The 223,520-nt window shown below is 32.3% G+C and overlaps 17 protein-coding genes, 2 long non-coding RNA genes and 1 pseudogene across 42 annotated transcripts; 11 read left to right on the top strand and 9 right to left on the bottom strand.

Annotated features, from left to right (window-relative positions):
• Positions 1-1,521: 1,521 nt before the first annotated feature.
• LOC140665430 (uncharacterized) lies at positions 1,522-8,675 on the bottom strand. Of its 4 annotated transcripts, none has more exons than XR_012046608.1 (4): positions 8,056-8,675; positions 7,728-7,903; positions 2,773-3,009; positions 1,522-1,920 (listed from the first exon to the last, which is right to left on the bottom strand). It is a non-coding gene; the product is annotated as an uncharacterized lncRNA (long non-coding RNA). The 4 variants fall into 4 exon arrangements; XR_012046610.1 differs by having other exon boundaries at positions 1,522-1,915; XR_012046607.1 differs by lacking the exons at positions 1,522-1,920; positions 2,773-3,009 and adding an exon at positions 5,530-7,299.
• A 966-nt stretch (positions 8,676-9,641) lies between these two features.
• Mettl2 (methyltransferase-like protein) lies at positions 9,642-12,220 on the top strand. Its single transcript, XM_072891553.1, has 6 exons — positions 9,642-9,781; positions 10,361-10,513; positions 10,658-10,972; positions 11,082-11,195; positions 11,489-11,661; positions 11,972-12,220. Exons 1-6 carry the CDS (start codon positions 9,675-9,677, stop codon positions 12,112-12,114), a joined length of 1,005 nt encoding a protein of 334 aa, XP_072747654.1. The 5' UTR covers positions 9,642-9,674; the 3' UTR covers positions 12,115-12,220.
• A 591-nt stretch (positions 12,221-12,811) lies between these two features.
• Tpst (tyrosylprotein sulfotransferase) lies at positions 12,812-94,174 on the bottom strand. Of its 2 annotated transcripts, XM_072891550.1 has the most exons (9): positions 93,370-94,174; positions 35,919-36,018; positions 21,082-21,292; positions 18,093-18,226; positions 17,894-18,002; positions 17,028-17,222; positions 16,454-16,707; positions 15,928-16,125; positions 12,812-15,249 (listed from the first exon to the last, which is right to left on the bottom strand). In XM_072891550.1, exons 3-9 carry the CDS (start codon positions 21,223-21,225, stop codon positions 15,135-15,137), a joined length of 1,149 nt encoding a protein of 382 aa, XP_072747651.1. In that variant the 5' UTR covers positions 21,226-21,292; positions 35,919-36,018; positions 93,370-94,174; the 3' UTR covers positions 12,812-15,134. The 2 variants fall into 2 exon arrangements, with proteins under 2 accessions (XP_072747651.1, XP_072747652.1); XM_072891551.1 differs by lacking the exon at positions 35,919-36,018.
• On the top strand, positions 78,212-98,262 carry LOC140664497 (gephyrin-like; annotated as a pseudogene).
• A 1,336-nt stretch (positions 98,263-99,598) lies between these two features.
• Positions 99,599-106,029, top strand: LOC140664950 (protein MTO1 homolog, mitochondrial). 2 transcript variants are annotated; one of them, XM_072890594.1, is made up of 10 exons: positions 99,599-99,801; positions 101,588-101,839; positions 102,250-102,549; positions 102,910-103,086; positions 103,279-103,686; positions 103,962-104,134; positions 104,412-104,867; positions 105,035-105,138; positions 105,239-105,299; positions 105,512-106,029. In XM_072890594.1, exons 2-10 carry the CDS (start codon positions 101,629-101,631, stop codon positions 105,611-105,613), a joined length of 1,992 nt encoding a protein of 663 aa, XP_072746695.1. In that variant the 5' UTR covers positions 99,599-99,801; positions 101,588-101,628; the 3' UTR covers positions 105,614-106,029. The 2 variants fall into 2 exon arrangements, with proteins under 2 accessions (XP_072746695.1, XP_072746696.1); XM_072890595.1 differs by lacking the exon at positions 99,599-99,801 and adding an exon at positions 100,682-100,810.
• LOC140664496 (MKRN2 opposite strand protein-like) lies at positions 100,198-100,809 on the top strand. Its single transcript, XM_072889638.1, has one exon. The coding sequence runs from the start codon at positions 100,198-100,200 to the stop codon at positions 100,807-100,809; it is 612 nt and encodes a 203-aa protein (XP_072745739.1).
• A 1,481-nt stretch (positions 106,030-107,510) lies between the features above and the next one.
• LOC140664940 (uncharacterized) lies at positions 107,511-110,337 on the top strand. Its single transcript, XR_012046520.1, has 5 exons — positions 107,511-107,626; positions 108,321-108,523; positions 108,921-109,142; positions 109,537-109,749; positions 110,116-110,337. It is a non-coding gene; the product is annotated as an uncharacterized lncRNA (long non-coding RNA).
• Positions 110,338-110,879: 542 nt separating this feature from the next.
• Wds (WD repeat-containing protein wds) lies at positions 110,880-115,200 on the top strand. The gene is made up of 8 exons (XM_072891294.1): positions 110,880-111,139; positions 112,090-112,186; positions 112,256-112,419; positions 112,687-112,776; positions 113,139-113,278; positions 113,418-113,649; positions 113,717-113,804; positions 113,930-115,200. Exons 1-8 carry the CDS (start codon positions 111,047-111,049, stop codon positions 114,028-114,030), a joined length of 1,005 nt encoding a protein of 334 aa, XP_072747395.1. The 5' UTR covers positions 110,880-111,046; the 3' UTR covers positions 114,031-115,200.
• Positions 114,822-181,399, bottom strand: LOC140665318 (DNA-dependent protein kinase catalytic subunit). 3 transcript variants are annotated; one of them, XM_072891280.1, is made up of 16 exons: positions 181,390-181,399; positions 131,202-131,331; positions 130,270-130,460; positions 128,946-129,108; positions 128,747-128,862; positions 128,238-128,618; positions 127,902-128,080; positions 127,537-127,790; positions 125,452-126,946; positions 124,495-125,326; positions 120,019-124,202; positions 119,357-119,888; positions 116,799-119,156; positions 115,925-116,633; positions 115,385-115,590; positions 114,822-115,198 (listed from the first exon to the last, which is right to left on the bottom strand). In XM_072891280.1, exons 2-16 carry the CDS (start codon positions 131,326-131,328, stop codon positions 115,121-115,123), a joined length of 11,805 nt encoding a protein of 3,934 aa, XP_072747381.1. In that variant the 5' UTR covers positions 131,329-131,331; positions 181,390-181,399; the 3' UTR covers positions 114,822-115,120. The 3 variants fall into 3 exon arrangements, with proteins under 3 accessions (XP_072747381.1, XP_072747380.1, XP_072747382.1); XM_072891279.1 differs by lacking the exon at positions 181,390-181,399 and having other exon boundaries at positions 131,202-131,456; XM_072891281.1 differs by lacking the exon at positions 181,390-181,399 and having other exon boundaries at positions 128,247-128,618; positions 131,202-131,456.
• Positions 132,396-141,833, bottom strand: LOC140664650 (uncharacterized). 8 transcript variants are annotated; one of them, XM_072889957.1, is made up of 6 exons: positions 141,441-141,833; positions 141,305-141,370; positions 135,362-135,515; positions 134,717-135,077; positions 132,670-132,844; positions 132,396-132,491 (listed from the first exon to the last, which is right to left on the bottom strand). In XM_072889957.1, the coding sequence occupies exons 3-6, from the start codon at positions 135,414-135,416 to the stop codon at positions 132,420-132,422; spliced, it is 663 nt and encodes a 220-aa protein (XP_072746058.1). In that variant the 5' UTR covers positions 135,417-135,515; positions 141,305-141,370; positions 141,441-141,833; the 3' UTR covers positions 132,396-132,419. The 8 variants fall into 8 exon arrangements, 5 of the variants coding, with proteins under 5 accessions (XP_072746058.1, XP_072746060.1, XP_072746061.1 ...); XM_072889959.1 differs by having other exon boundaries at positions 141,305-141,367; XM_072889960.1 differs by having other exon boundaries at positions 141,631-141,702.
• On the top strand, positions 137,588-140,581 carry LOC140665082 (juvenile hormone epoxide hydrolase 2-like). Its single transcript, XM_072890799.1, has 6 exons — positions 137,588-137,842; positions 137,952-138,144; positions 138,999-139,347; positions 139,473-139,666; positions 139,829-140,069; positions 140,182-140,581. The coding sequence occupies exons 1-6, from the start codon at positions 137,657-137,659 to the stop codon at positions 140,405-140,407; spliced, it is 1,389 nt and encodes a 462-aa protein (XP_072746900.1). The 5' UTR covers positions 137,588-137,656; the 3' UTR covers positions 140,408-140,581.
• LOC140664647 (protein HID1) lies at positions 141,850-149,327 on the top strand. Its single transcript, XM_072889952.1, has 12 exons — positions 141,850-142,102; positions 142,700-143,059; positions 143,246-143,299; positions 143,376-143,599; positions 143,776-144,017; positions 144,383-144,613; positions 144,971-145,096; positions 145,341-145,597; positions 145,989-146,232; positions 146,351-146,499; positions 146,614-146,783; positions 147,219-149,327. The coding sequence occupies exons 1-12, from the start codon at positions 142,037-142,039 to the stop codon at positions 147,439-147,441; spliced, it is 2,346 nt and encodes a 781-aa protein (XP_072746053.1). The 5' UTR covers positions 141,850-142,036; the 3' UTR covers positions 147,442-149,327.
• LOC140664649 (uncharacterized) lies at positions 147,463-153,849 on the bottom strand. 2 transcript variants are annotated; one of them, XM_072889954.1, is made up of 6 exons: positions 153,457-153,849; positions 152,531-152,762; positions 151,928-152,056; positions 151,362-151,611; positions 150,942-151,140; positions 147,463-150,614 (listed from the first exon to the last, which is right to left on the bottom strand). In XM_072889954.1, the coding sequence occupies exons 3-6, from the start codon at positions 152,013-152,015 to the stop codon at positions 150,252-150,254; spliced, it is 900 nt and encodes a 299-aa protein (XP_072746055.1). In that variant the 5' UTR covers positions 152,016-152,056; positions 152,531-152,762; positions 153,457-153,849; the 3' UTR covers positions 147,463-150,251. The 2 variants fall into 2 exon arrangements, with proteins under 2 accessions (XP_072746055.1, XP_072746056.1); XM_072889955.1 differs by having other exon boundaries at positions 153,461-153,849.
• LOC140664648 (GTPase Era, mitochondrial) lies at positions 153,962-155,744 on the top strand. Its single transcript, XM_072889953.1, has 3 exons — positions 153,962-154,492; positions 154,724-155,167; positions 155,318-155,744. Exons 1-3 carry the CDS (start codon positions 154,211-154,213, stop codon positions 155,684-155,686), a joined length of 1,095 nt encoding a protein of 364 aa, XP_072746054.1. The 5' UTR covers positions 153,962-154,210; the 3' UTR covers positions 155,687-155,744.
• Positions 156,179-161,819, top strand: Dnalig1 (DNA ligase 1). The gene is made up of 16 exons (XM_072891286.1): positions 156,179-156,307; positions 156,505-156,564; positions 156,745-156,828; positions 156,964-157,058; positions 157,166-157,458; positions 157,571-157,778; positions 157,935-158,058; positions 158,121-158,293; positions 158,423-158,646; positions 159,043-159,171; positions 159,250-159,389; positions 159,708-159,909; positions 160,062-160,268; positions 160,348-160,800; positions 161,049-161,246; positions 161,499-161,819. The coding sequence occupies exons 1-16, from the start codon at positions 156,210-156,212 to the stop codon at positions 161,670-161,672; spliced, it is 2,862 nt and encodes a 953-aa protein (XP_072747387.1). The 5' UTR covers positions 156,179-156,209; the 3' UTR covers positions 161,673-161,819.
• Positions 162,173-164,703, top strand: Tsp2a (tetraspanin 2A). Its single transcript, XM_072891295.1, has 5 exons — positions 162,173-162,410; positions 163,241-163,438; positions 163,877-164,053; positions 164,172-164,357; positions 164,505-164,703. Exons 1-5 carry the CDS (start codon positions 162,324-162,326, stop codon positions 164,580-164,582), a joined length of 726 nt encoding a protein of 241 aa, XP_072747396.1. The 5' UTR covers positions 162,173-162,323; the 3' UTR covers positions 164,583-164,703.
• Positions 166,156-186,203, bottom strand: LOC140665319 (uncharacterized). 4 transcript variants are annotated; one of them, XM_072891282.1, is made up of 10 exons: positions 186,070-186,203; positions 173,854-173,934; positions 173,212-173,403; positions 171,858-172,093; positions 171,296-171,454; positions 169,155-169,536; positions 168,574-168,733; positions 167,785-168,382; positions 166,759-167,558; positions 166,156-166,664 (listed from the first exon to the last, which is right to left on the bottom strand). In XM_072891282.1, exons 1-10 carry the CDS (start codon positions 186,101-186,103, stop codon positions 166,328-166,330), a joined length of 2,979 nt encoding a protein of 992 aa, XP_072747383.1. In that variant the 5' UTR covers positions 186,104-186,203; the 3' UTR covers positions 166,156-166,327. The 4 variants fall into 4 exon arrangements, with proteins under 4 accessions (XP_072747383.1, XP_072747384.1, XP_072747386.1 ...); XM_072891283.1 differs by having other exon boundaries at positions 173,212-173,397; XM_072891285.1 differs by lacking the exon at positions 186,070-186,203 and adding an exon at positions 185,023-185,868 and having other exon boundaries at positions 173,212-173,397.
• Positions 186,072-189,428, bottom strand: Tsen2 (tRNA splicing endonuclease subunit 2). Of its 3 annotated transcripts, XM_072891293.1 has the most exons (7): positions 188,568-188,629; positions 188,415-188,458; positions 187,860-188,034; positions 187,627-187,783; positions 186,781-187,455; positions 186,324-186,481; positions 186,072-186,239 (listed from the first exon to the last, which is right to left on the bottom strand). In XM_072891293.1, exons 3-7 carry the CDS (start codon positions 188,025-188,027, stop codon positions 186,072-186,074), a joined length of 1,326 nt encoding a protein of 441 aa, XP_072747394.1. In that variant the 5' UTR covers positions 188,028-188,034; positions 188,415-188,458; positions 188,568-188,629. The 3 variants fall into 3 exon arrangements, with proteins under 3 accessions (XP_072747394.1, XP_072747392.1, XP_072747393.1); XM_072891291.1 differs by lacking the exons at positions 188,415-188,458; positions 188,568-188,629 and adding an exon at positions 189,289-189,428; XM_072891292.1 differs by lacking the exon at positions 188,415-188,458 and having other exon boundaries at positions 188,568-188,752.
• On the bottom strand, positions 189,330-195,609 carry Dare (NADPH:adrenodoxin oxidoreductase, mitochondrial). 3 transcript variants are annotated; one of them, XM_072891289.1, is made up of 5 exons: positions 195,450-195,609; positions 190,983-191,124; positions 190,660-190,878; positions 190,354-190,569; positions 189,330-190,157 (listed from the first exon to the last, which is right to left on the bottom strand). In XM_072891289.1, exons 1-5 carry the CDS (start codon positions 195,473-195,475, stop codon positions 189,330-189,332), a joined length of 1,431 nt encoding a protein of 476 aa, XP_072747390.1. In that variant the 5' UTR covers positions 195,476-195,609. The 3 variants fall into 3 exon arrangements, with proteins under 3 accessions (XP_072747390.1, XP_072747391.1, XP_072747388.1); XM_072891290.1 differs by lacking the exon at positions 195,450-195,609 and adding an exon at positions 191,714-191,964 and having other exon boundaries at positions 190,983-191,331; XM_072891287.1 differs by lacking the exons at positions 189,330-190,157; positions 190,354-190,569; positions 190,660-190,878; positions 190,983-191,124 and adding exons at positions 191,854-192,066; positions 192,495-193,035; positions 193,407-195,032.
• A 1,712-nt stretch (positions 195,610-197,321) lies between these two features.
• Positions 197,322-207,724, bottom strand: Gasp (Chitin binding Peritrophin-A domain-containing protein Gasp). 2 transcript variants are annotated; one of them, XM_072890795.1, is made up of 4 exons: positions 207,562-207,724; positions 203,966-204,367; positions 202,783-202,996; positions 197,322-197,623 (listed from the first exon to the last, which is right to left on the bottom strand). In XM_072890795.1, the coding sequence occupies exons 1-4, from the start codon at positions 207,599-207,601 to the stop codon at positions 197,563-197,565; spliced, it is 717 nt and encodes a 238-aa protein (XP_072746896.1). In that variant the 5' UTR covers positions 207,602-207,724; the 3' UTR covers positions 197,322-197,562. The 2 variants fall into 2 exon arrangements, with proteins under 2 accessions (XP_072746896.1, XP_072746895.1); XM_072890794.1 differs by lacking the exon at positions 197,322-197,623 and adding an exon at positions 200,967-201,181.
• Positions 207,725-223,520: the final 15,796 nt, after the last annotated feature.

Raw genomic sequence — 223,520 nt, 5'->3', positions numbered from 1 at the left:
TATTTATCGTAGTTTCATTTCTTTTAAGAAAACTCAATTGAGCGGAAAAAAGGATAGAAAAGATGAAGGATATGCTATCACACGTTCCAATTTAGAGGATAGGAATTTACACGAAAAGAAACAAAAATCGAATGAGAGAGATGATTTGTATACACATATGCAATGTAGATCATTTGAATTAATTCACCAAAAATTGATTATCAAATTAATAATATCTCGTTTATGAGAAGAGAACATATCAAATGATAAGGGCGGTTTCTTTTTCAATTTTTCCTCTCATGCGCTCCCCCTCTCTCACTTTCTCCTTTCTGTTTACCGTTTCCTTTTCTCTCTCTCTCTCTCCCTCTCTCTCTCTCTCTCTCTCTTAGTACGCCAAGTTCCTTCACACCTTAGTCGCAAGAGGCAAAAGCGCATTTATCGATCGATCACGGAACGACCTCGCTCACGTCTCCTACTCTTGGAGGTCAGGAGTCGGCGGGCTGGATTTTCTCTCCTCCTCTCGCAACGAGAGTCGCGATTTTCTCTCTTTTTCTCTAGCGACGCGGTGCGACGCGACGCAACTCGGTGCGGACAGCATCCCTCGTCGCGACGTCCCGCTCCGCTCCGCTCTCGCTCTCGCGGTCGTCGACTCGCACGCGCGTCTCATTGACGACCTCTCTGCTTTTGCACCTCGTAGCATCGCGTGGAACGTCGTCAGGGTCGACATCGTTATTTCTCCCGCGATGTATCGACTCTGATTAATAAAATTTCTTTAAGTACGAATGAGAATAAAATATATATTTTTAAATTTTATTTATTATTTAGTTTTATAGAAGAGAGAAAGAGAGATAGAATAATTATTTTCAGATTTTTTCTATTCAAACGAGAGGTGAAACTGCGACTTTTGGAATGTGATATTTTATATAGAATGACGCAATATATTATATAAATACGAACATGAAATCGATATAAATGATGTCCATATAAATGCAAACTGAAATTTCTCGTTACTTATTACTCTTTCAGGTTCATTATGTTTAGACGGTTGCGATCAAGCTTATCACATCACGAAAGCATCAATATTGACATTACAGTTGCACGAACGCGTGTTTACCTCGCTTTGAAGAACGGGAAACATAAAATATCGCAAAAAAACAGCGGGATATATTTGAGGAATTTGTTCCTCGTAGATTGCAACGAAATTAAATTTTCCGACTGAGAAAACTTGGAGAAAGAATGATGGAGCAATAAAGCCAAGTTCTTGAGAAATGTATATAAGAAAGAACGGTGAAATTTCTTTTCCAATTCCTCCAATTTTTACTCGCACAAATTTATAAATATATGATAAAATTCTTACATCATTATATCAATTATGTCAATTAAATATAAAACTTTAATGCAGAGAATAATATATTGCAATTACTGGAAAAGTTTTGTATCGACTATACACTCGTGAAACACCTTGTATATGACACACAGTCCTTTCCCCTTCCCCTTCCCCCTCTCTCTCTTTCTCTTTTCTAGAATCCTGTTAAGCGATGCACCGTGCGTCTTGATATGTCGCAACGCAGTCGTTTGCCATTCGCGGGGACCCCATCACTGTCGAGGACGCCCGACGTCGCCGCCGTCTCATTGTTAGTCATCGGGGCCCCGTCCGTCTCGTCGCTTACCTGGATTCATTCGTTCTCATCGTGTCGAGACGCGCAAGAAAGCAGGCCAGTCGGTTTTGACCGATGTCTTTTCTCTTGTGTCTCTACTTTCGTATTCTCTCTCTCCTCTCTCTATCTCTCTCTCATGATCACAACTCTCTCTCTCTCGTATACAGTCCCACACGCCACAGACAAGGTCAAGGTCGTTAGCCTTCATTCCTCGGCATCCTCCTCCGCGAACCTCCTAATGTAGCTTCTCTCTCTTTCTCCTTCTCTTGTTTTTTAACCTATTCTAATTAATATTAGTGAGAAAATCAAATATATTTTTGAAATACTTAATCATAAAATTGAAAACCGCTTTACGTGACTCCGGAGGTAAAAAATCAGTTACTATATACTAATCAATCCTAAAAAGATTTTTATCAAATTCGAACAAGGGTATTAATATATTTTTCAGCTTGTATGGATATATAATCAACGTCTTACTGCATTAAAATTGTAATACTATCATTATAAAAAATTGTTAATAATATTACAAGTTTTTATATCGTTTATATTGTTCTATTATTATACTAATTGCTTTTATTTAATAATCATTTTTAAAGGAAAAAGAACTAAAAGTGCTCACATTTGTGAGGAACAGTGAATAAACGTGTGAAATTCTAAGCGAAATCGTCGCATAGAACGAACGATCTCACCGTTCAATCGGCCCGAGATGAGAGCGAGCAGCACTCGGACATTCCGTTGCTGCTACTCGTGCGAACAGGTTTCCGAGCGATTGCAAAAAAAAAAAAAAAAAAAAAAAGAAAAAGAAAAGGAGGTGGAAAGAGACGAGGCGAGGAAAAAGGAGGTAGCATGTGCGAGGCAGCGGAAAGCCGAGCTAAACAGAGTCGTATTAGCGGCGGATCGTTTGATGTAAATAACCAAATCGCGAAAGTTAGATTGGGTCATCGTCCTTCCGATTATTCATTAACTGCAGATCATTTCGACGAGTTTCTTTAAATATGGAAAAAAAATGTAAATCTTTACGGTCGCGAATAAACGCAGAGATTAATATTTTCACGTGTCTGTAGAGCATCGAATTTATGAGATTATTTATTGTTACTGCGTAATCTAATGATTAGAAAATTAGTAATTAATTTACCTTGAAGTTTAATGGCTTTAACGTGTCGAGAATTCCTCTTATTGTTAGCGTTAGATGCGTTTCCCTAATTTGTTTAAATTTTTTTTATTCATCCTTTTGTGTTCCATCCATCAAGTATATACGTAGAATTATTTGTCTTACAGCTTCTCTTTGCACTTTCTTTCAATTTTTGCTCTTCTCTTCTTTTCCTTGCAATGATATACTTATTTGATTAGAAGTGCCTAAAGTAAGTTGCAGCTGAAAAAAAAAAAAAATAAACCTTAAATCAAAGCTGTGTTCAACAGAAATTATTCGATATCGTTCGCGATAATTCATTACTCTACAATTGCCGATTCTTCTATTATTCCTTTCTTTCTAATCGAAGGATGAAATTAGTAGGTGCTCAAATGCCTTCGGGAAATCTCGCGAGTCATACTGAAATTCCCAGAAGGAAGTAGGGGAGAGAGGGAGGACAGTCGGATCAACCGGAAGTCAAGGTCACGCGGTCAATCGCCCCGCGATTCATCGCCGTTATAAATAGATGCGGGCGTCCCAGTATGTGTATCTATACGTATCTATACGTATTTGTACGTCACGTGCCGCGAATAATAGGCAAAATAGACGTTTCCAAGATGCATCAATCTTTGTTGGAGAAATTTGTATAAAACGCGTCTCTTCTCTACACCTTTCACAGTTATATATATACTCTTTAATAAATTAATTATCACGAAAATATAATCCATTCCTGGTGAATACAACATAATAATCTTGTATTTTGGTATATGCATTACATTTACATCGTCTCCTCTCGAATGTTGCGAGAATGTTTCCATTAGTGTAATTAATCGAGGAACCGCGTGGTTTCGTGTTTGTTTTACAAGAATCACTTCGGGCCAACCCTTTCAATTTTGTACATTCCCTTCTCTTCTATTCCGCTTCCCCCCTCCCCTCTTTTTACTCCGACAAAGCTCGCGCGCACAATTTACCTGGTAATTTGCATACCATTAAAGCGACCGCATCAACCCGCGCCACATGATGGTGGTGTTCGGTTTGACGTTATATCGGTTGCTGTAAAGGGTACCCTAACAATTCAATCATCTTGATTATCCACATTATTTTCCGTCCTATTTACGCCATTTATCCGGAATGTAGCGTAAATAATCGCGACGAGGGAAAAGTGAGATGTGCTATGATTATATATAGGACGTTCAGATTTAACGACTTTTTTCATCAATTTAGAAATAATCAAATATCAAGTTTACATTATTATCTATTTTTGACATATATACCTCTTTATATCCCTAATTTATATATATATATATATATATATATATATATATATATATATTACATATTATTTTTTTAACGCTTTTACTTTACAGCTATATATAGAGTAACTTTAAATAAATATTTTAATTTTCTAGAAATATTGTCAAAATTCATAAACATTTCGTAAATAAAAATAAAAATTTACTTTAATAAAAGAACCGTGATATATTAATGTGAATATCACAGAACGTATAAAAGTGAAATTTTCAACATGTATAGATACTTTCTCGTACGCAACGAGCCGATATATACAGTCGATTCGTTATTATTATCATTTTCGCTCTTGTTTTGATATTTATTGATGTTACTATCGTAGAACAGAGATACAGAATACACGCGCTCTATTTCGGATCCGTTTTTGTCTTTTGGGGAAAGTGGTGGTCGATATCTGCGTCCGGTATTTCGAGGCGTCTCTCACCCTCGTTGCAGACACCACGGTGGAACCCCCAAAGATCGTTCGGGCAATGACCCCGAGATTATATATTCCGCCGGTGTGCCGGGTGGTGCTGCAGAAAGGGCTTATGCCCTCCGAATTCGCTCAGCTCCGACATAACGTTGCGCGAGAAATTTTCTTCTTTTCCTCTCGCGTATATTCGATTTATTACGACGAATTATGATAATTATTTGGAAAATAAAAAATTTTTAGCACCTATGTATAAGAATAGACGATTTGATTTCTGTTTTTTAAAAATATTTTAATGCTACTCTTAATTTTAGAAACTATTTACAAACTTGATATATTTTTTCAATCTTGTAAGATTTGTTTAATAAAAGTATTTATAGATTGAGGATATAAAAAGCAAATATCTTATCTAGAGATATTTTAGGACACACTGTTTATTCTAAACTCATGTCATGTTGCGAATTTATCTCAATAAAAATTTATCCTAAAATATTTAGTTATCTTGCAATTGTATTATATATGATTTTTCAGAATATATATTGAGAAAATTATCTTTGTATTATTGTTTACTGTTTAATTAAATTATCTTTATCACTATCATTCATAGCCATATCTACTCTATGTTCTTTTTCTATCTGGAAAACAATGTTTTCTATAGGTGGTAATTTAAGAATAGTTTTAAAGATAAGACGTGCGCAGATTAGGACAAAGATAAAGGTAAAGATAAGATAAATTTGAAATCTTTCTCAATCTTTGTTACCTACATTGCTTATGTGCCATATTTTTAAAACAGAACTCAAGAAATCCCCTATTTTCAAAGATGCGTCAATGCAGATGGTGCATTATCCGTGTCTCGGAAAGGTTCTCTCGTCTGTAGTAGACCGAAGGGAGCGACGCGCAAAGGGACGAAAGGACGAGGGCGGAGGGTAGAGAGGTCGGGATGAAAAGAGGGCGGAGGGGCAAAGAGAGAGAGAGAGAGAGGGAGAGAGAGAGAGGGAGAGAGAGATAGAGAGAGAGAGAGAGAGAAGAGAGGACTCCGCGCGCTTCGTCGGGGTGGTTGCCCTCGTCTGCGCTTTGTGGGAAATGGCCGCTCAATAACGCGTAGGTCCTCCTCGTCCGCCCTGCTCACCCTCCTTCGGCGAGGCAAGGGCCGATGCCCCAAAAGACAGCCGTCGAACTACCCTTGTCCTACCCATCCCGTTATCCCCTCGAAAAGGTCAAACCTTGCCCTTCCTCCTCTCATCCCTCTTCTCTGATGGACGAAAACGTACGAGTTGCAGAAACGAAAGAGGATGCAAGATGACGATTGGTCGAGGTTGGCAATAAAAGACTTTGTGGTCTGTCTTGAGGATTTGAGAAGGAATGTCGGAATCGGACAATTGATTCTAAAAAATCTAGAAAACATGTTTAGATTTCATGAATAGATTTTACAAGACCTGCAAGTGTTTCTCCAATGGTTGAATTCACGCTGAAAACTTGCCATATGAAATATTATTAACGTATATATTTGTTTCTAATATTAAATCTTTTTACAAGTTCAACTACATAATAAGTGGACGTTTATTCATCCCTTTTTAATTGTACAGTAAAAACTATGATTTTTTGGCATTATGTATGTGAAAAAAGAAATAAAATATAAAAAGTATACAAGTATACAAATTTTGCAAAGCGAAAGATAGATCTGTTAAAATCGTACATTCTTAATGGCTTTCAATAGTACAAGAGTTTGCTAGTTTTACGAGATACAGCTGGCTGCAAACTTTCGAAAATTCTCGACGCAATCGGATATTCAATTAAAATATGATTTTGGAAAACAATAATTCAATGAAACTCTATGTCTTGTAAAATTAGACAAGAAATATGAGTCAACATATTAATCGAATTAATAAAAGAAGTTTTAGATCTCTGACTGTAGCTTATCGCTAATGTATCTCGACACATACAAAGGTGTATACTTGGACAGGGCCGGTTCTAACGTGCGTGCAATGCGTGCCCGCACATAGGCACAAAATTTTAAGATTATAAAAATATTACATAAAAATACAAAAATGAAAATTTGATATATACATCATAACTGGAGAATTGCACATTAAAAATTACATTTTTTGTGCTCTCGTTTTTTTTTTACATATTCACACAGGAGCATAAAAATTTTTCTCACGTGGCCTAGTGGGGGGAGCTGGAGAATCGGCCCTGTACTTTGATTAAAATATTTCCTGGATCCGATAGCGCACACATGTTGCAATTTTTCACGAGCTGCAGGACGAGACATTATCGCCCGCCAATTTTCAGGGGAGGACGGGTTCTCCCATGTTTTTTCCCCTTTTTTTTTTGTCTCCGACAAGTTCGCCGACTCGAGATCGATGAGTGCCTAACCCATCGCGCGAAAACACAGGGGAAGGGAAGAGGAACAGACAGAGAGAGAGAGAGAGAGAGAGAGAGAGAGAGAGAGAGAGAGAGAGAGAGAGAGAGACAGAGAAAGAGAGAGGAAGGGAAAGGGAAACGGATCACGGTGTGTATCGATCTCGCCCCTAGGGACTCGCGGCAGGATTAGGACGTCACGGTAGCCACCCACGACGAGGCGGCGAGTGCAGGAGCGGCGCGAGGACCTCGCATGGCCCTTGGCAACCGGTTGCCAGGAATCGCGCGAGCATCTCTCCTCCTCGCCACCTCCGCGTCTCGTTACTCGCCGCTCGTCTCTCGCTTCGCGTCGCTTCGTCTCGCTCACCGCCAAAGAGCCGCATCGCGTCGATAAAGCGTCCTCGCGAACGAATAGGCGAACCTCGCGCGAAAAGAGCGAACGGATCGAGGAAAACCTACGGAAAGACATACATTATTAACACGCGTATTATTGAACGCATGCGATTGAATAACGAGTGAACTTGTATCTGTATATGTTGCAATTTGTAAGAACGTATAGAGTATATTATTATAGATATAATCTCACATGTATGAACGAAGAATACCACAGGGAATAGTTGAACATTATTTTTAATTAAAGAATTGCAAGGAAAAAAAAAAATGAAATTAAAAACATAAGTTGGATTGAAGGAAATTAAAAAGATCAAAAATTTTATCTTTTCAGTATGATAAAAGCAAAAAGTGACTATAATAAAATGCTTGCTTTTATTATTAATTTCTACATCTATTTGTTAATTGGTTTAATTATATAAAAAAGCAATTAAAAATATATATAAAATTAAAGCAATAAATTTAAGAAATACCTGATATTTTCTATTCATACCATTCTAAATTATGGGTTTAAAGATCCTTTAATTCACCTATATTTTATAAGCCGACTTCTCCGTTTTTAATTAATTCATCTTGAAATTGATTTTTCCGAGAATAGTCGCCTGAAGTGACAGATTGTATTTAGAAATGAGGACTAGATGATGTGTATCGGATTATCCATCCACGTTTCTGGAAAGAAATATAATAATATTAGCTACACACATGAAGGATTCGTCATTTTAATATAAAATCTTTGTTGTTCCTAATTGAAATACACATGTTAAAAAACAAAAGTATCAAAGTATACATTCTCGAGAAGAAAACGTTGCAAGATATCGTACTCTCGGGCCTGCTATTCCCTTATTTAGACAAAAGGGGTTGCGTTTTCAGCATCCGAAAATCCCTGGCGTACATCTCTCGATATCGAAAACAAATAATCGGCCGCAAAAATCGGATCCAAAGTGCATGGGTCGCGAGATTCGCCCCTGCGACATCAAGCATCCAATGACGCAACTCGCGCCACCCCCGCGACCTGCACCCCTCGCCGCGTCACACCCATCCCGCGCTTCCGCATACCACGCGATTCGCGCATACCCTCAACCTAACCTATATCACTTTCTTAGGTCGTTGATCCTGCGGGTCCGCGCGCGCGACGCGCGATCGAACGTGCGTATTTTCGCGGCGCGCGCGTTATATATATTATTCTCGTTGAAAAAATAAATACCACTCAATCTCACCGCAGGGTGGATACGGTGTGGTTGGGATGGGGGGAGGGAGAGGGTCGCGCGTAATCTCTCTCGTTCGAAGCACTTTACGATGTCAAGTGCGCCTCTTTATTCTCGCTTATCGTATATAGAAAAATATTTAGAGAAAACGAGATACTACTTTTGTACTACTTTCACGTTCAAGTAAATATAATCTCTCATCTATTATTTGAGATCCGATCTAGCATTGTATTATATTATCTCAAGATGAAAAAGAAACTATAAAGATGGCTTATAATTAAATATCTTTTTCGTTTACCTGTACATTTTTTCATCTACCTTAAATTTTGTCTACCTTAAAAATCTACTTTAACTTTACACAACTAGTCGATCTTAATACAGAGGTTTTTTTTTTTTTTTTTTTTTTTTTTTTTTTACAGGCTTTTATTTTGTTTGACTACTTTGGTATAGTGTTTCACATCAAATTGATCGTTTGTATAAAAATAATACGTAACGCTGCGTATAATATGTTATCAACGTATATTTCAAGCGATTTTGCGTTATATTTTTATATTTCAAGTAATTATTACTAAACTTTTCCATTTATATGTCGTTAGAATTGTTTATTCAAAATATGAAATATAACTGGAAAAACATAATTAATAATTAATATAATTAGTAAAGACTTCTCTCTCAGAGTCTCCGAATTAGTAACTTACCTATTTAAAATTAAGAATTAAACGTAAAATTACGTGAAAATGTAACCGGAATGAGTCTATGCGCTTTACAAAATGGCCGGAAAACTCGTAGCTCGTAGGTCATTGTCGGTAAGCTCGGGTCTATAATAAATGTAGTAAGCTTTAAGCCGTAAGAAATTAACCAATTACATTGACTTTAGAGAAGAATAATGAATATGATTGGTTCATTTCTTACGACTTAAGGCTTACTACAGCTATTGTAGACCCGGCCTAAACCTGCGAGAATAAAGCAATTGATACAAGTCGATATATCGATATATAAGTCTAGTATAATCGATATATACATCGATATAAATCTAGGAACTTTATTATGACTCTAAAATAAACACAATTATTTTATTCATTATCTTACCTTAGAATTATTTCATATTTATCTTTTCTTTTATTATTCTATTATACCTATATATAATATAGTAACTTGGCTGAATTAAATAGTATCACATGTCACATGTCACATGTCACATGTGGCCGTGTCATTTCGCGAGCGCGATTTGAAACATGGCCGAAGGGATGCTGTCAAACAGCGACAATTGTGAAACAGAGAGACCGCGATTTGGAACGCGAAATTTACCCCTCGACGGGGATGTTTTCCAGCACAATGCATGGTACGTTGCAGTGTATAAGCGATGGCACGTGACGTTCGATCTGACGTTTGATCAAGCACATGTATCCGGCCTAACCTGCAAAATTATAAAATAATAATCGAACATTGTTACACATATATTATATATTATTTATATACACAGATTTTTGTTTCTTTCATTATATACGAATATTTTTTTCTTGTTCAACATTCTTTTTAAATTCAAGAATTCATCTTTAAGATTTTTAGATTTCAAATATATACCTACACAATGAATATGGCTTAATCGAAAGATTAAAATTATTTAAAATTTAACATTTTAGTATTAATACACAGCATTATATTTTATACATAATAAACTATTCCAAATAAAAATATAAAACAATTTTATTGTGAAAGACTATAGTTAAAATAAACAGTTCTAATGCATAGTAATTGATATATTTTGTTTACGTTTTTAAAATTTTGATTATTCTACTTATCTTATTATTTCTTTCTTATTTATTATTAAACAAGAACAAAGCATAAAAACCCTTAAATCATATTCATTCAATATTACTAAATATTTGGGTTAATTATTAAGTATTTGTTATTCTAAAAGGGATAATGTTACATGGGATGAGGAACAGGAGAAATTGGCGCAACAGAAAGTGGATGAGAATTCCATTGTTACAATATCACATGAAGAATTTCTGAAATATGAAACTGAAGCGGACAAATATTGGGATAAGTTTTATGGAATACATAACAATAGGTATGTTTTTATCTTTAGATTGAGTCTAGGAAAAAATTTCTATTTCTTTTATTAGATTAATCAGATTATTAGATAATATAATCATTGAATTATTATATATGTTATGTTAGAAATAAATTTTTAATTAATACATATTTATTTTAGATTTTTTAAAGACAGACATTGGTTACTAATTGAATTTCCTGAATTAGCACCCAACACTGTAAAACAAAACACAGAAAGGCCTATGAGGGCTGTTCTTACTGATGAAGATAAAAATCATGGAGATAAGCATATCAAAATCCTCAATTTGCCATGTAAAGATAGTTGTAAAATATTCGAAATAGGCTGTGGTGTAGGAAACACTGTATTTCCCATACTCATGTACAATACAGATCCAAAACTATTTGTGTATTGCTGTGATTTTTCCACAAAAGCAATTGATATACTCCAACAAGATCCTGCTTATGACGTAAATAGGTAAAGTATCCTCAAAATGTGTAAATTTTTTCCATTTATCCAATATATTACATCAATATACATAATTGTATACATTTTTTCCACAATTTACATTTGTTTGTGCTTTTAGGTGTAAAGCATTCGTCCTGGATGTAACTCAAGAAACGTGGGCAACTCCTTTTGAGCCTGAAAGTCTAGACATTATAATCCTTATATTTGTATTATCTGCCATTCATCCTGATAAGTATGTTGTTTTGTAATGTATTACTAATTCATTTCCTTTATTACATCTTATTTGTTACATTTTTTTATATGTTGTTTACTTTATACATGTATATCTATATTACATTTTATTATATCTTTTTTTATTATACTTTTTCTTACATAAATTTTATTTTTTAAATGTTTTTTGTTATATTTTATCATACAAGTATCTCTATATTTTTCAAAATCTAATCTTTATACAGTTGTATCTTGTATACTTTATATTTTTATTTAAAAAAGGCATAAATGTTAATATATTTCTTTGTTTTACAGAATGCAACATGTAGTGCAGCAAATGCATAGGTACTTAAAGCCAGGTGGAATAGTTTTGTTTCGCGATTACGGCAGATACGACTTGGCACAATTGAGATTTAAAAAGGGTACTTGTCTCGGTAAAAATTTCTATGTGCGTGGAGATGGCACTAAAGTGTATTTTTTCCTACATGGTAATATTTCTTAAAAATTTTTATACATCTTAATGTTGTAGAATTAATATCATAATTTAATTATTACTCTTGTATGTTGAAACTTTTTTATATATTACTATTTTCAAACTAGAATGTGTCTCACCTATTTAACTGTTAGTATTTAAATTATTAGTATATATATATATATATATATATATATATATATATATATATATATGTATACTAATAATATAAATATATAATATATATAAAATTTAATGTGTGTTTATATTTTTCCTGTAAATTGTGCATTAAAATATTCACTCTATAAAAATATTGATTATTCTAGAGGAAATTAGAAAGTTATTTACCAGTAATGGCTTCATGGAAGAACAAAACTTTGTGGATAGAAGACTGCAAGTTAATAGAGGTAAACAATTGAGAATGTACAGAGTGTGGGTGCAAGCGAAATATCGAAAGGCACCATCGTAGATGTGTAATGCAATTTATCGTGATTTCCACGAACCACGAAGATTTACGATAGAGATCTGGAAATACTATGGAATGTAATTGGATAAAAATATACTTTTATATTGTTCTCGCGCGTTTTCTTTGCTCTATGTATATCATATTAAAAATTGACTTATTTGTTAAAACACAATTCTTGAAATCTAAATGTATATATGTGTATATATATATATATATATTTTAAGACATTTAAAATTGCTATAGATAGTGAAAACATGCATTAATATGTACAATTTTGTACATACATTCACGCGCACACACACACACATACACACACACACACATACATACATAAATTCATGTGTATCAATAATATAACAATAATTGCAAGTGATTTCAAAAAATTTTGTACACATCATTAATTCGCAAATATAAACAAATACTTATTTCAGAATTACTGACCGGGTATTAATTAAAATATTCTAAGATTTCCACTTTTCAAATACACAAAAATGAATAAAAGTAATATTTTTAAAATTAAATTGAATTAAAATCTTATATAATATATAATTAATTAGAATAAGGAAACTAAAATGTTTTACCAGTTAACGACTCGCGCAAATTATACAAATAATATGGGCGATATCGATAATACAACTGCAGTCTGTTTTTATCTGTCGATTGGAAGTGACATAAGGAATGTGGACTGGATGTAACAAAGTTGTATAATATTAAAATAATTTAATTGCATAATTCGACAAATAGTCAAGATTTTGACATGCCTTTGCTAATCTGTCACAGATTCCATTCTAACAGTGCATTGTTCTTTCCCTAAGATTATAACTGTCATAAAAATTCATAAACAATGAAAATGTGTCGCAGTCAAAATCATGGTCGGAGAAAAACTTCACAAGTATTATTTACATTTATATAAATATCAGGTTGGTTCATAAAAACTGCATCACATCTTTTTTTCAGCAAGTTTTAATTTTAAGTAAAAGTTAAAGGAAATTAATTTTAACTTAAAGGAAATAGTTTAAGGGAGAAATACTTTTAATTAAAATTCTTTTCAATTAATAAAAATTATTTTAAAACTAATGAAATTTCGACTTTTTATATGTCAAATGTGATGGAGTTTTGTATCACCGACCAGAGAGATATTAACTTTTCTGATAATATATATATATATATATATATATATATATATATAATTTTTTTTTATATATATTCGTCATATTTTAATAGATTGGCTGAGAAAAAGAAACTATACTACTTAAAAAGTATGGCGAACATGAAAATTTGATTCAAATTGATTACAACAAAGTAGTATTAAAATGAAATATTAAAGATGTGGAGAATAAAAACCCTAGTGTGTAAATTTCTCGACTTCTTTGTACGTGATTACAATATATAATTAATATATATATATAATTGAATGTTACACAAAATTTATAGTTTATCCGAAAGATTAAGAAAGAAGAAAATAAACAAGCTGTACATACACATTGCTGAGTTTGCGAAACACCGCGCATTGTACAAACCTTAAAACTATCATTTGTGATAGATGAGTTAATTCATTTTTGCGTAATTTTATTCCATGCATCGGACGATCGCGTTTAACGTTGAATAGAAAACTTTACGCTGGGTTATTATCCTCCTAAACTAATCAACCAACGACAAGACTTTGTTCGCAAAGGACAAAAGAGAAGAAGTTTCTACCTTTGATCTCCTTACATATTTAAAATTGATTTATCGTAAATATTTTATATCAACGCTTCTATTTAAAATCACTGGCCGTTATTGGTCGATGCCATTTAATAAGAACAGATCGTTTACGCGGTGTTCGGTTTTCCATACGCGTTTTTTTATATGCAGAAATGATTGCTACAATATTCATCTCTAACGCAATGATTGACATAAAATCATTTTTTTGTATTTTTTATAGCATCGAAACTTCAACTTGCTGAAATAATAACGAATTCTTAATAATACATAATCAAAGTTTAATCGCTAAGCACGACAAATATTAAGCTTGTTATTCTCGTAGATCGTAGATAATACTCAATGACTATGATTGACAGATCAAAGCAATAGTATTCCGTCAATTAGAGATTTATCTCATAACACACTACAATACTTGTAATGCTAGACGATGTCTAGTGACGAAAAAAATTTGTCATTCAATTTGATCAAAGAAAAATTTTATATCAGATCTCTTTTACTCCTCAATTATAATTTGTTACTAATAAATTTACTTATAATTATATATAATATACATTATTAAGTAAATAAAAAAGTTAGTTTAGTATAAAAATGCAGTAAGGTAATAATTTGCGAGGTCCAGTCTAGATATTTAAATATAATATATTAACATAAACCATATCTAAAATGAACCTTACAAATTATGCTTCATTCTTGCACCGACTGTTTTAAATTGATATAATAATAGTTCTATTATTCGACATATATTATTATATGTCACGTTAAAGATTATATTGGCATTAGTTATATGCATGTTTCAGGAAATAAACTGTGCGAATTGTTATACCCATCTCAAGATGAAAGAAAGTTATATCTGATCTCGAAACATTAAGATTTAAAAGAATTATTAATAAAAATTATTAAAAATCTTTTTATGCAGCGATATATCATGTTATATATTAACACTTAATAAATTGTTGAAACATTTTCTTCAGTATTTCGAGTATTCATTTCTAAAAAGACACTTTGTGTTTTCTAGTCACAATCTAGTATTACAAATCTCTTGATTTCACGAAACACGCGAGCCTGATGCGAATAAATAAACATCTCAATGAATGCTGATGAATTCGTTGTCCATGCATATCATCGATGTGACAACGAAGAAGATTAAGAAAACACGACGATTAATCCTCAACGGGACGACAAGACGCGTCGTACGCGACTATAGAGTTTACTTTGAAAATAGAAGGAGAGAAGTCCGCACGTGCGGAAATCCTAAGTCGGATTAGACTTAGGATAGTAGTTGGTTACGTGTTGTGCGTATCTAAAAGTATCACGCGGGGTCACGCGACTGGAGCAGTGCTGGAAGCAGCTTCTTCATTGCTCGTCTCAGTCGGTCTGTGGGATAGATGGTATGCTCGCGCTTTCTCCTCCCAGAGTTTTTCGCCAGCCAACACCCTAAAAGAGAAGGAATTAAATTAATCAATCAAATATTAAATAATTAAATAATTCTTATATAAAAGTATATATATATATATATTATAATAATAGAATATATACAGTTTAAAACATTGCATTTATAATTGTATATTTAGGTTTTGTTGCTTTCTCTAATGCAGTCTTTTTGTCAGAAATCACATATATATATGTATATTCATTTTATAATATATCATAAGAAATTCCTGTATTTATATATATATTTATACTTCATTGTTATAATCACTTTTGTTTAGATTTACTTAATGTTTATATATTTATATTGTCTTCATAAAAAGTATCTTATTGTTAGTACTTGAATAATCTTTTTAAGATCACTTAATATTTATAATTTATATGAATAATAATCGACAAAAACTATTTCGAGGTGAACCATATGAATCTTACAATGTAGGATTTTCTTAAATTATTTTTTAAATAATTACAATTCTTTGTTTAAAATTCAAATTAATTTAGAACTATAACTGTACAATAATATATATTAATGTACAATTGATATTAGTATGATAAATTAAATGTGTCCTATTTTGGTTCACTGCACATGCTTTGAATACTGTTTGCGATAGCAATTCTGTATACGATAACTGTAACAATATAGTATAGCATAACAGTATAGTATAATAGCAAATGGGCACGTACCGTCTGGTGTTGTCGCTAACTAAACTATCCGGCGCGCCGTAGACGGGTGGATTCGCATAAGGATCGTAGCCGAGCACGGAGAGCATCGGCGCGATGTCTGCCATCTCTCTCACTACATCCTCGGGAATGTTACCGACCCATTTGGTCAGCGCTGCCAGATTCACAGGCTTTATAATTTGATCCGACGATCTCTCGACCCTGTTGAACGTGATGTTAATATTATCTACGTGAAACGCTCATTTTGTCGCTTTTATTAAATTTGTTATATTATTTTAATATTAATGACGCATCGTTTATTAAATTACTTCGACATTAATAATATGAGCGATTAAATTCATTCTAATTCTGGCGTTAATAATGCGAAGCACATTATACCATTATATATTTTAACATTAATTAATATGTAATTCTATCATTATATGACATTATTTTAACATGCATATATGTATTTATCCATTAATACGAAAATGCCGTATAAATATCATTAATAAATTTATATCTCTTTTTTTTCCTCTATTTTTCTTACTTGCTCAGAGGCACTCCGCCGGGTTTGTTGATAAATTCCTCGTGATGCATGACGGATTCGTTCCACGGTACGTCCAAATAATTTAATATCTTCTTCATCCATTGACGTGGGTGCAGCACCAGCTGTTCGTAAGGGACCATCAAGCATCTTTCCGGCCCTAGCTCCTTGCACTGGCCATACATTACGGAAATTGCGTGATTCCATCTGATGAGAGACTGCCGGTAGGACGATAAATCGAACCCCGTTATGGTGACCTGCGAAAGGAGAGAAGATGCTACTTGTGGAATCGTATTGAATTGCATCGCTCTATATATACATCACCGATCACGCGTCTATTACTGTATCTAAAAATGTGTTTTAAAAAAACGTTAAAAGCTGTTAAAAATTTAATGTTAAAAATTGGAAAAAAAATCGAATTTAATAGAAAATAGTTCCTATAGGTATTCCTTGAAGAAAAAGAAAAAAAAAGTTTGAAACAGAATTCGAAATAAAGAAATGACAAAACTTTCGCGGTAGCTTAATATATATCTTGAAACATGTAACATATAAAACATATAATACAGGATTTTCTCACCTTCCTGGATATGATGGAATGTACCGTGGCGCGTCCGTCGCGTACCATGAATATAAATTTGGCGTTTGGGAAGAGTTCGAGAATATATGAGCCCATCTTTAGGGTGAGTGGGTCCTTGTTGCACAACCTCGGCGCCGGTTCCGCGTGTCGCGCTATTATCTCCAAGCAGAATGCCGCTATCGCGCTGTCTATCACCTGTAGAAAAGCAACAATCTTGACATTAATACTAGGAGAAGATTTAATGCATCTAACACCTTTCTTCTCTATTTTATGTATATATAAAATATATTTTAAATATATAATAAATTGCTTTTTTTATTTTTATTTATCTTATAAATTATATATATTATATATATATATTATAATTTAATTTTACTTATTTCAGAGGGACAAATTTCGAGACGTTATCGTTAGTCCCATGTTAGCTTTTAAACTAATATGTCCAGCTTAAGATTCTGTAGAGAGCAAAGTTTACAATTTTGCGCAATAGTAAAATACATTTATTTAAACTATGTACATAAATCTTACACTTTTACTTAGTTTTGGCGGATAGAAGGGAAAAGAGAAAGAACGTTTAAATATCAGGGCAAATTTAAATAAAACGTAAGTATCTCGCACTACTTACAGTGAAAAGTTTCCAGTTTCCCATTCCACGTTTTTCAAGAGTACTAGAGAAGTAGTATCGTGCTCTCGATAAATACAAGGAACGTTGGAAACTTTTTTCCAGGTGAGTTTTTTTTTCGTCAAACGATACATTATTCAAATCTGTCCCAGTATTAAAATAACTCTTTCTATCTTTCTCCTTTTTTTTTTTTTTTGCTTATAACTTGCCGTCATTATTTCTCGTATTTTCAGAAGACACTTACTTCTTTCGAGATTCCCGCCTCGGTAAGCCGTACATTTTCCTTCTCGGATTTGGACCAATGCATCTTCATCTGGAGAATCCGCGGTATGACTCTAGTCTCTTGTCCACACCTTGAATAATATTCGTAAAATTTTTTTATAAATGGCCTATTTTTTTCAACATTGCTCTAAAACACTATCCAAATATTAATTGCAACTCACCTCACGTCAGGGTGTGCGTCCAACATGGCACGCATCAAGGTCGTACCCGATCGTGGTACCCCGCCGATGAAAATGAGCGGCATGTAACGATCATACGTATACGTTTTGCGATCAAATGGCCCGATCACGTATTTCTGTTGGATTAAAATATAATAAAATATAATAAAATATGTATAAAAATTAGTAAAGTAGTATGTAAAAATTTATGACACATCCTATTATTTGTTTGATAAAAACTTATTAAGTTTGAAAAATACTTTATCGAAAATTCGATGTTGTATTAAAAGTTATATTGTATTATTGTTAATTTACAACAACATTAAACACTTTTGCAATTATATAAATACCATTAAAATTCGGTTTAAACGAATTCTGCTTAAAAAATTGCACAAAATATTACAAGTAGATTTTGATGTCATTCACTTAATTATGTATGTGCATTATGGAAAATTTTCTATTTTCAATTATTTTTAATTAAAAACAAAAATGAAAATACCTCTATCCAAAAATTTTATGTCTATTCACTTTGGCTTCTTATTTTACTATTCTGTTCAAGTAAATAAATAAATAAATATATATATATATATATATATATACATATACAGGGTGAGGCAATAACTATTACCATCTGCGAATCTGTAAGGTCTATAGAAAAATTTGTACAATCAAAATCGCACAGTACAAAGGCTATTAGGTTTATAGTGATAATAATTTTTGTCCAGATGGAAGCACTTCGGAGATATCAAGATCGTCTACATTTTTTTAAATGGATTCAATATGTTTTTTTTTCATAATATATGATAGAGGAACTCAAAACAATTTCAGAACTCATATCACAATATTATTTGACAAAATTAGAAGCAAGAGAAAAAACGATAAAAGATACGTTTTTCATATTAAATAATTCACAATAATTAAATAAATAAAAACTTATAATTTAATTCACCAGAAGATGTTTGATTGAAGATGAATGATCGACTAGAACATGATTCCATTAAAGATATCATCTCAAAAAAATAAGGACTCACGTGAAATTACTCAATGAAAAAAAACATTCTTTGGAGGACATTTGTACAATAAATTCACAGAACAAATGTAAACATAAAAAGCTTAGTATCGATAAATCAGTCAATCATACAAAATGTATTTTATTTGAAAACCAAGTTGACATGATTTTCATTTATGGGAAATGTCAAAAGAATTCAGTTCATTGCAGCCTGTGCATCAATAACTCCCAACGTTGTCAGAGACGCAAACCAATCAGTGATCAAAAGAATCCAGTGTTGCATTGATAGTGATCGTCATCACTTCGAGCATCTTCTAGTTTAAAATGTAAGTTTTTATTTATTTAATTATTGTGAATTATTTATTATGAAAAACATATCTTTTATCGTTTTTTCTCTTGCTTCAAATTTTCTTGTAGACCTTACAGATTCGAAGATATTTCAGGTGGTAATAGTTTTTGTCTGCATATATTTACCAATTTATATTTACTTATTTATATTATTATAATATTATACGTTTATATATTTCTTTATTTATTGATTTAGTTAACAAAAGAAAAAGAGGAATATATATAAAAATAAATAGACATGAAATGTTTGTATAAAATTGTATAGAAATAAAGGTACAATATTTTTTGTTTTATTTTTTACCGAGTTACGTCCATAAGAAAGTGGGATATAAACTCTTACTCGTCGTTCGTTCCGGTATTTTACCGTAACTACCTTAACGCAATTAAAGTAAGTCTACAAGAAAATTAATAAAAGCATCTCTCTTTCCAAGTCGATGGCGGAAGTAGATTGAGAAGACGCGGAGTAGTTAGCTTGAAAGTTAGACTCAGTGTATCGACTTTGTCGGTGCGGTAACTTGGTCGAACTATTCTTCAAGAACGCCGGATATCCCTTCGTCTATGTCTGCCAGATTGGCGTTGATTAAAGCCAAGATAAAAATCCGTTTGTTAATACGTCGTTCGATAGTTAAATTCCCGTAGTCATATTTTTTCTTTTACACATCGTAAAAGCAGCAAGATACGCGAATATTTCATCTCTGTGCTACGTATGTTTCTATATATGTTTCATTTTATATATATATATATATATATATAATGTAATCCGTATATTTTTATTTATATTTAATAATAATCTGTAATAATTCTATGTCAAAGCACCATGTCGAAAATTTTATATCATTAAAAAAATATAGAGAGACTCACTATTACGTTTCTTGTTAAAAAAATTCTTGGAAAACGTATGAAAAAGTTTAATAATTGATGATGAAAATGTTTAATAATTGAAAAAACCGTTTTAATTGGTGTCTTCTTGCAATTAATATTTTTCAAACGTCACAATGAATGTACAGACCTAAAGAAGGGATGCTTTTAAAGAAAATAATGTTTATTCTCATAAGCGTATTCGCAAATTTAAATAAATTTTATCTATAGTAAACTTCATTATCGAACCATGCATCGTTCATAATCAATAAATTCACTCGACGGATTAAAATTCGATATTTGAGCGAAACAGAGCTCTTAACAAGCTCGACGCAATTAATACTTTGACAGCCATTAATTGCCGATTAATAATGTATAAGCTCCACCATGAGACTCGTGCTGTGATAATATATCGTGCTCATATTATATTATCGTTACTATTATTCCGATTAATTATTATTATTATTATCGCGTTGAGAGAAAGCGAGAATAGAATTCTCTCTCTTTTGTAAAATAAATAATTAAAATATCTCATTTTAACAGAGAGAGAAATAGATTCCGACAAAAGTATGTAGCATATTTTTAATTAAATATTAAATAATTATATTTAATTATATATTTAACATTTCTTTGTAAATTACCTACATATAGGTATTTAATAAAATTATTAATCTTATTTAATAAAAAAATTATCTTTTTTATTTCATGGAGTTATCAAGAAAAAGATTTGCGATTTCTATGTCGTATCATAGATTATAGTTTGACTGAAACACTCACCTCCTTACCAACCATCACAGCCGCGGGCATGTACCTGGTGGAGCCGCAAATAATGCCCAGCTGATAGAGGGCGAAAACGAGGAGAAGGCCCACCAGGCAAGCGATGGGCCCTTTCCGGCCGCTGCGGCTCGACAGGAACAACATGTCGCCCGCCGTCTTAAAAATCGCCTCTCATCAGATGCTCCGTGAATAATTTACTACCTCATTGTATCTGTAAAATAAAAATCAAATCCTTTCTAATCCCTTTTCTGAGATATATATATATATATATATATATATATATATATATAAAATTTCTACAAAATTTAAATTTATTTAAATATAAAATTTATTCTTGAAAGTCTTCTGATGACCTCAAAAAGATCTTCAGAAAATTACGAATCTAATCCATACACAGATTGTAGTGAATTAATCTTTGATCTTTTTCATAGTATTTTTTTTTTTTCATATCTTTATCGCGATACAAAGTTAAAAATTTCATTTTTGCATTATTAATCTCAAGATATTCTGGTATGATATTTAATTAGGATTGGAATTAAAATAACTTTTCGGAAAATTCGTCCATCGCGCATCATCGACAATCCTTATTGATCCAGTTTGTGGATAGATGGTAAAAGAGTTGGGTTCTGATTCTTTTTTTTTTGTTTTTTTTGTTTTTTTTTTGGAATCGAAGATTTCAAGGATCCGAATCGAAAGGCAATGAAACGAGGAGATTCAGCAGTCAGTCTTCGAAATTTGCTGCTCGCGTCAGAGGATCGCATCTTCGGGAAGATGTCTCTATCTAGACGTAAAATACACGCGCATTTTACCGCGGTCTTTTCTCTCCGTCTTTCTTTTCCCCGATCGCTTTTCCGGTTCCCATGAATCTTGTCCGGTATTTTCCGGATGTGTGCTGTCGATATTGTTTTCACGCACGGTACCTTAAGCCCGGTATTTGTCTAACATGTCGAATTGTCGTCGTAAAATTGATATCCGTGCAGCGCAGAGAGAAAGAGAGATAAATAAAAATAGAAAGAAGGAGAAAGAGATCTTCAACAGGATCGATGTTTACGACGCGTCTAGCACTCGAAAAATATTGTCGCTCTTCGGTATTTGAATGACATATTCCGAAAAATGCGTATCTCACCGTTCAATCATATGCTAATGTATCTATGAATACAAGCAGCCTATATACATCGAGAATAACTCTGCACTCATCTGGTTAATGCGAAATAAATTTTTTGAAAAAAAGGCAACTCTGAAACTTGTCAAATATTGAAATGGAACTTTATATACAAATTGACAGTTCGGTTAGACACTCATTGAAGATACGTAATAGTTTCATTTTAATAATTTTTTCATAAATTATCCAGAGAAAATATTAACAGATTAAGTATTAGAATGTTAAGCATAAATTTATATTTGTTTAAACAACGTTTTTCAAAAGCTAAAAATATCACGACTTTCTTTAATATCCATGGGGAAAAGAAATGACCGGTTATATTTCCTATAAATCATTCCCTGTATTATTTGAATTATTAGTTGAATAAAAATAAATCTAAATTGAAGTTAAAATGATAGCATGTATTATGGATGATAGAGCGACTTGTAATCTACTGGCTTCATAGGATTATTGGAAGTCGAGGGAGAAAGATTGAGAAAGAGAGAGCGCGCGAAAGAGAGAGAGAGAGAGAGAGAGAATACCGGATTACACATTTTCTTTTTTCAAGCGACACAGCTTTACGTAATTGTACGCCGGATTTCCTCGTCGACGTGTAAGTTTAATGAAAGTTCGACGTGTCTTAGTGACATCCGGTATTTTTAAACCGATACCCCATTATAATCGATGTCGTTGCTTGACTGGTGCGCTAACAAGGACGAATCGATCCCCCCCTCCCCCCGGGGGGGGGAGGAGTAGAGGGTGCTTTTCAGTTAAGTTTCTGGGAAAGCTATCGAATTATCCTTTTCCAGGTATTGTGCAACGCGCGCCGTTGTTCAATGGAAATCGAAATTGCGGAAGAAGATATTGAATCCTGGAATGTATCGATTCACATATTGCGAGATTAAAAAAAAAAAAAAAAAAAAAAAAAAAGAAGTTGACTTGTAAGAATATAATATTATTTTTTTAATAAAAGAAATTTAAGAGAAGGGTTTTATAAAATCAAGTAATATCGAACATAAAAATAGGCCAAACGTTTTCACGGTCAAGGTACTCAATTACTTCTTTAATACAATAATATAATGTAATTTTATTTTATATTAAACTTTTATCGTGTTATATTTGACATTAAACTTTTGTTCGAAATTACAAATAAAACTGGATTCTCCATCTTTCCCGAAATATCGAGTAGAGTTATTATTCCAACTCTGTGATATATTTCCATGATGGAGTTCCGATTTTGTTGTACAGTAATTTGCAATAAGCAACAACGAAGGGAGGGGAGGGAGACATGACAATCTTCGTTTTGCAACCGCGCAGCGAGTTTAGCCAAAAGTTACGATGCCCATCAAATATTTGACTTCAACCTTTCGCATGTATAATCACAAACGGTCCATTTCCATCAAGCTCATCCATTGCACGGCGCCGCTTCGCTCACGAGCAATTTAAACTTTAATCGCGAAAACTGCGGAACAATAGCGGACGCCGCTGTATGAAACAGACGCGGACAAAAGATATTCATTATATATAGACTTGATTTAGAGAAAAAGTACAAAAATGCATAGCATCTCTTTCATCCGTAACTACGCAATCAACGATAACGATAACAACGATAGCACGAAATCACAACACCCTAGGGGAGCAGAAAAGAAAATAGGGAGAAAAAGAAGTGGAAGAAGTAGGATCGAAATTTCTGAAAATACCAGTTTTCGCGATAATATTTCCTGCAAGATTCTATATTAGGATTTATGATTTATCATCCGAGGACGCAATTAATATTCATCGCCCTACGATGTAAAATTGTATGGAATATAATAATAATACACATACTAATTGTAATTGTAATTGTAATAATAACAATAATAATAATAATGGTACTGTCCAGCCTGTGAATTGGAAAACCTCCCAATCAACCCGACGGCAAACTGGAAAACAATTATTGTTGTTATGATAGTAATAACGAAATATAACAAGAGAATTTGTAGTTCCCATGCTTCTGCACCGTCATTGTGTTATTTACAATGTTTATCTCAAATTCCATCGAAAATTTTTATCTCGCATCACCGAATATCCTATTTTACATTTTTGACGTGCCCCTTTCAATATTTTACGCGTCGAGTATTCGATTTTCGTTGGGGGAAAAAAAAAAAAAAAAGAAAGAAAATTTATATTGTACGATACAAAATGTTAACGGCTGAGTTCCTTGCTGCTACTTCCCAATTAAATATGGATTCGTTTACGTTTTATTTCTAACGTTCATTATCACATAGATGAGATCCTAGTTAAGTGAACCCGATCACCGTAGTTTATTGAGATTTCGCTTTGTTCTCCCACTGCTGCTAACGAAAATCGATCGAGATGGCTGGAATTCAGCTGGTGAAAACTTTAAAACCACACGTCGGGAGCTGAGTGGTCAAGCTTACTTAGCGCGACGTTATTTTCTGCTTTTTACCTTTGCAACAAAATTCCTTTATAGCGTCGCTTTTGAAAAGCGGCAACCAGATGAGAAGCGGTATTACGTTAATGATACGTCGACAGAAAAAGTGAAAATTGACAGCTTTTTGCAGCGAGCAACACTAGCCTCTTTCCAACGGCATTTCATATACGGCAAATGTTAATGATGATATTTAGCACTAATTGCAAGAAAATTATAAGGAAGCGCGAAAGAGAAGGTTCTCGATTGAATTTTTGATAACGAAAGATTAAGATCTAACAAGTTTATCAAAGAGCACGTGCCTACGAAATTATGTAGCCTAATTTGACGCTGTGTATGAATTGTGTTTATATATACTGCGATTATATATTATTATATCATATTATACATATATACACTTATATAAATATATTTATTTAGATAAAATTTATATTTATGATAAAAATAAATTTTATTGATTAATTTTTGTATTTTATTAGAGAAGGAGAGTACAAAGATTATAGATTTGCAAGCTCGCCGAATACAATAACTCGCTGGCGGCATTTGGATTACGCATTGAAATTGTATTCTCTGGTTCAACAATCTTTTAATGGCGGCAACTGTGTGTTGGCAAACGAACAAGCATACCTCCCGGAAACCAGGAAACGCAAATGCAACATCGGTGCGTACATCGCGTCGCACGTGAGCTTCCTGCTAATTGAGAGTCGTCCAAGCTCGCGACCTAAACCGCATCGAATCGAAAGTTAAACAAATGTCGAATCTAATTTCGTCACGCGTCAAAGCGCAGATTTCGAGTATTTGTTGTATATACCGGGTGTCCAAAAATTTTGACGGAACGTGTTGTTTGTCTGCGAGCCGCCAAGTTTTCAGTCAGCGAAAAATAGTAATCCGAGAGTATATTTCTCCAAAGCTTTGTAAAATTATCTTTCACTTTTCCCAATAAGACATTTCTATAGAATTATTTTTATAATTTTTCAAATACTTTCCGGCATTTTTGAAACTTATAATATATCGTGTAGAAAAAAAAAAAAAAAAACAGAAGAGACGGAGATATCTATTTTCCCCGACTAGAGATCTCGATTTCCGCGGTTTTCCAAACTCGCAGCGATTCCGGTTGTCTCCTCCGAAAATAGATTCCTCGCAGTTCCTCCACACTTTTACGGAAGCGCAACCGCAAGTTTTCTTCTTCGGGCGATTCGGTTACGATGCTCTGGATGTTATCGATCGTGGCAAAATAATGTCCTTTCGGGCGATTCTTCGGTTCCTACGAGGAGGAAAGAGGTTGCCTTTCGGCGACGATGGCCGGTAGTCTGTAAAGTACAGCAAAGTTGCGGAAGCACTGAAGTGTTTTTGGAAGGGGAAAGGTCGAAAACTGTCGCGCAGGATGCATTGTCCTAATGCAAAATGTCGTAGGACTTTACTGTATTCTTTGCGAGCAATTTCTCCTTCCAGCAAAGATCAATCGGTCGAGAGAACATTTGGGCGCCATCGAAAATAGAGCCACGACAATAGACTGCGATTGGCGTCTCGAAAAATATCTCCCGGAAGAAATATTCTTTCTAAAAGTTCTAACAATAACGTGACACTAATAATATCATGTTTTACGTATCGAATAAGAATTTCCGATATATATATTGTACATTCCGTCTTTTTACGAGCTGAAAATATATGGGTGTACTGTATGATTTTATTATTTCCTTTTGTTACCAATTTTCCGCAGCAGCTCTCGTACGAGCCGACAAACAAGTTTTAATTACAGCGTCTACGTGGAGGCAATCGTGAAATTTCGCAATTCAACCCGACTCGCGTTCGTAAAGCATTTTATAAAACCCCCTTCAATTTCCGCTCCGGCGCGTTACACGTTTTTGGCCGGGATAGGTCAGCCTTCGAGCGTGAGATTTAATCGTTCGATTTATCGTCTCGCAGCGAGAAATAATTCGGATTTGTCGGCCCATCGAGAGGGACCATCGATGATTCGCTGTGCGAATCTAACTGGACAAATATCGTGAAAATCAAATTCCGGTTTTCGCTTTTATTGCTCCATGTCATTTTAATTGCGCTGATTTCACTTGAGAGCGGTCAGTTTATTATCGGTGGAACAAATTTTCACGAAAGTAAACCATTCGTCCCACGCTCGACATTGTCGATGTCCCTGCGCGAGCATCATGACAGACGAAAGGGGTAGAGAGAGGGGGTGGAGGGTAAAACTGGATTAGGTGGGTCAAACCGTACCGCCCACTTAATAGCCACTTAATTGCGCGCAAAGTATTAACAGTGCACTACTAACCTTTAACCTTTTAGCCGCGTGCAAGAGAGAGCTCCTTTGTGATTTTATCGGAAAAAAAATATCAAAAAAAAAAAAAAAAAAAAAAAAAAAAAAAAGAGAGAGAGAGAAACATGCTTCAAATAATCGGATCGATTAGATTATTGATTACGCTAAAGCCTTCGTTTTATTACACGATCTATAATTCGTGACAGAATTTAGGACAAAATTTCATTTATGATTTTACATGTGCCAGGCATATTCTGATTTATTATGATATACGCATTCTACATATATATATATATACGTGTTGATATGCATTCTGATTTTGTAAATGTTTTTCTATTATACGTGGCCCATAAATTTATAAATAAAATTCGCTCTGTCATGAATTATATAGCCGGTCTAAATGGATTTAATAATTTTTAGGTTGAGAGATGTAAACACGAAAATAATTTGGAATAATATTTTTCGCGTGTACGCGAAAGTTCATCCGGAACGCTCCAATAACGTAATATGATGATGTATTTTGTGGATTGTTTTTACACTGTCGTAATGGATTAATCATACCGATTCGATAAAGTCGAAGATAATCGTGCTCGTAATCGTTAATCCATGGACGTTTTGCTCGACTCGCGTGTACGATTCGACAATTTTTCTCCCGTACATCATAATTTAAGGTGACTCTCTCTCTTTACTGAAGAATTATTATCCGTTGAAATATCTTGTATCGAGAAGCGTCCTAATGAAGTTTACCCACGCGATTCCACCACAAACGTAACAAACGATCGATTTTCCTTGCATTTACGGAAGGATCGCGTCTCGTAGAATTTCATCTCAGTCTAGAACTATTTCAGACAATCCATTATCTCTGACAGAATTCGCGATGGATTTCTACCAACAAGGTGTCTGAAAACAACTAGAATTTATCGCGTTAACAATATTGTACGATATGAATATTAAATAAATAAATAAATAAATATTTAGTACTATCTTGAATTAAAGAAAAAAGTTAATCTTAAATACAATATGGAAATGATAGAAAGAAATTTATTAGAAAAATCGATATGCTTTCGAAGAAAAAATAACCTCCGCATAAAAATCTTTCTCAATTTCTCATCAGTCGAACAAACTAAACACGTTATATGTAGAGAGAGATATGACCATCGCTTCATATAAAAAACTGTCCAATTCAGCCAATTTGTCAGTCACGTACTAAAAATAAATTTTTTTTATAACCGATCCGTTGTTTGCATGACGATCGTTCTGAATTTATATTGAATGGCCGCGAGCAATGGTTCATAACGAATTTTTAAAGGGCTTTTTAAATAAATCGTATGTATGTATATTGCATTTCTCATCGCTCGTCCTATTCGAACTGAGCATAATTTCTCAATAGATATTAAAATGTCACGACGAGGATGTTCTTAAATTTAATTTAATCTAATTTAATTAATGTTAATTTCATTAATTGATAGCTCGTGTTTCTTGAATCGTCAATAATTTGCGGTATAAAATATAATTTAAAACAATATATAAACTTGTGTGCGTCATGTGTACACAGAAAAAAGGAATATTCTTATATTTTAACAATGTCTTTAGTTTCAAAATGTAAATCTTGAAATGAGATTATATTGCGTTAAACAAAGAAATATTGCTTGAATAAAGACATTTTATATAGGTCAAACGAGAAAAATATATTCCTGTTATTTAAGAATAATTTTCTTGAATGGAGAGGAAAAAATGTTGGATAGAAAATAACACATGTTCAAATGGAAGATTGTAATTTTCTTAGAGTTAAAATAATTGTTTTCTTCTAGAAATAACAATCGGATATTATTGAAATAAAATTATAATATTGTTAAAATTTAAGATTTTTAAATTCTTCCAAGAAGATTATAAATTGTTGCGTATATATGAAACAATAAATGCGTTCATATGAGTATATGAGTTTTGATTTGACATTTACTTTTTTTTTCTGTGTATAAAAGATTGTACGTGTGTTTGTTAAGATAGGAAGAGATGAAATTAATTATTCCCATAAAGTTTCGATGAAAGTCTACAAACTGAACACAAATTATGTTCCGTTAATTATTTTTGGCTGCCAGACTCAATTCACGATAATTTGCTTTCATTTTCAACGCTTTATAATTCGAAAGCTATCGATGTCTCGTTATTCTTTCACCGATAAAAACCGATATTTCGCGAAAAATAACATTGCGTGTTCATTTACAGCTGATTCTACAACACACTGTATTCAGGCTTTGTGTTTAAAAAGTGCTCTTTGCAATAGGATTAAGAGCGAACGTTAAATAACAAGAGTACGAAACGAAGGTGACAAGAAAATTCTTCAATTTCAAGTCAATTACGGGACTTTTTTTCTTTACTCCTGCTAAAGGTCACGTTAAGAGGAACAAAAAGCATCTAATACAATTCTCTCTTCAGAACGTAATATAGAGAGAAAATCGATAATTTGAAAAAATATTTACGGAAAAATAATCTCTTATCGCTTTTCAACGCTTCAGGATATTAGAAACGTGCGTGGGTTTCGACGACCGACGAGAGACGGAAATGGCCAACGGGCTCTCGATACTTGGATCGAGAATGCTTCGAAGCCAAAACAGCCGAGAAAGGGTTTAGATTTAATCCCCTTGTATCGACCTGGAGGCTTTCGCACACAAACTATAACTCTGAAACTACAATAACTTTTCCGTGCCTGGGAGATGTGCAGTTTAGTGAATAAATATTTATAGAACATAAGACATATATTATCATATTTCGAATCATGCCAATGTGTTCGACAATACTTATTATTATCATTATCAATAATTTTTATTTCACATTTTTATCCGATTATAATTTTTTGTTTTAACAATTACTAGAAATAATAAAAGAAATGAAAGAATAATGTAAAAGTAAAATTAAATAATATGGTATTATTTAAATAGTGTGATGAAATAATATTTTCTCATACAACATTTTTCCTCCATTGCCCTAAATCTTTGAAGATTTTCTTTCGCACAAATTCAATGTTCGAGTTGTTTTCTCTAGTAGATATATCAAAATAACTTTGCGAAGATGTGCTTGTTTTCGACGAGTTGATTTGTATTTCGTCTAGAGTACCCGTGGGAAGCGATGATTTTGCATTTTACGATCGTAAATTCCTCTTATCGTTGCGCATCACATACAGAAATACGGTATTCTTTCGAACTTTCTTGGTCTTTTTGCTCTCGCTTTTGTTTGGTATCACGATGTAACCTACATTCGGCGAGAAGCGAGCGATAAAACACGTAACCGTAGTACGTACGCATGTATCTTACATCTCCATGCGTCGAGATGAAGAAATGCGAAAGAGAAATAGAGAGACGTAGCATAAAGCGTTGCGCATAAAGCGATATATTATACGGTAATATTTGCCTTTGCATTTTGTATTTAATATATTCGGCTCGAGCCAAACGAGTACTTTGTCGCCGCAACATCAGTTTCCATTTTTACTAGTTTCCCGATCGAAAAGAGGAAATTGAATTTAAATTGCGTCATCAAAAGAGAGACGGGCGGAACAAGAGCTTGGTACAAAAAATGCAAATAGTATGAAAACTATTTTATATTTTTTTTTAATTTTTCTCTCTAAATTAGCGTAAATTCTCTCCAAACTTTTCAAGATGACGTTCGAAAAATATACTAATATTTTACCATTTTATTCCCCACGATTCACTATCGCATATTTTATGCGCGATTGTATTTCCGCGCGAGCACGGTCAATATTTTCCACGTGACTTTTCGAACCGGCAGAACAGAACTATCAAAAATATGTAGAAAATATATAGAGCCGAAATTCTCGTCGGAAAGGGAGGGGAACAAAAGAATGACCCACGTTTCCCAAGTTTTGCGCCGGAGCACTCAATTTTTCAATACCGCGAGCGAGAAATATCCGTTCTTCCCATTCGCGTATTTGTATATTTGCATTCCTTTTTGTTGTCGTTCGCGGATGGTTTTATGCGTTAGACAGACCTTCTATCCTCTGGAATAAACAGAATATCGTCGGAAAGAGAGCGAAGTAATTAGAGACGATAGTTCGCGTCCGAAGCCAGCTGTGTTCGAAACGAGAGCACCTTTGTAAAATCGGCTTAAAAAAAAAAAAACGCAAAAAAGTCGATAAAAGTGAAAAATATGTGCGTAATATACTTCGCGTTTTTCTTCTCAAATGTACTTTTCCATACATTTGCTTTTCTTTTGGAACGAAATATTGAAACCGTGGTTGATAAATATCCTGATAATGAAACATCTCGTCAATCATAGCGATATTTATCAGTTTTGTAATATTCGTATAATTATTTCATTTTAATAACATTTCAATCCGAGCGTAATAGCTGCGTAAGAATATTATTAATTTAATTATTAACATTATTATTGCAACTCGTTATAAAATAGTATTGATTCAATTATTAAAATATATTAATTAAATAAATTTATTTAAACGTTAAAAAAATATTTATTAGAAAAATATTTTGGAAAAATGTCTAAACAAATCTTTGTTACGAGGGAGAAAATCCACCGATGTAAAGAATTCGAACGGATAAAAATGTGCAAAAATTTCTAAAACACCCGATGTACATGTTGCTACGATAAATATTGATCACATTTATATTGATGCAAACGATATTATAATGATTATGTAATAACGACGTGATTCCTTTTCTGGAAGCGAAGCGAAAGAAATGGAAAATCGATGCTATCACGAAATAGCCAGGAATCTGTGGCTGTTCGAGGGCGGGAAAGGAGGATGAGAGGAAATCGGCTGCATATAGCTGATAATATTCAGATACTTCGTGTCGCGCGTTACTTCTTGTCGACTCGCAATAAAAATATATTGGTCTGCTAAAATCTCCCGCAAAGTCTTTTTTAACTTTTAAAATACTCTCTGCAAGAAACATGTTAAAAGATATTTTACTGTAAATATAGATTAGAATGCTATTTTTGAAATTTTTGAAATTTTTGTGTGTTTAATTTTTTTTAATTTAAAATTTTTAACAAATTTATTAAATAATTGGCACATTATATAAAGACAAACATATATTTATTGCATAATCCACGAATTGCTAAGCTATTGTTAAATTTTAGAGAAGACTACTGTCTCGTGGATTTGCAGGATTAACATCCTGAGATATTCGTGCGAGTTACAATACCCACATAACACACAATAGCCGGGGGCTTGATCTTTGTAATTCCAATTTATAGACCATCCAGAGGATATTGCGCAGGTAACATCCTCGACCTTTTCGCTAAGAAATGAATTACTCCAAAGAATCTGCTTGTCGGCAGGATCCGATTATTTATGATATCAATTTGTACCAATCAACATTATAATTTTTGTTTCAGAATTAACTGAAAACTAGATCGGTTTTATATCTCGTTGCATCCAATTAGACTTTCGCCGAGGAAGAATTTATTTTACTTTAAATTTATTTTTAAAAAATTTATCTGCAATCATTGAGCGATTAATGCGACAATGTTATTTAGAATCACTGAAACATACTCGATATTTTTTCTCGTTTAATGAAGAGAAAGGGAGAGGGATTAAGGATCGAGAAGATATGAAAATGCATTGCAAAATCTCTTAATCGCCCTATCTTTCATGCGCATTTGCACTTAATCGAGCGTGAATTAAACGCAATGGCTGTCACGTTACATTTGCTTGTCTTTAGCGAGAATCGCTTTCGACTCAGTCAATTTTCTTTTTAAACAAAGTAGTAGAAAGAGAGAACCGATAAAAAAGTATATATTGGATGCTGCAACGGAAATCGGCTTAAGCTGCATTTTAATTATGTTGAGCTATCGAGCGTGTCCTAATTTAGCATTGCTTTTATGTCGCGAAAGAACATGGAAGAGGACAGCAAGCAAGCAAGCAAGCAAGAGAAAATGTATTAAAAAAAGCATGATACTCGATCACTTAATTTATCAATTATCTTTCCATTGTTAGCATCTAACTATATATCTACGTAATTATGTATAATTGTCTTTTTATCGGAATAAAATAAAAATATGCTTTTTATTCTCTTGAACGGAATAAAAACAATTAGAGAAAAGAGAGAGAGAGAGAAAGAGAGAAAGAGAGAAAGAGAAGAGAGAGAGAGAGAGAGAGAGAGAGAGAGAGAGAGAGAGAAAGAGAGAGAGAGAGTAAATTTAAAATATTATTAATTTCAAACTTTTTAGTTTTTAAATTTATCAGTCAAGTTTTGGTTTTTTAATTTATTAATTTTGATTTTTTTCTGAATTTTTCTCCCTTTTAATATACTACAAAATAATTCGTCTCCTGTGTTATTTCCTATTGGAAGACGTCCTTGAACTAGCGTAACGCGAAAAAAATAAGATTCGTTGATCCCGTGAAGGAGAGCGTGAAGGAGCCGTCTGTTTTTTTATCATACAATGCAACAGGATAGACAAATATCGATTTTGTATCCATTGCCGAGATCAACTGCGTGTTTTATGACACGTCACGGGACTCGTGCGAGGGATATCCGGCGCACGTGTGTCAGAATAGTCGCTATAAATAGAGATTTCCGTCGTTGCTCAATCTCTAACGTTACCACTTTGTTTTCTTCCGTGATTTCTCTAGTGTACGATGTGTTGAGTTGTTTATTGATCCTCTCTCGTAAATGACCTTTTGCGAATTTATTATCTAGTTCCAGCAAGAGAGGGCTCGTAAATACGATGTTTAATAATTCACTCGATAGTCGCGTATAAATTGCATGTGTTCTAACGTTCTTTTTTTTCGAATTAATGTCGTTTCATTTTGTTCGGTTATTCCACGAGACCGTGCAATTTTGCAAATACTCATTAATTTCGATTAAAGCTATAAAATTAATGTAGGTATATCAAAGATATCAAATTTTTTGCACGTGTCTCATGAATTCTGTATACGTGAATGTATTAAGCGACACGTCACAGCGATGCATCATATTTCATACATCATAAACCAATCGGGTGGGCAGGTTTATCGGCTTATCGATCTGCAATGTGATCAAACGAAAGGTAAAACAAGACTACGAATGACGTTTTAAGGAGGGCAACGGCATCGTCGTCGATGAATAATTCAGTCGTTGATTTGCACGAGTCAGTGGAAACGTCGGACTCGATTTCGACATCGGTTCTTACACTCCACTCAGGTCACATCGATCGCGCCCTTAAAATGAGCTTCCATCCCGCGCTCATAATTTGACCCGTTCCCGACGCTATGAATAAATGACGTGGAGCGTCGCGGGATCACCGAGGCAATATTTTAATCATATATAATGGCGTCAATTTTTTGGAACCGATTTTTCCTCGGCAATTTTCTTCTTAATATCACGTGCAAGATGCCAATAATATTTTACTATAACGTTAGAGAGTTAATAAAATAGAATTACGCGAAGGTTGTATATTTTGCATTAAAAAAAGTTTATTATTTAATATAAGTATATAGCTTCCTCTCTCGCGCACTACATATGTATACTGATATACATATCTGTATGTACAGTTCCCTCTCTCTTTCGAGAAATTCATAGTTTAAGAGAAGCACTGCGTGATCGATCTGTGTGTATATCGGCGACGTGCGTCACGGAAATTAAAATTCTAATTTCCGGTTGATCAAAACGCGCATACTCGTCTCATGTCGATGCGTCGATGCGTGTTGCATATTTCAACGCGGATTCACGCGGTTTCGCATGGTATAACGTGATATTTTATCCGCGCCCTCGAAACGAGCGCTCTCATATGGAGTTTTAACGCGTCACCACTTAATTAGATCCTGAAAACGCGACACCATCAGGTCTATAACGAGCTATTTTTCCGCTTCTTCACTGAATTGTACTCACATTGTTATTTGTCTGTCTATTCTTTCTCGCATACGTACACATATTATTTTTCAATTTCTCACACCACGTAATCCCGAATCAATCTTTCCCTCGTTTCGAATATATCGAGAAAAAATCGTTGTCATTTTGAAAAGAGTAATTTCCGTTTCTTGCAATATGGTACTCCATTTGGCGAAGATTTACAGTGGAAAAATATAGTTGACGACTAGATGTAAATTCCCTTTGTTAATGAGCTCAACAGGTGCATGGAGAATATTGGAGATTGAAGCTTTTACTTTATGACCGCTTGACACGTGTGTACGAATCGTCACAGACTCGCGAAATTCACATCTTTGCACACGTCCTTATATATTCCAATCGTGAAATCGAATCGATTTATATCGTGACGATAAAGGAAGCAAAAGAGGGACAAGAGAGGCCGGAAGGTGGAGTCGGGGACTGAAGCTCGGGCAACGACAAAAGGAGGAATCCGATGGAATAGAGGACGAGAAAGTACACGGAGATAAGAGAAGAAGATGCTTTTGTATGCCGGATGAAACTCGGCTACATTCTGAAGCGAGGTGAAGAAAACGCGGGGATTTTATCGGAAACGAGCGCTTTGATGAAAATACGTTCGGTGCGGCGAGGATTTTCTTCCGTGACAGTTTCAAAAGACTCGTTGGTAACTGGACGCGATTAGCGTGAGTAGAATCCAGTGTATATTCGACTCGACAACAAAGAAAATGTACACTTTTAGAATGTCTTGGTGCAAAATAGGTGTATAATTTTTCAAATCGCAACTTTATTCCACGTGTCAAATATTTTTTCATCGCACTTTTCATAGCTTTCTAAGAAAAGCAAATATAAATGTTAACTTTTCATAACGTAATATGATTTTATCGTTTCGTAATATTTTAGTTGAATCATAAAGTTATTTTTTTTTTCTAATTATTGATTAGTGATCAAGAGCTCTTATTTTAATGTCAAGTTCTCTGAAAAAAATCATCGATAAAAAAACAGCTAAAGAATAAAAAAAAAAAAGAGAAAAATATTTTTTTTTCAAGAAAAGATTAAAGATTACTAAGATAAAAGAAAATAAAGAATATATTGTTATATAATAATCTCACACATACGACTAGTTTAACTTGATAACTTTTTAGTCACACTCACCCGACTTCGCCCAATTTGACCGCTTGATTCTGGATAGGGTTGTGGAATAAGTTGGTAATCGCGAGACAACGGCAAACAACAGCGATCTCGTTGGCAGAACCTGGTGAGAAATTTAATTGGCCGTTAAACGATCGTTCGTTCAGACTCGATAACTGGAATGACCTCTCATTCCACTCTCCCTCTTCGTTCAATTAACGCTAATTACTCTTAACTGTATAATCAATATATACTGAAAGGGATGCGCGTGGAATTGTCCTCGCGATAAATCGATAAACTAACGTAAGACGATACAAATGTATCCTCCTGTATATCCAGAAAACATTGAATACGAATAGTTTAATGTTATTTTATATTTATTGCTTAATGCATAATGCGTTCTTGATGGCACAAGAAATATCAAATTACATTATTTTATTTTATGAATAAAACTTACAATTTCTTTTTATTTTACTCGGTATTCATTCTTCGTTCAACATTATATTTAGAATGAATCGGGTCGCTATAAACTAAATGTCACGTAGAATCCGTAAAATTCTAGGATTAATAAAATATTAAGACAACTGTTTCCAACATTGTTTTTAGATATCTGTCTTGAAACATTTTATATGACGTCAGCAAAATATCATACAATTTCGAGGTCTCTCTCTCAATATGATAAATAATTTTATTTACGCCAACAATCGTAAATGATATCGGATATCGGATCTTATACAGAAAGAGTATCGCGTTTTGAAACACGGTTTCGTGGGTGCGTTATTGCGTTTCGATCGCAAACAACCGGGTCTGTTTGGGCAAACCCGATCAAACCCTGCTACGACTAATTAACACACATTGCACAGTGAGGTATTCTCCGATTGCACACAATGCTGAAATAATTAGTATAGCGAATAACGCGCTATGTCGAAGAATAAATGTGTTTGTTATAGAAATAAGAGAAAATGAAAGAAAATTTAGAGAAGCAGAGAAGAAGGAGAAAAGAATGCTTTGTGAATCGATATATTCATACACTGATATATACCGATTTATGTAACATAAAATAAAACAATTAAGTTTATCTTCCTACGTAATGTGCATAATTACGTTTGTCGTATTATTTTCGCGTTTACACGAAATCTTTTTTAAATCTTTTATTACTTTATATTTTTTTACTGCTGGGAATTCAATTACATAAAGTATCGTGATAAATTATAAAATTTCGCAGACGCAGCTTCGAAGAGTGGAGAACACAACCAGATACACATTAAAGGAACATTTCCCTTACACAGTGGTCATTTTTAACAGGTAATTAATATACGGAAAGCGCCATGTATTTCAGAGGATAAACGCGTTTGCTAGAAACGAGACCCTTTCAACCCTTTGAAATGGGACCATTAGGATTTAATGAATATGAATGCAAACATAAATTTTATGAAAGCTATATAAAAGGACATGTAAAATAGATAGAATTTATTATAGGTCAAAAACAAAGTATTATTTTTTTAACTATTAATTTTTTTAACAATCTGTTGGAATGTACTTGTATACACAAATCGATCTCTTTTTAATACAAATTAATCAACATAAAAATTCTCATTAAAAACGAGCATATATATATATATATATATTCTACTTCAAACTAATAATGTAAAGAATAATTAATAATAAAATAATTATATTTTATTATACACATAATATTTATTATGCTCGTGAAATATCAGTCTTGTCGCTGTTTTATAATATCTCTCCTTTATAAACGTGGATAATATTGCAGTAGATATCGTTTATGCGCCACAGCTTCTAACTTACCAGAAAGTGCTGTTTCGAGGATCGAATGCATTCCGTCGCGATGGATGCAATGGAAGCAGGAAGCAGGCGGCTTATTAAATTCTCTACGGTAGCGAAATGCGTACAGCAAAGCGAATATAGCCACTCTCCCTCCCCCTCTCTCTTTCTCTTTCTCTCTCTCTCTCTCTCTCTCTCTGTCTCTCTCCCTTTCTCTTCACTCTTCTCTTTCTGAGAGAGTTAATAACTCTCCTTTATATACGGTATCCCGGATCGTAGCGAACTACTTTTCATCTCACGGATTCTTTGACCAATTTGAGGTCATTTCTTTCCTTAGCGAAAATGTCGAGATACATTTATCCTTCGTCGCGAGTTCTTCATTTTCTTCACACACTAATAACTCTTTCTTAATAATCAGAATTTTTTAATTAATTATAATCAAACAATGTTTTATTAATCATCTTTGGCTGAGAAAAAAATGTGCTTTTCTTAATTATCAATATCAAATATTATAATATTATATCAAATATTAATAATAATATTCATTTCAATTTTTTTCAATTAGAAGAAAACCAAGATATTTTTAATATATATGTATCATCTTTAATTAAAAATACTTTTATTAAGGTTGATGAATTTTGTTATGAAATATATTAAAATATAAAATACATTCAACACACGCTTTACAGATATATATATATATCATCAATTTAAAAAAAAAATTAATGTTTTCTTAACTTAAAAATTTCCTAACAAAAAATTTAATATATTCGATAGGAAAAATTCCCGTAAAAATATTAAGAGCGTAATTGAAAGAAAATGTGTTATATGTATAATCCGCTCGCGTTGTTGTCATTTCATTCGTTTTTGCATGTTATGTATGCCGCGTAGAGCGCGAGATTTACACCCCATTTAAAAAAGCTTCGCTGCGAGAGCGTGGAATATCGCGCCGATAAGAGCTGTGCGCGACGCGCTACTTTCCTAAAAGCTGTTTGCATGTCGCGGATATATGCGCAAAGGGCTAAAAGTATCCGTATAAAACGGATGAAGCTGAAAAGTGCTATAAAAAAAATGTATACAGGGTGTCGCGGAACCACTAGACAATCCCTTAAACGTACCGTATTTGGCCAGAGACGACACTTTCGAGTTGGCGAAGAGTCAATTTTTTAAATCGTATATACTTTTCTGACATTCTTTTACACATTTTTTAAATTTACAAAAAAAAACTAATTTAAAAAAAAAACTTGTATTTTGTCATTTGTTTCTTTTTTTTATAATACATTATAAGTAATATAGTTATGTCAGTTTTATTTTATTACCATCTTGTCTTATTTCAAGAAGCTGGATACGATAGAAACAATGGATATCCCGGAGCAACAATCTGTCACGGAACCGAGGGTCCCATGTGGACTTTCCAAACATTCGAACATTTCAATTCCGTCTATCCGTATGTAACGAAGTGATTGAGATCATTGGCGATGCCGCACGTTTTCGAAGCCCACAGCTTCGACACTAAGCATCTGGGAAAACGTAACGGTCCATTGGACATCGAGCTGCTGTTCATCGATGATGCGTTTCAGGGAAATCTTATTAAACCATTGCCGATGAATCTGAATACTCGAGTTCCATCAGAGGAAATACGTCGGCAGCCATAACTGTATCATAATCCCAGCAACGTTGTTGAAACTGGAGAACCGCGATCGCATAATATTACTGACTAGTGATATTAATGTTAAGCCTAAGATCGTGCCGACGATCCGCAGGACGTCGAAATGATAATCGGCATTAGGAGAACGATAAGCTCCGGTTCGACAAGGCGATATAGACAGTCAGTTCGCGATTGTTGAACAATACTTGTCCCAGATACGAAAATAATGATTAAAAAAAAAACTGAGAAAGAATTCGACTTGCTAATTTTAAATTGAAAATTTGCCAAAAGATCCACTAGATTAGAGTATTTACGAGAGATATACAAGCTTACGGCGTACGTGTGTAACGTTTACATAACATTTCACAAATGATTTTTTGGCGTATAAAGATTAAAAAATAATAAATAAATAGAAATAAAAAATAAATCTTACAAGATATCTAAAATTTTAAAGGCCTGTTGCATAAAAATCAAATATTATAAAAATAAAATTATTATTTTACAAATATAAAATAAACAGCCCTAATTGTATATAAACATATATATGTAAACAATAAAAGCTTTTATATGTGAAAGCTTTTATATTGTTTTTATGAAATAATGGAAAAAAAATAAATCGGATAATTTTTTTAATTCCTATCAACGCCTATATATTTTATTACATTCAGAGAGTTATTAATTTGTATACAGTGAGTCACAAAAATATCATCTCTTCGATTGTTAACTTTAAATAATATGATACTTTTTATGAGAAGTAATATATAGTATATTTAATTAAACATTTCCGATAATTCTAGAATTTTTTTTTAAAAAGAATCAGATTTTATTAATTATCGAAATTCTGTGAAAATGTGTATGAAATTTATTAATTTTACAAAAGATAATTAAGTCCGATAATTATTCCAAAAAAATTATATATATCGATATTACATATCGTCAAAATTAAGATCACATGAAACACTCTGTATATACGCACGTCGCGCGATGGAAGTTTTTGCAAATTTTAGCAACAACTACCCACTCGTTCGCGTCATTGCCGATGAAATAAAAACACCGGAAAAGCAAAGATGAAACGTCAATGGTCAATGGTGAACAGTGATTTTTAAAATTTTGATCGTCTCTCAGATCGTTACGCTCGGAAAATCGGGAAAAGTGAAAATATTTTTCTATAATCAGAAAAATTTTTAAAAATCAAATAATTTTTAATATCATATTTTACGATTAATTCTTAATACATGATATAATTTTTTAGTCTTGTTTCTATAATAATACTAAAATATTAATAATAAAAATCACTAGATATTTTTTATATTTCTATATTTAATTTTAATTTTATTCTCTATCTTCTTTATCTTTTCACTTGTGTTGTAATAAGAGAAATAAAAGTGTCGTAAAATACGTGCATATATTACTCGTTGACAACAATTTTGTCAATACGACCGCGCAATTTTCCAATGCCAAGCAAATCGCAGTTTCATATAAACCTAATTTTCGTCTATTCCCTCGTTGCAATATAAAATAAAGTGTACGTCATGTGCGATTAATATGTCAAAAGTATATATAAAATATAAAGTATTGAACAATTATAATAATTAGTTGATTAATTTGTGCGCGTATAATCGAATTAACTATAGTATATACTTACGTATTTTCGCGAGTTAGTCTCCTGAGCATTACAGAGAAGTAGCAAAGAACAAAAGAAAAGAGAAGGGAGTCCAACGGAGGTATCAAACAACGACAAAATAATCATAGGGGTAAGCAAAATCATCAGATCCTTTTAATAGTTAACTCTTTGAGCAATTTAGAGATAATTTTTCCTAATGAAAATACCGAGGCATCAATAATTTCTAAGTTAACAAGCAGTTAAAAAGAAGCTTTTAAAGCAAACTAAACTTCAAAATTAGAAGATTAACAAAACTATGCTTGTTTAATTTCAAGTAAAACTTTACTTTAATAGAATTTTAATTTAAAGCTTAGTTACTCTTGAAGTTCTTTCAAGATATATGCATAATGCAAAAAAATTAATAACCCCTTGGCATTTTTGTTTAAAAAAAGCATTTTCAAATGGACCAGGAAATTTGCAATTAAAAGATAAATTAAATTTATAATTAAATAGGTTACTGAAAATACGAGAAATTGATTAAATGTATTATATATTTATAATTAATAATATTTAAAATTGTCTAGAGTGTTATTAAATCAATTTCAAACATGACTGTCTAGAACGCTGATAAAACAATTATTATTGATTGTAAGATAAAACAGATGAAAATAATTCTAAATTCAACGAACGTGAGATTCGGCTTTGGATTCGGTTGGAAGATATTTCACGTGTTTGGGTGTATTCGCGTGTAACCAAATTTACAACGCGGCTGTTTGCATCCTCGGGGGAAATTACCCTCGCGGCGGTGCGATAAACTTCGTGCCAGACGCTAATTATTATCCGGAAAAGCAATCTATCTGCTCGTGTAAAAGTCGTATCGATTGCTGTACTAGATAGGCTTCATATCTCGCATATACGAAACAAAAACGTCCATCCAACTTGAGCAAAAAATACGATCCATTAGAGAGACGTGCGATCGATCCATTTCACTATAAAAATAGCAAAAATAGCAAGTTTATTCGATTTCGTTCATATTTAATCGCATTAGAGAGACGTGTGATCGATCCATTTTACTGTAGAAATATATATAAAAAAAAAAAAAGTAGCAAGTTTATTCGGTTTTGTTCATATTTAATCGCATTATCAATAAAATATTATTTGCAAAACAAAAGTGTGTTTATATATAGAAATAATTCTTATATTTAATAAATTCTCAATTATATTCGCCGCTATGCTCGCGAGGTGGTCCTGCGAATGAAAAATAGCGGGAAATCTAATGCATACGTGACATCGCTTCGTCGACAAGTTTTCCACTTGTGCGTCTAGAGTTCTTATAAAGTTTTATGAATGATAAAGTCCAAAATTCTTCGAAAATCGGAAGTTTCGAAACTTTCGATAGTTGTAACATCGTATAATGAAACTTTTTGAGTCTACGCGCAAGCAAGGACGAACGATAATATTATATATGCCGAGGGTATCACGTAGGAAAGGATCGCAGGACTTACGCGAGGTGATAACGAAAATGATTTATTCAAAATAGCCGATGCTGTATCTCACGCGATGGTCGCTGGATATACATGTGCAGCGTTAGATTACAGCAACGTATTTCCCAAAAGACACACGGGTATGCACGAATGGTCAGCCCCCATTCCTCGAGAGAGATGCCGATTGAATTGTTGATGTTGAGTAATACCCAACGACGTGCCGTTATCGGAAAGCGATAACAACGATGCGCAATATAGCGGTTAATCTTATAGACCTCAGATGTGGCCCGCGATGCGCAAAAGCCATAGTTTTTCCTCTTTTATTCTGTCAATTAATTTAGTCGTTCTCTTTTGTGTGCGCGTCGTTCGCGTTTTCGAATCTCTGCCGTTTATCTCTCTAAAATATAATTCCATTTTGATCCTTTATGTAGAGCAACGATCAAATCAAATGGCAAAAATAGAATCGAAAAAATCTCGTTTCAAAATCTCAATTCAGAATATAGGGTAAACTCGGGTAAGATGGCCATAGTTTTTTAAAATAACAAAAAACATACTTTTATTTTTGTTATTTTTTTAATAGTGTTTGACATATTATCTTCACTGAAGCTTAAATTACGTAATATTATCGAAATTAAAAAAAGGAAAATATTTAATAGAAATTTTATATTATCAAAATAGTACAACATAGGCATTGGCCATCTTACCCAACTTTTAAGGAAAAGATGGCCATAATATTTATAAAAAAATAGTAAAAACGAAAATAAAAATTATAGGTCATATAACAATTTACATATCTTTATAATATGTCTAACGTCGATTTCGATAGTTTAACTGTAATTTATTCAACGTTATAACAGTTTTTAATGAACATGTGAAAAACTTTGCAGGTAGTCAAAAGTAAAAATATGATACAAGATTCACAATATCGTTATTACGAATAATGTATGCACATAAACTACTGTAAATATCAATTATCTTTGATAATGATTAAAAAAAGGCACTATTGCGATTATTGAAAAAATTACAGCCTATGGCCATCATACACTAGTTTACCCTATGTACACACACACATATATATATATATATATATATATATATAAAATAAAAATTATAATTTCGGAAAAAACTGATTTGTGAGAAGACTCTCTGTAAGCTTATATAGTAATACGTAAATATATATAACGATATAAAAGAGGAAAAACGTGAAACGTACGAGAACGTCACGTCTCAAGTAAGCGCACACGGATCACATACTAATATCTCCTGCTTCTACTAGAATGCAACTTCGTTAGATCGATCGGTTGGAAGAGAGAAATGGAATCGCACAAATTATTTCCCCGGCCACGTACCGTCGGGATTGGATGCTAATGTATTTGGGGTTCTTATTAGGAGCTTCGCGATTCAATTAACGTGAGTTTGCCGTCGTATCCGTTCGCGCGATACTATTAAAAAGGAGGAGAAAGACAGAAAAAACGATACTACATATTTATCCGCATGTATAAACAGTTTCGCACACCATTTACATTCTCATTGAGTCATAAATCTATCCGTAGACTCTTTTTACCAACCGGGAATATATATTTTCATCATGTTTTTAATTTCGACCCGAAAAGTCGAAAAACCGGACGTTGTTTTGCGTGAAAGAGTTTTGCATTTAACAATCGTCGCGTCGCGATGAGATGATGTCTGATAAATGCAGTTTTTAACGCTCTTATCGCGGAGCCGCGCGCCATTTGTCGATTATTAATTCCGAGCCGCCAGCAGCGATGTCGTAACTAAATTAATTACGCGAGTGCTTGTTTCGTGCGATTACAATGTTCCGCGTGTGCGCGCGCGCGCCCGCACGCGTCGTTAAAACACGCTCCGAAATGAGAAACGAGAACCGACACGGCGCAAAGTTACGCGGGACTTACTGCTTCCCGGTCGCGTTTGCATTATAATGGAGGTAAATATGCATCTGCAAACCGGGAATTGAAACTGTTATAATATCTCCGTAAATTGGTGAGTATGTTTTTTCCCGAAAATGGAAACGCGCGATGATATCTCGCGGGTTGTATACATTTATCTCTGTGTCGATAATTAAATTGATCGCAATAACACACAGGTTTCGATCTCTACTGCAAATATCATGTTATTGCACACATATGATATATAGTCTAAAAATATCACTTTTAGAACCTTCATATGAGTAAACATTCTTTCAATAATCAAGCATTACATATTACATTATACATTTTTACAGTAATGTAATTTTTTTACGAAAACATTTATAATTACAGTTTTTTTGCGAAATTTTTGTAATTATACCGCGGGGGAAAAAAATTATGAGAAGTTAGAACAAAAAATATGTTTCAACTAAATAACATTATAATTTTAAAGTCAAATATGGGAACACCATAAAAAAAAAAAAAAAAAAATTTCCACATTTATGTAAGAAAAATAAATATCGTTTTAATATAAAATTAAAAATATTAAAAATGTAATAAATTTTTTAATCTTTTAAATTTTCTACATTTTATTCAAATAAGATTACTTCTTTTCTTGTTGGTTTTTTATTCCAAAAAATACACATAGAAAATATTATTGAATCTTTCTCAGATCTACATATATATTTTTTTGTGTTGAAAATTACTTACGTGAATCTCGTTGTTGGTATAAAAAAAAATATATATATATATATATATGATATTTTTATATTCACTGTAACCACATTCCAAACGCCACGCTATTTCGGAAACAAATCAATGAAACAAACAAAAATAAATAGAATATATAAATAGAATAGAATCTAATATATCTGACAAAATCGTGGACATGTAGAAATTCTTCTCACGCTGTATGTGTGTTTCACTGTAAGTTTCGCAACTCTAGTCTTTTCAACTCGAATTGGTGCGACCCGTTACGTCTCGCGTCGCGAATTTTTCAACGAGTTCATCCAGTAATTTCGTTACTACGTATAGTTCGTCTAACGAAAAAGTTACTCTCTTAAAGTTACGACTTTACAGCGTGAAATTGCGGCGTCGCTGTTGTTTCCGCCACGACGAAAGGGGAAGGGGAGAGAGACAAAAAATAAACTCGCGCCTTGTTGCCCTTTTACTTCTTTTGCCGCACACGTGTCAACGACCGGGCGGTTGTCGATAATCCTCCTCTAGGCCCTTCGAGACACGATTCCGGCGGTGGCGGCGGACCGTTTTTATCAGGGCACGTCGCACGAAAGTCCGATAATCCAATTTGCGGCCGCCGCGATTTCCGTCTCCGCGAACCTACGTATCTATCGTCGGGTCGTCGGGTTATGTACGAGGACGCGTGCGTTAATAATGCTTCCGCTTTGGGTTTTATATCGTACATGTTAATGAACGATCTCGTTACGAATTCAGTTCCTCGGCAGTCCCATCCCTTCCTCCCCCTCTCCTCCTCCTCCACCCCCGCATACAACAGACACAGTCGATAATAATCCGACGTGAGATTCCTAAAGATCTGCAGGCCATACATTTTAATGCAATTAGTGTACGTACAATCAAAATCTGTCTAATGGAATTAAAATTTATACAATTTATTTTACAGTCGTGTATATAGAGGGACAAAGAGAGAAACGAGAGATGGATAAAATGTACGTGCATTTCCGAGAAATTCGCATGAGGCAGATACGGTTGACAAAGGCTGGATTAAAGCAAGAAACGAGCGCTCGCGGCACATCGCGATTCGAGACGTCGAGACAATGCCAGAAACATAAGACCGGGAAGAAGGAGTCAGGTGAGAAAGAGAGAAGGACCTCTCTCGTCCTCTCTCGTCCTCTCTCGATGTCTCTAAATAGCCTCCTTCCGTGTTAGCTTCGCGCGCGAATATAACTTTCCGCTCTCGCTAGTAACGGGAGAGGAATACTCGCTTCTGACGCTTCTGACGCTTCGAAGGAGCGGCGATATAAAGGACACGAATATTCCCGGATCTCCCGCAATTTTCCAGAAGAATGCCCCATCTCTTCCCCGCCCCTTCGCCCCTTCGCCCCTTCGCTCGCTCGCCGATGCGAATCGGATTTCGCGCGCCGTATCGGGATTCCCCTTCGGAAACTTATTCGCGCGCGTATTACAGGGAACAGATTGATAACGCGCGGCTTTTGCCGCATTTCTCGAATATCGCGCGATAATTTATACAAGAACACGGATATACAATTCTTTCCTTCATTTCCGCAGCGGAAATTCCTTCATCCCATTTTCTTCTTCCTTTTCTCCTTCGATCCTTCATTACTTCATAATTGAGATGATTAACATTTAAAAATCTGCTTTGAAAGAAGCATATATATATGCTTCTTTCAAAACAAAAATAAAAGTATGTTTTTTGCACTTTAAAAACTATGGCCATCTTACCCGAGTGTACCCTATATATATATATATATATATAGGGTATATAATAACAAAAATAAAAGTATGTTTTTTGCACTTTAAAAACTATGGCCATCTTACCCGAGTATAAATATATATATATATATAGGGTATACTCGGGTAAGATGGCCATAGTTTTTAAAGTGCAAAAAACATACTTTTATTTTTGTTATTTTTTTAATAGTGTTTGACATCTTCACTAAAGCTTAAATTACGTAATGTTATCGAAATTAAAAGGAAAATATTTAATAGCAATTTTATATTATCAAAATAGTACAACATAAGCATTGGTCATTTTATCAAACTTTTAAGGAAAAGATGACCATAGTGACGGAAAGATGGCCATAATATTTATAAAAAAATAGTGAAAACGAAAATAAAAATTATAAGTCATATAATAATTTACATATCTTTATAATATGTCTAACGTCGATTACGATAGCTCGACTGTAATTTATTCGACGTTATAACAGTTTTTAGTGGACAAATGAAAAATTTTGTAGGTAGTCAAAAGTAAAAATATGATATAAGATTCACAAAATCGTTATTTCGAATAATGTATGCCCATAAACTACTGTAAATATTGATTATCTTTGATAATGACTAAAAAAGGGCACTATATAGCGATTATTGAAAAAATTACAGCCTATGGCCAGCATACCCTAGTTTACCCTATATATATATATATATATATACTTCTTTCAAAGCAGTTCTTTACACCTTAATCATTTCAATATATATATATAGACTGATTGTACATGATTAGTTTCATAAATAACGTAAAAAGAACATTGTAAAAAAAGTTTCTATGGGATGTGCCACTATGCTGACAAATTATCAAATGAGTGGATAAAACATTGACGTTACTTTAATGTCCACTAGATTATATAGAATATTTTATAGTGAGCATTACGTAAAATTATTGTTAAATAAAAAACATAACAGCAGAGCTTTCCTGTGCATTTTTTTACGTAAAATTTAATAATAAAGATTATTTTTAATCTTTTATAATGATTTGACAGCCAATGCTTTGTTTTTTAAATAAAACCATATAATTTCTTTTTGTTCTACATAAATCGATTTCTCTCGTCAATAAACGTATTTTTGAACCTTTTGTTTTACTTAACTGACAATGAAACTCGCAAACAAAAAATTTTTAATTTAAAATGTTTTATATCATATATATATATGTTGGAATGTAACTCGGTGATAAATTATACACACAAAGACACGACCTAATTTCTCCTTTATTAAGTAATTAAGCTAAACGTTTTCTTTTTAAACGTAATGTCAAGAGAAAATTAATGCTGAAAAGTAAGTGGGTATTTCTTTAATAAAGTAGATAATAGACTGATAGTAAATATTGACCAAGATCGTTCTTAATGAGGAGCAAAATTAATATTGTTTCAAGTACGTAGGAGAATCAGAATTACAGAGAAATAAAGTTAGTGAAATGTAATCAATGAGTATTGAATATTATTACCAAGTAATCAAATTAACAATCAATGATGATTATTAATCATTATAAGCAGTCGACAGTTTTTTAAGTTTTTTTTAAACAAATTAAAATAAAGTAAAATCTAAAGTAATAAACAAACAAGTACGTTTGAAATAGTCATATATAGTGACGTCCCGTAGAAAATTGAGTTCGCGTCTACCATTATCCCTTAGAATTTAATAAATACATAATATATAATACATAAGTTGATCTCCTTTGGAGTGTATAAAAAATAGAATACATATAACAAATATAAATAGTATAAATAAAAAAATAATATAAATTACGTGTACAAAGTGTACACGAAAAGTGTATGGCGCGATCGCTGGAAACAACTATTTACAATAGCGGTTATCTGAGCGAATTTTTGCGCATACATATTTCTCTGTTATCACAAAAACGCTGGTCGACGGGATAAAATATCGAAGTACAGAGCGTTATCTTTCGCGCCACCGTTAATGTACCGGCGCGGTCTCGTAAATATTCTGACGAAACTTTGCGCTCCCACGCGTAAAATGGGAAATTATTATACGCATATAGAAAATGTTCTTAAGGTATCGGGAGCTTTTTGTTCAAGAAAAGGAAGGTATCGGTACTTGACGCTGCTTCGAGCGACGCTTTATAAACTTTATCCCCAAACTCTATATATCACGTTTATAATCCTTATCAAATTTTAAAGTCTTGTCTTTGCAACGTTTTAGTGGTGGAAATATTTCGCATTTGTATATTTAAATCATGTTTTATCTAAAGTACATAAGTACGTGATTACGGAAAGATAACGATAAAATTTTGCGATTTCGTGTCTTTAGAGAGAAAGCGTTCTCAACATTTCGCAGCAAAAAAATTTCCCATCTCTCAGGAGGAATTTTAAGAGCTAGATTAGCCAACATTTCAAGGACTGGATGCTTAAAAATGAAAATAGATGAGCACAAACTAAAATTTCGAAAGAATTCGTGTATGTTGAGAGGGAAGTTAACCCTCCTTGCAACCCTGTATCGAGGGTGCACTCGACACAGTGATTTACGGGAAGCCTCCGCGTATTTTTCCCAACGTTCGAAACGGTGAATGATTACACCCGGCAAACTACATTGCTCGAATGCTTACAGAGTACTCCAAATGGCAGAGATCGATCATTGTGTCAGACTGTTGTTGTAACACTGATAACTTTAAAACAAAATATATATATGTATTTTATATCCGTCCACATTGATTGAAATTTTAGGATAGCGTATGAGAGAAATTCCAGAGATTCCGAAAGAATTTTACCAAATAATCTTATAAAGCCAAAGCCCTCTGACAAACGAGAATATTATATCATCACGACATAATCTTTTTAAAAAAATATGTTCCAATTTCTGCGGAATGCTTGCAACTTTTCAAATATTTGAAAACGTAGGAAAAAAAAAATTGGGAAAATTTTTATAATTTGTTACTCAACAGTTTTAAAGTTGAACACAATGATTATGAATATAAAGTTAAATAGGAAAAAAACTTTGAATATTAGTAAAATGTTAAAAAAAAAGTTATTAAAAGAACGTGATAAAAAAATAGGTACGAGTAAGGATAGAAAATTTCATATCCCAGATATAAAAAGTTAAAAACATATTCTTTATTTTTAGCCTTTTCCGTTTTTTTATATGATCGAAATAAAATAGTTTTTATTCTAAAAAAAAAAAAAAAAAAAAAAAAAACAATAAGAGAGATTAGATGCTTTAATTACTGAAATTTTATTTCTCGTTAAAGCCACTTAAAAATTGTATTGAAACAAAACCGACATTTCATACACAATGATCAGATAATTCGGATCAATTTGGGGGTTGCAGTCCGACAAAAACGGCCACCAGCGCTGTTTCCATTACAATGATCATAACGATAATAGACAGTGGAATTTGGCAGTTACGAGGCGCGAAGTACGTTGATCATACTCGCCGATGGCAAACTTTCTAATTGAGCACGCCGCTCGTTAAACTTACTCGCATCTGCTGCGCGGTGCATCCGCTAATTAACGATAACCTGATATTTTTTCGAGTTTCGACCCAACTCTCTCCGGTCTCTCAAATTGGCTTCTCTCCTTGCGAGAAACTAACTAAAGTATATTCGATCAAATTTCGCAATTGATGAGAGAGGTCTCCTACACCCCGGTCTAAAGTAGTAAATGTTCCGGGAACAGAACTGGAATCTCGTCGCATTTTGCAATGCAAATCACTAAGGGACGAAAGATCTCGCTTTCCTAGAGATAACAAGTCCGGATCGAATGCTAAAATAATTCTACACCGGGGATATCGTTACACCAACATTTTCCCTTCTGCAATTCCTAAAATTGCAATATTAAAAAGATATTTTAATCAACGCAATTGAACATGAAATAACAGTTACATCGTATTAAATTCGTACTAAGCACATTTAACACCGCAGCGCGCGAAAACTCGACAGTTAGAATGGTGCTCGAAAGTCGAAATACAAACGGAACCTATCTCGGTGCTCGCCGCGAACCGCGAGCCGCGAGTCACTCGGGAGAAAATGCGGTCGCGCGTTTCGCGCAATCTCACCGCTCGCGTTTGCGCCAGCAATGTAATTAAAATGTCAACGAGCCACGGCAGGAGAGTCAGCGCGCCGTTAATGTATACGTTACATATATACAAGTGTCCCATGCCGTGTACGGGCTTTTACAGTTTGTTTCCTTAAGTCGACGTAGCGAAAAGCTCGACGACGACGACGCCGGGCGCCAACGAGCGTCGTGGTCCGTGCCAGAAAGCGTCGAAAAGAAAATAGACTACACGGAATTCTCCAACAGCATTACTTACTTGAGCATGTCGTCTCAATGCATCACGAGTTGCGACTGATACGCGCGCGGATGTCTCGACACCCGCAGGAGAAACCGCACGGAATCGCCCGATATTCCAGGCATGATTTTCGACGGATCGTGGGAAGAATCGCGGCACCTATTTCCACCATTTTAACGATATTCACGTCGAAAACCTCCACGTGAAGAAGATAAGTTACGGTTCTCGAAAATAATGTTTTCCCAACCGAGAGATATACGGAGAAGCACTTTTCGGAAAAGAAAAAAAAAAAAGATATAACTTATAAAAAAAAAAAAGAATTATAGAATTACTGCAGTTTCAATTTCCCTCCATCGTGGAGGGAAATAATAATAAGAAATTTTACTTAATTCAAGAAAACTATTTACCTATTTGATGGGTCCTAATGACGTATTTACTTATACTCAAGACGTCTATTTGGTTGAGTAAATATATTTACTTATTATAAAATATACATCATTTTTATATTTTAATTTTATAAAATATTTAAAATGCATTTTTTAGTTAGAAAAAACTTTAAGTTTTTAATTTAAAAAAACAATATACCTTAATTAATAAATAATATTATATATTTTATAAAAGTGGCATTTATAAACGTAGAAAATATATAGATAGAAAATAATATGCAAATTTACTTAAAATTATATACTTTTAATTTTAAATTATATACTTTATTTAAATGAAATAAATAATTCCTTTCATCAAAAGCAAAGAAAATACATTTACTTGATTTAAAAGAGTTTTCCCTCAGTGTATAGAGACAAAACTTGTTATCGCACAATGCGTATATAGTTTTCAAACATTTTGTCCTTTTAAAATTAATACGATATATATTTATTTTTGCGTTTTATAAACACATAAATCGCAAAAATAAAAAGCTTGGATATGAAGTACGATTGTTTGAAGATCGTAGAATAATCGTTGAAAGCCAGGAAAAATAAAAGTCAAAAACGCACACATGGTTTGAGAAAGTTTAGAAGAATGAAAAAGATGGAAGAGAGAGAATGTCTTTTTAAACGTGAGGTGGAGTTTTATACAGCGTTCTTATCTCTGGTCCTCTAGTGCTGTCCGAAGGAACAATTTTCTAAAAAGAATCTTGGTAGAATTCACAAAGATAGTGTCTACTGATTTCCCAGGGGGAGTAATTCTTTTCTCTCGCCTTTTCCTTTCTTCGAGAAGTCATTACTGTACATTCTCATGGATCTCTCGAAATTGAAAGGTGACTAGAATTATAATAGTCATTAAGATCGAGATTTCTCAAACGACAGTAGAGAAATGATCGGACTTGGAAATTCGTTAAAAAAAGAAAAGAAAAAAAAAGATTTAACACATTCAACCTCTCAAAACCAGCTCTAGTAAAATTCGTCCTCGAAGATTGACGATTTCAAAAATTTTATAATTCTTACAGAAAATTATATGAGATTCATGTTGTGTAGAAAGCAAATTCTCCGAATAAAAATATGAACGAAATATTAGTAAATTGTTCAACATTTATATTACTTTTTCAAGTATTTTATATTATCTCTTCTTTAGGATATTGTTGAAAATTGATAAAATTGTTAGAACCACCAAAATGATAATTTCCAATCTAAATCCTGTCTCCCCTATGGAATCAACCAAATCGTTATATTGCCAATTTTCTGCGTCAAACGCTATCACTGTGGCTGAAAGGACTCGAATGAACGATTCGTTAAATCGAAATTGAAGAATTCGGTAACGCGTACGCTTCAGCGGTCCTCGAGAGCAATCTATAGCGACAGCTGCGGTTATTTGTATGCAAAATACCCGTCGTTGGCACAGCCAGCCGCTCCTCGTCCTCGGGGATTGTCATCGTCGGTCTGAAGCTTGTCTCGGACAAGCGAAGCGAGCAACGTGTCCCCACGAGTTCTTCTTCCCGTACGAAGCCTCTGGGATAACTTCCGGACGACGTGCGCCATTGTTTCGCGCCGGAGAACTTGGCCGAGTCGAGTGTTGGACTATATATAGAGAGCCTTGTTGGGAGATGAGAGTCAGAGAGCAACACAGCGGTTATGATTAAGAGCGAACAAAGGTGCGGCGCCAAATGGCTATCTCTCCCTGGCTTTTAATAAATCTGAACCACCCGGAGTCACCACTAAAGGGGCATTTCGCTTCCTCCTTTTATATGCAGGTCATTATACCCTTTCGTATACACATTTCTACGCGAATTTTTTAAGCAACTGCACATGTGTGCGAATGAAGATTTACAGTATAAATATCTTTTGCACGTACGTTATGTTTTTCTGTACAATGTAATATTTTTATATCGTTGTGTATATATATATATATATTAAAATAACAAAAAAATTTACGACGTGGTACGCAATATTTTATACAATATTGAAAATAATTGATAAAACTTTGTTTTAACGACAGCCGTTATTTTTGATAATATTTTGCAATTTAAAATGTAACTTTAATTGATAAACTTGACAAAGAATAAACACCAAAAGAATCAAATGGGAGAAAACAATTTCATGTCCCCAATACAAATGTTAATTTAAAATCAAGGAAAAAAAATTATGTAATTTCAGTGAGTTATTAAAATTTCTTGATTTCCTGCGATTGTTCGAGAGAAAAATAATTAATTTAATTTTTCTTCATTTTCTAGGAGAATAATGAGATCAGCGGAAAAATGTTCCGGATGTTTTGCCTCGGTGTTCTCTTCCGAGAGAGAGAGAGAGAGAGAGAGAGAAAGAGAGAGAGAGCAAAACGATATCGTTTCAAAGCATGGCAGAACTAAGTCAAGGGAGCAATCCGAGGAGCAACAGTAAAAATACTGTTTCGAAAAGCAGGAAGTGAGGAAAGAACTTTTCGCGTTTACCGATATAGCAAATGCATCGAGCCGAGAGGGGTTTATCGCCCGTGGGAAATTCACAGACCGGTCTACCGAAAAAATACCTACGGTAAAATCGTAACCGGAAGGCAAAAGGAGCAAGACTCGTCTCCGAGTGGAGAGTGAGGTAAAAAGCCCGGTGCAGTTGCGAAAGACAATTACGACCGGACCGCGGGAAAGAGGAGGAGAGCCGGGATATTTCGCCTGCTTTCCATGGCGCGCGTAGGTACAAGAGACGATTGAATATTTCAGCGAGGCCATTAAGAGTCGACACGGGCACGGTTCAACGAAGCTCTGGAATAAAGGGATCGCCGAATTAACAGGCGACGCGGATCTCTCTTTCCCTCTCTGTCCGGTAAAATCTCTGTCTCGCGGGACGAGAGAGGAAAAACTGGGCAAAGTCGAGCGCATCGAAGAAAGCGGTTAATTCAATTCGTTGAGACAATGACAACTTAACGGGTAACGTGGGATCGCTTTCTCTCAAGGACATAATAGTGAATTTCACTGAGAGAGAAAGAGAGCGTCGACTTGATTCTATGTCAGCTTGTAAAATGCGGGAAATATGGAAAACGTAGCGGAAAATAGAAGAAAGAACACCACACACACACACACATAAAAAAATGCAGAAAGGAATATTAAATCGTTGCATATGAAATGTCAGTTTATATCAATGATTTTCAAATAATTTTCGAGAAAACAAAATAATCGAACAAATTCAGCATGTTTTTTTCCGTAATATTTCTCTGAATGAGAAATTATATACTCTCTAATTTCCAAACAAAAATGCAGACTATATTGATAAAAGTGAAAAGTATTTAAAAATTAAAAATATGTTCTGAGCTTCGAATTTTAAACAGATTTTATGTATATTCATATACATTTTTTTCCATATTAATATGACTTTGCATCTTCTTATAAGAGAAAGTACGAAATTTGTATTACAAATTATTTTTATATCATATCCCTGGTTGTGAGTTTAAAATCACAAAGTAATATAATATAAATTGTGTCGCGTTATATTCTATGTAATTTAATTTATTGTTTTATATTCATATATTTAGTCAATACACAATTACATAATAATTATGTCATTTTAACGAGATAAACAATATTTTATTATATAAATTATATTTTATTATATATTTTAGAAACTATTTACAAAAGCGTTCTATAAAATTGAAATTTCCAACAAACATTTTATATGAATATCGATTCAATAAGATAAATATACAAAACATGAAAAAAATTGAAAGAAATGTATATGCTTTTTAGGCGCGTGTCACGTTATTATTTTTTAACACGTTACATTTTAATAATTGATTCGTTCTCATAAACGACAGAAATATATAAAGTGAAAAAAATGAAAGACACGAAAAGTCACTTGAATAAAAACAATAGTTTTTGCTATCGAGGATATACTCTTTCAAGTATATAATTGATTCCAACTGAGGTAATTGATTAGAATTAATTGGATAGATGTCAGAGATCTTCATCATACTGAGTTAGATACTCGAGTCAAGTATTCTGGGTTGTTACTGAATTAAGAGGATTCGAATTAATACGACACGCGCGAGGGAAACGCAGAAAAATAGCGGAAAAATTCTCGTCGTGGAGCGAGCATTTATCGATTAACGATGTGCTTATTATACTACGGTATTTACATCGTCGACGAACGTTTTTCACAGAGTAGTTTAATATTCGACTCTCTCGCGAAAGCTTCTCGCGAAAATGTGAATATCTAAATGCGGTGCTGATGACAAATGGGACAGATTAAAGCGCTGACAGATATAGCGATTTGAAATTAAAAATCCTCCTGCTTCTAGTTAACGTGTTGGCGCGTTTTTTTTTTTTTTTTTTTTTAACAGGGAAGAGAAAAAGCGGGAAAGACCGTCAAGAAGAATGGACAATGCGACACGTTTTTTTTTTTTTTTTTTTTTTAGCGCGTCACGTGAATTAATAATCGAACACTTTCCCGACAAAAAATTAACTGCAAATGTTAAAACGCATAGAGTGTAGGCCCGTGTTATTAATTTTTCCCAAATTGGCTCTATTTTTTCCAAAAAATGCATGTTTCATGAAACAAAATGTTAACAAATATATAATTTTAAAATTAAAATTTCTTTGGCTTTTCACTTTGTCTCCTTTCTATTCAACGTATATAGAGCTTTTTTCCATGGAAAAATAAAAGAAAGAGAAAAATGAAAGATTCTTTTGTCTGACGAGAGAAATAAAAAATGCGATGTAAGCAGCTCTAGCATATCGTGCGTGCATTAATAATCAAATGTCCCCAGCAGGGAATTAATCCAGAAAGCATACCGAATATACATATATACCTGTATTCGGTCGGTAATCCATATATATACCTGCTTCAAATATAATATTTCATACAGAACACTTATACATATTAAACTATATATATATATATATATATATATATATATATATACATCTGTCAACTTTCGAAATAAATTTCGATTTATAGATGAAAAAGATCAATTTGATTCAAACAATCAAAAAGAATGGAGTTCAATGAACATCAGAAATTGAACAGTCATATTTCTCTGGATAAAAATAATTATTTCAATACATTCTAACTTCCTCGACGCTTTATGTCGTGTTAGAGTTCAACACGCAATTACAGAATTAAAATTCAAAACAGAAAGCAGTCGAGGAAGCTGTCAAAAGCTACATTTTTCTCGTGAACTCGTTGCCTCATTCAGATCTAGACGCCTAAAGACATCCATTATCCAATTTAAAAATTAGCATCAGGAAAGAGTCGACCTCTTCTATTTGTCGTATCTCAATGTGCCGTATATCCTTTCGTCGTACTTTCGTGAATGCTGAATGCGCCTCTCTCTCGTCGAGTAAAGGGTCACAGAAATAGAGAGAGAGAGAGAGAGAGAGAGAGAGAGAGAGAGAGAGAGGGGGGGGAGGAAAGGGGGGAGCTTTGAAGGGCACATTCACGTACGTATGTACGCGAATCGGAGGATGGCACCGCCTCACTCGCGAATTCCGTTTCATCTCGTTAATGCATTTTGCCGGAGTTCGGGGACAAAGTTACAGCAACGTTGGCGTTACGTCCGATCGAGGTGCTTGTATCGAGAGGAGAGGAGGAGAAATGGAGAGAGAGATGAAGAGGGTAGACAAGCTCGCCACGTATCTTCATTAATATTCGTTTGAATTGCGAAACGGGAATTTCACGCGCGGACTTGGACGTGTGCATGCAACATGCATTTTCGGTGGCTTACTTGACGGTTATACTATGCGCTTATATTATCTACAAAATACATTTTATTAGGTATGGATAAAAATAAAAACGGATAATGGTAGATTTTAATATCCAAGAATAAGCATGTACGTAAAGCTGAAAACACGCTCTGTTCTCTCTTTGATTCTTCATCCTATTACATTATACTCACATCTAACTGAAACGAAATTGACGAAAGAACATTTTTCATTTTGCCAGAAATAAGCATTTAAAGAATATATAAACTTTGTAAATAATTTAAATTTCCTCGGGAATTATCTGAAAAATGTTGGTGTAAAAAATGATGTTGCTCATATACAATACGATTCACTATTATATTATAAATGCAAAAGAATTGAATTTTGTGAGAACCGTTGTCACGAAAGAATAGCAGAGTTATAAACAATATTCGATAATAAATTCGTTACCCGCTTAAAGAGATAAAATTTTTCAATTTTCGGCTTTTATGACTTTCGTGTGTATCATATAATTTTTGCCATAGAAATTGTCTCTCTCACGTTTATTAGGACGCAAGAATGCACAAAACAATACTGTTGTTTACGAAAAGGGGAGGAAACAAAATTTAATTATTCCAGTCGAGTTGCGGCTGTCATTTCGGTTAAAAGTTTTGATCCTTATCCGCGGCACAGAGACTTAAATGGAGACTTCAATTCATCAAAAAGTATCCGCGGAGACGCGAAAAGACAAGTAATAAACAGAGATGTCAAGCCAGAAGACGCGTCAGACACCGAAGGAGAAAAAAAGAAGGAAAAGGAAAAGACGATATAACCGAGTTATATTTTCCGCTTCCGCAAACGCACGCGTGGGAACGAGGGAAACCTTTTTCGTTTCCGCTTGTGTTTCTTCTCTTTGCCCAGAATATTCAGAGCACGGAGGAAACAATAACTCGCGCGTTTTCACCGACTGTATTCTACTGAACTTCGGTCGGGCGCGATTAGGGGAAAAAAAATTTATAAGGTGCACTTCTCTCTTTTTTCGCACAATTGACTCGGCAAAAATGTTGAAATGGAATATTTTACAAAGAACTTTTGTAATACTATATCAATCACTAATGTATTTCCAAATTTCTGAAAATATTTTTCCGTCATATATGAAATATAAAGCGTCCTCGCATATTTTTTTTTCTCCTTTCATTAATATATAATTTTACATAATAATTTTTTCAATTATTTATAATAATATTTTTGTTCGACTCGAGATGACTTGAATTTTACACATATATGACATCAAATTTAAAAATTACATTATTACCCGATATCTGGTCTCAACTGTCAGATTAAGCTGCAAAATCTCGTATTGTCAATTTACCAAAGACAGATCTATTCCTAAGAGGGAGGGAAAGAGAGAGAGAGAGAGAGAGAGAGAGAGCAGAGTGTTCCTGAGAGTATTAGTCGATCGATAAAACGACAGATGACAGATACCAACAAGACCGGCCCGAAATATCACTTGTGTTAATTCAAAGGGGAGAGAAAGGTATAGTGGCCAGGTTTACATTTCGTCCACTTCCATTCGATTGATTATTCCGAATCGGTTTGCTCGATAACCGATTTCTACCGCTTTACCAAGAGACCCTTATTGATCGCTCGCTCGCTCGCTCGCTCGCTTTCTCATTAGCGAACCGTCGTGTTACATTTCGCGGTAGTCCACAAAGGGTCAAAGTAACTTATCAGATAGTTTAGCCCTCCTCTCTCTCTCTCTCTCTCTCTCTCTCTCTCTCTCTCTCTCTCTCTCTCTCTCTCTCTCTCTCTCTCTCTCTCTCTCTCTCTCTCTCTCTCCTATATACGTTGTAGAGAATAGCGAAATGATGTAAAGAGTTTGATATACAATATCGATATATAACAAATATGTAGAGAACATTTTATACACACTTGACATTATTTGGCGATTTCATAGAAAAAAAAGTCATACATTTCTCTCGAAATAATATATGTTAGGTACATACATTTTATAAATCACGTATTAAATCTTTGAAAGAAAAAAAAATATATGCAGCGCGTATTTAATCTGCGAACGAATTTTTCTACTATTGAAGTCTTTCGGCAGATTAAGAGCATCGTATACAGCTGTACCGAATTTGGTATCGTACTTGACTTCGGCTCGTTATGTTACACGCTCGTTAGTTCTCGGCGAACGCTTATTCTCGTATTTCGTGCGGAAGAAAAACGCACGTGTGCGAGAAGCGAAAAGAAAGGAACAGCTGAGTTCTTTCGGAGAAAGCGCGGTCTATCAAAGAAAAAAAAAAAAAAAAAAAAAAAAGGTAGAAAAATAATCTCATTTCGGTGATCGCGAAACCGTGACTGGATAGCAAGGACTGTGTTAGGGAACGGGGGAGAGGAAGACATCCCTTGTCGACTCTTGTGACGTTTATTCCCAGGGTAAAAATATTTTTAGCCGTCGACAACAGGCGACAACGTCTGCCCGTCACCGTTACGCCGATTAATAACCTCATCTTTACTATCTTCCCTATCTTTTACTTTTTTTCTCTTTCTTTCTCTCTTTTTTTTATCGCTGTCTGTCGAGATCCATTTGTCTATCAAGACTGTTGGAGCCGCCATATTTTTTCGCGCGCGAGTAAGACAATTGGAAAGAGAACTAAAATCTTGGTAATTCTCAGAAAAGACAAAATTGCAACATCTGCATCATTGCCGTTTTCTTATTATATAAAGTATTTTCTTACTGAAATTACTTTGTTAAATTATTTGACTACATCGCTAAACGTGTATTATTGAACAATTTTTCCATTGTATAACAAAAAATTTTTCTTGAAAATTATCCTTAATAATTAATATTAATATATAAGTTATTAATAATAATTAATATATAAATTAGTTTTAACAATTAATATATAAATTAGTTTTAACAATTAATATTATTATAAATATACGAAAGGTAAAAATTTAGTCAATGAAATAAAATGAAAACTTTAAACTTTTTGTCTATTGTAAAATTTTTAGATTGGTAGAACCCCTTCAGCAGAATTCAGGTTTATAATTTGCGTGTAAAAAATTCAAAAGTTTCGTATATTAATATTATCGTATACTTTTAAATTACCGAGAGTATTAAATATATATAAATTTTTTAATTCTAAACTTGCGAAAAATTTATAATTTTCAATAACTATTAGTTTGAAAAATACTATAGTGACTTGAAATTATACGCTAAAAAAAGAATGAAAACATTAAAAATTTAGTCAATGAAATAAAATGAGAATTTTTCAACTTTTTGTCTATTGTAAAATTCAACTTTTTAGATTGGTAAAACCCCTTCAGCAGAATTCAGGTTTATAATTTGCGTGTAAAAAATTCAAAAGTTTCGTATATTAATATTATCGTATATTTTTAAATTACCGAGAGTATTAAATATATATAAATTGTTTAATTCTAAAATTGCGAGAAATTTATAATTTTCAATAACTATTAGTTTGAAAAATAATATAGTGACCCGAAATTATACGCTAAAAAAAAGAATGAAAACATTAAGTTCCATGTGAAGAACGCGCACGCTTTCTACCAATTAAAGATACATGCCCTGTGTGTGTATCTGAAGTTCGTAGTTAGAAAATCTTCTACCGCAGTGGATTAAGGCGAGCGTTAAATAACGAGAGGAACAAACGAAAGCTCTCCTTTTCCTCTTCCTGCTCGGTCTTTCTAATCGCGTTAATGCAAGTTCAATGCTGGACGACAAGAAGTGTTTAGCTCACCGCGAAAGGAACTCAATCGCTTTGATTTTTCACTCCAGGAAATTACCGTTCGCTGCCACTGGGAGCTTTTCCGCTTGAAAAGCGAGAGAGAGAGAGAGAGAGAGAGAGAATGACAGAAACTCGATTAGCTACGGTAATTTCGCTCCGTTTTATTCGATGCCGAATTGCCTTCGATTCGCTTTTAAAAAGACCTTCATTCAAATTGATCTTGTGCTCACATATAGGAAAGAGCAATATCATCTAATGCCATATATACATATATGTATAGAATGACTCTTCAATAACAAATTTTCCAGAGTCTACTCAAATCTTGTAAAAAAATCCCCTAAAAATTCCCTGATTTTCCAGATATTTTTGTTTAAAATCCCAAGCAAAAAGAATATTTTCAAGACTTTTTAATATAACTTTTTCTAAAATAAATTTCTTTTATTACATGCATTTTCTATTGTCATTCATACGAAAGAAAAACACGGTGCCTCTTAAGTTTCAACGTTAGATTTATAAATGTATTAAAAAAAAACTGAATAACTTTCATAAGATAATTTTTCCTTTATATAAAATTTTCATTTCTTTATTATTAAAAATTGCAAAGAGTATGTACTTTATATTAAATATTATGTTAAGACATTAAATGTATAAACAAAAATATATATATATTTGTACGGGACAAACTAAGACGTCAAGTTCACGTTGTCTCACTTTATCTGCTGATGATTTTTTTAAGCGTTTCTTGCCAGACTTTAAACGCTTAACAGTTTTACAATAGTTACACAAAAAAGTTCTATATACATATATGCGTAAAAATTATTAGAATGTTAATTAAACAAATTAAATTGTCAAATTAAATGCTAATCATATTTCGATAATTCTATCGATTAATGAGATTTTGTGTTATTCTGCATTTACTTTTAATTTTCAGAGAGGAAAAGAGAGAGATCTATATATATCAAAATTATTAGAATATTTATTAACAAATTACAGAGTAGAGATCGCTCGAAATGCCAAACATATAAATATCGAGATGAGACATTGGTCGTATTTCGATAGTTCTATCGACTTTAATGAGATTTCATATCAGCCTATAATCATTTTTAATTTCCAGAGATTTCTATGCGTAAAAATTATTACAATATTTTTAGTAAACAAATTAGAAATACCAAACATACAAGTACTGATTATGAGATGAGACGCTGCTTATATCTCGAATGTTCTATCGACTTTAAATGAGATTTTGTGTCGTTCTGCAATCACTTACTTACTGAACAAAGTTCTAGATATGCGTAAAAATTATTAGAATATTTATTTAAAAAATTAAGATATCGAAACGCCAGTATAACATGAATCTCATTTACGTTCAATATCTCGAGCGATCTAATTTATATAATTATCTAATCTAATATTCTTAATATCATTTTTACGCATAAAACTTTTTGTAGAAATATTGCAGCATTATCAAGTGCTTAAAATCTGATAAGAAATGCCAAAAAAATCGTCAATAAACAAAGCAAGCAGTAAACTTGACATCTGAGGGTGTCTCGAGCCATTTTTTTTGTTTAATAATCAGACCTATTTATTTAATTTTATCAAGAATTCTAGAAAAATACTTTATTAAAAATAAAGCCAATACTCTCAACAATTAATGAGTTTCTACAAGTGAGACGCCAGTTTCCAGGGTGTATACTCAAATTCTGTAAAAAAATTCCCTGAAAATGCCAAGATCTTCCAGGTATTTTTGTTCAAAATTCCAGATCAAATTAAAATATTTTTAGATGCAATTTTAAAATAAGCTTATTTATTTTAGCGTATCATTTTTTGATATAAACAAAAAACATATATTTTAAACAATTTTATACAGATATAAACAAAAAAATATATATTTTAAGCAGATTTTAAACTTAAAATATTTTAAATTTTTATAAAGAATTTTTAAATTAAGTACTTCTTTGACATTTTTTTAAATTCCCAGAATCCTAACGAAATTCCATGAGAATTCCATGATTTTTCAAGGTATAATAAAATTCCCTGAGAATACCAGGTTTTCCAGATTTTTCCCAGGAGTATACACCCTGGTTTCACACAAAAAAAAAAGAATTTTCGAAAAAAATTTCCCGAATCTCAATAAAATTCCACGAGACTTCCCTAATTTTTGCAGATAAAAATATATTCCTAAATATTCCTGGTTTTCCATATTTTTCCAGGGAGTAGACCTGTTTTCTATTCAATTTGGAATCGATTTTTTTCTTAAGAAAAATTAATTTTTATACCGTTCGTCGTCTTATTTCTTGTAACGCGCTTTATTTAATTGTTTCTTTCTTTTGATCGTCACGAAAGATGGTTATTATTAAAAGCTCTGCATCTCCTCAATCTCTCTCATTTGTCTCTCATTATTTCCTCGTGTTACTCTCTGTAGTTTCTTTACTCTTCTATACTATACTTGCTCTTTTATTTCCGCCTTTTACTAACCTTTCCTCTTTTTATATTCTTTTTCCTTTTTATTTTTTCCAATTTCCTTCTTTTGTGTTACACTTTTTCTCTCTTGCTGTTGTCCTCTTTCTTTTATTTCTCACGGATTGCTTTCGACGCGTTTTCAAAAGATTTTTATTTGAATATATTTTGCGCTCATATAAGTAATCCATCGTGCGCAAAGAGCAACCCTTTCACGATGCCATTCCCTGGTCGGGGATTCATGCATAATGCATTGGCGCCAGCGGATGCTGGCTTACGCTACGGTAGATAGAGCGATATCATTGTTTGCGAATCATTGAATCGACCGAAAGCATTATCGTGTAGCGCGACACGATTGTGTATCGGGAGTTTACGAAAAATTTAGATTCCAGCCGTAAGGCATTAAACTCTGGAAATTTCATCGCAGTTTCCAAAACGCTAATGTTAACGATACATGAAAACTGACATATAAGTATCTTTCGCAAAATGTTGCAACCTAAAACGAGGAATATTCGTTTTTTTTAAGAAATTTTTTTCCACTAATAATTTAGTAGTCTTAAAAAGAGTCAAAAGACTTAAAAGTGTCGCAAACATATGTAAGAAGAGAGATAGAATAAACCGGAAAATTCAAAATTATTATCACATGTTTCTAGATAAATTTTAATGATGTACGTTACTCTAGAGTACTTTAAGGATGAAACCTCGTTGGAAGAAGTAATTTTCCAGCAACGTCGCGTAAGACCAAGCAGGCTTACCGAACTTATTTGCAAGCTAAACTTTGTTTCTCTTTCGTGCAGAAGGACAGAATTTCACGTCGCATCTTGTTGAATCGCTAATCAAGCGGTATATAACTTCTGAATCTATTAAATTCGTCTGTAATACAACTTTACGATACCTTGTGGAAAAGATAATAAAAGCGATATTCTTTTTTTTTTTTTTTTTTTTTTTTTTGAAAGGAAAAAAAAATTGTGAAAAAGAAGTTGCAGCACCTCGTTATAAAAAACGCGATGACAATATGTAAATTATGACATATTTTTAAAAATATGTTGATACAAATGACGATATTCACATAAAAAAGAAAATAAAAAAAAAAAAAAAAAAAAAGAAATTATCTTGTTAATAAAAGTCGCGTCGACCGTATGACAAGATGACCACTTGTGTTAATGAATTTGCGGACTTGCAATGACCGCTACTATTATTTCGAACCGATCCAATAGAGTGCCTGTGAATTATCTATGCGTGAAACCGCGTGAAAATCCTTTAAGCAGCTTTAGGCGGCTGGTTTGCCGCGGGATATATACGCTCCATCGGCATAGAAAATCAAACAAATTTCACGCTATATCATATTAGTATTCATCTTTTACCTTTATTTCGAGAATTGAACGGATAATATCGAAATATTATCCCGTTAATGCAGATGAAATCTTGAAAGTTGAATTTCTATGGAGAAACAAATAAGCTCCTTCATACGAATTTAAAAAAAAAAAAAAAATGAATAAATTTATCCTTTGATTAATTTTCGAAATTCAATCAAAGAATCTATTTCAAATTTCAAAACGTTCTCGAAAGAGAAGAAATTTTGTTCGTCAAGTTTCGAAACGCTTCTTTGCATAACATTTCCCTACGATAGCTAAAAGATAAATTTGTCAAAGAATCCGTAAATTAAAGAAAATATTTGGAACACCTTGTATATTGATGTATCCAGTTTACCGGATAGAGAAGTAAAGAAATTTCCAGTTCCTTAAATCGCGGAATGCTCCTGTCCGACAGAGAACGATAAATCAGCTTAAAACTTTTTCCAACGGCGGAAGTTCTCGCGGTGGATAGTCGCGATTAATCAAAAGCGGTCCTTATCCGTGAGCTGCGAATTGCCATTAATATCATTCGGTTTGGCGTGACGTCAAAATACACCAGTGACGCGAGATGCGCCAAGTTTGTTTGCTACATGAAAAATCGCCGGCCTCGACCGACAACTTGAGAAAGATAGAAATTTGGCCAAAGTACTTTGAGTTTTGAGATTAATCGATCAAAAAAAGTGTCCCATACACGAGAAGGCTATTTTTCATTTGATACTTTAATCAACTAAAAGACCTTACTCTTAAACTCTCTTAAATCTATATTTTTATATCTTTTATATCTTTTATACCTATTTATACCTACATATTATATTAACATAATAATTATAGATGTTATACATGTATTAATTATTCTTTTAATTATATTTTATACTTATATATATATATATATATATATTGTTTTTTTTTTTTAATTCTATTAATTTCTCTTTTATTTCTCGTAGAAACTATAGACTTGAAATCATTTAAACATAAGCTCTTTAATTTCAAGCAACAAATCTTTTTCTTTAGTCTTGAAGATGTCTTATTTATCTTGTTTTTAGTTTATAACATTTAATTTGTAACGCAAGATATTTTTGTTTTCAAATTAAAAAGTGTAATCAAGCAAAGCTCACTTGAATCTAAATAAAGAATAACGTTTTATTGTTTGCGCTCCTTAAAGCGTAATTCTTAAAATTCATTTCCATTCCCTTATAATCATAAAATTATAATCTCAATTTCCCATTTCTCTATCATATTCTTTCAAGAGGTGAGACAATTTTTCCACATCAATCTTATCCCTAATCCTCGAAATTTCTCCATCATCTTGATCAAAAACCGTAAAGCATACATCGCGCTGCTCGATAGGTCATTAAATCCTTTTATACCACATTAACCGAATACTATGAGAATGCTCAGCGTATTTTCTACGCTCTGAAAACTTGTAACACAAAAATCTCCTGTCTGACATTAACGATGATCCTCCTCTTAAGAAAAAATATCTCAGATAATCTCTAAAGAGATTAATTTATTCAAGCGAGTTTGCAACATCAAAAGAAGCTATTATTATAATTTTTGACGTTTAATTTTTCTTTTAAATGAAAATCGCGTTGCATGAAATTTTTATGTAAGTAAAATTGATCACATATTAACCATGAAAATATTTCTCACTTTTGAATTTTCGATGCATTCATCTGCAAGTCTGCACAGTTTTCTCAAAGTTTTTGGTCTGAAAATATTTCTCACCACACGTCCGTGAAACCGTGTGAAATCGTATCTTATTAATTGGGAAATCCTTCGATTAAATACCTTTCTAAATGCATAATTCCTGTTCCAATAGTAAATATCAGTTCCGACGATCGGACCAAAGCGCAAATTCAAATGCAAACTCGGTCACCGAGAAGAGGGAATGGCACGCGATAGTTCGGGAGAAACTTTCGTCGAGTTTTCGAGTCACGGGAGCGCGTTCGACAAGGAAGAATCCGAAAAGGTTCGATAAACTCAAGTTTATCGGGTCCCATGCGCGCAGAAGGAACGCGCATTCTATTCTCGCGTATCACGATCGAAATTTCGCAAACTTCAACCCTGCGATCAAGACTATTTCACAATTGCTACGCGCGAGCAGAATTGAAAAATTTCCTCATTTCCCGGTTGTTCCCGATCAATACGCTTGTTCTTCCTTGATCGTCGCTGAAGTTCAATCTATCAAGACGGTTGGAACATTGTGCGAAAGGCTTTATTTTATGGATATTTTCTTCTCTCGTGAAACTCTAAACTTTTTATACTTGTGAAAATCTTTTATACTTGTTAATATTAAAACAACATTTTATACGTAACGATGATGTTAAGAGTTTTAAGACTTTTTTCAATCTTTTATATTTTAATGAATTTTTTTTAATGATTATTCTCTCTCTCTCTCTCTCTTTTTTTAAATAATCGATTTAATTAATATATATTTTCGCAATCTTTCGATCGGTATATTATATGTTTAAAAGAACTGTCATTTAAATTAATACAACTAAAAAACGGGGAAAAAAACGGAACCAAGAGACCTATACAATTATAATAGAAAGCGGAAATCGTATCTTGTTTCTCTTGGTGCGTAGTTACACGTTCGTTAGTTTCACGTTCCATTCTCTCTTTCTTTCTCTCCTCTTCATTCTTCTCATTCACGCGTTTTGTCCTTTTTTTTTTTTTTTTATTCTCATTGCCAACCGTCGTGATAAATTAGCCAGCGTTCTGTTAACGCACTCGTCTACCATTAATTTGTTATTTACAGGTCAGAATAAGTCCTCCTTTTTATTACGCCGTACCTGGAACTCTTCTATGGATCTCATCGATCACATCGAGTTACCTTCCGTACATCCATCTTGTTCCCAGTTGTTCTCAACTTGTCTCCAAACTTGTGTGCTCTTACAGCATCATGTTCTCCTCAGCACCTGCAATCAGCCACCCGATCCCTGTCTTACGAACTTTAGCGATGTTCGAACATCTCGGGAGCCTGAACTTGGATCCGAAAAAAACCCGATTCTTGATGGGTAGACAAAAACTGCTAGAAGAACCCTTATTTTTAATATCGAGGCAATTCTATCCCTAGTTATTACACATAAATATATGTTTTCCTATTCATCTGTGATCCCTAAACGTTCTTCTATTCAAACCTTTTCCATTCATTTCTTTTCCTAAAAGCGTGTTACTTTTTATATGACTTCTGGCATTTTAGAAATAACACGTATATATGTATGTTTGTACGGTTTCTATTTTTAAATAACCATTAAAAAACTAACAATATTATTAATAAACAAATTATGAAATAAATAAAAAATTATTTTTCTTTTTAAATGTCAAAGATATAGCTTTTATGACTGTATGTAATTTTGATAGTTTTTTTTAATCTCATAATTTCGTCATTTTTGCATTTTTAAATAGAATTACTCAAGATTATTATAACAAAATATATAAATGTATGCATATAAAGAATTAGAATTAATTTTGTATATATATATTTATATATATATGTAATATTATATTAAATTAAATATCAAAATACTGAATTAAAGAAATATCATAATATTAAAATGCGAAAAACTGGATACTTTAAAAACTAATTTTTTTTTTAAATAAATATATATTTGACCGAACTAAATAAAAAAAAAAAAAAATACGATGCTTATCCGAAATTTTTATACGATGTTCTTGAAAGGTTACAAAACGGTTACGAAAGTTTGCGAGAAGAAGCAAACAGACAACAGTACAAGTTGAAAGATGAAAGAGATGATCATGTATATATGTATATAAAACCTGCTGCTCGTATCTGAAGCAAGACTGCAAGTAAAGATGGAAAGCGTACGACACGACACGCCTCTCATCGATCAGAGACAGCTCGCCCTGTCCAGGAAACGAATGAAATGGAGTATACACGCGATAGTGCATAAAATATACGGGTATCATCCGCGTGCGACAACCCGTGCACGCTCCCTTGAGCTTCGTCGAATATTCGAGGTCGTGCGCGAGAATATCAATCTATCAATATATTATCGGTATACATCGACGTATATACTGGAACGCTGCTCCGAAATATCGACACGCTCATCTCGCTTTGTTATCGTCGCGCTCGGTTATTGGCTGCGTTAGCGTCACCCTCCTCCAAGAGCGACACATTGTATTTAAACATAATTTGCCTCACGTCGAACAGCAATGATGGATTAAAGGAGACGCGAAAAGGGTGTAGGGTGAAGTTAGGTAAAATATAATGCGGCGAAGGGTGCTTTAATTCTTTTTACTTTTCGAAAGAAATTTTGTAAAAAAAAAAGTTAATATAATTGTTTTTGTAAAATAAAAAAAAAGTTAATATAATTATGCAATTATAGAAAACAACTTAATTATGCATTTAGCTTTAAAAATTTATAATTTTTAGCATCAATTATACGACGCGATGATGAGACGATGTATTCATCTGAATTACAAATGAATTTCGATATTCTCTGCATTAAATTGATTAAATTATCAGGATATTATTCATATATGTGTGTGTGTGTGATATTTCCAAGTATGAAAATTAATTCGTGACATGGAATACGATATTAATAATAACCGTTAATGCGAGTAGGGTGCAAATACGCAGAAATATTTAATTGAAAAATATCATGCGACTGTTTTTATGTTATTTTAATCTAATTTAATTAATTTTTTTTATTTTTACTCTTGTATTAATTCTCGCATCATACATCAGCATATATATATGTATGATTAATAATATTCAGAAAGAAAAAGAATACACACATTTGCATTGGCTATTTTTTAAAAATACAAACTAGAGATATTAAATTTTTTATTTTTATTTTTTTTCTAGAAATTCTTCGACTGCACTTCGAATATTTCAGGTTGCCAGCACACAAACAAGATCAAAAAACATTGCCTATATATACATGTATGTAAAAATTTTCCGGTACACCGTTTATAAGCCAACCGTCACTCTCTCCTCTATCTCGTCTACCACATTCCCGTGTTGCAGATATTTGGTCCGTGGTTCCGTTTGCTGACTTTTTGCGGGTGAATTGCACAGGGGGTCGGGAGAAGAGGGAAAGGGGAGAGCAGGCAATGGGCAGGTATGCTGTACCATGTCGAAACGTTATTACGTCCGGCACTTTATTCGCTCTATCGTTGCAGGTACAGACGAACACGAACGATGGCATTCCGCCGAATTCCGCGAGTGCTCGCACGATGTAATTTACTGTAGCTACATAAGAGTAACGTAGGTAATATGTGTACGTGTGTGTGTAAGTATTTGTGACACATGGAAGCGTGTCGTCTTTCTACTTTGATAAGAAGTGTTTCGTAGATTGCATTTTAGACGCGACGTGGCGTACAATTAGGATGTGCGCGTCTAAAATGCCACCGTGCAAATTAGATCTAGTTTCACTGCTGATTAATCTCTTTAGATATCCCGTTATTTAATCGTTATATGTATTGTAGATGCTGAAGCAGATCTAAAATTAAAATCGATACAAAATTTCTCTTAAAAATTGTATCCCTCGCTTTAAAACACTTTCTCTTTTGAAAGAAAATTTTTAAGAGAAGAAAATATTTCTGTATTATTAGATTCTTGCTTTACGATATATAAAAATGTTATAGAAATCACAATTATTTATCATTAATAGCTAATTTAAGCAAAATGTTAGAAATAACTATAAAAAAAGAGCACTCAAAAAAAATATTTTGCTAATGTAGATAGATTTCTAGATGTCTCAATTAAAATTTATCGCTACTTTTTGTATCTGTTAAAATATTGTTTGTCACGTATAGAATTTATAGCAGCAATATTCTAGCAATACATTTAGAAAATTTAGATCCCATTGCCAAATATTAATCAGAAATATAATTGTCCTTGACAATAGGCCTTAAAAATAGGCATTACAGAAAAATTTTCTGTCTAAATTACATTAATAGTACAGATATAAATTCTGTCTCTGTCATTTAAATTGATTAAGTGCAAAATATATGCAGTATCACAATATTTGCTAATAATTTATCTGTTTAGTTAATTTTTTACACCTAAAAAATTTTTGTTCAAGTTGCAAGATCATTTTTAAAAATGAGGGATTAATCGTGATATTCACACATATACCATTATTAAATTAATATACATACATTGCGGAGCAAAACATTTTAGAGATAATTTCTTTAATGTAATTAATAGACAGATGTATTTTAGATTTTAAATACCTTTTTCAGTTCCTAATTTTTGTAATGTGTTTTTTTTTTAATATTTCAACAAATATATTTTTAATTTTTTTCAAAACCATGATGTTCAAATGCATTTGCAGAATTGTTTAAAAACATAATCTCTTCTTTTTAAAAACATAGTAAAAAATATCGTGAAATTAGCATATTTTTTTCCTTTCTCAGCGCTTAATAAATCGCTTCCCTTGAGAGAAGTCGTTTTGCGTTAAACTAGCAAAATTTCAAGCTACCAGCAACGTGCTCGCGTGCTGTATTTTCTTTACACGCTGTATTTTCGGTGAGCATCTATTTGTTCGTTATACGTTTCATACGGAGCACATGTGTGTGTACTTCCGGTGAATCTCGTCGCGCCGGCACAAGTATCCGTGCCGGCATCCGACAAGCCCCGCTCAAAGGATGGAACATAACTGTACGTATCGTGTGTATCTCGTACATACGTAGCTGCAATCTCGTTACGCGGCTAAAATGTCTCTATCCCGTTGGCGACATTCGAAGAGGTGCCCAGACCAAAAGCAATTTCGCTTAAACCCACCCACTTCTTCCTCTTTCTCTCTCTCTCTCTCTCTCTTTTTCTTTCGCGGAGTTGTTGAAGACACTGTTCTTTTTTACTTCCAAACCTCCTCACACTTCCACAAAACGATTCTCGTGGCCCAAAATAGCGTCTGCTATTCGCTAAAGGCCAATGCACCGCGAGCCAAGTGATAAGAAAATTCAATTGCATCGCTCAATGTCAAAAGAGTCCAATTCCGAAAGGATCTCTGTCGCTAGTTCCTCCCTTCTTTCGCTAAAATTCCATCTACTGAATCGTTGTATATCGAAAGTCTCACAGTTTTGTAGAATGCTTTTAAAGTTAAACGTTTTCCGATAATCGAGTGTTCATCACATCTCACATTAAAGTTATATGATTTTTTTTCTACAAGAGTGTACTTTAGTTTCCTTGTAAAATTCTTGCCATTTTTTAAGTTACAACAGAATTTCGAAACGGAAAAAAATAACCATACATTTGAAAAAAAATAACGATCTTAAATTATTCTTTATATAAATGCAATTACACGCATTTATATGCCAATATAAATATAGGTTTTTATGTAATCTATAATATAAAAAAACATGCGTCTATATTATTTATAATCTATATTTTATAAAAATTAAGACAAAGTTTAACGTATTAATCAAATAAATAATCCCGTGATAATTGATCGTATAAATTGCTTAATATATAATCTGACATTGAGATATTACCATAATAATTGATATAAAAAATTACATATTTATGTTTTAATTCTTTAAAATATATTTTAATATTTGCGCAAGAAAATATATATTTTACCATAAATTTTATTTTGTTTTATATCATTTATTTATTGCACACAAATATATTCTAATATTGTATAATATGTATTATGCATACTATCTTTACTATTACAATAACAATAGTAACAATTTCTATTTAGCGAAGATAAATTGTTTCTTATAGACATCATCGCGCAATTTTCTCCTTTTAATTGAAGTAGATCAAACAAGATTAAGAAGCGATTATGAGCGATAACGAGCAATTTAAAGTCAATATACTTTCAATGATGCAATCTATAAAATGATCGAGCTTTGATATTAATCGGATGTGACATGCGCTCGTACATATTAGATTCCTAAAGATAAAATTCTACTCATATTGTTTATAGATTAACTCATAAATGCATGATTTATGCTTGATTTCACAGACTAAATTTGACATCAATATAATCTTTCAGGATAATAAAAAATTCTTTAATCATAATTAATATATTAAAAAATTATTTTAATTTTTTGATTGTTTAAATTATAATTAAGAAAATCAAATTTTGTACTATTTCTAGTATTATAATGTGAAATCAATGTGTTGTTTGCTGAAGAAGATTAGATATATTATTCATGAACTGTGATAGAAAAAATGTTGTTATCGTTCACTTTGCAAAGCATGAAAATTATCTAACTTTAGTAAGAAAATACTCTGATAAATTTCAATTTATTCATCAAAGAAAATCTTGTCGACCTACGTTGGTAAGTGCGAATGTGAAATCAAGTTTAATACGGACAATTTCGGCGAAATTGTTCCGCATTATCCGACATTTACCGACTATTACCGACATTTCCTTAAGCGGTTAATAATAGTAACCGGTGTCTACGACGTTTCACGCACCCTGATAGGATTATCACGAGCGTACATTTATATTCGCGTGGGCAGGTAATTAGCGCGATAATAACCGTCGGAAGCAGTAGGCATGTCGACAGTTAATGCGATGCATTTAATTCGTACGTTAAACCGCGTGATACCAAATTTTCATTTATTTTGTGGCTGATAAAAATATTACGCCAGATAACGTTAGAAAAAAAAACACTACATCAATGGAAAAACGTAGTAAACTTCAATTTTTCAAATATATAAAGTCGAAAACAAGTTACGATGCGACAATAAATTCTATCTTGATGCAGCTGCATTAATAATTGTTACCATTGTTATTGTAATAGTAAAGATAGTATGCATAATACATATTATATAATATTGAAATATATTTGTGCGCAATAAATAAATGATATATAAAACAAAATAAAATTTATGACAAAATATATATTTTCTTGCGCAAATATTAAAATATATTTTAAAGAATCAAAACATAAATATATAATTTTTTATATCAATTATTATGGTAATATCTCTCAATATCAGATTATATATTAAGCAATTTATACGATCGATTGTTTATTTTTATATGTCATCGGAGCCCTGGTTTTGTCCCAGCAATTTTCTGTCAATGTAGTTTCGCACTTTTTATATCGGAAACTATCGACAACGGACAAAATTTCATCGAATTTTAATCACGTTCGCGAAGAAATCGATTTCTAATTTCCGCTCCGACTTGTCCCGCGTTATACAGGACAAGTAGACGGCTCGCGTGAAGGAAAAAGTGAGAAGGATATTTCTCCCGCGGTAACACTGGCATGGATGTCACTTTTAAGTGGAATGTTTCGAAATTTCTCGCCGGCGCGAGACGACGAAGGAAAAACGCATAGTTTGTGAAAAAGTGGAGAGAAAAAGACAAATTATAACGATCGCGAATTCGCACTCCCGCACACACCTTCTGCATGCGTGTGCACGTGCACGTGTGTACGTGTAGGTGTTCTTTTTTTGTCGGGGCGGAAAAGGGTGTGGTAACGCTCTGGCGATGTCATTTTTTCCAGCAAACCGACGTTCTCGAGCCACGTTCTACATGAAATATTTTCGAACGAAAAGAGAACAATTAAAAAGAGAAAGAGCGCGCGTATATGCGACATATACTATTGCATACATGCGACATTCGTGTACATTCGCGCCACTTGACAACTCGAAATTATCGCGCAGAGTTGCCGTCGAGATATAGTGTATGTGTGGATATAGAATTTCGTGATAGTCGTAATTGTAAAACATTCACCCTCGAGCTTTCCCACCAGATTTACAGCTTCCACAGGGTCGTTTAATCTTAAGGACACAAACAGCTTCACCACGGGTGATCAACGAGGCTTTAGTTGCTCGGTCACCTGTGATACAACAATTGACTTTAATTCGCGATTCATCTCTTATTCATTTTAATCGTGCAACATGCATACTAGAGTTCTTTCGTTGTAAAAAAAAAAAAAAAAAAAAAAAAAAAACTGCCGCATTTTTTATTTGGTATTTTAATATCGATTTTCTTCTTGTCTTGAAATTAATATTTGTTTTTTAATTTTGCATCGACATTAATTGTGCTTCGTTTATCATAAAGATACAAGAAAAGATGGAAAAATCCGAAAAGTCGAAAAATCGACAATTAGGGTAAACTCGGATAAGATGGCCATAGTTTTTTAAAATTCAAAAAACATACTCTTATTTTTGTTATTTTTCAATAGTGTTTGGCATATTATCTTCACTGAAGCTTAAATTACGTAATACTATCGAAATTAAAAGGAAAATATTTAATAGCAATTTTATATTATCAAAATAGTACAACATAAGCATTGGCCATCTTACCCAACTTTTAAGGAAAAGATGGCCATAATATTTATAAAAAAAAATAGTAAAAATGAAAATAAAAATTATAGGTCATGTAACAATTTACATATCTTTATAATATGTCTAACGTCAATTACGATAGCTTAACTGTAATTGTTCGACGTTATAACAATTTAAAATGGACACGTAAAGAACTTTGCAGGTAGTCAAAAGTAAAAATATGATTGAAGATTCACAATATCGTTATTTCGAATAATGTATGCCCATAAACTACCGTAAATATCGATTATCTTTGACAATGATTAAAAAAGCGCACTATGTAGCAATTATTGAAAAAATTACAGCCTATGGCCATCATACCCTAGTTTACCCTACTCTCGGCGCAAAATAAATCAAGAAATCAAGAATTGGTAAAAAAAATGTATAATTATTTCAGGCGATTGGTAAGGAGGTCCGGAGGTCCGGAGTTCCGAAACACCCTGTACATTTCGGTGGATGCACGGCGCGCGCCGTCTCGGATATTTCGCCCGTGAATCGATCGGACATTTTGACAACAGAGTAAGCTAATCGGCGAATTAGCGATATGACTCTGCGAAGGACGCGGAGATAGGACAACCGGAGGATTCGAGTTATGCGACGACCGTACGACAGTAATGGCGCATGCAGCTGACGACGTTAATAGAAGGATTTCGGGATCGAGCTTCTCTCTACCTCCGTCCGTCGGACTAATTAACCTCGTTATATCGCCGGTCCGACCGACAGGACACTATTCCTGTTCCCCGATGTAACGATCGTCGCACCTCCGTACAAACCGACCCTCGCCGAGCGAGTTTAATTAATCTAATGACGGTCTCCGTAGCATCCTTGAGTGACCGATGTAACCCGACGTAGTATAAATGCACCGAGGATGTACCGAGTGTGTCGTTATATTGTTATCCTTCGAGCGATGTGAAATCGGTTTTTATTGCCAAGGAAAATATTGATCTATATGAAAAATTGGGAAAATCTGAATCGACATATTTTTTGTGCTTAATATTTCCCCGGAATAAAAATCAACTTCAGAGAAACCGGTCGTTCAAAAATAACGCGGTAAAAGTGGAACACATTATATTTATCGTTGCAGCTAAAACTTTTTAACATTTAGAGTTTTTTTTTCCAAAAATATACAGTTGAAATTAGATGGAGTAAATATTTTTCCAGTCCTATAAATAAATATCGAGAAATGGAAACGTGAACTGGATTTCGCTAAAAATCTAGCCCAGAAAAGACCGGAGGTCACAGGTCAATGATAACTTTAGTTTCTCCGTGATGCATCTGTTATCGAACGAACGTTTCCATCACTGCGTGTCACGGCTGACGATCGATGAATCTGATCGAAATACGAAATGCCGTTATACATAAATTGAATTTATTCAATGCAACGTTCGATGAACGTTTCGAAAATTCGCAAAGATTTTATTTCCATCGAACGAAAAACGAAATCCACATGTTTCAATATCCAATCTATCATTTTTATCAAAATGATTAAGTATTAAACGATACATTTCGATCGCGAACGGACTATCAACAAAATAATCCATTATTGGAATGAATGTACTCGTTGGTACAAGCAATTGATTCTAGAGAGTAACATTCAAGGATGTGAAATAAAATTTTTTATTATTTTACTAGAAAATTCTCTGCATATTCTGTATCAACGTGTAGATTATCGACTAGTAGAACGAACCCTGAGCGTTTCAAAAGTAACGAAGCCTCACGAAACATAGTACCCAGACGAGAGGGGGACATTAACCGGAAGTAAGTCCGCCTCGATTAAATGCCTCGTCATACTGTTCATTACTTATCGATCCGACGAAATTGAATTTAGCGGGCGAGGGCGAGGGAAAAAAAAAAGGGACAGGATATCGGAGGGAAAAGGAAAAAAATGAAAAGTGAGGGGGAGGAAGTGGGTAGGCGGGGGCGACGGAGGAAGTGTTTCAAACTGTGTGCCAAGAGTAAAAGCTGGAGGAGAATGCAACGCGGTTGAGAGGAAAACGCGGAGAGAAGGGTGGAAGCGACGGTGCGGTGGTTGAACGGGAACTCGGATATCACGAGAGAGTCAGCGCGATCGGTCGGTCGGTCGAGAAGCGGGACGAGAAGCGAGAACGAATCGTGCCCGTTCGCGGAATTTACCGCATTTAGCAACGAGCGAACTGAACCTCTAATACCATCGACACCGGGATTCCAATTAGCCACTTTAGCCATTTGCCGACTCGCGGGATCGAATTCCATCTAGACTTTCGTCTCGACCTTCTTCGCAAGACGTCACGTCGATTCCCGAGGGAACTTTATATCCTCGACATACATTGAATATATCAAATTCTTACTTAGAAATCCGATATCTCCGACAATGTGTCTCTCTAATACTTTGAATTTGCATGATAGAGAATTTTCATTAATTTATTATGTTATTTAAACCTTTTTTTTTTTTCAAAAACAAAAATATACCCGGCTTTTCGAATATCTTTTTCATATCTTTTTCTTTCGGAAAAGAAATCGCGCTCATTTCTCAAAGTTTAAGATATTCTCGATTCCACAAACATTATAAACGGTTTGAAGCACAAAATTAATGTAACTTTACGCAGTTTAAAGTGCTAACAAACTTATGTAATTTAGCAGATATCAGATCCATGAACTTGCGAGCAAACCATCAATTTTCTAAGTGTCTCTATTTCCCCGTCTCTCTCTTTTTCATTTTTCTCTTAAAGTAAATAAAGTTTAGTGTCAGGAAAGTGATTGCTCTGGAAATAACAAATCGAAAATCGAAATGACAAAACAATCCAGATAATTTTATCGAATCCGCTTTCTCCTAGCGTAAGAAGCAGCATCACGAACTTTCGTCGTCGTCGTCGACTTGTTCTCTCAACGAAGATGGAATTTTCGGTGGATGAAATTCTCTCGATGATGCGATTTCTCATGTGCAGTCGAATGCAATCGCATAAGATAATAACGAGAGAATCGGCCTTCAATTCGTGTGCGTTGGCACGGTTCCTGTCTTTTCCGCTAGTTTTTCTCTCTCGTCTCCAATACGACTTCTTTCTCCGACAATATTTCGCTTTCGACATTTTCGCGCAATAACAAGGTGTTGCTGCATTTCTTTCGTCTCATGTTTCTCTCTCTCTCTCTCTCTCTCTCTCTCATTTTTTCTATTTTCCTAGACGATACTTCTTCCTTGTATCCTCGACTTTTTCAACTCCGTCTTACGGAGAATGCTCTCCACTGTCTCGCGTCTTGTGCGTCTCTCTGCAAAACGAGCTTCCGTTGTCGGCGAAAAAAAATCCATCTTCACTGTGACGCTGAAGAAAATAGCGGCACCAGGTAATCCTTCATCGTATAATGTCACAGAACCTGGTGGGATCGTACGTAGCGTGGACGAGATGGAAAGGAAGTACCGTAAGTAATATGAATGAAATTGCGAGGCGCGCGATTACATAATAACGTAATGTAATCGCATTTTATATCTTAAACATACACATCTTTCCTCCAGAGCACATTTACATGAGATGTACATTTTGAAATGTATATCTTATATCTGAGCTATATTTTTGTTCCCAAAGTATACATAATTTATACTTGCAAAATAGAGTACAATTTTACTGCTTCTTTTTTTAAATTTAGAAGCAAAATGTTTAAAAAAAAAAAAAAAAAAAAATTAGATTCTAGATAGAATTTTCCCCAATAATAATAGATACCTTAAAATGTCTATTTATTCCAAACTCGATGACAGTTAAAATAAAGAAAAAAAAAAAAGTCATTTTTATTTACTACAAAGTTATAATAAGAATGGACAAAAATTAGATAAGATATAAACAATTATGTTTCTCTTTCTTTTGATTGCACTTTTTCATTCTTTCTTCGCGAGAAACGAGACATTGCATGTCGCTCGATAGGCGGATTATTTCCGGCAGTATATGGAATAAAACTGCGGAACGCGCGACATCGTACGCACGTAAACCGTGCATTGTTGGCAGATGAATTTAGAAACGAAGGGAGAGAGGGGGGAGATGCCCCCCTCTCTCTCTCCCCCTCTCTCTGCATCGCGCGCGCGTATTGTCGCGTCGCCCGTTCATTCAGGCTCGTTAACCATCGTTAACAGGGCCGTCCGTTCCCTTGTCGGCAAAGCCGGCACGCGGCGCGCCGCAAAAACCGCGAAACGCGCGCGACAAAACTGTCCCGGACCGAAAACCGCAGCTCTACCGGCAACAGTAGCCTCCCCTCCTCCCCCAACTTTCCCCCCGTCGCCCCGCGGTCGGGCATTTCGTCGTAACGGCTCGTAATGGTAATTGCATTTAACGCTCGCAGGTTACTCGAGAAAACCGCGCACTTACCTTTCGCAGATAGAAAGCAGAAAGGCTCCTCTCCCCTTTCCACCTTCCCCCCCTCTCTCTCTCTCTCGTAACGAAGGTAATTTGTAAGAAAAGAAGACTTATTAACACGCGCTGTGGTACTAATTATACAGGATGTTACAAAGTTAAACGATCAAACTTGAGTAATCTGCTCTACGAATCAACAAATCACGGTCGCTTGTAATACAAAAGCAAAATATATATATATGTATATAATTTAAATTGCTTGTAATATATAAGAACGAAATATGTATAATTTAAATCACAAACAGAAGCAAGTTTTTTCGTAAAAAAATTTTGCTCTTGGAAAAAGCTATATAAATTAGCACAATGAGAAAAATGAATATTAAAAATTAATAAAAAATATTGAAATTATTTACAAAATTATTTATCATTAAAATTTTATTAAAAAATTACAAGAATTCAAATACGAATTTCTATATAAATACCATTATTCTACATTATTTAGAGTATCAATTTCACGTGAAAATATATAATTAGAAAATTACATTATACGACAAAACCAAATATGAGAGAAAAAATTACATTATTAAAGCCTAATAAATTTCAATTGGGCCTTTTAAAATTTTTTCTATGCGACAGATCTCAGAAATGAGAGTTGACGTGACACTATATCTCTCATCTGGAAAGACAGTTATTTTGAATAACAATAAGTACCTCTTTCCCGCCGACACGCTTAACTTGGGGCGGCATCCCGAGTGAGGGTGTCGTCTCGTTTGCAGCCAGGAGGCTCACAATCATTGTACCGCAAATTGCCCCGCAAACGTCGTGGGACGTCTCTGTAATCTCGCCGGGACACGGTCGTGTACTCTTGTCTGTCGCGTTACGGGGGAAGAGGAGTGGGATCGTAAAATACGCGACACGACATGCGTAGAGATTTAGGAGAGAAGGAGAGAGAGAGAGAAAGAGAGAAAGAGAGAGAGAATCTCATGCCGAATCCCGCCTACTGCGGTTTACTCGTTGATAGCCTTCGGTACAGTGGGTTATCCCGCTGTTAAACGATAACAGCAGAGAGGACCTTGATAAATTTAGCATCCTTAGCGGAAGTTTCCCCGCTGTGACTCTATAATTTTCAATGTTAAATATCTCTAGGTTTAAACGTCAAATTTTAACACGTCACTAGAGTAAACTCTACTTTAAGTTGAACGGTCGAGCAACATCAATAATGTTTATATTATATATATTATATATGTACAACTCGGGGAAAAATTTCAGAGTATATTTAAAAAGAAATTAAAAGAACATTGTGCAATAAATATTCTTTTATATATCAGAGCACAAAAGTAACTATTCGTAACGCATATTTCTAAGATTTATATTTTTGCAATATTTTCCTTTTATTATCGTAAATAATGATTATGTAGATAATTGCTGTTTAATTTTCACAAATATCAACAAATTTATCTTTCCTTTGATCTTTACCAAAGCATCTTATACATATAACAATTTAGCCATATTATTTGCGAAATTTTGCGGAAAGTCTCTACAAATATAGTTCGCTAACTCTAATCAAGTAACTATAATCACAATACTGTTCTCGAGTATTTGGAGAATAGTCCCAAAGCGCTATGTAGAGCTCGCCACGACATAGCACCCTGGAGGGTTAATATCACGAGAGAGTGGTTCATTATATCCCTATATACTCGACGAAAATCAGATTGGCAGTAGGGTCAGCAGGTGCAGGAGAGTATGACCATCTCCTCGTCCTTTGTCTAATATTTGCTAGGCATCGCGCGGAATATCCGCGGTCGGCGAGACCCGGAAACGATCTGGCAACGATCCAACTGGACCCGACCTTCCTTGGGATGTGGTTCGACCGACGTCATTATCGTTTCAAATCGCGACAACGACTTACCCAGAAATTCACATGAACCACACTCGACGCGATTGGGTTGAGGATCAGCGAGAACTTCTTTTGATCCGTGAAATTTGCTCGAGATTTCTACCTTCGAATCACAAACTTTTTGAAGGAATCCTTGGTTGGATTCTGGAAACTGTTTGGAATACGCGACTGGTCGGGTTGTTATACGCAAAATGACGGATCCCGAAAGTTTCAGTTTTGTGGAACGCTCTTATAAAAAAAAAAACAAAACAAAAAAAAAAAACGTTTTCCAATAATCAGATATTATATGTTACGTCAAAAACGACGTGACTCTTTTACAGAAATACGCTCTAGTTTTTACGAAACGTTAGCCATTTTTTTTTTAGTCATAGTAAATTCGAGGAGAGATGTGACTTATATGTTTAAATTATTGATAAAAAAAATAATAAATTTCAATATTAATTAAAAATATTAATATTAGAAGCAAGTTTTTTTCTTGAAAAAAATCGTATACATTAGCATAATGAGAAAAATGAATATTAAAAACTAATAAAAAATATTGAAATTTTTTACAAAATTATTTATCGTTAAAATTTCATTAAAAGATGACAGAATTCAAATACGAATTTCTATATATAAATACCATTATTCTACATTATTTAGAGTATCAATTTCAAGTAAAAATATATATTTAGAAAAATACATTGTGATAAAATCAAATATAGAAGAAGACTTTGTATAAAGAATATACATTATAGACTTTTTATTCGAAACAGAAATAAAATGAGGTAGAGATGCAAGACAAGGAATATAGTTTGTCGATCGAATCACAATAAAGAGAGAGAGAGAGAGAGACTCATTCCAACATTCTCCGGTTTCGCGTGATTGAACGCGAGAAACAAATAAGCGAACGTGGTGGATAGATATTGGAACCGTGCAAGAACAGGTTAACGATCGAGCATTACATCACGCATTCGAGTTCGAGTTTAAGGTCAAAGACTTTATTTGCTTCTCTCTCTCTCTCTTTCTCAATCGGTCGGTCGGTCGGTCAGCCAACATAATGAGTGCTGTAAAACGTGCCAAGAGTGCTACCACACCTAACAGCATAATCACAGGAGCATTATCTGAGAAACGAGATTTGCCGTATAATCTCGATATCTATCTCCGCAAGGGATAATTCGAAATTTTCTCTCCCTTCCCCAAATGCGGCGCGATAGAATTCTCCGAATAGAATCCAATTATCTCACTTTTTGTCCACGATCGGCCTGTAGCCGAGTGAAGCAAATGGTGCCAATTTTCGTGCCGTAAAAACACTTGGCGTCCGTCACAAAATCTAATCAAATTTCAAACTAGCGCGAAATGCTAACCAAACTGTTAATTGAACAGAGGCTCGCGTGTTTTTTTCGCATTTTTTTCTCCTCCCTTCACTGAAGTTGCAACCATACATTACGGCATTTATAACATTTTGCCTCCGCACAAGTTTGTCGCTCACGAAATCCTGTGTGACATTTTTCTGAGAAATCGCATTTTCTGAAAGTGACATTATCTATTTTCTTTTTCACCCGGAATAAAATTACTAGGCGTAAAATGTTTTCTCATAATTTCCTCGTGATTATAAGTTCTATTTCAAATTATTGAAGATGCACTTTTGTAAAAGGAATATTTTCTATATTAGAAAAAATTGAAATTGAGTATCTTCGAAATTTTTGTCTCTAAATTCTTTTTAGCGTACCTTTACCAGTTTTCCTCACCGTTTTATTTGTTCTCATATTTCTAGTTTCATATTTCTCGTTCACTCGATGATTATTTTTCGTTCGTCGCTCGTGAAATATCTCGAAATCTCATCTCTCGTGACCGAGATTGAAAGGCATCACGTCTCAAATAGCTGCTTTACGAATTATCTCGCGCGCATGCTAATCTTCAAACGGAATAATATATGTACCATTATTTTAGCCCTGATAGAAGGTACGAGTAAATATATCTTAAAACAAAGGAGAGCAAACACGCGACGATATACACGAAGAGCGAGTCTCTCACGCTGGTTATAACTTGGCGTGCGCAATCGCGAAAATCTATACCGACGACTGTGTAGTCTGTGTACAAGTTACCGAAAGTTACGATGAAATTTTAATCAGGTCAACGAATTTGCGCGCAAAATATTTCACTGTCGCGGATATAAAATATCTGTGTGTCCATTCGAATCTTGATATACATTTATCTTCGATTACTCTTTTATTTAATAATTCATTAATATTCTCATCTGAATCCGTGTCACTCATATTAAAAATATTTTTCGCGAAAGAGAATCTCAAAAGATAAATTGCGAATGTATATATTTAATATTATTATAATTTTCATTATACAAAAATATTTCGACATCATAATATAAAAATTATAAGAATAAATTATATGATAAATCTAAAATTTATATTTCTTATTTTTTAAATTAATATTACAATTAATATATTTTACCATTTGTCTACTATAATTTAAACTCACATTTATGTCTTTTCCACTCATAAAAGTAATTAACTCGCAAGAGTTAATATTCAAACATCTGTATTTGACGTTAAAACTTCAAGAGACATATTAATTTGTCATACTCTACGCGTTTCTGTTGGCGCATCCTACAACACGCGGCAGTAAAATATTTACTGAAATATTTAAGAACATTTGAAATATTTGTGACTCTGCATATCTTTTTTTTTCTATAGCTACGGCATTAGTATATCTTTTCCGTCCAAATGTACCAAAAGTGAAATACTTTTGTGTCGTGGAATTCAAAAATGTTCCGCAACGTTGGTAAAATTCACGAGACATAAGTTAATTCAGACATTTATTTATTCTCTCCGCGTGTCTCCGGAGACAAGGAGAATAAATCAGTTTTTCGCACGACGACGTGAAACGATGCTGACTACGCGAATATAAGATGTCAAAAATTGCCTTCATATTTGCAAAAATGTAAAAAACTGACAGACCTTTACCTGCTTTCTATCATTTAATTAGCAATTTCAACATACATAACTATAGAGAAAAAAAAATGTCTGCAACTAGTAATTTTTATTTATACGATATATGATACACAACAAGCCTAATAAAGCTTATAGCTTCCCGATAGTGTCCCCCGTACTTGAAGTACCTGTATTAAGAGTGCCTCGCTTTTCCCCGGGAGCTCTCATTGATGTTTTCATTTCATTACCATCGCAACGCTAACGAACGAGCGCGATACTCCTTCCGTCTTATCTATAATCCGACACTCTGCGATGCAAGACTGAGAAACGGAGCGAAACCCGTCCGCCCGTCCGCCCGTCCGCCCGCCCGCCGTTCCTATCTCCCGTTTGCATAACATTAACGTTTAAGAGACTCGCTTCGGCGAATATACGATGCCGTCTATCTTGCTCGTGCGGCGTGCAAGAAAGAAAATTTCGCATCTGCCTCTCATATTGCGCCTGATATCATTTACGTTAACCTTGTGCATGACGTTTTCTGCAACACCAGCAGGTAAAAATGCTGAAGGCGCTCTACAAGTGATTCTCCGATGATAGTGCTTATCAGTGTATCGGATAAAATGTACAAGCAAATATAACGCGTGTATATTTTACATATTTTTTATATATGTATATGCGTATTATTGTATTCATAAATAAAGTTCATAAAATATTATATAATTCACAAATAATAAGTTTGTATTTTATGCGAAATTTGATAAAAAGTATAAACAGAGTAAGATTATTTTTTTCTTTTCAAATTTAGAGTTGATTTTTTATTAGAAAAAATATCGTAGTTTTATAAGTTTTCTACTCATAAATCAATGAAATTCCATTTCCACTTGCAATCAGCCGCCAAGAGAATGTATCCTTTCGATTTGATGTAATTATGTAAACTATTGCGAACAGGATTTGTACGACTTTTCACACACCATTGCTTTCATCTTGATTACTTTTTTCCAAATGTAAGACAAGTTATTTTTTATTTTTATATCAAAAGTTTTAAGCTAACTCGAAAGTACAATAGATACAAGATAATTTACCAATTTATCAATATATTCGTTTTGCTAAAAAATCTTTTCTTTTATTTAATGAAGAAGAAACAAGCACGCTATAAATTTATTAAAAGCACAATATATTACGTTTATAAGTAAAAAACTTGTTGAAAAAATTAATATTAAAAAATATTCGTCTTATATGTAGAGTTTAATTCATTGTTACACAACGAGACTTACACTTTTATGAATAAATTTTTCAAGCGAGAAATTTATCGCGCAAAATAACGTCACCGTCATAAGTAATACACAAATAACATTACATTCGTGTGACCATGAACACTTTCAAACGGAAATTAGTGGAGTGAAAACTACGTCAATGGAAACTGGTTTCGATGCGCAATTCGTGGCACGCGCGTCTTGTATACGTAATCGAATTAAGTAACGCGAACACAGTTACACGTTATTACATTTCGTGTCTGCTTCTCTGCTTCAACTATATCCCTAATATGTCCCTTAAGAGTCGACGTGTATATCTAGCTAGCTAAATTAACAATCATGCTCGTGCTGGTCAAATATTAAATTGTGAATTAAAAAAAAGAAATAAAATGCAAAATTATCGATTTTTTACATTTTTGCATTATTGTAATTATGTAAAAAATACAAAATTATATAAAGTAAGCTCTCCATATCCATTTATTTTAAAGGACCCACATTCTGAGATGATGTGTAAACATAACGTTTAAAAAAGAAAAAAAAATGTAATATATATTAAAAAATAATAATGTTAAAACAAAATGTTTAAAACATGATAAATCAACGTTTCAATAAGAAATACTAATAATACGATTTTGTGTATAAACAAATTATGTTTTTCAAATAAGGAAAACTATTTAAAATAAATAACGTCTATAAAATCTTTAGAAAATATTAAAAAACAAATAAAAAATTTAAGTGAATTAAGGGTGTTTTTCTTAGCAAAACTTTAATAGAGAAGACCATTTTTTTTTCTTATAACTTTTAAATATTTAACACAAAACACCTAAAGGTAATTAAAACTTTAATTAAAATTCATTTGAAGTAAAGTACACACACATTTTTTTAGTTTATACAGTATATATATATACTGTTATTTATTATATTATTAATTTTTAAAAATTAATTTGAGAGTAAAAATTTATTTATATTTTTGATTATTAATAATTTAAAATTTATCAACAATTTAAAGCACACATTTTTAGCTATTTTAATTTGTAGATTGCTGAGATATTTCTTTCAAAAAAAAAAAAAAAAAAAAAAAAAAAAAAAAAAAGCGGGCGAAATTGCGTACATTTGTAGGCCAAATGCAAAAAAAGAAAATAAATGTGCACAGAGTGTTTTAATTGTAAACACGTATACAATATAATATACAGAGTGTTGAGAAAAAAATTGATATTTTACAGATTTCTTGACTTACGTCTGCTTCCACTTTTCAAGCGCAGAATTATAGCGTGGGTAGAAGAGAGAATTTTCCACGGTACACGGACGACAAGCTCAAAAATAAATATGTCACGATTTTTCTCGCGTTGAATATTTCACGAGCCTCTCCGCATGACGAGCGGTACATTTAACGCGTGCGATCTATTAAATAGAGACGCGACGTACATCGCGACCAAGTTGGTTGACGATTCATTAACGAGCTTAACGACCGCCAGCATGTTCCCAAGAATTTTAGCGTAGAAAATGGAGCAAAGCCATCTCTTGTTGCGAATTATCGCGCAGTATAGTTCTGCCGCGTGTCCATATAATGTTGGGTTTTTCATTTAAATTTTAACCGTAGGGAAAAAATTAATTTTGAGGAATTAATTAAATTTAACGGAATGAATAAAAAGGTAAATTTCGACGGATTTAATCACTTCACCGAAATTAATTTAGCTCGCCGCTTACATCGTTAATTAATTCACCATTTATAACGATGTTCCGAGTTTATGCGGGACGCTATTCATTGTCGAAAACTAACGCGGTTTTTACCTAACAAAAGTGTCGAAACTCGATTAGCTCGAAAGATTAATTTATTTTCACATCTCGTATAGCATTATTTCTAGGATGAGCGCAAAATCGAGAAGCGTTTTTATGCCTCATTTACTTTCCTATAATATTTTTTGCATTTTATAATACTGGGTATTTCTAAAATGCAAATCCAATCTTGCTAGCATATTCTATTTTATATATACTATATAATCATACTAAAATGTGCAATTAAAAAAATATCGTATAAATATGTAAATATGACGAAGGATATGGACTTCGTCGCGAGGAAGAGAGTCAAAAATTGCAAGAAGGAAAAATAATATAGGACCATTTGTTATCGAGATAGTACGAGAAACCGTCTGTATTTCAAGCATCAGTTTCACATAACAAAACATACCTAGTTACTAAAGACGCGCGTTCTGTCTTACTTAGGTGAGTGTTACGCTAAAGTTTTAAAGTTCGCAATCCTCTTTCCAAATCACCCCCGTACACCCCTCTCCTCCCCACCTCGCAACTGACGCGACAGAGGTCATTTACCTCGTAAATTACGAGATACCGAGATTGCGCCCTGTGATTTACGTCATGTGCGTAAGGCAGGCAGCGAGAGAGTTTAACTATCGGAAACAGAACTAGCGTGAATGATCGTTGCCGAATATATACGCGGCAACACACAGAATTCGGGATTTACAAAGCCGGTGTGGAAGCTTGTGTGGTTCACCGATCTCTTCCCCATGTACGAATCCATGCGTTACGCATCGGTGCGTTTTAACGATCGTTCGATCGATCTTTAATCGAGCGAGATTAATCCATGCGGAAACCGCTCGCATATTTACTTTGATAACGTAATATCGTCGAAATACGATCTCGCAGGATTTTTCAAACAAATTCAAAAAACGGAGATCGTTTGAACGAACTAAAAAGAATGGTTTCGAGAAAAAGTATTTTTTTTTTTTTTTTTTAATTGAATTTTTAAACCAGTGGATTTAGAACGACAAATCTTACCATATTTACACGTTTACTTTGTATCGTTTAATATGTATCTCTCCTGTGTATCTTTGCTAACTCCATGCGGATAATCGATAACAGGTGTATCTATCTGTTGGCTTACGTTCGGATAATGGGCGTCTCATTGTACTGGATAACCGGAAGCTCATCAGCTTGCCGTTATATTCCTTTCACGAGTAAGATCTAGACAGCCGGGTATAGTTAACGCGAATAGGTACCGCTACGATGTTCCGGCGCAGCAACGTTCGATCCGTCAACAAGCGGGTATACAAAAGATGTACGTCGTGATCCGCAACAAGTTACTCGACACCCCTTTCCGAGGGGGAGACTGCGCGGTTTCCCCCGCTCGTCAGGGTGAATGCATATATCGAATGCGGGATCGCATCACACCGTATCGCTGGTTCACAGAAGCGACGGTAGGGTAGCTAGTGCGACCACGTCGACGCGACGCGACGCCTTGATTTATGGGTAGGTAACGCCGCGACCATCTCCATGTTCAAACATCGGAAACAAGGACACTGTTGGATTTTCGCGTATATACGCGTTAACGATTCAAAATGGCGAGAGATTGCCTGGATTTAACGTTACGCTCGCGCGTGATCCGGATATTATCTTAGAATATTCGCGACGATTATTCAAACGGATCAAGGATGATGCGATGCTCCGCTCGTCAAGGATCCAAGCTAATTATACGAGATATATCTTATATATAAATAGTAACTCGGTGTGCGTTGTAAAAAATTGAAAATATACTCGAGCACTCGCCTAAAATTCGCTTTACACAATTTATATAATTTGCAATAAATTTATTCTGTTTATATACTTTTCATTTTTATACATGTCACAATTTTTAATGACTGTGTCCCGTTGTATAATTTGTGATATACATTTTTTTTCCTCCTTGCTTTTTGTATTTTATATACAGCTATGCGCGGGAAATTATAATTAATATAAATATAATTCTGTCTCGAATTTTGTCACAAAGAACATAGACCGTCCAAAGCGAGCTTTACGTGTTGTTTGAGACGCAAATTTACCCTATATTCCTAGCAAAATGCAAACATCACTTAGATAATAATTAATTCTGCGATAGGATAATAACCAACTCCGTTACATCTCAATTTTCGGATAACAGATTCTTCAAATTCTGACAAGAGCAAATTGCTTGCGGGACGTAAATGGATTGCGTTTTGATATTACACGTTTTATACATTTTCCGCGCGATTAAATTGTACACAACCAATAATATATTCTCGTTATTTATTTGCGTTATTTATCATCGCGCTCGTATATATCAACAGTTTAATATTATCGAATTAAACATTTCTAATTTAAGACCGTTTTTGTATAGAATTAAATTATCCGTCATTACACACAAGTAACGAAACTTTTCAAACGATGATACATACATTATATACAGTATATGTGTACCGTATAGTACATATATAATTTTTAACAATGGCTTATAAGACCGTGACAAATTGAAGTGCTGGTCAAAGAATAAGAATAATAATTTCCACAGCTGCGATAAGCTTCTCACAAATGCAATACACGTACGACAAGTGTAAAGTAGTTAATTATTCTTATCGCGGAATACGAATAAGAGAGAAAGAAAAGCCGTCAAAAGTTGCAAGCTTGACGCCACGTCGTATAAATTATTAGAACCATCGAAAATGTCCTTCAAGTCCACTTTAGATGATCTATATAATGTTCGAGATATAATTCTATTTAATAGAAACTTGTAAAGAATCCAAATTCATACGTCAAAATATGTGGCACGTAAAAATGATGAATAGATTTCTATCTTGAATTTTATGGTGAATTATCATTTAAAATGCGCTTAAAAAGCGTGAGGGGAACGTTAATGAATTCCCTTTTTTCAGTTACGTGCATCTTGTCTATCCCGGAAATTAAACGAAAATCGTTGATGTAAAACCGACGTTTCATATGCAATTCAACACGATCGAGCGAGCGATATCATAATGAAACGGTGGATGATTGTGCAGGCGGAAACCGCAATAACAAAAAGAAAAAAAAAGTTCGTTTCGCATAAAAAACTCCGGATATTCCGATAAACAGCAACTACAACGACTACAGATTAATCCGTAATCACATAGGATATTTGTAATAGTGTTTCTTTTAATACCAGATCTAGCGCAGGCGATGAAGAAGTAAACGATAATTTCCGGTAAGCTTGCGGAAAACGACTCGGTGGTTTTCCGTTTGGATTATTTCATTCCTCCCTCTCTCTCCTCTCTCTCTCTTTTGGTTCTCGCGCTATTGTTTTTGCTCGCTAGCCCGTATAACGTTTATGATATTGACTTAAGTGGCAGGCGCCGTTAGTGGTATGCGCCGTATATTTATTTTGCGCACCGTTTCCAAGCTTCACCGCGTCTTTCATACGGTACTGTGTTAGCGAGAAGCTCGGTTAATTTCGTGGCACCCTGAGAATAATTTGCGGCACTTTTCCGCGAAAGATATAAATGAGCTCCGTTTCGTATAAGAGAGATATATGTGTATCTTCAATTGAATCCTGCGATCTTTCTGATTGTGGATTATCTTTTTTATTTTACAGTAGTGCCTAATAAGATAAATTAATGACACATGTAGTTAATTAATAAGCACAGTTATACGATGATAATTTTGTAATCTGATCTAATTTTGGGATCCAATCGGCTTAACTCGAATTTCTTTAGCATCAATCTTTGAGGCCTCGTATAAAATAATTTGTAACAACTTATTCGGTTTAAAAACAAAATAAATACACTTCTGTTTATTCACCTATACTATATGTATATATTGTTTTAAAATGATAAATTAAATAATATAATAAGAAACTTTTGTATCTAAAAGAATAAAAATGTAAGTTCTCGGAAATTACATATGATTCTTAAATCAAGGAATTTTTGTATGTATGTATGTATATATATTATTTCAATTTAAAGACAAATTATTTAATATATAAAAATTAATTTTGTAATAAATAATAAATACTGCAGATTATCGATGATATATTATCCGCCGAAATAAAATTTAACTTATAGCTTCTGAAATTAATTAATCATTAACTAGACTAGTTATTGACAATACGTCAACAGAAATTAACAAACAGAACGTAGGCAAATATTTTATTTGTAACGCAATCGATTAGCACGGCTCTGCGTAATAGTATATTAAAATATATCTGTTTTACAAATATCTCTATGTATCTGAAATGCTTGAAATATCTGTATAAAATTAGTTACGAAATATTAATGTAATTTCATGAAATAGCTTTATTTCCCCTCGGGAATTATAATAAAATAGCTAAAATTTCTCTCCTATACTAATTAAATTTCGTTCATATAGAGTATCTTAATATTCCGTTCACATTTATAATTTTAATTGTAGACTGTTTAATAAATTTATAATTCATTTTTTTCTTGGAAGAAATTTAAGAGGAACGTTTACCATACATACACATAACTTCATAACCTTCAACGTTAATAATTTAAATTAAATGTAATTGTAATTGTAATTAAATGTTGAAGGCAAACTTTGGTAAAGTAAAGTCTATTTAAATGAATAATAAAGTTTCATTATATTTAACTTTACTAAAATCAAGTTTTATTCGCTACATTTTCGATCGTTCATATTTTAAAATATTTTATCAGGCCGCTTGCACGTTTTAATTAAAGTAAAATCTATTCTGATTAATAAGAAATTTTATGATTTAAATGAACAAAAGTATTAAAACCCAGGCAATTTTAATTTTTGATTTTTCATTCAGCAATTATAATTTTTGCAGTGCTTTTGGTTCTCGCATACTGGCTAAAAAATCAACAGAACATCGCGAATATGCTGTGACAAAATAGACTGGCCATGAGCAAACATCATTCTATGTAAAATATTTAAAATAATCAACTTTTAGTAAAATAGTTATGGCATTGATAAAAAAAAACTTTTAATGAATTCAAAGATTCAGAAGCGAAAATAAGTAACGGAATATCTTTAATTTGAATTAAATTTGAAATTACAAATTAGAAAACATTGAAGACTAATGTTTGAAAAAAAATAGTATGTATGTATAGTATATGTAAAAATATCTTCGTTATTTTCATAAAAAAATAATATTTTACTACGAAATTTATTTATATTATATATTATTCATGTTGTAATTTTATGTATATATAATATTAAATGTTAAAAAATATATATTTTTTTATCACATGCACACACAGTTTTGCGTAAATAATATTATCAATTATAATATTTCAATAATCAATTCATACATTTAAATATTATAAAAAAATATAAAAGTATTTGCTCGCTCTTCTCCTGTTCGTATTATGTAATATTTTTGAGGCTTTATCTGCAAGATGATTATCTCTTATGGTTAACCGTTACTGATAAGTCTTGTTTTACGTGTTACATTCTCAAGATATACGTCAGAATTTAAAATCGATTCCCGATTTCCAACATTGCAGCGTCGAAAGAAAAAACATTCTCGATTTGAAATACAAACATATTCTTATACATAAAACATATACATATTAATCCATTTACGTTCGAAATTGTTATTCGTCGTTTTCGAGTGTTATTAATTGCTTTTCATGAATTGTGTATTATTTTTACCAAACGCTATATTTTCAGGAAATTGCGTTCCCGCGAGAATCGTCCTTCGCGCAAGGACGCGACGCCATCTGACGCACGCTCTCTATTCCGAGTCCTTTTCCATTTGAAAAAAAGTGAATTCGTCGTATGACGTAATACGACGATTTTCTCATCTCGAGGTTAGCAAGCGCCGATTTTTCCATGGAAACAAAACGAAGGACGCTCGGATCTTACGCAAGAAACTTCTCGAGAAATGTATGTCGCCATTCAATAGACGGATTCCGCGTTTCTATTCACGGCATGGTCATCGACGCATCAGGTGTCAGTCACCTCGAGTCGTGAGAACGTCGAGTTTCGTGTGCGCGTGGCTGCTGCACGCACCATCTTCATCGCGAGCACGTCAATGCGACACGAAAAAAAACAACGATCGTGTTATCCCGCGCGAGCGTATATAAATAGGACAATTCTATTACGGATAAACGAGAAATTTGTCGGCAAAAAGTTTAGTCGTCAGAGATACTCGATAGTTTTTCAACCAGCACCACAAAATCTCTTTAATTCAAATCAACAACAATAATCGCTACTTACCCGGTGACCGTGGCAATTTCACCCGTGACCTGTCGTCGACGTCGTCTTCGTCCGTCTCGCGCGGCCTTTCACTGTTTCGCAATCAACGAAGAAGATGCGCGTCCACACGGATTTCCTTGTCCTTTGCAGCGTCGATTTTTTCAGATCACTCGCGTCGCGATACGAACGCGATAAACCAACGTGAAACGCACGAGCGTACGCGGACACGCACGAACACGAGCACTGCGAGACCCAGTGCGGATAGAACCTCTCCGAACGCTTGCATCGGTCAGCTGCTACTGACTGGTCGTCTCGAGTCTCGACGGCTGGCGGAGGAGAGCGGGCGGCCGCGAGTCGCGCGCCATCTCACAGCGCCGTTCGGTAGCTCGAATAGTAACGCCTTCCGCCGACAGATGGCGCTGTATTGCACACGCGCGCGCTTGCAATATTTTCGATTTTAAAAGCGACTCCGAAAAGCGATATTTTGATCGTAACTATGTACATATAATATGAGATTTTCGCCCGATACTTTTCTCGGCACTCCCGATATTACAAGCGATATTTTTCAGTAACTTAAATTGTAACCCGAACGAGATGAATCTTACAAGCGATTCTTCTTACACCATAATGCCGTGCCGTGTAATAATACAATGACTGTCGCGATCATTACACTAATAATACCGGTTGATTGATTTCGACATTTACTTTATCACGATATATCTGCATCACTATAGTATCTCGATGTCACAAAAAATAAACGCGCACAACACACCTTAAACATGCGCGTAGAGTTAGACGTCTTAACTTTGGATGCAGTTAACACACTGTGGCTGTAGCACGTAGCACACTGTACTTCTGTAGTCAGATTCTGAGATTTCTTGCATTTTACAAATCAAACATGGCTACCATGACGTAATCATTTGAGCGCTATTTTCTAATATTAAACATACCAATGCACGTATATGTGTACATGTATACATTGAATAGAAACACATGATATTAACGCACGAATAAAAAACATTACACAACTTGGGCATTAAATCAGAAAATACTTTAAATAAACTATCGTAAAAAGGAAGAAAGATAAAGAAAAGAAGAGGATGAGGAATAAGCCTCGTGTTCAATCCATCTTGATTCTCTTTTCCTTTCCTTTTTACACGCGCGATATCCACACTAAAATTCACACTAAAATCTTAAAAATACTTTTTTGTTCAATACCTATTATGTAATTAGTCTATTCTAAACTTTACGTGATTTTCAAAATGTGCAATCTACATATATAATATACCACCAAGAAAAATTAATGCAGAAACTAATTAATTAGTAATAATTAATATAACAAATATTTTTTGATAATTTTAGTGATAAAAATTATTTAATGATATTTGCGTTCTGTTTATATTATCACAATAAAAACTGTCGCCGGACTAATTCACGTTGTGACAAACAGTTTAATTCGCATGATATAAACTCGGAATAATTTTGTAAATGCAATGAAATCTTTTTACAGGAAAGTGACATGAATAAAACATAATAAAGAATCTTCTTCTATCTTTGATTTTCTTGATCAATAATTTATATTAATAGATATTTATATATTATATATATTAATAAAAGATATTTTTTAAATTAATAAAAGATTATTTTTTTCCATAAATTTATCAAGAAAACTAAAGAAAGGAGAAAATTATTCTTTATAGCATTTCGCTAATTATACATATAATTAGATAGACGACGAGAATAAAGTAAAACTATAAAGAATATTTTTATTTTTCTAATAAATTTATAGAAAAAATATCTATATTACAGAACAAAGATTTTTATATTACAAAAAAACAACAAATGATAGAGAAAAAGAGAATTTATGAAATTTTAATTATATATAATTACATTTTTTTACAGAGGGACGACGAGCATAAAGTCAAACACTACGATAAATTAGCTTCTTTGCCTGCATCTACAGAGAAGGTAAAACATATTTATATTAAAAACGATGAATGAGGGAAAGGAAGAATTTTTTATAATTATATATATATATATATATATATATATATATATATATATTTCTTTATATAGTTGTTACAAATAAAATCACTATTGTCATTGGGATTGTTTTCTTCGTCTGATATAATCGAGAAAGAGATAGATTATTGTTTATATTAAAAACAATAAAAGAGATTTTATAAGATTGTATATGCAAATTTCTTTACAGATAGATACGAATGAATGCACTATTGATAAAAAATTTTCTTTAGCTGATCTAGAAATAGTTGGTTATTGTTTACATATATTAGAAACACAATAAAAGATTCTTCGAAATTATATATATATATAATTAAATTTTTTTTAAGTTAAATGTCTCATGAATGCATTTACTACTGTCAAGAAATAATTTTCTTTGTCTGATATATTAGTGAAGGAGGTGTGTAAACTAAATTATTTCCTACGTTAAAAACTAAAAACAATAAGAGATTTTAAGAAATAGATAATTAATTTTTTTTATAGTTAATGGTCGCGAATAAAGTCACTGTTGTCAACAAACCCTCTTCTCCGTCTGATAAAATAATGAAGGAGCTAAACTATCTTTTCTATATTAGAAACAAGATTATAAAATCGTATGTGTTACAATTAAATCTCTTTCCAGTTAAATGTCATAAATCAAGTTATTGACAAGGAACCTTCTTTGCCTGAAGTCGTGTACGAGGTAGACTATTTGTTACGTTAAAAACGATAAAAGAAATTTTATGTGAAATTATGTATATACAATTTCTTCCGAAAAAAATAAAACGGGAAGATGAACTGGATGCAACTCCCTTGCAATATGTATAATATTCCGTGTTTCTTATAAAAGATGCATTGTCAATAATACGTAAAATGGTAAATAATTACAATAGAAATACTATAAATGACATGCAATATCATATATTGTACAGATAAATGATATTTATGGCCAAATATTGTGCGAAAACGTATATTCCAGTTGTAATGCGCCAGCATTTAAAATTTCCAATGAATTCGCAGTATCGGCAAAAAATGATGAAGACATAAGGACAGTACTGAGCAAAACTACAGTAAATTGTAATAATATTAGACGCTCATATGTAGTTAAATTCAACGAGCTAGAATTATAAGACAAAAGTTGTTTGCAATCCAATTCAGTATCTCTCAAATTTGGGACATGTATACGGGTGAAAAGCGGAGAGCATATATCTGATGGTGAACAAATATAAATTGTAAATTAACGCTTCTGTTTATTTGCAATAAAGTTAACTATTATTTTCGATTGCAAAAGCAACAGCGGTTGTAAAAATTAAAGATGCAAAACGAATAATAAACCAAAATACCACGGACGACTTAATCCTGATAATGATTATGCCGCAATTATTGCGTGACAGAATATTAAATACGAGAAATTCGATTATTTTCCATATTTTTATATTCTTTTCAATATAAATTTTATCTTTTTTTTCTTCATCGAAATGTTTATATATTTATATATTTTAAACAAATATTAGAAGCGATATTCAAAAAGATAAACTGATTATACATTTATTCACTGCTCGTATTGGTCCAGATGAATTAGAACTTTTGACAGCTACAGGCCGTAAAGAAGTTAAAGTCGTTGCAAATGTATCCATATGGTTATTGTCAATTGGAGATTTATTAGAAGGACCTGAAAAGTCTTTAACATAAGGATATGTCTACGATAGCAACAGAATAAGTTTAATCGCGCTATTAAGAGATAATCATTTTAATTCGATAGTGAATTTCGGAATTGTAGGTGAAAAGTGAGTGCATCGATATTTATTACCTAATTCTTGGCCCGTCATTATATATTTTATTTAATGATTAATATTTTTATTATTTTATAATTAATGTAGTAATCAATATTCAATAATTGATATTTTTTTCAGAACGATATTTATAGGGATGAAAATTATGGAAGTTTTAAAGGAAATGACCGTACCTGTGACAATAGGTTGTGCGAATGATAATGATATATTGAAAATCATTTTAAAGAACTTTTAAAGCTATTATACAATTTGGTATATTTATCTCCAATTAAATAGACATTACGATAATGAAAAAATAAAGAAATGTGCTTTTTCAAAAACTGTACATAGTATTTTAAAAGTTTCAAGGATAATAAAATTAACACCATAAAAGTTTCTAAAAAATTCAATAATAAAAATATTTGTCACTCTTTATTCTAAGCATCAATTTTTAAGATATAAAAATTTAAACTCACAAATTATGTGACTGAATGTAAACATAATATTGGCTAATTAGATTCTTATATATCTCATAAACTATTTCTTGGAATAAAAAATGCACTTTGATTATTTAATTTTTCACAAACTTTCATGGTGCAATTTTATTATCCTTAAATTATAACTATGCCCTGTATGCATATATTTTTTTAGGAAACGTAAATATCAAACTGGGGAAGTCGACGACTTTTGTGTCGTGTAAATTCGAAGACAAAATAAAGTATGCCTGTCGAGAAATCCAGTGTCTACTCTCATTTGCGCGAGTCTGTTACCTCTTTTAAACGCGTTACTTTAACAAGCTTCGAAGTTATAATACTAGTAAGTGCCAGCTTGTGTAAGATTCGAAATTTGAAATGAAGAGAAATATATAAACCTAATGTTATAATACATTGTTGTAAAGCACGTTGTAGAAAAACTAACGATACATTCTGCATCCGCGTCCTAAAGTCGTATGGTCGGTTTTACAATGGAATAATGAAGACAATTTCGCGAAGACTATCAGCAAGGAAAATCTTGTCAGTGATAAGCTCAGCAGGCAAAAGCTACTAATCCACTTTTAATGTTACCGAACCAAACAGTGGATCATAAGGTGTTGTATCGGTCATTTGTACCTGCGTTATCAATCGACCTTTCCAATAGTTAGACATTAATAATAGATGCTTCTAACTGATTGTCATTAGCAGTATTTGTTTAACAAAAGATCAAGTATATATATATATATATTTATATATATATATATATATATATATATATATATATATATATATAATTTATATTGTAATACTATATATTTGTATAATTTGAATAAAACAATTTTTAAACAATATTATATAAGAACGAAAGCTTGTAGATATATCTCATAATTGGCGGAAAGAATTGTATACATTGCGTTGCTTTAGGTGAAACTTGGAATCATTTTCTCTTTAGCGAAGACAGGTCGCTGAAAGATTCCAAAGTTTTCAAACTTTACCGTTTCACGACTTATTGTTAACTTGGTAATTCAACTTCAAACTAAAATTCTATTAAAGTCAAGACATTTCAAATTGAGGAACAAATAATAATTCATTACGATTCTTGGAAATTTCATTTGCAAGAAAATCGTTAAAATTTAAATGGTTTCTTCTTGAAAAATTGTTAATGCTTTTGAACTTAAACTTTAACAATATACACGCATTGTGTGTATATTGCAGACCCTAACAGCACACATGTTCAAAGGATGTTTATAAGAGATCCATAAAATGTTATGAATATGACAATATTATGATATGACAATGTTATGATATGACAGTAACTTTGTTTATCGTTTATCATTAAAATCATTTTAGCAGTAAAATATGATATTTTTATATATATTTTTATTTAAAATTACATTATAATAGTTACTCTTTACTATACGTGTTAGTAATATTTATATACATTAAAAATGTTTCAATTTTGTAATAATATATAACTCAAAATATACAAAAGTCATATATATTATAAACTTTATTGAAAGAAGGATAAAAAAATTATAGTGATGTTTCAAAAGAGAGATAGAAGGAGAATAAACATTAATATCCAAGAGTCGCAATTTTAATTTATTCCAGTACTCGAGTTATGTTTGCATTAATATATTTTTGTTGCCTCATAAAACTCGTTCGTTTTATTTACATACTTTCTTGCATTTTGTCTTTTTTTCTCCTGTTTTTGAGAGAGAATATAAATGAAAATTTGTTTCGCTTTTAAAGCGGAGAATAATAAAAAAAAAAATTATGCAACCAGTGAAACAAACGTCTCGAGTGCATTCACATTCCAAAGTTAAATGTCAGACACGGTAAAATCAAAATACCTGACATATCGATTGTAACGTCATGTCGTGCGATCACATGTGCGCATAGCATATATACATATAAGAATGTTAACTTATTCTGCAATGATGGGCTTTATTTGCGGTAAGGGGGGGGGGGGGACTTCGGCATGACTCGGAACACCAATCACGAATACGTAACCAAACCGAATTTACCCGAAAGGAATTGCATTCCGAATCTCCGACGAGATGTTATTATCTGGTCCAAAGAAACTGGAATCTGGAATTTGATATTTGTGACAAATAAAAAAACTTCTTAACTACTATGCTGTAATGCGTTACATGTTTCTGACGGTCTGACGTCGATCTTGTAATCCGTTGCGCAAGTCGCGTCATGTAAGTAAATAGCATAGCAATGTAAGGTTAAATGAGGTTAAGTGACATGTGTCATTGATCCGATTGGTTCGATAAAATGAGATGGCTAACACAAATAATCTCGAATTGTAGCATGAAACAAGTAGTCAGCCTGCGCAAACATCATCGCGGGATGTGACATTGGTTTTCGCATTATTTATAGAAAATAATTTCTTTAGGTTAGGTTAGATAGATTTAGATTTTACGTAGAGAGTAATTTTAATATATATATATATATATATACACACACACAAACTTCTACGAATTATGCATAAAAGATGTATGAATCGTATAAAAAGTGGAAGGAAATATGACACGTTGGACACAACAATCGGCGCGAGATCTACTTAAATTTAACATTGACATTTCTGTCTCGACATGAACCATCCGGGCATTGTGTGTTTCCGTCATTGCCCGGGAAAGAATGTATTTTGCCGACGCGTTCCGGTGACATGCCCGGTTTGCTCGTCGCGAATACAAGATTTCATCGTAGATCCGTTTCGTGTACCGTATCCGTTCTCGAACGCCGCTCATAATCCGACCAGTATCGTGATTCGACCTTCACGTGGTAGCTTCCTCGATGACTACAATGTGACAGCTGACGACTTGCACGTCGGGATAGTCGATTCCGACGGGAGCGTCGTCGAATTCGATAAAGACGGACTGATAGCGAACGACGTTGACAGGTGGACCGATTGCGTCGCCTTTCAAGTTGTACCGGTTGCCTGGACCGTTCGATGGAACGAAACGCTGTCATTCATGTCAAAAGATCACAGATGGAAATCCGTCAACTACGACGGTATCAATATGAATTGCTTCGACTTCGTTTTGGAATTTCTCAATAATCTAGGATACGCGAGTCTCAAATTTGCGAGCAAGGAAGATTTATGCGAGCGATTGATCCTATCAAAAATTCAAAATGCAATTAGATATAATTCGTTATACAGAGCCCTGAAGCATCAGGAGTATTTGTTATCGGATCATCAGTGATGTACAATATATTTTTTTCTGTTATTTCTCAATATAAATAATATAAATATAAATAAAATGCTATTTGTAATTAATGTAATAAATATTTGCTTTGTATATCTGTGTTCTTGTTGACCCTCTGTTACATATATTTTATTGAAAAAATAACAGAAATTTCTTAAAAAATGCAATATCAAGTTTGTTAGCTGGAAGCAATGTAATTTTTGTTGAAAATACATCTCTATATTATATATATCGTACAATGTAAATTATTCATCTTTATCTGATTTGGAATAACTTGTAATTTTTATAAATGATAAAATACTAAAAATTAAATATTAAATGATAATATTATGAGAAACATTAAATAATGAATATTGCATGCATGAAATAAATACATTTCAAGGCATAATAATATGTTATTAATTTACAAATAAAGATTTAATCATTTCCATCTAGTGTTATGTGAGATAATTGTAATAAATTGTTTCAAATCATACTACATGGAAATTTAAGTGATTTGCTATGTATATTAATAACATATTTTGTTAACATATATATATATATATATATATATAACAAAAATTTAATTCTTTAGTATGTTCCTATTTGAAAAGAGTACATTTCAAACATATTATACAAACATTCAGACACACATACAGTATATAGTTCTTGTAGCATTTCATCATGGAAAGCATATCTAAAATCAGAGTTATGTAATAGAGGGTTAAACAAATAGTATATCTTGATATTTTATTTGATTTTTTTTCTAAAATATAAGGTTTACATATTTTTGCAGAAATTAGAATACAAATAGCAGGAGCATAATAGCGAAACAAAATGATTTCTACAAAAATTACAACATCTTTGTTCAATGCATGTTCCAAACAAAAGCGATTACGATTATTGAAAAGACTAATCACAAGTGATAGCGAGAAGAAATTTGACGTAATCGTAGTTGGCGGCGGTCATGCTGGGACTGAAGCATCTGCTGCTGCTGTCAGAATGGGTGCAAAGACACTGTTAGTTACTCAGAAAAAAAGTACTATAGGTATGTATGCTTAAAATTATTCAGCAGTGATTATTAAATTTTTGAATAAATTGATATTCAAACATTGCACTAAAATGATATGATTCTCTTTTATATTATAAAAGTATGTTTCAGTTTTTTCAAAATGTTTTTCTAAACTATAGAAATACAAAAAGTTGAAAAGCTTATGTAACGTTACACTATAGTTTTAAGATCAGAAGATATGACATTACATAGAAACAATTTGTTTTTAAATTCTCTACATTAGGAAATTGTATTATAAGACAGAAAAATGGATATCAATAATTTTTATATATTAATATTAAAATAATTAGGATAAACTGAGAATATATTTTTGTTAACTTTTTCCTGTCTTTAGTCTTTCTATCTTTGAGTATACTCAATATATTTGAATTCAATTATATTTATAGGAGAAATGTCGTGTAATCCATCTTTTGGCGGAATCGGAAAAGGCCATTTGATGAGAGAGGTGGATGCTTTAGATGGAGTATGTTGTCGAATATGTGATATTTCGGGGATACACTATAAAGTTCTGAACAAATGCAAAGGACCAGCAGTATGGGGTCTCAGGGCTCAAATCGACAGAGTGTTATACAAGAAACATCTGCAAGCAGAACTTTTCAATATGCCTAGTTTACACATCTATGAATCTTCTGTGGAAGATTTGATTTTAGCAAATAATCCTCTGTCCTGCTGTGGAGTAATTCTAAGTATGTTTCAAGGTTTATAATATAATAGAAAGAAAGTATATAAGAAATAAAGTTTAATCTATTGCATATAGTATGCAGGAATAAAATTTAATTTAACTTTAAATTTAATTAAAATAATTTTATTTTATTGTCTTAATTCAACATTGAGCTTAATATATCACATACTCACTTATCAATCTATTTTTCTAAAAGTATTAAATATTTATATATATATATATATATATATATATATATATATATATATATATATATATATACATATATATATATATATATATTTATTTATTTATTTATTTATTTATTTATTATTAGTATTAGTATTAATATTTTATTACTAAGAAGTATTATATTATTTCATAGGAGATGGAACAAAAGTATTTGGTGATGCAGTAGTTATAACTACAGGGACTTTCTTAAAAGGTCAAATAAATATTGGATTGGAGAAGAGACCTGCAGGTAGATTGAATGACGAGCCCAGTATTGGATTGGCAAACACACTTGACAGGCTTGGATTTCAGATAGGAAGATTGAAAACTGGTAAGAATGTCCAATTCACACAATATATCTTTTCTATTTATTGACACAACAATTCAATAAATATATTTGTTATTTTATGTTCTAATTTATATGTATTTTAATTTATACAATCATATGTGAATTAAAGTTACTATAATATTACAACTTTTAATTATAATGATGATATATTAATTAGGTTATACATATTATTAGGGACACCGCCAAGGTTGGAAAAAGATAGCATTGACTTCACCAAGTGTACAAAATGTCTGCCAGATGATTCTCCAATACCGTTTTCATTTATGAACGATAATGTGTGGTTACCGCCCAAAGAGCAAGTACTAACATACCTGACATATACGAATGAGGGTGTTGCAAAGATTATAAAGGACAATTTGCATTGTAACTTACACGTCACGGAAGAGATATCTGGTCCACGATATTGTCCGAGTATAGAAAGTAAGATTCTGCGATTCCAAACGCCTAGACATCAAATTTGGCTAGAACCAGAAGGTCTAGACTCGCCGTTAATTTATCCGAGTGGATTGTCATGCACTCTGCCAGAAGAGAAACAAGTAGAACTCGTTAATTGTATTCCAGGGTTAGAAAATGCTCGTCTAGGTATTATATTTCCTCTTAAATTAAAGTTTATCTTAAATGTTGAGTAATTTGAAGACTATTTAGAAATTCATTACATTTGAGTATTCATGAATAAATTTCATTTTGACGATTTCTTTGAGATTTTGAAAAAGATTCAAAACAGAGTTTAGCGTCTATTTATCATATTCGTCGTTTTTCTTAATTAATTTTTACATTATACTTTAAGTAATTATTGTTATATATTTATGCAAATATTATTATATACTTATATAAGCTATTTGCATTTGCGCTTACAGCGAAACCTGGTTACGGTGTCGAATATGACTATGTAGATCCTAGAGAATTAAACTCCCAGTTGGAGACCAAAAAGATTTCGAGTCTATTCTTTGCTGGACAAATAAACGGCACTACCGGTTATGAAGAGGCTGCCGCACAAGGTATCGTCGCAGGTGTTAACGCAGCTGCTAAGGTGATTGGCATATTAACCAGAAAAAGCTTTTCCATGTAGAGAAAAAATTTGGCTTAGATTATCATATTTTTAAATTTCAATTATGAATTTTTAAAAAATTGGATTTATTGCGAGAGAAATAATTTACAATTTTTTTTATTTCTATAAAAGATTGTCGTGTTTTATTACTTCACGATATTGCCAATTAAGAAGTTCTAATATGTAAATACGTTTTAAAAAAAAAAAAAAAAAAAAAACGTTTACTTCTGAACCAAATCTTATTCACATGTATATCTAGGTACTTAGGAAATCACCTCTTCTGATAAGCCGAACCGAGGGTTATATTGGTGTTCTCATAGACGATCTAACGACAGAGGGTACTACAGAACCGTACAGAATGTTCACCAGCAGATCAGAGTTTCGAGTGAGTCTACGTCCTGATAACGCTGACCAAAGATTGACAGAGAAGGGCTATGCAGTGGGCTGTGTTTCCCAAGAGAGATTCGATAAGATGAGAACAACTGCTTGTAAAATACAGGAAACTATACAAATTCTTAAGAACGAAGTGCGATCGAACAGCAAGTGGCGACGATTGTTAAAGATGAGGAGCACTAAGGCCGGTGGAAGTAAGTCGGCCTTTGAGATGCTTTCAGTGACGGGCGAAGAGAAAGTTACATTTGAGCAATTAGCGAACTACTTGCCGAATTTATTAGGCCACTTGGATAGAGATCCCATTTTGGCGAAAAGAATAGAGGTTTGTGAATTTATTATGATAATAAATATTATACCTTGTGAAGAAAAGAATGTTGTAATTTTAAAAATGTGTTTTTTTAAATAAAGCTAGTTTTAGAAATTAGTAAAATGTAATTAAATAAAACAAGTATATTTTTGTTGATACTAACAGTGTGACTCAACTTTCAGATAGAAGCAAAATATACTTATGTCGTTGCGGATCAGCAGGATCAAGTGGAAGATATCAGAAGGAATGAGCAAATGACTATACCCAGTGATATTAATTATAATAGGTAAAAGATATGGCGCTTAAACATTATTTTATTGCTCGAATATTAAATTTTACATGTTTAAAAAAAGTATGTTGACGAATTTGCTTTATTTTTGTTACAGTCCTGAATTAAATCTATCCACCGAAGATCGAGAAAAACTCACAAAGTACCTCCCAAGCACAGTAAGCTTCTTATTATTGCTAGCTTTTCTGTAAATTCAACTTTCTTATTTTTTTTTTTTTTTTTTTACTATCACATTTACATTTTTACTTAAAGAATACTATATCTAGTTTGTACACTTACTTTCTCAAGTAGTCGCTTATCATCTTTTCAATAATTATCTGCATCTGTTTAATAATTCATTATATCTATATTAACAAGATTTATCTTGCAGATTGCAGCAGCTAATAAAATCTCAGGTGTGACACCTTCAGCTATATTAAGACTACTTTATTACATTAAATATCACTCCAACAAAGTTGCCGCAAAAGTATAGCAATTATTATAATTAATAAAAAATAAACTATAATGATTTATTGTTTATTGCATACTAATATTCTAAGCAGTATAAAATTATTAATGTAAGTATTATGTTAACATCGCATTTTTGTATCTAGTTTCTACACAATAGAAATTATGAAGAAAGATCGTTAAAAAATTATTTCGCAAAAATTCGCAGGTTTGTCTTCGCAACGATAACTTTGATCGAATTTCTTAGAGATTTAACAAGAACAAAGATCAGATTAACAATCTTTATCACATTGATTCTTATATGACTATTGTGTTTAAATGTTCAAAGTATACAAAATGTTCGTTCAATAAAGAAAAAAAAATATTATTGAGCATATGGTCCATTTCACGTGTAATATCAGATTGCCATGTACGACTATTTGTACTTAAGTTACAAGTTGTTTACAAATTAGTATTACATACTTACAAAATTTTAATGTGATAAATTTGCATAATTCATAATTATAAAAATGATATATATTACATATATTATAAAAATATTAACTACATTAATTGATTAATATATTTCTTTTTAAAGTATCAAAATATTTTGAGATCTGTAAGAAATCTAACAAAATTAATTAGCAAAATTTTATATATATATATATATATATATATATATATATATTATTCTAATGATTTAAACTATAATTTTCCCCTTCTTTTTTATTTAAGCAGATTGACTTTGGTACAGTACTTTTCATGGGAATCTGTTTGGATTTTCTGTTAACTTCTGGATCAAACTTTTATGTCTGTCTATTAAAGTATCCTCTTTTTTCTCTTTTGCATACAAAGTAGCTGTTGATGTTCCAGAAGAAGTTCTGCTCTGTGAACTATTTGGAGTGGGCTTTTCCTCATCTTTATTAATGAGTCATTGAGACCTGTAAAAACCGGAAGGCTGTGGCTGTTTGGTCAATTGTTGGTCTCTTTGATTCTTTAACTCCTTTATATTTTGCATAAGGTTTGTAATAGAATCCTGTATTCCTTCCAATGATTGCAGAAAATTGTCTAGTGAATCTTTGAAATCATTTTTTACGATATCATTGTTTGTTTCTTGCTCTTCTTCGAAAAATATATTGCCAGTCTTCAGGTCAATACCACCACGGAATGAATGTTGGCTAGCTTTTACTAAAGAGTAAAAAAAACAGAATTTATCACAGATTCTAGAGAGGAATTAATTTGAGATCCATATGCATTCTCATTGTCTTCAATGTTATTGATTTTCAGATCGCTCAAAACTGTTGACATGGTGTTGAGATGTGTATTTATCAGAGGTTCTACAGAGAATTCATTTTGTGATCCGTGTGCATTCTTATTGTCTTCAATGCTACTGATCTTCGGATCGGTCGAAACTGTTGAAGTGGCGTCGACTTTTTTATGTCAGCCAATTTTCCAAAACATCAACGTTAAACTCCTTTATCCCAACTGCAAGAAGCACCTGATGTATGGTAAGACTTATTTCATTCTTAGTCAAGGGTATAACATTGTTTGCGTCTTTATTGAATAGCAAAACTCCCATGTAACGCATAATTAATCAATAGAAATCTCGGGTAAAATCTAGCGTATTCATTTTAAATATTTTATCAACAAAAAAACTTTCAAACAACTCTCTTGCAACGCTTGCTCGTAACTCGTAACGAATCTCTTTCCAAGTTTAAACAAGAATTCATCATTCGTCACATGTAGCGTAGTCACTATTATAGTGACTAGTGCATCGTAGCACGTGTTCGCGTTTACGCATGCGTAGGAATGTCAAAATTATGCGTTCAAAATTTTATTGACCAATCAGAACAAAAGGATCAGAGATTTCTTTGGGTAGGATTTTTGAACGCACATTGGAATAAGTAGAGGGGTGAGGGGATCTTTTTCTAACAAAGTGGGAAAGCTGACTTCCGTTGGCGGTTGGTTTCCGACCGGTGTCCCATTTTCTCAAAGTAATTCAATGTGAAAGTACGTTGTTGGTTTCTCTTGCGTGAGACGAAAAGAAGAACCCAAGATGGTAAGAAATTTTTGATTTCTTTACGTCTTATTTGGAATATCTGCGATTTTTCCTTCCACTGATTTCATCGCGGATTATTCGTGATCTTTGTGATATTCATTCGTCATGGAAATTAATTCGCCGACCGCGTTCCCGACCACGTGTTTCGTATTCTAACTATAATGTACAATATTTTCAAATATATGTAGGAATATTCATTTTTTTTTACATGTGCTCTTTATTACTTTTATGTTCAGAATAACGGGAAGAATTAATTTATATAAACTAAATTATTTATTTTATTATTTGTATACTAAAAGGCTAAAAGGATAAATACTCGATCTATTTAATTCTTTCTTTAATGTCTCTGATCTATATATATGAGATGGAAAATAATGCTAGAAATTCAGAAAAAATGCAATGTGTGTAGGAAGTCCAAAAACTTTATTTAACAGAGCATACTAACTATTAATAAGCTTATGTTAAATGAAAAATATTGGACTTCCCACATATATGTATTTTTTCCTGAACCTCTAGCAAATGATTATTTTCTACACTGTATAGTAAAAGTCTTGTTTAAATGAATAATTATTGGACTATGTTACTTATTTAATAGTGATTGTAACAATTTTCTGACATAAATTATTACTATTGATTCATATAATACAATACATTGAGCAACTGCAAAATTATTAAAACATTCTTTGTTTTTTAGGTCATTATTTGTAGAGTACTTTGGAGGATCTCTAATCTTGACTTAATAAACATCAGCAAAATGAATATTGAGTTACCTGGACTTGCACTCACATGAGACTTATCATGATTTGAATGAAATTGGTTTTTGAATAGATGCTCTTCATGAAAATTGAGACGAGTTCTAATTCATGTAGAAATAAAACTTTACAGGAATATTTGCAGGTTTGTAGATATTTGGATGAACAATTAGGCTGATATTACATTCATACAATAAAACATTTATTGGATATAGCACGTGACTATCGAATAGAGAACTGCTAAAGATTTCTTTAAGAATTTTCTATCTGATAGCTAATCGATACATTCAAATGTTTTGTCATATGAATGTAATATCAGTTTTTATGCTCCATAATTTTTTAAAATGTTTATATAAGTTTATTTTCTGTACTTATATTTTGTAATTATATTTATATTATTTATTATGATGTTATTAATGGTCCGTGTTTCTGAATGACAGTGATTATTTTAACCATTGCTGATTAATTATAAATTTTGATTTTGATAAAATTTTTTAGATGTATGATTTATTAAAAAAGAAATAATATATGTGTGATTGCAGGGAAAGAGTGGTAACATATAAGATGAAGAAATGAAATCTGTTCATCAACAACTAATTTAATCTTTAATGCTGTGAAAAAGGATAATTTATTAATTGCATCTCAACATATATAAATTGGTTTTTCAATAGATACTCTTCATGAAATTTGAGATGAGTTCTAATTCATGAAGAAATAAAACTCGCTTCCCAAAATGATAAACACTCTTTACAGGAACCTTACAGGTTTGTAGACACTTGGATGGATAATTAGGGTGATATTACATTCATACAATAAAACATTTATTAGATGTAGCAATTGGCTATCAAATAGAGAATTGCTAAAAATTTCTTCAAGAATTTTCTATTTGATAGTTAATCGATACGAACAACAAACGTTTTGTCATATGAATGTAATATCGTTTTATGTTACATAATTTTTTAAAATGTTTATATAAGTTTATTTTCTGTACTTATATTTTGTAATTATATTTATATTATTTATTATGATGTTATTAATGGTCCGTGTTTCTGAATGACAGTGATTATTTTAACCATTGCTGATAAATTATAAATTCTGATTTTGTTACAATTTTTTAGACATATGATTTTTTAAAAAAGAAATAATATATGATTGCAGGAAAAGAGTGGTAACATATAAGATGAAGAAATGAAATCTGTTCATGTCAACAACCAATTTAATCTTTAATACTGTGAAAAAGGACAATTTATTAATTGCATCTTGACATATATAAATTGGTTTTTCAATAGATGCTCTTCATGAAATTTGAGACGAGTTTTAATTCATGAAGAAATAAAACTCACTTCCCAAAATGATAAATGCTCTTTACAGGTTTGTAGATACTTGGCTGAATCATTAGGCTGATATTACATTCACAATAAAACATATTTTGAATATAGCAATTGACTGTCAAATGGAGAATTGCTAGAGTCTGTCTCAAGAATTTTCTATCTGATAATCGATACGTCCAACAAAAGTTTTGTCATATAAATGCAATATCAGACTTATGCTACATAATTTTTTAAAATAATGTTTATATATAAGTTTATTTTTTGTAATTATATTATTATGATGTTATTAATGGTCCGTGTTTCTGAATGACAGTGATTATTTTAACCATTGCTGATTAATTATAAATTCTGATTTTGTTACAAATTTTTTAGACATGATATTTTTAAAAAATATATATGATTGCAGGAAAAGAGTGGTATAACATATAAGATGAAGAAATGAAATCTGGTCATCGACAACCAATTTAACCTTTACTGCTGTGAAAAAGGACAATTTATTAATTGTATCTCGACATATATAAATTTATTTCCATAAATATAAATCTATATAGACATTTTTTGAAACCTCGTAAAAAAAATTTGATCAGTGATTGCACAAACATGTCGGTGCTACAATTTTTCTTTTGTAAATGTATAATAAAAATAAAATTTAATTTTGAAAGAAATTAGAGATGTTATAATTTTAATCAGTGGTATGCTATTATTTAAAAACTAAACGGAATAAAAGTATATAATTTTTTTTTCTATATTACAGATTATTTATTTTATATGTGTAATGTACAGAGAAATGAACCAATAAATTATTTAACTGATATAAAAAATACTACAATATTCTTCATTATGCACGTGATTACTGTATTTTTTTTTATGATTTGTAATATATTCATAAAATATGGGAGCTTTCTTAGCGAGAAACAAATTTGTTCTTTTTAGCTGCAATGGCTGCACTAGTTCAGAACTTTCTTTTTCCTTCCACATTGGAAGTGCAGCTAAAAAGAACAGATCTATTATCACATAATTTGTCGATAAAAAATTTTCGGGACTTTAAAAATTCTCTATTTGACAGCCAATTGCATTTTGTCTACGTCCATGGAAAAAACTTCTGATTGGTCATTTTTTACGATGTAATTTTGGCAATACTGCTCACGAATGCAGCATGCGAACTTACGCAGTGGCAAATTGCGCAGACTTGGTTATTCAGTTCCTCGTCGTCGACATATTTCATACTTCGTGAAATAAATTTGTCGGGGGATTTCTTTGAAGTATAGTTTCAAGACAAATGTTTTGTTTGTCGATGTTCTGTTGTAAGTTTTCGCTGATAAACGATTAGAAAAAAAATGGTACCTCTTGGTCCATCGCCCGGACACCAAACGTCCGTCAACAACTCTTCCACTTCAGCTGCTAGCGGGACAAAAAGCAACGCGATATTGGTAATTTGAATTTTAGTAAATGAAAGAAAGAGAGACATGTATAGGTTACAGTGTGCGAGCAAGTGTGACAAGCCGGTTTTATTAGATAAATTTAAATTTGTCGTGATAATATGTGAAGAAACGGTTAAATATATTTTTACAAATGGGAAATTTCAGAATGTTGAATGAATTTACATTCAAATTACAAATAAAGTTGTTTTTAGACATCACTTTTTTCTAGCTTGTGTATATGTGATGTTTTTTGTAGCTCTCCTCGCCTTTCAATATGATTCTAATATAAACAATTTTTACTTTTTTTCATCTTTAGGGTATCGATCATATAATTTTCGGGGCGAAAACGTGAAAAATTAAAAATTTCAACCAATTCGTATGAGTATTAGCCTGTGGTATTAGCACGTGGCGAGAAAAGCCAGCCCGCTGTCACGTGGTTGCTAGTCGCACGCATGAGGTTTGTTTTTTATTCCTGCATTTCTGAACTAGTGCAGTAAGTTAGAATGAGAAAAAGTATATTTGTCTTATTTTAACTTATTGCACTAGTTCAAAAGTACAGGAATAAAAAACAAACCTATGGTAACCGTGTAACAGTGGACTGTTTCTTCTCGCTGTGCTCCTAGCGACCGCGTGACAGCGAGCTGTCTTTTCGCAGAGCGCTAATATATTGGCGCGAATTGGTCGATATTTTTTAATTAATTAATTTCTTAATAATTATTGCGAAAATCGCAAAATCGTAAAAGACTTTTACATTCAGTTTAATGCGCTCTACCTACTCACAAGTGTTAATTCAATCTTTACCAGACATTTTGTATATCAATTACGAACAGTTGCTCATTGAATGCTAAAACTGCTCACTTATGTTTCTGGATACACTTAATTAATAATTATTTTATAACACAAATAATACAAATACATGTATAATATCTATATCTTTACTTTTCTTTTTTTTTTTACAGAAACCCAACTATACATTAAAGTATACTTTAGCTGGTCATACTAAAGCAGTTTCATCTGTTAAATTCAGTCCTAATGGAGAATGGTTGGCAAGCTCTGGTAAATAATGATTCTTAAAAATCTGGCTGCAAACATTATTTAGAAATACAACAAGTATTCAATTTTTAGCTGCTGATAAACTTATTAAAATTTGGGGATCTTATGATGGAAAGTTTGAAAAGACTATATCCGGTCACAAACTTGGTATTTCGGATGTAGCATGGTCCAGTGACAGCAGATTATTAGTATCAGCTTCCGATGACAAAACTTTAAAAATATGGGAATTGAGTTCTGTAAGTAATCCATTATATATTAGATGGTTTTTTTATTGGTAACAAAATAAACAGATAGTATATTGAGTAAAATTTAAAGTCAATTTTTATTCAAAAAAGTATAAAGGTGTTAATAATCTTTGAAGTACAAGTGTTACCGAAAACTTTTTAATTTATTATTACAAATATTAATTGATTTATATCACTATTAAATAGCCAAATAACATTAAACTTGGAATTATTTTGTATTATTCTTTGGCACATTAATTTTGGAATCTTATTTTTTAGGGTAAATGTTTAAAAACATTAAAAGGTCACAGTAATTACGTTTTCTGTTGTAATTTCAACCCACAGTCTAATCTCATAGTCTCTGGTTCTGTAAGTATCGATAATATATATACATCATTTATATATTGATCATGTATATATATATATATAGAATAGTCCATTTAACTCAAATGTTTTAGAATTATTTCAAAACATTGATCTTTTTCAAGAATTGATTTTTTTGCAGTTTTAAAATGTTTTTTAATTATTATTATTTCTTATTTTTTATGGATTTCCAAAATTATTTATTTTTTAAAAATAAATATATATTCTGTGTGAAATATTTAAAGTATTAAAATTTAAATGTGGACTATTCTGTGACATTACTAAATTAAAATACAAGCTATATATATACACATATATGTACCATTACAAAAGAAAAGGATTACATATAAGAGATTTGATATTTTTAGTTTGACGAAAGTGTACGTATTTGGGATGTTAGGACTGGAAAATGCCTTAAAACATTGCCTGCACATTCAGATCCTGTAAGTGCAGTGCATTTTAATAGGGATGGCTCTCTAATCGTTTCAAGTAGCTACGATGGATTATGGTAAATTTCATCACATAAAACTTCATAATTGAGATTCTGTATAAAAAAGAAAAATATGTCATGTATTCTTTTTCTGACAATTGATTTATTATATCAAAAAATATAATATTGAGAGCTTATATTAGACAATATGTTACAGTCGAATTTGGGATACTGCCTCGGGACAGTGTTTGAAAACATTAATAGATGATGATAATCCTCCAGTATCATTTGTCAAATTCTCACCAAATGGAAAATACATTTTAGCAGCTACACTGGATAATACATTAAAATTGTGGGATTATAGTAAAGGGAAATGCTTAAAAACATATACAGGCCACAAGAACGAGAAGTATTGTATCTTCGCGAATTTTTCTGTAACAGGTGGAAAGGTTCGTATTGTAGATCTCAGATATGTTAATGCCACAATTTACCTGACAATTTGTTATTCTTGTATAGTGGATTGTATCTGGTTCTGAAGATCATATGGTATACATTTGGAATCTGCAGACAAAGGAAATTGTGCAAAAACTACAGGGGCATACAGGTAAATATATGTGAATTTAAAAATAGTAAGAAAATACTGCTATCTACAAAAATGAATTAAATGCCTTTGAATTCTTTTCTATACAACGCATATTCTTAAAAACATATATCTTGCTGTACTTTCAGATGTAGTACTTTGCACAACATGTCATCCAACAGATAATATTATAGCTTCAGCTGCTCTTGAAAATGATAAGACTATTAAATTGTGGAAGAGCGATACATAAGGAGCTATAAATTCATTTTATCTTTGTACAAATTTTTTTTTTAGTTTATATATAGGAAATATATTGCATTGTAAAGCATAAATCATAATATTCATTTCATAATTGTATAAAATTAGAAAATAGTAAAGTAAATAATATTTTACTAGAATGATATATTTTTTATTATTGAAGAATGTTAAATAGATTTTTGTTTTAGAGTATTAATTTTCGAGATATACTTTAGAATTTAAAACTATTATAAATAGATACTATATGACAAGTAGTTATACTTACTCTATATAGGTTGAATGATACGAAATTAATGCACATTTTATTCGTCTGGTGTTTTACTTGTACAAAATGATATATTTATATATAAAAATAGACATTAAATCGATATTATCAATTCTATATGTACAATATACTGTTTAGAAATGTAAACGGCATCAGGTAAAAATAATTGGTATCCAATGTGTAATACATGTATATGATAGATACTATTTAAAAATCACTACAGATTCAAAGTTCAAGTTCAAATGCAATAAATATATTTGGCAGAAGTTAGACAGGAAGGAGGTAACAAAGAAATAGGAAGTATATGAATGATTAAATTAAAAATATTAAATTAAAAATTAAAAAATTTTAATGTCTAAATTCAATAATTTTTAAAATAACAATAACTTGCAAAATAATTATAAAATCTTAAATCTGAAATTAATTTCTATCTTTTAAAGCTCTCTCTTTCTCACATACACATAAATTCAGTACTTATTATAAATTTTCTTATTTTAATTAATATATTACATATCTAATTATAAATCGATTTAAGTAATTAAATTAATATATAAAAATCTAATAAAATTTGCTTATAAAGATTAGTTGTTTTCTACAGTACATAAACAAAGATATGTAATAAAATTGTAATAAAAATATTACATATCTTTATTGTAATTTTACTCATGATTTTATAGTTTGTTCTCTTAATTCGTGCTAAAATAAAGTTTCTTTGTTTTTGATACAAATATATAAAATTTCTCTGCATGATTAGTACTCTAAATCGTTGACATATTATTCTTGTAACGTTTTGTAATACTTAGCGAATAAAACAGTATTACAGCCAAGATTGCCAATTTGCATACATACGGCCCAAAATATTAAAGTCTTTCGCTTGATCTAATAAACAATCCACCTGAAATATTATTATTCATTAATACTGATAAAGGATAAATTCAAGAGTTCTGTGTAATTCAGATATTTCGATTTAGAACTGAAGAAAATACGATACTGTTTATTTAAGTGTATACAGCAAGAAAAAAAGCAATAATTATGTATCGCTTTTAATCAAATATGTTTGCAAGTATTGAATAAAAATTACCTGTTCAGCAGGTGTCAAACAATCATTTCTTATATCTGCTCGTGCTTGTTTGATCCCATCATTGCCGATGACAATGGCTTGATATCTTTTAAAGTATTCATCATCGTGCACTTCTTTTAATTGTTCTAATGTGATAAGTGATGGATGGATCCCATTTAATTTCTTTGCAACTATATCAATATTTCTCTTGGACGACCATGTTAAATCTGCAAATTATGATTTTGTATCATCAATATAATATATTCTATGAACTTATATTTCATGTACATAATAAACTTGTTAGATATATTTAAAAAGAATGTATTATCTATAAATAATCATACTTATATATATGCTTTTTATATTTTCATTAGAGTTGTATCATGTATTAAAAAATACTTGACAAATCTATACTTATTCTCTACAAATGTAAATAAGAATATGTATAAATTCTTATATATTAATAAGTATGTTTCACGTATAACTTGCAATTGGAATTTGATGTTTTTTAGCGAAGAAAATCCCCTGTAAAATTCATAATGTTCTCATTTTGCGCATTACCTGCATCATCTTCATCGTTATTCTTCGTCGTTGTCTCATCGTCATTGATACTCGAAGACCGATTTACGGGTTCATGAACGAAGATGTCCATGCAAGCGAGGATCGGGCCACGGTCGTCGCGCAGGGCCCGCATCACGTGGGTCATGATCGTCGCCAGGAGGTCGCGCTCGGTGAAGGGCCGCAGTAACTCGATTATCTGCGGTGTCAAACGAAATGGCACGAGTTCCGGTACGGGTGCACGCACGCCGCCGCCGAAAGCATGGCCGAAGTCAATGCCCAGGCATCGTCCAGTGGTTACGCGCACCAGGGTATTCTGCAGATGACGATCACCAATACCTGCGAGCCAATGCACCGCGCACATCGTCGCATAACTCGCGATGAAGTTACGTCTTAACATCGCGAAGCACTCCGGTGATGGACTAACGGCGGCGAAAGCGTCGCGCAGAGCCGTTTGCCTGGTCTCGCTGACGAAACGCTCCATCTGTTCTGTGACAGTTTGCCAGCTGTATCTGGACGCGGCCTCCTTGTACTGATCGACAATTCGAAGCGTCGAAGGTGTCGCGTTCGCTATCCACATCGCGTATCTCTCGCGAATGCTCTCGCATCGATCGCTCTCTTTCTTCGATAAAGTGAAGCGTACCAGATCCTCCAGGGATTTCGTATCTTCAATCCACTGTATGAGACCGAATGATCTCGATAACGGAATCACCTACGAATTAAGAAGATTTATGAATGATTAAGAGTAGAGTAAAGAGAATTATATGTGTATAGTATTTAAATTAAAAACTTGATAAATATTAATAAACAGATAATAGTACTATAATAATGATACTATGCACATATATTTTATATATTTATATACGAAAAAATATACCTCATACGAGTCTATGGTTAAACGTCTTTGTCTGCAGTTCGCATCATTGCGTAATGTCCTGTTCATGGTGTCGTACAGCTGTTGCAGGCCACGATCGATCGTTAGATCCTCACCGAATTTCACCAAGAATTTGTACTCCTTGCCATTGTCGCCCACTATGCCAATGCGAATCGGTTTGCGTAGTGATCGCATGACCGCCACGCGTGGCTCGAAACACGCTATTCTCGCGTGATAACGTGGAATAGGTTTCCTATTACCGGTGTATTGGCCAGGTACCTCGATATTGCCACCCATGTATTTGTGCAAAAACGGACTATAATCATTCAGTCTGTTTTTGGTCGCGCGTTTCAAAAGAGACCTGTTCAACAATTCCTTGAGTCTTCGTATTTCATTTCGCGTGGCATCGCGATCGCCAGGATTCAAAGCTTTTATCTCGCTTTCGTATTTCGCGATCGTCCGATAGATATCACCCGGACGAGGATTATTGTCTCTTGCCGCTTGTGTGCTCGGATAAACTTTTCGCAGCAGCGATTCGATGGCCGCCGCTCCTCTTCCTCGCGACAATTCCCTCATCACTTCATCGAGATAGTGCTTAAGATATAGTTCTGGTTGCACTACGTATTGTATCGCCTGCAAGAACTGTCCGTACTTCTCCGCTTTGTCGCGCAAGAGTGAATGCACTCGTTGAACGTTTCCGTTCTGGAGAATATCGGGGTTTCTCTCGATGACTAAGTGATACGTGTAAGTTACCGCATCGGGATAAGTTTCAGCGAGTCCCTCGATGATCGGCACAATCGCCTCTGCGATCGATGGCGTGCCCAGATGGGAGAACAACAGATCCCGCCAGCGTAGGAACAACCATGGTTGCAATTTTTCGCATTCTCGAACGAATGTGGTACGCGTCTCTTCGTCTCGCAACCGTTCGGGTCTCAGCAAGCAGGGAAAATAGTGTGCCGCATCCAGATAATCATAACGCATAGCTCTCAGAGTGGATAACAGGAATTCGTGGAAAAGTTCATCGTCCTTCATATCGGTGAACATCAGTCTGCCATAACAGTGTCGGGCCAGGGCGCAATAGTGCTCGCCAATATTAGTGGTAGCGGTCCTCGTCGCTTCCTCGCAGCAGACTCGTAGATTGTTCAAGCTGTACCGCAGCAAATGCTCTCGGATGATATTCAAGTCGATGACGGGCGTCGATTCTGTGATTCCTATCGTGTAAAGGATCTGGGCGTTATTCTCCAACGCGCTCGCGAATTCTGCGTTCTCCCTGCTTGAAAATTCGATCTTCGAAGCCAGTTCACCGATGTGCTGTCTGACGACAATATTATTGTTGAATAGTCGCTTGTCGCACTTGTTCAATAGTTCATGCGAATCGTTCCAGCAAGTAGCATAATAAGATATCTTTGTGCGCGCATCTGTTTGAATGTCGGCACGCAAACACTCGATTCTAACCTTGAGCCATGAAAGCTCTAGAAACGAAAACTTTACGGCTTCGCTCAGATAATACAATTGCTTCTCGGCGATGTATCGATGTTTCTGGTGCAACGCAGCGTTGGCGATATTTAGTCGAAGCCGACAATTGTTCTGATTCATCCGTTCAAACGCGCGCAATTTCCTATCCTTGTCCATATTGCCGTCTTTTTTCATATCATAAGAGATGTTTTGAAATAACATTGAGGAATACGTTCGGTAAGCGGCTAATTTATTCCACTGCACGAGATTGTCTTGAACGTTGGTTGGTATTTTCGACGACCAAAAGTTTAACAACGCGAATAACTGATCTGGATAGTTCGCTTCATCCATAGATCGAAAAACCTTGAGCGAAGCGTTGAGATCGTTCAGGGCCTGCAACTTTAATAATTCGCGTATTCCTTGTTCGGTGCACAGAGGACTCAAACTGACCCATTGTTCTCTCGTTTTGTCCAGAAACTCGTTTAATAGATCGGTGGCCTGTCGCTGCTGTTCTTTACCTATCAGCAGAAATATGATCAGATCTTTGCCTACTACATGCTTAAGATACTTTAATTTATCTCTATCGTCCATCCACGATTGGATGACTGGCAAATCGTTGGCCCTCGATATCCAGTTTTTCTCTGCCAACATATGTACATAAGAGTCGAAAGCGTATGGAATCGTCCAGTCTTTCCAGGTGTCATTCAAGACACCATTCAGATTGCCCTTCGTGCGGCTCTTCACAAGTCGATCGATATCCGACCAATCGCACAAATTCTCGACAGCCTCGAGTAATCCTTGAAAACAATGCTCTTTTATCGACTGATTTTCAATTTGTTCGTAAGCACTTGTGTAGTCGTTTTTCATTTGAATCCAATCGCCATTTACTCCCGCGGCAGCAGCTTCCTAAGAAGAGAATAAGTCTTTTTTCTAAAAAGAATCAAAGAATTTTTTCCAGATGGAAAGATTAAAGGTCCACATAAAAACAACAAAAAAAGAGACTAGTTTGATCAACATTTAAAATGACTTTCAAACTCGATTTCTATTAGTTTATAAAATGGATTTATACTTTTTTTTTGTGTCAATTAAATACCATCGAAAATTACCTGCATATTATCACCGAAAAATTGTCGTTGGAAGATACTCAAAACAATATCGACGTCATTCAGTGATTTATAGAGAGATGCCAATTGCACCCAATTGTCGATCTCTTCGTTGTCACATCTTCGCATTCTTTTGCTCGGCGTGGGCAAGTCATCGTTCCGCGGGTCAGGCAGCAAACTACGTTCCAGAAGAAGAGCACCGAGAACGTCCAAACTACTCGTTTTGGAGATTTTCGCTATATCTCGCGGATCGCAGTCGGTGACGTTTAATTTTAGCAATATCTCCAGAATAATGGCGTTGAAAGAACTGTCTTTCTCGCTCGAATCGTGCAGAATTCTCTTTAAATTGATCACGACAGCCCGACAAAAGTCATCGGATTTCTCCCTCTCGATCGTTTCTTCGATCAACGAACAAATTAATGACACAGTTAAGTCTTTACAGATTAAGCGATCCAGTTTTATCAATTGTTGAAGCGGTACAATCAAACTCGAATGAGATATTTCAATGTCGGGGAAATCTCCGATTCTATAATCTCTGTGAATAAAAGCGGAAGAACAAAAATATTAACATTTATTATAAATCTCAATAATCTATTTATTATAAATATATACAATTATTCGCGATATATAATCTAAAAAACATTGGAGGCAAAGTCTGATCTTACCTGTACAATCTCACGCTACTTCTCTGCCTGATACTTTCTTGCTTTATCATTTCTGCTCGTTGCACATTCCTCTGTATTTGTTTACGACGGACGATGTTTGCGACATCCGTTGAATTTGCCAGAATTCTAAAGGGTTTCCTACGCATCGTTGTGTCCCCCAATGGTTGTCTCGACGAAGATGCTGCTGTCGCTCGATCGAATTCGGTATTGAAAGTCGTCTCCGCAGCTTCAGCGTTATCAAGAGTTGGTTCAAACTGCAAATCCTGCGTTGCACGAAGTCTCAGAGGGATATCCGAGTATCGCGAGAGACGCGAATAGGAATCTACTTGAGTGCTATGTAAATCGGCGCTTATCTGAGAAAAGGTGCCGTAGCTCATCTGCGAGGCAAGCGACTCGACAAACATCGGAGTCATGCAGCTTAGGTTTCGTCTTCGCCAGGAAACAGCTACTTTGTAATTTTCGAAGATACAGTCCTCAAGCAACGGTGCGTCGAATATGTTCTTGTTGTAATCCATCGATTTGGTAACCAACTGCAACATCAACAGCGCCATGAAGGGTGCGAACGCGTCGTCTTCAGACGACGTCTTCATCGTCGTTATCCGACGTATCGAATGCATAGTGAGAATTCCTAATAATCGATTCTTCGATTTCTCTGTGCTGAGCTTCGTCTCCTCCGTCCAGAATCGCAGTATTCTGTCTTGCAGCTCCTGTGACGGATCCAACAAACCGGCCAGCAGATTCTCTACACTGATGGACAGCAGCTCAAGAATCGCATCATTGTCCGCCGTCATGTCTGCCGAGTATTTCTTGTAAACCTTCATGAGTATGTCGTAAACTAATTTTCGATGTTCCGTAGTTATATCTTTAATGTACGGGATCGTTAGTTTCACATAGACCAATAGATCCGACGGCGAGATAGTTGCTACTAAATTGCCGACGATTCCCAGTGCCAGTTTCTCGCAAAACGTTACTCGATTTTTCAATATTTTCTGGAACTCTATGTGATGCAGATTATTCATCAGAATTTTCGCAGATTCGTCATCCGAAGTGCTGAGTTTTGGCATCGACAACGCGAATATCTCCAGACAATATGATCTTCCCCATTCTAGATTCTTGGCCATTACACTGAGCGTCACATTGATGTAATCCACGACAACCTCGGGATAAGTTCGGCAGAGAACAGCAATGCGTTTCACCTGTTTGATCATATTTCGATGCGCGGAACCGAGGACGGAAGAGATTTTCTCTCTTACTTTCTTGCTCTTTCTATCGCTATCCAAAGACTTCAGATATAGTCCGAGACACTCGCTGCACTGTAGAGGTGTTTTGTCCGTTTCGGGTGTGTTCCAATTGCGCAACGGTTGCAACAGAAAGTTCACGATGTTGTCTCTTGCAACAATCTCTTCCGTCATACCGTTGTCGAGGAGTACTAAGATGAGATATACTGCGGCCTTTGGTGCAGATGTCATTTTTTTATTTAATATAACATTCGGCACTCGTAGATAGCTGTGCCACTTCTCCACCATGGTCTTCATTAGACTGAGATTATAATCGTACACACGTCGTTCACTGTTAGATGAGTCTACTTTGTCTACCAATACTTTGTTGATGAACGTCTCGAAGAGTCTCTGAGCTTGCGTTCTGTCATCCTCGTTACTCGGCACAGCCACGTCGTGCCAATCCATAAGTATCTCCAGAATGTCCGTAATAATATAATTTAAATCGTATTGTTCCAGGTAACTGGCGACGGCTTTGACGATCGGTGTCAGCATAAATTTGGCGTAAGGCTTGAACACATCATCAACCACGTTCCAGATGATCCTCAACAGGAACAGTCTAATGTTGGGTTGATCATACGATGCCAGAGCATCGAGGAAATATTGCAGCCACTTGGGCAATTCGTTGCTCAATACGCTGATTTCTCTGATACGTCGCAACAAGACGCATATATATGGCATGCATTCGTGTTCGTTGAAATCATCGCTCTCGAGGGCGACGTTCGTTGCGTCGTGCAAATCATCGAGATTTCTCGTCGAGGTGGAATGAGGATTGAATGACAGCAGGACGCTTCTATTAAAATCGTAAGCATTGATGTCCTCGCACAGCGTGGAGGCTGACAGATCGTAACTGTGAACGTATGCGTATCTGTGTCGTGATCTGTCTATGTTGAAAGTCGTAGACTTCATGTTAACGGCGATCTCGCGGGTCTTCGGAGATTCCTTGAAAGTTTGACCTAGCTGGTAACGCTTGTTGCAATCCACAATATTTTTCCAAATGAAGAAACCACGCAACTGATTCTCGGCAAAAACGCGGTTGTAGCAAAATTCCTCCTCCTTCAAACTGATGATTGCTAGCTCGCAGTTGTACGCAGAGCAGTGCAAGAGACGTGCGAGCTCGCTACATTCGGATTGCGTAATCTTCAGAGCTCGCGTATTGTTGGCGTATCTGTATAAATTTTGAATGAATTCCCTGTCAGCCTCGATTCGATGCAAAGCGTGTAGCGCAATCGTCGCGTTCACGCCGATGAGCTTGTTGATATCCACCATGGCGAACATAGTCGTTATCAGTTCAAAGTATCCGATCTTGGATACAATAGTGTGTCTTATTACGTTCATATTGTCGCTGCTGGTGATGAGCATATTAGCGTATTCGTGCAACTCGCGAATGTTTCGCTCGAAGAACCATTCGATTACAATCGCGTCACAAAATTTGAACGACGGCAAAAGGAATCCATGCAGAACATCGAGTCTTTCTATTTCGGAGATACAAGTAGTTGAAACTGCACCGTGGTTCATAAACACGTTATACGTCATCTCCAATAATCGTAGAGTGTGTTCGTTAGATGCTCCGCGATAACATTCTCGCAAATGCTCTTCTATCTTCCCGTCCTGGAACAGACGATTGCCGGTACCAGCTGCAAAGCGTATCACGCATTCGAGCATGATTAGTGACTTCGTTGTCGATAGCAACGTCAACAGCGTTTCAAAACAGCCGATCATCTTCATGGCGTTTATGTTTGTCTCGGATAAATTCGGACACAGGCTTTTCATGTTGATCATTAGAGACAACAAAATCTGTCGCAACTCAGGTTGAGTGTCATCGCCGTGATCCGTTGTCAGGCAAATAAAAAACTTTTGCAATAATTGCGTCTTATACTCGAAGTCATTATTGTCGATTAGCAATTCGCCTAGAATCCATTTATAGAGCTCGGAAAAAGCGGAATCCTGCGTAATCTTCACGGGCTTTGAATTGAGACATACTATGATGCCATAAAGATTTATCAATCTTTCCTTGCAACTTTCTTTGTGACTCTTTTCGTCAACGTTACAGGTAGCGTTCTTTAGGCATGTGAAATGTCGCAGGATCGCGTCTACAATCGTGTCTACGTGAACTTGCAATTCGCGTCTGTGGTGTTTCAGGTACAGCAGCAGATCCTCGAGCCACTTGAGCAAGAAGTATGGATTGTGACACGACATCTCGTCAAAGACGAGCGTGATTGCGCCGATATGTGTCAACATAAACTTGAAAATCGCGTTCTTAAACATGTTCAAAAAGTACTCGCCGTGAGTGATCTGCGCGGAATCTGCGCCAATAATCAGAGTACCGTTGGATATAAATTTCACCAATGTCTCGGTTATCGAGCGAGTATCATTAGGTATCACCATTACAGGTGTTTCGATCGTCGATGAGACCAGTGAAAGTTGGAATTCCATCAGAGCTCTTAAATATTCAATCATTTGTGCGCTCAAATTGCTGCAAATCCATTCCTCGATGCGTTCATTCACTAGAAACTTGAAGATATGCTCAATCGTTTTCTCGCCATTCACGAAGGTGCTTTTTTCTAGAATCATTCGATCGAGCATGTCGCATCGCTGTAGAAGAATCAGACCGTTAACGTGCTGAATCAAATCGTCGCTGAGGTCGTTTTGCGCGATGTAGTCTAAATTAAGAAGTTTCGCAACGTATTCCTGGCCGGAATTTAAGAGACAATTGTTAAAGGTGTTCGGTAAAGCAGAAGCAAGCCGCGATTTCATAGTGTTTAATAGAATTTCCAGAACGTGTGGCAACTTGTCTGTCATTTCGATGTTCCTGACGTCGAAACCGACCGCTCGCGGAAACATTATGCACTTGATCGTTAACGTAGACAAGGACTCATCCCACAAAGATTTCGGTAGAATATTAATCTGAAAAAAAGATTATCATATAAATAATCACAGAATTTTATTACAGTTATTCGACAAAGTTATATGTATTTATTTATCAAAACAACATTAAAAAAATCTGATTAATACATATTTATCTTTAATTTTAAATCAAGATTAATATATATTGATAAATTGATAAATATATTAATAAATTAGTTTATTCTTCACTAGTAATTATAACTTGCTCTAATCAATTTTATTATTAGCTAATCGTTAATTTGATTCGATAAATCCGCTTGATTATCCAATTAGATAAGCTCGCATGACTCACATTAATATTCAGCAGCATTTGTATAAAATTCAATATAGCCATCAGAGTTTTACACTGTAGCGTTAGCAACTGGTCAAGTTCCCTGGAGTTTATCGCAACTGTTTCTGTCGAAAAATCCTCGTTTATTTGCCATTGATGAGTGAAACTGCGAATGCAAGAAAAGATTGTGTATTCTTGTTCATCATCAGTAGCGGGAAAGAGAGTTTCTATCGACAGCAATTGGTTTTCCATCAACCACACGTAGCAATTCAGAGCCTTCAAGAACGGCGTGACATTGCCAATGACAGAAATGTCTTCCACGTTCGATTCTAAGCCTCTTAGAACGATATCGTTCAATCGATCGATCCCGTAAGTTTTGACAAAAATTTGCATCGTTTCCTGCGGATAACTATCGACGTATTGCGATATGTTGATAAACAATTCCATGCATTTTGTTCGGCAACGTTCGTCGAGTGTTCCACACCGTGACAGCAACCAGTACAGAGCGTGGGTCAAAGTCGCGCCCTCAAACTCGTGCGGTTTCTTCCTATCGGGTGGACCGGGTGCGTTTAGAAGATCCGCCTTGAATTTTATCACCTTTTCGACATGAGCCAGCGCGTTCGCGATCGATGGATCGTCGCATTCGTCACTCAAACTGCAGACGAAACAGTAAAATATTTCTAGCCAATAGATCGATACTGTATCGTCATCTTCTCGTAGGATTGCATAAAGGTGATTGAAGGCTACGGCAGCGGCTACGCGTTTACGCATCGACGGATGCAGTGCGAGTTCGTTGATCCTTCGAATGATCTGATGCACATTTGACTGAATCTCTCGCACTTCCGATGCTTGCCTAATGGACAAATCCATGTTACATATGCTCTTTACAATAGGCCTCTTTTGAGTGCAAAAATAAATAAAGATAAAAATGAATTGTTCATTTTGTAGACAACAAAAAGTGCTAAAGCTCCAACATACCTGATTGACCAACGTGTAAATTCTGCCAAACATGTGCCGGAGAACTCTCGCAACGCATGATTCGAGTCGTTGGTTAAGCTGTCGAACAGTGAATCGATAACGGGTGAGATCACGGGTGACAATAGCATGAGCCTGGAGCTAAGCCAACGCATCAGCTGCAACGTCAACGGCTGAAAGAGACCGCGTACGACTTCGTCGGAATCGCAGCCAAGCACGAGCATGACTGGGCACAGAGTTCCATAGAGAGCGATGAAACGATTCTCCGGACCGGACAGGTGTCGTGCGGTGGAGCCGATGATGAGTGCTACCATCGAATGCAGAACCTCGCAGGCCGCGATCTTGGTGCGCCGGTCGCTGGATTCGCGCGCCAATGCAATTATCCGTGGCAACATCCGATCAAAATGGATATTCGGTCGTGCGTCCGGCAGCGGTAAAGTATATTTGATTAGATTTTTGCGATCCCAGGATGCCCCGGTGCTACGGAAAGCACGATCGTGCACGAAGGTTGACAGCAAATCATGGTCGAGCGATCCGAAGAACAGCAGTACTCGCCGTTGGAAGTTTCGTAGCATACATGCAGTGTCAATAACTTCGACACGCTTCACGCGATTTCTCGCTGTCATCACCGTCAGATCCTGAGAGACCTCGACGGGGCTTCCGGTGCTGCGCAAATACGGTTCCAAGTACGCTACAATCTCGCGCAACAATTCGTTCGTTTGTTCCTGCTTTCGTTCTTGTTCAAACCAGGTCTCCAGGGTAGTAAGCGCGGTGTACGCGAGTTCCAGATTGCTCAAACCGACAGTAAACGCGATCCTGAATGCCGGCAGCGTGCGTGGCAACGCATCCTTAAAGTATGCGTGGGGCGCGTTCAGGATCAGGTAAAGACATGCAATTAGCAGTTCATTAGAAAACGTAGGAATTAGATCAAGAGTACGTGTCAAGTAATTAGATAAAAGCTCTTTCATCCGCTGTGATTCTTCAGTATCCTCTTCTTCTTCTGACGCGCAAGCGACAAAGATCTTCATACCAACTCGAATAAGTTTATAGAAACCAGATATCAATGGATGTCTGTACGACAGTCTGACAATCTCATAGAGAAATTTATACACGATGTTGGCAAATAGCGATGGTTCCGACACGTCGATTACATCAACGTAAAGATCTACAAGATTTGTAAACACGCGAAAGTCCGCCTGGTTCAAGGCGCTCTGAGTAATGGCCACGTCCGAGTATACGGTGTCCTCATTTGTTCGTTTTACACGTATATCCAATCGATAAATCAATGTGATACACACATTCATCAAGGTGTTTGCCACATGTTGCGCCATTTGCTCGCATCCGCAAGCGACATATCTCTCGACGTTCAACAGCTCCGTCCATAATGGCAGGTAATTCTTGTAGTATATCGGTGACTGTTTTAAGTTGTTTAATTCTCGTTGTAATTCCGCGTCGAGCGCCAACGTGTGCGAACAGCTCCAAGCGATGCCGTCGTAAACTAATCACAAAGACGAGATTTAATACAAGAACTCCCGAGAGCAAATATTTTATATAAAGGCTATAGCCGGATAAGCATACAAAAAGTGCCCCGACGAGTTTTCAAGTAATACTTGGCCTCTCATTTCCTCATTGTAAAAAAAAATTTTCCTCAAAATTTCAGCTCTTTAATTTTATTATTTCCTGAGTTATCGAGAAAAATGTCATTTTCAGTGTTTATTTTTTTTTTCTGTAAATATTTGAGTTGATCCAATATCGATTTTTTTCTAAATACTATTATCAACGAAAGACACAAAAAAAATATTTTTTTATTAATCTCAAATGAAAACTTGATTTTATAGCCTTTATATAATTAAATATTTTATATATATATATATATATATATATATATATATATATATATATATATATTTAGATATATATTAATTCAGATTTTTAAAAAATATACTATATAATTCTTTAGAAAAAATCTGTTAAATATATTCAACACAGACTGAGATTTTTATTTTTATGGAATCACAACCTTAATCCATGTTTCAATTCACACATAAGTACCATATATAAATTATGAAAATTAATCTATTTACTTACTTATATTATCAAGATATTGTTGTAGTAGACTTTTATTAATAGTTACAAGTTTGCTAATAATTTTAATCAACGCTGAAACAGCGAGTGTGTTATTAGATATTATCAAGTCAGGAAATCTTTTGATCGTATAGATACTGAGTTTGATAAGAACGTTAATCTTTTCAATTGTAACGTCAGTCATGTGACATAATATTTCCGAAAGCACTTCTTGATAACAACAGATGTTTTCTATGTGTGTCGAATTATTCTGTTTGCTTGAAGAAGAAAAATACACAAAATTGCTTCATTAATATCAAACAATTTAATTTAAAATAAATAAGATTTTATTATTAGACATATATATATATAACGTATTTCATTCTTACCTGGAACAAAGAGGAAGTGCGTAACTAGTTAAAATTGAATACATATATCTGATATTAAACTTATCCAGATGTAATTTGCATGGGGCAGCCATTTGACTAAATCCATAAACAACCAGTTGCAAAGTGGTTAGATCTAAGTCAGTATTTTTGAATTCTCTTTCAAAATCTTCAAGAAAATACTGAAATCATAAATATATTATAGATTATAAAGTTGAAATTATAGAATTTTATTCTATAATTTTATTCTAAATATAAATTGGAAAAAAAGCAAAAAAAAAAAAATGATAAATACTATATAAAGTCTCTTGCTTCTCTTTTACACAATATTTTATTTACCACTATTACTTTTTGTGCATCTTGACTATCTGTCTTTATAAGAATCTGCCCGATAACTCGGTAAAATGTTTTCAATGCACGCTTTCCACAGACACCAGAATCGGTTGTTTTGCGTGATAAATATCGAAGAACGTTATACCAATGTTGATAATCAAGATACAAATAATCTTGAAACAAATTCATATGACGATTCAAGAGTTCGATCGCCGATCTCATCAGTGGTTGCCTATCCAGTTGACTGATATTCTTAATCCATTCGTACAATTTAAAGAGTTTATTTCTTAAAATCTCTGGCTGTTCAATACTATCCAATATGTCCGCGACAGCATCAAAGTATATGTGGAAGTCGTTGGGTAAGCGACTTCGAGTATTTGATCGATACTGTATACAACAAAAATTATTATACAATATTACATATCAAATTAATGATACATATATAATGTTATATATTCTTAGTTCTTGACAACTTTAACTTAATTAAAGATATGAATCGTTACTGTCAGCTTTACCTCTTGAGATGCATCAGAAAACACTTGCATAAAAATATCCAAATGTCTCTGCGATGAACAGATATTTCCATTGTGCTTGATTATTTTACCAAGAACATAAAATATCAATCTTCTTTCTATAATAGAGAAAAAACACGAATACTATGAAATGATTACTCTTTATACATAATTTAAATTAAATTATTATATGTATATTCACCTTTTATAATATATTTAGGGTATGCATGAACAAACTTGTTCACTGTCTCAATGAGTTTTAAGTCACAATCTTTGAATAACTCTATCAATTTTGTAAAAACATTACAAGCAGCTTTCTGAATATAAAGAGAACATTTTCTACTCAGCGCTAACTCACACACTGCCTACAACATATTATACATATAGAAAGAATCGTTATTACAATTAAATCATATAAAATGTGTAAAAATATAGGATATTAAAATTTTCTTCAAAGTACTATTTACTTAAATAAAAGTGATGTAATACTCTTGTACTCAAACTATATTAACAATAAGGAGAGGTATGTACATGATTTATACAAGTAGAATTATTCATATTTTAGTATTTATCTAAGAACAAAGTAATTATATTATCTAACAAGATAACATAAATGTAAGATATCTAACAAGATACTCTATACATGTTTTATGTTATGTCACTATCTCATAATCTAAGCAAATTTTACATGTGCATATGGTAATATATAATAAAATGAACCCTGACGATTGAGATAAGAGAGAGAAATCCATGTATTTATTACTATATTATTATTATATGATCACATTATCATGAAGTAAGCACAAGTACCAAGTAGATATATACCTTTTAAATATCACAACAGAAAGAAGCATAGAAAACATATATTCCTGCAATAATGCATGATGATAATATCAAACACTAAAGTCCATGCACATACCTCAGAATTCTAAGAAAGATTCTATATATCAGATTTATTTTAAATTTATTAATTGAGTGTTATTATTATTCGACCAAACTGGTTAAAAAAGCTTTATTTAGTTTTAAATTGGCTTTACAAATGACGACGTTTCGACCCTTGGTTTAGGTCCTTATCAAGTCTCCCACGGCCTGACTCTTCAAAAAGTTAAAAACACGTTCGTGCAACATAACACTTACACGTCAGCGCAAAGACTCAAAACAGTCTTATCAAGTCTCCCATGGCCTGACTCTTCAAAAAGTTAAAAACATGTTCATGCAACATAACACTTACACGTCAGCGCAGACTCAAAACAGTCTTTGTACTGACGTGTAAGTGTTATGTTGCATGAACGTGTTTTTAACTTTTTGAAGAGTCAGGCCGTGAGAGACTTGATAAGGACCTAAACCAAGGGTCGAAACATCGTCGTTTGTAAAGCCAATTTAAGACTAAATAAAATTTTTTTAACCAGTTTGGTCGAATAATAATAACACTCAATAAATTTTATTACTGGTGACATAAAATAAACTTATCAATTAAATTTATTAATGTTTTATATCTATATATATATAATTTGTCAATATAGTACCTTAATTTGAAGAACATATTGTGCAAAGTACAAAGTTGTATAAAAATTTTTAATAAAAAATTCAAGAAAATGAAATCCCTGTGTAAATGCATTATCGATAATTCTATTTGAATGCCATTCTTTATTAAGTTCATTGTAAAGGAAACACAGCAAGCCATCTCTTCTATCAAATATACTGCACACAATTGATTCTAAAAAACAAATATATACATAAATATATATATATATATATATATATATATATATATATATATATACAATATTACAATATTGCATAGCTTTAAAATTTTAAAATAATAAGTACATATAAGCCAATTATATTTATAATTTTTTATATGTAAGATATACTTAAAATAACAGTATGAAGGGAGTGTTGATGAAATAATCTATACTTAACAAAATTGTAATTTAAAGTTTAATTAATCAAGTAAAAAAGCTCTCTCTAATTCAATAAAATGAATAGGCTTAATAAGGCATAAAGAGCTATAAAAAATATGACTTTAATAATCAAAAATAACATGAAAGTTTACATATAGATGTTTATAATTTAGATGTGTGTGTGAGTGCCCACACGCACATCTAAATTGTAAACATCTATATGTGACCTTTCATGTTATTTTTGATTATTAAAGTCATATTTTTTATAGCTCTTTATGCCTTTTTAAACCTGTTCATTTTATTAAAGTTTAATGTAGAATCTTAAAAATTCAGTAAATTACAGTAAAATATTTATATATTGAAATTTTTTTATTTAGAAAAAATCTAATGTAAAGTAAATTGAATAAAACCTCTCATTAGGATCTAATACAGTGAGAGAGAGAGAGAGAAAGATGTTCTATATATCGTAATTTACATAAAAAAATAGTATTATAATAAAAATAATATCTTTATAAGATGTATGTATACAGTTTATATGTAATTGTTATACTTACCACGTTGTTCAAGTGAAACAATCGCGAGAAATTCTTGACCACTCTTCAAATTGCTTGTTAAAGTTACAAAATCTTTGGTGGCGATAGCTTGTTGAAATGTTTCTATAAAATTTTGATAAGAATCCATTTTCCATTTTTGTATCCGAACTCAAAATATCAAACGCACCCAGTAACTATCGGTTATTACATAACCGCAACGCGCAACTATCTGTCATCGTTGGAAATAAGCGGGACAAATTTCTCCGAATGAACTTTCGTGCGCATGTGTGAAATACGTCATTAAACACGTGATCTACTTGACATATAGGCCTTGTTTACACCGACATACTTTGATACGCGTATTAAATACTACTGGCCAATCATAGCCATTCTATTCTTTAGAAGACTGGCCATGATTGGCTAGTATAGTACCTTAGTACGCGTATCAAGTGCTCGGTGTGAACTAAGCTATATGTGCTATGTAATCGGGAGAGGATATTTAATACAGGTTCAATTTAATTCAATATTTTTTTAATATTAACAGATTTTTAATAATAAAAACAGAACAATATTTACTTTATTGCATATTATATAATAAGTTGCAATAAAATTAAACAAATATTAATATGCGTACTCTCTTATATAAAATAAGTTGATATATGTAACATGCATTTAAATATATCTTACATTTGTGTGAAAAAGGCGAGTGTTAAATTTTAAAATATTGTTAGTATTATTATATTAAATTATTCGTACATTGTTATAATAGTACAAACAATGATGCAGCATTAGCTGAAAGAACCTATTGATTTGTTTTAAAAATCTTAGATTATTTTATTAAACAAATTATTTAATATTACGAATATCAAATAATTTGATTTAATAAAATCTTAGATTTTGTCATTAAAATTTTTAATCACTTTAAAAGTCGATATCAATTTATTATTTGTATATTTGTTATTTGTTATGTATAGTCTACTATTAAAATCTAAGATTTGATTATATTTTCTTTAAATGGCAAAATTTTATTTTAGAAAATTTTATTTTTTGAAATAAAATTATTTAAAAAAATAAAAAAAACAATGAGAATAATCGTAGTAAAAAATGTAAAAAAATAAGAATTTAAATTATTTAAATTTTTTAAAAGAAACTTAAAACTAATTAATTGAATGTAAAGTTAAAATGTTCATTCAATTAATTATTTATATTAATTTGTGTTGATTAAAGTTAATCATACGATCATACAGTTTGACGTTGAGGTTGGCGAACAAAGTCCGTATTGCTGTTGTAATCAAATTCTGGAGTTGCATCCTGATAAATAAACAATTTAATTAAAAACAATTTATCTCTAATCAAATTACATATATATATATATATATGCATAATGCATTTTAAATCATCAACAATGTTTTCTTGGAACTTTTTCTTTATGATGATATATGTATAATCGCAAATATTTTTACTTATACTTAATAATCATTTTACTCACGTAATATAATATCATTCTCATCGCTTCCTGTTCTCTGCGTCTTGCGAGCATATTGTTGTATGCATGTCTAGCATCCCAAATACTACCTATTTCAATATCGTTTTCAGTAACAATATATCGATGACGGCGCATCGACTGATAGCATTTTCGTATGACATGACAGGGCGAATTGATTCTAAAAACAAAAAGTTTCAATACTTAATTATATGTAAACAATTTTTGCATACATAATCTAGTATTTAAACTGTGTAGATAATCTAGCATAATACTAATAAAAAATGTCACAATAAGATATATAACGATAAAAAGATTGTTTACAATGTAGCACAGCTACTAAAATGATTCTATGATTCATTATAAAAGAAATATAAAAAATATAATTTTTGGGACATATAGTAAAGATGGTTAAGAACATTCGCCTTCATTTGAGATAAATATGGTGAGAAATTTCTACTGTAAAGAATAAATATATATAAAGTTTAGTGTTTTCTCAACAAAGTCTCTCTCTAACAAAGTACCTCCGTAAATTTATCTACAATTGCTTAATGTTACTATCGAAATCGCTAAAAGACGGGCAAGATTTGTTTTGATTCAGAGTAGAATCATTTCTTAATCGTTTCCTTATCTTGCTCCAATTCCAAAGTGAGATGTCCGGTTGTGTAAATCGTTTGAGAAATAAATTGATTTATTCATCGATGATTGAGACGAGTAGAATGTACAAGTATTTATATTATCTGTAATTATTGATAATATTTTCCAAATTTACTTGAATATTGAACTAGATTAAATGAACAGTATTAGCTAAACAATTAGGACTACAAAGTTATTGATAAATTGAAATACAATATTAGCAAATTTTGGAAAATTCAATACCCAATACATGTTATTGATGAGAAAGATATGCGACATTTACAGTGCTTAAGAAGATATTATATCAGAAGATAACATATATATCATTATCATAATTGAAGCAGCAAAAAGCAGAAAGAAAATGAGCAAAAAAATTATAAATAAATTCTTATCATGAAATAAGCGCTTGCAAAATTAATGGTACAAGAAAAATAGAGAGATCAGATGCAAAGAAGTTTGAATAATATTTATTAAAATCGAATTTATATATACGTCCTTTTAATAAAATTATTAGGGGGAGGGGAGAAGTGCTTTGTCCCCTCGGCGCCTATGTACATAATTATATATGTGTATGATTAAAAAATGTATAAATATATATATATATATATATATATATATATATATATATATATTATACAGCCATGTTCAAAATTATAAGATACTTTTAATTTTTTTTCTTCTTTTGAATATGTAAATACTTAAAAATAAAAAAAAATTTCAAATATTGAAAATATATATGTTATAATTAATTGAAATTTTAAGTTTTAAAATGTTTTTTTAATTTTTTGTCTGAGATCGTTTTTCGTTGAATATCGACATTATTTCTAGAAAAAACAAATTTAATTTTCAAAATCAAGTAACTCATAAAAAAAAAAGAAAATTTAAAAAAGTGTTTTGTAGGTAAAATGTTATTAAGTTTATAAAACTTGATTTAAATTTTTCGAAAGAAGTCTTTTTATTATTTTTTCTCGAACTATAAAGTATCAAAAAGTATGTAATTTTGAGAAATAAAACAATGCGTTGTTTTTTAAAGTAGATGAGAACAAGGAAAATAAAATTTTAAACTACCGATAACGCATTAAAGCAATCAATAATTTAAAAAAATTCTTTTAATTTCTTCGTTTTATGCTTTAAACAACACATTGTTTTGTTTCCTAAAATTACGTATTTTTGACTTTGCAGTTTCCAATAACATTTTGCCTACAAAACGCTTTTTTATTTTCCAACGATTTTTTTTGCCGAATTATATGATTGTGAAACTATACTTTTTAAAAATAATGTCGATACTCAATGAAAAATCATCGCACAGACAAAAAATTAAAACAACATTTTAAAGCTTGAAATTTCAATTTTAACGTGCTAATAATTTTGGACATGGCTGCATATACAAGACTGTATATACAAAAACTCCATTTACCTGATATAATTATACTCGATAGCCAGAATTATCAGGATAAATGCAATATTTATTAATAGTACTATAACTATCGGTACACATACTTTTATTTTTCTATACTTAATTTGCATGCATATATATTTTTTCAATGAAACATATAAAAAAGAATTTTCATGTTTTAATATATTTGAATTATTATCATATTTTATATTTGTACTATTATCATATTTTATATTTGTACTATTTAATGTCATAGTCTGTATAGTATTTAATTCTGTAATATTTTTCGTATTGTGTTCTGTACTTAATTCCACATTGTATTTACATACTACTGTACTATTTTTTGTATCTATATCCTTCGTTGATTTCATATTTGCAATGGCTAAAAAAAAAAAAATAATAAGATTTAAAAAGAGATAATTATACTAATAATTCAATATATATATATATCCATCATTTTGTAATAATAACAATTTATTATTAGATTTATTATTAAATGCGCGCTTATTATTGATATAAATTAAGATTAATAAAAACAAATTAAGTTTGTAAGTAAAAAATTGTTATTAATAGACTAATTTTTCAGATATAAAACTTTGTTATTATAGTAAATTTATTTTATTAATTAGCAAATTAAATTTTAAATAATGTGAAATATTATCTTACCGAGTATTAAAATCATGAAGCTGATAATCCACATTTTTTGCATTGTAATATCCATTATGGTTATGCAATATGGTTTCTTTAAGAAAAATTAATTGGCTGACAAGCACTTTTTCTAATTATATTGTTATCAGGATTAATTCCATATTAATATCGTCTAAAATTAAACACGTACTCGTTTTAAATGTTGAAATTGTGGAATGCATAACAGTTTTATAGTTCACACAAATTTTCGCGAAAAATAAACACGCAAATATTGAATATAAAAATATTCGAATATACAAGTCGATACGATTGAATGTAAATATAACAATGCTCATATTCGCTCTTTTAAATTGTATTAACCCTCAAACTGAACACGTTTTGTATTAACCCTCAAACTGAACACGTTTTGTTAAATATCATATAAACTGCAAAATAATAATATTCATATAAAATAATGATAGATATTAGTGTCGATTAAGTCTCGACAGGATCAAAGGACACGTTGCAACTTGGTCGAGTAGGCTACTTTTTATCACATGAAAAACTAGCACTAAAAATGAAGCACTAAAATAAACACATGACAATTAATATGTAATAAGATCTTACTATCTCTCGAGACAAGGTTGTATGTATTATCAATCAAAGAGAATCCACTTGAGTTCTTCAACATACACAACGAGCAAAAACTTAAAGAGTGCTTATGTACAAAAACGTCCTTGGTCTTAAATAGACTCTAATAAATTTGCATAGATATAGATTTTATTAGGGCGAAATTATCTGTCTTTGAACACGTATTGTTGAATGTTGCCTTTATCTCGTCACGAATCTTGAAATTGTGCAAATATTCACTCTGTTTTAATTGCATTCCGAATTATTTGAAACTAGGGATAACTTGCGTTTGTCACATAGCATTCCTATCTGCCAACGGATTCGTTCTCGAAATTTTTCTAAATTTTAATACCTGAGTTAAGAAAATGCCTGGCCCTCTATGTTGTCTATTGTCATTCTACACAAAACAAAATGTTCCCGTCGAGTCGGATTGTCACATCACGCTCGTACATGATTATCAGCATTTTTGGAATTTTATATGGAAGAATATTGAATGACAGTTTATTTTATATTCTTACTATTTTTAGGAATACATGATTAATTATGAGATGATTGCATAAGTAGATATCAAAACGGATAAGATCTAATGCTCTCTTTTTTTTCTTTATTTCTCTCTCTCTCTCTCTCTCTCTCTCTCTCTTCAAATTATTTTTCTATTTCATTCAATCTATAACATTAAAATTGTTTTAATAAACTTCGAATTTTGATATATCGCTTTATGAAAACTGTTATATAAAATAAAAAACATGAGTAAGAAAAGCAGAAAAAAAAGTGATGTGTATCACCAATCTATGTATATTTACAAAGTCCATCGAGTAAAGGCAAATCTTATTCGCTTAGTCATTTTATTCATATAATCACGCAATTACGTATGACAAGTGTATTGAGCGTAGTATACGAAACTCTCATAAATACCGAGTAGTCGTTACATATACTATATATACTGGACTACTTTATTATACTGTACTTTATACTATACATACATATACTGGACTACTTTATTATGCTGTTTACTATAGCAGACGTGCAGCTGGAGGAGAAAGTTTGCAATGTCATTTTCTCTTTTTTTTCTCTCACAATCAGTACAACTGCCTCATAAAGAAAGAAATACCCGCAGATATGTCCTTGATATGCTGATTAAATGCTCTTTTGACGACACTGACACTTGTACGGAACTTTTAATATGCGCTTAAAAAAAGTAAAATTATCTCTTTGAATGCTCTCTAGATTTTCTCTATTTACTATTTTCTGAAAATTCAGTAAAAAAAGATATTAATAATAAAGTTAAGTTAAGAAAATTAAGAATATGAACAATATTGTCAAGGGCTGTAGAGAGCGAGACGTGAATCGAAACTGAAAACATATAATATAATAACGAGTCAAAAATATATAAAAATCTATAATCCAGTGTATTTAAAACAATAATTTTACAAAGATCAATGATTTAAAGGTTAAAGCTGATAAATTTAGTTTATTTATTGACGATATTATTCTTATTTAAGTGAGAGCTATTTATAATTCTTATTAAGAATATGAATTGTTAAGAATAACGGTTGTCGAGAATACGGAAATTTGACTGTCAAGTTTCAGGAAACGCGACACGAGTTGTTAGTGCGTGTCGTCAGTATGCAGCGAGATATTGCACGAGTCATTTCGCACGTGATTCTCTGACAATTAAAATTGAATTTGCGGGTTGCGGGCAAAATGGATTATCTTCTAGTAACTACGATTTTGGCTATCGGTTGCTGTTCAGTTGTCTACGCTTTAATAAGATATTATTCTAAAAAAACTAAATTACCAGAGAAATTATCGGAGATTTGGTGGACGCCCGGTACCGAACACTCTATCGATGACGATATCAGACCATTTGAGATCGTTTTCTCCGAAGAGGTAATTCATTGACAATCAATACGATTTGACATAATAAAGGCTTATTTAGTAGAAAAGTTCGAATTAATTATAAGTGGTTATTTAAGCGAAAAAAAAAAATTATTTCTAGCTCGTGAAAAATTTGAAGTATCGATTAAAGCATATTAGATTTTTGACACCACCGTTAAAAGATGTTGCCTGGAATTATGGCACTAACACGGATGCTTTACGTAAACTTTTAGATTACTGGGCAGATGATTACAATTTTCAGGAACGTCAGAAATTCATGAATCAATATCCACATTTTAAAACTAATATCCAAGGTAAAGAATATAATTGTTAATAAATAAAAAGAATAAAAGTAAAGCATTCTTTTTCTCGAAAAGAAGAAGAATAATGTATTTTTTTAATAGCTTATTTAATCTATTATAATGAAATTATTATTTTTGTCTTATATATCAAAATATTAAGATATATTAATATATATTTAGAAAACTCAAAATGATGTTTATCTATGAAAATTTATGCGGAAAGTAATATAATATATTAATATATACTCTAAATTAACTAATTATTCTATTGAATATAATGTCGCATAGATAAAATATATTTTCAGCAATTTAATTCTTCTTAAATATTAAAAGCTTACTATTACTCACTACTATTAGATCATACTATTTTAAAAAGTATTAAATTTAACTAAAGTTTTTTAATTAAGTATTTTTCATTTCGGAAATTTTTCACTTATGGAAATTATCTATAATAAAAAATTCGAACAATATTAAATTCTAAAAATATTAAAAAATCAAAAATCAAAAAGTTATAAGCAGTTAAAAATAAACGTTGTGCAATCATAAACACGAAATAAATTTGAATTCGTAAAACAAAGTTCACAAATTGAAGTATAATTATGCGTGCATATCAATTACACACATAATTTTGCTATTGCGTAATCGACTTTGCTTTTCAATTCGTTATACGTAAAAACCACGTGAGATTTAGATCTTTAATGTACACACTGATAAACAGTCTGGTGATAAAGATAATGAATATTATGAATATTCTACAAATACATCGCCTTATATCCACCTATTTTGTCACGTTATCATGTTATTTCTTAACAATTTATATTAAATTAGTTATAAATTGCTATATATGTTACTTGTATTTAATTTAGGATTGGACATACACTTTATTAGCGTAAAACCAAATAACGCAGAAAAAAAACAGGTCTTACCACTGTTACTTTTACACGGATGGCCCGGTTCGATAATAGAATTTTACAAGCTCATCCCTTTATTGACGACGCCGAGGCCAGAGCATGATTTCGTATTTGAAGTGATAGCGCCTTCTTTGCCTGGATTCGGTTTTTCCAGTGCAGCTACGATACCTGGCCTCTCGTTTATTCAAATGAGCATGGTCTTGAAAAATCTTATGTTGAGACTTGGTTACGATAAGTTTTACGTACAAGGCGGTGATTGGGGCGCGGTGATTGTCAACGCTATGTCGACTCTGTTTCCACAACAGTAAGATATTATTTTTATTACTATCTAAACTCTAAACATATCACTAATAAAAAAAAAAAAAAAAAAAAGATTCTCAGCATTCATATGTAAAAATTGCGAACGTGCTAATATTGTGCAAATTGTAGCGTGCTAGGTATGCATTCCAACATGTGCTTGGTAACGAGAATAAAATCTTTAATCAAGCAAGCACTGTACAATCGTCTTTTTTCTTTCTTGCCTTCGATAAAAAAATCTAAAAAATCACGAATGTTTGAAGGCAAAAGCTTCTTATTAGAGACTGGATACTTTCATATCCAAGCTACAAAGCCGGATACAGTCGGTACGTATTGCAATGTAATTATATGCATAAAAAAAGAATTAATTTTTAATATATCTTTCATTGAAAATAAATATTGATAAAAAAAGGAATACTGATAAAAATTAAAGATTCAAGATATTTTTGAGCGAGTGATATCAATATCGTTAATATTGCGTGTTTCAGGAGTAGGGCTAAATGATTCACCTGCTGGTTTGGCAGCGTATATTCTCGAGAAATTTTCGACTGGTACGAATAGTTCTTATAAATTCAGAGAAGATGGTGGATTGTTGGAAAAATATACGTACGACGAGTTGATTGATAATTTAATGATTTATTGGACATCTAATAGCATTACTACAGCCATGAGAATATATGCCGAAATGTTTACTAAGGAAAATTATGTATTGGGAAATCTCATGAATAAGTACGTATATAAAATGATCATCGCGAGTTACGACACGATTTTATTATACTATTCTAGCACGCTGATCCTCGTAATAAAAGTTGTAAATATTAAAATTGATATATTTTTACAGAACATTGGTAAAAGTACCCACCGCTTGCGCGCAATTTCCCTATGAAATCGCGGAGGAACCTCGAAGTAAACTCGAAACACGATACGTGAATCTCTTACGCGTTACTAAAATGCCTCGAGGTGGACATTTTGCAGCATTTGAGGAGCCTGAATTACTTGCAAATGATATATGGGCTTCTATTGATGAGATGGAAGTATGGCACAAAAAACATGACAAAGATTTGTGATTTATCTAATGCATGCACATGTGCGCATGAGAATAAGAAAAAAAGTTCAAATATTTGAATCTTTAAAAAAGTTTTCAAAAAAAAATTAATAAAAAATAGATAGGAGATAACATAATAAAAGAAAAAAAGAAACAAAGAGAGCGTAGAAAAAGTACCAGAGAAAAGTTTGAATTAAAAGAAATTGTATAATTTACGAGGTTTATATATATAATAAAAAAATTATATATACATATATATATATATATATATATATACATATATATACATATACATGTATATATATATATACATGGAATTGCAAAATATAAATTACATATATTATTCTTTAGTTTTTAAGTCCCTTTTTGTATTTTAAAATAGCATCATATCTTTTAGGTAATATTCTATATTTATGTGTATATATATATATATATATATATATATATATATATATATATATATATATACACACATATATATATATATATATATATATATATATAATAATATATTAATATATATAAATATATATATATATTACATATTAATGTTAATATAATATTTTTATGTGCAAAATATAGCGACTTTCAGCAGAAGTTTGCAAAAAATGATGCAGTTTTTGTATGATTGCAAATAATAAATGCTGCATTTCGATAATCAAAATGTCAAAAAACCGAATAAATATATATATATATATATATATATATATATATATATATATATAAATTGTATTTTTTAATGCATTTTATGTGGTTTGTTTGATTTTATGAGATATGATTCTGTTTATAATTTCCTTTTGATATATTCTAAATATCGATAAATTATCTAATAAATATTGTTTTTCTAAAATATCATAAATTATAGTTTTAAAATAAACTATTGAGAAACTGAAGGAAAAGATAGACTAAAAATACTTACTTGATAACGATAAGCACGAGATATGGAAAATCTTGTCAAAGCGAGAAGGCGGGAACCGGCGAACTGCTACAAACATAAACTACAAAAATATTAGTATGTCTGCGTACACTACTTTTTTGCAACAGAGTATACACACGCGTTTCATTGGTTCGAATCCAACGAATCAGCTCTCGGATATTACAAGATGACGACTATCGCGAAATCCACTAAAATGATTATTTTCTTCGTTTCACTGAATATTACACGCAATTAATATTTCCCGTATGAAAAATTATTTTTTCAATGAGAAAAAAAGCGCGTTTTTTTCACTCGATGCTTTTACATACTTATTTCGATTCGAAAAATGACAGGACGTAGAATTGAAGAGAGTTATATTTTTCCCTTGTATTTTTTACGCGACGCCTCTTTCGTCAGTTCCTACACTGACAAGATAATATCTCGTCAGTGATTCCTACATATATATCTTCCATATTCATATGAGATACCTATAGAGCTAAAGCTAACTTTGGAGATAACTATGGAGAAAATATTGGCAGCTCTGTCTAGCTATCACCAGAGAGCTAGGCTTCTCTCTTCTCTCTGCTATTGCCAGATTACCAGCGTAGCTATCGCCCATTACTACTGTCATAATACAAACATGGCGACAATGATGCCTATTTAAAGAGCAAGCGACGCGTTTTTACTCCTCTTTTACTACGACAAAACTGTTATCGGAGATAACGAACCTACATCATGGGCAATGCTGACACAAAGTTAAATTTCCGAAAGGCCGTGGTGCAATTAACGTCGAAAACTCAGGTAAACTTAAAAATAGTGGCTTGTTTATCTGCCTGATCGGGAAACATATGATCGGTTGATAGATCGATAAGAGAAGCAAATTTTTCTCAACAAAATTGTTGAACAAAGAAAGAATTTATCATGAATTCAATTTTTAAAAAAATCTGCATCTTTAATCATTACGTGTGTTAAGTTTGATTTAATTGACGATTAAATACTATAAACGAAAATATATTATTATCTTCTGTTACAAGAGAAATGAAAGAATTTGTGAAGTCGTTGAGAGTCGAATACGACTATTTCTCAAGATATCTTGTTATATTTTCTTGTATTATAAATGTTAAGGAGAAGATTTAAGAATGATACTGTTAGTATGCAAAATTTATAAAAATATTATTCTTTCATGAAACTTGTATTGTAACACTGTAATAACACAACAGTGAGTGTAATAATAATAGAAAACTATAAAAATTGTAACAAGTAATAATAAAAAATAATTTTTTCTTCTATATGTAAATATTAAAATTATTATATATATTATTTTAGATAATTTGTATTTAAAATTATATAACATATATTAGTATATAATTTATATTAATATAGAATGTATATTGATAGGTGATCGAAGCAGCAGATGATACTTTCTGGGATCAGTTCTGGTCTGAGAATGTAACTAATGTTCAAGATATCTTCACTCTGATCCCAGCTCCAGAGATTCGTATATTAAGAGAAGAGGCGCCTTCTAATTTAGCCACGTTATGTTACAAAGCAGTTGAGAAATTAGTTAAGGCAGTAGACAGTAGCTGTAGGACTCAACGGGAGCATCAAACTGTCTTGAACTGTTGTCGCTTGTTGACACGTTTATTGCCTTATATATTTGAGGATCCTGATTGGAAAGGATTTTTCTGGTCCAGTTTACCTGGCAAAGATGATGAGGAGAGTTTGCCATTGGCACATTCTCTGTTGAACGCAATCTCTGTAAGAAATATTTAAAGATAATTATGTATTCCATAAAGTACATATAAGAAATACATATTAAAAATTTTATAATGAAAAATTATAAATGATGAATTATTATATATATATTTATTAATAACAATTGATTTGATTTTGTAATGCAATATGAAAATCTATTATTCTCAATAATGTATGCTTTTGTTTTAGGATTTGTTGTTCTGTCCTGATTTTACAGTAGCTGCAAATAGGAAATCGGGTCCGGTGAGTCTGGTTAATTATTGAAATTTCAATAGTAAGAAGAAAGAGCGGACATTGTTACGCGTCACTATCTTTGCAGGACAAAGTCGACGAATTGCAATCTATAGATAGTTGCGAATATATCTGGGAAGCGGGAGTGGGCTTCGCGTACTCGCCACCGAGGTATCCCATTCTAGACTCAAATCGGACGGAATTGCTGAAAGTTTTGTTAACATGCTTTAGCGAAACCATGTATAATCCGCCGATGGATCCGTCGATTACGCCGAATAGATGGATTCAACATTTGACTAGCAGCGAAAACAGGTCTCTTTTGATTAATTATTACACTCTAATCATATAATGTATTTATATAATATATTATACATATTTTTATTATCTTGTATTATCTATTTTTACATACAAAATATCATAGTTGACATTATTATATATTTTTGTTAATAATTAATAATTATTTACTAATTGTACATGATTGTTCGCAGACACGCATTGCCAATGTTTACTTCACTGTTAAATACGGTATGTGCGTACGATCCCGTTGGTTATGGAGTGCCGTATAATCATTTGCTGTTCACCGATTCTTTGGAACCGCTGGTCGACGTCGCGTTGCAAATCCTGATTGTAACGTTGGATCATGATACCACAGGCGGGGCACCGTTGGAAGAGGGGGCAGTCGGAGATAATTTGTTCATCAACTATCTGAGTCGGATTCATCGTGATGAAGGTGAATCTATTTTATGACATTTTTTTATATTTTGGCTATTCTAAATTTTCTCTTATTTGTAAATTTTTTGCTTGATTTAGAATCAGTTTTTACATAGCAAAATTTTTCTATAGCATTTTTAATATCAATTTTTTTAAATATTTTTTTTATTAGACGTCAAATTAAAATTCTGTCAAGTAATACATACTTGAAATTAAATAAAATAAGATTTTGATTCTTATATCCTCTGAAGAATTATATGTTAAAATTTCAATATACTTTTATAAAAAATCATCAACTTTTAAATGGAAAATGAATTTGTACAAAGATTTAAGTATATCATATGTATAGAAAAAAATATTAAATTGTATTTTTTTCTCTCGCAGATTTCCAATTTGTCTTAAAGGGTATTACCAGATTATTGAATAATCCACTGATGCAAACATATCTGCCAAACTCGACCAAGAAAGTGCATTTTCATCAAGAACTGCTGGTTTTCTTTTGGAAGATGTGCGACTACAACAAGAAGTTCTTATATTATGTATTAAAGAGCTCGGACGTCCTTGAAGTCCTTGTGCCGATTCTTTATCATTTAAATGATTCGCGTGCCGACCAATGTAAAATTTTATTTTCTGTTTTTTCACTCAATCATTACATTGGTGATTCAATTCAATATCAAAGTGTTTTTAAAAAAAATTTTATATGAAATATGTTATAGGAAATAATATTCTTTTTCTAGAAATAATATAATACAGACATCTTTTTTTGACAAAACAGCACAGAAGTGTAATATTAATTCATTTTTTTAAAGCATATATTTAATTATAAATAAAACAAATAATATTTTCTTCAGGAAAAATATTTTTAAAGTATTTGAGGATTGAATTGAAACAGTGATATGTTGATGTGAATTATATTAATTTTTTAAATCAAGTTAACTAATTGTCTACTTCTCAGTTTTCCTAATTTTTCAGCACGAGTTGGTTTGATGCACATCGGTGTATTTATCTTGCTTCTTTTGAGTGGAGAACGCAATTTTGGAGTGAGGTTAAATAAACCATACACAGCTACAGTGCCTATGGACATTCCAGTTTTTACAGGTGTTATTCGTATATCCAATAATTTCAAGAAATCAGATTTTTTAACAAAAATCATAATAGTGTTTGAATCGTGTTTTCGATTGTAGAAAAAATTTTTTCTAATTTTTTGTTACAAAAATAGTTTTTTTATGAAATTGTTAGCCTTAGTTATAGTTTTTTTATGAATAGTTCTATAAATGTATTTTATAAATGCATTTAAATTATTAGTGTATCAAAGAATGTAACTCATTCTTTTTTTTTTCAGGAACGCATGCCGACCTCTTAGTTACTGTATTCCATAAAATTATCACGACTGGTCATCAGAGACTGCAACCTTTATTCGATTGTCTACTGACAATTCTAGTCAATGTTTCACCGTATCTCAAAACCTTATCCATGGTGGCCAGTACAAAACTGCTGCATCTCTTGGAAGCATTTAGTACACCATGGTTCCTTTTCTCAGCAGTCACCAATCACCACTTGGTGTTCTTTCTGCTCGAGATCTTTAACAATATTATCCAGGTAATGTGTACAAAATTCTCTTCTAAACATATACTATTCTTTTTTTTTTCAATGATATATGAAGTTTCAAACTAAGTGTTTACATTTTTGATTTTAATCAATGTAAAGCATAAAATATATAATTATTATATATTATATAATATTATATAATTGTCGTTCGTAAAATTTAAAATAAACTTTTCTTTCAAACTTGCAATTCACTTTCCCTTTCAACATGTTAGCCTATAATTTTAAGATTTGCAAAAACAAAAATATTTTTTTGGAGATTATATTTTGTTATTCTTATGTAGTTTTACTAAATTGAAATATAATATCAAAAAAAGGAAAGAATTTATATATAGTTATATGGCATGTTAGACCTATTTTTTATATTACTTTGTCGGATTTTCAGTATCAATTCGACGGGAACAGTAATTTGGTCTACACTATAATACGAAAGCGGCAAGTATTTCACGCGCTTGCAAATTTACCCAGTGATTGCACCACAATCGCAAAGTCCCTCAGTAAGAGGCAGCGTCGTCACGTGCCTGCAAGCACGTCCAACGAGAACGTCAGCGAAACTGCAATGGAAGGATCACATCCCGCGCAACCTGCCGAACCTGGTACTTTAAAGGCATCTCTATTGGAAACTCCTGGTGAGTTTTTTCTATTTGCTCTCACAAGTTGAAATATTTCTTCAGACTGTTTACAATCATATATATAAAACTTATATTTCTAATCTAATTTATGTAAGTTCATACACATTGATCACAGGTATCGAGAAAATGACAGAAAAAGAATCGGCACATCCGTTGAGCCCATCAGCCAGCATCGATATTGGTAAATCTATCGGTAATCGATCAGAGAGCAAGACGGATCTCGCGGAGGAATCGATGAACGCGACTAAGAATTCTGTGGTTCCGGTAAGACATGGAGAAAAAGAGAAACATCGTTTCTTTTCTAATTTTTAAAATCTATTGACACATAATAGCCAATATAATATTGATAATAATAATAGAAATTTGTTTTATGCGTAGAAGGGTGGGATCCGTGTGGCAGAACAAGCAAATGTTAATGTGGATAATACCAATCAATGGGTGCCGTCTAGCGAATGGGTATGGCAATGGAAGAGCAAGCTTCCGCTACAGACCATCATGCGACTGCTTCAAGTCCTTGTACCACAAGTCGAAAAGATTTGCATCGACAAGTAAGTATCCTGATTCGATTTTTTTATTTCAGAAAAAAAGAAACAGATTAATGCATTAAAAAACCAAAATTCTCATGAAAGAATATCTGTTCACTTTTAATCTACAGTTAATTATTATTATTAATAATTATTTTTAATTTATTCTTTATTTCTTTTCATTTTCCTTAGTTTCCACTTTTACTCTGATACAATCTATTTAATTTTGTAACAGAATACAGTCAAATTTGTATCATCTTATTTATCAGTTTCTTACACAATATATTATTTTCTTGTATTGCGAATAATAATATTAATAACTAAACATCCATAAATTAAATAGACATAATCGATAATTGTTTTGAGTTTGAGTGTCTCTTATTAGTTAGAGAATTTTTATACGAGAAACATGGCTTGTCATTTTCATTTATGTTCTCTTTTATCAATTTTATTTATTAGGGGACTGACAGATGAGAGTGAGATCTTAAAGTTCTTGCAACACGGCACCCTAGTCGGCCTATTACCGGTGCCGCATCCTATCCTCATCAGGCGGTATCAGGCTAACGCTGGTACTACCGCATGGTTCCGTACGTACATGTGGGGCGTTATATACCTAAGAAATGTTGAACCTCCTATATGGTATGACACGGATGTCAAGCTGTTCGAGATTCAAAGGGTTTAAGTAGCGAGAGACGCGTAATCATTCGCGCTCAAAATACTATTTTATTGGCAGTGTGCAAAGAGGTGAGTCTCGTCGAACTCATTGTGTACGATACAGAGCCATTCCTATAAACATTAAATTTTCAAGAATAAAATGTGACTCATTTTTGTATAAGAACTCGAAGAGATATATACTTAATTTTCTCATGCCTTTAAAATAAACAAGTTAAAAGTAAAGAGAGATAATTAGAAATCTGGAATAAATTCCTTCGAGATCTTAAAATATATCTATGAGATTTAGAATTTCAATTAATTGAAATTCAACTCATTTATCCTCTCTTTCGAGATTATTTAAATGATTTCATTTAAATAATCTGCAAAAAATGGTAACAATTTTCTCACATTTTTAATAAGCAAGAAAGAATCAAATGTCAACTTTTGGTGTTTATGTAAAGACATAAAACGAGATAAAGAGCACTTTTTATCTCGTTTCTGATTATTTTTTACACGGCGAGAGTCCCTAAAGTATTTTTATCCTGATATAATATACGTGAACCACGTATAAGATTGTAAGCGTCGTTTTACAATCGACATCATATATTATTATTATTATATCCCGAAGACTGTAATCTCTCTCATTTGTATCATAGTAATATATGTATCATTAGTTATATTGTGGAAAAGACGTATATCGTCGGTCTTAAAGAAAAATACATTAATTGAATTAAACTAGCAGAGATAACAACAAAAGTGCACGTGCATTGACTATAAATAAAAATTTATATTTTTGCTTTTATTTGGCATTTATATATATTATATATATTTACACATATATATTTATTATAAATTATTTATATTTTACATTTCTACATGCTTTATATCATCATTAATATTCTAAATAATGAGAAATATTTAAGTATATTTTTATATGATTATTTAAAGAAAAGGACTGATGCGATTGTTTCGTTAAGACCAGCGATATCGTAGAACGATCATTATCGGAGCTAATTAATTTATCTTTTGTGACATGTACATGAAGCTACGCTTTACGAGGAAAAACTTTTATTCGCGTTTTTGCACCACATTATCGCATATTTCGCTATGTACAACTGTAAAACTAAACTGATAAGATAAAAATGAACACGCTTATTTATAATTGAATGAGTACTTGAACTTCACGCTTTCGCGAAAGATATACTGTATCTGTAATAAGTTGAGAGAACACTTTCGGGTCCGCTCTTATTATACTCATTGCAACACCACGTGGCCTTTCTTCTTTCCGCCTCGCGAGCGCGAGTTCATTTTTGGAAGAGTGTAAGTAATAAGAGAAGGCCCGATAAAAGGTTTTTTCAACTTTTTTGAAACTTTGCGTGCGGCAAATCGACTGCGATTTTTTTAAACTGTAACGTAAAGAACTGATCTTACAATTAATCTATTTGCTCTTTCTAACTGCACTCTTTAAGTTTTCTGAGTCGAGATAAAATGAATATTCAGACATTTAGGAGGATAAATTCTCTAGAAAATGGCTATGAATATAGTTCTAAGAAAAAAAGGAAAGATAGCAAGATAAATAAAAATAAAATTCATATTATACAATTTTAATTCTTTCTTTCATCTTTTGCAAGTTGATCGATAATTTATCGTTAGAAGTAGAAAAAAATTCAAATAAATTGTAATAAATTCAAATTTGTTTTAAACTTTTAGAATTTTTAGAATTTGCTTTCTTATTTTTAGACGAAAACGGAAAAGTGTTCTCAAGTGCAGTTAGAAAGGACTATGACTTTTTGTACATCGTAGTACAATTATGACTTGTAGTATTGAAAAACGTTCACAAACACGAGATCTCACATCAGTATGTATATTATATGTACTTGCCCTTAAATATATACAGAGTTATGACATAAAGAATCATATACATGCATACATACACACTTTCTTTCTCACATTCATGAAAAAAGAAATATATAAAATTGTATTACATTTCATGCTCGTAGCTTTCTAACATCTCTGTCGTAAATTATTGCGAGACGCCGCATGTTTACGTATGTCATAAAGCCACGCGATTTAAATCATACGTATATGTGATATTCGGTAACGTTTGTGTACGTTTGAAGAACAGACAGTTGCACCTGCTTGAAAACTGAAACTGTACATCAAACGTGACTATTATTAGCTGCTTTATCGTAAGTAAACGGCAACCGAGTCGTGCGTTTTGCAAACTCGATACCTCGACTCGAATCGCAATGTTTAAATTTGTGCGCTTCTTTTCTTTCATATCGTGAGTGTCTACATGTATGTGTTTGTATGTGAGTAACAAGAATAACCCTCCATGCATATATAAGTATCATAAAAATAATGAGATAATCGAACGTAAGGAAATTCAGTGAATTCTTGGAATAATTATTATTTAATATAATTAATTATATTTAAGGAAGTCCTAAAACCGGAAGAACCAACGGATAAAATCGAATGAATCGATCGAGTTTACGACCTGTGTCGCGCTAAGCTAAGTCAAATATATCACACAGTATATCTCGTAGTATAAAAGATTAGAATACAGTTTACCCGCACCATAAACGTAAATTCGGAGCGCGGATTCCCTCCTTTTTCCTGCTCCCCCGTATAATGCCCACTAGAAAATATAGCGCGAATCTTTTTCCAAATCTCTCGACTTCCCGTTGTGTTGTCGATGTGTTATCATCATTGCGTTCCTATCACAGATGTGAAAGTTAATCCTAATCCTAAAGAATTGATTTGTGCTACCTTGAATGTAGCGGAGATAAGAGAATGTCGCGAAGGAAGAAAGGTTTTAGACGAGTCCGTCCTTGAATTTCACGCTGGTCCGGCGATTTCATCGCATACTTTATCGTAACTGGGTGGCGGCGCCTCGTCCGAGAATGTAGGTGGCAGCGGCGGTATCAGAATGGCAATGTGATAAGGAGGTGGCGGTGGATTCTGCCTTACCGCTGTCGTCGTCGACATCGTCGTCGTCATTCTGCCGACGACGGTCTCGCCGATATTAGACGCGTTCGTCAGGGCAGCCAGGTGGTCCTCCTGCATGCGAGCATTGTGCTCTGGCCGACTGCCGTGGTGATAATGGCTTTGATCATGTCGCCGACAGAAGATTGAGTACAGACATGCCGATAACAGTAGTATCAGCAGCCCGCAAAACATAAGTATCTCCAAACCTGGCCCCTATTAATATGGAGATAAGAAAGAAATAATTAGTAAAAGGAAAGAGAATCGTAATTTCATAACAAATTTGAGATAGTACATTTTTTTAATATAAAGCTTGTTTCTCCACTTCTGGCTTAATAACAGATTTTTTAAAATATATACGTCACCATTTGCTGCAATTTCTTAATTTTTATTTCTTACAAACTTTTTTTTTATAAACTCTTGATTATCCCTTTCACAAATTCTTTAACTAATTTGTAGTGAATTTGTACGTCAATTTTGTTTATTAAATATTTTTATAGATTTTCTCGAATTTATAAAATCCTTACAAAGTAAGTAGCTTACCCTATAGCCAAAGTAGAACTTGGCAGCCGCCACGAAACCCGTCGCTAGGACGAACGTGATCCAGACGGCGCAACGTAATCGGTAGCCAGCCAGTTCGGCGTCACTGAATTCGAAGAAGCCCAGTAGATTTCTATTGGTGCCGTTCGCACCAGTTGTGTTAGATAAAATCAGTTGATTGTTGCTGGCGTCGGTGACGTTGCTGCGAACAACGCATTAAACCAGAGACGATTTAATATAGCCAGCCACATTTTTTAAATTAAACTCGCAAAATCGAGGGCGAATCTCTTATAAGTGATCTTTCCGCTGATAGATATGTATAAGTGAGTCACCCTGTGTATAAGAAGAGCATGTTCCTCTCAGAATGTCTCCTCTCTCACTCTTTTTCTCTTTTTCTTAGTGTAGACCGTTTTCATTAATTACTTGGGGATGTTGTTCAGCTGAGCGAGTTGGGCAGCGCTGAGCGACGACGACGAACGGTTCTCGTTGTTGTGGATTCGCGCGGATGTCGTCGTCGTCGTTGTTGACCGGGCGACGATGCTTCGACAGGAATTATTGATATTACTAGGCCCGGCTGACGATGTGTTTCCGGCTGCGAAGTTACCTGCGAGACCCTGAAATCGACGCACCGGAGTCACCATCTGCCTGAGTTCGCCGCCGCGTCGACATTGGCCTGTAAAGTTTAACAATAAATGCAGTGATAAATAGAAAAATTAATCATTAATTTAAGAGATAAAAATAAAAATAATATATATATTTTTTTTAGTTTTTCTTCTAATTCTTTAATTTATTTAAACTTATTTTTGTTTGGTTTGCTTTATAGAATTATCTTGAAACATGATTCATAAATTATATTTAGTTCGATATAATAGTAATGAAAACCTCTTACAATGGGTAATGTAATTAAAGTAAGATTTGTAATATAAGAATTTATATAAATTCTTGCTATATACACATATATTGCTTTTATATTTTAACTATACACTTACTGCGTGTTTTCGGCACAGGTGTGGCGGGGTATCGGCGGCCGGTGAAGCCGTAGTACCTGCCCGCCGGTTTGTTGATCCAGAAGTGCATCAGGATATCGCTATGCAGCGAACTTAGAAATTCATCGGTGCCTGATAACAATGTATTTGATCATATAAAAACAATATACAGCTACTTCATAGCTTTTAGAGAAGTGGCAGAAGAAGAGAGACAATTTGATAGATTATTTAATTAATTAGTGGGCATTATTCAAAATTTTTGACACAGAAGAATTTTAGATTCACATTTGGTGGCATCAGTTTATGTATTTAACAAAACTTGGTATAGCAAAATTTATTAGATTCTTTTAGAATTAATTGCATTTTTTACATATGCATTTAATTTATGAATTCTGTATTAATCTTCCTCAAAAGATCCTTTGTCAAATATGACAAAAATCTTTAGCAAATATTCTACTAAACATAAATAGTTTCTACTTGCATAATATTGTGAGATTTAATGCAATTTCTCCACCAAAACATCTCTTTTCTATCTACATTATTCGTACAACCTACAAACTATGATTTAGAAGAATTTTAGAATCAACTCTTCATATAGTTTCTTACCCGGCGATGCTTTGGCACTGACACGTGATTTATGCAGGATCCTTTTCGAGCATCTTCTTCAATGCACTTTCCTACTCTTTGAAGTCGACCCCAGGCTTTGTTGCATATAGATCGTAGATAGATGTGTCGTATTGGCCTTCCATATATATTGTTCATTGTCTTTCATGAGCGTTATTGTTGTTGATGATACTCATTAGGTCTTTTATCTTAAGATTGTCACGCTCAATGCTCTCTGAAAACAAAACTTTCAGTTAAATAAAGTTAAAGGATGTTTTGTTCCAAATTTGGAAACAAAATCTTCAAATATCACATAACAAAAAATAAAAAATATAGTTAATAATTCAAAAAATATGCATTATATATGTTTATTTAATATACAAAAAAAATATTGCAAAACATACTGTTATATCTATCAGTTATCATTATAAGTGTTAGTTTTATTTCAAATTTTTATTTGACAAAATTTATTATTATGTGTGTATATTCTTGAAAGAATATCTCAAGAAAAAAATATAATAAAAAGATGTAGAAAATAAAAACAAAAATTTCTTTGCAGTTGTGCGTTCTTTATTTAAAATATGATTGCATATTTAAATACTATCAAGGAAAATAAATACAGACATTTTTCATCTTTTCTGCAAGAGAATAAAAGAAAAATATAATTGCAAGAGAAAAGTATAGAAAGTGCAAAGAGAAAGTAAAAAGAAAATAGATAGACCTGATGGGTCCATTCTAAATCAAATTTTCCGCATTTAAAATAAAAATACATTCAGAGATTCCTGGTTGTAGAAAGAGAGAAAAGAAAGGACAGAAAATTCCTATTAAAATAAAGTATATATATATATATATATAAAAACAGACGCGAAGGAAGGACATGCTCTTTCTCGAAGAGCTGAAAGGAAAAAGCGTCTACATAGTATACTCACTTACGTCTCATTCCTCATTCAACATTTTTTTCTCCAATATGTCACAGGAGAGATCAAACATGTTTGTAAATCGAACTTTTCGATCTTATTTGTTCGACATGAGAAACGTGAAGGATACGAATAGGGGTTCGTGCTTTCTGCGTATATGTGTTTTCCTACGTTCTCACGCTTTTTCTTTCGCCCTGTTTCTGTCGAAACAACACATCTTCGTGTCCTTCTTCTCTCTCTTCATGTCTTCTTGAGACCACGATAACACTCTTTTTTGTATAGCTTTGAAATTAAAGGAGCACGGGAGATCAACGAGATCCACGGTGATGACGCGCGTCAATAACAGAAACAGACATCTATTTCTCGCGCGAGGCGAGAGTTGACAAGAGCCGCTCAGCCGGCGACGGCGCGACAGATGTCGATTTTGAAGGTTGTATCACGGGAATAAAAATGACAACAACATGGCGTAACCAATCAGATTGGTCCTCTTTCGATACGTCTGTTCATATCGTTCACACTTTTTCCACCCTTTTTCGGGTTCCTTTTCGAATATGTATAGATTCACCTCGTTTCTCAAACGGAAACATTTCTATAAATTGCAATAAAAAAACGAAAAAATCATAAATCTAACACCTTACATTGTCACTGAATGATTGAATTATCTGCTTCGAAGATATGTACTCTTAGCTTGTGTTTTTATTATGAAGTTAGGTTAAGTCTTGCCGCGTACTTTTGGCATGTTACGATGTAATTTTGTTGATCTGTAATGTTTGAGAATTTACATAAAATTATCTTGCAAAGGAACAACTTTAACGAAATGTTATTTACACTCGAGAAATGTATGATTCGCGCGGGTTCCCGATATATACGACGATGTTTTTCGAAAAGCGTCGATAGTTTGACAATTGACTCGCAAGAATTTATAACTCAACAGAATGATAATTTTTCATCGGTACGTCGAAAAGATCAGAAATCTCTGAAAATTGCCATCCTGGGTGCACCGAATGCTGGAAAAAGCACGCTCGTTAATCAACTTATTAAGAGATCAGTAAGTAAATATCAGATTATTTTTATCTTTTTTGTCTTTGCATAAAGAAAATTTAAAGATTATTTTGCCAAAATTGATTATAAAATGTATACTATTTCTATTTTTTACTTTATATTTATTTATCTATTTTATTTTGTATATTATATCTATTATAAATTTATTTTCTCTTTGTATCATATATATATATATATATATATCGATATATCATTTTCTTTGTATTTCTTTGAATAGGTATGTCCTGTATCTTCCAAAGTTCATACCACACAGACCAAAGCAGATGCAATTTATTGTGAAGATAATACTCAGTTGGTATTTATGGATACACCTGGTCTGGTTTCCACAAAAGAATGTAAACGATACAATTTAGCTGGTACCTTTAGACATGATCCAAAAGTTTCTTTGTCAATAGCGGATATTATAGGAATTGTGCAAGATGTACATAATACATATACTAGAGATAAAATCAATGAGAATATATTGGAACTATTGAATGACAAAGTGAATATAATAAATAAAATTCCTCTGATTTTAATCTTTAATAAAGTGGATAAAATAAAAAAGAAAGAAGTGCTATTGCATCTTGTGAACATTCTGATCAAGAATAACAAATCTTTGAAGTTCTCTGATGTATTTATGATATCTGCTTTGACTGGAGATGGCATTGATGATTTGAGGGTAAATATCCTTGCAAGTTTTTGAATAATTAAATGCATATAACATAATGTAAACAATTATTTTAAATGGATGTAACATAACAAATAATTATTTTTTGCTAATCAATTATGTAAGATTTCCATAAGATATAAACTATACTGTGCTGTGCAGACTTATTTGTTGGATTCAGCTAAGCCGCGAGAATGGCAATATGAAGGACATATATACAGCAGTCACAAATGCCAGGATATAATACAACAGACGGTGCGGGCTAAGTTGATGGACATTTTACCAAATGAAATTCCATACATCTTGAAAGTGAAATTAGAACATTTTGATCCAGGATCTGATGATAATATTATAACAGTGGTATCTGTCACATGTCCCAGAAAAAATATTGCTAGACTTTTAATTCGTAATCATAAGACTGAATTAATAGGCAATAGAATAAAACAAGTAGCTATTATGGCAGAGCAGGAATTGCGGCATGCCTTTCGAACGCCAGTGAGATTGAAGCTAGTTGTGAATTTTCCAACATGATTGTTTGCATTTGTAAAATAAAATTATTATTTGTAAAATAAAATTTAATTTCCACTGACTTCTTTTTTTTCTATCTAAAAAGAGTTTTTCTCCATTTTCTTTTTATAAAAAACTCAATAGCTAATGAATATGAGTCAATTTGAAATTTAATTTATTAGAAAAATAATATTCTTTTTTATAGGTATATAACAATCTTATAAATAAATTTATTTGTTTATGATTACGTATAAAATTTATTTCATTGAAAATATATAAGAAAATATAAAAAAAATATTAGAAAATGAAAGATATATATTTCAGAAGAATTTGATAAAGTGAAACCTGTCTGAGTCATAATTTTTTTTAACATAATTAACTAATATTTTTTAACATCATTTTATTAAAAAAAATATATAAACTCTGATAGTGAAGAAAGGTGAGTTTATATTTATTCGTGTGTTTTCCTCTCTATATTAATTCACATTTCTAAGATGCAAGATATCATTTTTTTAGGGCTGATGAGTTTCTACGTATTATTCAATCTATGACAAGTGACGTCACTTTGTTCCGTAATAAACGCGGGAAATGTTGTCAAATGCGTGACAGAAACAGCGCGATAATAATGGCGCAACGTCGTATAGAGTGAGTAGATTATCACAACAATTATTTGGAAAAGAATCTGACAAAGTATTTCCATTTATTTCCATATTTAATAAGTTCAATGATAATATAACATAATTTGATTGATAATATAAAACTCATAATTTCATTCATTGACGTATAATTTGACAACTTTTTTTCTAAACATGTGATCTTGACGTGTTGCTTTATCGTTACAGCTCCTTCTTCGCGAGGATATCGTCCAAGAAGGAAAACTCGAGCGAGGATAATTCGGAGAGGTATGTTTCGTTATAAGTGTTGATATATAGTTTGTCTCTAAGTAAATCAATTATGCTAAAAATTCTCGCAACTTACTCGCGCTTGAGTTTACTAACTTTACCGGTTCGACGTTTTGAGTTCGCGAATGCGGCTCATAACCGATTCGTTGTCGTTTTTAATTGGATACATGCAACCAACAGCAACAATTTGTCAGACAAGGAAAAGAATCAGGATGTACTGGGAAATGGCAAACGGAAGAGAGATGACAATGAGAGATTTGCTAGGTAATCAAATCTTACCGCTATTTGTTGATTGTTTTTAATATTCTTTTAAAAGGAGAATTACTTTATATTATCTTTTTCTATATTATCTATTCGCCTATTTATATTATTTTTCTAATTATTTTATTATTTTTATAGTTCTTCCCCTTCCAAGAAGACAGACAGCAAACTTACAAAGCCAAAGGGAATTTCCAAGACTCCTTCTCCAGACGCAAAGTCTCGTGCAAAGCTAGGTAACTGTACTTCTGAGCTATTGTATACTGAATATTATATATATATATATATATATATATATATATATATAAAACCATGTTACATATTTTTATAACTATCTTTTTAGGAACCACTCCAAAAAATAAGCCAAATAAACTTTCACCAGGAGTATCAAATAAAAAGAGGAAATTGACAAATACTCCAAAAAAGAAGGAGAAAGATGAAGCTAAAAATGTAAATGAAGCTGAGATAGCGAAAAATACTGAAGTAGAAAATGATACAGCTGAAAATCGACAAGAAAAAGAAGAATCCACTTCTCCAGAGACAAAACTTGATTCTGATAAGACGAAAACAAAGAATACTGTGAAAAAGAAACGAGCCAGGATAATTGATTCCAGTGATGATGAGGGTCACCTACCGGTATAAATTTGGATTATTCTAAAATTTATAATTCGCTTGTAAAAGAATTTATATTTTAGATTAAATTTATGTTTGTAAGTCTTTGTTTATATCTGCAAATAATGATTTATAGTTACCAGAAAGTCCAAAAAAATTAGAGGTTATTGGCGAAGAGAAGAAGATTGAAAACACAGACGAATGTGACAAAATAAAAGAAAATGCATCGGATGATGAAATAAATCAAAATATTTTGGATATCAAGGAGAAGACTAAAACTCTGAAGAAGCCTACTCCGGAAAAGAAGTCAAAGACTACTGCTAAGAAAATGCATAACTTTTTCAGTAAGTTTAAAAATTCAAATATTTTTAGAAGATTATTAACTAAAATTTAAATTAGTATATTTAAGTAAAAGTATAATTTTAATAATGTAAAAAATATAATTTTATAAGTTTTAATGGATTTTTATTTACATAGTTATTTAAATCTATTGTTAACAGCATCTAAGCAAAAGAATGATGCAAAAGATAAAGCAAGTAATGAAAAAAGCAATAATCAGTCTTACAATCCTAACGCATCTGATTATCATCCAATAGACAACGCATGCTGGAAACGAGGAGACAAGTGAGTTAAAATTATGATTAAAATAGAGAAAAACTTGAAAATATTAAATTTTTTATTTACAGAACTCCATACAGCGCTTTCACACGCACTTTGGAGCTTATTGAAGAGACAAGTGCAAGGTTGAAGATAATAGAAATACTGTCAAATTACTTTCGATCTGTCATAGTCTTGAGTCCCATGGATCTTTTGCCAAGCGTGTATCTGTGCCTTAATCAATTAGCACCAGCATATGAAGGTGGTTACTGAAACTCTGTACATTATTATACATTTTAGAGAAAGCAATATTTTAATGTGCATAAAGAGATATAATTATTTATATTTTATTATTTTATTATAAGATTGTGCAATATTTATTTTATCTTAGGAATTGAGCTTGGCGTAGCTGACACAAACTTGATGAAGGCAATAGCGCAATGCACTGGTAGGACGTTGGCGCAAATTAAAGCTGATGTCCAGGAAGTTGGCGATTTGGGAATTGTGGCAGAAGGTAGTAGATCCAATCAGAGAACTATGTTTCAACCAGCACCATTGACAGTTCCCATTGTGTACTCCAAACTAAAGGAAATTGCCCAGATGACAGGCCATGCGGTAATTAATACAATTGCTATAATTAATTAGAATATATTATTAGTAATATATATATATATAAAGTTAGAAAAACATTTGCAAATCAGTAATATAAAATTTTAAAAATGTTAATAATTTAAAAAACTAATTTTTATGCAAAATTAACTTGAAATTATATATTAAATAAATTTAAATTTAAAATTATATAATTTATATTTAAAAATCGAAAATTAAATTTATATAAATTTTAAATAAGCTTAATGAAAAATAAAAATTAGTTATCTTTATATTGATGTAATATTTAGATTAAATAAAACTGAATAATACATTGTGTAAATTAGAAGAGATTAGATTTATTCATAAATAAAACTAAAAAGAGAAATTTCGTACAAAATAAAAAAATTTTTTTTTATATAGTCTCTGGCGAAAAAATTAGACAAGATTCAGACACTGTTTGTGGCGTGTCGTAACACAGAAGCAAGGTATCTTATTAGATCATTGGCTGGAAAGCTTCGCATTGGTTTGGCTGAACAATCTGTTTTGCAAGTAAGCCATTGGAGATGCTGCGATCGATATTATTCTGTATACTTTGTATGATATTATTCTGTATAATCTATCTTTTAGGCGTTGGCTCTAGCTTGTGTTATGACACCACCGGAACAAAACTATCCACCAGAAATTTTAAACGCAAGCAAAAAACTGTCGAATGATCGTTTTAAAGAGAAATACGACGAAATAGCGCTTATACTGAAGACAACATATTGGTAAGCCAATATTCCGAAAATATTACTATTCTGAATATAAGAGTGAATTAATTAGGAGATAAAAATATTTTAATTAAAATTAAATAATTCTTAATTACAAGAGAGAGAAAAAAGATATTTTTAAAATTAAATTAATAATTTAACTTAATAATTAAAATAAATATAATAAATAAAAATAATTAATTAATTCAAAATAAAATTTTAGTTCTTTTTCTTGTTTGAAAATATATTAAATATCAAAATATAAATTATAAATATATAATATTATAAATTTTTAAAATCTTATTTTTTACTAATTAAGATGGCATTTATTTGTAGTGAGTGTCCAAATTACAATCTTATAATTCCCGTTTTACTGGAGGATGGAGTCAAAGCCTTGCCAAGTCAATGTAAGCTTACTCCTGGAATACCTTTGAAACCAATGTTGGCACATCCTACTAAGGGTGTACAAGAAGTTTTGACACGATTTGAGGGTTTAAAATTTACATGCGAGTGGAAATATGACGGAGAAAGAGCACAGGTATTTATTTAGTTTTGCACATTACAGACCAGAGACGATATATTAAATAATATTATATTGCATGAAAATAAAAAGTAATATGTACCAAAATCAATTAGCTGAAATTGTGATAATTTCAAGATTTAAGTCGATTATATATTATAATATAACAGATACACGTCGCGGACAACGGCAACATCAATATCTACAGTCGAAATCAGGAAAACAATACTAGTAAATACCCGGATATCATTAAGCGATTCGCGAATACTCGCGGCGACTTGGTGAAGAATTGCATACTTGATTGCGAGGCGGTCGCTTGGGACAATGAGCAAAAACAGATTCTTCCGTTCCAAATACTCAGCACGAGAAAGCGAAAGGTAATATAGTTTTAATTGTCACTACGATTAATGTAATTGCTATAATCGTTTTAAAATAACATTTCGTTGTTATTCTTAGGATGCCAACGAGGAGGACATTAAGGTACGGGTATGCGTATTCATGTTTGATCTGTTGTACCTAAACGACGAGCCATTGGTGAAGCAACCCTTTTCAAAACGTCGCGAGTTGTTGAAGCAGCATTTCAAGGAGGTAGAAGGTGAATGGAAATTTGCTACTAGTATGGATACTGTAACAATGGAGGAGGTGCAAATCTTCTTGGACGAATCTGTGAAGGGTAATTGCGAAGGTCTAATGGTGAAGACGTTGGAAGAGGATGCAACCTATGAGATCGCAAAACGATCGAGAAATTGGTTGAAGCTGAAAAAAGATTACTTGGATGGCGTAGGCGATACGCTCGACGTAGTTGTAATCGGTGGTTACATTGGCAAAGGGAAGAGAACAGGCACTTACGGTGGTTTCCTTTTGGCTTGTTACGATCAGGAAAACGAGGAATATCAGAGCATCTGTAAAGTACGTTTCTATAACATTTTGTTGATGTAGAAGTGAAGAAGAGCAGCATGCAATTAGTGGAAACTTTTCTTGTGTTAAATAATTTTAATATTTATCAAAATATTTTGGAGTATTTTTTTCAATCATGCAAAATACGATAAATTTGACAATATTCGTAATTTAAGCTCTTATATTGCAAACATTATATTTTTTCATTTGATATATTAGCTACTCGTATATATTAATACACATTGCTTTTTCATAAATAGATCGGCACGGGTTTTAAAGAGGAAGATCTTGAGAATCACACAAAATTTTTCAAGGATCATGTGATACCCCAGACGAAATCGTACTACCGTTTTGACAGCAGCCATGAACCCGATCATTGGTTTGAACCGGTACAAGTATGGGAAATTAAATGCGCCGATCTCTCCTTGTCACCAGTTCACAGAGCAGCCATTGGAATAGTAAGAGAATTGAGAGTTTTAAATTCTCTAAATTGCATCGAGAAATAAAATGAATATCGTATGATGGACATCTTTTAACTTTCTTATTTTTTATTTCAAAAAATCTTTTATTTACGTTATTGTAAAGTTTCAGGAACATACGTGTCCTTTTTCTACCAAGTAAATTGAAATAATATCGTGATAACTATTTTTGCAATTAAATATCTTTTGAATTATAAAATTTTTCATTATTATATTTTCTACTTTATCTAGGTTGATCCAGAAAAGGGTATATCCTTGAGGTTTCCGCGATTTATTAGGATACGCGAAGATAAAAACTGTGAAGAATCCACTTCCGCTCAACAAGTGGCAGACATGTATAATAATCAAGAACAGATAAAAAACAAAACATCGGCATCGAAAGCTACGGAAGAAGATTTCTATTAATTTTTTTTTTATTTATTTATCTACACACAAATTTGATGTCTTCTATTTTTTATAATATATTACAATTTGCAAGGGTTATTGTAAATAAAACGTATGCATCATTGTATAACATGGCATTATTATGTGGTATTCTATTCTTATTGCATCTAATATTCATTTATTTCAAAGGAAAATTTATTGAGAGAATATAATTTGTTCATTATTAACATTTTAAAAAAACCTTGTTTAATGCGACGTTTTATATATTAATAACTTTGAAATGTTATTGAATTAAAAGTTTTGTAATTTTATAAATAATCAAGATACTTGTAAAAATAATTATAAGCTGACCAAATTAAGCATCACTTTAGTACTTTCTGGGCTGATTAATAATTATAGTTCTTAATCATTTACACATTCATCGCGATACCGCGAAAGAAGTGATTCACCTCAGGCAATGCGTGGCATTCTTTATCTAGGACGGCTCTTATCCAGTTATCTTATATTTGCCATTGATAAAGCAACGGCTAGGTGATAATACTCGGGGTACCTCAACGTCCACGATCGACTAATTACGTTTTTGTCTGGTTACATTCCGAAATAGCATTTTGTTCGTCGATAAGACAATTATAAATTTGTGACGGAGGATACCTTCCGTGAGGAGGACAAGAGATGGTCGCCAAGAGTTCTGGACCACTGCTGGAGAAGCAGATTGGCTGCATCAAATTTACGATTTTCTGCTTGAACGCAGTAATATGGGTGGGTGCGCGAAGTTATCGTGGTGATTGCGTTGCTTGTTAAGTTAACAATGTGCTATGAACAGTGAAATGATATATATGATTGTTACATTTATATGGTCTATTTTTTGCGTGAAATGTGAAAAGAACAGTGAATGTAAAATGAGCGAATGAGCAGTATTGTATATAAACAAATGCATTTGTTTTGATAATTTTCAAAATAGAAAATTTTGTTTAAATTTCATTCTATTTTCTTTTTTTCTCAAGAAAAATGTGCGTATTGCAATTGATATGTTCGATAAAATAGTTGATTGTTAAAAAAATTAAATTTGATTTTATTTTTTAATAAAAAAAGTTTTTTGAGAGTTAAATATGTTCTTGAGAATTAAATACGTTTTATTATATTGTTAAAAACAAACTTAGAGCAAATTAAAATTGAATTCAATATTACAAAAATTACAAAAAGCTTTCACCAGATAAATTACTAATAATATATGAAGTTAATAATACATATGTATAATATGTATTAATATTCTTTTAAGTTCACGCAAAAAAATAAAAGATATATAAATTTTGTAGGATGTGAAAATTAAAGTAATTGTTTATAAAAAATGTGTGTGTGTGTGTGTGTGTGTGTGTGTATGTGTATTTACAAAATATAATTTATATAGAACTTGTTCTTTCTCTCGCTGGAATAATTTTTATATGTTATTAATATAAACTGATTAGCTTTTATCTTTTAATAGTGATATAATTTTATAAAAAATTTTTTAGAAAGAAAGAAAAAATCATTGTCATTTTATCGTTAATTGATACGTTTTATTAATAAAATGCTTCTGCATCTGTTAAAAGATTTTAGGCTGTGCAATGTTCGGGCTGTCGATATGGATGAGATTCGAGCCAATGTTCGAGGAATGGGTAGAATTTCTGGATATATATGAATTTTACGTAGGAATTTACGTGCTGATTGCGACTTCGGTGTTCGTCATGGCCGTCGCCTTTATCGGCTGCGGTGCTGCACTTATGGAGCACATACTAGCTTTATATATCGTAAGAATGTTGTGTTTATTTAATCCAACAATTCTAATAAGGAGATTATCTCTGAAGAAATTAACTTTCAAAATTGTTTATTTCTCTTTTTCGAATTATTTAAAATTATTTCAATATTCTCAAAAATATTATTTTTGTAATTATTTTAATTATTTTAATTATCAGTAATGCGTCACCTGAAAATATAGAAGATATTTCGTAAACTATTTTGTTATAAATTAATAATCTTTATCAAATATTAATTAAAAATACACATTGTTTAGTGCAAATTACTTTCTTTATTAAAATTCAACTTCAGCAAATTAATTATTCAAGTTATTCTTTTGAGGGTCATTTTTTTTTTCAAATTAAATTTTTAAAACTAAAACAGGATTATTTCTTTATTACTATAAGATTTTGTATGGCGATTTATCAAAGAGATTTTTGTTATTATTTTAGCATGTGGGTCTTCAAGTATTTAGTTTCATCTGTGGTTTATCTGGGGCGGCGGTAATTCTTGATTACTCTACGTATGACAGTAAGATTCAACCTATCATTCAACGGTCCATGTATAATCTTATCAGCAACTCCCAATACGACACAGCGAGCTTTATCCTAAGAATAATCCAGGAAACTGTAAGATGTTTAACATATATCAAAAATTATATTTTTTTAATCTTGAATTGATCTTTTTTCTAGAAAGAGAAAATAAAAACATGTAAAATTATATATTTCTTTAATTAATGTTTAATAGGTCGGATGTTGCGGAGCTGACGGGCCCAGGGATTACACGCAGCTGCGTAAACCGCTGCCCACCGAATGTCGGGACACTGTTACTGGAAACGCTTTCCATCACGGCTGTGTCGAGGAACTGTCTTGGTTCCTGGAAGCGAGATCGGGATGGCTCGCTGGTCTAGCAATGGCGTTATGCATGCTTCACGTAAGAAACTTTTATTCTTTATTTTATTCTTTATCCCTTTCAAGAAGAAAAAATACACAATTTTATCTCACGTTTAGCTACGAAAATAAAATAATAATCATCTTTCATCTTCTTCTAGTTATCTCTTTCTTATTCTAAATATTACAGGTGATTATAGCTGTATTGACATTGACGCTGATTCGAGCGATCAAAAAAGAAGAGGAATCTATTACATTCAAGCGTTAGATGTTAATTCATTATCTATGATACGGCAGTAAAATAATTATTGTAATTATATTTTTTATAAAAAAAAGAAAAGAAAAATTGAGTACATTTTTTGTTGAATTGCAAATTTTTCATTACTTATTAGCTTACATCTATTTCAAGAATGACATATTCATCTAAAAATAGTATATATACGTATTAGTTTTCAATGCGTCTTTAATATTTTAATCTTTCAATTTTAAAGAAAAGAAATTCTTTTTAAAATAAATTTTCTCTTGATTCAAAGTTTTGACTTTATTACACATAAATATTCATGTCACACTACGGGTTTTTTAATTGATACTAATTTGCGACAAAATTTCATCTATTTCGCTTAAATATTACATTTTATATCTATAATCATTCATTTAATCTTTTCGTTTTGTAATTTTATATACATTTTTTGTATTTACAACATATAATTTAGTAGCCACTTTCATAGAAGATAATTATCATTGGATACTTTCAAATAGTAAAAAACAATGAATACCAATCACTTGAATTGCTATTTCTAATAATTAGGAAATGAATATAATCGAATAATTTGCCAAGAACGAGATGTTATTTCCGATATTTCATGTTCAAAAAATTATCAATAAATGTATTAATATTACATTATTTAATAAAAAATAAAAAATATTGAACATGTAGAAAATAAATAAAATGTAAAATGTAATTTTTTAAGATAATTATCATGAATAAAAATTTATAATATTTTATACAAGTTGTAACACATAATCAAAATTAGTATTTTATTTTGCACTGGCAAAAAATTTCAAATTTTTCAATCCTAAATTATCTTAATTGCATCTCGTTTTTAATTATTAAACTCATAAACATTTAACTAAGTTAAGTTACATTACACTTATTGTTAATTAAGATAAATAATATTCATAAATGTGTATATGTATGTGACATTATTACCAATGTGTTCAGGATTTAGACTTGTTGCAATACGATAAGAGAGTGGGAGATTTTACGTTTTTGTTTTATTTACAAAATATACGCGATATACATACAATATACGATATACAATATTATAGTTAATAATTTATTTACAATAATTTCCGATGCGGTCCAATTAGAATCATCATCGATCAGTTCATTATATGGAATGATGTGAAATTGTATAATCTTTTAATTTTTTCCGACATGAAATCTTGGCTGTTTTTTCATGTTCTACTTACGACGACCTAAATTGGTATTAAACGCTATTACGAAGCAGTTGTATAATTACAAGAAATTATAGAACTATTGCTCTGTTGAAAAGTATTGTGAATTTTTAGTTATTATCAATGTTATTCTTTAATTTAACACAAATAAAAGTATGTTAAAATTTCTTAAAGAAAATTAATATTTCAATTAGCATTTTCTTATCTACCAATATATGACGTCAACTTTAAAAATAATTTTCTAATTTAAATTTATTTAATATTAATCATTATTTCAATATTAACTTACGTATAACAATAATTCTATATGGCAACCAATACACATATTAATTTGCCAGAAATAGCATATTTATATCAAAAGACTTTTCAAACTCATTATAAAAAATGCCATTATAAATAAAACCATTTGTGTTTGCAATAGCATTGTTTATAGCGTTTATCATAAGAATTACTACTTGTACAAAAAAATTATCAAAATTAAAATTTAGTCGAAAGGAACAAATCTACTTGGTGATAGCAATTGAACCGCAAAAGGCTCGACAGTTAGATCAAAATCTAACCGAGAAAGGGGAAAGGCGCATAGGGCACCGGTGCTGGGTAATAACCGGGATACGCCGGTATCGTCGGCTGCACTGGCACCGTGTTGGTGACATAGGTGGTGAGCTCCGTGGGTACGACTCTCGTGGAAAAGAGAGTGGTATAAGCGGTTTTAGCACCAAAAGTGAGCTTTAATACCCGTGAATCGGATATGGTGGCAAGAGTTTGAGTTACCAAGGGTGCACTCGTCACCGTAAATTGTGGCTGTTGCGGGAACAGCGGCACTTGCGGCACTTGAGGCACTTGCGGCTGTAGAACCGGGCTCAGGGTAGATGTGCCGTATTCGTAGGAGGTTCTGAAGAAAGCGGAAACGCGCAAAATATAATAATATATTTTATATGTTTTATAATATATAATTAATTATAGTTTACTAAATATATTATACCAACCTAGGTACAGTGCCAACTGGCCTGGACAACGTCGAGTAAATAGTATTTCCTGCGCTCACTACGGGAATCACGTGCGATTCGTACATCGTTTCCAGGACGACCACTGGCTTAGACGTGGTGATGACTTGGGGTTGCGGCTGACCGAAATATTTTAGCAGAGCCAATTGTTGAGCCTGTTCCGGAGTAAGCTGAGGTTCGGCACTGCTGCTGGTTGCGATATCGCTCTTGACCTTGGATGTAGACTTGAAGATATCAAGATCGGAATCGCCATCGTTGCTAGGCGCCACGACTCTCTTGGGCACATCTTCGTCATCACGATCGTCGTCGCCGAAGTCCAGCTCGAGATGCAGCTCGCTACCGGCCTCGTCCAGCTTCGAATTGAACTCGTTCAACGTCTTGCTCGGGATAAATTGGTAGATTTCCATCGGCGGTAGTGTCTTCGTCGCCGTCACTACTCGCGCGATGTTGTATGTTTGTACCAGGGTCAAGCGAGTAGTGCTGTTGCCAGCATAGATCACCGGTAGCATGTGTGTCTTCAGCAACGTCTGCGTCGTCGAGAACGTCTCTGTCAAGGTCTCTAAGGGCGGCGTCGCCTGGTTGGCATCCAAAGAGATTGCTGGTAATGTCGCAACAGACGAATCGAGCGGCAGAGTCGACTCGTAAGCGGCCGCAGTGTTCGCCAGGATATTCTCCGTAAGCGGTTCAGTGGGTGAGATGGTACTAGTCGGCTCGGCCGTCGCGAAGGTCTTCTTGATGGTGGAAGTCACCGTGACGTAACGAGTGTTCCGATGTGTTCCCACCTGGAGGAAAAATATTTTCATTATTGCAATAAGGAAACATGAACGTTTCATTTATGTATGTTTACATCTAATTTCAAGCAAAAAATTTAACAAATTACAAATCAATAATTTTATCATTACATGCAATGTAATTGTTCTTTGATGTTCGGCGTACATATCAAAAACATTTTTATTTATAAAAAATAAGATTTTTTAAATAAATACTATAATACTTAAGAGAACGTACCTGGAAGGAGTACGGCGACTTGATAGTGGCGATCTCGAAGTACACGTTGTCGAGATCCGCTGCAGTGGAGATTTCTACGTTCAGCGTCTCCATTGGGAGGATCTGTTCTGCGCCAACGTTCTGCTGATCCTGCTGGACACTGACGCTAGCTACATCCTCGCTTTCGCTGGGATCCAACTCGTCTTCTACAAAAGACAATTCCTTCGACCTCTGGGCGACGTTGATGACGCCGCCGGATGGGGATGAGGCCGCGTTGCTCGTCGTCGCCGTTGCTTTGCTTTGCTCTTCCGAGATTATCACAAAAGACGACTCTGTGGTGCTCGCTTCAGTTGTCGACGATCGCAGATCCTCCTCGTCCACTTGTTTGCGGATCATGATCCTTGGCTTCGGCGTGGTCTTGTAGGACCATCGACCTTGCGTTCTCGGTAATTTTACCTTGGGCACCGGAAGACTGACCGTCGGTGATGGCTGCTGATCGCTCTTCGACTTGATTGATTGCTTTAAGAACGAGCTGGTAGCCTGACTGTTTGGACGAAAACCACCACGACGGCGACTGATTGGCGCTTCTGTGGTGCTGGTGGTGGTTATAGGGCGATTTCTGAAAAAAATGTAGAGTTTTTTCTTTCTTAGTAAAAATTGAATCGAGAAAGATCTGTCATATTTTATATTTTACATGATAATAAGAAGACAATCGTGAGGAAATCTACGGTTGTAAATATAACAAAAAATTAGTCACAAATTAATTAATTCTTTTCTTCCAATTATTACTCTCTCATTAGAAACACTTACTTGTAATTTGGACGTGTCGTCGTCGAGGGGCGATTTTTCCCGGTTCTTGTTTGTTGTTGCGGTTCGTTATTCTCGTAATCATCGGTAATCTTGCTTCGGAATTTTGGCCTGGGCTGGTTGTTGGAGATCGAATGTCTTCGTGTCGTTCGTACTGGGCTACCTAATTCGGTAAATTATCAAGTTTCTCCGATCAATTCTTTTAATATTAGATATATAGAGAGTATATAATTTCTCACGAAATATCAGAAAATTTTATCACAAATATTATTAGAAATAAGACATTAACACACACAAGAAATCTTTGATGTATCGTAAATCAATAAAACAATTAAAATTTTTGATAAATACTTTTTCAATAATTATATTACAAATTAGATTATTATCTTAAAAGGAGAGAAAAATGTTTAAAGTCTTCCGCGCTTAAAAATTTAAACAGTTATTTATAATAAAAAATTTTATTATATATAAAACAATTTTATAACTTATATATTTTATAAAATTTATTATACTATGTGTCATAGACAGATTTAAAACATTGATAAACGTGATTTTTTCAAATTTATCATAGTTGAAATACTAACCGGAAGATGCGTCAAAGAGAGCCTCTAAGGGTAGCGAAGACTCTTCCTGTTGTTGGTAGGTCGGAGTGGGCTCCAGCTGAGGCTTAAGCTTGCCATGGTGCGGACCTATAGTCTTCAAGATTCGATTCGTGCTGGACGGGCGAATGTCTTCGATCACTGGCGCGAACGGCTCCGTCAGGATTCTGGACGAGCTCTGTAGTACTTGGGCGTACTTGCCGTTGATGTAGGTGCCGATCACGCTGGTCTCGTGCACGGTGGTGAGACCATCCTTCACGACGGTACCGCCGAGCTTGGTCACCAGGCCGGTTGGATTCTCCTTATCCCTTCGCGCGGTAGCACGTGGCTTGTGATGAGGTTTCGACGAGGGTTGCAGATTGATCAGCTATAGAATTGTAATAAAAAAAAACATGATATCATTATAAAAAGATTATATAATTAGAATAATAATTATATACAGAAGGGAATTAAAGATATAATTTATGAAAAAAATATTAATTTTGATTTGATCAAAAAAAATACACTTTTAAAATTTTATTGTAGTATAAAAAAGGGAAACGAAAAAATATCATAAATATAATAAAACATTAAAATTATAATTGAAGCAATAATTATATGTGGGAAATAATTATAGCATAATAATAACAATAATAAGCTTATAAGACTAAGACGATAAAAGAGTATGTTAAAAAAAATTTGCTTAACATTAGTGACTAATAATAAGGATAATGTCAATATTTTTCGCTACAAAAAAAAGATATCAAATCTATAGATTGTCGATTTTAAGTTTTTCAATTTTTGATATTTTTCGACGCAATAAATGCTGAAAATTATAGTTGGAAAAGCAACACGTTCGTCGCGCTTCACGAGTGAAACCGATTTATCAGTGCGATTAGATCGGACTTTCACACCGATCACCGTCGTTGGACTTACGAGGGGGAGAGGGCAGCTCGAAAGGATCGGCTAGGAAATCGATTACGGCACGCGGAAAATTACGCCGACGCAATTATTCCGAGCAATTTCGTTCGCGGTTTCGCGCGAGAGTTATCGTGAAAGTTGCTTATAAAATAAAGCAATTGCGCAATTTTATGGGAAAAACTACGAATAATTTGATATCACGATGATTCTTCCATCCTGCTGGCCGGATAACCCATTTTCCATCGTTTAATTAACGAGCAAACTTTTTGCTGAACTCGTTTAGCACGCACGATATTCATTAACAGTCCGGTTTGCGACAATTAAAGATATCGAAACCAGATTCTTGATTTTCGTATTCGCGGCTCCCGTTTTTACAGGCAAAGATCAATGTCGCTTTTATAAACTGGATATTTGAATTTCCTGCTTTTGCAAATTATTCGTGAATGAATTTTGCAAATGAATGCGAGATCCATGGCTGAATTTCAGCAGAGCCAATATTACTTTTAACGAATCAAATACGCTATTTATAAACATGCTCTATCTTGGACAGAATTATATGAAATTATAAAATCCGTAAAAAGCACTTTTTATCTCTCTATATAAATTTATCTTGTATAATTTAATTATAAAATCTAAAATATATAAAAGAGGATTTAACATTTTATCACACAATTTATATAAACGTTGACATTAAGCTTTTAGAATTAAATTAATTAAAATACAACGAAAATATTTGATGACTATATTGATCAATTTATAGAAGAATGACTAATAGGCATAATGTTACACTGTGTCGTTAAAATATCAAAATTGATGATTCGAAAAGAAGTATTATACATATTCATAAATAAAAATATTCTAATATATAAATTATATATATTATAATTGAGAAAAGTAATATATGTTATCACAAGATCTCATTTTCTTCACTTGTATTCTACAGAGAAAGCAGACTCGAGATATTGGTTGATCTAGTTTAAAGATATTTAAAAAAGTCGAGAAAACTACTAAAAAAACAAAATATAAGTAATCAAATACGATTAGTGTGAATGCGATATGTGAAAAAAAAACAATAATACAAAATAAGAATAAGTAGTGTAAATAAAAAAATAATAAAATTATATATCATGAAACATGTTTCTAGAGCGAAAAACTAATGATGTAGTATTTGCTTTATTCACTTTTGTGATATTAGAGTTATTTCTTTGATATTGTGTTTTACTTACCCTATAGGTCTCATCGATCACTTCCGTCGGCTGTTTTGAAAGAAAATCATATTCCGGTTCGGCGAGATTATTTTTCACACCTAGAGCTTCATCTTTGGCACGTACCTGAACGACCGATGACAATACTGGTGCCTTCGTTGTTGTCTGTTTATTTAGCTCCTGCAAGTGAATAATCTAAATGTTTATTCTCTATCTAAGTACGTTTCCAAAATAATGCATTGATTGATTCATATAAGTTTATTACGCTACATATATATAAATATATTTTATTATTATCATTAATTTTATTAATTGTTATTATTCTCTCTATTATTGAGAAAAATAAAATTATTATATTAATTAGTATAGTTATTTAATTTCCAAAAATTGAAATGTATTAGATAGAGAATATTTTGTGTGATTAATATTTATAATTTCAATATAATACAATAATTTATTGAAATAGAAATAAATTTCTCTAATTATATTATACCTATATTATGTGTTAAAATTATTTGAGAAATATTTCTCACATAATTAGAGTTAAAGAGATTAAAAATATTTTAAAGAATCAATAATTTACCTGACTCTTCATCGTCTTCGGTGCATTCTCCGATGGGTTCACCACGTTCTGCTCGACCACGGAATTTACGACAATTTTCGTTCCCTTTATCTGTTTCTTCGTTTCGCCATTCTGGGTTTCGACCTTGTGAGTCTTGCTGGGCTGAATGTTGGGGACATTCTTCCTTTGCTGCTGCTGTTCCGTTGGTTTCGTCTGAATCGGTGGCGTGGAAGTAGTCTTCTTACCGGAGTCCCCTTCTGTAAATAAATGACATTTGCATACTCGACAACTGTCGAGAATAAAAATTGCGATTCCGCGAGGAACCTCAAGGATCAGAAAAATGGAAGTAAAAAAACGTTACTCGACGGTCAACATTCTTCGCCAAATTTTTTATCTTTGGAAAAAAAATAAAGGAACACATTTTCTTTTCTCAATTCAATTTTAACTATATTTATTTACGATTTAAATTAATTATATAGATTTAATTATATTATAACATCATATTATTTTATTTTATTTTAATTTTTATATCAATAAAATGCAATTTTGATTCATTTTTATTACTGATAATATGACAGATTTTTGTCATAATTACACATTTTATTTATAGCGTCTTCTTCAAAATATATATCCTTGCGTATTCAGAAAAAAAGCAACACTACAAATTGAGTATTGTAGTTCAAAAAGTCAAGGAGAGGAGAATCATAACGAGTTAACAATGGACATCATCTGTACGCAAACGCAGACGACGATATGCAAAAGAGATTGGACTCCTATGCCTCGCCAAGGTCCGCCTTATGAGTGTACGGACTCTTCAGCGTTTCAAGGTCCCATCGAATAATCGGATTTGCCGTGAATGAGCACAGCATAACAAAAAGGTGTCGATTGTGCTTAGAAAGTAATTCCTGGGATTATTCTTAAATTCACATGACACTTCATGGCTAGGGTCATTTGCGAATCTTCTGTTTGCGCAATAGCTTTCCGCGATATCTGATTCTCTCTGCGTAAAACTCTAGCGAAACTCTTTACTAAACATAATGATTGACAGCTGAGTGGATAAATATTTTATCGAATGTAATTATGTTAATACAACATACAAATAGTAATTTACTTACTATTATCACTTATATACTTATAATTAATCACACTCTAAAAGGAATTTTTTTTTAGTAATGAATGATATGAAATTTTATTGGCAAGTACAGCAGAGAAAAATAGCAATTAAATTAAATATTAAAATATAATTTACATACTTTTATTATAATATATAATTTGTTAGATTTTATTATATATTAAAATAACGTTAATGTATTCTGGTATAATTATTTAGATGTAACACGTATAATAAATTCTGAGACTCTTGAAAAATTCTTACCTGGTGGAGCGCTTTGAGGGCTAAAGACCATCACCGTGTTGCCGAGTGTCGTGGTAAAATCCAAAAATCCATAGACCGTCTGCGTGATGAAATCATTATTTGTAGCCGCTGGTTCGGCTGATGCTGCTGCTTCGGTCGTTGCAGCTGGGTCTAACGGATAACTCTTGTAAACTTGTGCAGCAGACACTGCAACTGCATAATCGCAATCTCTCAACATCCTCTGCTTTACATTTAGATATAATTTCTTCACGAGAACCGTGAATACAATAATATGTATGTATGAATAAATAAATATAAAAAATAAATTTATTATTATTATTATATACATAATCACAGGTATAAAATATATTATAAAATGATATAAAAGCATAAAGAGAAAACTATAATACAAAAAAGTCTGTTAATTTTCTCAAGAGGTTAATAGAATTGCATGCAATTCATAATAGATTCATATAACTTAATTAAAAATGCTCTTAATTGTTAATTAAAATTTCACAAAAACTGTAATGTATCTCTTTTTATCGACAAAATTTGTTTACGACGCAGTTGATGGTAAATTCTTGGGCAAAATTAATTTTAATACAAAAAAGTTCTTTTTATATAACATTCTGCATTTATTAGCAATGACATCACTTAACTCACCGTACGCTAAAGCTGCGACAAACACGAAATATCTCGATGTCATTGCGCTCAATCTGATCTCATCATACGGAATCTCGGAATCTGAAAGAAATAAGATAAAAAAACATACAAAAATTATTTTGTTACATGTATTATCCTGTATATGTTAAGTTTAATTTAATACATAATATATAATAATTATCGACTCCCTCCCCCTATTTCACGTTATGTGTACGTAATATAAATACGATATTACATATTTATAATTTTTTAACGTGACAAATTAATAAATAAAAATGAAAAATATAAAAATAAAAGAACAAACAGTGGAAAGATATTTTGCTCTATATTAATTCGTAATAATATAACTTATGGAATTATTATATTTGTTACACAGTATGGAGTAATTTTTTTCTACGATCGTGGGAGAATTGAGCGACGATTCTCAGACGATTACACAATTATTGCAGTTGCATGTGCAATCACCACTCGTAGCTATTTGCTCGAATGGATAAAAACCGCGTGTTGCGTCAACCGCGCGAATATGACAGATTACTATGTTATTTTGTGAAGCAAAAGCACTTCCCTTCTTCTCTAACAATTAACAATTATGTAAAAAAATATTCTGCTTCATTAAAGATGTTTTGTCTGCTATCTCGCGTTACGTCTTTTAATGAGAATTGCTAATTATCTGTCTCCTATAATTATCTCCTACGTGAGAGATTGTCCTCGAGTTTAGAGTTATTCTACAAAGCAAATATTCCAATGGATAGAAATATCGTCGTCACTTGTATGTTTTACACGGGTCCGGATGTTTTATGATACTATCTGATTCAATAATAATAATAATAGCAATAGCTACATGATAGCGCAATCGCCTGGAAAAGTATTTCTGTGCGTTTTCCATGAGTGAAATGTTAATTTTATTCCGAATGTCCTTGAATGTTTTCCCATTAACTTGATTACATAAACGTAAATCATTATTAATGATTTTTTGCAGATAGGCGTTATAGATAGGCAGATAACTTTATTGTTAGAAAATTTAAAGGAGAGAAAGCTTTTTTAAAAAATAAATTAAAGAAATAAAAAAATAATACGAGAAAATTAAAAAATTCATATGAATGCGTAGATGTATAGAATTAGTAGCTAACATCGATTAATAAATCAACTCATTAAAAATATATATGTTTTTTTAATAAGTTGATTACTTTTTCTAACATATTTTTATTTAACTTTTCCTCAAATTGTGTATTAAATTTCAATTTTTTTCTCTTGTGTTTTAATAAATCAAAAATTATTTCAATAAAATTATTTATTGTATTTTTTAATTGTTTTATTCTTTTGACGGTATCAATCGTTCGTACATATAAAGAGGATTGTACATATAAGGTTTGCATATATAAAGAGGATTTTATTACCATAAAGCATTGACATTGTCAATCAACTCTGATTCACCGCAATCCAATGTCGGCAACTCAGAAGAATAAAAAAAAGCGATTCAGTCTCGCGATATTTGCGTGAAGCAATCAAGTGTCGCAAGTAAAAATTTCCTTCTCGCTCGATCACTATCTGCCTGAGCATGAACATTGTGAGGCATGAGCTCGCTCGGGAAACATCCCGTGTGAGGCAAACATAACGAGACAACGTTAACACAATCACGGCGCGTAGAGCTGAAATCGTTGCGTAATCGAGTGGGTGGGTGTCCGTAATGGCTTAGAACAATAGGACACAATAAAAAAAGCCTTCAAAGAAAGAGAAAGACAGAGAGAGAGAGAGAGAGAGAGAGAGAAAAAAAGGAGCAAAGATACGACTGGAATCTGTAATTACAGATCGGATCGGTAGCCGAAACGCGCTTGCAGCGTGAGTTTCTCTAGTATTCCTGGGAGTGCGTCGCGTGCCGTTACAATGCGTGCTTTTACTACTGCCAATCGCTATACAGGGTGTCTCGGACTTTAATCATAGTTTCTTTGAACAATTTAAGAGAATAAATTTTATTTAATAAAAATGTCGAAAGAAAATGTCATTTATCGAAATTCTTGCTTGTTTATCATACCTTAATGTAATTACACTTGGAATTAAAATCCTATTAAGATAAAGCTGGAAATTAATTGAAGAATAATTCATTTTCATTAATAGAAATTTTCAAATTCTAATTTTAATAATAATTTTATACATATTTTTATTCTTAATTAATAATGAAATTCTAATTATATAATAATAATAGTAATAATATACATATAATAAAAATAATAGCAGAATTCTTAATTATTAATTTATAATCCTTCGCGTACACACGTAGGAAAGTGCTTTCACTGTTCTTATGTATGCAAGACGTAAGACGGTTACGTTGTTAAAAATTCAACCTGACTCGTTGAAATTTCGGAGCAAAAAATTTTTTTTTAAATTTAATTCAAATATTGATTTTTTTCCGGAGAGATGCAGAGAGAGAGAGAATTGTAATCAAAGAATATCGAGATAAGCAGCGCGCAGCATCGCGGAATCCGCTCCTTTCACCCGTAATTCTCTCACGACCGATCTACCGCGGCTGATCTCGCAGTGAGTCGTATAATGACTGCGCGAGCTGTAACTGAAAAGAGCACGAACACACGACTCTTTTATCGTGAGGTACTTCTAATGATAGGATACGCGATGCATTATAGCGTGGAGAATATGGATAAGAGTTCGTGGATTGTTGCACAATCTGTCGATCAGCGAACCGACTTCTCATTATAGGATCATTAATCGATTATTAATTCATCGTGACCACCCTCGACTCGGTATATTGCGATACTGTATGTATCGCTAATATGTACATTTAATATATATTGCGCGTAAAATAAATAAAATAATAAATAATAATAAAATAACAAATGTGTAGGAAGCTCTTCTTTGCTTGGAAAAAATGAGTAGAGTCAATATTAATAGTAATGTGAAGCATTAAAAATTGTATAATTCTAAGAGTTGAAAATGATGTTAATATTTTGTTCGTTAAAACTAATTAATAATAATTTTAAAGCACAATAAAATGCTAATATTGCTATTAATGAATAAAAATATCGTTAACAGTATAATTCTATATTCCCTGTGTGTCGTCTATTCATAATAATATCAATAGAAACATTTTGTGCAAATTTTTTTCAACTACAAATGAAAATAACAAAGGCAAAACGGCTAAAAATAATCAACGCGGAAATTCAAGGTGTACAAGACAATGATGATAAATCATTTCTCGAATTATGTGTGAAGGTGAAAAGGAGTGGCCCTAATTCTCTCGCTCTATTCTACTACTATGATATATATATATATATATATATATATATATACGTGTATTTCGTATATACGCACGTATATACGCGCAAATACGTGCGCAGAAAGTAATGATCTGAAAAAAATGCTATGCTATACGCAACGCGTATAAATCTTGCTTAAGTGTTCTAGTGAACTCTTTCTTGGGCACATAATTCTTTTTTTTGCGATCAACATGGGTTTTCTTGTAAAAAAAAAATAACAAAATGTACTTATAGTATGTTTAAAAATAATATGTATCTCACAAATAAAACTGTTACTTTTATTTTGCACGGTATATGATTATCTAATATTTTATATTTTAATTTATTTTATTAAATTTATCAAGAAATTATAAATTAAACACAAATGATAAATTACTTCAAGTCTAAAGCAAGGGGATTAAAAATGTTCGCGATCAGAATTTTACGTCCGAATTTCATATCCAATTATGCGTCGTAAAAGTGATTCTCGCGAGGCCTCCTTTGGCGAAAATCAATTGTCGAATCAACCGAAAGTGCGTTTAAGACTCACTAATTTATTATGTCCATGAGGATAAGTTTCGTGGTCAAGAGTAATGATCGAGGCCGATAGTCCATCTCGAGAGAGATATGCTAAAAACCGGTCATCAACGGCGAGAACGGTATTCCCGCTCGATCTCTCAAGATCATGGTCAGTTCCGAGCCCCACGAGACCATCAACCGTATCCCGAAGATCAACTGCTTACGCATCTCTATGGTTTCGTTTTCGGTTTGACGTTTCTGCGTGAAATCTTAATCGATGCAGTTTCGTTTTTTTTTTTTTTTTTTTTTTTTTAGAATCCTTCGATTCGCTCTGATTCTTCTTTAATTTACTGTAGATTTTAATCGGAAATGAAAAAAATTTCATTTGCTTTAATCTTCTCTTTCACTTATAATCAATATTTTTTAGAATTAATTAATATATTTTTTAATAAATAAATGATATTTTTCCGATTAATTATTAATATAAATGAGATATCAATGTTTGACGTATCTTTTTCAATAAATATGTAGTTAAGTTTCAATAAATATATGATTTTAAATATATATATAAATATAAATTAAAGAGAGTTAAAATATATACATAAATAATAAAAAATGACATATAGATTCGATGTATGTTATTTTATTCATTATTATAGCCCTTTGTGCAATGTCATACATTTCAAAATCAAAAGAGAGTTCTTCAGAGTGGAAACTTTTTGTCGTCGATATATCATTTGTGCCGATTTGTCATAGAATATACAAGATGTTCGTTTCGCTTTCGAACGACTCTCTTCGTCGTTTCTCATTCAACCGACGACGTATGCTAATCAGTATTCCTTCAATCATTTCTCCCTTTTTGGGAACATCACCGTGCGGTGTCATTGAACGATAATATTAAATGCGTATGAGATGTTCCCGGATTCTAAAAACCGTAGAAAAAAATCATACGACGATACTTAGTACAAACAACAAAATTAAAAAATGTTAATATATTCATGTTTTTTCAAACGTAATGTATTTGTGAACATCACGCTAAAATATATTCGCATATTTATTCGTTTAAATCATAGTGACCATGAACTTCGTGAATTCACCAACGAATAATCATTATAATTTTTGCCAGTAGTTGGAACTTCTTGTTACGTTGCTTTAAAAACAAATAAAGTAAAATAAATGGCCGAATTAACGTTTGAGAGAAATCTGAAAATATTTATACTTGTGTTTATTATAATTAAGATCCTGATTTAAATAAACTGTGAAAAGTGATAAAAAATTTGCGACTTAGACATCCCAGTGCGTGTCTCTAATATACCCACGCGATGATTAAATTTGCAAAACGGACGGTAATTTCGACGCAAATTTACGTACGTCTGACGCAAGCGAGACACAATTTACTTGTGCACGCGTCTCCTGAGGCAATCCTAAACGCGAGCCTAATCACAATCTAGCGGTTAGACCAACTCTGAGAATCGTCGGGAAAGCACTTTCCCAGCAGGGTATGGACTTTACCATCCTCTTCTTCTTCCTCTTTTCTGCCAGATGGAAAAGGTTAACTCTTGCATTTTATGCGATATGTCATTTTTCTTAGGAATAAAAAAAAAAAAAAACATCGCCGGTATTAATTTTTTCTCTGGAATTTATATCCCCTCGAACTGGCCAAGTTCTTCTTTGTCACGTAACGTTTCTATCCAGACGTGTTTGCTTGGCGAATTTTTCTCTTCTTCTGAGTATCGCGATAAATCGATAACCGAACCATAAGATACTCATCTTTCTTGAAATATAATTAAAACTAACAAATAAAAGACAAGGTCTCACAATGTATACTCTTGGAGTCGTGACAAATGGTGAACGTTGACCCTAACTTCCTCCCTTTCGTGGCAAGGGATCACGGTCATTCGCGAAGTTTTGTTGGTTTTACTGTGGCGACTTTTCGCCTTTCTCCGGACGTGTATTTTTAATTGGACATCCCGCATCGCACGACCTTCCAGCTGATTCCAGCTGCGAGATAAAGGGGAATCCGGGGCTCTTCTCTGGAAGATCTATGGGCTCTGTCTTCGCTGCTGCTAATTCATCGCCTGTTAATTTATTTCTCACAATCCGCCTGCTATTATCTTGTCGATCGACTCTCTTTATGCCTCGAAGCTTGATGAGCATTCTTTGAGTTACAGCAAGATGATCGTATTATTTATAGCTGATAAAAGTAATAAATTATTAAAAAATAATTGTTTAACATGGCTGCAAATAAATTAAAGATTGCCAATTATATTAAAAATAATTATATTAAACACTGACAGGCTATAATATATTATGTTATCCTCAGTAAACATAATTAATTCATTGACATTAATCAAAATAAGGAGACGTTAAAATTCGTTAATCATCTATATTACAATTTTTAACACCTTCTTGCCTCTAAAGTCTAATCATTCGATATTCGGTTTAGAAATTTGCCGAGTTGACCGCAAAACCGCGTCGAATTGAATTCCGTCATTAGATTATCGTGCTTGCGAAACTTGTAAGAGTCGTTCGCAAGAAGGAGAACGCGAAACTCCAGCGGCTAAGCTGGTTTTATATCGACTCCCTCGCGTGCATATCGGACATGCAAAATGGGGACGAGTTTATTTTTGCGGATGACAAGGTGTTTAATGCATTATGCGAATCCTTGGAACGCGATTTTATGTCTCTGGTTTCGGTTGTTTGTTTATCGTTTACTACAACGGAAGGAGTGTCGCAAGTCTTTATCTTCATGATCCATACAGTTGTTTATCGAAGAGAATTCCGCAACAAAATAGTATTTCTTAAATCCATTTAGGGAGTCAATGTGTGTTTTATAAGCAATATATATATGATATAATGATGTATGTTAAATAATAGATAATAAAAAAATAAATTTTCTTTAATAAATAATAAAATATTAAAATATATTATGTTAATTATAATAAGTTTGTTAAATTTATGCTTTACAAAATTCTCAAGTTTTGCAGAAATATACAGAATATTAATTTCATTTGTATACAAAATATTTTTAAAAGTAAAATACCTAATTATAAAAATTATTTCATAAATAAGTTTCTCCTTGCAGATATTACTGCTTAAAATTATGTTAGATACTTTGACAAAAATCAGTAGTTAGTTTTTCTTTAACAAAAATACCTCAATTTATTACAATTTTGATCGTCAATATATTGCAATTCTATAAAAAAGTTCTATAAAAATAGAATTTGTTTAAAATAAATTAAATATGTTTTGTTATCTACATTTGCATTCACGAAACTTGGTTCATTAGAACAGGATATCCTGTGAGACAACTTGATAAAAAAGAGAAAAAATGATTGAAATTTATATGTATATATCAAGTAATACAACAAAGTTACGGTTCAGCAACTTGGGCAGGGTGCGTAAATTTCCCCGCAATTTATGGCAGACAGAACGTTATTTCTTGATTGCTTCCTGATCGAGCAGCGATCGACCCAGATTTTCTTTTTTTCTCACCCCAAGGGGGTTATCCAAAGCGGGTCCACGATACGACGCGATACCGTAAGACAAAGTCGGCAGGTCGGAAGCGGAAGTTTACGATTTCACACGGAAGCGCGTGTATATTCTGTGCGAATTTATTTTACTTTCCATCCAGCGTAAGTGGATACGTAACATAACGTACGCGCATATATTATAAATGTACTTGCACGCTCCGGTTCCTACGAGATCATCACGCTAGAAAAATACTTACCGCAATCTACTAATCACACTTATCGTAACTGTCTAAGTTTCATTTTTGAAATGAAAGGACATTATAAAAATTCAGCGATATCAACTGTAAAATTATAAGCTAGCTATAGTTAATTATAATTAATTATATTCATTATAATAATTCTTGAGAACACATACGATTATTGACTCTTTTTTTTAAGCAAAATGTTATTAATATTGTACCTCTACCATTATAAATTATAAGTTCTTTCTCTTTTTCTTACAGTTTACATAATAATAAATTAAAATTATAAATATTTACAATTTACAATAAAATAAAATCATAGATTATGTAATATATATTTGAAAAAGAAAAAGAGAGAAAAGAAGTGTATAGGCAACATAAAGTGTTATATTGTTATAAAAAAAAACATATGTAACGCGTTTCTAGTCAATGGTAAGCTATTGTTTTTTTTAAATACATCAGTTATAATTAATTAGTAAATTTATCAACCGTAAATAAAGATATAAAATTCCGTATTATGTTCAAGGTTAATGAAATTGCGAAATTTTCATCGTTCTATAATTACGCCCTTCGTGCCAATCACACGGTACATTATCACGGTTACGTTAAACCGAGGTTGCAGCAAAAATGTATCGAAGTGCGAGTAAAACGAGAGCAGTGAACGTGCTTTCGCACGTATGTGTCGGTCACGCGTGGACCATATAAAATCACGAGCTGACAAGCGGTTGCACGTGTCGGATCAGCGCGAACCGGGGTCCCGTCGCACGTGACCAGGGACCTCGCTTAGAAAGCAAGCCTAGGGTTTCTCAGAGGAATGCTCATTTAGCAATCACTCTACTCGCTGGCCCCGAAACGCCGTCGCGATCGAGTAAGCGCGAGCTGAAAGAACGAAGTCGGGAACAACTATGTGCCAAAGTGTGTTTCAAACTTTTTGTAGAATAACAAGTTAAAATTTTATCAATAAATTTTAAATTGGAGTCGATAATTTATAATTTATTAATAACAGTTAACAGCTATATATATATATATATATATATATATATATCATATATATAATCTCTATATATATTCTATATGTTCTTCTCTATATAATTTATATTATCGCGTAATGCATATATATGTATAATTTTATACAAGTTTTTGTTTTTATAGTTTAGTAAATTAAAAATTATATGAAAACATTTTTATATTAAAAAAAAATTAAAAATGTGTTGTACTTAGAAGAGCTATAAATTTTTCTCTATCATGATATAAATAGAATTATACTTAATAATAAATAGTATATTTATCATCGCTTATCATATGCAGAAATTATTATCAGTAGTTATCATATTGAGACGTAGATCGTTTAGAAATTTTGACTAAATGATAATAATTAAATAGTTTAGACAAATCAATTTTTAACCATTTTTTATGGACACGCAAGAGAAAGGTCTTTCACTTAAATTTCTGTAACAGAAATTTAATTTGAGACTCCATAATAAAGATATTTTATGTAGAGAAATTTGCAAAAGAGAGTGTGGTCTCGAATTGAATTTGCTTATATATCAAATACCAAAGAAATTTATTCCGAAATATGATAATCGTGATATACTTCCGTTGTAGTGACTTGTTTTTTTTTTTTAACATTTTCCATGTACCGAGCACACGTAATGTAATGTAACGCAATAATATAAGCGATATCCCAATTATACAAGTAGCCGGTACAAGGATGCCGTAGGGAACGTATAGACGATGCAAACAGTTATACACTTTCACTTGAATCTCGTTCAGCTTTACAACTAAGATATACAGGGTGTCCATCTGGTCTTTCGTCGAGGTCATATCTTGCTCGCGAAAAATTATGTATGAAAGATGATATCAAATTTTTTGAATTATAATAGATAACAGTAATTAATAGGTATAAGAATTAATTAATTTTTAAAATATTAAATGTAATTTAATAATCGCTTATATATATATAATTACATCCTAGCCTCTTAGATCAGTTTATTTTTATGATGTTTAAGGAGTTTTTCTTTTCCTCCTAATGGCAATTATAAAAGTTAAAAATAATTCGAAATTTTGCTTCGGGTGATTTTGTTGTTGCCAGCAATAAGATTATTCATTGCATCGCGTTGGATGCAACTGAATTCCCAGGCATATCGTGAGACGAGGATGACATTCACTCGTCTATTTACAATGTGCAAAATATTTATAAATGATATTTCTAAAATATGAACATGCGTTTCTCGTACAATTTTTTCACGTTGATGTTTATTTTTTAATGAATAAGTTAAAACTAAATTTTAAGACTTAGGCAATATTCTTATAACGTATAAAGATAAAAAGAATCTTTTTTGGCAAGAGAGTTTCTTATTTTTTATATGGATACTGAATTTTTTATTGATTTTAAATAAAGTCATATATCAGATTGAAAATTCAATAGAGTTCAATATCATTAAAGTTAATGAATATCGAATTATGTGTATTACAATTGAGATTTTATTACAAAATTCTACCACAACTCTCTTTTAAACATTTATAATAAAAAATTAAACAAAAATGTGCAAATATTTCTTTCTTGATAATCTGAGAATCAATCTTATGATTAAGAAAATTACAACATAAGTTTAATTTCATTAGATTTAAAAAAAAATAGATTAAATCACACTATTGCCTGAATGTTCTCAATTGTATCTTATTATACATTGAAAGTTTTTATGAAACAGTAGAAATTTATTTGAATCTTTCTTGTAGCTGAATTCAAATAAAAGATTTCGTCGCATCATCTCTCTTCCTATAAATTAACTACAAATACGGACGAACATTCTCTCGCGAAGTCACGCTTTCTCTCGTGTTCAACTTATATGAAAGTGACACGATTCCTTATTCATTGATTGCTCTGATCGTCGTACATTTGTTTATCCTCGAACATTTCATGAATCGTACAGAGAAGATCCAGTACATATATACACAATAATAAAATAAAATGAAATAAAACTTTATTTTTTATTCCTGAGTAATTCGCAATAAAAAATTCCTGGATTTAAAATATTCTATTATGATAAATTAAAAATAAATAGAATTGTTATGATTTAGTTAGTTAAAAAAATTCTATCCTTTCAATCCTGCATCATAAATACAATTACGAATCCTCTAACTAATGTTTATAGGAAAAGTTAATTATAGCTATTTTTATTTCCTGATTTTTTTATAGTTTTTATACTAGAAAATCGAATAGAGAATTACTTCAGTGTTAATTTCATAAACTTCATTACTATAATTAATTTCATAAACTTCATTACTATAATTAATATTGATAACCGATTAATTGATAGTATAAAACGTTTTAGTTTAAATTTATTAGATAAAAAACTGTTGCAAAAATATTTCCTTAAATATATAAATATAAAACTAAATCAATTTTTTTATAGAGAGAATATAAATTTATAAAATCATAATCAATTATAAAATTTTATATAATAATAGTACCAATTATAAAATTATAAAAGGGAGAATAAAATATTATTGGAAAATGCAAATATTCTTATTAAAAATAAAAAAAAATGCTATTATTTATATATTTCGAACTGAACACGTAGATTTCAAATGACACAGGCACAAAAACTTTTGACACTTGTCCTGTCACGTGGGAAAGGATTGACAGGGATAACATTAAGGAATATTCGTCAGTTCTGTACATACCAGATCGCGCGGAACGTTATCCCGGGCTTGTGTGATTTAGGGATGCTTAACTTGCTGACAACTCACGATGCACGATACTCGACATGCCAGCTCCCAGCTCACCTCGGACTGACTGCATGGGGCCCGAGAACCTGGGATCACCGTTGCGGGCCCTCGCGATCGCGACTTGCTTTCACTTGGCGAGTACCGCAAGCGGTACCGCCGATCGTTGATAAAAGACACGGATTCGATACGACTTAATACGCGCTGCTACTCGCGCGATGCTTTGTATGAAATTTATGTACGTCATGAATCAAGTTTATATATATATGTAGAAATGTGTTTACGTAGTTATGTCATAGATATCATACATGTATATTTACTTTTATGTATCGTTAATATACCCTTCATATTCTTGATGTTTTTATTATTTAATTTCTCGTTTTCGATATTTCATTCCCAAAAATATAGTTATCGATATCTCGTGATAATATCGCCGTATATTGATATCTAATAGTCGAAACATCGAAGTCAATAACTTTTTGTTATTTTAAAACATCATAATATTTTATACACAATTCTTTTTTGTATTATTGAAATATTATACATAATTATTATTGCATTATTATAGAGCACATACAATCGATGATTGTGTGTGTAACATATTGTTGTAAGATGTGAAAATCTCCCATACGATTATATCGCGGGATTGCGAAGAATTGCAAATTTATTTTAAGAAGAAACTCTTCTTACCATATTATGATGAGATATGATTATATACGCAATTAGCATTTTAATGCAATATGTATATATACAAGATTTTTGTTAAAAAAATATACATATATACAAGCGCAATATTACCGTAATATTATTGTGGTAAAAAACTTGATATATGAAATAAGGTATTTATATATATATACTGTGTATATATATATATATATATATATATATATATATATATATATATATATATATATACAATATATATAAATACAATATATATACATATATATATAGGGCGAAATTGTTATAAAAAGATATCGATAAAATATAAATATTTAGAAAAACCTTTAGCATGAATCCTCATCTTCGGTAGGAACATCTTCACGGTGCTGTTTCGGATTCCATCGACGCCATAGTAATTCTCTAACTGTGAATTCAGAAAGTATTTCGGGGCTAGTTCCACTGATATCCTGAGACACCGATGATGGCCATAAAACTTGCGCGAAGAGTATCTCCTGTTTTCCAAAGAATTGTCAATGAAAAAAAATGATTGTGTATTTATATCTTAAATTGTTAGATAAATATGCTATTATTTATACCTTGGCAGCGGTTTCGGACAGCCTTTGCAATCCAAACAAACTGTCCCATGTCGATCGCATGGATAGAGTAGAATTTATAACTAAGGAGTCAGCATCTACTACTTCAACTATGACAATATAAGATGCATGAAAGAAAGGTGGTCCTTCTTTATAGAGCACTAAAAAATTTAAGAATATATGTCAGATAATATATAATAATAATAATAATATAAAATATAATAAAAGAAAAATTTTCTTTCTCTGAGCTGTATATATTAGTATGTGAATAAAAAATTTTTTGAAAAAAAAAAAAAAAAAAAAAAAAGAAATTATGAAAAATATTATTCCTAATAAATTTATTTACAATTAATTTGTAATAATATAAAAATAATTAAAGAGTTTTTTATTAAATAAAAACATGAAAAATCAACAAAATATCATTGATATTTTTAAGAACAAATAAACAATAAATACTAACAAAAGTCGCCGCCGTATTTCAGACCGGGCTTGACCACCCATCCTTTGCTTCTGTAATAATGATAAACCACATATTTCTGTAAGAAATCTGGTTTTTCCTTACAAAAGTACAACCAAGCGTTATTAATGTCCAACAAACTGCCGTCAAAGTGAACCACTTGAAGGCAACCTAATCCAAAGAGGAGGAAAAAGGTCTCCTCGAAGGTGAGATGTAGAGCTTCTCGAATGGGAAAACCTTCATTCTCGATTCTTGGTTTAATATTTTTTAAATAATTCTCAGTATCCGAGTCACTGTCTGGCAAAACCAACAGCTTTTCATGCTGATTATTCTCATTCGCGCAATCGCTTTTGAAATCGTAATAGTTTAATTCGCAAAGTTCTTCTTCCTCTTTCTTCTCTTCCGAGCAATTCTTATCGTCGTAAGTTTTTGGTGAACTTTTGGTATTATCAGATTCTTCATTATTATCGATTACACACACGTCATCTTCCTCTGCAGAATCTAGAACAACTTCGTCAATTTCTATGTCATTTATGACTTCGTTTCTTTGTTTTTTATTTTCATTGCAATTCAGTGGAATCTCAATGACGTCTCCGGTATTCTCTTCTTTGGTATCTGGGATGTTTTCTTCTTCACATTCAACACTTGTTTTAGCATCTGTGATATCACAGATTTTCACTGTAATTTCATGGTATACGATTTTATTATTTTTATTTTATTTTATGTTATTTATAAGTAATTTTTTATTATATTATATAATTTTTATTATATTTATATTATATATTTTTTATTATATTTGTTTGCAATGAGGTATACTTTACATGTTATGAAATTTTTTCTATTGCACACCTTCATAGTTAGAAGAGGCAGAGTTCAATTCCTTGACTTCTTTCAGCCATTCTTGTCTACGAAACCACTGTCTATTCCGAACAACTGGTGGTGTTCCATATTTTGCTTTACCAAAGGATGGATAACTGCGTGATAATGATCCTTTACCAAAAAATCCCTGCAGATAGAGATACTTATTCTTCATTGTTACTTGTAACAAAAAAAAAAAAAAAAATTTTTAAATTTGTCCTCACCATAGAATGTACTGCATGGATCTCTTCAGGTTCAATTATGCACGATCCTACATCTGTGAGATGTGCTGTGTATACTGGCCATTCTTGTGTTTCATCAGAAGGAATAGGAAATGGAGACTGTGGCTTTAACTTTATTCTTTTTTTCTTTCTTGGCTCTTGTAAATTCATGTTTTAGCTGTATAAATAAGAATAAATATATAAAATTTTACACTGTCTAAATGTACTGTACAGTGTCTACTAGAATCCTATAATCTTAAATAAATATTGTATTGATTTTTATTAACAATTTAAAAAATTCGAATTAAATTAAAATTTTTTTTATATTTTAAATAATCTAAAATATACTAAAAGTAAATGTATAACATTTGTTACCATTATATGCAACATAAAGCACATTTGTTATATAATTTACATATAAATCTAAAATTCTAACAAAATAATACTAATAAAAAATTTGTTTACAAAAAATCAAAAATTATACAAATATAGATAATTTTAGTTCTAAATACACAATTAATTATAAATGTTTTTATATATAAAGATGAAATACTTAACCTATAAAAACAGAGGGTATTATCATTTCTCTGTATGTAGAATTTCTTTTACACAAAAATTTAAAATATATTTTAGACACAACATAGAACGAAGAAAATGTCTCTATATAAAAATTTGTTTATATTATTTGTTATCAGTTATTAAAAACTGTACCGTTTTGAATGACAGCTAATAATCTCCTGATCGTCGTCAGTTTAGGTTAGATAAGTTAAATAGTACACATACACAACACATACATTAGCATTTAATTGTACCATTGATAAAATGTTTTCAATCCATTTCCATCTATTTTTCAACCCATAATCATAACAATAATTTACAGTAATAATAACAATAAAAGCATAACCTTAATATAAAATATATGGAATTTTTCTCTCTTTTTGATTAAGTAAACTTAATCTATTCCTCTAGAAATATTCATTATAAACCATATATAAAAAAAAATACATATTTCATTATTATATAGTAAATAATTCATATCATTCTGTTGATATAGAAATCGAAAGATTCAACATAATTTTAACAGGTTTATTATAGGAAAATGGTTTCAAATTAAGTTAATTGAAATCGACTTTTTTCAAATCTTAAAACAAAAACAAATCAATTGTATCCTTTACAATTTACAATATTTCAATGTATGTACAATTAGGTCTATATAATTTTTATTATGTTGATTCTTAAAAAAATAAAATAAAATAATATAAACACGAAGATTAGGCATATAAAAAAAAATCTTAACATGTCTTATATAAACATATTAGACATAAAAGAAACGTTTTAATATAAACATATTTTTCATATTTATATTATAATAATTATGTATATATTTGTGTAAGTTTAGGTTTGACCTAAACTTACACAAATGACCCCGTACCTAATTTTTCAAACATCCTTTAAATATTTTTCAGATGTTGTTCATTTCGCAGCAATGTCAAGCATCTCTGTTATGTCAACAATCTTCTCCCGCGTCTTTTCCAACTGTTTACCACGCTCTTTTTCAACGCGATCAATCTTTTGCCAGTCTTCATAAGATACGATCTGAATTCCTTTGGTATTCAAGATATCACGTACTCCGTTTGAACCCGCTTTATTCTCAGTCGAGGATGCCAGTTCCTTGTACACCAGTTGGCCAACTTGAAAAGCGTTTGTCATAGTCGATAGGATAACGCCGACTGGGCCGGTGGCTGCCCATCCAGCGCTGTAGAGATTGCCATCGACTTTACCGTTCATATTCACTACGCGTCCCTTCCTCTCATCAAATGGAATTGAATTATCTATTTGAGCAGATTTGTAACCGATGCTACGCAGAGCCAAACTACATGGGATCGTCTCAAATTCATCGGTCGCTTCGGCCACCTGATTTTGAATCGTATCTCCTCGCAGACGATTCACTGAGAATCTGACGTTCCGCAGTTCATCGCCGCCATGGAATTCGACGGGACTCCGAAGAAAGATCGGATTTAACTCTTTAGCGTGCGTCGAATCGTTCACGGATTCTTCTAAATATTTTAACATAAGCTCTGTCAGTCGTTTTCGCGGTCTGGTTAAGGTCGGCACGACATCTCGTACGCCCGTGAAGTCTTGCGGCCGCCAAAGTTTCTTACAGTTCTCCAACTTGAGAAGTTCGCGCAGTTCCGCGATTGTAAACGCAGCCTGCAAAGGTCCTCTTCGTCCAACCATGGAGACCTTTCGCACTCTACTATGGGATAAACGCTCTAGAGCAAACGATGTGATGTCAGTGTTCTGAAATAATCGAAGAGATTAAAGTTTAACATTTTAAATTAAAAATTAGTTCCATTTTGCAATTGATAAAATTAAGTAGAGATTTTGTTTTAAAAAGATGTAATTCAATCTTAGAACCTTTTTTTATATTATTACGAGTCGTATTTATAAAATTTTTAAATTAACAATATACTATTAGTTAGAAATTTAAAATTACCTTAAGTTTGTCGATAGATGTCAAAAGAATTCGCGTAATATCTATAGCTACGTTGCCTTGACCTAGGACAACCACTTCTTCCACATCTAAATTAATGTTCAGATCCTTGTCAATTGGCATTCCATTGTACCAACCAACGAATCGTCGACCTGATATCACATTGTTTAAGTGTTCACCCGGTATATTGAGCAGTTGGTCTTTTTGAGCCCCATAAGTCTAAGAAAAAAAAAACAATTATTAATAAAAATAAAATAAACAAAAATATTACACCAATTTCTTATTACATAATAAATATAATATACATACCAATAATACAGCATGATAAAGGTCACGTAACTGATCGACAGTAACGTCCGTGCCGACATTAACATTGCCTAAAAACTGAACACGCGGATTAGTCGCGGTTTTATGGAACGTGTTGATGACATTTTTCACTTCTGGGTGATCCGGAGCAACACCAAAGCGCACCAGACCGAAGGGAACAGGTAGTTTCTCCAATATATCGACTCTCACATCGCCTGAATTCTATTAATCACAATTTGATATTTTATGTTATTTTTTGTGTTTTTTAATGTTTAATAAATGTATTTTTTTAATAATATATATATATATATATATATTGCTATTACCTTTAGCAACTGCTGGGCTGCATAAAAACCTGCCGGACCCGAACCAACAATGCATACCTTAGGCATGTGCTGTCCGGTAGATAGGAAGCGAATGCAATGCCTGATAAGGTAACACTTCATTTTTACGTGCGGTGGCGTCGATCTAAAACGTGGCACCGGATTTTTTTATACAGTTACAATACGCCTCCAAAAAACTTCGCCAAGACCTCGCACAACGCCGTTTTATTTCTACGGAGAAATCGCTTTTTTTTCTAGAAAGCGTAATCTCACATTCTATACAATATGATCCCAAAACATCAGTCATCCGTTGTTACAAAACAAACATGATCTACAAGTGTCGACATTAAATCTGAAATTATTTATCATTAAATTATTTATCATTAAATTATTTATCATTAAATTATTATCACAAAAAATATCAAGTATAAAAATATGAGAACAAAATTAGATTCTTTATTCAAAACAATATAAAATTAGATTTTTCTTTAGTCATCGAAATTTTGATATCATTTTTTATACTTATTTAAAGCATTAAAGCTATTCTAAATTAATAAAAATGTAAACTAATAGTACAAAAAATTTAGATAGACATCGTTTTCTGGCTATGATTTGCTACGAGAAAATAAAAAAACATTCAAATTATTGTATTTAAAAATAAAATACAAGAGTTTTTATATTCTTACGAAAGAAATGTTTTTCATTTTTAGTCTCTAATATAAATATATAATTACCATTTTTATTTTGTCTTATTTGCCCATGCATGCAATCATTTTTCCATTAATGACATTGTTTTACATATATTACAAAGCTTTGCATATGTATGTGCTATTCATAATAAGAGATGAAATATTTACAATGAAAATAACATTTATAGATTTACAGTTATTATTTATAATTATTTTCAAGTATATATACAGTTTTTATTATAAATATAAATAAATTTATTTATATTTATAATAAATTATAATTATATTTGTATAATATAATTATACAAGCATATCATGTATAAAATTTTTGACGTGATGAGCGTACAGTTTGATCGCCAGGTGATTAAGTTGTATTATCAAAGAAACTTGGTCACATTCTAGAAAAAGAATTGTATTGTAAATACCGAGTGTTAATAATAAATACAAATAAGTGCATTTGATACGATTGACAATATTCTTTATTAAAGACCAAAATAATATCTGCTTACCAAAAAAATTAAATAATCAACTTAAAACTTGTAGAATTAAATATATTAATGCAAAAGTTTTACTAAATTGAATGCATTACCTACTGACTTGAAGTTTATTATAAACATACATATTTAATTTTCGTAGAAAAAATTATTATTTATATTAAATTTTAATAAGAATAGAGAAGACAATTGTTTCAATTTTTAACGGAGAATACTGCTTGTTCACCAAATGTATCTATTATCTTAAAAAATTAAATAGACTTTATCTATACACACTAACAAAATTAATGAAATTGATTTTTTTCTTATTTTTATGTATTTGTAAATCTTACCATATAAAATCATTGTAGGTATTATCGACCAGATTGTCATATTATCTTTGCGTGCATTATGCGATGTAGTAAGTATTTCACGCAAATTGTTCAAAACTTTGTCATTATGCTTATAAGTCTCCAATTTAATTCGATAGCCTTCGTTATCATTAATTTCTATAGTAATCTTCTCGAAGAAACCACTCAGGAGATGTAAGAGACCGATGTTCAACTGGGTTAATAAAGAGTAGCCAACGAGAACGAGTGTTTGTCCAGTCTGGAATTTTTTCAATCGATCGTAAATTTCAGCAATCGTCCGATGACTATCATAATCGTGAACAAATTGGAAGCTCAATGTCTCGAGAGCTGGATCAATTCGTTGTGTTTGCTCTCTTGTAAGTTCTGCCGATGGGAAACGTATGGTAGAGCGCGTGTCTCGCACTATATCGTCAATTTTATTTAATATCCGGTGAATTTTCAGATGACAAAAGTATGAACTGTAAACTTTGTTGAATGATTTTCCTGTTTGTATCTCTAAAGTTTCCGGTGTCCGTAAATGCCACTACAAAAAGGAAAATAATCATGTTGTAAATGCATTAGCCATTCTTTTTTTTTCAGAAAATGCAGTAGATAAAAACTTGCCATTTTTTCAAGCAATAATATACAAACTCCTATAAAATTATTCTTTCACAAACAATATAACAAGAATAATTGTGATAGAATAATTATTATAATATGATTAAACATAAAATTATTAGGTATAAAATTAAAAAACCTTTTTTCCAGATTGTTTTTTTTTTTTTTAATTGGTGGGTTTAATTATCAAAAATTTTATGGAAGACGAAACTTTTTAGTCCGTTGCAAGTTGTGAGACATATTCTTTTTTGCAATTTCCGATTTATACAGAAACACGCAGTTAAAAAATTTGCTTACAGTGTAAGATTTTTCTGTTGGCAATTCGATCTCCTTCGTTTCGTTACATATCTGCGATAAATATTCTCGCGGTTCTAAATCTTGCTTCTTGCAACGCTCATTGTAAGAATCGACACGCCACTTTTTATTCACATAGCTACTGTTGCTCTTCTCCAATATTTCCCGGCCAACTATCTCGTTCGCGGAATCTATTCGACTCAGTCTGCAATCTTTGAGATATTTATTAGCAACTATCCGCTTGACGTGTTTCAGCTCGAAGAGGATATCTTCGTATTTTTTCGCGTGAAACATGCTTATGTTATCTTTTATGACTTGACATTGATGATGCTTGAAAAACTTGTTGCACTCTTCGATTTTCCGCAGAAAATCATGCGGAATATCTCGTAGATTAAACATCGCTTTTGTAGGCGTCACGTTGCCGCAGTACTGCCTGAGTATATTCAAATATGGTGCTACGTAATCTCTGCCCTTGAAATTTATACAGACGACGTACATTTCCGAATTTCCTGATTTGCTAGACGCTGGCTTCGTTACGGTGATCTGATGAAAAACGCAGGATAATAGATACATCAAGCATACGGATTGATGTTCGAACAGGGTGAAGAGCTTCAGAAGAAAATTACCGCCTTTCTGCAAGACGTGCATACAAGCCACCGTTTCGCACAAGTGCAACTGTGTAACGATGCTTTCTTGCTCTCCTGGTTCGTCGGTGCAATCAACACTGCCATCTGCTGTGACCAGCAAGATTCGTTCCTTTTCATCGAAGAGTTTGCATCTCTCTATCAGGAAATCTAGATTTCTAAGATCCACGATATTGCCCGTGTTGTCGGCGCCAAAACACCAATGCTTTAGAGTGTGCCTGATAAATCTGTCATCGGCGATCATCTTGTCGTATGAATTTCCCTCGCAGTAAGGATTCAACGTGGTGGCCAACCAATTCCATCGCACATCAGGCGCGTTTGTCTTCAACCAGTGATTCAGGGCGGTCACAAAGGCGCCAGGTGCTTCGCACAGATGTACAGAACAGAACTCCTTACTGTTTTCTTCGCGACGAATCTCGCTTAACGGAATTAGGAAAAAATTAGAAGCGATCTCATAGAATTTACACCAGGCTTGAGTCACGAGTTCTGCTTGTATGTTCCTTTTCACGGTGCTTACGATATCGCCCGCTTTATTCATCTGGTACGTATGTTGCTGCCATTCGTTCAGATTGAAATTGTTGAGACGACTCTTCATTTCATTCAGACTATTCTTTAGTACTTGCAAATTGTCCAGCTGCCATGGTGGTTCCTTAAACATGGACTCACACTCAGGTAACATATATATCTGTGTTTGTCCTTCACTGTCCAAAATTGTGAAATACTTTTCAAATAATGTTTCTATGTTCAGACATCTTAGCTTAGCGTGTCTACTTTTGTCAACTTGTTTATTCTGTAGTAGTTTTCCTTGTTTCACAGTAGAACTCTTCTCCTCCATCATTACGTAAAATGTACAATTAATTTGGAAATATAGCAGAATGATTGAAAAGTACTTTTATTCTTGTATATAATTATATGCTTGTCTACGGTTCATACTCAGTGTCTTTTTATTCTTCTTATCATCCATCGTTTTTTCGCTTCTCTAATCCTGGAAGTTGCAGTTGTTTCATGACAAGGTTCATTATATATTTCTTACATCATATCGAAGGCTGAGCAGATATTTTCTTAAAATAACTCTGCATCAATATATAAAAACAAAAACTAAATTTGTGTTTTCTCCAACTAATTTCCTTCCTCGTTGTTCTTACTTAAAAACTAAATATGTATATACATTTGTTTTGAGTTCAATAGAATGCAAGAAGGTGCAATAAGCAGATTGGGTTGAAAATAGAAAGAGGAAATATTGCACGTTTAGAGAAAATGCAACTAAAAAGATCTAGTTAACGAAATTTCATTAAGATTCTCAAAAGAACCTGTTGCTTAAATTGTTGTTAGAATTATTTTGAGGTTAGTTACATGTACCGGCGTTGTCTCGGCTGGCGAACAAGAAAAAAGTACGACTTACTTTTTCGGGAAAACACACGTCGCCATACAATTCGGCGGCGCGGAATATTTCTTCCAAACTGGATTGAGATATTATTGGCCACTATCTCGACGATAATACGTATCATCAACATACAATAACACACTCGTCATCACACGCGGCGATATTCGCAATGTCACAACCTGTGACGTCGCGATGGAAGACGATTGGCTGGGTTCTCGCATGCGCAGTCTTCTCGGGATGCGTCCGAAAATTTACTCGAGTAAAAGTAACTCTCGGTCAGCCAATCAGAACAGTGGACTCTTTTGGATAGATTTTCGAACGCAATTTCGCATACGCACTCCTCACTTCGGTGTAATGGCGTCGATAGTGCGGTTCGCGAATTCTACGCAGGTACGATACATTCAAAACATTATGAAATTATAATAATCGTGCAATAATCGTGTCTGATAATTTATTCCTGTAGACTATTATATGTTTTCTTCGGTTACTATTTGGCGTTCCGTATCATTTTCGTGACTGACGTGTTAAAATGAAAAAGGCGAGCGACGAGATTGAGCGCCTTTTCTTTGAATATATTTATGTCATTTCTAACAAATATGTTGTCTAAAACTATATTTCCATACGATTTTCATTTTTTTTTGTATATTTAACGTTTCGAATGCGAGATGCTTGCATTGTTGTCGCCGCCGGATATTAGTCGCGTTTTAATTGTTCGGATCAAGTTTCAAGGAAACTTTGGCGCGCTTTTCGCGTGAAGGCAGAATCGAGAATTTGGCGCGAAATCGACGAAGATGACGTCTCTAGTGCGGTTCGCGAGTTACGGAGCTACGCGGTGCAGTGCAAAATATTGTACATTAATTGTGTTCGACAATCTATATTCTTGTAAGATATATATATATATGTTTTGTTTGATATTTTGCATTCGTATTTGTCGTCGTGATAGACGTGATGAAAGCGGAGCGGCGAGAATGATTGTCAGGTGCGATACTTTGATACGGAATATTTATGATACATTGTGTTTCTAAAAAATATATATGATTCGCAAACGTGCAATCATACATACTGTATTTATAATCATATTTATAGTCTGCTTTGAATACGAAATATATTATCATCGTGATATCGTTTTGATCGTAGCGTCAAATAAACATTTCGGTTATCGAAAAAAAATTGGTTTTTTCTCTTTCTCTTTTCTCTCTTCTCCGTGAGTTGATCGCTTGCAAGAATTCGATGAAAGATGGCACTGATAGTACGGCTCGCGAGTATTTGCAAATTGTGTGATTTAGTTGAAAGTATTTGAACTGCATAGAACGATCGTTTCGAAAGTGCATTTTGCCGAAAGAGAAGATTGCCGGTGAAAGGTGCGTAAAGATTATTTTGTAATAATATATAATAAATTAATAATTTGAAATTCAACATGTGAATTTATATTTATTAAAACGAAAAAATATTAAAGTAGCTAAAAATGTTATTTTGTATCTAATAATATATATTGTCCACATTACTTTATTTCATACATATACTTATAATGATATTTTTTACTTGAAAAAATTCTTAACTCTTATATAAAAATGATATTTGCTTTTTAAATGAAATTTCTATAAAATAACATGTAATATTTATACAATTACAATGATAATTATTAATATCAAAAATTATAATAATATGTATATACAAATACATTAAAATTATATTTATCATATATAATATTATCTTAAATTATTTTGTTATTGACTTCTTTCTTTTTCTATTATGTATAGGCTTATTATAATTATATAAATGTGACTCTTTTATTATTATATAAGTACATTATTTTCTTTTTACTTGTTACTTTATTTCTCCCAAATTTGAAAAAAGCTATTAATTTTAAGGATAATAAAAAGTTGCAACATATATTTTTTCTGATGTATTTTGAATGTTTTTGCTATTTGCGATTGATTTGATTTATTTATATGGCGCTTGGATTACGAGAATGATCTAATTTTATGGAACATGATTTGCAGGAAGTTGGTCGTGTGGCTGCTCAAGTTGTGGTTATTCAACGCTAACGGAAGAACAGAGGATCTGCTGAGGAGCTTCCTGTAGTGACAGATGTGCTGATTTCATCGTTGGTAAGTGCATGTGAACGCTTCTATTTCCTGTAGCCCAGTTTGCGTAGGGCCTTCAGGTCCACGTTACCGTAATAATCTTGGCTGGGAAATGCATAAAAATATTGCGCGTGACTTAATCGTAACATATGATTTCCTTCAATCGGAATCGCGGCTTTTGAATAAGTTTATTATATTATATTGAATAATTATATTATGATATTAATAATGTAATTAAATTATTAGGATTATGATTGTTGCATCAAGTATAAATTTGCGCATTAATTTTTTACTATTTTTTATTCACTGCATAAATTCGACTTTATAAATTGGGAATTCGGTTGAAGGTTGTGTCAGAAGAAAAAATTTTGTTTTATGAAGCGAAAACAAGCAAATAATGACCTCATCATGTTAATCACGCAAAATTTATCACACAATTTTTCTTTATATATTGAATAAGAGTTTGCAAATATTTAATTCATCATTGTATTGTTTGTTTGTTGATATAATAATTTAATTTTAATAAAATATAAATAATATTTATCACATACATACACACACACGTTCCTTTCATTCATTCGCTGTTTCAGTTACGGCGATAAAATTAATTTGCGATATATACAGAATATTCAATATGTGTTAAAATGTTAAATAAAAATTTCCAGTTTTTAACATATTACCTATGTTACGATTAAGTTACATACATTATTAAACTATAATAGCTTAACATGCAACAGATAAGTACATAGAACGTGCTAAGAAATTGGTAGACACACTACTATTAGTATACTAGAAGAATTAAGAAATTAATTAAATATGAATATCAATGATCATTGATCAATTAGAGAGATCAATTAAGGAACAGGACAATTAATAAATTGCCTATATTTTTACCACATATTTGGTATCAAGTAGCTATTTGATTCTTTTTAAATATATACGTAAAAATGTAACCAGTAGCACTCAAGTATAAATAAATCTCAAAATTATTAGTAATTATAATATTAAATAATTGGACCTTAAAATCAAGTTTCTTCCATTATATTAAATTACGTAATTATTAAATATTAAATGTCATTAAATATTATTAAATAAGTGGAATGTTATAAATTGTTTAATATTAGCATCAATTAGCATTAAATATGCGATAAAAATACGAGCTAATATCTTTAAAAAATTTTTTTTCTTTTTTATTGTATGAATTTTTTGACTTAATTAAAAATACATGACAAACCAGACAAATTTGCTTACATATTGGCGCCAAGAGTCGGAAGAATTTTCGAATTGCAAATCGTGAATCACGCGAGTTCATAGATTTGATCTCGTACACGAAATCGAATACTTTTGTCCTTTTTCTGTTTTAATATAATAGTGTATCTTATATATAAAAATGAAAATTTCGAATTTTATTTCCCATGCTATACATGCTGAAAAGTTAGCCTTTCTAATCAGTACGGTCTTTATAAAACAGAAATTATTTTTAAGACTGAAAATTTTCAGGAAACACACATTTTATTTATCCTTTGATGTAAAAATACATCATTGAGAAATAGATACAAACTGTACGTTATTAAAATTAATTCGTACGAGAAATAATCAATATAACAAAGATATCTTTAAATGAGATATAATCAACAGAACATATCTTTAAAAAATTTTCGGTTGCGTTAAGATGTATTTTTTTTTATCCTCAATTATCATGTTTTTATTATGACGAAATTATAAGTTTTTAATCTCAATTTTTATAGTGAACAGAATTGAAAAAGTCAAGAAAAAAATAGATTAAAAAGAAATAAAAGTGTATGTATAGAAAGTATTTATAATAGAGAAAAAAAGAACATTTTTAGATAGACAGAAAGAAAGAGAGACAGAGAAAGAGAGAGAGAGAGAGAGAGAAAGAGGAGAGAGAGAGAGAGAGAGAGAGAGAGAGAGAGAGAGAGAGAGAGAGAGAGAGAGAGAGAGAGAGAGAGAGAGAGAGAATGGATTTTTAGATTACAAAAAAATTGCCGATGAGGCGTCACGATTAATATAGATTTTGTATATCAACCGTTTGAGCATTTCTCAGAAAATTTTTTGGGAATAATTTATGCTGTATTTTATTATATAATAAAAATATTATTAATATTGATTATAATAATAAATTACATGGCATTTGATCAGAGAAAATAAGCTATAATTAATTTTGTTGCATTATATCAGCCACAATAGCAATTTGGGCGGGATTTTATATATATATTTGTATATATAACCATGATTAAATATATATGATTATATATTAGAAAATTACAGGAAAAGAGAATTGTAAGAATATATTTTGATAGAAATATTGCCAATTTTCCTAGAAAATTGTTGTAATAGCCTAAACATTTTATATTTTAGGCGTTTTAAAAATGATACATGTACTTATTGCGAAACACGCTGGTTTACGGACAGAATTTCATGTAATTTTATGAAATTCGATTACATTATTCGTCGCGCTGTAACCGATAATACCTCCATCCCTTTCTTTCTATTCTAGTATAATTACAAAAATAACGATACCCTCTTTATGTTAAGGATTGTACGATTAGGGCGACGAGAGAAAATCACACGAAAATTCTTAGGTACCAAATTAACGACAGTTCGATTGCACGCTCTTCATTCTCTCGGAATCTCGTGGGTTTCGATTCGAGATCGAGCCGTATTCTTATAACACAAAGTGGCAGATAAATTCAATCGTTGCCTTGAGGACGGATTTCTTTCTTTCTTTTTTTACTCCCGGTTCTCGGCGCTGATTGCTTGCTTTTCGGAGAAATCTCTTTTACGCAATTAGGACTGGATTTTCCCTCGATTATGTATGTGTGAGTGTATGTATAATAAAGTGTATATATGATAGAAGAAACAGAGAGAGAACGAGAGAGAGAAGGAGAGAGAGAGAGAGAGAGAGAGAGAGAGAGAGAGAAAAAGAAAGAGAAAGTGAAGAATAAAAATGAGAAAGGAAACAGAAATGAAGGAGATAAAGAAAAAAAGACATGATACACTTAAAACTTTGATACAATTTATTTAGCGTAAAATCGGTGTAAATTTATAAACAATACAAAATAAATTAAAAAAGAGATAACATCAAAAGATATAAAATAGAAGGTAAACTTTTGCAAACGTTTCTATTACTGAATTGTGGAATTAATATGAAATTATAAGACTAAAAAATTATCTAATTTATGTTAAATATTAAAGTACGATTTTGTTAATTTTATTATGATCTTTATTATGAAAAAAAAATATATATTTCGATTTAAGATTATTATACCTTGCAAAAAAAAATCTTTATATTTTAATTCTTTGGATTTTGCACCAAAAATATGCATTAAACAATAGAATTTGATACAATTAAATGAGAAGGAAAGATAAAGAGAAAGAAAGAGAACGAGAGAAAAAGATATATATATATATATATATATATATATAGAGAGAGAGAGAGAGAGAGAGAGATAGCGAATGAATGAAGGAATGAGGTAAATTAGGATTTATTCCTGGAGGGGAGAGGAAGGCCTTGTAGGCCCTGTTGAGGGCCTGGGTTTGAGGGGCGCCTGGTTCGATGGTTTTCTGGGCTCGCTCTGGATACCGGCAAGTAGTTCACTCTTCCGGATGCTCTTCAGGTCCAGGTCGCCATAGTAATCCTCACTGTGAAGCAGAACCGAGAAAAACCCAGAAGTCAAGACATGCTCGGTGCGCGGTACTTGGCGTGCTCTTGTCGTATACTTGCAGATGAGACACACATGCATGCACATATATTATAGGAAGGCTATATTTGCACTTATTGTTAGTCACGAATATTTCCAGAGTACCCGGATTTTTTTCTTTTATTTCGGATAAGATATTGGCAGAGCAAAGTAAAGAAATTCTATTCTTGTTATTTGATTTAAATATGCAAATTTTCATAATTTAATATTTCTTTGTGGATTGCCAAGCAATTAGAAATTAGTAAGAATAAAAAAATTGTAATTAATTAATATAATGGAGTTCATCAAAATTGACTTGTGATATTTACTTACATCATCGATTCTTTATAAATACGTGTAAATGTAAATTATAAAAATATTCCAAATTTTTTAGAAAAATAGAAATCTGGATATAAAGCAACAATTGATATAAAAAAACGTTAGAACAAAGTTAATACAGATATTAGTCACATGTTAGGAGATAATTAACAAACATAATGCGCTGATTAGCAGAGGTAATCATTTGCTAATTTATGATTAAGCGCATGAAGATTTGCCCTCCATAAGAAAAAATTGATTCACGACGTGATCCTTCAATTTTTGTTTTATGATAGAAATTTCCCCGGTTAAATTACTTTTTATACAGTAGTTGCGCAAAACGTCATTAAGTACCGCGAAATCGTGCTGCAACGCGAATATCTCTTCAATTACAGATCATCCGCGAATGCAATTCCACGATATTGTGCCCGAAAAGTCTCGAACACAGTTCCATCCTTAGAGAAGCCTGAAATTCCCTGCCAACGACTATAATTACCGAGATAATCGAATTCGGATATTTTTATAATTATTTGTTACACAATATATTACACCCGTAATTATTTGTTACACAACGCACTTCGTTGTCTTTTTGCCCTCTTGCCGACTTTTCATATCGCGTATTTTTTCGCGACTTGTCCTGTTAATTATTCAATAATAACTTAATGCAGCTACCGTTCTGATAGCGAAAAATAGTATGAAGAAACTATTTTCCATGAGACGATTTTAAAAAATACAAAAAATTAATGATTAATTGATTGCAAAGAAAATTACAGTCCTTTCAAAAAGTAAAACTTTCCTTTTTGATGTTAAAGATTTTTGTAATGATTGAACTTCGAACTCTCGGTTAGGTTGTTCATTAGCATTTACTATCGTGTGAGATTGAAAATATAAAATCTTGATATGGATTATCCATTCACATTGCATTCGATTACATAGTCTCACATGACTTGGATTAGAATTCAAATAATTGTCTCATCGAAAATAGGCTATATTATGCAGGAAGGAGCTAAGTAGTGTGAAGAAGAATTATTTAGAAATATATTAAAAATTTTCTTCTAATATATTTTAAAAATTTTTATCATTTGTAAAAATCTTTTGCTGAAAAATTTACTTTTCATTTTTATCGGTTTTTTTTTTTTCCTCAGAAATGCCATTTTTTTGTGTAAAATTTTGAAGTGTCTCCCTTTCTGCATAATATATAGGGTCTCATGGTAAAATTATATAGGTATTAAAAATGATGCTCACCATCCGGGAACGTCTTCGGGGTCCTCACAAGCGCCGCTACCATCGGCGTCGCCAATCTTGAAGACGGTGCCGATCGGGCAGCCGTATTCCCTGGCGATACCCTCGAGGCATATGTAGTACTTTCTGCAATCTTCTGGATGGGCGTGTCTACTGAAGCTGCCGGATGCACCACTCACTTCGCCCGCGGCCGGACACGTGAAACCTCCGGCGACCTCTGCGATAAATAGGATACAGAATGTTGAAAGAGAGACAGAGAGAGAGAGGGAGGGGTCAAAGAGAGAAAGGCATCTTGTTTCTTTGCGTTACTGATCGGTCCAGAGACAAACGAAAAAAATATGAGATATACATGATGTATAGGAAATATATATCTGGGAGAATAAAATATATGTTTGAGACTCTCGTAATAGCAACCTAATCGACGAAAAGTGTAGAGAAAAACGAATTGGTCTTTTACAATTATATAGTATATAAATTTCCTTATACAATATATATAATTTTATAACATTATAATGTGGTTTATATAACATAAAAGAAAGAGTTACGTATATGTATATTCTTTCTTTTATATTATAAAAATATTATGTAATACAAAATTATATTGTAATGAAATTTTCATATATTTTAACAAAGAAAGAATCAGAGAATAGTTTAAAAGATGTTTGTCTCTTGAATTGTAGAAACTTTCTGTTAGTTCAAGGGCAAATTATAAATAAAAGGCAAATAAGGAAAATAATATTACAAGACTAGCGTAGGCACAAGTAGAAAGGAGGTAGAAGGATTTGCAGTTATATTGTAGAAAGACTAGTTAGATACTGTCATGTTCTACGTATGTTCTATTATCCGTGTCAAATCGCGCGTGACGAGTTCCTGGGTGACTGGACCCGCGCAAGTCTGCGTTATAAAGTTCAACATAGAATCTAACGTTGGTGAAAAAATTAAAACAATTCAAAAAGAAAGATTCAATGACTATTTTAAGCTCTTCCTTACTTAAGAAAATTTTAGGCTGTGAATCTTGAAATCCTGAATAATATATATTATATAATAAAAGAAAAATACCACTTGTTATTTGAATGTAACATGTTTTTGTTCAAATTTTTCTCCAAAGTGCTTGAACCTAACCGGCCGAAACTTTCGAGCTTTAATGAATCAATTAAGCAATTCGCGAGATTAAAATAATCGGTACCTTCGTTTCTGCATTCGGGCACCTGGTCGGCCCACATGCACACTCTAGCCTCACGATCGTACGCTAGTCCGGGGCTGCACTGATAGCGGGACGCTTCGCCGTTCCAGCAGTTCCAGAAGACGTCGCATTTCTTCTCGTCGGGGAAGATGCCGTAGAGGCGAGCGCAGTGAGGTGTGCTGATGGGTGGTTCGAGCTGCGTGCGCTCGCCGCAGTCCACGTTGTGCAGGTAGTCGCAGTTCTCGGTGAGGAACTTGCTGTCGCTGGCGTCAAACGCGAGACCGTTACCGCACGTCTTCAGTTCCGCCACGTTGTTGTCGCATTTCCAATATTTGTCGCACGATAAATGATGAGGGTAGAACCCGAAGTCGTCCGGGCATTTGAAGGAATCCTGACCGCTCGTTCCTGAAACCATTAAGTAAAGATTGTAGATGGTAGGAAATTTATATCGGTGAATTTATTTGAAACTTATAATGTCAATAATTGTGATTTTGCGCTAGATTTTGTGTTAGATTTTTCACGAAGAATCTGATTTTGAGAAAAAGTCTTATCATGGAGGATTTTTAATTGCAGTAGGATTTAATTTAATTTTATATATATATATATATATATGTCTTATATTTAGCTTCTATGATAACGTATATATTCATTAAAAAATAAACTTTGCTATTACATAAAATTATAAATAACTTGGTAACCAATGATTTAAATTTTAATCAATCAATACTTGAACAAAAAATCTGATTTTTACCGTAATTAAATGTTTTTTATATTAAAAAAATGGTAAAATAATTAATAGTTTGTTGAACCGATATTTATATTTTCTAAAGAATAAACAAACAAAAAATGTACAAAAATGCAGAAAATACTGCAAAAATTTTTCCATCTTTTCACTACAAAATTAGAAAGAACTACTTTTGCTTTCAAATGCGCATTTTGCCACTTCGAATTCCTCGGATTGTGGTTAAATGCGACTCCGGTTTTAGCTAGATATCACCGTTCTCCGTAAGAAATTATAGACTAAAATTACATATAACTGTCGGCCGCGAGAGAACCTTCCATTCCAGGATTTCCTTTTCACATTCCCCTTTTAATGCAATGAAAAATGGCACGCAAGTGGCAAAAAATCGACTGACGATCGATTTATTTTACAATAATAAGTGAAAAATAAGGAATAGATAAATAAAAATCTTTTTTTTATCCCGCGTCTTTTTGACGCGTCATCGGGATCCACATTAATTATGCATCTTTCTTTTTCTCGCGAGCGCACGTGGCATATGACGCCTGAATAAATTAAAATGTCTTATGTAAGGGGCAGTACGGGACGGTAACTTTCGCCGGGCGCTTTCACTTTGGGCCCGTGGCCAGGCCCCGGCTGCGGCCGCTCGTAACTGGGCCCTCCCAGCATCCCGTTCACCCGTTCGCGTCGTAAGCCTCAGCGGCGAGTCTATATTTGAGTCTGTCTGCGTGGAACCAGCTGTATTCACTTTCGTTTTCCATGGGACCGGTCCCGCCACCGAAAGCGACTTCGAAATATTCATCGATCAAAAGACTGCATATATTGCATTATCTCCTCTCGCCCCAGGTTTTACTTGCGACTTGTTTTGGAAAATATGCGACGTTAGATTCTTATATAATTACTCGTTTATAATAAAGATTATATAAAGTACAAAAGAAATATATCTAAGTTTTACTAAGTTTAATTAGACCAAGAAATTATTTAATAATTATGCTTAATGATATTGATTTAGATAATATTAAATTTTATTTTTTATATATATTTATGAAATAAAATATATGTAATGTATCAAATATATTCAATATACTTTTGTAGTATATTTTTGTTAAAAAAATTATATTAAAATTTCTTTGATAAGATTTTTAAAAGACATTTTGAAAATTTTTAAATATTTTGTTAATTTTTAATGATTACCTTATATGTTTCTCTCTATCGACTAAGTTGATTGATGAAAAATTTATTATGGATATATATGGGCATTTGATATATAATAATCGATTATGTGTTTAAACTATATATAGTAAATGTTTTACGTATAGTGCATATTTAAATATTGTATGAAAGAAAATTTCTTTTTAACATACATATGAAAGTCCAACATGAATTTCTTTATAATCTCTTATTTTCTATTGAAAGCGTATCCGATATATTTAACATAATTATTCGATTTAAATAGCATTTGCATGCAAAAATTCTTTTTTTATTTTTTTACACCATGAGTCTATGAATTTTACATTTTTTAATCAAACTGATTATTAATATAAATATTTTTTTTAACAAAATTCTTGATCAAAACACATTACCATTAATTTGTCATTAAACATGCAGCTCTCTCTCTTCTTTGAAATTTTTCGTGTAATTAGTTATGCTTGTGTAAAATTCGATATTAGTTTATGTTATCGGGAAAGTATTAGCATAATTGTCGCGAATCGCATCCTTGAACCTTTCTTTGATGAAGAGTGAATAAAAAGAAGGGTCAAGATCTGGGCCAAGGTTATGCTGCGACGACGAGAAAGCATGACAAAAATTTGTAGGCCAGAGGTGAATTTTAATTATCGCGTTGCTTAATTAACGCAACTGCAAGAAGGTTACTGCGTTGGAAAATTTATCATTTTTAAAGATAATTAAGGAAATATTATTTTATCTAGAGATATCAAATTGTGATATTTTTAAGATAAATGCAACATCATTTAATTAATAAAAAAAAGAAATAATTTGAAACATAAAAAATTAAAGAATGCTGATGTAAAATATTAATTATTAATTAATTTAAATTAAAAAAAATATTTTTTAATTTTGAGAAAATGAATAATTATTATATATATATTGTATATTACATTCAATAAAATTTACTAATTATTTTTTTTTGCAATCTCAAAATGTAAATAAAAAATTAATGTATTATTGGCGCAATACATTATAATTGCAAATATAGAAGATATTTTTAGGATTAGAACATTTTTATCGTACAATTAATATGATAAAAAAGTTGTATCTATATAAAAAATATATTATTTTAATTTAAAAAAAGCACATTTTCATATAATTTTTGTAGTTTGAGATCTCTATTAAGTTCTCTATAAATCTTCTATTTAAAAAATTTTTCGAGAAATATGCATTCACACATTAACAAATTTCGTCAGTTTTAAACGTTGATATTTAAACGCGATCTAAGAAATTATATGACATTTAACTGTGGAAAGTGATAGAATTATAATATCTTATTTATAAGTTGGAAATTCTCGCACATGCGACGGCGCGAAGATGAATCGAATCGCGATCGAAATTTCGAAAGTCCAAGAATTATCTCCGCGGATTCTTCGCTCTCCAGCGAGATTCTGGTTGTAGGGGGATTCGGTCTCGATTAAGTCTTGCTCTCGACGCACGTAGGGCGCACTGCTCTACTCTACACACGCGTATATGATCACACACTGATGATGAGATCCCGTCCACTTTCCGTTCATTTCGTTCGAAGTCGAACATCGCATCTCACTCGCGACCTTCTGTATTTAATCGACCCAGTTTAACTTCACCACTCTTGTTGCGCCTTCAGCGGTGAGTGGGATTTTTATTTACGTACCGGCGATCAGTATGGCGGCTATCACGAAGTACGTCCTCATGGTTCAACGAAAAGGTCGACTGTGTGACGCGGAGGTAAACGATAAATTAACAAGAAAAAAAAAGATCTACACTTTTAAAGACACCGCCTCCGCTTCGTTGAGAGATAGAACTCTGTGTTTGGGCCCTGTCGCTCGCCACCTTTATATAAGTCATTGGTCACGTGTCTATATTCCTCCCCCCCCTTCTATAGCTACCACCACCTTCTTCGGGCACTTCGAGAAAAAGTGCACCTCTCTACTTTTCTCGTATTTCTCTGTTTCCTTTCTCTCTCTCTCTCTCTCTCTCTCTTCTCCATCTCACTTTGGGGCTTTTTGTCTTCTTTCCTTCTATGATGCTTCCCCCTCTTTCATCTCTCTCCGTCTCTTGCTCTCTTCTTCTTTCTCTATGTTACGAGGCAATGAAATTCCGTATTGGGTGTCCGATGTGTTTCCATTCTTGTCAGCCTCGGTTGTTCTATTCAAATTCTTGAATGAAGAAATTCATCGCATGAAAAAGAGCGTGATTATAATAATGATATTTTCAGGGAGAATAGATTTCTAAGGAGATAAATAAAAAAGTTAAAACAATATGGAACACATAAATATATAATAATCTTAAATTATATAATAGTTACAATGAAAAAAAATTTGAAAGATGGAAAATGATAAAATAATAATGAATCATAAAATATGTATGTAAAATTGGACTGTTTCGGTTGTTGAGTTTATTATAATATTGAATTAAACTTTCATATACGTAATTAGGTGAATTCATTATTCACCTTATTAAAAAACGTTTATAACCAATTTAATATCAGCAAGATAATTACATATTAAATAATGAGTTTTCTATTTACACATATAAAGTATATGAATTATTATTTAAGATATCGGTTACACGTTCTTTTCTCACTGCAATGTAAAGTTGTCCTTGTAAAAATAAAATAATATCATTTAAGATTATTATTACTCTGGAATTTAATAATCTGTTATATAGAACAGAGCTTCAAGTAGTATGTTTAGAGAAAGGGAAAGTAAAGAAAGAAAGATGTGGTCAGATAGAACGAAAGATGTGGTCAACTTTTCTTTCTTTTATCTGTGTCGTTAAAGAAAAAAGTTGTACTTTCCATATTATTTCATTCTATTTTGCATATTTTATTTCTCGAAAATATACATACATTTTATTTTTAATAAATTTTACTCGGTTTATTTAATAATTTGGCTTTTAAGAGTAATTGATTTTACATCAATACATTTTACATTAATTTTTAAATTATGTTATTAATAAAAAATTTAATTAAATTTTCTATTTATATTTTAATATATTAATAACGTTATTTAAAAAATATATTAATAATATAAAATATATTAATTACTCTTAAAATTGTTGAATAATGAATAAAATTTATTAAAAATAAAAATATATACTTACATGTTACACATTGCACATTATTATAATTTTACGCCTTAGTTTTCGCGATGTTGAGTCTATTATTGAAATAAAGCCACATTTTCTTTCGTCCATAAATGCTATTTTAATCCCGAGACATCTTCCGTCGGTGAATCTTGAAAAATTGCTGAAATAACTTTTAATATCTTAATGCCTACGAGTCTATTTGTTTTTTTCCTTATCCATGTTATCTGTTGTATTAGAGTCGCACGACCAGTTTTAGAGTCTGGTTTTTGCAACAATTTTGTCGAAGAATGGCACTTTGCGAATTTCGAAATGTCTTGTCTCTTTCGAGAGTCGCAAAATTCCGCGCTAAAAGAAAGAGAACTGTTCTTCTTTAACATATTATACTAAAAGAAAGATTAAGCCGGCAACATTTTTTTCTCAAAATTTATTTGTTGTTAGTATTCTTAATAAAGCATCTTAATCTCTTCAGTATTTTTATTTGTCGAGAGATATAAATCAGAATTTATTATTTCGAAATCTTTCCGTATGTTTGTAAATACTCTTGAAATCCTTGAAAAATTTTTCGATAGATTCGTGTAGATCACCGATCACAAAGGCACAAAGCTATGCATATAATTTTATTTCTATAGGCGTAATATGTGAATTAATTATATTACACAAGAGGACGGCGATGGATACGCGTTTGCATATCGATAAATTCGTCGAACTGTTTTCGTACGCGTCCGGCGTGTGTTGCTGACCATGATCGCACGATTTGCAGAATACCGGTCGGCTCGTGGCTATAATAATAATTATACAGGACTATGATACGTAGTTATAATGACGATCGTAAGGCCACGATTGATTGTGGTGCGATATAAAATAACGGGGGAAGGCCATACTCGTCTGAGACGGATGAATCATTTCGCCGAGACACACCACCCTCTTTGGAATATATATTCTCATTCGAGACTGCGTCCGTTATAAGGTGAGTCGCTCGATTATATGTTCTTATGTGTTTCCGGACGTTATCGTATCGATATTCAGTCTTACTATTATATGTAAAAAGAAGCATTGAAAATATGACAAATTATTATTTTTTTTTTCAAACATGTGTGTCGCTCTTATGAGAGAATATTTTTTAAACAGAATTTATCCAATTTACAAGAAAAATATATTTAATTTTACTTTTTTTTTTTTTCTTGAAACTTACAATATTTGCGCGTCGTAGAGATATTAATAATATTATAAAAATTAATTTTAATTAATTGTTACAAATAATATTATAGAATATTATATAGATTTATAATTAATTATATGTCAATATAAATATTATATAAAAAATATAAATAAAAGATAAATTATATTAATTTATTATGTTTTAAATATAATAGAAATATATATAATATAAATATATTATATGTAACAAGAAATATGCGTGTGTATGTGGAAATTAGCTTGACTGAAAGTAAGCTACATGTTTGGACGTTTTCGTCACAGTCGATAATCACTCTCGCCGACTTACTCTCAAGAGTAAAAGTTTGAAATTTACATTAATATCGCGTGCATACACAAGTCGAGAAAAAAGAAATTTACCTAGATTTAATTCAAATTTAATTTTCTTCTAAATATAAACACTATTTGTCCTAAACTTACCTCTTTTATTTTTAACATCTTTTTGATTTATTACATTTGATTAATTTGATAGATTTTTAATACTTAGCATATATTAAGATAACACGTATTTTGTAATATATTACCAATGTTCTTTTTTTAAAAATGACGAAATATCATGTATTCCATTTTTAACATTAATGGACTGTTCTTTTGGGAATGTGCAAAGAAGTTGAATAGCTTCGAAAATGGAATACAAAATTAACTGTAAAAAAAGAAACAGATTGTGCAAGAACACTTTGTACGAAGAAAACGTCGTTTTTATGCAAGTTTAATTCACAATCTCTGAAACATATTTTTTGGGAAAAAATATATATTTTAAATGAACGGTAACATTGTAGTAACATGAGAAAATAGCGCGGGGACGCAAGAAAGCCATGAAAAAGGCGTGTAATTAGGTAAAATTCGACTCGCGCTTTTTCTTCGCTCTGCCGTTTCTTTGTCGATAAGGTTGACTTATTATATTCTTCATATGGACGTAGAAATCGCTTTACTTGTATCTGGATTGTAATGAAATGGTCAATTGAGATTTACCTTGGACACAAATGGTATAAGTTCTGCTAACTGTCTCCTCTTTTTTTTATTTTATACATATATATATGTATATATATCTATATATATTTTCAACATTTTATTGTATTACAAACTTTCAGTAAAACGGAGCTCTTTTATTTAAAATTTTCTTAAAAAATTATAGAAATATGGATTTGTAGTAATTAATATACTTATAGAGATTAAGTATCAATTTAATTTAATTATCAATTTAATTTAATTTGATTAAAATTTTCTCAGTAACATGATCTTCGGCAATAATTCAGGCATGATTACTAGACAATTTTTATTTCCATTTATATATAAATGATATATTTTATATGCGATTTATATCTGTGGAATTTACGAAGAATATTTAAACTTTTTCTTGTCCTGCTGTTTTCAATTAAACACCATGATATTAATGTGAGTTTTGGCAATATTATGAAAGGTCACACATATCATATCGATAAATTACATTGTGTCGTATCGATTTATATTTTACACTTATACCATCCGTTTACATTTCCGGCATCTATTATAATTCCTCACGTAAGAAAGCAATAAGAGTTTTGTAATGCATTTCGCCACTTCTCGTGACAATCTACAAGCTATTTCGTCATATATGAAAGTTTTTAGATTGGAAGAAAGGACTTAAGAAAAATTAGAATGTAGGAAATAAAATAACAATTATAAGAGATTTAGGTTTGAAAAATATCAGGGAAAGTATTTTCAAAAAATATTTTTGAGAAAGACAGAGAGAGATAGAGAAAAAAATGTCATATTATTTTATGATATTAAAAAAATTAAATCTAATTTATGTAAAATTTTATGTATATATCAAAAAATATATTTCTATGTTTTTGAAAAATTATGTTTAATTTTGTTGTTGTATAATATTAATAATATATACAAGTAAAATTCTTATTGTCTCATTACAATTCAGTACAATAATATTTTATCGAATTATTTTTTATTTTATAGAAGTATTTTTAAATTTACAAAATTTTATATGCTCTCTTTTTATTTTTTGAATACTATAATATACAACTATCGACACTCAATGGAAGTTATTCTCTTGAGCGAGGTACTTTGGAAACGAGAATCGATCCGCTGTTTCTTCTCGAGACCAAGGACGATTTCGATCCAAGGCAGACATGCATGTTAATACAAGACGCTTTCGACAACGACGACAACGGAACTTTCTCGCTCTGTTTAATCCAGTTTCTCGAATAAATCGTATCACCACTGCCGCTTGTCCGAGTGAGGTAACGAGTGTGCGCGAGATTTATAAACGCGTTCAATAAATGGCTGTTGACTATCGAATAACTCTATCTAAGTAACAAAGATAGACACTATTCTGCGTATTTCTCGAGCATATTTTAAATGTAATGTGACATTTTTGTGGTCGAAATAAAAATATTAGAGTAATAACAAAGAAATATATAATGACAGCTCAACATAAAATAATATTACAATAATATATTACTTTCAACAATAAAATATATATAATTAAAATAACAATAATTTAACAAATAAAATTAAAAATATAAATAAATATAAATCTTTTGATTTTAATTTATCACGACATAGTTTAATTATTATCGATGCTTAATTTTTAATACACAATATTAGTTTTCTTGTATTATCTTCTTGTCATTCAAAAAATATAATTTGATTTAGTTGATTACAAATACCTATAACGCATGCGCACATTCCATACTTTTCATGTACATTATCATACTTCCGGTAAAAGCTATTTGATTTCCAGTTGCCCGAGCGAGTTTTCGCGGCGCCAAATAACTTTCACGTCTTACGAATTGTAAACATTGTATTTCAAGTTAACAATTATTAGGTCGCTGATCCCGAAGATATTTTTATATCAGAGTACAGACATAACTGTATTTTTTGCACGATAGTCATTAAAGTGGTCGCAAATTGTCATTTATTAATAATATATCGTTGCATTCTAAATGAATTAATTAACTAAAATCTACAATTTTCCTTTAAATAAAATACAAAAGAAGACGCATAATCTTTTGAAGTGAAAAATATGCAACGCGTGTATATTTTAAATAAAATACGAATTATATATATAAAATATCAATTATATATTTATGATTGACGTTAGTGAGCAGTGAAGAAAAAAATTCTTTCACGAAAAAGGCGAACCCTTTCCGGATAACGGTAACATTGCGTCGCATACGGCGTATTATTGCGGTACACTGATCGGTATTACGTGTTCAACGTGCCAAGGATGTTTATGCTACACCCCGGAGCGATTAATATTCGGCTTGATAGCCTCTTCTTTTTTTTAGGAGGCTCGTCGTCCTTCCGCAGGATGGTCTCCTCGTGGTCTTCGCATTTTTTTCATAACTTTTTTTCGTTCTTACGAATTATTCTCATCATTCTCTTGTACGAATCTCGTTGAAGGTCGATTTTTTTCATAGCAAAATACGATCGAGTTCTAATAATAGAACGAATTGTTATAATAACGTAATTAAAATGAAAGTGCTATGATAAAACTTAAATTAGAAACTGAGTAACATGTTAGTTGCCATAGTGAGAGATAAATCATTCGACGTGTTTACGAAACTGTTTTCTTTCTGTGGCTACCTATTTATTTTTATGAAATATTAAACTTGTTTTTTTTAGACGCGTATATATATTTTTCTTTATTGCCTGTTTTTCAATCTTTCTATTTTATAATTGTAGATTTTTTTGTGCTATGTCTAAAATATAATTATTATAAAATATAAATTTTTTTTATTTTTCAGTAATTTATATCTAATGAAATGATAGGTATGTTAACGAAGGCTAGAAAGATAATAAATTTCTATCACTTTCATGTGAATCACGAAATACGTCGACCACGTCTCGCAGATAAATTTTGCGGTTTTTTTTTTTTTAATGTGGCGTGAAATTTAATTTCTGAACCTTCTCGTTTATTAATGATTTTGCGCTTAGTGCGTCGCCGGCTTCTGCCAACAGGGTGAGGTAACATCTCCTAGGCGGCTTGCATAATAGCGTCTTTGCGAAGAAGGAGAGGATTGTGCTGCGCCAGTGGCTTTTGCGATTTTATCTGCTGGCATCTGCCGCGGCATGTCTATCATACACGCGGGAGTGAAAGTGAGGCGCTCCTCGCTTTCGATGGATCCTTCGCAGCATCCACGTCTGCACCCTGCGCGCGCTGTCTCTAGAAGATCGCGTGACTCGCGGACGATGACATCTAAAGAACGTCAAACTATTTATATTATCGGAACACTTTAAAATAATTCTAACGAAAAGTTAATCGTGAAAAAGATATACATATCTTTGTCACAAATTATATTACAAATATATCTAATTGTAAAGTATATATCTGCAGCAGTCAAAGACAATTAAAAACGTACTCTTAAAGAAACTAAAAAATAGATGATTTTAATTTTTTTTTTACTTCAAAGAATAACAGACATATATAAACATATAAATATATATATATATATAAAATAAAAATTTTAAAGATATTTAGTTTACAGAATGCGAAAAAGATTTTCTAAAATACACAGAAATATTAGCAAGTTAAATTTGGATATTAATGACAAGAAAAGATTTTTAAAGCGAAATTTTATAAATATTTTAAAGACTGCTGAGAGAATTGTAAAAAGTTGCTCAGACACAATTATAGCTTTGGTCAGAAAATTAGGTCAAAGGATACTGAAGAAATGAACGAGATCTTTACGCAACGCAAAAGTGGGGAGAAAAGCGAGCCTTCACGCCGTTATGTGCAATTATGATTTAAATTTATTTTTATTAATAAAATTAAATTGAGTGATTCTGAAATAATAATATAGATTACAGCTGGAAAATTGTGACAAATTGGTTTTATTTAGTCTATAAAATATATTGTATATAAGTTTAAGAAAAATAAAAATATTAAAGGTATAAATGAAATTAGAAATGACGTTTGCATATAGATGCAGTATTATTTTCCGTTTTAAAAATAATTAAAATGTTATTTTTAATTGTTCTTTAATTTCTTCTTTCTCTTTCTCTTTGAAATTTCATTATTTGTCTCAGTTTACTCAGATATTTTAATTAAAAATTTCTAAAGTAATACATAAAGCGATATTTATTCAGTTGAACTTTATCATAGTATGCAATGAACTTTAGCATATGAATATATTTTTTATGCATATATAAATTGCATAATTTAATTGCTTGTTTTTTTGAAATACTCATAAATTTAAGCAAACTGTTTTATGCATGAGAGGAACTTCACAGAATTCTTTCAGCATTTTTCAGTCACAATTTCTTATAAAAGTTACGTAAATCCAATCGAAATAATTATATAGATTTACAAATTTATACTTTTAAAAAATATTTTCAAAATAATTTTAATACATAATTAATAACTAATTTTAATGCAATATATATACATATACAATACATAAAGATATTTCAAAGTGACAGTAACAGTTACATATTATTAAATGAATAGTATCACATTTTACATTATATTACATTTTATATCGATAACTCAATATTTAAGTATTGTTACAATCTTTAAATTTAACAATAGAATATTTTTAATATCTTTTTAGAAATAAACATAATTGGTTTCATACGGAATATGAAAAATTTGGTTCACATTTTTTTACAATACAGTCATCAATAACCATGTGCTTTTTCAGAAAAGAAACTTTTTTTATAAATCTATCTTCTAAAGAAAGCTCCCGCAATAAGCAATTTTTTTTAAATCAATGAAATTAATTGCATCAGTCGATTCGTAGAAAGATCGATACACTCTTTCTGTGACAAACAATTATGCATTGCATTATGCCGATGTCTAAAAGAAGCTTGTCGCCGAGTGGATCGCGACGCGTCGGCGGATGAGATGGTGTGGGAGGTGGGAAAAAAGGCGCAGGTGGAGGAGAGTGTCGCGAGAGGTTGTTGACACCTTCCTCCTCGCGCATACATATATTCGTTTCTTCGTGCGTTTTGCCTCTCGGTACGTGCGCGATGCACCGCGAATACCAATCAGCTGGCTGCTCCTCCTGACACGTGTGCGCGCGCGAGCGCGAGACTTGCATTCCCTATTTCGTGTCGAACACGCGATTGGGTCGGGGTATCGCCTTTAGATGAGATTTCAATGATGCATCCGTCGCCACTTCAAGGTCCTCGCTTCCGTTCCTCCTATTTTTTCCCGTCGATGCATTTGCGTTAAGCACATTCGCGAATGTGTTCTCTCGCAATGTACGGACTGATGTGATTGCACTGAAAATCGCAGCGAAAGAAACGCGACTGCAAATTGCAAGACAAATTATTATAAAACTTATGAAAAATATATTTTTATATATTATAACTTTGATCATCTAATTTTTAATTTTAATTTTAAAAATATATTAGTTTATTCACCTGATTTCCTTGTCTAGGTTTATTAATTGGAGCAGTGTATGTGGTCGGTCAAAAATTAACGTCATTGACCATTTGTCATTCCGAAGAAAGTGCGATTTCGAATTCAGCCAGATGTTCCTTTGTCAATTCGATTTTTTTTTTTTTTTTTTTTTTTTTTTACAAGGATTCTTGCAATTTTTTATTCAGCGACGTAACTCTCTAGAGCAATTTTCTCTCTTTCTTGACGACTGACGGCGATGCGAATCGTTACGCGCGCGTCACGACTTTTAAATGCCGCCTAGTTTTTTGGGGGTCTGAGCCCCGTTGGATTCTGTTTCGTATACGAGACACGACAGGCAGATTGTCTCGAAGATTGACACGTCTCCTATCGTACGTGTATGACAAAGAATGAAGATATTTGAATTACGAAATTTGGTCAAATTAGAGTTTTTTAAATTAATATCGCGGTTTAATTTTGGAATATAATGTATTTTTTTGAAGGATATAAAATATCAACATAAAAATGTTTTTTAACATGATTAATATAATCGAATTGAAATCGAAAGATTAAGTTACTTTTTAAACTTTTTAAATATTAAAAAACGTAAAAAAAGAAACTAATCTACAAATACATTTGGAAAGTATCTTTATAGTTATCTCTGGTGCATCCTGTGGATTTGCAATACACACATGTCTGTGATGTAATACACACAATGATTCTATACTAAAATCATTGATTCTTTGAATTCCGCTTCAATTTGAACTCGATTTTTTCGTAAAGAAAAATACTTGGTAAAGTATATTTATGATTTCTTAATGTTTTTAACATTCACCTACTTTTTAAACTCAAATCTTAAATTAAAATTTTATTAAAAAGTATAATTTATCAGTTGAATGTATATATAATTAACTATCTAATTTCATTCTTGTAAAACTCCCGTTTAAATCTATTCGCTAATTGCTAAAAAATTCAAATGCTCAATATAATGAAATATATTTAATTTTTCATTATTTTTGTTAAGGAAAATTAATTGCAAATTCATTAAATTCAGAGAATATGTCATTAAAATAAGATTAAATTATCATATATACACACGCGAGATGTGTATCATTACGTAGTGCCGTGAAACCGTTAGATCTTGCGCGAGACATCTTCCAAATGGAAAGGAGGATTTCTTACGAGGTGGATGCACCAACCAGTCGGTCGATCGTGCCGCAATCTCCCTCGTTGCATTCAGAACGGAACCGAGATATCGCCCGTTGTTTTCGGGATCACGTCTTCTCGCCTTCTCTCGCTCCTATTCCTCGCGAATTCTCATAAGGATAATAACCGGATCTCATTTCGAGATGTAGTCTCCTTGTACTTTATAATCTCTAATCTCTTTCTGTAATAATTTATAAGTAGCAAGCAATTATTATATACCGGAAAATAAGAATGTATGCAACACCTTGTTTTGAAATAAAATTAATGTACTCGGTAACTTTCTTAAAATTTTATCTTATATTTGAAAATTTGTGTTTTGCGTCGCATTAAAAATATGCAAAAATATTAAGAAATTAGATTTTAGATTGATTATAATGAAGAGAGACTCTCATCTCATTGATACAAATTTTGATAAAATCGTGATATTACAGACATCGCATAGATTAATGGAAAGTCGCGCATGTGAGACTCATTACAGTCTCATTTTTCTCAAAATGGATATTCGTCATTAGGCTCGTTTATATACCCGAATGACCATAAATGACTCAATGGTGGACACGTCATCATCCGAGGAAGGGGGTCGGAGGGAGAGGGGGGTGCAATACAGGGTGCTTAGCGGTAACGCACTCACGGCGGATCCGTTTTCCGTCGCCCACGTTGCAGTTGCGGTGCGGGAAAAAAAGCCGTCGGGATAGGAGATGCATGCGAACCGGAATGCGGCACCGAAGCCCAAGGAGAACCACTTCTTGCCGCTGCACCCTACATATTCGCCGGCTGTCTTCTCGATTCACGAGCCTAACCGCAACCGGTCGACCGGTAACGTTGTCGGCTATTCCCGCAAAATCCTAATGATTTTTCTTTCTTTTCCCTTCTTCCTTCCGTCAGCTGCTTTTCTTAGTAAGTACTGTCTGCTCACAATTAGAAGGATTGTTCTGAAATAATTTATTTGCTACTTTGTCAAATAGATTTGATTAATATACGCATTTAAATATATATATATATATATATATATATATATATATATATATATATATATATATATTAATATTGCGAGTATTTAATATTAATATATATTTATAGAAATAGTCCTGTTCTTTCGTCATTCACCTTTCCATGTCTGACAAGTTTTCCAACGAGTCTCTGTATTTCTTTCGTGACATTTGAATGAAATGTTTGATCCTTGCACTCAAGCCTTCGTTTGCAATGTCGTTGCAAAAAAGTTGCAGACGTAAGGCCCGGATACGCGCGCGAGCGTTTACGGGCGAGCGAGTGTGCGCGTAACTATACGCGGACGAGTTTGCTCGTAATGCACCGACAAGACGAGCCGTTCCTTCCGCGATCGAATGTTGTGCGAAACATGGGCAAAGATTTTCCGATTTCCTACTTTTCTTTTACCATTACTAATTACACTTTACAATTTCTAATTTAATTCTGCTATTATTTAATAATTATGGTAGCAATATATAAGGTGTAATTTGTAAAAAATTCTCTGGAAAAAGATTTTATTAGTCTTTCACTTTGTTTGCTTATTTATAAAATATAATATCATTTTATTGATTATTTCCTTAGATGCTAGATAATAACGCGTTTATTATACATACGTATATATATATATATATATATATTGAAAAATTTATTATTATTAGCACCTTTTTTTGCGTTGCTTCAAAGGTGGACGGAATGCACTTCCTTATACGGTGCATAATAACGTGCAACTCACTCGTACGTCGAAAAAAAAATTAAAAGGAAAACCTCGAAGGAAATACAAGCAATACATTTACCAGGAATACATTTACATAGATGGAGAGGATTATGCACTGTGTCGTTTTTATTTTTGAGCGAGTTTCTCGCTTTCTCCCTAACTCCACCTCTGATCGCGATGTTTAGAAATATCGCCGATGACACGCAACGTAAACTGTAACAAATAAAATAATAAAATCTTAGACATTATAGCTAAACGCTGGCTTTACTTTAATTCAGTTAGATTATTTCTTTCGACTAATTATGCTATTTAATTTCTTAACTATATTATATTGCACTGTTCTTGCTGAAACATAATACATTATTGTTCTTAAAATTAATTACGTATAAAATATAAATTCTTTAATATATATATACAAATATTATATTTATTTCTATATTATATCTATATTATATCTATATTATATATTATATAAACGGAAAAAATTTGTAAAGTTTTTGTAATTTTTTAAATAGAATTTTGGTCATTTGAACTCTGATAATCACATTTCTGGTTATCACAAAATTCGGATCACGTTACGCGAAAGTTTCACGAATCGGACTACGGATGCTGCGCGTAAGTAGTAAGTACCATTTTAGCTCGGACTTGTGTCACAGGCCGCGCCCTGAACTGTTCGCGCCCATCATTGACGACAACAGCAACGAAGAAAGCAGTCGTCTCGTAGCCGGGCTTATACGGTGAAAGTCGTCCAAAATGTCACCGGAGTTTAACCTTACTGCAAATATGCGCGCACATTGATAAAGAGAAAGAGAAAAAGAGAAAGAGAGAGAAAGAGAAACGTTGGGCGCGGTGATGGTATAATCTGCCATTGCGTAATTCACCTTTTGACAGCTGAAACGCATTAGGATAGTCGATGCCATTTAGACGAGGCTGCAACCGCAGCCTTGATCGGTCGCCTGAATTTCAAATTTAGGGCAACGGGGCGTTGACGCGTTAAAGACCACAAATCTCGCTTAAGCTTTACTAAAGTCTGACTAAAAATTTCATATTTAATGTCAAATACAACAAGTAAAAATATAAATATGACACAGGATATTTCTAAATTACGTCAAATATTTTTTTATATTTTTCAACCTTCTTTTTAATGTGAAGATAATATTTTCTTAATCTTAATTATTTTAATTTAATATATAATTGATTTACGCTAATAGCGAAACAAGCGATATTTTACACGTGATATAATTGACTGTATTTTATACATTATCGTTTTCAAAAATATTGTTTTACTCATATTTGTTTATATTTTATGAGTTGAGTAAAAAACGGAATGAACGGAACAATTTATAAATTATTTCTTGCATCGCGTTATTAATATCATTGAAATGTACTATCAACGAAAGACTGTAGCTTTCTTTCTGGCCATCGGCCAAATATCGCGGTGTCGTCCTTTCACGAGTCTAAAATTATACGCGTCGAGGACGGTTAAATGCGTTCCGAGAAGCCTGAGAAGATGGTTTATATCCATCGCTGCACAAAGACTCAGCCCCCGAGGTCTTCGTCGTCGGGACCCACCTGAGAGCCCCCTCTGGCACGACGTTGTTTCCCCAAACCGGATTTTCAGACCACATTGTCCACTGTTTCGTTTTTTAAAATACTTATTTGCCTTGCAAAGTTGCAAAATCTCTGGCAAGATGACCCACTTGTACTTTCAATCCAATTACAAATCGAAAAATCACTGAATGATACTTATTGTTAGAGATATATTTTGATTTCTCGGCTCGCGATTGTCTATGAAAGAGAAAAAACTTTTAAGAAAATTGAGGAATATGAATTTGACAAATTTTTGAAATATGTACTCGATTACACATAATTGAATTGACAACAATGGAAATCTGTATTTTAATCTTTTACTTTACTGAGTTATTTAATATTTTTTTTATATCTTAGAAACTTATGTTATCTATATAATATTTTACTGAAATAAATAATTCATATAAGTATAATAATGCGTCTTGAAGCAATATTTAATAAGAATAATTGTATCAAATATTGCATTTTCTTTTTCAGGAAAATTTATAGATGACATTTTTTTACTTACTTTTGTGTATTAATAATAAATTAATAATAAAAACTAATGTATTTTAAAGAATGTTTGATTAATTACTTTAATTGTAATATTTAATATTGATAAACAATTTTTGATATTATTTAAAAAAACAAGAGTTTGCTATATAATTTCTTATAAGATGAAAAATGTTACACTTTCTAAGATAAACATACGTTTAATATATTCTATAAACGTACATTCGATAATTCTATCTTTAGCTACATATCTTACTAGCTGATCTAAGATCTTTTACTAGATCACCTTTCGCACTTTACTCTTTCTCGCAGCGAAACTCGCAGATCTATGAAGATGTATAATCAAGTGTATTGCAATAGAAATAATATACGTTCTCTTTCTCTTGGGTGCAGTCGACTTGCAGGAAAAGTATAACGAGAGAGACAGAGACAGAAAGTGACAGGTCGAAGAATTCGAGTCACACCTAGAGGACCTTCCCTGTCGATGCGAAAAAATCGTGGAACGCGATGACGAAACGTAGGCCGAGAATGTCTCCTTCGGGTGCCTCCTCCGTGTTTTCTTCATCTTCAAAGTGCAATCTTATATTATTAATATTTTTCTTTTTCAAGATATAATCCTTTAATATATTTAATACATAAAGAAATTCTGTGTACAAGAAACATTTAATTAAGAAACAAAAAAGTCATATTTACATGATATTTAATTCATGGCTTTATCAAAATTTTTAAATTGTTATGCGAATCACATTTTCAATAAATCGTTTATGGCATCTGTAGGCGATACAGTTAAATAATTATTAATATATAATAATATAAATTAAATTATTATTTTATTATATTTAAATGTAAACTTTCTGAAAGACAGTAAATCTCATTTGCATATATACGTAATAAAATTTTTTATGCGACGTAGGACGTTTCACGAATGTCTCGCATATTTTGCATAACGGAACTTATTATATTATATGTACTTTCTCATAATGATAACGTAATGTAAAACGAAACGCCATGTATTACCTGCTTAACAGGAACTTGCATAATATTCTATTTATTGTATCGATTATAACGCATATAAATAAAAAAAAGTCTGATTGCGAAATGCGTTCGCCTTGTGCGACTCGCTATTATCGACAGATTCAAAAAAGTCCAAGCAGAAAGGTCACCGAGACCTTTCGCTGAAATTGTTTGCTAATCGGTTCATTTGATAATCACGAAAGAAGAGCATCAGCGGCAAAATTAATCATCTCTCTAGAGACAATTGCTAACTCTTCTCCATTTATTATTTTTATTTTTTTTTTTTCATATTATTTTTAATTTTTCTTATTTATGATAATATAAATTGCAAGGTGTAATTTACCACAAATAAATATAAAAAACTATTAGTGCACTGCAATAGAGTAATTGTCAATTTTAGATTCTAAATTGTTAGAAGCGTTAAGAAGAAGTGAGAAAAAAAATGTTAGAGTAAAAAAGTATTTTTTACGAAATAAAAATATTTTTACGAAATAAAAATTTTGTAAAATAACTTTGCTGAAACATTGATGACTTATGTTAACATTTAACCGTGTGCGCTGTTTTGCAGCTTAGCCGCCGAAAGGACGTTGTCCTTTGACAGTCATTAAGGTGAGAGAAAGGCCATTCCTCGTGACGGAAATTTCGTAACGACATACTCTAATTTTCCAGCAAACACATCATTGTAACTATCGGTTATTATACATATCGTAACCTTTTATAACTTATTAAATTTTTATTAAAAAAATCTTACTCTTACTTATAATATGAAATTTTCTCTAATTAATTATTTATATTTTTTTACTAATATAAATATTAAATTGCACTTGGAGACAATTTTTCTTACAGTTTTAGATGCTTCTGCATCGGTACAATTTTCAAACTTTAATTTTTTTTGTAAATTTTTATATTGGATATATTATGATGTATATTAGAAACATATTATTTTATTTGCAAACATTTT

The sequence above is a fragment of the Anoplolepis gracilipes genome, chromosome 4 (genome assembly GCF_047496725.1).
Source record: "Anoplolepis gracilipes chromosome 4, ASM4749672v1, whole genome shotgun sequence".
Lineage (NCBI taxonomy): Eukaryota > Metazoa > Arthropoda > Insecta > Hymenoptera > Formicidae > Anoplolepis > Anoplolepis gracilipes.
Note: the sequence above shows the minus strand (reverse complement) of the source record. Positions and strands in the feature narration are given on the sequence as shown.

Bases quoted from the DNA above. Each gene is read 5' to 3' on its own strand.
- Dnalig1 (XM_072891286.1), top strand. From the start codon at position 156,210: ATGACAAGTGACGTCACTTTGTTCCGTAATAAACGCGGGAAATGTTGT. The intron at 157,059-157,165 runs GTAACTGTACTT...CTATCTTTTTAG, and splicing joins AAAGTCTCGTGCAAAGCTAG to GAACCACTCCAAAAAATAAG. The intron at 161,247-161,498 runs GTAAGAGAATTG...TACTTTATCTAG, and splicing joins ACAGAGCAGCCATTGGAATA to GTTGATCCAGAAAAGGGTAT.
- LOC140664950 (XM_072890594.1), top strand. From the start codon at position 101,629: ATGATTTCTACAAAAATTACAACATCTTTGTTCAATGCATGTTCCAAA. The intron at 102,550-102,909 runs GTATGTTTCAAG...ATTATTTCATAG, and splicing joins CTGCTGTGGAGTAATTCTAA to GAGATGGAACAAAAGTATTT. The intron at 103,687-103,961 runs GTATTATATTTC...TTGCGCTTACAG, and splicing joins GTTAGAAAATGCTCGTCTAG to CGAAACCTGGTTACGGTGTC.
- LOC140664647 (XM_072889952.1), top strand. From the start codon at position 142,037: ATGGGCAATGCTGACACAAAGTTAAATTTCCGAAAGGCCGTGGTGCAA. The intron at 145,097-145,340 runs GTGTTATTCGTA...TTTTTTTTTCAG, and splicing joins GGACATTCCAGTTTTTACAG to GAACGCATGCCGACCTCTTA. The intron at 146,233-146,350 runs GTGAGTTTTTTC...CATTGATCACAG, and splicing joins ATCTCTATTGGAAACTCCTG to GTATCGAGAAAATGACAGAA.
- LOC140665319 (XM_072891282.1), bottom strand. From the start codon at position 186,103: ATGTTCCTACCGAAGATGAGGATTCATGCTAAAG. The intron at 173,935-186,069 runs GTTTTTCTAAAT...TATTTCTTTCAG, and splicing joins GATGAGGATTCATGCTAAAG to ATTCCGAGATTCCGTATGAT. The intron at 173,404-173,853 runs GTGAGTTAAGTG...GCGATTATGCAG, and splicing joins TGTCGCAGCTTTAGCGTACG to TTGCAGTGTCTGCTGCACAA.
- LOC140664648 (XM_072889953.1), top strand. From the start codon at position 154,211: ATGTTTGAGAATTTACATAAAATTATCTTGCAAAGGAACAACTTTAAC. The intron at 154,493-154,723 runs GTAAGTAAATAT...TTCTTTGAATAG, and splicing joins ATCAACTTATTAAGAGATCA to GTATGTCCTGTATCTTCCAA. The intron at 155,168-155,317 runs GTAAATATCCTT...TGTGCTGTGCAG, and splicing joins ATGGCATTGATGATTTGAGG to ACTTATTTGTTGGATTCAGC.
- Tsp2a (XM_072891295.1), top strand. From the start codon at position 162,324: ATGGTCGCCAAGAGTTCTGGACCACTGCTGGAGAAGCAGATTGGCTGC. The intron at 163,439-163,876 runs GTAAGAATGTTG...TTATTATTTTAG, and splicing joins ACATACTAGCTTTATATATC to CATGTGGGTCTTCAAGTATT. The intron at 164,358-164,504 runs GTAAGAAACTTT...TAAATATTACAG, and splicing joins TGGCGTTATGCATGCTTCAC to GTGATTATAGCTGTATTGAC.
- Tpst (XM_072891550.1), bottom strand. From the start codon at position 21,225: ATGTTGTTCCTGTCGAGCCGCAGCGGCCGGAAAGGGCCCATCGCTTGC. The intron at 18,227-21,081 runs GTGAGTGTTTCA...TTAATCCAACAG, and splicing joins CTGTGATGGTTGGTAAGGAG to AAATACGTGATCGGGCCATT. The intron at 18,003-18,092 runs GTGAGTTGCAAT...ATATTATTCAAG, and splicing joins GACGCACACCCTGACGTGAG to GTGTGGACAAGAGACTAGAG.
- Tsen2 (XM_072891291.1), bottom strand. From the start codon at position 188,027: ATGAATTTACAAGAGCCAAGAAAGAAAAAAAGAATAAAGTTAAAGCCA. The intron at 187,784-187,859 runs GTGAGGACAAAT...CTCTATCTGCAG, and splicing joins TCCATGCAGTACATTCTATG to GGATTTTTTGGTAAAGGATC. The intron at 187,456-187,626 runs GTGTGCAATAGA...ATGAAATTACAG, and splicing joins TGCCTCTTCTAACTATGAAG to TGAAAATCTGTGATATCACA.
- LOC140664650 (XM_072889956.1), bottom strand. From the start codon at position 135,416: ATGGATATTACAATGCAAAAAATGTGGATTATCAGCTTCATGATTTTA. The intron at 135,078-135,361 runs GTAAGATAATAT...TTTTTTTTTTAG, and splicing joins CTTCATGATTTTAATACTCG to CCATTGCAAATATGAAATCA. The intron at 132,492-132,669 runs GTGAGTAAAATG...TTTATTTATCAG, and splicing joins TGAGAATGATATTATATTAC to GATGCAACTCCAGAATTTGA.
- Dare (XM_072891287.1), bottom strand. From the start codon at position 194,885: ATGATGGAGGAGAAGAGTTCTACTGTGAAACAAGGAAAACTACTACAG. The intron at 193,036-193,406 runs GTAAGCAAATTT...TCCTTTTTGTAG, and splicing joins CAACAGAAAAATCTTACACT to TGGCATTTACGGACACCGGA. The intron at 192,067-192,494 runs GTAAGATTTACA...TTCTTTTTCTAG, and splicing joins ACCTACAATGATTTTATATG to AATGTGACCAAGTTTCTTTG.
- LOC140664649 (XM_072889954.1), bottom strand. From the start codon at position 152,015: ATGCACTTCTGGATCAACAAACCGGCGGGCAGGTACTACGGCTTCACC. The intron at 151,612-151,927 runs GTAAGTGTATAG...TAAACTTTACAG, and splicing joins ACCTGTGCCGAAAACACGCA to GCCAATGTCGACGCGGCGGC. The intron at 150,615-150,941 runs GTAAGCTACTTA...CCATATTAATAG, and splicing joins AGTTCTACTTTGGCTATAGG to GGGCCAGGTTTGGAGATACT.
- Wds (XM_072891294.1), top strand. From the start codon at position 111,047: ATGGTACCTCTTGGTCCATCGCCCGGACACCAAACGTCCGTCAACAAC. The intron at 111,140-112,089 runs GTAATTTGAATT...TTTTTTTTACAG, and splicing joins CAAAAAGCAACGCGATATTG to AAACCCAACTATACATTAAA. The intron at 113,650-113,716 runs GTTCGTATTGTA...ATTCTTGTATAG, and splicing joins TTTCTGTAACAGGTGGAAAG to TGGATTGTATCTGGTTCTGA.
- LOC140665318 (XM_072891280.1), bottom strand. From the start codon at position 131,328: ATGGATTCTTATCAAAATTTTATAGAAACATTTCAACAAGCTATCGCC. The intron at 128,863-128,945 runs GTGAATATACAT...TCTCTATTATAG, and splicing joins CCCTAAATATATTATAAAAG to AAAGAAGATTGATATTTTAT. The intron at 119,157-119,356 runs GTAATTTTCGAT...TTCTCTTCTTAG, and splicing joins TTTTCGGTGATAATATGCAG to GAAGCTGCTGCCGCGGGAGT.
- LOC140665082 (XM_072890799.1), top strand. From the start codon at position 137,657: ATGGATTATCTTCTAGTAACTACGATTTTGGCTATCGGTTGCTGTTCA. The intron at 137,843-137,951 runs GTAATTCATTGA...AATTATTTCTAG, and splicing joins AGATCGTTTTCTCCGAAGAG to CTCGTGAAAAATTTGAAGTA. The intron at 139,348-139,472 runs GTAAGATATTAT...TGCAAATTGTAG, and splicing joins TCGACTCTGTTTCCACAACA to CGTGCTAGGTATGCATTCCA.
- LOC140664496 (XM_072889638.1), top strand. From the start codon at position 100,198: ATGAACCATCCGGGCATTGTGTGTTTCCGTCATTGCCCGGGAAAGAAT.
- Mettl2 (XM_072891553.1), top strand. From the start codon at position 9,675: ATGGCCGAAGGGATGCTGTCAAACAGCGACAATTGTGAAACAGAGAGA. The intron at 10,514-10,657 runs GTATGTTTTTAT...TATTTATTTTAG, and splicing joins TATGGAATACATAACAATAG to ATTTTTTAAAGACAGACATT. The intron at 10,973-11,081 runs GTAAAGTATCCT...TTGTGCTTTTAG, and splicing joins CCTGCTTATGACGTAAATAG to GTGTAAAGCATTCGTCCTGG.
- Gasp (XM_072890794.1), bottom strand. From the start codon at position 207,601: ATGAGGACGTACTTCGTGATAGCCGCCATACTGATCGCCG. The intron at 202,997-203,965 runs GTACCGATTATT...TATTTATCGCAG, and splicing joins GCCCGAATGCAGAAACGAAG to AGGTCGCCGGAGGTTTCACG. The intron at 201,182-202,782 runs GTGAGCATCATT...TCTGCTTCACAG, and splicing joins CCCGAAGACGTTCCCGGATG to TGAGGATTACTATGGCGACC.